Source organism: Budorcas taxicolor, chromosome 2, assembly GCF_023091745.1.
Source record: "Budorcas taxicolor isolate Tak-1 chromosome 2, Takin1.1, whole genome shotgun sequence".
In the NCBI taxonomy this organism is placed as follows: domain Eukaryota; kingdom Metazoa; phylum Chordata; class Mammalia; order Artiodactyla; family Bovidae; genus Budorcas; species Budorcas taxicolor.
This window is the reverse complement of record NC_068911.1, coordinates 142,737,883-142,963,827: the sequence shown is the minus strand read 5'-3', so window position 1 is coordinate 142,963,827 and position 225,945 is coordinate 142,737,883. Positions and strand designations below refer to the sequence as shown.

The following is a 225,945-nucleotide window of genomic DNA, read 5'->3' as shown; positions in this document are numbered from 1 at the left end:
GCTTATCTCCTTCAGAATGGACTGATTAGATCTCCTTGTGATTTTAGCTATATATTTGAAAGAATCTGGGCATGTCGTACTGGTCCAGGGGTTAAGAATCTGCCTGCCAATGCAGGGGATGTGGATTTGATCTCTGGAAGGGAAACTAAGAGCCTATATGCTGTGGAGCAACTAAGCCAGTGAGCCACAACTACTGAAGCTCACGCAACTTGGAGCCCATGTGTCATAACTAGAGAATCTGTTATGATCTTTGTTGCACTGCAACAAAAGATCTCGCATGACACGACGAAGATTCTGCATGTTGCAACTAAGACCTAATGCAGCCACATAAATATTTTTAAAAAAGAAAGGATACAGATCAAAGGTAGTATATAACCACTTAACAAGAGAATGAATTTTTAATGAGATTTATAAGCAAGGAATAGGAGGAGGAAAAAAAAGAGAAATTAACAGCTTAAGCTTTATTATGTTTAATATTAATTTGCTCATACCCTATAGGGCTTTGTGTGGAAAAAAGAATAAAAAAGATATAATCCTGGCACCAAGCCCTGTTTCATCAGAGAAATGAACAGATTTTGTGGATCAATGCAAAGATAAATGAATCAATAAATGCAAGAATACCACTGTCTTATCTCTCAATAGTATTTTATTTAAAAGTTCACAATTAGAGCACTTGTAACAACACAAAAAGTTTAAAAGTGACAAAGGCTGCCCTGTAGCAAAGATTTTTCTTGTATGGAGAAGGAACAAGGACTTTGTGCCTAAAATGTATAAAACTTAACATTGTATCAGGGGACTCAGTAGATCAACAGAATCTGTCCTCTGAAGGGAATTAATATAACTTCCAAGTTATTCCAAAGTGGGCAGAAAGGAGGGGTATGGGAGAGATGGCATAAATCTGAAGATTTCACTTGGCTCAGGTTAAAAATCCAAAGAGAAACAAGAACAAAACCTCAGTGGTATCCACCATCTGCTGACATACTACAAAACACAAAATTGCAAACCAGTATCCTTTTAATAAATCCATACTTTAAAGACCTCTGCTACACTTCTCAATTTCAGTTCTGTGGGAGGGGATGATGATATTCCTGTATAAGCCAGAGAGAATGATTATTGAAAAGAAACAATACACGAACATCACGATGGAGGAGTTCTTAAATTAAATCCATATTTCATTTGAACCATTTTTAGAGTATTCTGCCTTGTTATATGAAAGTGTCCTGAGTATGGCAGATGCTGTTTAAAAATGGCAATAGTGTCTGTAAAGAATATATAGAAAGAGTTCAGAAGACAGAGCAGCAATTTTTTCTAACTTGATCATCATTAATCAGCACTATACAATGTTAGCTGCAAATAAGCACGTAGATAAACTTGGTCCACCAAAAATAAGGCATTAATAAGCGAAGGCTCTGATGAAGAACAGTTACTTGGGGAGGACTCTCTGAGTAAAATTTTTTAAAGGTGACTGACAACAATTTAATTGTGAAAGAAAAGAATATTAAGGCACACCTAAGTACACTGAAATAAAGTTTGATATCAATATTTGTTTCTAGGAAAGAAAGCTGCAAATCAGTTCCTTTAGATAAAAAGTGGCTTAGGTTGATTTAAGAATGGAGACAGAGTGTCTCTATTTCTCTATAGTTCTTTCCCAGCACTGTACTGCCTGTAGTGGAAGAGACTCTTGGAGTCCACATTGCGAGCTTTCTTCACAGCTTCAGCAAAAAGCTTGGTCACCTGAAAATATGAAGTTAGGAATCTTAGCAACACACATGAAATGAAAGTGAATGTTCAATGAAGCAGGAGCAAAAAGTCACAGTTTCTGTTCCTGATTTTCAAAGGGGTATGGCATGAAAGACACAAACATCTTTATTTAATGGGGATTTTCTCCTATATCTCAGACCTCAACATGAATAAGCTTATTTCCCCTCACCATTCACAGAAATTAAAACTGACTCAGGGGGAAAAAAATACAATGGCCAGAAATTTATAGGGTCTTTACAAACAGTTCTCCAAGTGATAAATTTGTTGGGTCGTGTTCAAGTAGAAGAGAACATGCCTTCAGTAATCATTTCCTGTGGACTGGACAAGTGCTTGCACTATATCTGTGCTTTCAATTACCATTACCTGTTGCTTTTATGCAGTGCCTTTCATTTAGACACAATGGAATAAAATTGCATATCATTATTACATGCCATACCACACTTTTTATTTAGAGGATATTTGTATGTGTAATGAGAGAACCATGGTTATCCATGGCTTCTGGTTATCTCAGCTCCTTGATCACCAACTGTCTCAGGCCATGACCTACCATAATAAACCATTAATTTAGATTCTATTTAGAAATTCTTCTGCTTTCTGAAAGTTACAAGAAAGAGAGAAGAGAGGTGTGTACTCTCAAGAGAGGCACAGAAATAAAAACCCTCGTGTGGACTATGTTTGAGGAAAAGAACATACCTGGAAATTAGTGAGGAGAGCAATTCCACTGTCAACAGCTGTCCTCCGAATCACATAATTATCATGGACAAATTTAGTGTTGTTATTGGGGAGGTTAATCACCAGGTCAATGCTGCCATCTCTAATCAATCTGAAGAAATAAACAAAATAAATACAAGCTTGCAGGTGATGATGTATATTTTATAATTAGTTTTCAAACTACTAACGTAAATTAGTCTCAAAACCATTCAAGTCAATGGCATACTGAGTTGACTGACACCTGCCCTCCTTTATTCCTAAGTAGAGGTTCAAACTATACACATTCGGGGGATATAATATTTTTATTGTGTTCTTGAAAGAATGCTGTTGAATGTCTAACTAATCAAATGGAAATATATGTTTTATCTTTAAAATGATACTGATAGCAAGAATTGGTAATTTGAGAGACAGTTACTTATTTTACAAGAAGGTGGTTCTTCCAGCATCTAAGGCCATTCCACTCCCCACCCCTCACACCCACTTCAGATCAACTTTACTTCACTGCCTGCTTCCTAGTGTCTCAGCTGATGTTATGAAATACAGGCTGCCTGATTTTGAATTAAACCACTTCACATTCTGTTGCTGGGCTGCGATAAACATTAGGAGATGTTTAGATGTCAAAAGCAGGAAGCAGTACTAACTCTTGTTTTACAAGCCCTCAGAAGGGCCTCTGGGCTTCCCTAGTGGCTCAGGAGTAAAGAACCGCCTGCCAGTGCAGGAGACACAAGACACGCAGGTTTGATCCCTGGGTTGGGAAGATCCCCCGGAAAAGGAAGTAGCAACCCACTCCAGTATTCTTGCCTGGAAAATTCCACTGGACAGAGGAGCCTGGCGGGTTACAGTCCATGGGGTCACAAAGAGTCGGACACAACTGATGGACTAAACAACGACAACAAAGAAAGGCTTCTAGCATCATTGGAATAATTTGCCTTCTTTTATTAATTTGATGATGATTTGTAGGTTACTTTCTCAAGAGCCCTGACAGATAGTATATCATATACTGTTTGTTAGTTAGGACTTAGCCATCCAGTAGGCTGTAACGTCCTGGAGCAACTGAGAATTTTCTCCTATGTACCTACACCACATAGTTCTGTATGTGTTAATGTGTCAGTGTTTCTGAAGGTTCAGGTAGTGTGCTGAAATAAATGTCTTACAAAACCTAATGAAGAAATAGCCTAAGGCATAATAACCAACCTAATCAAAGAATGGCAAATCAGGCAGTCTAATAGGTGACATTATCATCTCTCTCCCCATGGTGCCCTTTAAGTAGCAAGTTCTCAATAAATTGACTGTTTCATTGATGCACAACCTCAGTGAATGCAGCTGGTTAATCTTACACTTGATATACACATATATACACAATGCAAGTTGACATAAAACACAAAGCGCTGCATTACTTTCTTTGGGCCCATGATTCTCATCACTGAGATCTTGGTTGCTGTCTGTCAAAGGAATGGACATTTACTGGGAAATATTTTGAAAGATGCTACATATCACCATGTACATATATGGCATTATGTGTTTTACAATAACAGCAAAGTTCATGAGAAGGAGGCTTTACTGTCATGCACAAATTTCCTCATTTTAAATTGGTTAACTAAAAAGATTTTTAGAAGACTTGCAATAGGGTAAGGTGTTATATTTATATCATGTGTGTGTGCATACTCAGTTGCTCAGTTGCGTCTGACTCTTTGTGACCCCACAGACCGTAGCTCGCCAGGCTCCTCTGTCCATGGGATTTTCCAGGCAACAATACTGGATTGGCTTGCTGTTTCCTCTTCCAAGAGATCTTCCTGACCCAGGGATAGAACCGGTGTCTCTATGGCCTCTTACACTGGCAGGTGGATTCTTTGCCACTGAGCCACCTGGCAAACCTCATACTTAGATCATATTAGTTCCCAAAGCTAATTCTCCATCTATTTTGTTATCTCAGAATAACCTGCCCAGTTCTTACTTTCTGATGGGCGAGAGGCTGGGGTTCTGTCCTTCTTGAGATGGCCATGCCACTGGGGTAGCAGGTACATTGTTGGCATTGAGCCAGTCTGATGTGGCTTCCGTGGCGAAGAGCTGTATTTAAAATTTTTTAAAAAGTCAGTTACTGTAGCAGGGAAAAGCTTTCATGAAGCAAAGGGGCCCATTAGGACACTTGAGTCATCTAAAACATAGAGCAGGAAAAAACGGTGAATATGAGATGCAAAATGATGTCAGAAATAGAGATTAAGACAGAATCGATTGTTATAGGCATTTTAAATATTTTTAAAATATTTGCAATAAGAAAAAAATTAATAACCTCAACTGTAACTGCTTTTGTAGGAGAGAAAAAGAAAGTTATTGGTGACTGAAAATTCAGTTATCAGACCAATAACGCTTCATGACCACAGGCCCACCTTGAGCCTTGGGACTCATTCTGTTTTACAGAACCAGGCTTTGTGTGCAGATATTCATGGCAAAGAAATTTTGCCTATAACTGTTGGAAACTATGACTTCATATGGAAACAGGAAAAGGAAAAAGGGAAAATATATGGAAATCCATTGAAACTTTATCCCAGTTCTGTGTTAGAAAAAGTCTCTAGGTTTTTAGCCAGCAAATTTAGTAAGGTTGTGGTAATAGTGCTAAAACTTAAAACTAGTCTTTCTAGTTAGTTTATTTCATTGAAGCTTTGAAATTATAAAGTTAGTCATAGTTTTCATATGGAGAGGTCATATCTTGCATGATTTTATTCCCCAATATTCTTCAATATTCTTTTTTGTGGATAGATTGCTGACAGAAAGCAATTAAGAAAAATAATATCACATACCTTGAAGCCTTCATTGTGTAATTGTTCAGCCACACCAAGGAATTGTGGACGAAATGATTGCTGAAATTAGAGGAATTTAACAAAATTCACTCTCTAGATACACGTTATTAATTTAATCATGCAATATAGCATTCTGTTATGCCATAAAAGGAAATGCCATGTGTTGCCTGGTGCTTTATATTCAAAGATGACAAGTTTCATCCTCCTAGAGTGATTATAAACTCTTACTTATTTTCTCATATAGATGAAATTCCATCCACATTGTCTTGCTTTCTACTGTCTTACTTTTTACACCTCAAATTCCTTTACTCATTGTTTAATCTATTGAGTGTCTGAGTATAGAGTCAGATTTACCCCTGGATTTACTTCTGGCTGGATCATTTTCCTGGTTAGAGAAAATTTAAAGTCATCTCTCTCAGGTGCTCAATGCCACATCAGCCTTTTTGGATGTTCTGCCTTTCAACCTGTTCTAATGGCTAAATTCTAAGTTTGGACTGCACTTCAATTCCTAGGCCTTGACCTAGCAATTCATGCAAAGTTCCCTACAAGTCAATCATTTGGAAATCAGTTGGGCATTTACTCTAAAGCAAAGAGTAAAAGAATGGACTCTGGAGTCACTAAGCTGCATTTCACTCTGTCTTTACCATGCATTTGTATGAAAAGTTAATGTCTTTGAGCCTCCATTTCCTCATTTATAAAACAGTGACTCCAATATTAGTGTATCTACTTCTTGATGGTCCACAATAAATTGGGTGACCTTGACCAACTTACTTAACCTCTCTGTGATATATTTTCCTCAACTGTTAAATAGGAATAATTGTACAGAGGATGAGATGGTAGGATGGCATCATCAACTCAATGGACATGAGTCTGAATAAACTCTTGGAGATAGTGAAGGACAGAGAAGCCCAGCGAACTGCAGTCCACGGGGTTACAAAGAGTCAGACACAACTGAGTGACTGAACAACAACAAAATGTCAGAGGGTCCCTGTGAGTATTCAGTGAGTGAAGTCCACCATAAGCGTTAGTACAGTGGTCATGCTCGATTACACAGTTGTGTCCAGTTCTTTGCAACCCCATGGAATGCAGCCCTCCAGGCTTCTCTGTCCATGGCATGCTCCAGGCAAGAATATTGGAGCAGATTGCCATTTCCTCCTTGGGAAGGGGATCTTCCCAACTCACAGATCGATCAAACTGGGATTTCCCACATTGGCGGATGGATAATCTACCACTGACCCACCTGGGAAGCTGTCAATTTAGCACAATTGCTGGCTCATTAATAGTTATCATTAAATATTATTATTATTAAAATAATTGTTTTTTCAGCCTCACAGAGGCTATATTCCTGTCCCTGCAACTCTAGCTCTGAAGCCTAGGTTCCTCTACTGGCTGTCACACTTAGAACACAAACCAGTATCATCCTCATATATGTTTTCCTTCCTACCAGGCTCCCTAATATTCAATCTTGCTGTTCAGATATTTTCTTAGAATTGTGTGTTCTTCTGAAAACCCCAGCTGGACCCATTCAATTTCTGGGTCCTGCCTTTCCTAGACTGTCTGTCGCCATCAGGGTTCCTTAATTCTGAACACACTTCCTTCCTGTGACCAAAAGCACATATTTGCAATACAGTGATCAGAGTGGAAGAAAACAAGCTCAGTAGCCTACCCAATCGCGAACTTCTGACCTTGATCCCATTAACATGAATGTCTGAGTAATCGAGCTAAACAGAATATGCAAAATTGTACAATGTTAAAAAGATATCCATTCTGCTTCAAATGAGAAATTTTCACATTTTTTTGAACTATTTACAAAAGTTTGTAAACAGATGATATAATTTGGTTACTTTTAAAATATTTTATAATCTATTAGAAATTATATTAGTAATGGTTGAGAAAAGTCATGGATATGATCTTATTTCAGTTTTAGAGAAACTAAGAATTGTGATAAAACATCCAGATCCTTGCACAATTTTGATAATGTTCAGCCCACAAAACTTCCTAATACTTACTTGTAGAGGCTTTTTGAGAAAAGATCTAAATCCTAGGTAGAGACCCCAAGACTATGTTCAAATATAAAATCCTTTCACAATCTGGCCCTCTCAATCCCAGAACTGCAATTTTATGAGAAGAAACTATTGGCAAATAGAAAAGATAAATGCAACAGGATGAATCTCAGCTAAAGCAGGCTCAGGGGTTATTCATGACAGCCTTCTAGAACACAAATTGTAACCATGCCCAAGGCAGTAGCTTTTCATTCCCACTTAGGACCCAACAGGAAGAAATGGGCTTAGATGCAAGAAGTTCATGGATAGATATAAAATTAAATAAGTATAAAATCAGAAAGTAATTCAAGACATTAAGGGAATTTAATGAGTTTTGTGGCAGTTTCTTTAAGAATAGATTAAGCAAAAGATTAGGACAATCTTTTACTCATTTGATTCTGCTTAAAAAGCAAGGGACTGAATTAAATGGCATTTTAGGTTTTCATGGTGTTTTAGATTTCTTGAAATATAGCAAATACATGTGAAATATTATAAATAAACCTCTGAATTTCATCAAGCACACCTAAAATGGAACATTACCTTGTGAACCTCTGCTAAACACACAGCAGACATAAGGAAGCATCAGAGCACACTGGAAGCTCACCATAAAGGTAACCAACACTTTTTGACCTGTTGATACATTAGTCAGGTACTAATCTCAATCTCTTACATTTCCCCTTAGCAAAAGTCACTAATAATATATGGCCATATGATAACATAACATTGCATCGATTTTCTAGAATATCATTTCACACGTATAATAGTTCTCAAGATGTGGCCTCCAGAGAATCAACATCATCTGGGAATTTGCTTAAATTATGAAAACTTGGGCCTTACCCCTAGATCTATAGAATCAGGAACTCTGGGAGTGGTTCCCAGGGATCTGCAGTTTAACAAACCCTCCAGTGCACATTCACATTTACATTTACATTTAGGAATAGAAAGTAAGAAGGGATAAGAGGACTACCCTTCATTCATTTTGTAATTCAAGGTGAAGATGCATTAACCTTGGCCAAAGACACTATGAAAAAGGTTGAGGGAGGAGTACTAGACTATAATTTTTTTTCTTTGCCATTTTAAAGTAAAATAAGTCAGCAAGACCTCTAAGTCCTGCAGACACCAGTCAGAACCTCATTATGGAGCTGTTTCAGGGCTGTCCCCCAAGTGGAAAAGATAAATATTCGACATGACAGTATTGGCAGTTTCCAGCCAGGGAACTACTCTGCCTTCTGGTCTGGGGTGTTGGCTTTCATAGTCACATTATAAACTTCTATCAAACATGTATTGAACACTTGTGACACATAAAATAGCCTCTCTACCAAAAGAAATTACAGCTGTCAGCTTTCATCTGAGTAGCCCCAGATTTAATAGCTGAATGAAAATACCTGGGTAAGAAACCATTTGTTACTAAAGGTGAAAAGTACAAGCTGATTTATTTCCTGGAAAACATATGTAAGAAAGAAAGTCCTTTAAAAGTTAAAAAAAAACATATATATATATATATATATATATATATATATATATATATTTCCTCCAATTATCATTTCACATTAATCCAAATTCTGGCTACAGAACCGAAAGCCAGGTTAAGATGGTGTGATGTCTGTGGACTCTACAGGGATGTCAGGATTGACAACTCTATGGTTGTTCATAATGATTCTGTATAGAAGATAAAAGGTTATTCATGTCACTTGGAGTTGTCTTTTGCAAATAAAATTCTTGCTTTGTGTTTCTGAGCCATGCTGAAGCACAGATATCAGGATGAGGGCTGTTTACGAGCATCACTGAATAGCCCAATCAGAGGGCGAAAAACAGCAAGGGCTCTTGATTTGCTCTAGAGTAAATCATTTATTGTTGAAGAGTGTTCCAGAAAACTTCAAGACAAGGCAGATTGCCCACTCATAGATACTAAAAATAAATCATGATGGGATGAAAAGAGGCTGGAAATATTGCAAGAAAATCAAAGATGATTTTGTTGCCACATAAACCTACATTATGCCTTTCTTATATTAGGGTCTATGCTTAAAAAAGCTCTTGGTAGACACACAGTGCCTGTAACAGTTGAATTGACAAGAATCCTTTGTTAAAACCTAAATCTTGATTTTTCCCCCTAAATCCTAGTTAGGCAAGATTGATGTTACCAAAATATTTCAAATTTCCCAGGTAATTTGACCATATGATTAATAGTGAATGGACAGAAACAGTCTGTGGGCATAAAGGGGTACGATAAGAAAAAGAAAAGAAAGAAAAATTAGGAAAATAAATATAACCAACAAGCGTGTATATACACCCACATGCACATACACACACACGATCTATTTATTAAATGTTGAAAAGTGGTTGATACTTGCTAGTGATAAACTGCTACTTAAAATATGAGTTAAACAACCAACAATAAGAAAAAATATTTCCTGTATCAGAGTCACTTTTGCCTTTCCTCCATAGTTCTCTTTTCCCCCTAGTTTTCTCTTGCAACCTGTTGTGAAAAATTAGAGGTAAGGTTTCTTCAATTAAAAATCCTTTACTCCTAGCAGCAGCTGCCTCAGGAGGGGGTGATGAAAAGAAAAGAAGGTCTTTTGAATGAGTTTATATGAATTCTTCTGGCTAAGTGAAATCATGTTACGTAAGATGATTTTTTTAAGTACAGTGTATCCTGAAACATAGGTTCTAATTACTTTACTCACAGTTGCTATGAAGTTTAGGTTTATACCATTCTAACTAAGAAGATGCCCAGTGAGTTAGCTATTAACTCTGATTAGCACCTTCTATCATATTGTTCAGTCAAATTTATGACTATACTTTTGAAAAAAATCACTACAAATTAAAATCTTCCATATAGTAATGAAGATATTATACACTGACTATTGGTGATGGCAGCTTTTCTTTGCTTCCCATATAAAGTAGGTTAGAAAATGGTTCTTACCTATCTCTAGAGATTTAGAATCTTGATGATTAATTTTAACACAGCTGCAAGTATTTTGTTAAATGTCAGTTTATTAAATATTTCCTTGAATATACTTTTAAGCTCTGTAATTAAAATATGTATATATTTAAATTCCTAATATTATGCATGCATGTACAGAAAGAAAGTTCTTTGCAAAATTATATGTAGCTGCTAGAACATTGATTTCTTTAAAAAAGAATAAACTGAAAGGTAGAACATTGCTTTTAGAAGTCTTCTTTTTTCCCTATGAACTTCCTTCTTTCCCTACAAAGCAAAAATTCTGTTCACTCTTGCCAAAATCATACTAGTGCTTCATAGGGATCAAATTAATTTTTGCTTTATATTTCCCTGCAGCACTGAAACCAAACAAGGCACAATTTTATACATCACTGCCTTCTTAAAGTGGTATTTTAAAATGTTAGCACTATTATGATTAGTTGTGAGGACAGGGACTAAGGGCATGGTCTCCTCTGAATGCCCCCAGGTCTCACATTAAACTTTAAGCCATAACTGGAAGCTGGACAAATACTCTCATACTTGTGACTTAATAATACTTAATACCCATTATAACGTGATGAGTCTTTCATATGGTGTGATGTGTCTCTAAACTGCCATTAAGCTTCACAATTGCAAGTCATCTTGTTAGCCTCTGTTCTAACTGTTCTCCATCGCCCTTCTGGCACCTTTATGAAGCAAAATCCCAAGTGACTCTTTGCAGAAACTTCTCCAAAGCCACCCATCCAGTCTCCAGAGTCTAATTTGCTGACACTAAGGCACCCTAATGCAACAGCATCTATAATAATAACCCACTACTTGAAAATACCTGGTATTTTTCTAATTACAATTTTATTGATGTGTACAGAACCGTGCAGGGTTTGAATTGATTGAAAGAATGGCAGGGGTGATAGATAAGACCATCTATTGTTTTTATAGGCCCAGGGATTGCTAACCTCCAATGAAAGTGAAAGATTAGTTGAGAAACATCTAATATTTTTTAAAACTTCATAAACAAATAGTTTGTATATTCTTGCAATAATTATTCCAAAGAGTAATAAGAGTTCCCTGGCTCCCATTTTGCCCTAAGATTTACATTTGACTCGCAATAATAAACCAATGATGTCCTTTTCATCATATGAAGATATTCACTTACAAGTACTACACCCTGCTTTGACTTAGAAGGTTTACTAAGTAATAATATTTCAAGAACTTCCACAGTACACTGTGGGATGGGCTGACTTTGTTAAGCCCATTAGGTGACTGTCCTTTAAGAACTTTCATGGAGAACTTTTAATTACGTTAAGAAAATTTCTCAAATAATGCCCATGTCTTCTTCACCTCTGAATCTTTGATATTTAGTAGAAATTGAAATGTGAATGAATTAATGAATGTAATGAAGGAAAGAACAGAGGTTTGGAGCGGGTAATATTCATTTCAGTTTGGGATATGTTGGTTTTGAGACATCCAGATGGAGGTATCCAGCAAACTGCTGGAAACAGAGGATGGCTGAGGATTAAGATTTAAAGCTGACAGTTTGAAATGGGAGAGTGGATAGACATGAATGAGCTGGCAAAGGGGAAAGTCAAGAGAAAATGCTAGACACAGTCACAGAAAAAAGCCATGAGACCAACTTTATGGAAAGCTTCTATTCAGAGGCTAAGGAGATAGTACTAAGAGCAAGCCATGTAGAAAAGATGTAACCAAGAGAAAGAACAGAGTCCTTTTAAAGGTACCCTGAATCCCACTCAGAATTAACATCCTTAACTAGAGCTTTTTTTCTTTCTTTCTTTTTTTTTTTTTTGTTTATTCACGTATTTGTATTGGCTGCTACAAAAGAAAAAGGCAAAAATTCAAGGACTATACAGAGAAAAAAAGGTCCATTATTTCTCAAATTTGCTGGCTTTTTAGTGGAATCTTAAAAATATTTCCCCTCTTCTCTAGCAACATTAAGGTCACTTCCCCTACCAGCTCCCAGCATGCACACAAACCACACACTACCTACCTGAATTCCAATCAGGATGCCTTTCTGGGGTATCTTAAATCCTGTAGAAAGCATTGCCTTTAGGAAAGCTGTATGAATACCTTCACCAAAGCAAGCCACCTGTTTAGAAGAAATGAAAAAAAATAAAGTAAAAGAAAGCAAATGACAGTCACCCAGCTCTACCAAAAAAGAAACACAAATGAAGTCATAGATTCCTATGCTAGATTTTATTGAGTCGCCCAAAGACCATGCAATCTGAATCTAGGGATTAAAAGTCTGGCCAGGGCAGATGTATCTTATGTTTTTAATTAAACATAATGAATGAATAAGCAATTCTTTCTCCATCCAACAACACTCCATGGAGCAACATAACTGGATTCTACTGTGAGATATTTGGATACAAATTACAGCTTCTGGCCCATAACATGGTGAACTGCCAAATGTTAATACGACTTAATGTTTAAATAATAGTATATGTATGTGTACTATGCAACAATGCATGAATTCATGGGTCAGTAGCACAAATGCGTAACTGCTAATCAATTGGTTAGGAGGTATTTCATACATATGGGAAAGCCTTCTGAGAAATTCAGTAAATCTGTGAAAATCTCAAAGGAACTTCTTCATTTTTATTACCTTCATAAAATGAGGCAATATACCTTGCTATCAGTTCTTAATACTACAGCCCAAAGTTAAAAAAAAAAAAAAAAGGGAAGTAAAAGCCCAAATTAATATAGTGTTGGGATATACAGAGCCTTCCTGTAGGGTAATAGCACTACAATATAACTACAAGTTGATTAGCTACCCTAACTATGGAATAAGGGGTTAATCTGAGCATGATGGAAGTAAGCCTTGACTTGTACATCATTATTTGACAAAGGTAGAGAATCACCATTAGAGTAAATAACACTGATGGCTAAATTTGTTCCTTAAGCAAATGACTCCTTTACTGTCAAAGGAAAGTTCTCATGACTATGATATTCTGTGGACCACTAGGACCTGCTGCTTTTTACACCACAGTGAACATTTTCTGTGTTCAAGTACTGGCTAACCAACTTAAGAAATATCAGCCTAAGTTAATGGGACCCAAACCCTACCGAAAGAACCTAGGCAATTTCATCATAAGTGCATATACAAACACAAGGTTTCAGCAGTTTTCTACAAAAAAACAGAAAGTAGTTAAGGAGGTGCTAATGGTAAATAACCTGCCTGCCATTTCAGGAGATGCAAGAAACGTGGATTCAGCCCCTGGGTTGGGAAGATCCCCTGGAGCATGGAATGGAAAGCCACTCCAGTATTCTTATCTATAAAAGCCCATGGACAGAAGAGCCTGGTGGGCTACAGTCCATGGGTCACAGAGAGTCAGACACAACTGAGCACAAAGATTAGGACTATCATCCCCACCTCATCATTAGGAAAGCTAAAGTTTTATTTAATCCCACAACAAGCCATTTTAACACTGAAAATGTCTCTGGAGCATAACTGAGATTTCACTGAGCTAGAATTATTATTCTGATTTCAATAATAAAACAGAACTTGTAACATCACACTAAGTGACATTTGGAAATATGACTCTAATAATGGAAGAGGAATTATCTCTCTGTACTTCTAAAACAGATATGAGGAAGGGGAGGGCTGAATTTCTAATTCTCTCATATGTTCGTATTTCAACAATTCCAATAATGTATGTCTGGAGGCAGAATGGACACAGGTGCTGAAAACAGACTTGCCACACCAGAGAAAACAGCACGAAGGAAAACAGATCTCACCCTGATCTGAATCCTAGGCTAGCTGAAAACAGCCCTGCTACTGAGTGACCCTGAGATCAAGATGATCATCAGAGGACCTCCTTAAACGGCAGGGAAATTCAGCATTACGTCCCTTGTCTTCAAGTTAGGTTTTTATCGTCTATTAAATTAACGGAAGCAGCAAAGATACTAAGAGAAGGCAATCATCAGTCCAAATACAAACAAGATAGCCATTTATTCCTCACTGTCTCCCTTCCTGTCTCACTTGGCTTCTCATCACAGATTTTGCTTGTAACCAGGCAACCATATAAAATATCACATATTTGTTGCAATTAAGTCTTTTCCCCTCTCAGGTTTTCCTCAACACCAAGAGGAAACAATGATGCTTCGGAGTCTGATGTTGCCACTCTGGTGTGCACTGATGAGAATCTGAAGGTTGTGTACAGTAAGTCTGTCAAGGGCTAGGTGATTCATACAATGTTCTGACACTGACATGTAGGGAACTCTCTGGAATCTGACAGCTTTCTACAAGAAACACATTTCACATTCTTAAAGAAACCTCCAGCTGACAAAGGCTCCAACACAAGTGAAGAGGGACATCCAGTGGTCAGTCTCATTATAGTTTTTAGATAATCTCCAGGTGACTACAGCTGCTTTGGAAAACAGTGGTTCTGGGACTTTGCATATACCTACAGATCCCACCGTATTATGGCCCCATTATCTTTCTACTGTTGTACATTCATTCTACATGTTGCTATTAAAAGCTCAATGATCTAATTTCACAATAGCAAGGCAAATTAGAGGGGATGAGAGGTGCTTTACAGAGAGAACTGAGAACCTTTACAGAGAAACCTGAGACCTGAGAACCTTAAGTACCTAGGAAGGTATTTCCCTAGACATCTAAAGAAATATTTGAAAGATGCTCTCAATTTGTAATGTGAAAATGAATGAAACACACAGACAATATAGCCAACTGTTGAAATATAAGTGAGAGTTTAGACTCTGGGCTACAAAATTCAAGGATTTTTTTCTTAGCTCAAAATTCCCAAGCTGTTTCAGACTTATTCTGATCACAAAAGAAGTGTCTCGCTTCCTACTTACTAAATTACTTTACTATATTCTGATCATAAAACCATAGACTTCGAAGTAGATTTAATGAAAGTGTTCATGGATCATTAACTAGTTACCTCTCCAGTGGAAGCCATCTCACATCGTAGAATGGGGTCAGCGTCTCTCAACCGGGGCCAGGAAAACATTGGAGCCTATCAAAATAACGGGTAGGAAAAATATGTGAAAGAAGGCTATAACAAGAATAAAGGAGGATAAATACATTTAGTGAATCATCTCTCAAAGGATTCATTTAGGCTATGGTAGACATAAAAAAACGTCTTTGGTCCAAGCATCTGACTTGAAAAATAGCTTTAAACCTGTGTTCCAAGAATTTCTTGAGCTTTTGGCCCAAATTGGGTTAAATAATCACAATTTATTTCTGTAAATAGGGCCCCAGTGACCAGTCTAAGCCAATGTTTCTGATCTAGCCTACACGTATTCTTACTGGAGTGATTTCAAACAAAGTCTACTGGGCATTGGTCTCCCCAGACAGAGTTCAAACACACTTTTTCCTTGGTAGGCTTTTGAAACATTCTTCTTCTTGTTCTGATCATTTGGACTTACAACAAGCCACCTTGCCAGAAATGTCTGTCTGCAAGCTGACTTCTGAGACATTAAGCTGTTCTTGACACCTCTTAAAAAGCTTTGAAAAATATTCTGCTTGGAAATACTTTTGCACAGAACTTTCATATGAACTAGAACATAGATAGGAGTGCTTTCTTTCCATTTATTTTATCAATGCAGTTCACTAAGAATCAAATTTTTGTTTTTTTCATATATCTATTTATCCAGCCTAGACTATTCCTTCTTTGATTCAGGCATGCCTCTAAGTCATTATGGGAATTCTAGCTTAGAGTTATTTCACTGGGTCATCTTAGTCATTATTACATTATATTCCTGCCTTCCAGCCTCTCTCTACCTCAACCATTGATATCTACCTACCTCACTAGGACAATATTAAGATTGACTATGAAAAAGTAATTTGACAAAAAAATCAAGATTCATGTACAAGGATAACTAGGAAAGACGTAATCTAGAAGACAGTGCATTTTGAAAAATTCACATCTATCCATCAGTATTGTTACTAGTTGGAAATTGTTTCATACACATGTGTGTATATATTTGTGTGTATAGTCCTGTGTCCAAGAATAAAGAAACATGAGTTTGAAATTCATATATAGAATCTCCAGTGGAAAAATATTTTGGGGGTCCTTCTACTTACTGGTCTCAAACAATAAAACCCTATGTATATATAGTCCCATTGAAAATTTAACACTTTATGTTGTGTCATAGCATCCAGGAATAAAATGCTACCCTAAAATAAGAAGTGACATTCTACCTCAGTGTACTGTAAAATCGAGGGAATCCTAAATTATTAACTTAAATAAGATTAATAAATATTTTTAATTTATAGCTTCAACTTAAAACTTCCACTGTAAAAGTCAGAAGTCAGAGTCTCAGTTGTAACATAATTATGGTTGAGGTCACCAGTATATATAAGAACAGAAAGCTCTGAAGTCACCCAGAGTATATAAATATCACATAAATATATTATACAATATAAATTAATCTCTTGTGTACTTTATTTTAAAAAATTCAGATATATTTACATAATATCTCACTAATCCTCATACTGTCCAGTGAGGTAGTTAAAGGTCATAATTATAAATACTCTGTTCATGGGCACACTGAAGCAGCTAGAGGAGCACAATGGATTTATTATTAAGTTATTTGAAATATACAAATATATACAGGCATTTCTTGTCTTATGATGCTTTGTTTTATTGTGCTTCATAGATACTGAATTTTTAAAATATTGAAGGTTTGTATATTATGGCAACCCTACATCAACCAAGTCTCTTGGCACCATTTTTTCCAATAGCATTTAATCACTGTGTCTCTTGGTCACATTTTGGTAGTTCTCACAGTATTTCAAACTTTTTCATTATTATTACTATCGGAAAAAAAGATTGTGACTCATTGAAGCCCCAGATGATAATTAGTATTTTTGAGCAATAAAGTAGTTTTTAATTAAGGTATGTGCATTGTTTCTTCAGATATAATGCTATTGCGCACTTAACAAACCACAATATAGTGTGAATATAGCTTTTATATGCACTGAGAGGCCAAAAAATTAGTGTAGAATTAATGTGGTGGGTCTGGAACCAAAGCCACAATATCTCCAAGTCATGCCTATATTTAGTGAACAAACCTTACATTTTCCTGGTCATTCTTCATAAAGGTACCATCAATTTCATTACCCTCACAGTACTGCTACAACAAAATTATACCACTAAAGAAATAGGAACTAAGCAAATGTGGTCAAGGCAATACAAATTTAAGTAACACCACAAGGTAACACTTTTACAAGACTCATGCATTCCTGAAAGCCTTGGCATAATTCAAGCCTTATCCTACAAGTTATATCAGAATTTCTATTTACCAGCTAAACTGGCAGCATTAAGCATCAACTTCATAAATGTAGCTTATGTCACTCGGCTAGTTGGTTTCGAAGTTAGGTAATTCTAAATTTTTTTTTTTTAATTTTTGAAATGCACAAGAGTACACATAAAGTTGCCTATAGAGAAACTGCACTGCATTATTCAAAGCAAACATTATAAATCCCTAGTCTAGCACTTTAGTTAGAAGGTTCGTAAAGTATCAAGATTATTTTTAAAAAATTATTTTTGACTAAGATGGGTCTTTTTTGCCCCATGGCATGTGGGATCTTAGTTCTGAGACCAGGGATCGAACCCATATCCCCTGCATTGGAGGGCAGATTTGTAATCACTGGACCACCAGGGAAGTCCTAAGATCATTTTTTGATGAAAAATCATTCCTTTAATTCCTTTGGAACTTAAAAAATGACTAAGATTTTTGAAAATATACCTTAATTGCAACATAGTCGGCTGGAATTATGGGATGCTCCAGTGTTGGAAGGGGTTTCTCATCAATGTGCTCTCCAATCATCACCTTGGTGGCCACATCAATGAAGTCTATTCCAAGTGTCTTGGAAACGAAGGGGAAGGATCGAGAAGCTCTCAGGTTACACTCAATCACCTGGAGAGATAACAAAATTCAAAAGAAGAGAAAGGATGGTGAGAGACAATGAGCATATTCATCTGCTCCCTGCAACTTGGCCCAGCTCTTGCTTTGCCAGCCTCTTCCTTGTCTCCCCCTGATAGACTTTTTTTTTAATTGATTTTTTAATTTAAGGATAATTGCTTCACAAAATTCTGTTGGTTTCTGCCAAACATCAACATGAATCAGCCATAGGTATACATGTTCCCTCCCTCTTGAACCTCCCACTCACCTCCCTCCCCGTCCCACCCCTCTAGGTTGTTTCAGAGCCCCAGTTTGAGTTCCCTGTGTTATATAACAAATTCCCGTTGGAGATCTATTTTGCATATAGTAAATAAGTTTCCATGTTACTCTCTTCATACATCTCACCCTCTCCTTCCTCACCCCTGGTGCCATGCCCATAAATGTGTTCTCTATGTCTGTGTGCCACTTGTAGACTTTTGCTAACTGGTTTTCTTTTTGGTCCCATGGTGGCTCAGATGGTAAAGCATCTATCTGTAGTGCGGGAGACCCAGGTTTGATCCCTGGGTTAGGACGATCCCCTGGAGAAGGAAATGGCAACCCACTCCAGTACTCTTGCTTGAAAAATCCCATGGACAGAGGAGCCTGGTGGGCTACAGTCCATGGGGTTGCAAAGAGTCTGGCATGACTGAACGACTTCACTTTCTTTCTTTTCAGTTAGTGTCTTTGAACTCTGACTTTTTCCCACCCCTTTCTGCTGTTTCATCCCCACACTCTCTTGACATGTGTGCTTGTGTACGTGGTGGTTCAATCGTGTCTGATTCTTTGCGACACCATGGACTGTATTCCACCAGACTTCTCTGTCTGTGGCATTATCCCAGCAAGAATGGTGTAGTGGGCTGCCATTTCCTCCTCCTAGGGATCTTCCCAATCCCAAGAATCAAACCCGCATCTCCTGCAGCTCCTGCATGGACAGGTGAATTCTTTATCACTAGCATGACCTGGGAAGCCTCACAAGCTCTTGACAGATTTGTTTTTATGCAGAGTTCAGATCATGCCACATCCATACTGGAAAGTCTTCAGAGGATTTCTACTGGCCCTGAGAGTGAAGTCCAGTCCTTGACAGCCTTCTATCCTCTTGCTTCAGTACAGCCCTCTATGTTATCTTGTACTACTTTCCTGGTCTCAGTCTTTCTTTCTTTCTTTCTTTTTTTTTTTTTGGTTCACGTTTTTTGTTTTTTTTTTAATTTTTATTTTTACTTTATTTTACGTTACAATACTGTCTTGGTTTTGCCATACATTGACATGAGTCCACCACGGGTGTACATGAGTTCCCAAACGTGAACCCCCCTCCCACCTTCCACCCTATATCATCTCTCTGGATCATCCCCGTGCACCAGCCCCAAGCATCCTGTATCCTGCATCAAACATAGACTGGTGACTCGTTTCTTACACAGTCTTTCTTTCCAAGTTTACCTCCTATGATTTCCCTGGAAAAATAATCTTGATAAACTGAACTGGTCACTGTCTCCTAAAACGCACTGAACTTTCCCATAGATGTTGTGTGTGTACTGCCCTCTCTATCCTCCTTTACTTGCTATTCATTCCTTAAGACCCAGCTCAAATTACAAAATCTTCCTTGGAACATTTTATTATCCACCCAAACCAGGCATGTGACACTCAATTACATGCTCATACGCACGTGCAGGCACAGACCCCCACCCTCACCACCCCCCCACACACAGGCACTCCCTATTCTATGCCTCCAATATCACTTTATTTGTACATTCCTTCCAGCAGCTACTATATTCTAACTTATATTTATCTATAAATTCATATTCTTCCCAGTTCTCACTAAATTATGAATCTTTGAGAGCAAAAACTGGGTTCTCTACATCTTTGTTGCCACTTTAGGACTTTGCATAGTAGGTGAGGAGCAATATTGGTTACTGATTAGTTACATTAAGTAGATTAAATTAATTAAGACTAACCTAATCACCTTAACATTTTTTTAATTTCTTTCTTTCTTTTTTTATTTTATTGTATTTATTTATTGGTAAATGGGATCCAAAAGAGCTTTCTTTTCCAGGAAATGAATAAAGCAATACTCCAGTGCATGTAATTATGATTATTCCACAGTAATCCGAACAGATTAGTTTGTGATGGTCACCGCATCTATCTACACTCTACTGTAGGTGGCAGACAGTGATCTTCTTTCCAGTGGATCAGGGTGTTTACAAAGCTGTCACTGACACATCAGTGCCTCCAAGACCAGTGTTTTCAAACAAGGCAGGCCACACCCCACACTAAGACACTATCAGCTGCCAGGGTCTCAGCTGCTCTGTGGCTGTGTTCCCAGAGGGACATAAACCAACAGGACCTAACATAGCAGTGGTGTCCCCTCAAACAGTTTGGCATTTCTTACCAAGACATCATTTCCTTTGACAAGAAACTGGACGTTGAATGGGCCAGAGATGGCAAAAGCCTTTGCGATCTTTCTGGTAGCATCCTTCACCTAGATCAAAAGGACAAAGATACTGTACTAAAGAACATTCCTTAGTTTAAAAACAAACAAAAAAGGTACATCACCTTAAATTTAGATTTTTTTCATTTCTCTTACAAAGAACTGCATCTCTACAAATAATGGAGTAATAATGTGTAATAATAATAATGGAGTGGTGAAGTAATAATGGAGTAATAATGGAAGCCATTCTTAGGTTTCTATTAATAAAATAATAATTATACTAAATGTTCTAAATATTCACACCAGGACAGCAGGGAAAAGAGCAAATAATGGTACAGGATTATCTTTTTGCCAAATGCCCCTGTCTACCTACCGTCATATACTCTGGTTTCATTCTGAGGGCTAAATGGAATCCTTTCAGTCTGTTTGCTTCAGCACCAAAAGCTGCAGTCCAAACTCTGTATCAATCTAATGACCTACCTGCTGAGAAGTACAGGCCCTGAAATTACATGGTACTGCAAAGAGACCAGAGAGATTTCTTTTATGTGCTTTTCTTTTCCCCTGGACTCTGCAAGGGTGGATATTACGGTCAGAAGGAAACACGTTCCCTTGCAGGGAGCTGTGTGTCATCTACAGGAATTCCCATATCCAACCAGAGCCAGAAGGATCACATGCACAGAGAGGGCACTGGCTGCTAGAATCAACAGCTCCTCATTCACTGATCTTACATGCCTTTGCAGTTCAGCAACTCAATCAGTTACAAAAGGAAACAGGGTCCATGACACACTGAGCTTTGAGAGATTTCAAACTATATGAGTTTTGAGATCCTTTATTCCAATATGAAAAATTAAAGCACATTTGAAATTCCAGGATACTGTTCCTTCATGGTGTTGCTATTGCAAAGCAACCTGCTATCTTCACATTCTAGAACAAGGCAAGACCTTTGGAAACCAGCCCAGTGTACAACTAGCCAGACAGGCTGCTGAGATTCTGATGGCAGGATTATTGGGAAGTCTCATTTTAAAAGCTAATCCTCACCTCACATACCTGAAGACTAAAGGAACATCCCCAGGCAGTCTTTAAGATGAAACCTAGCAATGCATATTGAATACTGAGGCAGAATCATCATTCTTGGAAAGGTCATTAAAGTAGCAGTTTCCAAACCACTGGAAGAGATGCATCTTGAAGTATTTTTTGAGTGAGGGTAAGAGTAGACAGTGAAAGCATTGGTTCCAGAAGGTTCTCATATGACTACTGCATATCTGCTTCTAACTGAGAAATATTACTTTAGGTGCTGCTCACCTGTAAGTGGCTCAAATATTAGAATCATCTGCAGCAGCAATTATACAAATGTAGTCCCCAGACCAGCAGGAATAGCATCACAAGGGAACTCAATAAAAATGCAAATTATGGGTCCCAGAACTACAGAATCAAAACTGGGGATGGAATCCCACAACCTTTTAACAAGTGTCCCAGGTGGTAACAGTGAGCACAATTAGAGGACTGTTGCTCTAGAATACAATCAAGAGTTCTAAAGGGCAGAAAAGGAAGCTGTTATCTTTAAAATACACAGCAAACTCAGAGGAAGAAGTCCTCTTCATAATTAAATTTTACCTGGGTTATGTCCTATCCTACTACTTAGTTTTAAAAACTTTCAATCTTTTCCCCTCTTCCACCTTTATTTATAAATGATGACCTTTTCGATGGCTCCTTGGCTGATGGTTTGTGTCGGCAGCATCAGAGTAGCATCGCCCGAGTGGACGCCTGCATCCTCCACGTGTTCAGAAATGGCATGGGAGATGACCTGGCCAGAAGAAGATTTGAGAAAGAGTTGTCAGCTCTTCTTCTATGAAGCTGCTGCCTGGCATACCCCCTTAATTCTAACAGATACCTCCAGCTTTGAGCAGTTTCTTTGCCAAGTCTCCAGTGAGGGGGCAGTAGGAACCGCACATGTAGCCTCACCAAGCCTCCCTGTTCAGTGACAGACCACCTTGTGGGCAGCTGAGAATGTCTGGGAGCTTACCTCCCTATTCCATTTATTAGAATCACTATAAATGCTAGGAAAAGAAGGCAAACAAGCCAACTCATGGCACTACTGGTAAAGAATCCAGCTGCTAATGTAGGAGACACAAGAGACATGGGTTCAATCACAGGATTGGGAAAATCCCCTGGAGGAGGATACAGTAATCCACTCCAGTATCTTGCCTGGAGAACCCCATGGACATAGGAGACGTGTTGGGCTACTATCCACAGGGTCTCAAAGAGTCAGACATGACTGAGCGACTAAAACTTTACACTAAACTTTCAAGCCAACTTGTAATGACTTTTAAGAATAGATAGGAAACTAACACATTCTGGGGGCACTGGAGACATCTTTGTCCTTTCCTTCCAGGTTAAGTTTTAAACACTGGAAAAGAAAAGACAGAAGAGGTGAATTCAAGCTTAGGTAAATGTCATAACTTAGGTGGATCAGAAAGAAAATGTAAGATCTGAAGATCAAGGGATTCTTATCACCTCCACACCATAACCAAATGAGCTAATTCACCACCTACAAGAGATCTTTAAATGAAAATTTGAGACAGGAGGGAGTGTGTGTTTGATCACTCAGTCATATCTAATTCTTTGCAACCCCATGGACTGTAGCTTGCCAGGCCCCTCTGTCCATGGGATTTTTCAGGCAAGAATACTGGAGTGGGTTGCCATTTCCTCCTCCAGGGGATCTTCCTGAAGAGAGAAGGAAAACAAGAGGGAAATATTCTTATCCTCTTTTAAAGGCAAGAAAATCAAGGCAATATAAGAATAAATAATGCAAGTACAAGTGTCTATATGACCAAGACAGGATTTTGAACCCTTATCTGTCAGATTGCAAAGTTTATGGCCTCAGTCACTATAACCTAAATGTTAACAGTATGTGTGTCTTCAGAAAATGATAAAGCTGAGAGTATGGGAGAATGATTGGGTAACTGTAAAAGACTTAAATAAATTACAGTGAAAATTTGTTTGTCAGATTTACAGATGACTTAAAGCAAAGTGACATTTGAGAGCCAGTACTCCTGCTGTCACTTCCCTGATAGCTCAGTTGGTAAAGAATCCACCTGCCATGCAGGAGACCCTGGTTCAATTCCTGGGTCAGGAAGATCCACTGAAGAAGGGATAGGCTACCCACTCCAGTATTCTTGCGCTTCCCTTGTGGCTCACCTGGGAAAGAATCCACCTGCAATGCAGGAGACCTGGGTTCGATCCCTGGATTGGGAAGATCCCCTGGAGAAGGGAAAGGCTACCCACTCCAGTACTCTGGCCTAGAGAATTCCATTGACTCTATAGTCCATGGGGTTGCAAAGAGTCAGACATGACTGAGTGACTTTCACTTTCACTTCCATTCCTGCTGTCACTTATGAGTTCTGGGACCTGGGCAATGTACTTTAGATGTTTAGCCATGGTTGCCAATAAGATAGGAATGAGAATGGTATTTGCCTCATAGAATGTTTGTAAGGATGAAAAAGAACACAAGTACAGTCTGGAATGATATTTAGTGTAGAGTAAGCTCTCAAATTTTTTATACTGTCTAGCAATGGGCAGGCAATGTCCCACTGATCAAACCAGTCAATCCTAAAGGAAATCAGTCCTGAATATTTATTGGAAGGACTGATGCTGAAGCTGAAACTCCAATATTTTGGCCACCTGATGCACAGACCTGGCTCACTGAAAAAGACCCTGATGCCAGGAAAGACTGAGGACAGGAGGAGAAGGGGGCAACAGAGGATGAGATGGTTGGATGGCATCACAGACTCAATGGACATAAGTTTGACCAAACTCCAGGACATAGTGAATGATAGGGATTCCTGGCATGCTGCAGTATAGGAGGTCACAGAGTCAGACACAAATGAGACACTGAACAGAAACTATGTCCTATTGAGCTCTGAAAACATTATAACATGTCTGAAGTATTATGTACTTCATGAGTACATCATAAGAAATGCTGGACTGGAAGAAACACAAGCTGGAATCAAGATTGCCGGGAGAAATATCAATAACCTCAGATATGCAGATGACACCACCCTTATGGCAGAAAGTGAAGAGAAACTAAAAGCCTCTTGATGAAAGTAAAAGAGGAGAGTGAAAAAGTTGGCTTAAAGTTCAACATTCAGAAAATGAAGATCATGGCATCCAGTCCCATCACTCCATGGGAAATAGATGGGGAAACAGTGGAAACAGTGTCAGACTTTATTCTTTGGGGCTCCAAAATCACTGCAGATGGTGATTGCAGCCATGAAATTAAAAGACGCTGACTCCTTGGAAGGAAAGTTATGACCAACCTAGATAGCATATTCAAAAGCAGAGACATTACTTTGCCGACTAAGGTCTGTCTAATCAAGGCTATGGTTTTTCCTGTGCTCATGTATGGATGTGAGAGTTGGACTGTGAAGAAGGCTGAGCACCGAAGAATTGATGCTTTTGAACTGTGGTGTTGGAGAAGACTCTTGAGAGTCCCTTGGACTGCAAGGAGATCTAACCAGTCCATTCTGAAGGAGATCAGCCCTGGGATTTCTTTGGAAGGAATGATGCTAAAGCTGAAGCTCCAGTACTTTGGCCACCTCATGCAAAGAGTTGCCTCATTGGAAAAGACTCTGATGCTGGGAGGGATTGGGGGCAGGAGGAGAAGGGGACGACCGAGGATGAGATGGCTGGATGGCATCACTGACTCGATGGACATGAATTTGGGTAGGCTCCGGGAGTTGGTGATGGACAGGGAGGCCTGGCATGCTGCAGTTCATGGGTTCCCAAAGAATCAGACATGACTGAGCAATTGAACTGAACTGAAGGAGATGGTGAAGGACATAAAGCCTGGAGTGCTGTAGTCCATTGAGTCACAAAGAGTCAAACATGACCTAATGACTATTCGATAAAAGGGTACTTAAACTGTAGATTATATAAGAGGTCATCATTACTATAAATGTAATTTTTTTTAACAACACTACTTTGAACTGTTAATCTGGAAGAAAAAAAACAAGCAAAAAAAAAAAACCAAAACTTTATCATTTTCAGTAGAGTGTAAAGTAAAAGATGAAGTCCAAGATAAAATCCATTTTATTTCCTTAAAGCAAATAGAATGATATGGACTCTAAAATATAACTTTCTCTGTTTCAAGATAAGTAATAAATGCCTTACTAGTACAACCTTAAACCTAAAGAAAGGCAGTCTTCATACTCTCATCTCTCCCTGAAGTTAGAGACATTGATTGTATTAGTGATACCAGATGTGATGTGGTAAGTCAATTTTATATTATCTTTATCCATCAGCTCTGTTTAGTTTTGTCTTTATCAACCCAATAAAAAGGGGGAGGATGGAAAATCAAGAGAGATGAAGAAGTAGGGATTCAATTAGGAACTTCAGAAAGAAAAGTATCAGATTTTTTTATGATATCCACTGAAACATAAAAGGAAACCCGCAGACAAAGGAAAATTAGAGAGAAAATCTATTCAAAAAGAATGAGTACAGGATGATAATTAATTTTGAATGTCATCAAAGAGAAATTCTAACATGAAAAGCAGAAGAAATGATACCTATGACACAACTGAATTGTCAGTGAATTTGAACATTTTTTGACTGAGCAGCTTGTCCATTATTATTAGAGACCTATTTTGTAGAAATCATGAGCTCTAATCTGTGCTATGTTTCTAAATTGCCAAGGAAAAAAATTGATGGGAAGGCAGGGATGGGGGAAGTGGGGGGTGATGCAACACTTACTCGTCCGTCTTTGCCAACAGCATCCATTTCCACTTCCCGGGCCCCCTCAATAAATTTCGTCAGCACCACTGGGTGTTCCTGTCATCAAGGAAAACAGGGTGGGGAGAATCTTTAGCTGAAATTTTATGCAAAGTGTCAAGTAAATCATGTACCTTAAGTCAATACTTGGGCAAAACTTGAAAAAAAGCTCCTCAACACACAGCACAAATTCATTAGCCAATTTGTTTAGTAAGAACAAGGTCACTCTCTGCTTACAGTGAGGAACAGGAAATCTTTCTCCAATTTTGAGTCCTCAGTGAATTGAACATGAGTTTTGAAGTTTCAAATGTAGACTCTAGGTGAGTTAGAGAAAAAAAGGAGGCAAAGGAGAGGACAGAATGCGGCTCCTTTACTTGTCTCCAGAATTATAAATATCTCTCTATTTTATTTATATCAGTTTTTAGTTCAGGTATTTTTTCTCTTCTTTATCTTTTCCAAGCACTACAATTTCCTCAATCACTTCTCTACATGAGAATTGAGAATGAACTTAGAAGGAGAGAAGTATTTTGTTTCAGTTTTGTTAGACCAAAGATGGAATTATTTACCTGAAATTGGCATGCTTTAAATCACTTCTACAATATGACGTTTGCAACTGCAAAATCAAACATTCTTCAAAATGTTCTTGCTTTCTCAGCTGTTTCAGACCCCTTAATATTCTTTTACGTCTGCCCCCACTCAACTCCTCCACAGCAGTACTGCAATGCCCTCCACAGCCCAATCACTACGTGCTTTTTCCAAACTAATTGAAGCGGTTCAATGAATACCTCGAGTTTAAATATCTCTTCTCCTCTTTGTGCGAGACCCTCGCACACTGCACACTTGCTGTTTTCTTGTCAAAACCTGCCTTTACCTATCTCCATGCCTCTCCTCCCCCAATGTACACCAGCTTCTCTCCTCACTTCATCTTTCAAACTTCAACCCATCCTTCAAGGCCTGGCTCCAATACCAACTCCTCCCTGAAGCCTTCTCTAAACATCTCTTTTTATTCTGAACACAAACCCCTTCTGCCCACTATCATGGAGTTCATCATCTTTGGCATGTGTGTTGAATTTAATATATCTTATCTCCTTTAGCAGAACACTTTAAATAGAATGGAATTTAGTGAAAAATTCAAAATAACCCATGTCTTACGCCATAAATAAGCTGTTCTCTTCTCACATTTATTATTAAATGAAGAAATTTTCCCCACTCCCTTTTCTTCAAAAGCCTATTAGGCATTAAACTGTTGATTAGCCACACACATACACAAAAAAACTTTTTAATCTCTGTTCCTTCTTTTAAAAATATTGAATATTTAGTGTTGGCAGGCCTGGAAGAGCTGTATTGGGACCTTTGTGGGAATTTTCCACAAAATATATAATGATAACAATATAACTGCAAAAAAAAAAGATAAAGTTCAATAGCTGTCTTAGTTTCTCTAGCCAAGCCTAAGACAGAGGTTCTTGTTCAAGTGATTTATTAAGGGATTGAGAAAAGCAGGATGGGACACAGGGAATAAAACTAGGTAGTTTGTGGGGTCACTGGGGACTGGATTCAGCTTCACCCCACAGGGAGCTCTGAGTTACAGCACAGAGTAAGTCCTAACTTGAAGCAAAGGGCAGTCACTGTCCAGGGTTTGAGGGTGGTGGTGAGGTGAGGGGTCTTGCTTCCTGGTGCCAGAAGCTCCCATTTGACTGAGAATAGTTATCCTGAGTGGGCTTTCCAGGTGGCACAGTGGTTAAGAAGCTACCTGCCAGTGCAAAAGAAGTGAGTTTGATCCCTGGGTCGGGAAGAGCTCCTGGAACAGGAAATATCAACCCACTTCAGTATTCTTGTTTGGGAAATTCCAAGGACAGAGGAGCCTGGTGGGCTATAGTCCATGGGGTCACTAAGAATCAGACACGACTTAGCAACTAAACAACAACAAGTTATCCTGAGAAATGTAGCTGGGAGGTATCATCAGCTATCACAGCAGCTGAGGGGTGGGTGCCCCCACAGGTAAAGGATCTGAGGGGGGCAACAACATCATTCTCTATCTTGACCAATCAAACACATTTACAAATAGCCCTTACTATGTTGAGGAAGAAGATTTCTTAATAAACTTCAACCTTTCAGCAGTTGGCTTTCTTAAAGCACTTTCTTCCTTAGGTATCCATGATCACATTTTCAGGCTTCTTTCTCAGACTCCTTCATGGTTCTTTCTTCCCTACTCAGCCCTCAAATGCCAGTATTCTTTTCCTCTCTGTCTTAACTGTTCCTTTTCCTCTATACTCTCCCCAGTGACTGCTTCCAATCTTCAAACTTCGGTTCCAGTAATAAGCTATTGACTTCCAAATATATATTTATCTCTCTTTAGCTGTGATCTTGATCTTCAATTTTGAATCTGTATAACCCTCTTCTTTCTAAACATCTGCATTTGAACTCTTCACAGGCACCACATATACAAAAGGTCAAAAATTAGATACGATTTTCCCCTCTAAAATTTCTCTCCTTAAGTGTTCCTTGTTTCAATAAATGGTGCCTCTGTCCATCCAGCTGACTAAGGCAGAAACTCGGGAATCATCCTTCATCCTCTCTTTACCCTCTGTCTCCATCCATGCACATCCTGAATGCACATCCTCAATATTTCTAGAACACATGCCCTTCCCTCCATCTGTACTATCACTGATCTTTTTTTTCTTTTTTGGCCCCAACACACGGTACGTGGGATCTTAGTTCCCCAACCAGGGATCATACCTGCACCCCTTGTCTTGGAAGTGCAGAATCTTAACCACTGGACTGCTAGGGAAGCCCCTTTACTCTCATTATTCTTTTATATAAATATATATAATTTTATTTATTTATTTATTTGGGGGTGTGCCGGGTCTTTATTACTGCACGTGTTTTTCTCTAGTTGCAGCAAGTGGGGGTTACTCCCCAGTTGTGGTGTGTGGGCTTCTCACTGCAGTGACTCTTCTTGTTGCAGATAGGGTGTGAAGGCTTCAACAGTTGCAGCAAGAAGGCTCAGTAGTTACAGCTCCCAGCTCTAGAGCACAGGATCAATAGTTGTGATGCACGGACTTAGTTGCTTCACGGCCTGTGGGATCTCCCCCAGGAACTGAATCTGTGTCTCCTGCACTGGAGGATTCTTTACCACTGAGCCACCAGGGAAGCCCCGCTATCATCATTCTGATCCAAGGCACTGTCATCTCTACCCTGAGCTACACAATAGCCTCCTAACCTCTCTCCATGAATTCAGTCTTGTCCCAGATTTATTTCACTCTCTGTACTGCAGAAGAGAAATTTTTCTTAAGCTTTCAATTGCTCCTTTTTTAAAATGGAAGTATAATTGATTCACACTCTTGCATTAGTTTCAGGTGTACAGCACAGTGACTCAGTAAGAAAATATGACTAAAATCTAAACTCAGTGACTGACAAGGTTCTCTCTATCTGCTCCTTCACTTTCTACCCTATCATCATTATAATTAACACTTCCTACCATGTTTGGCATCCTAGGCATAAAAGTGAGTGTTTTGTCATTTTCTAGAAATTTCATGCCCTTTCTCAGCTTCAGGCCTTTATACTTGCTGTCCTTTCTTACTTCATATCCATGATGTAAACCTTTTAATTCTGAATCAACAATTCTGAACCAAATTAAAAGTCCCTTCTTCAGAGACTGGTCCCTAATTCTTTTATACTTTCTCTCAACATCATGTATTTTTGCTCATCATATTTAATCATCATTATTTGATGTCTTATGTTCCTAATAAAGAGAGTCATCTGTGAGCACAGAGACTCTTTTCATGAATGTAATTCCTGATTCTGAGAATACTGCCACTATGTAGCAGGTGCTAAATATGAATGGGGAGAAGGCAATGACACCCCACTCCAGTATTCTTGCCTGGAGAATCCCATGGGTGGAGAAGCCTGATGGCTGCAGTCCATGGGGTCACTAAGAGTCAGATATGACTGAGCGACTTGACTTTCACTTTTCACTTTCATGCATTGGAGAGGGAAATGGCAACCCACTCCAGTGTTCTTGCCTGGAGAATCCCAGGGACGGGGGAGCCTGGTGGGCTGCAGTCTATGGGATCGCAGAGTCGGACACGACTAAAGCAACTTAGCAGCAGCAGCAGCAAATATGAATGGATACATAATAGCTCATCGAACTTGGGTCTCCTGCATTTCAGCCAGATTCTTTACCATCTGAGCCACCAGGAAAGCCTTACGTAGAAGGTCATAATGAATGGTAGTTTTACACTGCTGCTGCTGCTGTCACTTCAGTCGTGTCCGACTCTGTATGACCCGATAGATGGGAGCCCACCAGGCTCCCTCGGCCCTGGGATTCTCCAGGTAAGAACACTGGAGTGGGTTGCCATTTCCTTCTCCAATGCATGAAAGTGGAAAGCGAAAGTGAAGTCGCTCAGTCGTGTCCAACTCTTAGCAACCCCATGGACTGCAGCCCACCAGGCTCCTCCGCCCATGGGATTTTCCAGGCAAGAGTACTGGAGTAGGGTGCCATTGCCTTCTCCAAGTTTTACTCTAAGTTCACTGAACTGAGAATCCCAGGTCCTGCTGTAGTTTAATGGAAGACTTCAACTTAGTACTCCATTAGGACATCTCTATGATACAACTTTGGGCCTGTTAGGATTCTATCCATATGAAAAAAAAATTATTTAAAAAATATTCTACCAAACAGAGGGCCTATGAAATCCAATATCCCAGACAGAGAAAACCTGCCTCATCACTCACATGAGACTAGCTGGGTGTAGCTGCTGTTTTCTCAAAACATCAGCATTGCAGGATCCCTCTCAGGGAGTGCAACAGAGAAGAGGACCATGTCCGACTTCAGAACACATTAATGAAAACTGGCCCGTTGGACAAAGTCCCTCCTCAGTTACCTAACTTTCACAAAGAGTGAATTCAAAATCCACTTGGTTGCTTTTTTTTTTTTTTCACTCTTTGTCTCTCCTCACTCTTTATCATTACCCACTTTTTACACTGAACAAATTTCTATGGGGAGCAGCTGCCACACAGAGAGGAAGCCCGACTTCATGCGTGCAGGAACTATCCACACTCTTTATTCCTCTTTGAAGTGCCTCTGATTTCACTGCTTGGCTCCCTCCAAACTCCACTGCCTAACATCAAACTCTTCTCTATGAGTTGTGCTTTCTCTCTCTCTCCTTTTTTTTCTTTTAGCCCCAACTAGCTTTTGAAAGCTTTTAAAAAGAAAACGTTACTTTTATCCTCTACAGTATGAGGTCTGCAAATCAATAACCCCACTGGGTAAATCTTAAATGGATCACACTGAGGTAATGCCGAAGGAGAAAGTAAAAGCTGGGGGCAGTGGAGGAAGGTGGTTGAGTGGCCAGAAAATTATAAACATTTTCATTAACTTACAAATGGAATGTACCAGAATGAGAAAAATCAATAGGTGAGTGAGGGGATTTACTATTAAAGTTGGAGCGTTGACTAAGGCAAAGAACATCTCTCCAGGTCTGAGAATTAAAAATCAGGGAAGCCGTCACTTGTTCGTGATGACCATGGTTGGGCTGCCTGTAAGACGGGGAATCCCATGGGTAACTTGACCAGCATCTAACTCGTGAACAAAGTTCATGCTTATCCAGCCTTGCTCCTGGAGACTAAAATTGTGTAAAACTCTATTATGTTAAATATTCACTGGTCTTCCCCTTCTTCCATTAACCCCAAGGATTCAAATATAATTAAATGCATTTGCGTTTTCTCATTTCTGTATTTAGGAGAATAATGGGTAGAAGAAAAAAAAAAGGAAAAACATCCCATGCAAAGCAAAACAACATATAAACAAGGTAGCAATTAACAGAAGAGGTAAAAGTCGCCAAGAGGAAACAGGACACTACCTGAGAGACTCTAGTGGCCTCCTCTAGGAATTTTTTCATCTCATCCTCGGAGAATACCACATTCATGGCAGACCCGCTGAGTAAGAAGGGGAAAAAAAAAAAGAGGTCAATTTCTTTCACCACTTCGGAAGTAAAGCATGCTATACACGATTGCTTCTCATAGTAGTTCCAGGAAAACTCTAGTTCCAATTTAGGGTAAGTAAGAAGGTGTCTCTTTCTACATCGAAACTTTATGTAATCAACAGGACAATCAACCAAAGCAAAAAGTCCCCCAGGTTGGGGACGGGGAAAGGGGGTGAGAACTGTGAGAATACCCAAAGAGAACAATGGTAGGTCTTAGAGATGACACATTCTCACGGTTCATCCTTTCTCTTTATCATTTTAACTCTCTTCTGGTTCAAGGTAACACTTAAAACTGTAACAAGATCCCTGCCAGGCCATAGTTTTCTAAACTTGCGTCTTCAGAGTTCACTACCTATAGCAGATTTTAACCCACAAATATGCTGTCAAAACAGGTCATTCCACTATCTCAGCTGGGTTACGAAAGAATCAGTTTTTTTTAGTAACATTTGCTAATATAAGGTGCAGTATCTGATTGAAATATATTCAACTGTGTCCTTTCAAATTCTTGAGAAAGAATACTATCTGAAATCAATTTATTCGGAAAGCTGGCATTTGCAGAATGGGATAGGAGGGGAGGAAAGAACGGAAACTAAGAGGAAGGGAAGCCATAAGGAAGAAAAATATCACTTTCTACTTCCTTTTAAAAAGTAGCATTCGCCTTACCTTTTCTACTATACTGCAAATTTTATGCATAAAGAGCTTTCAATTTCTTCATCTATTTAAGGCAAGAAGGCTAAGGTAATAATAATGTTGATAATTCACAGCCTAAGAAACTAAAAGATATGGAATGAAATGATGAGAAGACGCACAGAAGTCAGAGTTCCTTTCTGCAAACCTCCTTAAATGTCTATGTTGTTGAAATTAACTTACATTAATACCTCAGAGAAGTAGTATTATCAGAATGTGGTTTACACAAAATGTCATTTAAATAATAAGGAAAGTTTTCCACCTCATTTGAAATTTTTCATTATTTTAAAGGATCGCATCTCCAATTCCATTTACACTTGCAAATTGTGCTCAGCAAATTACGCTTCTCTTATTTATCCCCTGTTCACTGAAATTGTTCCTCACATGTGGTAACATCTGAAGAAAATAAGTAACAGTTGACGACTTCTCCTTTGATGGTAAAATTTAGTTTCCAAGTTTATTATAAAAGACACTGTCCATGTCCTCCAACATTATAATTCACTTATTAAAAATTATGATCTCAAAAAGAACCCCACAATATTCAAACCACAAGCACTATTGGAAGGAGATGGCAAAAGTCAAAGATTAACTTTCATTTCTGAGTATCAGAAAACAGACGCTGTTGGGGTGAGAGACACCCCAATCTTGTTTTGTTTTTGCTCTTCGGTTTTTTAAATCGTCCTCTTCTCTAATATAAAGGTATATCCTCCCTTTACTCGGCAAGGAGAGGGCGTAAGCCATGCTTCTAAGAGGTAGGACTGGAGACACTATTGTCACTCCCAGAAGGAAAAGCATGAACTGCGCTGAAGAATAGTGCCCAGGTCCTCACCCTGGCTTTGTTGGCGGGGGGATTGTCGATGGATTTACAAATTACTACACATCAAAGCCTAGTGCTCCTAGCATACAGAATGCAGTTTGGTATCTCCTATTTCTGAATAATTGTTTCAGAACACAATATATTACCTCAAAACATAGGAAGGTCTCAACAAGCAGGGGTAGCCCACAGACTTCGCAAATTCCAATGCCTCATTCTAATTAACAGAAACAACAAAATGCATGAATAGTGTAAAATAGTCAATAAAAATGCAGAATGGTATCATTAGAACAAGTGGTAACTCAACTCCTTTTATTCTTCCTCTCAAAAGACACCATTAAAATGTAAATTGGACATAGAAATACATAAAATTTCTAGTTTCTAATTCTAAATATCAAATCTAGTTCAAAAATAGTGTGAACTTCTTTTCATTGTCAGAATCTTAATGAGAATACTCCTATCAATTTATAACCCCCATTTAACTGCAATCATGGAAATATAGCAACTTTAAAAAGTAAATTCACTCAGCATAGTGTATTCTATCTGCCCTGCAGTTAACATCCACAGTAGCTAGCATTCAGGTCGTGACTTTTCAAGAGGAAATGTTAAAAACATACATGTAGTTCTCGTCTTACCAAAGTGTTAACAGCTTTCCATGGTGCCTGAGCCACCTTCAGCTCATCCAAGACAGCTGAGAAGATGGAGCGATCCTCAGCCCTGTCAATCTGCAGAGGACTCGTGCCCATGATCTTGACGCCATTCTTGTACAGGGGGACTGCCAGGTTGTTTGGAATCTGGCCCCCAACTGATATGATGCAGCCACCACATGCCTGAAAAATATGTCCTCAGTATCAGCTATCGGATGATGAATAACTGTGCTAATACAACTGCCTCCATTTCCTTACTGAAAACGTGGAACATGATTGTGATATTTTCATTATTCCCATCAATGGATAATATTAAGTTATGCCACAGAGAGATAAGTGGATTTCTTCCTGACTTTCCAGGTACACACACATGCACACGCACACTAGTCACTCAGTCATGTCCACCTCCTTGCAACCCCATAGACTGTAGCCTGCCAGGATCCTGTCCATAGAATTCTCCAGTCAAGAGTACTGGAGTGGATAGCCATTCCCTTCTCCAGGGGATCTTCCCAACCGAGGGATCAAACTCGCGTGTCCTGCATTGCAGGCAAAGTCTTTACTGTCTGAGCCGCCAGGGAAGTCCCCAGGCACACACCATCCAAAATCTTTGTTAAGACTCCCAGAAAACTACATGTGATTAGCATGAAAGACTCCTGTATATGATTACCAAGTATGACTTCCATACAATTGCATGTCAAAGTATGACATTTGCATGTGTGGCAATTAGAAAATCAAGTCAATGACTATTTTCATCCTGCACTTTATATTATATTCAATTAATTCTTGAACTACTGTTGTAATTTCCTGAATGGATACAGATCTCTCCTTTTAACATTCATCTCTGCTGTTCCTCTCCACTCCAGCACTTCACATTCAGATTGTGCATGCGTGCTAAGTCGCTTCAGTCACATCTGACTCTTTGTGACCCCATGGACTGTAGCCCACCATGGACAGGCTCCTCTGTCCATGGGATTCTCCGGGCAAGAATACTAGAGTGGGTTGCCATTTCCTTCTCCAGGGGATCTTCCCAACCCAGGGATCGAACCCATGTCTGTTACATCTCCTGGATTGGCAGGTGTGTTTTTTTTATCACTAGTGCCAGATGGGAAGCCACACATTCAGACTAATTGTTCACAAGACTCCTCACCAAGTTACTCCTATATTCAGAGTTCTCCAAATGCTTCTGTTGCCTAAAGGGTAAAGTGTTAACTCTTCACCGCCAGGGCCATTAAGGCTTTCCAGTCTTATTTACAATCACTCCTCTCAGCGCCAGGAAGACCACCTACCCACTGTCACCACCTACGTGCTTTCCCACCAGCAAGCTCTCTCACCGCTTAACCTTTCCCGGCCTTGTTTCCTTCCTTCCTTCTCCTTCCCCTTATCTAAACTAACCACCCCTGAAGTGCAGTCTAAATCCTAATTCTCACTTTGACATCCTCTCCCCTTTACTGCTGCCTTGGTACCTGAACAGTACCCGTAACTGATTTTAGTTCTTATTTCTGTGCTATTTGCCATATAAGCAGTCCTTGAATCATTAACATTAATCTCCTATGAAGAGTCAAAATAGTAAGTTTTTTTTCAAGCCCCCAAAATCCCAAATTTCTCAAGACTAGTGTTACAGAGATGATGGGGGAATCAGTGAGGGACAGTGGGGAATTGGATTTGGACTTAGAAGTCCCTCTCCTTCCTGGTTCCCTCTGTGAAACTCTCCCTGGGGTTCCATCCCCTTGTCTATAAAATTAGGATAATAATACCTGTCTACTTCATAAGATTTCTATGTATGTAGATCAAATAGGATAATAAACATTAAAGGTGTTACACCTTGTAAGTGTATAAATAAGACATTATTATTTATGTTAGAAAATATTACAATATCAGATAGGCCGTTGATCTTGGCATAATTTGCCTTTGCCTTAACAACCTACAGTTGAATATTACTGAAGTAATAGATGGCACTAGTGTTAAAGAATCTACCTGCCAATGCAGCAGACATAAGAGGCAGGGGCTCAATCCCTAGGTGGGAAGATCCCCTGGAGGAGGAAATGGCAACCCACTCCGGTATTCTTGCCTGGAGAATCCCATGGACAGAAGAACCTGGCAGGCTACAGTCCATAGGGTTACAAAGAGTTGGATATGACTGAAATGACTTAGCACACACACAAATGTTTTTTTGTCACTGTTTGAAATTATTCTGAAATATTACCAAAAGGGGCGAAACTAATTTCTCTCTGATAAGAGAAATTATATACTACCTAAGCAAACACCCTGCAATTGAGTATTTAAATGCATTGTAAACATTATGGAAAATAACGGCCCACATTTCTGCATACTTATGAGTACACTTAAGCTGCTTTTATCATCATTTTTATGTTCACTATTTATTTTATGTAAAACTTTTAATAAAAATTATTTTCTTAACTATAGTATTTTTATTTGCTTATTATTTTAGTTTATTAGTGGCATTAATATTTTAGAGACTAAGAAACTAATTCTTCAATTAAATATTAAATATATACAAAAAGTCTCTTATGTGAAAGTCTTTAAAAATAAATTCTAAAATTAAGGGAGAAGTAACCAGCTATGAGCAAATATTAGAGTCAATTGGACTAAAATAGGCATTTAAAGATGAATAAAAAAACTGTGTGTAATAAATACATCAGTAGTTTCCAAAATAACTCTATGGAATTGATTTCAATTTTTCAATAAATTAACAACTTTAGAAATAATAATACAAACTGCTGCTCCTGTTTCGTGTCCAACTGTTTGCAACCCCACAGACTGTAGCCCACCAGGCTCATCTATCCACGGGATCCCAGGCCAGAATACTGGAGTGGGTTGCCACTTCTTTCTCCAAGGGATCTTCCAGATCCAAGGACCAAACTGGGTCTCCTTCTTGGCAGGCAAATTCTTTATCACTGAGCTACCTGGGAAGCCCCATAATATAAACTACTGCTACTTAAATACATTCTATGTGTGCATGCTAAGTCATGTCTGACTCTGTGACCCCATGGACTGTAGCTCATCAGGCTCCTCTGCCCATGGGATTCTTCAGGCAAGAATACTAGAGTGTGTTGCCATGCCCTCCTCTAGGGGATCTTCCCAATCCAGGGATTGAACCTACATCTTTTATGTCTCCTGCATTGACAAGTGGACTCCTTACCACTAGTGACACCTGGGAAGCCCATTTAGTACATTACTATACACCTAAACTACATTTTGACCCTCATGGTTTTCACTCTGAGGCAATTATTACTTATACCTATTTTACAGCTAAATAAACAGGCTTGGTAAAGGTCAAGTGACTTGCTGATATTTCTTACCTAGCAAACACAGAATTACTTGAATGAGATTCTGCATATTGTAAAGCAGCTATGCTTACCTAATATGCCAAGTCTGAATTTGAAATCAATCCTGTTTTTCCTGGCTTGTTTCAAAGGTGGTGAATGTTAAAGGGTAGAAGAGATATTTCTTAAACATTCTTTTTGGGAAGTAGTAGATAAAAACACTTTCACTTCAATATCCTATTCTCATCATTGACCTCCAAAAATAAAGACCATTACTTGGAAGACAAATCATGTCCATAGGAAGGTTTCTGAGTAATGGTGTGATGGTTGAGTGCAGATTTTGCCTGCACAGCAAAGGGAATTCAGTAAAAGAGAACATATTTGAGGGATGAAGTTAATAGAGGAGAATTTTGTGGAAGAATTTTATCTTAGATTGGTCCCAACTCTAAGCACAGAGCTTGTAGAGATAAGAGAAGAGAATCTGGTATCCTACACAGATGAATTAATATCATATACAATCACTTACACTTAATTTCAAGTAATTTACTGAAGCAAAATATTCTAAAATACAGATTTGTTTCACAGATTTCTAAATATGTTAGGCCTAAAATAATTCCACTAGGCTCCCAAAGTTCTACTGATCTTACCTAAACTTGTTTGTAGCTTAGTTTCCTAGTTTTTAAATCTGATATCATGAAGCTAAGGCATCACCTTACAAAAATATTTCTCCAATAATTTTTAAGCTGAAATCACACCACAAATTTATTTTTAGTGGTGAGGAATAAACAGAAAATACTTCAGATGTATTTCAGATCATTTCAGTTTCTTTTACATATTAATCACTTAGGTCAGTCCTTATTTTACAGACAAATTAAATGTTTTAATATAGACAGAATGCAATATAAGAAAGTTTGTCTTACTAACAGAAATATCATTTACTTCACCAAAAAATAGCCCTGATTTTTGTAATTTCATCTATTTTCTCTAATTTACATCTTCACTATTTATACGTCAGTGAGGTTGCTCATGCATTATATTTCAGTAATTCACATTTTAGTAAAACATTTGTATCATTTCAGACAGGATCTTAAGATAATATTTAATTGCAATGAAACCAAATGCTAGGAATGAAACCCAATTCTAGTTTAGAGTGATCCATTCCCTAAGGTGTTTTGCCTATCACTGATTCATGTCTGTCACTCTTTGATTCACTTAACTCAAGCTGTAATACAAAGGTACCACTGTCTATTATAATATGATGTGCTTAGTTGCTCAGTTGTGTCTGACTCTTTCCAACCCCGTGACCCATTTGCTGACTGTAACCCGCCAGGCTCCACTGTCCACAGGATTCTCCAGGCAAGAACACAGGAGTGGGTTGCCATGTCCTTCTCCAATACATACGGCATTAGGTGTTAAAAATAGGAGAATTAAATCATTAATCAGAGTACATCTTTATAGGGTATGATCCAGTAAATTACACATCGTAAAAGAAAAAAAAATACATAATCAGGACTCAAATCAGACAGGACATCATAAAGTGTCAAACATGTTGCCTGAATTTTTAAACTCGACCTGTTTTTTAATGAGCAAATACTAAAAGAATTAAGAAATGGGTCCCAAATAGGGTTTGGAAGTAAAAGAAAATTAATGTGCTTTGCTTTTAACTTTTCAAACCATGAGTCTCCAAAGAAAGAAAGGGAAATGTGAAGTTAGAAAGGATCTGTGAGAGTCTCCCTCATCGTCATAGTCTATAAAGATTATTGCATAACCCATCACGACTGAAGCGACTTAGCAGCAGCAGCAGCAGCCCAGGGAAACAGATCTAACAATAGATCTAATAAAAGAGGGGCTTCCTAGATGGTGCGGTGGTAAACAATCCATCTGCCAATGCAGGAGATGCAAGAGACATGGGCTTGACCCCTGAGTTGGGAAGATCCCTTGGAGTAGGAAATTGCAACCCATTCCAGTATTTTTGCCTAAAAAATGTCATGGATGGAGGAGCCTGGCAGGCTACAGTCCATGGGATTTCAAAAAGCTGGACGAGGCTGTGTGACTGAGCACACTACTAAAAGAGAAGACCAGTGTTAGCACTTCTATAAACAAAGTAATCATCTTCAACTCATATGCCTCAATATAATTTGAGAATATCTTTTTCCTTTTTAAGGAGTGTCCTAAACAAAACTGAACCAGGCAAAAAATATCATCCATCAAAGCCATGTAGATGGTGTGCTAAGTCGCTTCAGTAGGGTCCTAGTCTTTGTAGTCCCCCAGGATCCTTTATCCGTGGGGGTTCTCTAGGCAAGAATACTTGACTGGGTTGGCCTGCCCTTCTCCAGGGGATCTTCTGACCCAGGGATTGAACTCATGTCTCTTAGTCTTCTGCATTTGCAGGCAGGTTCTTTACCACTAGCACCACCTGGGAAGCTTTATAGATGGCAGACACCCACTTCTCAACGTCTTGGCTCCTCTCCACACTCACACACCAAAACATAAAAAATAAAAATGTAAAGCTCTTCTCAGGGAGCAGAATCCATGAATACAATCATAAGGAATTAATGACTTCAGTTTAAAGGGTTTGCCCTTTACAAGTATAAAAAAAAAAAATGGAGCCAATTATACAGAGTGAAGTAAGCCAGAAAGAAAAACACCAATACAGTATACTAACACATATATATGGAATTTAGAAAGATGGCAACGACGACCCTGTATGCAAGACAGCAAAAAAGACACAGATGTGTATAGCGGACTTTTGGACTCAGAGGGAGAGGGAGAGGGTGGGATGATTTGGGAGAATGGCATTGTAACATGTATACTATCATGTAAGAATCGAATCGCCAGTCTATGTCCGACACAGGATACAGCATGCTTGGGGCTGGTGCACGGTGATGACCCAGAGAGATGTTATGGGGAGGGAGGTGGGAGGGGGGTTCATGTTTGGGAACGCATGTACACCCATGGTGGATTCATGTCAATGTATGGCAAAACCAATACAGTATTGTAAAGTAAAATAAAGTAAAAAAATAAAAAATAAAACCAGAAAAAAAAAAATGCCTGCAGCTAAAGGGATATATCACTACAAATTTTTCTATTTAAAAAAAAAAAAAGAAGAAGAAGTGGAAGGAGATTTCAGCATTTCTAGCATCCTCTCTCACTCAACTTCTGATCCAGACGTCCCTCCAAAGCAGCCTGCTTTTCTCACAGGGCACATCACTTTTCTGACTTCCCCTCAAGGTTTTCTTTCGAGGTGCTCCTTTGATGCCATGGAAACAAGCTTGGTCCTGAACTCAACCAAGTGACCTGGACCAAGGGACCTATCATATTTTCTATCATCCCATGTAGCTATGTATCCTTGGGAAAGCCTATTGCCCTTCTAAGTGACTCAAATGCATGCTTTTAAATAAGATTAGACGTGCTTCCAATTTTCTTCAAATTTACTACTGAATGCTTCAGTGCCTTCCTGATCACTAGGGGCATCCAAGGTCGAACAAGGGCAGCCTCCTGAAAGTTGATGCACATCCGTTATGAGAGACAATGCCTGTAAAGCCTGCTGTGATACATAACAAGCTTATACAAGGAAACGTATACACAAATATACACACATATGTGCCTGATGTGTGCATGTGATATATTAAAATCACATTTCTGTAGGGTAGCATAAAGAATGTATCAATGGTATACTGTTCTTATGCTCTTCAACACAACATTTAAAATTACCTCAGTACATGTAGTGGCACTAAAAAAAGAAAACAATTTTAGCTTCAAATAAGGGCCAGTTTATTTATTTTTATCATACTGAATTCAGTTATAGAAGGACTTCATTAGCATTCATATGTATGAAGGCAACTATAGAAGTTTTCCATCTTTCCTTAAACCACTTCATACAGAAATCATTAACTACGTGTTAACTGCCTGCCACTATCGCTCGTAATGCTTCTTAATATTTTTTAATAATTATGTAACTTTTCAGATATTATGTCATTAATCCCAGTTTTATTTCAACGTCTCAAAGGTAAGTGCCTGGTTTTACAGCTCTCTATCCTCCCTGAATATTTCTCCCTTATGGCAGAAAGCGAAGAAGAACTAAAGAGCCTCCTGATGAAAGTGAAACAGGAAAGTGGAAAAGTTGGCTTAAAACTCAACATTCAGAAAACTAAGATCATGGCATCTGGTCTCATCATTTCACGGCAAATAGATGGGGAAACAGTGATAGACTTTATTCTTTGGGGCTCCAAAATCACTGCAGATGGTGACTGCAGCCATGAAATTAAAAGACGTTTGCTCCTTGGAAGAAAAGATGACTAACCTAGACAGCATATTAAAAAGCAGAGACATTACTTTTCCAACAAAGATCTGTCTAGTCAAAGCTATGGCTTTTCCAGTAGTCATGAATGGATGTGAGAGATGGACTATAAAGAAAGCTGAGCACTGAAGAATTGATGCTTTTGAACTGTGGTGTTGGAGAAGACTCTTGAAAGTCTCTTGGACTGCAAGGAGATCCAACCAGTCCATCCTAAAGGAAATTAGTCCTGAATGTTCATTGGAAGGACAGACGCTAAAACTTAAACTCCAATATTTTGGCCACCTGATGCGAAGGAGCTAACTCATTGGAAAAGACCCTGATACTGGGAAAGATTGAGGGTGGGAGCAGAAGGAGACGACAGAGGATGAGATGGTTGGATGGCATCACTGACTCAATGGACATAAGTTTGAGTAAACTCCGGCAGTTGATGATGGATAGGGAGGCCTGGCATGCTGCACTCCATGGGGGTCACAAAGAGCTGGACATGACTAAGTGACTGAACTGAACTGAACTGATCTTGCTGAACCTGATTTTTAAAAGATACTCAAGAAATATTTGTAGAATATGTACTTGCTTTGATCCCCACCAGTTTATCTAAAATGAATAAAGAAATTATGAGAAAAGTCTGGTCAGTGAAAGAACTGAAAATTGTGTATATTCTACCTAATGGTTTGTGTGCTGTGCTCAGTTGTGTCCAACTCTTTGCGACCCCATGGACTGTAGCCTGCCAGGTTCCTCTGTCCATGGGATTTTTTAGACATGAATACTGGAGTAGGTTGCTATTTCCTCCTCTAGGAGATCTTCCTGACCCAGGGCTCAAACCCTCATCTCCTGCATTGGCAGCCAAATTCTTCACCACTTAGCCACCTGGGAAGCTGTACCTAATGGTTTCGTTTCATTATATTAAAAGATTAGTAGGCCAGGCCTAAATAAAAAACTATGATTATACATTAATCCTAAATTTGTCTATTTCTTTTCACAATAATAAAATCATCACATTGTTCTAGCACTATACCTTATATTCAACAATGCAATCTCAACCACAAATCTATGTTACCATCACAGTACCTACATGTACCATGTTTTAACACTCATATGATTCATTAACAACAACAACAAAGATGAAGCACAGAGAATTTAAATAACTGGCACAAATCAACAAAGTTTCAAGTCAAAACTTTAAGTCTTGTGGCTCCAGGTTAATTGTTTTTTCCTTAAGTGACCATATTTTGTACATAGGGATGATTCTCTGCAGTAGGAAAAATTATAATTAATTTCAAAAGGCATGACTAAAATTGTCAGTTAGGCATTTTTTTAATTGTAAAATAACTCGTTAACCTCAGATCATATAAATCCACAGTGAAAATACACTCTATAATATTGGAATAGAAGTAGAAGAGCTACTTAAGAGAAGGCTATAATGCTACCAAAATCATTTAGAATGAACTCATTGATTTTTACACTGAAGACTAACAGCTTCATCTGTAGCACAAAGAATTAACCAGTCTTTTGTGAATGACTAACTTGTCTCCTCTGAGAAGTGGTCATCATTAAACAACAGAATGTGAACTAAAGAGAGGCTTCTTATCGTGAGTCTACATGATCAATTAAATGGCTTTACAAAATATCTATTGGGGCTGTCTTATGCTAATTAATATGTGTCTGGCACATGTTACCAAGAAGAATTTTCAGTATAGATCGAATGCTGAGAAAGAAAAGGGGTATTTTATAAGAAAAAGGATTACTCTGTGCCACGGCCTCAAGAATCTAAGGCTAGAGTGATTATTTTTCAGAGTTTCATCTCAAAATTAGATAATGGAAGACACCAGAAGCTCTTTCTCTGAAGGTAATTGCCACATAAATCTACATACATGGATACATATATATAAAGTATGCATTGTATATATTTTTATTCTTTTTTTTCCCCCTTTTTTTTTCTTTTTTTACCTCCTGATGGTAGATGTCCAGGATTCTCTCCAAAGACAACTCTTCAAAGTACAGTTTGTCACACTCATCAAAGTCTGTGCTCACAGTCTCAGGGTTACAATTCACCACCACTGTCTTCTTGCCAAGCTGACGCAATGTGCGGATACTGGAGACAGCACACCAATCAAATTCTACACTGCTACCTACAGAGACAATGAAATTGGGGAGAGAGGGGAAGAGAAGCCTGAAGTTATAACACAAAGAGAAGCAGAAATATATTGCCAGTCACTCAAGGCTAAGGAAGCTTATGCCCTTTCAATTCAGTGTTTTTCCAAAATATAAATGTCAGATCTATTGATATTATGCATACTAGTTCCTACTATACTATTATTAGGAAAAACGGAGACTCATTAAACCACAACGACGGGCTAGCTTGCTTTGTATATTAAGTTCTGCAAGAGGTAATCTCAGTATTTGGAACGTTCAGAACCTCAAAGTTAATGGAGGAGAACTATAATAATAATTTCTACAAGCCTCATTTACTGAAAAGAAACTCAAAGTGAACATATTGACCTCAGCACACACAATAAAGTTTGTGATCAGAACACTTGAGTTCTTGTTTAAGTCCTTCCACTTACCCTGCTGTCTGAGAGCCAAACCCAGTGATCCCTGAGGTACCTTGCAGCTCTGACATGTCTTGATTGATTGGAAAGTCCTGGCCTTTCCAAGCATATCCTTTTAAGCTTGGCAAGGCCACCCCATGCAGAGTGAGTGACCTTCTAGGAAGTGATTTGATGTATAATAATGGCCTAAATGCCTCAAAATATCACCTCTACTGAGATGCCATAGAACTGAAGTTCAGGGATTTGTACTAATCCTTTGCATTAGGACTTTGTCTCCTAAAAATGCTTGTCAGCATAATAAGTTGTCCAGATATAGTAGCATGTTAAATCTCACTATCAATTAAGTATACACTTGATTATTAGCTCAGCTAATCTTTCTTAGACCCTAAAGCAATGTAGAATGTTTGCATAAATTAAGTGAAATTTGAAAAGGAAAGAAGAAAGGTTTAGAGAAGGGTAGGTCCTGGTGAAGGTGTCCAGGCTATTTAAGCATAAGATAAAGTGGCAGAGGTATAAACGCTTTCGGCCTACTTTAAGGTTTGGCCAAAAATTGGCAAACCACCATAGCCTAAAACACTTAATTGTAAAAACTGTAATAAACTCTATGTTTAAAATACATTTAAATCATATGTTTCATCATTTCCATATTAGAACACCTTGCAGAGGCTAGATGTTAGATATACTTGCTAAGAAACATCTATTTAAATATATACTTTGCAACTGTAATAGATCTTGATTCATTATTAAATATCTAATTTTAAGTGACTGGGAGAAATACAACAAATTCTGGTGAGAATGTTTTAATTAAACTATGTGATATTCTTCCTGGGTCCCAATGAGATGAGCTCTTTGCATCTGATGTCAACCCACATCATATGTTAAGTCAGACATTGGATCTACAAAAACGATTACTCTTTTATGTATAAAGTTATTGAGCAAATACAGATCTTTGTGAAAAATTATACAGAAAGAGAAAAAGTTAAAGTGTAATTCACTCGCCAACCCCAGTAAGAGGCTAAGTTTAGCTCATGAGAATGAAAATGAAAACGGGATAACAAGATAAAAGGGAAGGAGATGGAATTTGTGGTTGAGACTTACATTTGAGTCCTACTTCTTTCATTTGCTGGTGGCTCAGACGGTTAAGCGTCTGTCTACAATGCGGGAGACCTGGGTTCGATCCCTGGGGTGGGAAGATCCCTTGGAGAAGGAAATGGCAATCCACTCCAGGACTATTGCCTGGAAAATCCCATGGACAGAGGAGCCTAGTAGTCTACAGTCCATGGGGTCGCAAAGAGTCGGACACGACTGAGCGACTTCACTTCACTTCACTTCACTTCACTTCTTTCATTTAATAGCTGTATACATTGGGATACATAGCTCTGAACCTGTTTCCTAATTTGTAAAATTTTTATTTTGATAGCTTTTATTTTACATAGTTCTTAGAATAATGGAATTAACATATGTGAAAAGTACTATATAAACTGAAAAGTTCTATGTAAATATAAATTATAAATTTACCAATGTGATATGGACCACAGCCCAGCACCATCATTCCATGATCATCAAAATCGATATCATGCTCCTAAGGGGGAGAAAAAGGAAGATGTGGCAATTATTATGTTATTCTTCCCTCTAATTAAACTGTATCATGCCTTGCTGTATCATGCCTTTGAGTGTGTCTTTCTCATTCTTTCTTTTGTTGATATGAATCTTCTATTAGTCTTTGGGAATCCAGAAGTATAAAATGTTATATAAACCCTACTTATTTGTAAAAAATTATTCAGTATTTTCAATTAGCCATGAGAAAACAGTATAATTTTATGTTTATGTCACCAGTCTTTTTTTATTAATTTATAATGTTGTGTCAATCATGTAACCGTTATCTTTATCTCTCCACTTGTTTTATTTCATCATCTTAAGGCAATTCTTAAAAGACTGAGTACAAAAGTACATCATTACATTCAATTCAAATGATGTCATTTTTATTTACTAAATATACTACTAAATGTAGAGCTTTCTGTATTATAGAACTTTGGCAGTTCCTACCTGACCATTGTAGGTAACATAGAGGTAGTTTGTTACTGATGGGTATTCTGCAGCCAGTGTATCAATCTGAAAGAGAAATAAATACGTACATAAAATAAATACATACATACATGTGGATTTTTATTCCCCTTTAATACAATTTTTTTTCAAGAAGATTGTGGATTTTTTTTGGTTCTGCATTCATATTCTTTTAATGCCCATTTCTATCAAATATGAAGACAAGAAAAATGTATGTATCATCCAGTTGCTTTCTAATTATAGAAGTGAGAGCAGAGAAAAAAAAAATATGATTTAGCTATCTCTTGGGCAATGAATGACAATACACATTACAGAGTATCAGATTACTATGTATTAGCTCTCAGGAACACAAGAAAATGCTCATTATAGTCAACTGGTTACCAGGAAAACTTACCCAACCATCTGTCTTAAGCAATTACACATAAAGCCTAAAATCAGAACAAAATGGTCTATATACATATGGATGTCTTTGGTTTGCAGATTAATGCATAGGACTGAAGTTACCTATGGCACTGCTCAATGGGGTGATTAAATACCACAAAGCATAGACAAGTAGGGAAGGGGACTAGATCTCATTGAACATATTTGGGGAAAGTAAATCAATTCAGCTCTCAAGGGCCAGGAGCTCAGCTTAGTGAGCAAAATTTTGGGGCCAACAGGGCAAACGAATGTAAGGCAAGTGAGAAGGAAGAAAGATAATAACCGCTGAGTAGGAAATATTTGGCATCAAGTCCCAGACCTAAGGTTACGTGTGTGCCCCCTGAGCACACAGGGAAAAGCCAATGATTTTAAAGGACAAAAACCAGCTGGTGGTACTTTAAGCCAAAGCATCTCTTCTCCTAAAGGCCAAAAAGAATCACAACGGTACACCTATGAAAGTTCTAGTGTGATTGTCATGAATACTAGATGAGCTCATTATGCCCAGCCCTATCACAATGAATACTAAATGGATCATAATGATAGGGCACTTAAAATAAAGTATTACCCTGTAAAAAGTCAGTGCCAAAAGAGATAACTATTCAAGAGAGTCAGCCACTACACTAGGGCATTTCAAGCCTTTCTATTACACTAAGGATTTCTCTTACTACTGATATATTTGCACATGGGTCAAAAAGTAGAGGAGAGGTCATTTTAATTTTTTTTTCATTCAGGCCAAGAAAATCATGTTCTCACTCTTCCTTCTACATCCCAATGCCCCTACATCCTTTCCCCTTTAAATCATAAATCAATCCTGTGCTGAATAAAATAAGTGACATCATGCACATCAGATGAACAAGTAAATTCACTTTCAAATTCCACCTCTTTCTATTAAAAATGGCTCCCGTGATTGGTGCCCATATTTTACCCGTGGAATCCTAGGAAGAAAGAAAAATTCTTTTATTCCTTTACCTGTTTAACCCAAGGATGAATGTTTTTCTTTAACCTCAGCTCTCTTGTCTGGGCCTCAGTCAGCCCGAGGCATTTTGAAATCTGCTTGTCCGAGAACCCAATCTCCTTTGCCTTTTTCAGGGTTTCTTCTGTAATGGACTCACTAGGATTTAATGAAAAAGAGAATTCAAGTTTAGACCAGACACAGTAAGAAGTAGTGAACTAGTCAATTTTGAAATCACCAGTCTCCTTATTTTCCAACTTTCCAAGTAGGTCTGCTAACTTTTAAAAATACGCACATAAGCCACTAAGTGGTCTAGGCTCTATGAAGTCTACTATTAGCAGTGCCAGCTTTCTCAAACATGTGGTTTCCCACTCCCACATCCTATATATCCTCTTCTCTTCCTATTTCCTGAAAAGTGGCTTCTGAATCTACTGTCCTAATGAAATTGTTCTTTCAAAAATAGTCAGGACCTTCTAAACCCAGGAGGCTTCCCTGGTGGCTCAGAGGTTAAAGTGTCTGCCTGCAATGTGGGAGACCCAGGTTCAATCCCTGGTTTGGGAAGATCCTCTAGAGAAGGAAATGGCAGCCCACTCCAGTATTCTTGCCTGGAGAATCCCATGGATGAAGGAGCCTGGTAGGCTATAGTCCATGGGGTCGCGAAGAGTCGGACACAACTGAGCAACTTCACTCACTCACTCACTCTAAACCCTGGAGCACTTTCTTAATTTTCATCCTCGCAGTCTGTCAGTATGTGACCCTTTTGATGTTTCATTCTTTAAAAATATATGTCTCTGGCAATAAGTTGCTTCCCACCCTACTTTACTACAACAACAATTTACTGTTTATTCTCTATGGCTCTTTCCTCCATTGCCTGCTTACATCTGGCTACTTTCTCTCCCTTCCTAAATTTAGCCACTGCCATTGGCTCATAATGACCAGTTGTCCTACATAACTAGTTGATAATTCCCAAATTCACAGCCCCTCCTCCAGTGTCTGACCTGTGCTCCAGGTCTTTATGGGCTTTGAGAATTTCTCTACCTAGGCATCCCAACATGGCATTGGGCTGGGTGTCCTCTTCATAAACTATCTCTATTTACTAGTGTCACATATCTCTCTGTGTTGAGAAGATAGTTCTGTGATTTTGATGTTTTTTTCCACTCAAACCAGATTTGTCTCCTCACTTTCCCATGATGATCTCCGCAGTGTAGACACCATTCACGTTATGTCTCTCACCTGTAATGCCTTTAACATTCCCATCACCTACCTGTCCTCTCTCCAAATCCCAGCCATGCCCCATAGGTCAGTTAAAGCCAAAGCTCATCCTCAAAGCCTTCTTAGTCTGCCCTAACCCACATGGATCTTTCTGGACCTTTAACTGACTTTTGTTGGAGCCAGGGGCATAGTTGGAACCATATCCTTTAGCATGACATTATCTCCTGATATTTTTAATGTTTCTTAGTTTTTCTTCAGTATCCAGACATTTTTCCTGCTAGATTCAAGTTCCAGGGGGGCAAAGAAGATATCTGTCTCATTTACCAGATTATTCCCAAAGCCTAGCTCACTGTCTGGCTCACAGACAGCATTCAATAAATATTTATTACATGAATGAAGGAAATTGTAATTCTAGAGCTTTTTTACTTTACAGGAAAGATAAGCTGTTGAAATACACTTGTAACTAGAATTCAAAATGTACACAAAATAATTTTCAAAGGATTAGGGTACAGAAGAATTAAATACTACAAAAAGTATCTCTGACCAAATAGCTGCGGCCAAGCTGTTTCAAGCAGTAGTCGATACAATAAAATTCAATTATAACAGTTTGATAGTCAATACAATGAAATTAAAATATAAAAGTTTTTGCCAGAAGATGTAATAATAAATAAAACATTTTCATCAAAATTCTAATAGAGTATGGTTGAATTAAATCTACAGCATTTTGTTCATTCTATCCTTCAGTTTTCTTAATTTAATTAATTCATATTCTGAGTTCACAGAAGATAGAATCAAGCTGGTACATTAAATAACTATTTCTCTAGCTTTTGTGTATCAGCATTAGTTTGGATTTCTGAAGCTTCAGCAGTTCCTAGTCAATTTGCTTTCTCAGTGGGACCTATTTTCTCTTCTATCTCTCAAATCTATTATTTCTCCTAGTGAATTTAATTTCTTTTTTCCTATTTCATTTTGATTTCTTAAACTTCTCAAGTATTTGAAAAGCATTCTCCCCAGAACAACACATTTTCCTGTCAAATTTCTAAACACAATCTACCTATTAAGTATTATTAGTCATTTACTATGTGCCAAGCACTGTGCTAACTAGAACTATACCATCCCAGACAGCAGCCACTAGCCACACACAACTACGTAAATTCAGACGTTAATTGGCTTAAATTTTTTTAATTATTCAGAGCCACACTTTCACTACTCACATTTCAAGTGCTCAGTAGTCATACAGGCAAGTGGCTACTATGTTGGACAGAGTAGATTACAGGATATTTTATCATCACGGAAAATTCTACCCGACAATGATGCTCAAGAAGATACAAAATAGTATTTGCGACGATGTAGCAATAGAGAGTGATTCTGAACATTTTATGGAGAAATAAGCTATGTAATGCAACGTGAGGTCAGAGAATAGAGATAACCATGTGAGTGGTTGTACTTGAGAAATACTATGGCAGTGGAGGCATGAATACAAAGCCATCAAGTAAATTCAAGTTTATACAGAAAAAAAGGGTTGACAAGGCAAGGGCACTGGGTCTGCAATAATGTGAGGAAGCAATGGGCACGGTAGGGCATATAGGAACTTACAGAGGATTTGTTGTTGGAAATCCGAGTTAGTAGGGAATTGTGGATGGTGAAGGTTAAGCAACACTAACTGTCATTCCTTCATTAGTTTTTTAACACTTGGTGAACAAGCGCTCTGTGTATTAGAGCTCTGTCCTATGTGTTTTAATGATGGAGAGATTAAAATGACAAATCTCTGCATTTATGGAGCTGAGAGTATATTACGAGGCAACTGAATCGCTATTTCTCTGATAGCGCAGTGAGAGGTGCTATGAGATAAATGCACACAAAAGGATGATGTGGTTCAGAGGAAATGCCCCCAGCTTCCACTGGGAAGAGCTTCCCGAGGAGCTCCAGTTGGTAAAGAATCCACCTGCAATGCAGGAGACCCTGGTTTGACTCCTGGACCAGGAAGATCCACTGGAGAAGGGATAGGCTACCCACTCCAGTATTCTTGGGTTCCCTTGTGGCTCAGCTGGTAAAGAATCTGCCTGCAGTGTGAGAGACCTGGGTTCAATCCCTGGGTTGGGAAGATCCCCTGAAGAAGGGAAAGTCTACCCAACTCCAGTATTCTGATCTGGAGAATTCCATAGACTGTATAATCCATGAGGTCGCAAAGAGTCGGACACGACTGAGTGATTTTGACCTTTAGTTTTCCACTGGGGAAGTCTGGAAAAGCTTTACCCAACAGATGAAGGTGACTGATGAGCTTCTGAGGGCCCTTGAAACACTCAAATTGATGGCATTTGCTTTTAGTTTTACAAAAAAAAAAAAAGTTCCAGACAAAAGCGGAGAAAAGATTTTTTGTTGTTGTTTCTACTTGTTTTAGAAATGCATATTTCCACTCTCCTTGCCAAGACTATGTTCCTACACCAATTGCTCATTTGTTCATGTGCAAATGTGCATTCAGGCTCAAAATGGAAATGCTTGACAAATAAACTATTTTCCTAAATTAAAACTTTGTATGATGTTCTTTTTAAATCATGACTTTACTAAACAGTTTCAAATCATGTTTACCTGTGTGAGGAAAGACTACACATTTTCTCTGTGATCTGCAATCTTATTATAAACACTGGTATGAAGCTTGAGTTGGGTGGAGAAACACTGTACATATAACACTGAGTAAATTCTTACCCATAGATTTTTCTAGATACCTGCCAGAACACTTTCCCATCATTGTGGGATAGCAGTAAAAGGAAAAACAAGCAATAAATAAATAAATCTTTAATTAGACATTTCTTCATTATTGCAAAAAACTACCTGAGGCAAAACCTATATTATGTTACCATATTAACAATCACTTTAACTAAAATGACTACATTCTAACCTTGAACAACAATGATACAGACACACTAAGAAACATGCCTTGAAAAGAACCATCACACCTATAATTATCACTATGGACTAGCAGAAATGCAAGTTCTTCAAGTCAAAAAGTAACCAGAAGTAACATAGTTATCTTTAGCCCTATTGGTGAGTCTTTTTATTTTTTTGCTTCAAATGATTTATTTTTCTTATAGTACAGAAGATCAGTCAGTTCTTCAAAGATTGTGATGATAATTTAAATAAAAATTATAAATAATAGTATTAAACAAACAAAAAAAGAAACCATTCAGATTCCTCAAATTTCTATTAAGGATGCAGAAATTTGCATTTTTTTTGTCTGCATTCAGCTATGCATTTCTATTACTGAAATATGCATAATTCCTCTTATTCTTTCCCACCAAAAAGTCCAATAGAGCATATAAAGACATCTCCAGCGAATACACAGTATTCCTCCTGCACCCACCAAATAAAATTGAACTCTTACCAACAAACAAATTTTAAAAAAGAAAAGAAAAAGAAAGGTTGATTGATAAAATTGGCCCTCTGCATACAAAAGTAAACTGAATTAATTTTGTGTTCAGCTTTGCGGCAAAAAATAGCTAAAACTAACTCAATCATTACTGCTCCCATAGCATCCCCACCACAGAGAGTTTTCATTATTTAAGGGGGATGCTGAGAAAAGCAACAGTAACATAAAATAATGAATAATGAATGACAGAGTTTCAGAATAGGGGTGAAAACTATTTCTCCATAGGTGCCCCTTCAAATCATACCTGGTGAGAGTTCTAAAACAGATGCTTCAAGCTAGACCTGCAAAGTGCATGTTTTAAGCTCACAAGCTGATTTTCAGAATATTTTCTTGGTGAGCCAAAAATTGCTTTAACTTTCACTCAGTATTCAAATAACTAGATCAATAGCATGATATTTTTACATATCTTAAAAATTAGGGTGTACTAATTTGGAATGGCATATGAATATATTCATGTTCATCTATTTCAACTTGAATGAAAATCTGGGATAGATACAGTCCTATGGAGTTCAAAGTGATATGTCTTCTATAGGCCAAGAATGAAATCATGGCCTCACTGGTTAATAATTTCGACTCTTTAGACATGTTCATGAAATAGTGCAAAGTACATTGCAATCCTCCTCACTGAAAAAAGAGATGAGGATTCTGACCCAACATGGCAGTTACCAAGATACAGACAAGTTAGACTTCTTCCCATATTGACCAGAGTCCTTATTCTGTGAGGTGTCCCTAACCCACAGGATGACATAGGTGGCTGCTCTCCAAATTTCCCTCATTCACTCTCTCCACTGTATCCACTGCCTCACATAAGATTGGCTGGCATGTCATTACACACTGTAGAAAATTCACTTCATTCCCTACTTGTTCTGATACAAAATTTTATTTTGAGTTCCATTATAATAAAATAAAAGAAGAGACAGTTTGAAGACACGATTCATTAGCTTTGGGCCAGTGATTTAGATAAGGTTAAACCTCTTCAGAATCAGATACAAGATGAATAATCTGAAGTGAACATAAAGCTCATTTAACAATGTGGAGACTTAGATATATGTTCCTCATCTTCATCAGCCTGTGTTGGGCTGCCCTCCATTTTGTCTGCTATAAAGAACTTGCATCAGAATGAGACTTGTTTTTTAAAATCAAGCTAGGTAAAAATTATTTTAGGGACAGGGCTATCATATTTCTATCTTTTTCAAAGGGAAATCTTAATTCGGAACAAACTTAAAAACAGAATAATTACTAAAATAAAGACAAAATTTGAATTTGTAATTCAAAACTATTTTTTGAATCCTCAATAGGAAATGTTCCATTTATATTATGTTGTAAATTGAAAAAGCATTATAGTAAGTGAGAAATGTGTTCAGCAGAATGGAGCATATTGCACTAAAGCACACAGGTTTAAAATCTGTACAATAAATAAATTACTCTTCCATTATTTGATATGTATTTGTGTGTACTAGTAAGTCTGTGTTTATCTTTACTCTTATGAATATGAACACATTAAATCCATATTTCAGAACTGTATCCTCTAAAATCCATATACAGCTTTTCTTTCTCCTAACAGCTTTCCTTGCTTTCGGAGTTCAAGGGCAAACTCTTTAAAGGTTACACTTTCAATATCGCTTAATAGAATCTAAACAATAAAACAAAGAAACACCAAACAGCTCTGAGGCTGGCCTTTTCATAACCTTCAGTTTTTCTCTCCTGAGCAGCACAAAATGACAGTCTGAAATTTTAGAGGGGGAAAAAAGTCTTAAAAATAAGACGATCATACTTTTATACACTCTCCCATCATCTTTTAACCGTAAGACAGGATGGTCAGCTTCTACAGGGAGAAGTGTTCTCTCCCGCCTTCTCTCCTTTTATAAACAAAGCAAGCCTCTCTCCTCTTTCTCTTCTACTTCCGGTGTAGATTTTGTTGTTTAAAATTCTAGCCTGTCATCTCTGAGGTTTCCTCCACTCACACTTGGTCTTCAATAATAAATGATAAAAGGAAATGGAATAAATTCCCCTTAATGAGGAAATTTCACCTGGCACAGAGGAGCTGGGAAAATCTATTACCCGACCAGAGGAACGCCTGCAGCATTGCAATTACCAGGGGAGCCCACGTACTTCACACAGTCCTCTCTTCCACTTGACTGGCTTTTATCTGATCCACCAACTCATAAGTAATACTAAACAAATTTCCCTCCAGATTGCACAAGGCCCTAATGTGAAAATGAGTGCTCCACCTGGCCTACAATTATGGGATGGGCTTGCAATTGTATTATTATCTTCTCTTAAAAAATCCCCCCAAAGGCAGGAGCTAAGAAAAGCTATGGAGAAGGCCTGATGTTCAGTAATGACAGCAAATCTCAAAAGGGAAGAGAACTGAGTAAGATGTATGTTCTCTGTTCCAAGACCCCTCACCAGCCTCTCTTCTGAGTTCTGCAGGGCTTCATTGATTAGTTTTGGCATTTCACGGGTTCAAGCCCATGCCACAATCTCAATAATGCAATCAAGTGGAGAAGTTATTTGTCTTCTCATCTTTTCTTTCAAGGAGACAGGTTGTTACCTCTTTCCTTGAGAGAAATGAGATAGACATTTTTCAAAAGCAGCAGTAGCATTTAGGAAAGAAAATTATAAACACCCAGGAAATTGGGTAAGTAGCACCATTTTCTCTTAATTTTTGAGAGCACCACGCTTCATTTCTGTACAGCAGTGAGGTCCTCGGAGGATTTAAAGAAAACCTTAATCTTTTATCTCTCGTGTCGAGGACAAACAATTAGATCCCATGTTCATATGAAACTATGTGAGTATGAAAAGTATTTATTAGGATCTGAGTTCACTTAGCACCATCACTAATGCTATAAAACTGCAAGTGCTGATGACACACTTAAAATTATACTTCACTTTAAAGGGTATTACAAACAACAAATCACAACACAAAAGAAAATACTATGAGAAATTTATATTATAGGTATTTTTAAGTAGGATATTTTTAAACTCCTGAATCCTATGTTCATTTTTAACCAATCTTTAGCAATCCAAATAATCCAGAAATATTGTTATATAACTTTTAATCTGGTATATTTATATACTGTCGATTATAATATCATAATTGTATCCTATGAATATGTATGCTCAGTCCCTCAAAAGTGTCTGACTCTTTTGCGACTCCGTGGACTGTAGCCCGCCAGGCTCCTCTGTCCATGGGATTTGCCAGGCACGAATACTGGAGTGGGTTGCCATTTCCTCCTCCAGGGGATCTTCCCAACCCAGGGATCAAACCCGCATCTCCTGCATTGCAAGCAGATTCTTTACCACAGAGCCACCATGTTTAATAGTATATTAAAAAAGTGCTCTGCTACACTCAAAAGAGCATATTTTTATTAAGAAAATAGCTTTTACCTGATTAGACTGAGCTAAAAGGTGAAGTTTATACTATGGGATAGTGCTTGTTATTTCTGCTTAACAAATTTATTCATAATTTTAAATGAATTCAGTGTATTCTTTTTGAAAAAAATTAAGAGAATATTCAGTAAGCAAAATCCTAAATTTTTCTATGAACATAGGTTTGTTATACATCCAGAATTGAAATCCAACAGATAAAAAGAAATATTGTATAAGGCTCCAGTAGAAAACTGACACTGATTAAGCATTCTTTGATATTTTAAAATTTGTTATTTCACAAACAAGTTTCTTTGGAAGCCCTATATTTTAAAATGTATCCATCATCTTTGTTTAAAGCATGAGACTTCCCTGGAGGTCCAGTGGTTAAGACTTCAACTTCCAGTGCAGGGGATGAGGGTTTGATCCCTGGATGGGGTGTTAAGATCCTACTCATATGCCTTGCAATCAAAAAACCAGAACATAAACAACAGAAGCAATAGTGTATCAAATTCAACAAAGACTTTAAAAATGATCCATACCAAAAAAAATAAAAATCTTTAAAAAAAACAGTCATGTTCTCACAGAGGAGTTATCCAAATATCACATATGTTGTCCAAGCAACAAACGTATTATAATTCTCAATATGTGAACTTCCTTTGACTTCTAGAAATTGTTACTTAGAATCTTGTGTGCTAGTCACCCAGTCGTGTCTGACTCTTTGTGACTCCATGAACTGTAGCCTACCAAGCACCTTTGACCATGGGATTTCTCAGGCAAGAATACTGAAGTGGGTTGCCATTTCCTCCTTCAGGGGATCTTCCTGACCCAAGATTGAACCCAGGTCTCCTACACTGTAGGCAGTTTCTTTACTGTCTGAGCCACCAGGGAAGCCCAGAATTACATGAAGCCTATTTACTGATAATGGAACAATAGACTGGTTCCAAATAGGAAAAGGAGTATGTCAAGGCTGTATATTGTCACCCTGCTTATTTAACTTATATACAGAGTACATCATGAGAAATGTTGAGCTGGAAGAAGCACAAGCTGGAATCAAGATTGCCAGGAGAAATATCATTAGCCTCAGATATGCAGATGACACCACCCTTATGGCAGAAAGTGAAAAGGAACTAAAAAGCTTCTTGATGAAAGTGAAACAGGAGAGTGAAAAAGTTGGCTTAAAGCTCAACATTCAGAAAACGAAGATCATGGCATCTGGTCCCATCACTTCATGGGAAATAGATGGGGAAACAGTGGAAACAGTGTCAGACTTTATTTTGGGGGGATCAAAAATCACTGCAGATGATGACTGCAGCCATGAAATTAAAAGACGCTTACTCCTTGGAAGAAAAGTTATGACCAACCTAGATAGCATATTGAAAAGCAGAGACATTTCTTTGCCAACAAAGGTCCGTCTAGTCAAGGCTATGGTTTTTCCAGTAGTCATTATGGATGTGAGAGTTGGATGGTGAAGAAGGCTGATCACCGAAGAATTGATGCTTTTGAACTGTGGTGTTGGAGAAGACTCTTGAGAGTCCCTTGGACTGCAAGGAGATCCAACCAGTCCATTCTGAAGGAGATCAGTCCTGGGATTTCTTTGGAAGGAATGATGCTAAAGCTGAAGCTCCAGTACTTTGGCCACCTCATGTGAAGAGTTGACTCATTGGAAAAGACTTTGATGCTGGGAGGGACTGGGGGCAAGAGAAGAAGGGGACAACAGAGGATGAGATGGCTGGATGGCATCATTGACTCGATGGACTTGAGTCTGAGTGAATTCCAGGAGTTGGTGATGAACAGGGAGGCCTGGCGTGCTGCAATTCATGGGGTTGCAAAGAGTCGGACACGACTGAACGACTGAACTGAACTGCTTAGATTTTTTTTTTCTTGCTAAGTGTAACATATGTAGAAATAACTTTTGACCGATATTCCCCAATTCTTGAATAAGAAAATGTAAACCTTTTCTAGGAAGGGGGAAAATCTGAAGCCATTTTCAGGAGGATGTGGAAAAATTCTCAGATTAAAGTCTTGTCACACCATGTCACACTAGATCTATGTTAATTTGAGGATTACTATCCACATGGAAGTCAAAAATCTTTGTCACTGAGAGTTTTTCAGAAGAAAACATATAATATCCAGATAGCAAAAATTCTCATCTATTTTATACTTATGACTGTAGATTCAAGAACTAACTCAGTAGCCCCCACTTCAAGCTAGCTAGAGCAAAGGATGATCAATTAAACCCAACCATCAGCCAAGGAAGACAGCAGGTGCAGTATGAGGCAGTGTGTGTAATATCAACATAACCGTGTGATGGCCTTTACATTACCATCACTATATTTACATAGGCAAATAGTGCCTAATTGCCTACTCAGCCTGAGATAAGCCAATATTGCTGGCTGAATCTAGAGTTAGGCTCCAACTAACTACACTAAGATAAAAATCTCATTAATCAGATGAAGTGATAAACGTGTCAAGTGTTTAGCACAGTGCCAATTAGTTAATAAGTGGTTCATAAATGCCAAGGCCAGAAGACAAGGAAAAGGGGAAGGAGCAGGTATACGAGAGGAGAAAGAGGAAGAGGAGGTAGAGAAGCAACAGGAGTTTAGCAGAACAAGACTGGCAAGTCCCCTAAACGTGGCCTTAGCACCTTGGGCTGTCTAAGTCTCCTCCCTCTTTCAGTAGCATTCCTGTATCCAGATCTTGAGGGGGCAAGGCCCGCTATACTTCATATCCCCTGCAAAGCATAAACGATCTCCTGGAGATAATGTTCACTCAGGCATTTACTCCGGTCAGAAGTCAAGGCCACTGCCTCAGTCCTCGAGAGAGGCATCACCCACTTCAGCTCCCAGCGTACACGCGGTGGTCCTACTCCCATTTAAGGCATTTCAGGAATGAATGAACAGGTGAAAAATCCTGGAAGCCAGTGAGTGGTTATCTAGCATCTGTAATTATTGCTCAGGCAGACTATTTTGACTAAGTTTAATTTCTATTGTATACTTCAGGAGCTTTAAACTCACACCTTCATTAACACAGGAGATAAGGCATTTACATTTTATTTAAAGAAAAAATATACATATTTGTATGTATGTGTGCATACACACACGCACAGAGATGTCTGTCTTATAAATACAGCAAAATTTCAAAAGAAAATTCTTATGCTAGCTCTCCATACCCTTGAAAATTCTGTTTACATCTTTTAAGGTGAATCACCAAGGCTTTCTCCCTGCCAGGCCCCCATGTTTTCCTCACAAGAGTTCCAGAGAAGGGCACATCTCTTACAAGGCTTCTGCTCTAAGTGAGGTCAACAATTCAGGCAGGAAAACATGCAGCTCGCAACTTGACAGCTAAAGAGGAACTGATCTCCAGCTGTCTGATTTAAAAGTCATATTTCTACAAAGAAGCTTTTGAAAAGGGTTAGTGACTAGAACTGAAGGCAGAAGCCCTGGGCTAGATTTATTGCTTCCCTCTGACTGGTGTGACATAAAGCAGGACACACACCTCTGTGTGACTCAGTTTCACCTTCTATGAAAATAGAATAGTAATTCTTTTACAACTGTATCATAACAGAAATGTACTTTGTCACGAGAGAAATATAAATCCTTGTATTATAAATATTATAGCTATGTACTTTTGCCTTAGTTGTGTTTGCTGGTTAATTAAATCATAGCCTTCACTACCACTCTACATATTTATGAATATTCCTTATAAAAACTTTTCTAAAAATTTGCAATTTTGAAGACTTAGATAATTTTTAAAATCAAAGCTTTCTTAATTGTAGCTCATTCCCAATAGAGTTTATAATGCCCATGTTAAGTATTATAATGCTCCCAGTGTATAAAATCTCTATTTGACAATAAAAAATAATTAGATAAATCCCCATTTATTAGAAAACAGTTTATTCAGAGCCTTCCTAGTAAATACATGTGTGCATGTGTGTATTCTAAGTCACTTCAGTCGTGTCTGACTCTTTGCAACCCTATGAACTATAGACCACTAGGCTCCCCTGTCAGTGGGATTCTCCAGGCATGAATACTGGAGTGGGTAGCCATGACCTCTTCCAGAGGATCTTTCCAACCAAGGATGAAAGGATTCAACCCATGTCTGTTAAAATCTCTTGCATTAGCAAGTGGGTTCTTTACCACTAGCACTACCTGGGAAGACCTTCCTAGTAAACATATAGTCACTTAAATAATGAAAACCTAGAGATGCTGCTTTCTAGTGTCTTCCAACACAGAGCTTTTATATTTTGCACTACACATTTGCCAATTAATAATTTTGTGAGTCCCTTGGGCAATCAGGAATTATTATAATACCTTTTCTTCCACTCCAATTTCCCTTCTGTGGCATGATTGAGAAATTCTGATTTTTACTTTCTGCCAAGAATATACCTTCATTTATTTAATGGGACTATTATCATACAAACATCATTGAGTTTCACTCTATGCAATATCAGTTCCCAAGAAAATATATAGTAAATAAAGACTTGGAAGCCATTCTTATCTATTCTAGAATTGACACAACACTTTAGAATGGTGAGCTCCATTCTTCAATCACACAAATCAGCAAAAGCTCTTAAGAAAAATCTCCTAATAAAAGTAAAGTAAGACGTTATGGCCTTTGAAATTTACCATAATATAATTTACAGTTTAATTGGAGCATGTTACTAGCAGTAAACAGTGGCTGACTTTATTTTTGGGGTGCTCCAAAATCACTGCAGATGGTGACTGTAGCCATGAAATTAAAAGATGCTTACTTCTTGGAAGGAAAGTTATGACCAACCTAGACAGCATATTGAAAAGCAGAGACATTACTTTGTCAACAAAGGTCCACTAGTCAAGGCTATGGTTTTTCCAGTAGTCACGTATAGATGTGAGAGTTGGACTATAAAGAAAGCTGAGCACTGAAGAATTGATGCTTTTGAACTGTGGTGTTGGAGAAGACTCTTGAGAGTCCCTTGAACTGCAAGGAGATCCAACCAGTCCATCCTAAAGGAGATCAGTCCTGAGTGTTCATTGGAAGGACTAATGTTGAAGCTGAAACTCCAATACTTTGGCCACCTGATGTGAAGGGGTGACTCATTGGAAAAGACCCTGATGCTGGAAAAGATTGAGGGCAGGAGGAGAAGGGGACGACAGAGGATAAGATGGCTGGATGGCATCACCGACTCAATAGACATGAGTTTGAGTAAACTCCAGGAGTTGGTGATGGACAGGGAGGCCTGGCGTGTTGCGGTTCATGGGGTCACAAAGAGTTGTACACGACTGGGAAGCTGAACTGAACTGAATAGCAGGCAAGTTGTAATTATGAGTGAAACTGTATGGCTCCAACTATTTACAGTGAGTAAAAAAATAGATAATCACCTTACTTTCTCTTCACAGCCTTAATCTTCTCATAGTAAGATTTTCATTTTTACAAAACACAACAGAAATATGACAGAAAAAGAGCAAACACAATTTGTCACTTCCTAAGTAGAATTTATCCATTTACCTACTTCCTCTTTCTCATTGCACATTTGTTCTTTATAATCTAGCTCCTACTCCTATCTCCCCATCATCAATTTTGGTGGACTTGCTCAATTCTCTCCCTTTCTGCTCTCCCTAAACCATGCCATACTGTTAAAAGTGTCTTTTCCTATATTATTTATTCATAATTCTCTTTTCCTTTGGTTCCTATGACATAGGTATATATTGAAGAAAAGATACTGTCCTTGGATTCCAAAAGTCCTGAACTCAAATCCTGGATTCAATATGCACTTACCCTGAAATCTTGAAAAATTTACTTAAATATTCTGAGTTATAATTTTGTTTATAAATTATGGGGTAGGGATGGATACAGATGAACTCTTAAACTGTGACTTAGATAACATACACAAAGGTCTTAGAGCTTTGGTTTTTAACCTGCATTCTACTTCCCTATGGAGAAGGGCATGGCAACCCACTCTAATATTCTTGCCTGGAGAATCTCATCGACAGAGGATCCTGGTCATGGGGTCACAAAGAACTGAACATGACTGAAGTGACTTAGCACACATGCACGTACTTTCCTGGCTTTGCATTTCTGCCTCTTGTTGGTCCATTAAAAGCATCCTGTCTTACATATACCTAAGTGTGTACAAATCTTCAAATCCAAATTTGAAGATTACATAAATTTTCAAAAATAGGTTACAAACCCACTGAAGGGAACTAACAATATCATTTGGTCTAATAACATCTCCTAATAAAGAGAAATGTCATCAAGCAAATACACATCCTATCAAGCTGAGATCACTGATATTGACATAGGGAAAGTCTGTTAAGTCCTGACAATTAATAGATATATAAATGTATACATACAAAGTATACGTTATTTTAAATTAACTTAAGGGTTTTGGAACTATCAAACATATGCAGAAAATAAATAATATTTATTTTATGAGTGATGTGGCCATCATTGAAAATATTTTAAATGAAACATGAATCTCGCCCATGTGAGATTCAAGTTCTCTCATATACTTTCAAAATGCATAATTATTTGTCAAAACAAAGAAAACATGGTTTAATAAATTCAATGAGATTTCTCAGGACATTAAATGTTTAATGTGAAATTTTATTCTATTCAAGATGTAACTGATACAATTCATTATTAACTGAAATTAATAGAGGCCTGTCAAATCTGTGACAGTGCATAAAATATCCTATCTTAACACATGGCCAATACTTTGGCCTCCTGATGAGAAAACTGACTCATTTGAAAAGACCCTGATGCTGGGAAAGATTGAAGGCGGGAGGAGAAGCAGACAACAGGGGATGAGATGGTTGGATGGCATCACTGACTCAATGGACATGAGTTTGAGTAAACTCTGGGTGTTGGTGATAGACAGGGAGGCCTGGTGTGCTGCAGTCCGTGGGGTCACAAAGAGTCGGACACGACTGAGCAACTGAACTGAACTGAACTGAACACATGGAACATAAATGTGAAAGGAAAAGTCTTTTTTGCATTAGTTCACAGGCATGGAAATTCCCATAGTAATGTTCCTATTTTACAGAGAAAAAATAACCTTTTATATAAGGTCCAATAATTAGTATTGTTTGTTAGATAAATGGTTTAGGGTATTGAAGATTAAAATCATTGGCTATTAATATATAGTAACTAATAAAATTATTTTGCTTTAGAGTCAATTAATATATACATAATATATTATATATTCATCTTAGCAGCACAGTTAATAGTGAAATAAAACAATATATTTTTTAAAACTAGAGTGAAACTGAGACTTAGATATGTTGTATGAGTTGATAATGAAGTCAGAGGACACAAACTATTTTTAGTAAATCAGATCAATGGGTTCCACTAAAGTGAGCAACCATTTCTATTCTCATTCTACATTCAAAATAATACACAGCCACATACCTAGTGTGTGTATACATACATATATATATATGAATTTCCACAGGACGTAGTGGAGAAAACAATAAATGATATTGCAAGCCAAAGTAATAGTGCAGGCGTGCTAACTTATGTGTGATTCTTTGTGGCCCCATGGACTGTAGCCTGCCAGGTCCCTCTGTCCATGGGATTTCCCAGGCAAGAATACTGGAGTGGATTGCCATTTCCTTCTCCAGGGGATCTTCCCAACCCAGGGATCAAACCCGCATCTCCTACATTGACAGGTGGATTCTTTACCACTGAGCCACCAGGGAAGCCCCATAAATCATAACAGAGGATCATAAAAATATAACATGTGTTATATATTATACATAGTGAAATATATATTTCCTTCTCTAAATCATTTCTAAATTTAATACATTTTAAAGATCTTTGCTTATTGCTATGTTTTCTACCAGAAAGTAAAAATTATCTTTAGAAAGTACTGATCTTTCTCCATCTTATGCTTAAGTTTGTAAAAAACATTTTATTAGAGTATAGTTGCTTTGCAATATTGTTTTAGTTTCTTGCTGCATAGCAAAGTGATTCAGTCATACATAGACATATATCCACTTTTTTTTTAGATTTCCTCGCTAGGTCACCACAGATCACTGAGTAGAGTTCCCTGAGCTAAATGATAGATCCTCATTCGTTACCTATTTTGTACATAGTAGTTGTGCCTAAGTTTTAATAACTTTTAGGTAACACTTCTACCTTGAAAACTTCAATTAAATACAAGCACAAAACGTTTTGTCTGGTTTTGCCATGCCTCCTGAGCAAGATACATAAAAAGGCAATAGAAACGAACACATGTAGAAGAGGACATTCAAAGGGAGTGTTCCAGCTAAGGTGATACTTGAATTATTACATCTGCCAGAAGTTTGTGGCTGCAGGGAAATGGCCAGCTTTACTGAGCTCAATTTAGCACTTGAATGCCCAAGTGGAACTCACCAGGCTTGCCCTAGATTGTTTTCCTAAGCTATAGGCACACCTATGACTTTTCAGCACCCATCAATGGATGTAGTTTATCACACTGAACACTGAGATGCTCAGATGAAAATTAGTGTCCTTCAAAAGCTCACTTTCTTTTTTACTACATTGAGTACAGCAATACGTGGGCAGTGTAGAGGGAAGAGATATTAATATTATCAGAATTAATACTTAACCAACACATGAATAGTGGACAAAATCTAAACAATTTGCACATTAATTCATAGTAAATTAAGCTTATATCAACAATTAATAAAGTAAATCAACTATACTCCAATAAACATTAAAAAATAATCATTTTAGAAATAAATCCAAATCTTAGCCTCATATATGGTATAAACTGTATCACAGTGGTCATGCCCTCTACTTTTGAACATCTAAAGTGGGCGAAAGCAGAGTCCTTTTAAACAGTCAAGCATTATGTTACTAACATATATAGCAGCATTGTGAGGAAAAAAAAATAAAAACAGCAAAATGGACCATACTGGGAAAACTGCCCAAATTTGAATGAAATGCAAAAGAACAGTCATCAAAAATGGTGGAAACTTTCCATTTGGCGACTTACCAAGGGACAGCACAAGCAGTGGCTAGCTGCCTTCTTTAAGCTAATAACTGAAAGAAGGACTCAAAACTTAATTCAATCTAGTTTTAGCCAGTAAAAAAGCAAAATTATACAATTTAGAAGGGTATAAGAAAATTCTTGAGCTAGACATGTCAGTCAGAAATAACAAAAGAACCTGAAAATTAAAAGAAGGAAATAAAAAAATTAAAAAGAATTATAAGCAGATGTTCAAAGCTGGTAATTAGCACATTCACATTTTTTTCTTGCCTGTTCAGATTGGGATTTTTAATCATGAGAGACAACCATGATTATCTTTCAATCTAAAATTTTTAATTCAACCTGGAATTATAAATAAAAAAGGTTTGGAGTGTAGTATCTTGAAATAGTTCTTGTTCACAAAGAAGCTTTCCTACAGTTAACTTCCTTCCTTATTTATAGTGAAAGTGATATTTTGTACCTGTGCTTATCTATTAATTATTAATATTGTTGAAACCTTTATCAAACATATTAGTTCTATGATGATGCTAGATCTATGGTATGAGATTATCATCCCCTTATCAAATACTGTTACTGAACTGGAAGCATCTACTACATGTAATCTGGTTTCCAACAGATGTTATATAATCTACCTTTCTACATTTTCACAAACCTAAATATGTGTGTGTGTGTGTGTGTGTGTGTGTGTGTGTGAGTGTGTGTGTTCCCAACCTAATGTTAATCACTGAATTCACTGACTATATATCAGGTACTGTTCTAATTACATTTAATCCTTACCACAACCTAAGAAGGTAGTAATCATCCCAATTTTATAAGTATTAAACTGAGGCTCTTGATATCCCATGCTAATAAATGATAGAATTGAACTCCAGAACCTAGAATATTTGATATTAAACCCTTAATGTATATATAAATGTGTATATGTATACACACAAACTTACACACATACTATTGGGTTGGTCAAAGTTTGTTTGTTAAGTGGATACATTGTTCAATAAGGTTCTTAGTGAAAATGAAAACTATCTTTAACTTTTACTTAAAACTATAGGAACTTTTTGGCCAACCCAATATCTTACACTTGGAATGTGTTTGAATCAAAATTCAGGTTTCTATATTAATAGAGTTTTAAATCCATTCTTTTTTTTAATTTTAATTTTTACTTTATTTTACTTTACAATACTGTATTGGTTTTGCCATACCAGCTATGTCAAGAGAATCTAATGATAAAGACATTGACATATTTATCTATTTACTTACAGTACCGGTAATTCTGTCCTCCAATCCAGTTTTATTTGCACAACTAAAACTGAATCTGCCTATGAACCAATGGAGGAGAGAATTTCAGGTGAGATTTTTGTAATCTTTAATAGATCAAAATAAACATATTTTTCTTCTAATGAAAATGCTATATGGGAGGAGCAATGTATATTCTTGGGCTTCCTTTGTCGTCAGCTGTTAAAGAGTCTGCCTGCAATGCGGGAGACCTGGGTTTGATCTCTGGGTTGGGAAGATCCCCTGTAGAAGGGAATGGCTACCCACTCCAGTATTCTGGCCTGGAGAATTTCATGAACTGTATAGTCCATGTGGTTGCAAAGAGTCAAACATGACTGAGCGACTTTCGCTTTCACATTATATGTGAGTCAGTGTTGGTAAAATGAGTGAGTATGAGAAAAACAGATGTACTAAAGTCTGTATAGCCACTGAAGAAAGGTTTTCTAACTGTTGCAGTTACACAGAAAATTCTGAGGGGCTTAGTTTTTCTTAAACTTGCTAAGTGATCCGGTAATGTGAAGTTAATAGATCAAACAAATAAATCCCAGTACATAAGCGTAATATGCATTGGAATCCTTCATGACACAACTCATCACATGAAGAGAAACTCTTCAAAATCTAAAGAAATCCACTGTGAAATATGTTATCATTCTAGGTCAATTCATGCCACTACACCGGCTTATAAATTTAGGGAATGCCTAAGACAGTCAACTTTCCTAGCACACCCTTGGGCAGCAATAAACAATTTAAAAAGAAAAAGAGAAAGTCAGTGAACTGAAGTATAGAAGAGAAATTTTTTTCTTCTTCTTTTTCCTTTTTTTGCTGAAGCTGTCTGAATAATGATTAACACCAAAGTTGGGAAGAATGGATATTTGCGCTGGAAGTTTCCAGAGCGTTGCCATTGCTATGCTCATACAGTGAAGACAGCAAACTGAGTTCTGATGAAAGCAAGCACTCAGACCTGGGATACTGAGTTCATTATTCTAACACCTAACCTGGCTCATCATTGAATAAGACTAGGATTTCAACATGATACATGTTAATCTCCACCCTTTAGAAAATAAGAAAACTGTAATTTCTACTTTGTCATAGACACATAAAACATATCAGTTATTTCCATGGTGCTAACCTTGTTACAATCACTGTTGTTTTTTTTTTTTTCTCTACTCTAATCTGTGGACATCCATGTATATACCTAATGCATAGGTATTCCATTTGGAATTAAAATTCTGAGCTTCATTTCAGGTGACTATATGTAAATACAGGTAATAGACTGCCATCAATCTAAGTGCTAGTCTCATCTTCTGCTAGTGAATGTGTTTATTGCATTTAGAAAAATTTTAGCATGATTGGGAATATTTGCTCATTAGTATAAAGGAGTATTATTGATCTTTTGATAAGAATGGCATTTGTATTATTGCTTCCTTATAAAATATGTCTGGTATTAATAAGTGACAATGCATCATAAAAAATTAAGAAATGATATGTTATAAAATATATATACAAATGCAAATTATGACTCAAAATGAGCATATATCTAAAATCATAAAATAATCTTTGGTATAACAAGTAACATTTTCATTTTCAGGGGCCATAGAGAAAACTTTCCTGGACACTCATCTTGTTCAAGGAATCCTTTGTATTTATATTATCTAAGCTCCAAAACAAAACTATAAAATAGACATTAGCAGGAAGAGGTTGGAGAATTGAGGGAAGTGACATGCCCGTGATTCCACAGTGGGTAAGACTGCACCCATCTGACTGGTTCTATAGAATATACTCCTTCTAATGTACAAGGCAGGAACCAGTTGAAATTTAACAAATGCCTATAATTCTATACTTTATCCTCTCTTTAAGTTTCTCCTTTTATCCTAATTAAAATTCCCATTACCTATTTTCCCAGGAACTTAGAAGAAAGTTGCTGAGGGACCTGGGCACACAGGTACCAGGGATATGATCAGGTAAGAGAATTTGGGAGTTGGCCCAAATCAGACCAAATAAAATAGCTACTTCCTGGGCCTTCATCTAACATCAGCCTTTCCAACATGGAAGCAGTTGAGATTTTGAAACAAAGTGAACCACAAATAAAGATGACCTTGACTTTCCTCCAAACTGGCAATACTTAACTGAAACACATAATACCAAATGTTATTAGAGAACTATCACTATTGGAGTAGTATCTGCCTCAATGACCAAGCTTCCTTGGATATTTAGAGGCTAAAAAAATAAAAATAAAAATACTGGAAGATGTCATAATCCAGGGTAATCATGAAGAATCAAAATAGGGGGAAAAAATTAAAAAAAAAAACCTTCAAGTCCTACACTCACCCTCCATCAGCTACAATATCCTTCAACTTCATATCTCAATGTACCACAGAATGATTGAGACAGGTAGCTTCAGTAGTCATCTATTCTTATTTCATTTATCCAACTTCTCTAAATAACAATCATTATCAAACTGCTATGTGTGCATCTAAGATACTTTTAAAAATAAACAATGAAGTGTCCATCACATAATAATAAGTTCAGGTTTTAAGTTTACCAACACCATGGATCCTCTGTTGAGGTCTTGAAAACTTGTTAAGTACTATGTTTAGATTCTTTTAAATTATTAAGTTTCACATTAAAAAGTTTATTGTAGGTCATTATGAACAATAGAAAAATCTCTACTTACAACTATATTCATACCAGAAAATGGAGACTTTATTTTAAAATGTCAAATTAACAGCAAAAAATACAACAGAATGTTGAAATCAGAACAATGTTGTAGGTGATCTACAACAATGAGTGGTTCTAATAAGCCTCCGAGGAGCTTTTTCACTATCAATATACACTGTTTTCTGCTTAGTTAGAATTTCAACCTGCCTTCTCGTTGTAACAAAAACTATTCAATTAAAACACTGAATTTGTTCAAAAATCAGAATGTACATCAAGTGGAAATTTAAATCACAATAACATCTGCTGTTTTTCACCCCAGGTCTCTTCCACTGCAGCAACTGGCGTACTGTAAGTTTCTAGCACCCCCATGTGGTTTAATTGGAATGGTTTCATAGGCATTTGAAATCAGTTGTCTGAAACTGAAAACAGTGGAACAGACTATAATTCAACACAGAAGTTCTGCTGACATCGTAAACCAAGAAAGCAAACCTCAAGTCAGCAAAATTCTAAGATGAATGTACAGGCTCAGTCCTTAACTTCAATCTACTGTTCATTTTATGTGATCACTACAAAGGATGACTTACAAGCAACTATTGCTAGTTTCATTTTTGACAGATTGGAATCCCCCATTTTCAAAACTAAGAATTTGTTGTGGGTGATCATTGAATAAATGAAAAAGAACCTCATTTTGCTCAAAAAAAAAAAAGGCAAAATTTTTTATTGCCCAGTTTGTGTATTTTGATTAGGTAAACCCAGTAACCCAATTATATGTTGCAGTTTCTAAATAGTTGAGAAAATCAGGCTTTGAGAGCTTCCTCTCTCTTCAATATTTTAAGCGATTAATTCTTTTACATTCCCTAAAATCATTTGAGAACAATTTCTACAAACAAAAATTTTCCCTCTCTATGGCTTGTAGCTGAGATTTTTTTTTCCAATAGTGGTGTATTTCAAAGCCTTCTTAAAGGAGACAAGCTAAAGAGAATTACACCATCTTTCTTAAATTGGTAATATATGCTCCTATTATCACAGATCCAAGTTTAAAAATCTATTGTGCCTTATATGCCTAGATAGCCTCAACAAACATTCTCAGGAAATAGAAAAATGTAGATTTTAAAGCACTGACATTATCAGAATATTCTGAACATGAAATAAAAATTTTCAAATAATTGGTAATGAAGGAAATAAAAATGCAAATAACTGAGAGGTAAAAGTCTATTAACAAAATTTGAGTGTGGCTTATTTGTATGATTAACTGGATGTCCTAAAGTTAAAAATATCAATAGAATGCAAGAGGAATATGCTTGCTCACTCAAGACACAGAAATGAGTTGGTTGATGTTAAAAGAGAAAAACAGATTTCAGCATTTGGAAAATGTATAGAAAGCAGAAATAGTTTCATTGTTGATTAATAAAATATAAATCTAGGTCATGTTTGAAGGGCTTCCCAGGCAGTGTTAGTGGTAAAATTACCCACCTGCCAATGCAGGAGACTTAAGAGATGCGGGTTTGATCCCTGGATCTGGGCGATCCCCTGGAGGAGGGCATGGCAACCCACTCCAGTATTCTTGCCTGGAGAATCCCATGGACAGAGGAGCCTGGCAGGCTAGCCCATAGGGTGGCAAAGAGTCGGACACGACTGAAGCAACTTAGGACACACGAAGTTCATATTTAGTAATTATATAGCACAATAATTCATAAATGTACATAGATTTTCATAAATTCAAAAGACCTAATAAAAACATTACTATGTTTCATGGCAAGAGACAGGGTAGAAGAGAAATAAAGTTATTAATAGATGCCTTTCAAAAGGTAAACATCTAAAAACTGCCATTTCTTCTGACTATGGCTATGTCTTTCCAACATTGGCACTATTTATTTCACTGAAGCAGAATTTTGGCCAAACATGTAAGGGGAAAAGGAAGACAAAATTGCACAGAAGATAGCTGGAGTGAATCAGAGCGCTAGGGCCTTACCTGTTGAGCCCTTTCAGTGTCTTTTCCATGTTTAAAATGTCGCGCATCTTATACAGAAACCACTTGTCAATGGATGTGAGCTTCATAATCTCATCAAGTGACATGTTGTCTTCCAAGGCCTGCCAAAAGGAGAAGACATGCTTTCTTTGGCAAACATCTCATAAACATCTTATTTGGTTGAAAACATGGCAGGCATTCCTCTGCATGTTACTCAGAGAGCCTGAGGCTATATCATATCACTGACGTTTCTCCCAATAAACCTACAGATACTGCCAGCTATATCTACAAATGGGATACAAAGGAGGTGCCCTGAGTTAATCAGAGCAGTGTGTGCTCAGAGAAACCCCCCTAACAGGCTCTGCTTGCTTGCTTTTTACATGACTGTGTTAACAATTACGTTCTAAATCTGCTACATCTTTTTGGCATTAAGGAGAATCTCTTGAAACTACAGTTGTGCCAAACTGGTAAGAAAATGTAGAATCAATATAATGATCATTTAACTTGTATTCTGGATAATTACCCTTTCGCATATTTAACAAATTTTTATCACTTCATTCCATAGTCCAAAAACCAGTCATTGAGAATTTATGAATCATATCTGGCTTGGTGTTATTTCTCTCAAACATTTCCTCACAGAGACACTTCAAACAAACAAAAAAAAAAATTATTTTGAATCAGTTACTATGACTTTTGTCCTAAGACAGGCATTTTACAATATCCTAATATATTCCAAAACAATGTAGTAATAACTTCTGATGGGCAGCTCAGCTTTTTATTCAAGTCTACTTTAGCAATTTCTCAAAAGTAAAATTACAACTATGGGTCATTAAGCTGAGTACAAAAGATAGCTGAAAGAAGAGATAAACTCTCAAGCCAAAACCTTCACTTTCAAAAGATGTCTACTCTTATTCTTTACAATGTTTATATACACATTCATACTCAATGAAAAATGATAATCACATAATACTTCAAAACACATAGTTTAGAATGGCACACTATGGTTTTAAATCCCATTAAGAAATATATGTAACTAATAACTGCTGCTATAACTCAATTCAGAGAGCTTAATTAAAAAAAATTTTACTCATTTCTAGAATCACCGACCCCATGATCATACATGTTGAGAGACAACATACCTCATAATTCTACAGATTAAAATAAAATGACCTCTAATGTGGATACTCAAAGACATGTCTTTTTCCTAAACCTATTTCTGTTTTTTGTTTGTTTGTTTAATTCTCCCTCTAACTACAGCCAGATTCCCAAAGACTTAATTCTGCCTTACTTGCCAAGTGATTAAAGGGACAATTAGCTATTTGGCCATCAACACTGTGAGGGGGTAGAAACTTAAGGCAGTGACACTTTTGACAGACTAAAGGACATTTTCATACAGTTGCACACAGTAATTATCCTGCGACTGATGGAGGACCCAGAATCTGTAGTCATTTTACTGTGAGAAAGGACAACTAGAATCGCATCCACAGTTTCAAACAGATCATGCCTGTCTTTCAAGCGCTGCAACTTTGCCATGTCACACAGCTGTAATGAAGTTCATAATGACCCCAACACACTTGAGGTGACTCTAATGTTCACCAAATCTAAAATAATGCCCTGTATGCTCCCCAAATCAAAAGAGGTGATGATCCAGTCATCCTGAAATGAGACTGCTGCAAAAATCAGACCTCAGAGCAAGTCGCCCTTTCTAAGAATCATGAAAGCGAGTGAAGATTTACTCACTCCCTTCATTCTGTTTCCCCTTCAGCCCTCCACACGCCTTACACTCTTTGTCAAAATCACCAAGTTCCTGGTTGCTGTGGAAATGAACAGTAATGATGACCTCTAACAAACAGAAATCAGTTCCTTCTCCCGGCACTCTGGCAAGCAATAATTTATACCTCAGGCTCTGCACTTCATGCTCATACTCTGTACAAGAAAGAATCTCTACGCATTTTCCCTGAATTCTCATCCTTTATAAGTCTGTTAGAAAAGAATGAGAGATTTTCTTGAGTTTTACAGCCTCACTAGGAACTTGGAAAGACTCCCCTTTTTCATCCACGTCAAAATGGCAGAGGATGATGACTAGACTCAAGTGGGGAGATCTGTTTACTGTTCTTTGTCTGGAAAAATAATTATATGTACACATATATATGCATGCACATATACAAACATATATAAATGTGACAAGTTGCTTTTTAAATAGAAGTCTGAAATAAGAACAAGAAAGAAGTGAAATGGCTTTCTAAAACATCTTCTCATCACTAGTATCATTCCTACCATCATGGAACAATGTTGACTATTACTCTGAGATTCAACACTGAGAAATGTCAATCAAAAAATACTAATATCTCTCAAACTACTTCAGAATTGATGAGCCAGGTATAAATTAAATGTAATGAAGGAAGCATTCCCTCCCCTCCTATATATGAGCATAAAAGTTGCAGAGTTTGAAATCACTAACAGCATTTTTCTGTCACCACCAAGACATGTTTGGGCTTCCCAGGTGGCACTAGTGGTAAAGAACCTGCCTGTCAATGCAGGAGAAACAAGAGACATAGGTTTGAAGATTCCTACGATCCAGAGAAGATTCCCTGGAGGAGGGCATGGCAACCCACTCCAGTATTCTTGCCTGGAGAATCCCATGGACAGAGGAGCCTGGTTGGCTACAGCCCATTGGGTCACAAAGAGTCAGACATGACTGAAGTGACTTAGTACACACACATTCACAAAAACAAGTTACAGAGACAGATTCCCATGACAAATTTCATATTCTCACCAACTCATTCCACATGTACACATACACACATAAAATGGTCAGTGGGGCTTTGCAGCTTCAGTGTGGCTTGATACTGTTGGAGGATTAATACCTAAGCTTCCTTAAATGTCAAAAAGCAATTCAGGGATTTCTGACCAGACAGATCTCAGCTGCCAAAATCACCTTTTATAAAATCAAATGAACTGAAACCTCAAAACTCTAAGCATAGTAAACATGAAAGGAGATTAACATGGCATTTCATTTACATTAAAGGGAACTAGTGAGTGGAAGTGAGTAGTGTGGAGCTTTTTTGTTCTCTAAGAACAATAAAATAATTACATAGAAAAGCCTATAATCATGGTAGTTCTTTAGAGGTTGTTGTTTAAACACAGAAGAACCACCAAATAAACAAAGTTTATTTTGGAGCCTTAGGTAGCACATACTAAATGATACCATTTTATGCATCTTTCTTTTTAAAATGTAATTTTACCCATTTTTCAATAAGTAAGTAATGAGAGTGATGGGAAATCAAAAGTCAATCTTATCAAATATTTAAGAGTATTGATAACATCTTTACTAAAAGGGAAGAACGTTTAATCTATGTGATCATCCTTTAAAACTGCAATGTTGGAACTTCCACTGGCAGCCCAGTGGTTAAGAGTTCGCTTTCCAACGCAGAGGGTACAGGTTAGATCCCTGATCAGGGAACTAGGATCCCACATTCCTCGTGGCAAAAAAAAAAAAAAAAACCCAAAACATGAAACAGAAGCAATATTGTAACACATTCATAAAGCCTTAGAAATCATCCACATTAAAAAAAATCTTTAAAAAATAATGCAGTGTTCTTAAGTCCAGGCTTAAAGTGAAATAAAATTTTTCATTAATTAGGGAATGATCTGATGGTCCATAGAAATAAATCTCCAGTTTAATACTATTAAAAAGAATTAAAAACTTTCCAAAAGTCCCTGAATTCAAGACCACTTTGTGATTCAGTTTTACATTGAAGTCCAGACTGACTATATTATGAAAAGAAAATGAAAGGTAGCTCAGGGCCCCTTGTCACACGCTACCTTGGCAATGGCGTAGATGCGGATGCTGGATGGGTCAGCCAGCTCTCTTCTGAGATCAATGTCGGATGGCCACTCTTTGTTCATTGGGAGACGGGAGGTGAAACCATCTATAGAAGGATGGCACATCCGTAATGCCTTCTGAAAACTCTCCTCAAAGGTGCGACCAATAGCCATGACCTGTAACACAGGTTTAAGACTCATATTTTTAAAAATAGCTTGAATATTTTTAATTTGTAACAAAGCAAGAAACTGAATATTTTGCAGAAAAGACTTAGGAACAAGATATATAAAGGAAGGATGCTACTAAAATTTAAGTTATTTTTCTTCCTCGCCTTTTCAAAAATTATTTATTTTTAATTAGAGGATAATTGCTTTCCAATGTTGTGTTGGTTTCTGCCATACATCAACATGAATCACCCATAGGTCATCCTTGCCTTTTTACCATGGTTTTGATATAATGAGTCTTTAACATCATTAGGTCACTCTTTTACCACTTAGGGAATTTAGCTTGATTTGATGATACTGATGAAGAAATCATCTGTACTTGCTCTGAACCATAGCATCAAAAAATAAGAGTCTGTGGCCAGAACATTAAGACCCTTCCTTAAAAAGATCTTGCTTTCATGCAGATGTCCTTTAGAGTAAAAAGTAAATGAAGAGAAAAGACATATATTAACACAAAAACAGAACTATTTCTAAATGGCAATCAGTCAGTATCCGAGACAGGTTGGCTTTCTTTACAGCTAAGCATTAATATTAATACAACCTTGAGAATCACAACAAATACTGACCGATTCAGATTTCAAATATAGATGGAGACTAAATTTCCCATGACAAATTCAACATATCTTCCCCCAATCTTTGTAGCTGATTGTACACTAATCAATTAGGAAAACCACATGCTGACTTAGTCTGGACAAGTTACAAGTGAGAACTAAACTTAAATTAACCTTAAAGCCTACCCAGTTATTCAGTGGATAAACACTGGCTTTGATTCTTTCCATGGAATAATAGATTGCTATGCATTTTTGGTCTACAATTTAAAATAATAACAGGCATAACACTGCCTTCAGTAAACTTCCATGAGGCCTCAAAAGTGGAATTCTCATTAATGTCAATTTAGTAAATCTTCATGTCAGTTGTATGACAAGCTGCATATTCCAAGAACACTAAAGTCAAACAGATAACCTTTTCACACTGCTCCAAACCTAATTAGAAATAAGGGAAGAGTCTCAAGAAAAGGATAAAGAAAATGTTAGCCCAATTCAAATATGCAATTTGTGAAGCATAGTGGTATTTGAACAGTTAGACAATGTATTCATAGATTTGCTAGTCTAAGCATAGGAGAGAGTAGCAGAAATAAGGTATTTTATAGTATTACCAAATTAAGAAAATATTTTCAGAGTACTTTATAAAATTTTTAGTATCAGTAACTAGTTCTATAAGTAACTCATCATGAATTTTCATTATTTTTGAGTGTATGACAGGATATGGAGAACATTCAATAAAAGAGAAAGAAATGTAATAATAAAAGAATATATAGCCGTGTTTGTTCAAAATTTGTCATTTTCAATACTTTACATTATTAAAATTCATATCCATTAACTGAAGAGTGCACCATTTTTCAATGGAATAACTATTGAGGCTTTCCCCGACCCTAGCCAACTGCATTCGCATAATGCCTGCCTGTAAATACTGTGCTCTAACTTTTACCACAGTTTAATTCATATTATACTCAGGTCTGTTAATATATTCTGAATTTACAAGCTTGAGATAATGTGTTACCATTATCTACATCTCATTCACTATTTCTATCATTCCAGTGTTTATATGTAGTAGTTCAGTTCAGTTCAGTAGCTAAGTTGTGTTCAACTGTTTGAGATCCCATGGACTGCAGCACACCAGGCTTCCCTGTCCATCACCAACTCCCTGAGCTTGCTCAAACTCAACTCCCTGAGCTTGCTCAAACTCATGTCCATGGAGTCAGTGATGCCATCCAACCATCTCATCCTCTGTCATCCCCTCGTCCTCCTGCCTTCAATCTTTCCCAGCATCAGGGTCTTTTCCAATAAGTCAGTTCTTCACATAGGTGCCCAAAGTATTGGAGCTTCAGGTTCATCATCTGTCCTTCCAATGAATATTCAGGATTGATTTCCTTTACAATTGACTGGTTTGATCTCCTTACAGTCCAAGCGACAAACTCAGGAAATGTTTACTAATTTGAGTTGAACTGATCATGGCATCCAGTCCCATCACCTCATGGCAAATAGACAGAAAAACAGTGGAAACAGTGAGAGACTTTATTTTCTTGGGCTCCAAAATCACTGTAGATGGTGACTGCAGCCAGGAAATTAAAAGACACTTGCTTCTTGGAAGAAAAGCTATGACCAATATAGACAGCATATTAAAAAGCAAAGACATTACTTTGCCAACAAAGATCCTTATAATCAAAGCTATGGTTTTCCAGTAGTCATGTATGGATGTGAGAGTTGGACTGTAAAGAAAGCTGAATGCCAAAGAATTGATGCTTTTGAGCTGTGGTGCTGGTAAAAACTCTTTAGAGTCCCTTGGATAGCAAGGAGATCAAACCAGTCAATCCTAAAGGAAATCAACACTGATGCTGAAGCTGAAGCTCCAATACTTTGGGCACCTGATGCAAAGAACTGATTCACTGGAAAAGACTCTGATTCTGGGGAAAATTGAGGGTAGGAGGAGAAGGGAGCAACAGAGAATGAGATGGTTGGTTGGTTGGAATCACCGACTTGATGGACATGAGTTTGAGCAAGCTCAGGGAGTTGGTGATGGACAGGGAAGCCTGGTGTGCTGCAGTCCATGGGCTCTCAAAGAGTCAGACATGACTAAGCAATGGAATTGAACTGAACTGAAGTATCTTCCAGTCAAGAGCCCAGTAACCAAGGAAACAAGACTTTCAATGACATTAAGGGTTTGACAAAATAACTGAGAAGAGTGAACTAAAGGAATTAACTAAGGACTCACCTCTCCTACACTTTTCATAGAACTACCAATTCGGCTAGAAGTTCCATGAAAACGATCAAGATCCCAGCGGGGAATCTTGGTAACCATGTAATCCAGGCTAGGTTCAAAGCAGGCTGATGTCTTCCCTGATACAACGTTTTTGATTTCTGGAAGTGGAATTCCCAGGGCAATCTTTGCAGCAATGAATGCCAATGGGTAACTGTAAAAGAGGAGACAATTTTTTCTTTCAGCAATAAGTATTAACAACAGCTCAAAATATAAATTGGCTTTTCTTAGAAATTTTTGTATTATTTCACATCAGGGTATAAAGCATACCTGATTCTTGGTTCTGAATGAAAATTTAATAGCTCCTTATAAAACATAGTGAGTCATAACAAAGTACAGAGGCATGAATCAAAAAAGAGTTCACTCTCTATGCCTGACATGCAGTGTTACAACTCCCAACCTTCAACTCTTCAGTCCAAAATCAATAGTTTCCTTGATAAATAAAGTACTCACTTGTGTATAAACTTCACTAAGAATCTACAAAATATTCTTTTATAAAAATATATACATGGGAAGACGGTGAAGTTAGCTGGTACTATGGCGTATGTGGGCTTCCCAGCTGGCTCAATGGTAAAGAATCTGCCTGCCAATGCAGGAGCTGTGGGTTTGATCCCTGGGTCAAGAAGATCCCCTAGAGAAGGAAATGGCAACCTATTGCAGTCTTCTTGCCTGGAAAATTCCATAGACAGAGGAACCTGACTGGCTACAGTTCATGGGGTTGCAAAGAGTTGGACATGACTTAGCAACTAATCAACAATAATAACAATGGAGTATGTAATGATCATAAAATGCAGTCCTTGAAAGTTCGGGTCCTTGCTTTGTCTCCATATTATCTTTGAACTTTGGGTTCTTTACACAGCTAATATTCTGGAAACTTGATTATACTCTTCTGGAATGTCAGCTTGGGTAATTGTATTTGATAAATCAATTCATAGAACTATAGAATTATATATGAGTCCTTTAGTACAACTTCCCAATCGAATAAGTGAGGAAAGTGACAGAGATAGTATTGATGTATCCAAAGTCCCACAGTCAATGGAAGAATTAAAAGGATAATTCAGGTTCCCTGACTCTTTCTTAGGTCAAAACTCCATGAAACACTGTAGCTACATAAAAATACCTTTGTGTGTGCTTAGTTGCTCAGTCATATCCGACGCTGTGACCCCATAGACTATAAAGCCCACCGGGTTCCTCTGTCCATAGGACTCTCCAGGCTAGAATACTGGAGAAGGTTGCCATGCCCTTCTCTAGAAGTTCTTCCCAGCACAGGGACTGAATCTGGGCCTCCTGCATTGCAGGCAGATTATATACCATCTGAGCTACCACCACGGAAGCCCCCAAAATACCTTTAGAGGTAAATATATTTTCATATAAATGGCATGGAATTTAAATACCAGATGTTAAATATATTAAAAGATACAAAAGGCATTAATTAATTTTCCTTCCAATTGTGCTTGCTAGCAATTGTTAAATAGATATAAATTCCTTTAGTTGTGAGATTTACCTATAGACAAACCACATGTTATTTGGTCTTGCGAAGTTTTGCTGAAATAAATAATGTGATTACATCCTTGAGTCAAGAGAACTATATTTTTTGTCTAATGCTTGCTATACACCTGAAAAAGATAGTTAAGGACTAAAATTAAGGATTAATTTGCACTTTTTAACAACATCTGCAAAGTGCAATTAAGAAGCAGATTTTTCACAGCCGGTTTTGACCACCCAGATTTTGATTAGTTTATGATTAGCCAGCAAACAAAGCCAGCTCACAAAACCGTTCGCCTCAATCTGGCAGCAAGCTCATTAATAACCACGTTTATAGAGGACGTGACTGGGAGCCAGCCTACATAAATGGGAACTATAATTTGCAAATGCAGCACAGTCTTTCACTAGCTGTCACTCTTCCAAATCAGTCTGTAAAGAATCTGCAGACCCATGGTCAATCGTTCTGGTCTTACCCGGTAGCCTTTGAGGCCAGGGCAGAGCTTCGGGACAATCTGGCATTCACTTCAATGATGCAGTATTCCATGGAGGTAGGATGAAGGGCAAATTGAATGTTGCATTCACCCACGATGCCCAAGTGGCGAACGACGTTGATTGAAACACGTCTCAACAACTGAAATTCCGCGTTGGAGAGTGTCTGGGCAGGGGCCACAACAACTGAATCACCTGTACGTCCAAGAAACACTTGTTATTTGGAAGCATATCTAAACCAACTTAGTGACTTAATAATCCATTTGCGTGACCCAAAACACAGAATAGGCTAAGGGTTTGCTGGGAATAGAATTATCTTAAGGAAATACATACAAGGCACGTTCCCTCTGATTGTTTCACCTATATTACTCGGACAATAGACTACACAGTCCATGGAATTCTCCAGGTCAGAATACTGGAGTGAGTAGCCTTTCTCTTCTCCAGGAGATCTTCCCAACCCAGGGATAGAACCCAGGTCTCCCACCTTGTGGGCAGATTCTTTACCAGCTGAGCCACAGGGGAAGCCCAAGAATACTGCAGTGGGTAGCCTATCCCTTCTCCAGCGGACCTTCCCAACTCAGGGATTGAACCAGGGTCTCCTGCATTGCAGGTGGGTTCTTCACCAACTGAGCTATCAGGGAAGCCATGATAGCTCAGACATGTTTTCAGAAATCACTCTAAGCTTTCCCAAACGCATCCAGCAATCAAGGCTTAGTCATCTACTTACTCGACTGACATTAACTTCTTCAGTTTCTGTTCTCTGTATCATATATCATCTCTCAAGTTCTTCCTTCCATAAAATATCAACTCCTCTTCACCTATCCTGGCTCATCCATCAATTTTCTGTATCACATCCCTTCCCATTTTCTCACTTCTCTCCCATCACAGTCCCCTGTATCTTCAATACGTTGTTCCTTAGTCACCATCCTTTCCGCCTACAAACAAGCTCTAATCACTATAGCTCAAAAAGCCCCTTTCGCAACTGCCAGATGGTTACAAGAAACATCTCTCTCATTCCTTAATGACTAAACCTCTTGAAAGTTTACCAGTTCTACTCATCACTCGTAGCCATATAATTCCTTTCCACATGGCTCACATAACCGACCTTGCATTCAAACTGTTCTCTTAAATATCCAAAAGCAACATTAAATCCTCATTTTTACCTTTCATAGTATTTGCTACAGTCAAAATCAAAGCTCTTTTATAAAATTTGTGCCTACATTGGCTTACTTGGTAACTATCACTCCCTTCTTTTTCTTCGACACCAATCCTTTCTTTCTTTTTCTTCTTTCCTGTAAATCTGTTTCCCAGGGTTTGATCATTGACTCTAGCTTTCTTTCTACACCTATAGTCTTGAATACTGTCGATGCTTCCAGTTTCGACTATTTCCTATATACCAAGACTTCCAATAACCTTGCATTAACTTCTTTACTTTTATCCTTTTTCTTGAATTACAACTCTATATTCTCAAACCTCTTTTAAGGATTTACACCCACCCTTCAAATTTAGCATTTCTAAATCCTAAGTCATCATCTTTGCCCTCTTGTCTAACTAGCTTCACTTCCTGAGAAACCTATTTATTTCATCTATTTCTATTTAATGTGGCTATTTTCTTATTCACTTGGTGACTAAAACTCAGTCTGCTTTAAGGCTTCTTAATCTCACACCCTATTTCTCAACACCAAGTCTTACATATTTTACCTTCACCGTATTGCTTATATTTGACCCCTTCCTCAAGTGAAATCAAGATAATAATACATCCCCTACTTCAGAGAGTTTTTGTGAAGATGAAATTAAATATGGGAGTATTTTCAATCCGGTGAAATAGGTGTGTGTAAAATTTTATCACTATTGTGCCTGCTAAGAATAGTAATTTAAAGAAAGGAACTTAATAACAAGTGCTTTGAGCCATCAGAGACATGAGTTGAAGGCATTACCATAATGCTTGAAGATTCTTTGCCTACCTGTGTGAACACCCATGGCATCAACATTTTCCATGTTACAGACAGTGACACAGTTGTCATTAGCATCTCGGACCACTTCATATTCTATTTCTTTCCAACCTGTCACTGACTTCTCCACCAGAATCTGGTTGGTCATAGCAAAAGCCTGGAAATTGGTGAAAAAAGAAATCAAAGAATAAGAAAGGAACTAGGTTTAATGTATTTGGCAAAGTGCCACAGCCTAAACCCTGGTCCCACTGAAGTCTCAAGCCTAGTCTCCATCCTTTTCTATGCTCCAGAAGGCACCATGTGTCAGAAAATCAGTGAGGTACTAGGAATAGCATCCTGCAGTGAATATGCTTGATTTATATTATTGAGGCTTGCCATTCAAAGTGCTGATATGACATTAAATCAAACTAATTTAGGCAAAAGAGAAAATAATTGAGCAATCAGGCAAAGGAAAATGAAATTATTTCAGTAGCTAGGCTTCTGTGAAACCCGAAAATGTGATAAGTGCAAATAAATATGGAAAAATAAGTCTAAAGACTCTGTCTTTCTCTAAAATAGCTGAGGATGCTTTGTAAAGAACATACACAATAAAAGTCACTTGATGTTGATGAGGAGAAGAAAGGAGATGATGATGGTTGTAAACAGTTAGCCAAGATGGCATATGAAACTTGGGAATTAGAAGAATCATATGCAGCTATTATTATGGGCAATCACTGCCTAAGTGCTTCAATATTGAGTCATATATCATGCATGCCTGATTAAACAGATATGAATTAGTATAATTATCATTCCTTATTTACTCTGTACCCATTGGTAAGTAGAATGCTGAACCCAAAATCTGAAAGAGGCGGTCTCTAACCTTAGGACATTTAGTTGCTGAAAAATCCAAGGAAGAAATGTCCCTTTGTCTCATAATAGATTTGATTTGTGAAGGCAATAAAAGCAACTGGACAAAGTAGTCTGAAATTTTTCAAATTATTAGCAGGTACCATAATGAAATAATAACTCAATGTAAGTTATTCTGTGATGTGCCTCAACACTATTTTTTTAACCTCAGTCAACACTACAGGCTCCAGCATGTGCACTTGAAAATGTAACACTTTTGGCCTCACCCATGATGAGGTTTTCAAAGTGGTTAAGAAACTCTGTAGCCAGTGTGAACAACTTAATAATGATTAATTTATCATTTGGATTACCTGCTAATAGAAGAAATCTCTGAAACAAAGGAGATGAATAGGGGGAAGCCTTTTGCATTCTAATGGAATAGACTGGACACAAGGACAATTAAGATCAGCTTCCGCTGTTGCCTCAGCTTCTTTTTCTTTCAAGTCTCAGATTTTATACAAAGATTAATTTAGGGATCTACATCAGGTTAATGCATTTTCTAATGATGCTAAATATAATCTCAAGAGAGTCAGGGGTAGCTTGAAAGGGAAAGTGTTAGTCACTCAATTGTTTCCCACTATTTGAGAACCCGTGGACTATAGCCTACCAGGCTTCTCTGTCCATGGGATCTCCAGGCAAGAATATAGGGGTGGGTTGCCATTCCCTTCTCCAGGAGATTTTCCCAATTCAGGGACTGAGCCCAGATCTCCTACACTGCAGGCAGATTATTTTGCTTAGACTATAACAATACACATCATTTTTCTCACGGGAAAAGCTAGCTGTATAAATAATTTTAAAGTATCCCATTCCAAAGTTAATCTTCATTGTAAATATTTTGGATGACTGAATATTCAGAGTGCTTTTATACTGTAAAAAAAAAATTTTTAATTGACAATAAATATGCCTTGTCATGATTGACAGTAATAATGAGGTTATTAATATTAAAAACATTAGGAACATCTAATGTGCTAGAGGAAAAAAAATGTATACCTCCATAAGCATCTTTTCTTTAAGTACATGATTCAAAAGTCCAGAATGGAAACAAGAAACATTCATATTAGATATGTTTCCCTTTGTAGGGGATTGTTTTGGCAACTTTAGAAAAACTCAGTCCCAGTTTTGGGCATGTAAATTTGCCATTGCAGTTATTCTGTTGTTGTTTAGTTACGAAGTCCAAATCCGACTGTTTTGCAACCCCATGGACTGTAGCCTGCCAGGGTCCTCTGTCCATAGCATTTCCCAGGTAAGAATACTAGAATGGGTTTCCATTTCCTTCTCCAGAGGATCTTCCTAACCCAAAGATCAAACCCATGCCTCCTGTTTGGCACGTGGATTCTTTATCACTGAACCACCAAGGAAGCCCTGCAGTTATTTAAGCACATTTAAGTTTATTTATCTATTCTCAAAATCTTACAATTCAAGGACCTCATTTTTTTTTCTTTCACTCCAAAAAGTAATGATAAAGGTATAAACTCTGCTTGATAGTTACTCAACACCCCCCAAAATAGCCATCACAATAATTCTGTCAGCTTTGTATCCATAACTGCCCCATGGAAAGTTATATGAGCCTCTTGGGCACAAACACATTCATTAACTGTGAACAAAAGTCACTGCTTTCATGGGGCATGGTTTCTTTGTTAATATCTATTTTTTGGAGCATATCTGAATTTTCTCAAGATTTTCCCTTTAATACTTAAGAAAAGAAGTGTTCAGAAATACGTTAGAGTGATTTTGCTGAAAAGTAAATTGTAAGCACTCAAATCGCACTTTTGCTTATATGTGTGTGTGGCAGTTGGCAGAGAAACCAGTCATTCATGACACTATGAGGTTTATACTGTATTTATTTTAGACACCTAAATTTGAAGTAAAACTAAGCTGCTCAGTATGTTACATTTCCCTTACTGGACACCATCCATGTCAAATTGTTTCAAAATATAACAGCAAAATGGAATATTATATTCTGGGTGTTTTTTTTAAGCCACTAAAATAAGCTTAACATCATATGTGTTTTGGAGCAGATTTTGAAGCAGAGGGAGATGGAATTGGATTGGCTACCCCACAATGAAATCAGTAGACAGTACAGTGGAGATGGACCTTGGGTTAAGGCTGCTGCTACTGCTAAGTCACTTCAGTCGTGTCCGACTCTGTGCGACCCCCTAGATGGCAGCCCACCAGGCTCCCGTCCCTGGGATTGGGTTAAGGCTGTGTCCAGTGTAAATAACTGCACTGTACCTCCATTTCAAAAGAGTCATCTCTTGGACAACAATTTAGAGATGTGGCAGTGATTTATAAACAGAAAAAAAGGTCATCTTTTCCATCTATGTAACTTTCTTTAATTGAAAGAGTATATCAGGGAATTTTCTTGGGTGGTAAGAATTTGGTCTGCAAAAACACATACCTTTGTGCTGAGGTCCATTAAGGTCTCTCTGTTGGGACAGAGGCCTGACCCTAACCCGCCCAGGGCGTAAGCAGAACGGATCATCACCGGGTAGCCAATGGCGTCTGCTGCCTTCAGTGCGTCCTCAATCTGTCAACAAGAACATGAACTCAAAGCTGTAAATGCTGACCACACTAGCAAAGAAGACCAACCAAGAGAGTCTGGTGATTCAGGTGTGTCAGTTTATTCGGGGGAAAAGACCATGTTCGATTATTCCCTCATTGCCTTCTGAGAAACAAGTAGTATTTTAAGGATTTTAAGTTAAATTTTAGGATTTTTTAATGTACAGTGAAGACTCTTTTCTAATCCCTTTGGGGTCAATTTTATTAAAATTTAATAAAAATATTAAAACAATGATAAATTGTTAAAAAATAAAAATAATGACCAAAGGCAAAATAATTGTCATTAATTTGAGAATGAGGGCCATATTGAAATTTTAAATTCAGTGTAAAAGTCTTCATCTCTTAACAAAAAAAGGCTTTCTACTACAGAGTCTAACTGGAACGCTACATAGAACAAGAGTTTTCATTTTTCAAGTTCAGTCAGAGAGTAGTCCCAGAAGCTTGGATTTTTTTTTTTTTTTAACTTACAGAATACAACATATGGTGGCTATATTTTTCTGTCATGGAATATTATTACACTACCAATGGGAGTGTAATTACACCTTTCCCATATGCCTGTTTCTCATCCTAAGGAAGCCAAGGACATAATTAAATCGGGCAATGAAAGAATAAATGTATAGCAGGAGCTTTCCAAATGTTCAGCAGAGCTATCCTGGGAGTATTCCTGATTGACAGCTTTGCAACATGCTATGTACTTGATAACGCTCTTTTCTGAAAACACACATAGCCCATTTTTAGTTGTCCCAGCAGTATCTGCCTTATCTCAGAAGATCTGCCTGTTTCCACAATGGGGAAGTTGCATCAGAAACTGCTTCCACTACCCCCATTTCACTGACTGTATGCCTGAAATCAGGAATAAAGTCACAGACAAAAACAGACATACAGAAAGTCTGACTTTTTCCTGGCACCCAGTAAAAGCCCATCAATAGGTACAGGACACTATGGAACATGATTAAGAGAAATGCAAAACAAACTTTCCTCTTTAAACAACTAAGCCACAGGTTTCTCAATTATAAATATTATTGATTAGATCCAATGGCCTTTTTTGTAGATGATTTTATTGTAAAATGTTTATTACATTCTAACAAAAAATTTAAAACCAATCATTTCCCGTTTGTAGGACATTCTCACAAAATGTGTGACTAATCCCAGGAAGAAGATAAAAATTACTTTGGCATTGCAAGTTGATATGCTTCTTTGTTTTGATTCAGGAGATCTGATACTCAGGGCACTTCAGCCATTGATAAACCATATCACCTGTGGGTTTATGCTTCCCTTTTCATAAAATAAAATACTAATATGTATCCCTAATGTTTCAGTTGAATGTTGCAATTAATACACAGTGTCTCTGAAGTACTAACACATTTCTGGAAAAAAATATATGTAAATAAAACACTATTATTTTTCAGCATGATAAATCATTCTCTCTAAATGCAAGACAGATAATGGCCCTGCTTCTCTAGAACAATGATTTCTTACCGATTCCACTGCAAAGCTTGGAGCAATCTTTTCATTAATTTCATTTAGTTTGTCTGAGAACAGCTGTCTATCTTCTGTGGCCATAATGGATTCAACTGAAGTTCCCAGGACTTTCACACCATATTCCTTGAGCACACCTCTCTTGAATAATTCCACTCCTACAGAACAACAAAATAAATAAATAAATACATAACAATAATAAATAAGCAAAATAAATCTGTTTTTAAAATATTTTATGTTTTCTATAGCAGATATCTGAATGCAACTTTTTTTAAAAAAAAATCTTAACTACAAAAAACCCCCATCGGCCACAAAAGAATTATACTTAGGGTAAATAAAAGTTTTGAAAGAAAAATTCTGAAGACATTTTAGCAACATATTTTGTCGGTGCTAAAATATCTTCAGAATTTATTTTTCCAAAAAGTTTTCGCTGGTACTGGGCTTTTCAGGTGGCACTGGTGGTAAAGCACCTACCTGCCAATGCAGGAGGTTTAAGAGATGTGGGTTCGATCCCTGGCTTGAGAAGATCCCTTTGAAGAGGGTTTGGCAACCCACCCTAGTATTCTTGCCCGCAGAATCCCATGGACAGAGGAGCCTGGAGGGCTACAGTTCATAGGGTAGCAAAGAGTCAGACATGGCCGAAGCTACTTAGCACACACATGCGCTTTGTTCTTGTTACTATTACATGTATGTTCACTTTTATTCTCAGAATAGAATTCATTATTCTAATTAATAAAAATCATAGGATTACTGTAAGGCTTAAGATTTTAGTATATTTCCTTTCCTTCTAAGGAAAGTCTATTTCTATAATGAACTTCTCTTATTTAAATAATCCCACTGATGTGGGTTTCTATCTGGGCTAAAAATTAGCAAAATTGTTTGTGTTCCCACTAATCTGACATCAATTTTGACTGCTTTTTACAGTTGATATACACATTACATCATCAACTGCTTCCTGGAACTAGCAATGGGATTCTCAATAATGATCTATTTCTAAAGGTTTAAAACATTTTAAATAGAACAGAGCTTAGACTCAGCAGTTGTGTGAAGGGATGATAGAGAGACTCATCTATGTGACCACGAAAATATATGTGACACATAAGAGCACAGAGCACTTAATCAATGTTAATTTTCATTTTACATTCATAGTAGTTCTCAGAGTTTCACTGGAAGCAGAGAAAAGCAGTATCATGGGACAGAGGAGGAGATTCAAAAAAACCTACTGAACTACTGCAAAGCATTAAAGGAAAAGGTTTCCCTTTTGTCCCCCAGCTGTTCTGGGAAATAAACTGGTAATATTCATCATGTGACATTATCAGGTGGCTGTCTGCTAAGCTTCCTCACACAGAGGAAAGCTTTTATGAACACATAGAGCTCAACTGTTAAATAAATGAAAACAAATTGCTATATATAAGTACATAAACCAAAACTCTGCAAATAAAAGAACTCACCGCAATTCAGAGCTGTCTGGCCACCCATGCCTAGAATTAACCCATCTGGCCGTTCCGCTTTGATGACCTCTGTGACAAACTGAGGGGTGATGGGAAGAAAGTAGACAGTATCTGCTTGCTTTAAGCCCACTTCATTGGTTTGCACCGATGCAATATTTGGGTTCATCAGGACAGTTTTGACATTTTCTTCCTGAAAGAAACAAAAGGATCTAGAATCTTAACACATGATCTAAAGAGAATAGTCATAATTCAAATGAAGAGGATTATTGGGTAACAAAATTTTAGGTTATTCCACGGGCTGCAGAGATCAGTAACAGGACCATTGTGAATGGAAGTTAAAAGATGGCAAACATTTGGTGAGAGGAAGAAAGAAAATTGCTTGAAAATAAAACTATCCAAAAAGAGCTGCTGCTGCTGCTGCTGCTAAGTTGCTTCAGTCGTGTCCGACTCTGTGCGACCCCATAGACGGAAGCCCACCAGGCTCCTCCGTCCCTGGGATTCTCCAAGCAAGAACACTGGAGTGGGGTGCCATTGCCTTCTCCAATGCATGAAAGTGAAAAGCGAAAGCGAAGTCACTCAGTCGTGCCAACTCTTAGCTACCTCATGACAATCATTCTAAATTCCTTGTCGCTACACGTATCAAGCAAAGCTAGAGATGTTTTCTATAGAATTTGACCAGAGGTCCGCAAATACTATGCAACTTTACAGCTCAACTGACCTTAAAAAAAATAAATATTCTGATTTTTTCTGAACGAGTAAAATATAAAATGGAAAAAAGACAACATCAAAACTGCTTCCTTTTCTAACGTTTCTTGAAAAATAACATTGAGCATGTACTTTAAATGCAAGATAATGTATTTCCATCTAGCTGGAAGCACTGAGAGCCTTCTGCTGGTTTCCATTTTCCTTAGATTTTCATGCCTACTGTAGTGCTTTGACAAAGAGCATTATACAACTGTTTATACATATAATATAAAAAGAAAATGACCATATGGCAAAGAAAAAAGAAAAATTTGTGTGTATATGTGTATATGACGATATTCATAGCCCTATCTCATTCCTGACATCTGGCTGCTGCTGCTGCTGCTGCTGCTGCTGCTAAGTCGCTTCAGTCGTGTCCGACTCTGTGCGACCCCATAGACGGCAGCCCACCAGGCTCCCCCATCCCTGGGATTCTCCAGGCAAGAATACTGGAGTGTGTTGCCATTTCCTTCTCCAGTGCATGAAAGTGAAAAGTGAAAGTGAAGTCGCTCAGTCGTGTCCGACTCTTAGTGACCCCATGGACTGCAGCCCACCAGGCTCCTCCGTCCATGGGATTTTCCATGCAAGAGTACTGGGGTAGGGTGCCATTGTCTTCCCCACCTGACATCTGGTGAGACCCCTAAAGTAATTCTTCATGTAGGGTACTAAGGATAATAACTATATAAACCAGGATAAGGGTGACGGTTAGTAAAATAATTATTATGAAATATGGCCTGATGGTTCTTTTTTGTTTACCCATCAACATGTCAATTTTGAACTCTTCTAAAGAGTCAATAAAATATTCAAATGAAAGTATAGAAATCATCCTTGAAAGCCCTACATATCCTTAGGGGAAGGGTCTGGATGAAAAATGAGATATATTTCATGCTACCTTAAATTCAAATAGTGCCTTAAAACTTGTGATGTTATTTTTACTTGATTTACATTATTTTTATAGCAAAACTGTGAAAGAAATTTTCACCTTACAGATGAGGAAATTGAGATTTAACAAGACTAAGTGACTTGCCGAAGATCACACAGGTGATAAAAAACAAAATTAGGACTGTAATCCAAGTCTTAGGATTCAAGTCCTATGTCCTTTCCTCTCTAAAACTGTAAGGAATTGTTTTTCAAAAAGAGTATTATTAACAAAATATTGAATGGATACAGATAGATAAGCAGATGCATTTAAAATATAAGTTAGAATTTAAATAATTGAGTCCAAATGAAGAACACATCATTAACAGAAGTTATAGAAGGTCTCACTGCTCTAGAAAAGTAACAACAGAAAAGTATATTTGTTAAGTATTTTCTTGAATGTGCTATACAATGAATATAACTTTTTATAAATCAAATTACATAGGAAAAGTTCCCATAAATGCATGTAATGAGCTTCTATTCATTTTAAAACTTAGAAATAATTTCAAACCTTTTTAATAAATGTTACATCATTTTTTCTAATATATTTCCAGCTATAATGTATGCATAAGTTTTTAAATATTTAGTTCATAAATTCATATTTATTAACCTCTTAATTAATTATAGTACTATATCTAATAATTCCTATTCTTCATCTAAAATGTATAACTCCACCTTTTGGATGCAGTGCATATAAAATATTAATACAACCTATGAAAATATTAGTTCTTAATAAAACTACCAAATAGGATAAAAAAAATTGCAGGCTAGTTTCATGTGTTCTAAACTCCAAACACATTTAAATTGTGTTCTAACGAATCTTAACCATTGGACACCCACTAATTATCTAAAGATAAGTTTAACCTCAATGCAGTGAAATAGAGGATGAAATGGTTGGATAGCATTACCAACTCAATGGACATGAATTTGAGCAAACTCTGGAAGGTAGTGAAGGACAGGGAAGCCTGGCATGCTGCAGTCCTTGAGGTCGCAAAGAGTGGGACACGACTGAGCAACTGAACTGAACTGAACTGTCAAATAAAGCACACTTTGAAAATGTACGTAAAAAGCCTGTGTGCACGTGGGTGAACACACTATATGGAGAAGAGTATTAACAACAAATGGAAAGAAGAGTAAAGTAATTGGGGCAGGGGGCTATGTCTATTTTCAATAGACATCTGTTAGGAGAAAAATCTCTGTATATAGAATACTGAATAAAATAAAGAGAAAAAGGAAAAATTTGGCCATCTTTCATGTTGGTTGGCCTCTTGCTGCCTTCCCTATGTAGCTCTCTCCTAGCCAAGTCTCTTTGTAAGAGTGGCTTGACACCACAAAGCCTGTGGCAAGGTCACAGAGAGCACACATTGCCTTTGTTTTTTTTTGTTTGTTTGTTTGTTTTTGGGTTTATTTTTTTTTTTACTTTACAATATTTTATTGGTTTTGCCACACAACAACATGAATCTGCCACAGGTGTACACATGTTCCCAATGCTGAACCCTCCTCCCACCTCCCCCCCCGACATTGCCTTTGGATGGCCTGATTAACACTAAAATGTGGACTATTCTGTAAATAAGAACACCAAAGAGAAGCCAAGTTAGTTTTTCAACAGAAATAGCATACATGTACAGTGAGTTATCTACAGGTTTATTTTACTATCATAAAGATGGCGGAGATTTCCAGAGACTGAAGAAACAGGGAGGATATTCTTTGCAACTTAGTTATTAAACCCTCTATTCCACTCAAAAATCCAGTTATACTATCCTGGTAAGTCATCCAGTCCAAGTCACAGACAGTGAAATTAGGTGGCCCACAGTAACTTCTAAAGATTGGACAAAAGGCATTGTTGCCTTTACTCTTCTGGTTGGATCTTCCCCATTTCAACCGAAGTGAAGCCTGAAGTATCCCTTAGAATATTCGAAGTACTTTACAGCACCAGGTATGCCCAAACTCCCTTTCACACAAAAGACAAATGTTTTAAAAGCTCACTGCCTTAACAAGTACTATCTATAGTGTAGACTTATATGTTTTTAGTTTAAATAGAGATATCTTAGATAATTTTGGAGATCAATCCAATCTTCTTAATTCGCAGGTGTGCACAGTTGAGAAAGCTAAAACTCTTGTCTGTGATCAAACTTCCTTTTATAGAAGATGTGTAAGGAATAGTGAAGGAAATTAATTATAGTGACTTTGAAAAGAGGTAGTGTCATAAATCTAAATTATAAAACACTAATTAGACTCATTAAAGGGAGTATATTAATTCCAGGAAAGATCATGTTCTCTCACCTTCATCGCTTTCACAGCTTGCGATCCCGAGTAATCAAATTCACCTGCCTGGCCAATGGACAGACCTCCTGATCCTAGGATAAGGACTTTGGAAACCTGTAAGCAATAAAAAAATGACATCACTTTTATTACTAATATGGGAAAATAAGTCATTTTTAAGTATGGTAAATATAAACTAGATTGGCTGGCTTTATGTGGGGATTTAAAGTACAATGTTTTGAAATATACATGAGTAAAAAGATCAACAATTTAAACATCTCAAAAAGCAATTTCCAAAGATCATGAAGCTTTTTTTACTTAAACAAAAAATTTTTGGAAGAAGTCTACATTTTATTTAAACATATATAAATATCTAAAAATAACTACATATATATGAAAATGTATATCTATATGTGTTTATAATAAATATAATTTATATATAATTTTTAGATAATCTCCTTAAAATTTATTTGGCTAAATGGATTATTATTCCATGGGTTTCTGCTGGACAAATAATGGGCTTAAACGGAAACAAGCCTGTGAGCCTTTCCTAACAAATGAAGAGAAAACACAGAAGGCAAGGGGAAACAGGGACACCTTTATATTTACATTTTGACTTTACTTTGTGGTTCAATCCAGAAATATTTACAGAAAATACAATAATAAAAAGATTATGTTTTAGCTACATCCTGAAATTCGTACAAATTATACATATGACTTCAAGCAAGTAATAATACTGCTTATTTTTAACCACAACTGCCAAGCCATTCAGAGGAAGAAGATGTTCTAGGTCACTGCAAGAAACAAGGACTTAGGAAACAGTTTGTATTAATGGAGTGCCTACTATGTGTAATGCAATGTAGAATCCCAAGTTCCCCTTTACCTCACCATTTAAAAAAAGGAAGGCATCCGTAAAAGATGAGTTGAGAAAAACACTATATGATGGATGGCTTCATTAGCTATGGAGAACCCACAGTCTGATTTCACATGGTGTGGCTGGATTACCTCCAACCTCTCCATCTCAGTAAAAGAGGCTGTCATAGAAATCTTTAAAACAAACTGTCTAATTCAACTTATCATTTTATGTAAGCATATAAATCAATTATTTTTGTTCATGATAAGAGGATTTTACATACATATGTGTGTATGTGTGTATATACACACACACATATAATATACATATATGTACGTGTATGTATGTACCTATATATACATATATAATACATATATGTATATGTACATATATATACATATATATGTTTATATATACTTAAAAATACATCTACAGCCTTCTACATTTTATGTAATAATGATGTAGGTGTGCCTTAACTTTGAAAGAAATGAGTGAAGCCTTTTCATATTAACATACATATTCAAACAAATAAGAATTCAAGTCTTAGGCTATATTAATCCTTATCTATCTGCTCTTTAGAGGTAAAATAATATTATTCCATCCATGATGTTAAATAATAGATCTTCTAGTTAAAAAAATGTGATCATTATAACGACTGTAGTCTGAACTGTATCTCAAGTACTCATCGGGCTCTGGTTTATTGAGTAATGGACAATTCATCAAATTTGAAATTAAATTAAACCTTAGTCCTCATTAAATTATTTTTATTAAAAATGTTCTAGAAGAGGTGAACTTTAAAAGACATGATTTTTAAATCACAACGTGAAGATTCCAGTGAACATCCAATGACTCATGTAGAGCAGACCAAATAGTTAGCTGCTAAAATGATGGGTGATTGCAATATTACCAATCATCTTTCATAGCCATCAAAACAGTTTACTTCATTCACTTAATAAAGGAATCACACAACAGGGAAAATCCAAAATACATACACCAAAAAGAAGCCCACACATACTGACCTCAACTCGAGATGCTACTAGGCCTGGCTTCGGGAGTACCGATGTAATGGTGTTTCCTTTCTCCTTCTTTATCAGTGAGAAAAAGGAATCAAACAGGTACTAGAAAAAAATAGAGCCAACTAGTTAGAAGTTGCAAAACTCACAAAACTGTCACTTAGAATATAGTATGTCCAGTTCAACTTGAACTTTAGATAAGCAACAAATAACTTTTTAGGATAAGTATTCCTATGCAATATTTGTTTAGGGGTGGGGGATGCCAAAGCTAGCAAAACTAAATATTTTTTACTATAAGAATTAGATCAAATAAACACTTTTAACTCCTCGTGTCAAATTCTATTAAAAGAACACTTTCAGCAGACAGTGAACATTTCAGATAATGCCTTCTGAAAATGTCATTTTAGCCCCTTAATTAAGAAGAATTTTCTCCTAAATAAAACTCTAGCTATGCAAAAAAGAAAAAAAAAAGGAAGCTATACTACTTATGCACCCTACTGTGAGAACTAACTGGATTTTTAATTGTCTATCAGGTCTAAAAATATCTCTAAAGATTGTGTTACATATACAAATATTTCTAAGATTCATAAGCTTTACAATGAATTTATTTCCACTGTTGCACTAGACATGACAAATTTCAACAAATATATTCATTTGCAACTATTTGGCAGAAAAAAAGAACTAAGTGAAACCAGATATCACATATTTTAATTTCAGTGTTCCTAATCTGAAGTAGGCAAATAACAGGCAAATAATCTAAATTTTAAGTTAAAAAAGTATTTAGCACACATTAGGCAATAGATGTATATGTATGCAACTAATGTTATTTTTGAGTGTAGATAATGTTGTACTGACTTTGGCTATTAAGAACCATTCTTTCCTAATAATATTAAAACAAGAACAAAATATAAATATCTGGAAAGGGCAATTCAGGGATGAGGAAGCAGAGTCTACAAAGGGAAAATTCCTATTCTCCTCTTCATTTTGCCTAGCTGTCTTTTCTGAGAGCATCTGCTGACAAGGAAGAATTGCCAGTATCACTAATGCAGGCCCTAGCAAGTACAAGAGGAAGAGTCACTTCAGACTTCCCAGACTTTTCTGAATATCTCCACAAGCCCTTTTTGGAAAAATGTTCTTGAACACTGAAGCAAAAACTCACATGAAATAGTAAAAATATTAAATTTAAAACAAAACTCCTCTAGGCATTTATTATGGTTCTTTGCTTAAGCCATCTGACTCATATGTGTGTGTGCAAGCATACCTTCCCCACTCCCCACAACCCTGCTCTTCTTCTTGCTCCCACTGCTGTTTATTTTCCCTTTATGGCTACACAACCAGTTGCCATAGGGATTTTCGTGAAGTCACAGATGGGGGATTAAAATTTCATTTCAGTTATGAGAACCAGAGAGCAAGAGGGAATTCATTTGCATAGTGCAACAATTGTAAATTTCAGAACTAAATATATTAAAATGATAATCATTTAAATAAAAATCACATTGCGTTAGTTTCTTAAGGGCTTTCCGACTTCAAATTTTTAAAAAGATTGAAGTTTCCTCCATGATATTCATGAGGAAATTTTTCACAACACAGGCATTATCAAAGCACTCTTTTTAAGAATGTTTTGTACCAAGACCACCTAGGTAATTACTTTGGTTTCTCAATTTTTCACATAAGTATATTTCTAATTTTAAAAAATTTTAATATGTAATAGACCTCATCTTTCTGACATACCTCAGTGTCTGTTGGCCCTGGGCCAACTTCTGGGTGGAACTGCACACCAAAGAAGGGTTTGCTCTCATGCATAATCCCCTAAAGGAATAAGAAATTGGAAGAAATTCATACAGTAACAATGAATGTCAACCAGGAATAGGTATGAATCAGTGGACAATGAAGTTCAAATTTTTAAAACTAAGTTAAAAGTTTGAGAACGTTTTAAAAATAAACAGTACTAATAAACATAGGCCAATAAAGACTCAACTGATGTGGTTCCCCTATTTAAAAAAAAACTAGCTTGTTCTATAACATTTCAGGCCCCTCTAGGCTCTGATCAGAATCACTTAAATCCTCTTCTTTTAACCAACTCCGAAATTACTTCTCCAAGGGTTTCTCAAAGGCTACTTCAGTGTTGAGTTGCAGAGACATGCATAGACTGGTCCCAAACAGATCTCCTTCCACCAATAACCCATTAGCAATGAATGTGTAAAACAGTCATTGATTAACCATTCAAACTGTGGGTCTTTAATGAGTCAACTGATAAGGGAATAAGACAGAAAAAAATTACTTTTTTAAAAAGCAGAGGGCTATGCCGACTAAGGTCCGTCTAGTCAAGGCTATGGTTTTTCCTGTGGTCATGTATGGATGTGAGAGTTGGACTGTGCAGAAGGCTGAGCGCCGAAGAATTGATGCTTTTGAACTGTGGTATTGGAGAAGACTGTTGAAGAGTCCCTTGGACTGCAAGGAGATCCAACCAGTCCATTCTGAAGGAGATCAACCCTGGGATTTCTTTGGAAGGAATGATGCGAAAGCTGAAGCTCCAGTACTTTGGCCACCTCATGTGAAGAGTTGACTCATTGGAAAAGCCTCTGATGCTGGGAGGGATTGGGGGCAGGAGAAGGACGGCGGAGGATGAGATGGCTGGATGGCATCACGGACTCGATGGACGTGAGTCTGAGTGAACTCCGGGAGATGGTGATGGACAGGGAGGCCTGGCGTGCTGCGATTCATGGGGTCGCAAAGAGTCGGACACGCCTGAGTGACTGAACTGAACTGAACTGAACTGATGGAAAATAATCTATAACAAGAATTATTCCACATACATACCCTAGAAAAGCCCACATAATTAAGGGAAAGGTATTTGCAAAACAGAGTATTAAAACTCCTGAATTTCTCTTCACTCACTTACCTCGTTTGTTTGATCATTAACATTCACAAAAAGTGGTTTCCAGCCAGCAGGAAGGGTGCTGTCCAGGGCGTAGCCATGATTCTGAGCAGTAATGAAAGCCTGTCTGTTTGTGATATTCAAAACAGGTTGATTCTGCCCTCTGGATAGAAAAGGTGAAAAAGAATAGAAAAGAAAAAGCAAAGAAAATAATATAAATGCATTAGATGTAAAATAGAGAGTAAGAAAAGATAATTAAAATTCAAAAGTTTCAATTGCTTAGTGAAAAACTACTCCATGAGAAAAATCACAGATTCTTAATCCCAATAATTTTAGCAAAAAAAAAAAATCAATTCAGGAAGCTTTGTTGTATGCTAAATATCAGATCTATTAAACTTATATGATCGGTTTTAAAAAAGGAGAATTGCACTCATAACAAAAATATTAAGATATGCTTACTAGCTTAGAGACAGACAAATATAAGCAATTTCTTTTAAGGCTGCTACAGTAATTTTAAAGCCAAAGGAGAGTACTTGGGGGATAATAAAGAGGTTACTCCTCACTCCTGAATCATTTTGAATTATACTTCATGTGGAGGGTGGACTGGGAGGGAAAGTTCCATGTTGAATAAATTAACATCATTTAGTGTAAGGAAGTAAAACCAATAGGATCTGAAGATTTCTGGGTTCTTGAGTTACACTAGCTTTATAATATTGTCAGCAGCAGCAGTGCTCTGAAATCAAGCTCAAAATCTTAAAAATTTCCTTTGGAATATCATTTGAGTATTATAACTTCAATTTAAGTCAAGGAAAGGAAAATAACTTTAAATTATGACAAAGTTATTGTTAGAGAAGGCTGCCTTTCCAAAATGTGATAAAAATGGTATCAGGTAGTCAGGCAACTGTGAACCACGTAATAGTGTGGTTATCTATTTATTCTGAAGAAAATGGCATGTAAGCTCTCTAAGCCTTTTTGGTTTGTTTACTAACAGTATTTCAGAGCCAGTCTGACATGTAAACAGAAGCATAACTGCCTTACCTGTTGGCCATGGACATCTTGTAGACTTGGGCACCAGCAGCCAATCCTGTTATTAAATTTCCTGTACTGATTCCAAACAATGGTTCCTTGCGATCACTCTCCAAGATCTAAATTAGAAAAAAAACTTTATTACTCCAAAAGATCAGGTCCCATATATATATATATATATATATATATATATATATATATATATATATACACAACCTCTGAAAGAAGTAAAATGAAGCATTTTTCCCCCTTAATTTACAAGGTAAAGAAAATAGTAATTGAATAAAAAGTTAGATTATGAATAAGGACAGGATTGACAATTTGCAAGCATTAAAATTCAATAGAATATACTTAACATCCAGACTAAATTAAATCTAGTTTACTATTTCTCTAGAAATTCGAAAGTCTTGTAGGTCCCAAGGTCATGGTGAGTAACACAAGTTATCATTTTACAATTGTTCAGACAACACATTTGGAAATCGGACTCCAGCTCTCAACACTCAAGGACACAATCCCAGTTGCTCTGCCTGAAGGTCTTTGCTCTTTCTCCTGTAGAACTCTCACCTAGCTCATTCCCCCTATACACTATCTGTGCTGACACTACCTCAAAAGTCACAAACAGAAGTATGAAAAATATTTTTGTATAAATAAAGTATATTACAGAACAGACTCCCTCCAGTTCATACACAGACACACACTGTCCCGGTTCACTATACCTTTTTTACATTCTGAATTAGTGGTTGTGCAAGAGCTGGGTTACCAGGTCCTCCAGCAATTAAAAGCCCATCATACTCCATCTTGGTGAAATCATGATTCCAAGGCACTACATGCACTTCTGCCCCTCGCTGGAAAAGAAACACGAGAATGGTCAGTTGGGGACTTCCCTGGTGCTCCACAGGGAGTATGGGCTCGATCCTTGATTGGGGAGCTAAGATTCTCATGGCCAAAATAACAAAACATAAACAACAGAAGCAATTTTCTAACAAATTCAATAAAGACTTTAAAATGGCCCACATCAAAAAAAAAAGTTTAAAAAAATTTAATAGTATTTAATAATTCAATTTAATAATATTTTTCTTTGCCAAAGTGCTTAACCTTCTCTTGGCTAATTATTCCCAAAAGGGAAGAGAAACAGAGTACATGATTCAGATAAATAATTCTGAGCAAAAATTATTTAGGGTGACATATTTTGTGTGGTGGAACTGAAAGGGACTCTACAATAAAATGTGGAAAAAAATAGCATTTAAGTTTTGATTCTAAAAAAATAGACAATGCACTTTCCCATACTTCCTCTCACTTCAGGAGGTTGCAAACCTAAAGGCTTCATGACTGGGCACACAAGAACACAGGTTATCTTCACTTACTCCAGGAAAGGGAGTGTCAAAACAGAAGATAACCCTATTTCCTCCAATATTTATTTTGGTCCACCTCTCACCTTTTTCAGTTCCTCATTTTTTTACCTTACCAAATTTTAATCAGCCTTCTTTCCTGGGGTTTTTTCATATTTATATTCTAATAGAAAAATTAGAACTTTTCTATACAAAAGTGGATGGAAGATGGCTTTGATTGTTTTGCTAGAAGCATTTAGCAAGTCAAGAATTTGAGAGAAAGAAGTTTCTTTGGAAAAGTTTCCAGGAAATACTAATAGCAAGCAACATGGTGAAAGACCCTAATAAAGTATGCATTATCAATCAGATACCATAATGCACAGAGCTTTGGATCACTGGGGAACTCTGAGAGCCAGTATAGAATATTCACCTGAAAACAGCCTATCCATGTGGCAAAGGAGCCGGGAAATTGACACTGTCATTGATTGAGACTGCTCCAGGGGTCATTAATTCTATATCATTTCCTGCCTGCCAGCAGCCTCCAACCAACCAAAGAGAGCCCTCAGGCAATGAGATGCAGACACTTGCAATTGGAAGATGGACAAAATGGCTTAAAATGATAAAATAAGAGGGCCATATGGCTAAGCCATCTACAGCATCTACTGTTTATGAGTCCACGCACATTTTTGTTAATAAAATTAATCAGTGCTTGTGCCAGGTCTCAGAATGTCAATCAATAAGTGAAAAGAACAGTCAATATTTTCTTCTGTGTGTTGTAACCTTTGAACTTTTTTTGTTTTTAGTAGCAATCTACATCTCTAATTTTAACAGGGATAAACGTATTATCTCATAGACCAAAGGCAGCGAGAATATATCCTCTGACATCCTGAGAAAGTATACAAGCTTACTCTGAAACAGAGAAAATCAGATTAATACTAATGATCAGTATTACAAACCCCCATCCTTGAGATGGAACAAATTACTTACCTTTACTAATAAGCGGATTACATTGTTTTTTATCCCACAGTCTACAGCTACCACTTTCATGGGATTTCCTTTGCCATACACCTTGACATCCTGCCATTTTAAAAACCAGAGTCAGAGGGAATGTCCAGCCATGAGCAACACATCAATATCATAAACACATCTCAGGATGCTCTGCACTTGGTAACAGATTGATAGCTAACTACTAGGGAGTGGCTGGCAGTTAACAATCAGTTTGTAAGAAAGACATAGCAAATGCCACAAACTCTATCTTGTTCATGAGAACAAAGTATTTTGCTGTTTTGTATAAAATGTTGATTACAGTAATAACAATTATCCCTAAGAATTGGTTGCTTCCATAATTAACAAACATTTTTTCCCATGTTTTGCCTCATTAACAACCAGTAGCAATGGAATTTCCAAGTACTATTGCCTGATTCAGCGCTAAACAGATACAATAATAGATACATCATGCTTTAAACACCTCTTGATCCTCAACTTGCAATAAAGCTTGGATGAGGTAGAGCTATTGTGCATGAGGCTTAGGAAGTGGGGCTAATGGATAAAATCAGTCTGAGTCAGAGGAATTGCTAAGCTAGAGTAGACCACTGGTCCCTTTAGGTTACTGTGTAATCATTTGCATTTAAATGGTAGACTTCATAAAAGGATCCCAGAGCATATCATAATCATTATGTACATTTTAAGCACTGCTTGGAGTCAGATCCATTTTCACTTACCCAAGAAGCAGTTCCCCAAAGTCATAAAAGAAGAAATAATAGAAATAGAAAGCCTAGAGGGCTGGGTGCCTTCACTGGTTCCAGCTTCAAGAGTCAGCAAACACACTCTGAATTTAGCATGATTTCAAAGTTTCTTAAAAGTTTTAGATGAAATTTGCAATCTGGTCTCTTCACAAACACACCATATACCCTCTGTACAGAGTAAGCAAGACCTCATAGAAATAGGAATACATGAATTTGCTAGGATTCTCCAAGAGAGGAATACATTATGCAGTGTTTTTCAACCTTATTTGACCGTAGAATTTTTTTAAGGTGACTTTCTCCAGGCCAGTGCTTCTCACATTCAGGAAATGCTACCCCAAGTTAGTTCTAAACTCTAATAAAATTCTATAAAAATAGCCCTCTATCATGCTGTGTCTCATCTCTTCATAGGGAAGTGAAGTGAAGCGAAGTTGCTCAGTTGTGTCTGACTCTTTGCAACCCCATGAACTGTAGGCTCCTCTGTTCATGGGATTTTCCAGGCAAGAATACTGGAGTGGGTGGCCATTTCCTTCTCCAGGAGATCTTCCCAATCGAGAGACTGAACTCGGGTCTCCAGCGTTGGAGGCAGATGCTTTACAGTCTGAGCCCCAGGGAAGTCCTCATAGAGAAGCGTGTTGAAATCTCTCCTATTTGTTTGCTGCTGCTGCTAAGTCTCTTCAGTCGTGCCCAACTCTGTGCGACCCTGTGGACTATAGCCTGCCAAGCTTCTCTGTCTACAGGATTCTCCAGACAAGAATACTGGAGTGGGTTGCCATGCTCTCCTCCAGGGGATCTTCCTGACCTCAGGATCAAACCCTCATCTCTTACGTCTCCTGCATTGGCAAGCAGGCTCTTTACCACTAGCGTCACCTGGGAAGCCCTCTATTTGTCTAAGCCACCTTCTTTCTCCTATTTGTCTAAACCATCTTGCTGTTGCTTTTCCTGCTATTCCTGGTCAGTCTGGGCTTTCATGACTTTTGTCCGAATTAACTGCAATAACTTTCTAGTTACCTGCTCCTTTATCCAGTTTATTTTGCTCCAAAACGTTGCTGATTTTGGAGTTCAGTTGATTCATTGAGTCAATGACACTAAACCCTCTAGCTCTGGCCCCGTCCATCTCCACTCAACTTTAGCCAAATGTGAACAGCTGTATTTGTGAACCCATTGGTCAGACACACCAAATTAAACATAACTTTTCAAAGACACCATATTGTTTCACTTTCAACATGTGCCATTTCCTCTGCCTAAAACAAAGCTCTCCTAGTTCACCATCTACTGACTTACTCTTTATGTCTCAGGACAAGCCTGAATCCTCTGCAGGGCCTCCCCTAATCTACCTCTTTAATTGGATGTTTCCCCACACATGACCTTATGGTGTCTTGAGCACACTCCAAGGACAGCATTTATTACAGTATTTGCTCCATGATGATTACTTGTTTGCGCACCCCGCCAAACTCTACGGTCCCCAAGAACAGAAACTATAGCCCAAGAGACTCACAACTTTAATCAATATCAACACATGTATTGATTTTGTAGAATACTTAGATGTATTGTATGCCTTCTTGTAAATATACAATATACATATCTCACTTTGGAGTGATATAGCCGTCCTGAAGAACACTTAATTTTTGAAGGGAGCTATAATACACTAAATTTTCAGTGTGCACAGGAATTCTTTTCCCTGGACAAAATAACCCCAGATTCTCATTACAATATTGGGTCTGAATTCTATAAACTGCTCTCAACTCTCTGGCAGACCATTAGCTCTGTACCTATCTTTGGCAATTGTCACTGTACCTATCTTTGGCAATTGAATGACCCTTGTATTTGACATTTTAAAGTCTTGAGTGAAGGAGCCACAAAAAGAAATAAGAAAAATTAAAATAATAGTAAACAGACTCTAAATCAAGCCATGCAAGTTCCCTATAAGTAGAAGTTGCTAACTTTAAATGCACTGTTTTTGCAATATATCAATTTATAACTGTTTTCCCTTCAATTCTGATGCTTGTGGAAGATGATTTTTGCTTAAATGTAGATTTTGGTATTATAAAATAGAAAGGTCTAAAGGGGATAAAATAAAACCACAAAATATGAAAAAAATCTCTCACCTTGGTTGAAACCTCAGCAATCAAATTCTGCTTATTTGGATCCACAAAATCCACAGACCGACCTTCAAATTCAATCTTCCCAAGCATGGTACCCTATCAAATTAAAAAATTAGAGAGTTAACAGGGGGCAATGATGCAGGTGCTGGCAGGATAAATTCACAGGAACTTACACAGCTGCTCCAATATTTAGATGTCTTTATAACTACTCATAACCATCAGCAGATCTTCATCTTCTCAACTTGGGAAGATGAAGCAGTTTGTATGGTACATTTTGGGAAACATGCTCGGTAGTAAAATTACTTCTTTTAGGGCTGAGATAATCACCTGGTGTAAGTGAAGTCAAAGGATAACAGAATTTGGGTTTCCAGGAAGTACAAATCAGAGTATTTAGTGTACTTATGACCTAAAACTATTTCGTTGGCTATGTGGCAAGATAATAGATTGAGAAAAAGAAAGGAAATCTAAAACTTGCTGAAAATTGTAAAAGAATGGAAATATCTTAAAGAGTAAAATTCACATGCAAAAAAAAATGTGAAATGTTGTATAAGTCACAAACTTTGAGAAATGGCAATGAAAGTTTCATTTTTCACATATGCTAATAAGGGCTTGAACTTTAGAGAAGGCTTAACCTTCCATTAAGTTTTCACAAATTAGCCTTGCTAGCCAGAACATGACAAATGTTTTCATATGATTCTTTGCTGTCCTGAGATTAGCTTATTTATTAGTAAATCTAGTTTGACCTATTTAGAAAAATGTTATATTATGTTTAGTAATGGAGACTTTATTGAGAGGGGAAAAGATTTATAAAAAATGGCATATTATGTTTCATAATGATGACTTTATTGAGAGGGGGAGATCAAAATAATTTACTGATTTGCTTTTCTCCAAGGAAATTGTTGCACTGAAGGGAATAGAAGAAAGTCTTTATTTCCCTCTGAAACATATTTCTTGTGGGAAGAAGTAACTTGGGAGTGAGGTGATGCTAGCACATCATCCAGACAGTTATTTCAGTGTGATTATTACAGAGTACTGTCTCAAACTCTGGGAAAGACAGTGAAAACCACCCTTCACTTCCATACTGGATTATTAAGTTTCATGGTGGTCTCCACTTACTTTTATAGTCCAAATCACAGAATTCCTTGACTATATTCATAAATTTTGAAATTTGGTTTTCAGTTCTTATTCCCTTTTACTTTAAGCATGCTGAATGAAAAACACCCTTACTCTCCAACCTAAGACTCACAGAACTAAAAGCCACAACATACATTTTTAATATGAGCCCATATTACTCATAATCAAATATAATAGGCAATACTACTATTTTGCTTGCTAATCTATTCAACCAGATTTTGAAAACCTAACTACCTCTGATAAAAGCAGTGCTCAGTCGTGTCCGACTTTTTGAGACTCCAGGTATTGCAGTCTGCCAGTGTCCTCTGTTCATGGAATTTTTCCAGACAAGAATACTGGAGTGAGGTGCCATTAAATACTCCATTGACAAAAGCAAGGTTCACCTTAAACTAATATATCACATGAAGAACATAATACGATCTTATATTTTCCTAAATTACTAAGCCTGTCTATATTGTATCCAATCTGCCAATTCTACAGCTGAATTTCCCAATTTTATTCCCCTCCCATCTGGCACTCTCATCATTCTTTACTGCTCCCACAACATCACTGGGCTAAGAAAATTCAAAAGTCTACCTGGGATGTATAATCTACATATATAACCTAGACCATTTATTCTCAGGAAAATCATGGAGGAGGGAATGAAATCAGAGATAGAGTAGAAGGACTGCAAACATTCTCTCTGTCTTCCTTCTGGTCATAAGTATGTGGCCATGTTCTTATTTTTAAAGCTTTCTTTCTGTTTACAGAGATCCTGAGTCAATATGTATTCTAATAAGGAATCTACAACAGATTTTCTTGAGAACCTTTTTCACTTTGAAATTGCATCTTTCTTTCTTTTTCAAGAAAATATATAGAATATAATGAGAAACCTTTAATGGCATTTAGGGAATTTAGTTAATATTCACGAGATAAAGTTTCTTTCTGGTCTGAGATATGAAGTTTTCATTTAAGAAAAAAGTGTCCACCTCTTATAACAAGGAGAAGGAAGCAGATGGTGACGAGACATTCTCAGGGGAAGGGTCAAATATTTCAGCAAGCAGATAGAAAAGCAATAGACAAACTCACCTTCATCTTGGTCACTAGAAAAACTTTAAGAAAGACTAATTGAGGTAGCACATAGAGGGCTCATTTAATACACTCACAAATTTCACAAACTCCTTCAAGAGGACTAAATAAATAACAGCCCTAGTGCTGCACGCTTCCTGGTTTGCATTTTTCAGCAGGTAGGTATTCAATTTAGGCAAAATTCTTATGCGTCTAGTTACCTTCACTTGTCTCACTAGCCCTGTCACATGAGCTGAATCTCCAAGGCTTTGCCTGGGATAGTGAACATAGAGTGGGCACTCAATTAACTACTGCTGAGGGAATTAATCTCAAAACCACTCATGAGCAAACATCCCAATCAAGTATTCAGTCTTGAAAGTCACATCAAGTAACTTTGAAAAAGTAAAACAGGATGACAGAGACCCAAGTGACAGAAATGGGCTGGATTTGTTCTTTTACATACCAACGGGTTCCCTGGGCACTGAGAAAAAACATATGTACATACAGACATATGTATATATACACGTATATGTACACACATATATGCATATGTGTATATATATGTGTGTGCATGTATACATGAACATATATATATAAACATAGATTTGGCTAAATATGATTATCATACCTTATCTCGAATTATTTTAGTCAGCATTCTTGTATCCACTCCATAAATTGCAGGGACCTGTGGAGGGAAAAAAAAGGGTAGTGACAGTAACATTGGAGGAAATTAGGTCCAGCATAGTATCTTCAAGTTACCAACTTAACATCGTCTGTCTACTTGAGCAGTAAATAATTTCCCTACGCCTTCTTTTCTCTGATGTAGCGTGACTGTGTTGTGAGAACAAGGTAAATTGCTGTTCCTCCTGGGCATAGGATTCTTAATACCCAGACCATTCCTCAGAATGAAAAATGAGAAATTCTGAACATCGATCTTCTACTACAGTTTTGTTGCTTTTAATCCAGGATGTTAAACACGTAACAAAATTTTATATATACATGTATATTTTAAACTAAAAGAATTTGTGAAGTGAATTTCATAAGCAAAATTACATAAATTATATGCAAATCCATGCTTCTGACACATAGTAGGCAATCAACCGGTTTACCTGGAGGTTGTTCTAGTTGTTCAGCCGCACAGCTGTGCCCGACTCTTTGTGACCCTGTAGACTGCAGGACACTAGGCTTCCCTGTCCTTCACCAACCCCCAGAGTTTCCTGGAGGTGCTTCTTAAGCACCTGTGTTAAATTTGGCCTAGTCTATTGGTCAATCAGGCAACACCTCCACTTGATTTAGTTTCTTTGACTAGATTAGATAGGGATAGATGTGGTATCTATCTCTCGTATCCAGTTTTGCTTTCTGTGGTTTCAGTTACCTGCTATTGCCAACAGTCTAAACATATTTTTTAAATGGAAAACTTCATAAATAAACAATTCATATGTTTTCAGTTGTGTACCATTTTGAATAGTGTAGGTAAACCACCCCTTTGTCCAGTGAATCCCACCTTGAGTCACTTAGTAGCCAACTGAATTATCAGGTTTATGGCTGCAATATCTCAGTGCTGTTTTCAAGCAGCCCTATTTTACTTAATACTAGCTCCAAAGCACAAGTGATGCTGGAAATTCAGATATTCATTTACTGTGCCTAATTTATAAATCGGACTTTGTCATAGGTATGTATATATAAGAAAAAATATAGCATTAGTATATGTATATCAGTTCAGTTCAGTCGCTCAGTCGTGTCCAACTCTTTGCGATCCCACGGACTGCAGCACACCAGCCTTCAATGTCCATCACCAACTCCTGAAGCCTAATTAAATTCATGTCCCTCGAGCCAGTGATGCCATCCAACCATCTCATCCTCTGTCTTCCCCTTCTCCTCCCACCTTCAATCTTTCCCAGCATCAGGGCCTTTTCCAATGAATAACTTCTTTGCATCAGGTGGCCCAAGTATTGGAGTTTCAGCTTCAGCATCAGTCCTTCCAATGAATATTCAGGACTGATTTCCTTTAGGACTAACTGGTTTTATCTCCTTGCAGTCCAAGGGACTCTGAAGAGTTTTCTCCAACACCACAGTTCAAAAGAATCAATTTTTGGTGCTCAGCTTTCTTTATAGTTCAACTCACATCCATACATGACTACTAGAAAAACCATAGCTTTGAGTAGACAGACCTTTGTTGGCAAAGTAATGTCTGTGCTTTTTAATATGCTGTCTAGGTTGAACATAGCTTTTCTTCCAAGGAACAAGCATCTTTTAATTTCATGGCTGAAGTCACCATCTGTAGTGGTTTTGGAGCCCCCCAAAATAAAGTCTCTCACTGTTTCCATTGTTTCCCCATCTATTTGCCATGAAGTTAGTTTTCTGAATGTTGTTTTAAGCCAACTTTTTCACTCTCCTCTTTCACTTTCATCAAGAGGCTTTTTAGTTCTTCCTCACTTTCTGCCATATTAGTATATATAGGATTTGGTACTATCCACAGTTTTAGGCATCCACAGGGTGTCTTGGAACATATTCCCCATGGATAAAAGGGGAAAGAGCAATGAGTTAAGAATGAGGAAACAGATTCTAGTTCTTTTTTCTTCCACCAATTATCTGAGTGATGTATGAGCAAGGTGTTTTCCCTCACCTGTCCATAGAAGGAGGTAAACTAGCTATAATTTTAGACCCTGTTCTACTCTATGTGTCTATGATTATGGAAGAAGACTCAAGGCACATTTTTAAAACAAGCTAACAAACCATGGATTAAGCTTAAACTATTAATTCTGACACAAAGCAGCTATAATATCAGGTGCCTACATAACACAAAGGAAACATTAATGACAACTACAAAGAGGTAAATTCAGATAATGATTGAAAGAAACTAGAAAAGATCTGGAAAATACTACAGATGCTTTATTATCTCTTTTAACATTTAGCAGTAATGATATCCAAGAAACTAAGATCAATATTCTTTTTAATTGTTAGGAAGAGGCAACATTGAGCCTCAATTAGAAGATGTTTGGGCTTCGCCAGTGGCTCAGATTGGTAAGGAAACTGCCTGCAATGCAAGAGATCTGGGTTCAATCCTTGGGTTGGGAAAATCCCCTGGAGAAGGGAATGGCTGCCCACTCCAATATTCTTGCCTGGAGAATCCCATGGACAGAGGAGCCTGCTGGGCTACAGTGTACAGGGTCACAAAGAGTCAGACACGACTGAGCATCTAAGCATACACATACAGTAGATGCTCATCGGAGTGTCAGAATTTTTTCAGATTAAAATTCTGTCAATTACAGGCCCAATAGCAACTTAAGAAAAAGCAGCTACTATAATGGTAGAAATGAGGTTTAATATAGCAGGTCCATTAACTCTAATTACTCTAAGTATGTCTGACATTCAACCCAGGAGAATACTCTTATTTGATTAGAAAATAATACTCAAAGAAAGGCAGATATAGCGTTTCCCAGGTGGCACTAGTGGTAAAGAACCCACCTGCCAATGCAGGAGGCATAAGAGATGTGGGTTCAATCCCTGGGTGGGAAAGATTCCCTAGAGGAGGTGATGGAAACCCATTCCAGTATTCTTGCCTGCAGAATCCCATGGAGAGAGGAGCCTGGTGAGCTACAGTCCAGATGGTTGCAAAGAGTGAGACATGACTGAAGCGACTTAGCATGCAAAGTAAAGTTAGTAACTTTTTTCATTTATTACTTCAGATGAGATGATATCCAATTATATGTCATTGAGTCATAACCTTTAAGTCCACCAAGACTTGATGGCAATCTGTACACCTTCATTAAAAAACTAAAATTAAGAAAGTCTGGTATGATTGCATGACCAGAGCAAGGTCACACAGCTAGTTAATGACTGACCTGGTACAAGAATCTATGAAACAAGTTACATATCTGGTTAAAAGCGGAGGGAGCAGTTAAATTGTTCCAGACTACAGAGAATTCTAAAATTTTCTCTAACCCCTTTCCAGATTGAGAAAGGCTTCCCTGGTAGCTCAGTTGGTAAAGAATCCACCTGCAATGCAGGAGACCCCGCTTTGATTTCTGAGTGAGGAAGATCTCCTGGAGAAGGGAAAAGCTACCCACTCCAGTATTCTCACCTCGAGAATTCATTGGACTATATAGTCCATGGGGGTCGCACAGAGTTGGACACGACTCAGCGACGTTCACTTTCACCAAGCATGTATGAGTGCCACCTAGTGGATAAACTGAAAATATAATCTCACACGCCAGCAAAGTAATGTTCAAAATTCTCCAAACCAGGCTTCAACAGTACTTGAACCGTGAACTTCCAGATGTTCAAGCTGGATGTAGAAAAGGCAGAGCAACCAGAGATCAAATGGCCAACATACACTGGATCATCAAAAAAGCAAGAGAGTTTCAGAAAAACATCTACTTCTGCTTTATTTACTACACCAAAGCCTTCGACGTTGTGGATCACAACAAACTGTGGAAAACTTCTTAAAGAGATGGGAATACCAGACCACCTGACCTACCTCCTGAGAAATCTGTATGCAGGTCAGGAAGCAACTGTTAGAACTGGACATGGAACAACAGAATGGTTCCAAATAGGGAAAGGAGTATGTCAAGGATGTATATTGTCACCCTGCTTATTTAACTTCTATGCAGAGTACATCATGAGAAATGCTGGGCTGGATGAAGCAACAAGCTGGAATCAATAACCTCAGATATGCAGGTGACACCACCCTTATGGCAGAAAACAAAAAAGAACCAAAGAGCCTCTTAATGAAAGTGAAAGAGGAGAGTGAAAAAGTTGGCTTAAAACTCAACATTCAGAAAACGAAGATCATGGCATCTGTTCCCATCACTTCATGGCAAATAGATGGGGAAACAGTGGAAACAGTGACAAACTTTATTATTTTGTGCTCCAAAATCACTGCAGATGATGACTGCAGCCATGAAATTAAAAAAACGCTTGCTCCTTGGAAGAAAAGTTATGACCAACGTAGACAGCATATTTAAAAGCAGAGTCATTACTTAGTCAAGGTCCATCTAGTCAAAGCTATGGTTTTTCCAGTAGTCATGTATGGATCTGAGAGTTGGACTATAAAGAAAGTTGAGTGCCGAAGAATTGTTGCTTTTGAACTGTGGTGTTGGAGAAAACTCTTGAGAGTCCCTTGGATCAAACCAGTCCACCGTAAAGGAACTCAGTCCTGAATATTCATTGGAAGGACTGATGCTGAAGCTGAAACTCCAACACTTTGGCCACCTGATGTGAAGAACTGACTCATTGGAAAAGATTCTGATGCTGGGAAAGACTGAAGATGAAAGGGGAAGGGGAAGACAGAGGATGAGATGGTTGGATGGCATCACTGACTCAATGGACATGAGTTTGATTAAGCTCCGGGAGTTGGTGATAGACAGGCAAGCCTGGTGTACTGCGGTCCATGGAGTTGCAAAGAGTCAGACATGACTGATCTACTGAACTGATAAGTTCCTCTGTTTAAAGAATGAATTCTGGACATTCAGCCTGTAGTAACAGAAGGAAGCGCTCTCTGAAACAAAAGGATCCCAAACTGCGTGATCTACCGCATCTGTTTGGCCCTTTGCAATTACATACACCTTCCCAACTTTCCAGGACCCCACCAATCATCCTTCGGTGATACTGGCTGCTGGATATTTCTCACCTTTTCTTCCCGTAGCCACTGTCCTAGACTCTTGGTAGCCAGCCAGTGGTGGTAGTCATCACTATAATTCAGCACCAGCAAACCTGCAACCTAGAAAGACAGGCAGTCAGTTTTTTAAAGTGATCACAAAATGCTATCCAACTCTTGTAACTTGAGTCAGCTCGGATTTTTTATTACCAATCAACAAAATGCTTAAAATTTTGGAGACTTAAAGAACAAAATATGATAAAAAAAATTTTTTTAAGATATATAGTAACTACCTTAATTGTCATGTGGAGGACAGTCTTACCTGGTTTGCCAAATCAGGAGGCTAAACTAGATCTCCTTTCTCAGCACCCTCTATAAATTTTTGAATAATTTATATAGTTCATATCCCCATGATATTACCCAAATTTACATTGAATAGGAAATTTTCATTGTATTTACTTTTACTTTTAGGCTGGCATACAAGTTATCTTTTATTTATCTCCCAGAGAGAGTAAGATTTAAAATATAAATAACTGATACAGATATGATTCTTAAAATCCTTTTCAAAAGTGATTCAACACAAATTCTTGTAGCATCGCTGTTATCTGAACTTAAAACAACATTTTTCCAAATGAAGCCACATTTCATCCACAGCATTAAGAATAAATACAAAGTGCCCTGAGAAATGAAATTCAGAATAGTTCCATGATAAAACTTCTTCTCATATACCAAGGAATGAGATTGAGACTATAAATTTAATTATTTTTACTACAGGACAGAGGCTGAAACTTTGTCCAGCCTAGATTCTTAAAATAAATCAACTATACTTTTTAAATAGTCATCACTGGTACTACCTTAATCCCATCAGATTCCAAATATTTGCTGAGTCCCAGTTCATCCAGTGCAGCGGTGTCAGGGACTCCACCATTCCCAACAATAGGATTGGCCATGGTAAGAATCTGCCCCTTGTAAGCAGGGTCAGTAAGAGCTTCCGGGTACCTGAGTAAAGAAGCCAAAATATCACCAACAAATTCTTGATTTGTACACATGATCTAATTTATTCTGATTCTGCATCCATGATCTGAATTATCTGACCCTTGAAAATTAAAGAACATGAGAATAAAATCTTACAAGCTTGTCTCTGCTGCTGCTGCTGCTGCTAAATCGCTTCAGTCGTGTCCGACTCTGTGCGACCCCATAGACGGCAGCCCACCAGGCTCCCCCGTCCCTGGGATGATCCAGGCAAGAACACTGGAGCTTGTCTCTAGATTTTGCCAAACTTAGGGAAATTTTGCAGTAAAATATGGAAACGTATCCCATGATGTTACTGATATGAAAAGACTCTTAAGTACTATGGCATATTCTCATTTAATTTCCTATTCCCTCACTTTCTTAAATTTTTAATACCTTGAAAAATTCTTCATAAGGTATTAATTTTTTAAATTAATCTATTTATTTTAATTGGAGACTAGTTACTTCACAATATTGTAGTGGTTTTTGCCATAAGCTAACATGAATCAGTCATGGGTGCACGTGTCCCCCATCCCAGTATTGCTCTATTTAAAGTCTGCAGATATTTTAATTCCCAAAGATTCCCCTAGTACCAGATATGAGTGAGTCCAAACTGATATTTACTACTGATGGATGACAGTTTTGCCAAAATATTAACTGTCAAAAATTGAAAAGTCTTTTTATCTTTTAGCATACTGAAGAACATACTGATTACACCAGTGGTGGCTGCCTGGTATATATGTTTGTTAAAATGTATTGAATATTTAAAATATTGATTTATTTTCTATGAAAAAATTAATAAATTTTTAAATACTTGATTTTTAAATATTTTAGTTATAGAGAGGTATATGTTTGATAATTATCAAGTTATTATTGATAGTATATGTTTGATAGTTTTTTTATAGAATAAAATCAATGCTACAAAAATTGATCAAAAGCATTTCTGTCTTCTAAATTAAAAGATTCCAAGTAACTATTTTAAAGTAAGGATATGGAATTAAGAATAAATGCAGAGGGCTTTATTTTAAAGTGTAAGGAGGGAAAAAATAAAAATGAGTGTATTCTTGTTTTTGTTCTATAATAAATAAAATTATATATAAAATGTTTATTCTTAATAATATGAAATTTTATTCAGGATCTATCTATAGCTATTCCATATTTTGAAATATACTGCAATGAGATTTTTTTCACTCTCCTACATTTTTACTTCCCACAGAGCAAGTTAAACCTAGTCTTTCTTGTGGATTACTATTGAAATTGAATTTAGGTGCTGAGGGGGACAGAATGACATCTTCAAAACCTCAGCTCCGGCAGTAGTCAACATGAATTCTTTAACCCCCACCCAGACTAACTCCTCCCAGAACTCCCCTGTCAACAGAATAGCTTCTCAGCTCAGCAAACTCTTAAGTGACAAAAGTGCTGTGATATTTACACATACCCACACCCCCATCAGCTAATTTCTCAAATGCTCTGACCTGTCAGGAACTAATAATTTTTAAAACCAAAGCTTACACACAATATAAATGCATTTCTTGCAGATGAAAAACAAAATAACCCCCTTAATTATTAACCACCTTACTGGGTGAGCCACTCAATGAAGGAAAGCAGCATTTCTCAATGGAAAATAGGATCTGTGGACTAAACTTATTAATGAACGCCTTTCTCTACATGAAAAAAAAAAAAGCCTTTAATTAATTTAATTTTACTTCCTTTCTTCTTTCTCTCCATAAAAGAACTGGCTGCTCTCTTTAAACATAAGCTTACAATGCTCTCTCCAGTAAATGAATAAATACAGCTTGTCTTAGAGAACTGCAGTGTTGGAAGCAAATTAATCCATCAGGTCCTGTTTGACTTTTGTGATGTGACAAGATTTATTACCCGTAATCTATCACAGAGAAGAAAACTCTAGTGCCCTCCATCATTCTGATCTATATTAAACAGTTGTTTGTTGGCAGGTATATTAACACAGCTAGTAATTAGTGCTGTCGAAAGGCTTAAATAATTGCCTGGTGAAGCAAAACTTTGCAAACAGTTTTCATACTCTGTAATTTAATGTTCTTACCAGTAGAACTATTTTAAAAATCATCTAATATTCTTTATTTCAAACAGGGAGCAAGAGTCTAATGAAGAATGTACATTAATGATATAATGGAAGCTTGGTCAATCAATATCTTCAATATCAGTTAACCCAATGCCTCTTTGTCTTTATAAGGTAAGACTAACTGAATTTCCCTGAAGAATTCATCAACTATTTTACAGTTTAGTCTTTTGAATCTTTAATGGAAACTTTTTGAAACCACCTAATTTTTTAAGACCTAATTTTTAAATCCCCAGCTATAAATTACTAGCTGATCCAATTCCCTCACTCTTTACATATGGAAACTAAGACTTAGAAAGCCTGAGTGATTTTCTCAGTATCACATCATCAGTTACCATTAGCACTGAGACCAGACCTTCAGCCTCCTGGTTGCCAGATGAACATTTGTTGGCTAGATAAAAGCAGCTGCATAATTTCTGTAGCAACTCTTACCTTCATTGATGTATATCTATTAGCAGATCTTAAATACTAAATTCAGTCTCACTTGACAAATTTTGAAAATATCAGATCTATGTACCAGGTCTCCCATGGATTACCTACCCTAAGTTTCTAGAATTAATTTTGTTCTTTTTTACCAGGGGAACACCAGTGTCTGTATTCTCTTTCATTTACAGCCACAGGGAGGAGTTTGCGTCCAAGGTTCGAGCTGTGTACAAGCACAAGGCAACTTCAGGATAATGTGTAGTGTGATAATGATGATGCGGTGAATTCAACTTCCCACCATGAGTCATATCATCCAGTTATTCCTCTATATCAAGGAAGAAGAAAGCCTTGGAAGAGAAGCATTACTCACCCTGCCAGGCCAGTATTAAAAACCACTTCACCAGCAACAGAGGATGGATGGCCAAAGGAGTAACCTTTCATCTTAGTTCCATCTTCCAGGACAATGTGTGCTGTCTGTGCCTAAAGAAACAGATGTGTGAATCTTAGCAGAATACAAAATATAAAGCACAACTAGCTGAAAAAAAATCCAAAATTACAATATGCAAATGTGTTAAATAAATGCACAGTATATTTGATGAAACCATACTCTCTAGATTTGAAGTTGATATCCTGTTACTGACCACTTTTCTTCAAATGTATGGCTCTTCTCACTGGCAGGTGTTTTGTTTTGCTTGAAAGAGGAACTGAAGCATATCAATACTCTGTCTATCCTCAGTCCACTTGTAGAATTATTGACAACCCAGAAATACTTCAATTTAGCTGAAATGCTATGTGTCTGTCTTTTCCCTATTAGTATTCCTTCGCTTTGCTCAAGTATAACTTAAGGGAAATAACACTGAATTGTACCATACAGCTCATCAGGATTCTGAGGCTTAGAACTAAAAGGGATCTTCAAGGTTATCTATCAAACTGTATTCCACAGACCTCTTGTGTTTGATGAACTTATCTCAAGTGCTGCCCCTTCCCTGAGCTTTAGCATCATCAAGAAACTAAAACTGTATTGTTCTATGAATACTGATGCAAAAGCAAGCACTTACGGAACATCTGAAAATACATCGCATTTTGCTTTTTAGTAGAATTAATTATATCCAGGATGCTTCCCTGGTAGCTCAGTAGTAAAGAATCTGCCTGCCAATGCAGGAGATGCAAGTTCGAAGATGGCAACCCACTCCCCTATTCTTGCCTGGAGAATCCCATGGAGAGAGGAGCCTGGTGGGCTGCAGTCCATGGGGTCTCAAAAGAGTTCAGACACAAGTTAGCCACAGGGGCTAATCTGGGCCTCTCACTGTGGTGGCGTCTCTTGTTGTAAAGCACAGTCTCTAGGGCACGTAGGCTTTGGAGTTACAGCACACAGGCTCAGAAGTTGCAGCTCCCAGGCTTTAGAGCCCAGGCTCAATAGTTGTGGCCCATGGGCTTAGTTGCTCCACAGCATGTGGGATCTTCCCAGACCAGAGATTAAAGTCATGTCTCCTGCATTGGCAGATGGATTCTTTACCACTGAGTCACCAGGGAAGCCCCCAGCATTTTGATGTTATTAAAAGTAAACCATAAAGAAAAATATCTCAGCAATAATTGAGGAAATATGAAACTAAATTGATATTTTATTGTATTCAGTATAATTTTTAAGACAGATAATAGCATTATTATAGTTTTAAGAATTTTCATTTTTTAAGATATATACTGAAATACTTAAGGATAGACTAATATCATATCTGAGATTTCTTCAAATAATCAGAAGTTGGGGGTGGGGGAATGAATAGAGATGTGAATGAAACAAATTTGGCCATGAGTTGAAATCATGTAAGTAAAGACGATCACGATGCTATTCTCTCTTCAAGGGTGAAATGCAGCCATCAGAGATAGAAATATACTAATTCTCCCCTTTCCTTTCCTCACATTTTTAGCTCTGGATCCCATGGTGTCAAATCTTTTTCTATCCTACCACTCACCTCCAGTCTTACCACACACACACGCATATCCCAACCTTGGTATACAATAGGAACACAATGCATGATTTCTAGACCTCTGTTTCTATGTTCTTCTAGTCTAACAAAGTGCATGATGGTAAAACCTCATCATTTTCCGGTTGTACACTCCTCTTTAGAAATTCAGTGCCTCGTTCAGTTGCAAAGTACACAAGTTCCTTTCAGAAAGTTGGACAAAGTGCTATCTGGCACATTTTATAGGTGTTTGTATCAGTGTGTATATGAGACTCCAAGAGCAGAGTTAACCAAAAGTATGTTATCCTTCACCTAACTTATCAAATAATCTTTGAGGCAAAGTTTTCTTATTATCTACAACCTTGGAACCAGTGTTCAAGATCTCAAGCTTGATACTTCATTTTTAAATAGTCATGATTTACCTTCTCAGCCACTAAACTAAGAAGTTTTTGGTATTAGCACAGAGGAAAGCACAATAAGTAATTAATGTATGCAATTAATTAATGTAATTAATGCATGATAACAAGACTTCCCTGACAGACACTGGCTTAACACACAGTTAGCCAGTCTGAATTCTGTTTCTGTCTGGGAAATCATCTTTGCATGTCACTTCTCATAATATGATTTTCTTATTTTACATTTTAACTTGTCAGCCATTCTTTATTTGTAATTCAGGACAGAGGCTGATGATTTTAGGAAGTAAAAGTGATCATGTTCAGTACATTTCCAAAGATTATAAGTTAATCAAATGTATAAGGTGGTGCTTCTCAGTAGGGGTAAATTTATTGGGAAAATGTCCTAGGTATCTCTGATGTATTTCAGCAGACATAAACCTTCATTTCAAGTCATGGAAATACACTGTCAAAAAATAATTTCTACTGAAAGTATTATTTTCTGTTCTTGAGGAAGTCATGTGTAGCCAAATGCTTTCATAAAATGGAGGTAAGTCAGGAAACATTTACCTCCTGATATTTTAAAAAATAATATTTAACTTTCTTAGAACCTAAAATAACTGTACTTAGTTGGCAAAACTTGGCATGTGAACTGAAAATTTCAGTTGTCTTATATATGCTAATTTATCCACTGTACTCAGTTGTACCTGCCTAAAATAACACCTCTGTTTATATTTTTCCCTTCGCTTTTCTCTATTCTCTTCTCTGCCAACAAAGGTCCATCTAGTCAAAGCTATGGTTTCTCTAGTAGTCATGTATGGATATGAGAGTTGGACTATAAAGAAAGCTGAGCGCCGAAGAATTGATGCTTTCAAACTGTGGTGTTGGAGAAGACTCTTGAGAGTCCCTTGGACTACAAGGAGATCTAACCAGTCCATCCTAAAGGATATCAGTCCTGAATATTCACTGGAAGGACTGATGCTGAAGCTGAAACTCCAATACTCTGGCCACCTGATGCGAAAAACTGACTCATTGGAAAAGACCCTGTTGCTGGGAAAGATTGAAGGCAGGAGGTGAAGGGGATGACAGAGGATGAGATGGTTGGTTGGCATCACTGACTCTATGGACATGAGTTTGAGTAAGCTCCGTGAGTTGGTGATGAACAGGGAAGCCTGGCATGCTGCAGTCCATGGGGTCACAGAGTCGGACATGACTGAGTGACTGATCTGAACTGATCCTCTTCTCGTATAAGAATTTCAGATTCCCTGATCTACCTGACACCATCTAATTATTTTTAAAAAAAGGTAAAAATTAGCATAAGCAATCTGACTCTTGTTAGCCTATTCCTACAATTCTATTTGGTATTTCTCTTCTTCTCTCCATGGGACTATTTTCTACTTTACATTCTGTCTTTTAAAGATATATTTGAGGAGACATTTACTGTTGTCTGAAATAGTCCCTGAGATTGTGTTCAATATGTCTTTTTGCCCCTTTAATTATATTTTTTGTTCTTTTTTGCAGCTTTTATTGATCTTCCAGTCTCTTTTCCACTGCGCATTATATTGTAACAAGTCTTCTGTTTACTGCCTGTACTATCCTTTATATTCCACTTAACTACATTGGCCTCTGATGAGCTTCAAATGATAGGTGCCAACTGACTTACCTATGAATCACTGGAGATACTCTGAACAAAGAGCTATTATTTGGAATCCCCTCTTCTAGCTAACAGGTCCCCAAATGCTATTTCATTCCAATGAGTCTGAAGGAAATCACTGTTACCATCAAAGGATATTTTAGTTGCCTCAGTCCTAGTAGGAAGAGGTGCATAGTCTAGGATTTAGACTATAACCTTAAGTGATCATTTAAATGCCTACTGCCAGAGCACTTTTGTAGTTTGAATGCTAAAACTGCAAAGTAAACCTTAATGAAGAGAAGTCTACACACTCATAGAATGTCAGGAAAAGTAACCAAAAACTGTATAAATATGAATTCTATAAAATAAATGGCCTCTATCATGACATGGTCCCTAACTGTTTAATAAAAAATGTATATGTCAATAAAACAGTTTAGATTTTCAGGTCATATTATTTAGCTCCTACCATGTGCCAAGTACCATGCTGGGCTTGGAAGATACATGGATAAATGTCCTCAGTCCCCCTTCCACTGAATCTAGTAAAAAGGCCAGATATGTGCTAGGATGGTAAAATAGAAGAAACCTCAAAAAGGATGCCTCTGAAACACCTGGAAATACAAAGATAAAAATATATCTGTTCCATTCAGAGATTTCTCTTTAATAAAATAATTCCCCCTTTCCTTCCCATTCATGATTTCAGTTATTGTTGTTCAGTTTCTAAGTAATGTCTGACCCTTGGCAACCCCATGGACTGCAGCACACCAGGCTTCCCTGCCCTTCGTTATTTCCCAGAGTTTGTTCAAACTCATGTCTATTCTGTTAATGATACCATTCAACCATTATCCTCCGTTGCCCCCTTGTCTTCCTTCCTTCAATCTTTCCCAGCATCAGGGTCTTTTTCCAATGTGTCGACTCTTCACATCAAGCAGCCAAAGTGTTGAAGCTTCAGCTTTGGCATCAGTCCTTCCAATGAATATACAGGGTTGATTTTCTTTAGGATTGGTTGGTTTAATTTTCTTGCAGGCAAATGATTTCAGTAATAAAAGTTAAAATTTTAAGAAGAAAACATCAAATTTTGAATCTAAAGTTTAACGATTCCTTCAAGTCTTTACTCGAAGTCATTCATCTTCTTGGCAAGGCCTGTTTAAAATTGCAATATGCCTAAATGTCCACTGATAGAGGAATGGACAAAGTAGATGTAGTACATATATGTAATGGAATATTACTCAGTCATGAAAAGGAATAAAATAATGCCATCTACAGAGACATGGATGGACCTAGAGATAGTCATACTGAGTGAAGTAAGTCAGATAAAGATGAATATCATATGATATCACTTATATATGGAATCTTAAAAAAAAAGTGGTACAAATAAATCTATGTACAAAACAGAAACAGAGTCGCAGATGCAGAAAACAAATTCGTGTTTACAGAAGAGTGTTAAGGGGGGAGGAATAAACTGAGAGATTGGGATTAACACATATACACTACTAAATATAAAATAGATAACTAGTAAGAACTTATGGTATACCACAGGGAACTCTACTAAATGCTCTGTAATGACCTGTATGGGAATAGAATCTAAAAAAGAGTGGAAATAAATAGCAATATGCCCCTCAGCACTCTATTTCCTTAGTTTACTCTTTCTTCACAACACTCATTGCCTTCTAACTTATCATCCAGAGTCTTATTTAAAATATCTGTGTTATCCCACTAGGAAAGTGAACCTCATGTGGGCAGAGGATTTGGTTAGTTTTGTTCACTGATGTGCCTGCTTCAGGACCAACATCAGTGCCTGGTACAGAGCAGACAGTCATTTAAATTTTATTGGATGAATAAAGCATCACTAAGTGATTATCTAAAGAAAATACTACCTTAAAAATACTGAAAAGCATGATTATACATTCAGTTTTAGTTTGTTCTAGGTATAAATTTTGAAATAACAAATATCTGTTTTGAGTTGCCTGTTCACAACAATGGCTTAAGTGCAGTCAACTTGGAGGTGCTATGGTGGGAAAGAGATGCTACTGACATTGAGGGAGAAAGGTTAGAAGATGGTTATCCCAGGATATGCATACTGAGAATGCTGCATGTGAATGTTCAAATACATCTTATGCTGAGTTAAAACAAATATTATGGTAATTTAAAACAAAAGTATCATTTACATCAATTTACTAGGGATTTCACATGAAAGAAGCTGAAGTGCTTGAGTTATATGACAAATTATTTCAGTCCCTTTCTCACTTTGAAGATATAGGAAAAAATGAGAATGCTATCCTTACCCAGTGTATCCTAAAATATAGGAGTACGGAAAGAAAATCCTGTATTCTACCTAGGTTTAGAATAGCTTATACAAATGAATTTTGCAGAAACATCTTTCCCATATTATTTTCACATATTTTTGCCATAGCAAATTCAAGTGAAAGGTCTAAGCCAAATTCAAAGAGATCAAAAGTTATTTGGAACATTGAAATCTCTTAACTTTTTAATCATCAAAATTGGTTGAATTAGCAGGGACTAAGATTGACCCAGTTCAATTTGAAATTTGAGTCTGCTGCTTCTCTCTAGGCTGATCACTACAGGGCAATAAAGCAGACAATAAATTCTAAAGTGAGTTTAATCTGACTCCTTCTTAGTAGAATTGAGGATTTTGATCAGTTTGCTTTCACTAGACACAAAGAACAACTTTTCTCTTTCCAAAATATGAATATGTATATAAACATTATTGTCAGATGACTACTTTGGGTTTTTTTTTTTCCTTTCACTTTACTTTTTTCCCTGATTCGGAATAAACAGCCTCAATTCTTTTAATATGTCCTGCAGCTCTTCTTTTCACATTTTCTCCTCTGAGTCTCTTAGTAAAATTCCAATAACTTTTCTCAATAAAACCTCCTTGTAAATTAAATTCCACATATGACAGGATCCACTTAGTGGCTTAATTTTAATTGGGTACTCATTTTCATTATAGTCTAATTCTTCATCACTATTTAAGTGCATATGAAATCATAAGAATATTCTTCAACTCTCAAGATCATAGTCAATTAGAAAAAATTAACTTTTAATTCATTATCTGATTTTAGATTTAAGTGCTTCAGAGTCAAAGAACTAGTTAGATGTCGTTGATGTTATCTTTTATTCATATTGACTTAACCAATTTGACATAAAATACTGAAATATAACAAAGTTTCAGGTTCTACTGGTACTAATTTTTGACTTAGAAGTTAAGAGATATTTAAACTGCTTTAGTTAATCAAATGTAAATCAATCCTTGACTCAAAGTTGTTTATCAACCCAAATATTCATAGTCCATTAAAGATAATAATAAGAACTTTATGACAAGGGGCGCAAGAAACATTAAGCTTCTATCTAGAAATCTTCTTTCAATAGCTTGGCAAATGCTCAGATCATAGATTTTGAAAGATAAAATAATTATACATATATATGTATAATCTATTACTATTCCCTAAATAACTATTACCTAAATCTGCTTACATACTCTTAATCTAAATTGTAAACCAGCTTAAAAAGACATTTCCACATATGAGTAGAATATAATTTTTCATCCAACTACAGAGGAATTATTTTAAGTATAAAGAGGACATACTTCTGAAGAAAAGCAGTGAGAAGAGCAGATGCATGAATAAAAATAAATAAAATTCATAGACTAAATCACTTCCTGTTCCATGTCCCTATTATTCCCGCCCTAAGCAGCCTTATCCATTAGGAACTGTTTGAAATTGTGCTCTGGTGTAAGGAAAGAAGGGGTATAAATGGGGTTGGGCTGGAGAGAACAGTTTTGATCATCTCTTTCACCTTTCATTATCTGGCTTTCTCCTTCCCTTCCACACCCTGCCTGTTAAAATATGGATTTTACTCATTTGGGGGTTTTGTTTGTATGTTTGTTTGCTTAGTTTGGGTTTTCATTTGATCAGTTGTTCCATAGTAAAAGCCAACTCTGCAGATCTCTTGGAGACTTCTCTAAGAAGCAAATCTTGAAGACCAATGGGCATAATGACTCCTGAATGCCCAGATACTTACCCTCATTCCTGCCACATATCCTTTCTTCCTTCCACATACCCAAATTCTACCTCCTGCTAGAAACTAAAGCTAATCATCTTTGAACATTAACTAAACAGGCATTGAAGGACTTGTCACTTTTAAAGTAAAGGTTAAGTAAAAACGGGGCTTCCCAGGTATCTCAGTAGTTAAAGAATCTGCCTGCAAAGCAGGATAAGCAGGAGATTCAGGTTCAATCCCTGAGCCTGCCTGGAGGAGGACATGGCAACCCACTCCAGTATTTTTGCCTGAAGAATCCCATGGACAGAGGAACCTGGTGGGCTACAGTCTATAAAGTTGCAGAGAGTCGGATACGACTGTAGTGACTGAGCACACACACAAGCTAAGTAAAATTTGGCACTTAAATTTTACTGCCCTATATCCAAGTATATGACTAATTTCTCCAATAAGATTATGGTCAACACCAGACAACATCAAGCAGAGAGACTCTGCCTTTTCAAGTGTCAAACACAGTACCACTGACATATAACACAGCATCTGGCACACAGTAGGTGATCGGGGAGGCCATTTTGCACCTCTATGAATTTATACCATGGCCAGTGATGTTAAATTTTCAGGGACTTTGGAATCATTTAACCCCAGGTCCACAAGGGAGAGTAACAGGTGTGATTGGTGACTTTGGAAAATGGAATTGAGTAAGACTGGTTCAAATCTTCTCAATAATTTTTTCAGAGAAACCTATTTACAGTTGCACATCAATGTGGGAAATTTGCAACTGTGAGCAAATACATTTGTTTCAGGGAATGGGGGCTCTAAGAAGTCCATCTGGTTACAGATCTAGGCCCGGTTTTCCAAATAGCTTTAATAGTAATCAAGGTGATATTCAGATCTCTATGTCTTCAGACACTCTGTTTTGTTTCTCAACTGCTCTTAAATTTAGAGGTTAAGGAGGAGGTGTGATTAATTATCACTGCTACATTCCTATTTATTGTAAATACCTAACAAAGAGAGTCCCTTGGACTGCAAGGAGATCCAACCAGTCCATCCTAAAGGAGATCAGTCTTGGGTGTTCTTTGGAAGGACTGATGCTAAAGCTGAAACTCTAATACTTTGGCCACCTCATGCGAAGAGTTGACTCATTGGAAAAAACTCTGATGCTGGGAGGGATTGGGGGCAGGAGGAGAAGGGGATGACAGAGGATGAGATGGCTGGATGGCATCACCAACTCAATGGACATGAATTTGAGTGAACTGCGGGAGTTGGTGATGGACAGGGAGGTCTGGCGTGCTGCGATTCATGGGGTCGCAAAGAGTCAGACACCACGGAGCGACTAAACTGAACTGACCTAGCAAATACTGACTGGTTGAATGAATGTATGCATGAATGGCTATCAGGTAGCAAAGATGCTGCATAATTCTTCTGTTTCTCTGAGACATAACTGGCTTGCAAATTGCATTTTTGCTATGCTCCAGTTGTATTTTATATCGGAGAAGGTGATGGCACCCCCAGTACTCTTGCCTGGAAAATCCCATGGACAGAGGAGCCTGGTAGGCTGCGGTCCATGGGGTCGCGAAGAGTTGGACATGACTGAGCGACTTCCCTTTCAGTTTTCACTTTCATGCATTGGAGAAGGAAATAGCAACCCACTCCAGTGTTCTTGCCTGGAGAATCCCAGGGATGGGGGAGCCTGGTGGGCTTCCGTCTATGGGGTCACACAGAGTCGGACACGACTGGAGTGACTTAGCAGCAGTTGTATTTTAACTATTCCTCTTAGGCTTTACTCACAAATGTGAGAAGCAATGGGAAATTTTTAGCTGTATTTAATTCTATGTGATTTACTTCCTGGGAAACTAGTTAAGGGAATACAGATCACCTGCTTCAGCAGTATTTTTTCTTCCATAGTTTACCAATAGAGATGTAAGCGGGTACAGCAATTCCTTTTGATAAAACCATTACATCATGATTAAACTTTATTCGCACTAAAATTACTTCAGTCAGAAAATCTACTAATTATTTAGTAGACTGCAGCTAAATTATTAAATAGCTAACTCAGTGAAAGAGGAAAGGTTACAACATGAAACAATAGAAGTATACACTCTCTTAACTTACATGTATCACCCCTATTATTTCTTTTCATACTTAAAATATTAAACATTCACTTTTTTTCATTTTATATTTGGTATAAATTTACTTATAACCACATTTTAAAATTAAATTTAATTGTTTTATTTTTGGTTGGACTCATTTCTAAAATATAGTTTTCTAATTCAATATTTTTCTAGTAGTGGTTAGTCTTACAAATCTTTCAAACCCAAAGACATTAAGTGTAGCAGTAAGATATTAGAGTTACAGTTTCTCTCCCTTTGGCATCTTTTTCCTAATATTTCTTGGGAATAAAGCTCAAATCACATCTGGAATATAAAGTTACTTAAATAATCATTGTTCTAATTAAAAATAATTCCACTAGTGGTGAAAATGCAAAATAGTACAGCCACTATGGAAAATAGTACATAGTTTCCTCAAAAAGATTAAAACTGGAAATATTTGATCCAGTGATCCTACTTCTGGATATTTATCCAAAGAATTGAAATCAGGACCTCAAAAAGATATCAGCACTCCAACGTTCATCACAATAGCCAAGATATGGAAACAACCTAAACGTCTAAGATGAATGGGTAAAGAAAATGTCACATACACGAACTATGATATATTACTCAGCCTTTAAAAAGGAAGGAAATTCCACCATATATGACAATAGAAATGATTCTTGAGGATATTATGTTAAGTGAAATAAGCCAGCCACAGAAGGACAAATACTGCATGGTTTCATTTATCTGATAAAATGAGAATAAAAAGGCAATTCAATCATAAGCTTTAGTTAAATTTACTTATAAGAATTTTAATTCAAAACTGCTGTGGATAAGCCACAACATAACCAGATCAACCCAGAGTTACCTATCTATAAGTCTGTAAGTCATTAGAGTGAAATGTCAATTCATTAATTACACCCTATAATCTGAAGCGAATAAGCAGATTTTGAGAACTCTTTACACTGATTCCAGGCCCTTGAATTCTCAAGCTCTCAAGACTGTTAGGACCACAGGTAATATAAGTGTGAAGATGCTTCTCTCAGTCCTCCTCCAGGAAAGACCTGCTACTCTGCTGCAAAGAGTGAGGTCAGTGGATGGTCACCAGGGTCTACCTTCCTGCAGGATCTACCTCAGTTGCAGAGGGCTGCCTTGACTTTCCTGAACTGAAAGGCACTCAGTCGTGTCTGACTCTTTGTGACCCCATGGACTATGCCAAAGGGTGTTCAAGCTACCACAAAGTTGCACTCATTTCACATGCTAGCAAGGTAATGCTGAAAACCCTTCAAGGTAGGCTTCAACAGTATGTGAAGCAAGAAATGTCAGATGTACAAGCTGAATTTAGAAAAGGTAGAAGAACCAGAGATCAAATTGCCAGCGTCCACGGGATTATCAAGAAAGCAAGGGAATTCAAGAAAAACATCTACTTCTGCTTCATTGACTACACTAAAGCCTTTGACTGTGTGGATCACAACAAACTGTGGAAAATTCTGAAAGAGATGGGAATACCAGACCACCTAACCTGCCTCTTGAGAAACATATATGCAGGTCAGGAAACAACAGTTAGAACTGGACATGGAACAGCAGACTGGTTCCAAATAGGAAAAGGAGTGCGTCAAGGCTGTATATTGTCACCCTGCTTATTTAACTTTTATGCAGAGTACATCATGAGAAACACTGGGCTGGAGGACACACAAGCTGGAATCAAGACTGTGGGGAGAATTATCAATAACCTCAGATATGCAGATAACACCACCCTAATGGCAGAAATCAAAGAGGAACTAAACAACTTCTTGATGAAGGTGAAAGAGGAAAGTGAAAAAGTTGGCTTAAAACTCAACATTCACCATACACAAAAATAAACTCAAAATGGATTAAAGATCTAAATGTAAGACCAGAAACTATAAAACTCCTAGAGGAGAACATAGGCAAAACACTCTCTGACATAAATCACAGCAGGATCCTCTATGACCCACCTCCCAGAATACTGGAAATAAAAGCAAAAATAAACAAATGGGACCTAATTCAAATTAAAAGCTTCTGCACAACAAAGGAAACTATAAGCAAGGTGAAAAGACAGCCTTCTGAATGGGAGAAAATAACAGCAAATGAAGCAACTGACAAACAACTAATCTCAAAAATACACAAGCAACTTATGCAGCTCAATTCCAGAAAAATAAATGACCCAATCAAAAAATGGGCCAAAGAACTAAATAGACATTTCTTCAAAGAAGACATACAGATGGCTAACAAACACATGAAAAGATGCTCAACATCACTCATTATCAGAGAAATGCAAATCAAAACCACAGTGAGGTACCATTTCACCCCAGTCAGAATGGCTGCGATCCAAAAGTCTGCAAGCAATAAATGCTGGATAGGGTGTGGAGAAAAGGGAACCCTCTTGCACTGTTGGTGGGAATGCAAACTAGTACAACCACTATGGAGAACAGTATGGAGATTCCTTTAAAAATTGCAAATAGAACTGCCTTATGACCCAGCAATCCCACTGCTGGGCATACACACCGAGGAACCAGAATTGAAAGATACACGTGTACCCCAATGTTCATCACAGCACTGTTTATAATAGCCAGGACATGGAAACAACCTAGATGTCCATCAGCAGACGAATGGATAAGAAAGCTGTGGTACATATACACAATGGAGTATTACTCAGCCATTAAAAAGAATACATCTGAATCAGTTCTAATGAGGTGGATGAAATTGGAGCCTATTATACAGAGTGAAGTAAGCCAGAAAGAAAAACACCAATACAGTATACTAACACATATATATGGAATTTAGAAAGATGGTAATGATAACCCTGTATGCGAGATAGCAAAAGAGACACAGATGTATAGAACAGTCTTTTGGACTCTGTGGGAGAGGAAGAGGGTGGGATGATTTTGGAGAATGGCATTGAAACATGTATAATATTATATAAGAAATGAATCACCAGTCTAAGTTCGATGCAGGATACAGGATGCTTGGGGCTGTTGCACTGGGATGACCCAGAGGGATGGTACAGGTAGGGAAGTGAGATGGGGGTTCCGGATGGGGAACACGTGTACACCCATGGCGGATTCATGTTGAGGTATGGCAAAACCAATACAATATTGTAAAGTAATTAGCCTCCAATAAAAAAAATTAAAAAAGAAAAAGAGATAGATAAAAATATTTTAAAAACTCAACATTCAAAAAACTAAGATCATGGCATCCGGTCCCATCACTTCATGACAAATAGATGGGAAACAATGACAGACTTTATATTCTTGGGCTCCAAAATTAATGCAGATGGTGACTGCAGCCATGAAATTAAAAGACCCTTGCTCCTTGGAAGAAAACTTTTGACAAATCTACACAGCATATTAAAAAGCAGTGACATCACTTTGTTGAAAAAGGTCCGTATAGTCAAAGGTATGGTTTTTCCAGTAGTCATGTACAGATGTAAGAGCTGGACCATAAAAAAGGTTGAGCACTGAAGAACTGATGCTTTCAAACTTGGTGCTGGAGAAGACTCTTGAGAATCCCTTGGACAGCAAAGAGATCAAACCAGTCAATCCTGGTTTGACTGGAAAGGAAAGGAAATCAACTCTGAATATTCATTGGAAGGACTGATGTTGAAGTTGAAGCTTCAATACTTTGGCCACCTGATGTAAACAAGATCTGAAAAAGACCCTGACACTGGGAAAGATTGAAGGCAGGAAGAGAAGGGGATGACAGAAGATGAAGATGGTTGGTTGGCATCTCCAACTCAATGGACATGAGTTTGAGCAAACTGGGAGAAGGTGAAGAACAGGACTGTGTGCTGCAGCCCATGGGGTCTCAAAGAGTCGGACATGATTGAGCGACTGAACAACATGTACTTGCTCCATTTTTAATCTTTTATTTCATAACTTTATCTTTCTCTACATTAAAATCGATTACATAACTATATGAGCCCTATTCTTATATTATTTTAGAAATAGGCATTTTTAACAAACTGGGCAATCTTTGTATATTGTGCTTTCTGCTGCTAAGTCGTTTCAGTTGTGTCCGACTCTGTGCAACCCCATAGATGGCAGCCCACCAGGCTCCACCGTGCCTGGGATTCTCCAGGCAAGAACACTGGAGCGGGTTGCCATTTCCTTCTCCAATGCATGAAAGGAAAAGTGAAAGTGAAGTCTCTCAGTCGTGTCCGACTCTTGGCGACCCCATGGACTGCAGCCTACAAGGCTCCTCTGTCCATGGGATTTTCCAGGCAAGAGTACTGGAGTGGGGTGCCATTGCCTTCTCCGTATTGTGCTTTCTAGTACTTATAAAATCTGAGGATTCTAAATTTTAATTGATTTTTTCTTAAAACGCATATTTGTAAGGGAGATTGCATGTAAATAGAAATTCCAATAAATTATCTACTGGTTGGCTTATCTGCAATGGATGTTACTATTATGTGACATTTCAAGAATGTGATACTGGAACCTCCCTGAGTGGTTAAAACTCTGCACTCCCACTGCAGGGGAAGCAGTTTTAATCCCTGGTCTTGGGTGAGATCCTGCATGATGCATGGTGTGCCCAAAAAATTTTTCTAAAGAATGTAACACTGCAGGTAGACGTGACATTTTCTCTAAATGTCTCACTCTTTAGGATTTTTCATTTTCCCTTAAAATTAAGTTTTATTACAAACCAGTATTTAAAGGCCTATTTCATTTCCTGATGATAGAATAGCTTTAGTATCAGTGTTAGTCATTCAGTTGTGTCTGACTCGCTGGGACTCCATGGACTGTAGTCCACCAGGCTCCTCTGTCCATGGAATTCTCCAGGCAAAAATACTGGACTAGATAGCCATTCCCTTCTCCAGGGGATCTTCTCAACCCAGGAGTTGAACCCAGGTCTTCTGCATCGCAGGCAGATTCTTTACCATCTGAGCCACCAGGGAAGCCCTGATTAGCTTTATGGGACCACAAATAAATGACCAGAATTTTATACTCTAATACTATCAGTCTGAGATCAAGTTTAAAAAGTTAGATGTCCCAAAGCAATTTCCAGGACAAGAAAAATGCAAAAATAATTAATGGAAGACACAGCTAAATTTTCCTTCAAAAAGCTTTGAAAATACATCCCTAGTACCTAGGCTCAACTGACTTAGAGACTTTTGTCTTAAGAAGGAACAGTCAAATTCATACAGAATTTATAATACTACCCGTAAAAGTCTGTAAAAGTTTTGAAACAGCCAAGCATGCATTACTACTATTAGGTTTTCCTTTGCCTAATAACAGGGTGTTGTGTTTTTAAAAATTATCCACTTGCTCATTAATCATTTCATATCCCAGCATCATACAGGACTAACTTTGAGAATACCAATTATGTACCGTGAGCTAGCTTTCTTTGAGTCCTTTCATTCACATAAGTCAAGATAAGACTTATTTTGGTTCTAAGAAGGAGCCAAAACTTGCTTATATGAACATGTACCACATTAGACTTTTGTGCATGTAGTTTACAGCACTACAAGAGAAAGAAAGAAACTGAAAATTGAAAAGCAGCATGTTTCACTACAAACACATGACAATGTTTAGGTTGAAATGGAAGAAATATGTCAACAAAGTAGCACTACCCTAAAATACCATATTTATAGAATTATTAACAGCCATATAAAGCAGGAATCCTCACTGATACTTTGACTTAACGTGTTCTTGAAATGGAACCCAAAAAAGGAAAACAGGGTAGGAAAGGAAGAGAAAAACCTGATTTATTTTGTACTGAAATATAGTATTGAATACATAAATGGACTCAAGTAAGAAATAAAATTTAACAGGGGAAGCTAAATCATTCTGAAGCCATGTTAAACAACAAATATGGCTTCAGATATTCATAGAAACACACTAACAAAATGCCAAATTCAAAAGATCCATATAATGTTTGAGGCCCAGTGAAAACTCTAGCCAGATTTGCGATGTATATATTCACTTTATATGCAGAAACAGACATCCACATATCCTTATATTAACTACAGCACTTACACATCTATGAAATGGGAATAACAGCACTGTTTCTTCCCCTGGGAGTGAGAATTCATCAACAAAATGTTCTGGATGTAAAGTCTCAAGCCAATTTAGCAATAAGTTTCATAAAAGATTTGAATATAAAGCATTATAGCTATTAAATACAATAATCCCCTTAAGCTAGTAGTAAAAATGAAAATTATTTACTCTGGGAATTTAATTGTATTGCCATTAAAAGATTTGTCTATGTAAATTATTTGCATATCAAAAAAGATAGAAGCCCCATCTGTTTATTTCTATTTTCACCAAAGCCTAAAGCTATATAAAACATTTGATTTCTGGCTCACCTGAGGTTTCTTAATTATTAGTTGCCATTAGTGCTCATCCTCTTAAGAAATAAAATAGATCTGAACCAAGCTTTGGAAGGTAAGAAGCATAAGCCAGAATGTATTTTAGTTTACTACTGCATAGATAATAAGGTAAAAAATTAAAATCTTCAAGTGTCCTTTATTAGTAAGTGAAATCTTATTTTTTTTTATTTTGGAGTTAATACTTTCTTAAAATTCAGATTTAAAGCAAAATTTGCTACATCTAGAATATTTAATGAGATTTCTCTGCAGTTACAGTGCCTGATACTTCAGTATTTCAAAGTATTGTAACAGCAGTAATCAATTAAGCCTTACAACATCTTAGGTTAATACCCTTACAACATCCTAAGTTAATATTAAGTCATCTTCCTTTGGTTAAACATAAACCAATGTTGGGGGGGAAATTACAAGGTTAAGTTACTTGAATATTTCTATGTTCTCGACATTTATAAACAAATGAGTCAGATTCATAAGTAATTTTTATTCTAGTTATGTTTCTTATTATAAATAAAATAAAGCATTCAGAAAAATTCTACCACAAAAACATATAAAGTGAAGGTTTACTAACAAGCACTTAATGGGCATTTGCTATGTGGTAAATCATTCTGAATCTGGGAGGGATCTGCTATATTGTAAGCTGTTTATTTTATGATTATAAATTATTATGGGTCTTATATTTAGTTCTACATCATAAATATATTCAGTAAAATTCTTAGTAACACAGCAACTTTATTAATTCATTTGTAAGAGCCTCACATTAGCCAACAACCTCCCTATGATATTTAGATCAATATAAGGCTGCAGTCCGTGGGGTCGCTAAGAGTCAGACACGACTGAGCTATTTCACTTTCACTTTTCACTTTCATGCACTGGAGCAGGAAATGGCAACCCACTCCAGTGTTCTTGCCTGGAGAATCCCAGGGACGGGGGAGCCTGGTGGGCTGCTGTCTATGGGGTCGCACAGAGTTGGACACGACTGAAGCGACTTGGCAGCATGGCATTTATTGGGGCTTCCCTGGTGGCAAGCAGCAAAGAATCTGCCTGCAACGCAGGAGCTGCAGGAGGTGGGGGTTCAATCCCTGGGTCAGGTAGATCCCCTAGAGGAGGGCATGCTAACCCACTCCAGTATTCTTGCTTGGAGAATCCCATGGATAGAGGAGACTGGTGGGCTACAGTCCCTGGGGTCACAAAGAGTTGGACACAACTGAAGTGACTTAGCATGCACGCATGGCATTTATAAAGGTGAAAAAAAGAAAAATAATCAAAGAGTCTTGAAAATGTTTTCATGAGTTGAACTCATTTAGACCAGGCTTCCCTGGTGGCTCACAGTTTAAAGTGTCTGCCTGCAATGCGGGAGACCTGGGTTCAATCCCTGGGTTGGGAAGATCCCCTGGAGAAGGAAATGGCAACCCACTCCAGTATTCCTGCCTGGAAAATCCCATGGATGGAGGAGCCTCGTGGGCTCCAGTCCACGGGGGTCACAAAGAGTCGGACACGACTGAGTGACTTCATTCACTCAGACCAGATGAAGGATGAAGGAAATCAAGAGTAAGCTAGGGATTGCTAGGGATGAGCAGTCCAACAGTAGGGCTGACCTTGATCCATGTAGATTTCCTGAACTCTCGGCCAGTGTAAAGACCCTAGGAAATATTGGTTACATCAAGGACATTTGGTCTTGCATAGCAAATTCCAAAAGCCTTGAAGTGAGTTCTGGTATGACCATTGACCAAGAAATACTGGAAACTCTCCACTACACCCTCCAACTGGAGTGGGTTGCCATTTCCTTCTCCAGGGGATCTTCCCAACCCAGGGATCTAACCCGGGTCTCCTGCATTGCAGGCAGACACTTTATCCTCTGAGCCACCAGGGAAGCCCCTAGAAACATGAAGAAAGAAGATGTGAGGGCAGAGTAATGTTCTCTATTTCCACAGCAGTGAAATCTATACTTGTTCAAACTATCAGCAAATCTGGTAAGCATGGTCAGATAAAAACTCAAGGCACCATCAGCAGGAGAGGGCTGCATGAGGCCAAGACAAGCACCAGTTCCTCTGGCATTTCCTTATCCAGTATTAGCTTCTGATCCAGGGCTGGAACCAGGGGAGGTGAGTGAGATGCCAAGGGCACAATATCAAAGGGGCCACACTGTCAGCCTTGTAATGAGAACTTCCTTCAATGTTGGACATTAGACGTCTCACTCACCTACCTTAGCCTGAGCCCTGTCCAACTATAGCTTGCTCAAGGGCTTCATGGCAAGAAGTTTGGGCTTCCCTGATAGCTCAGTGGTAAAGAATCTGCCTGCAATGCACGAGACCTAGGTTCAATCCTTGGGTTGGAAAGATGCCCTGAAGGAGGGCATGGCAACCCACTCTGGTTTTTACCTGGAGAATTCCATGGATAGAGGAGCCTGGTAGGCTACAGTCCATAGGGTCACACAGTCAGACACAACTGAAGTGATTAAGCAGTAGCATAGCTACTAAGTCACTTCAGTTGTGTCCAACTCTGTGCAACCCCAGAGATGGCAGCCCACCAGCCTCCCCCGTCCCTGGGATTCTCCCAGCAAGAACACTGGAATGGGTTGCCATTTCCTTCTCCAATGCATGAAAGTGAAAAGTGAAAGTGAAGTCGCTCAGTCGTGTCCGACTCTTCATGACCCCATGGACTGCAGCCCACCAGGTTCCTCCGTCCATGGGATTTTCCAGGCAAGATTACTGGAGTGGGTTGCCATTGCCTTCTCTGAGTAGCATAGCAAGAAGCTCATAATATGAAGAAACTGCTGATGACAAACAGATGAGTCTATACCTTAGAATGGGAGGTTAAAAAGTAGAGTAAATAAACAAAAATGTTCAAAAGAGAGGATCCCTCTCAACTAATAAAATATTGTCCACCAAAAATATGCCAAGTTGCTAAATCATCTGAATTAATTCTTCAACATCTCATTTGGGATTGGAACCCAATTTATTATTTTAAAAAGAGAATTATCATGTAATAAATTCAGCCCTAAAATGTATTTATATGTAGTAAAAGCATAATACAATCATTATTCTTAAATGTGTATAAGAAATTTATTCCCACCACCACTTCTAATATGTACAAAGAGGACTCTTATATAATAATGAATTCTATTTCCTAAGAATGTCTTTAAAACTACTGCAAGATAACTAGATGCTTCTAATTGTAGGAGTTTTTGCAGTTGCCAATTTCTAAGCAAATAACAATAGCTCGTCAAGGTTAAACTAAATAGTTACTTCTATGTTAAAATCAAAATACAATATCTTAGAAAATGAAAACCTTTCAAAAGGAATGGTGATTCCAAGGGCTCATTTGTATCTGAAGTACCAGAGAGAAGGACACTTAGATTGTTAGATTCTTGGCTTAATTATAACACAGGTCACCTTTTTTTTTTTAATGAGTAGATTAATGTTAGAAATAGTACTTATTGAATCATTTTCTACTCATAAGGAACTTAACCTTTTTTTTTCTTTTTTTAATCTAATAAGAATTAATCATATTATTCATTAGTGATCTTTTCAATTTAATACCTTTGATTTCCAAATTCATTTGCAAGTAAAAATAAAACTATTTAGTCTTAGTGACTTTCTAAGACTTGCAAACTCAGAATTTTCTAATTTGTATGTTTCCTGCAGTCATAGACTATCCACTTATTATTCTGCATGTATACTCCCAGGATACAAGTTTCATATTTTTTGCTAAGTAAATAAATACGTAGGATATTAAGATGTACACAATTCACTGTACTTTTGGAATTGAATTTACCATAGTGAAAAAAAATTATTTGCTTCATAGTCCTTGAGTCTAATTTGTTATAAGTAAACCTAGTGATAGGTTTACTATTACGGCACAGGTGAAAAAAATCATTATAAGTATTTGAGAATTTTTATCAGGTATTATGTCACTGTAATAATTTATAGTCCAGAAACACATGAGGAAACTCTGATCTAAGTCTTTATGAGGTCCTTATACTAAAATGTGTAGAATAGAATTTTGTCTAAGTAACCAGTTTTTACTTTTTGAAAATCAAGCCCTTGTTGGTTTCATCATTTGTGTATATTTTCTCTCAGTACATAGGTTGTCTTTGCATTGTATTTATGATTTCTTTTGCTGTGCAAAAGCTTATAAAATTAATTAGGTCCCATTTGTTTATTTTTGCTTTTATTCCTATTGCCTTGTAAGACTAACCTAAGAAAACTTTGATTTGTACAATACATACAATGTACGATTGGTACAGTTATGTCAAAGAATGTTTTGCCTGTGTTCTCTTCTAGAATTGTTATGGTACCTTGTCTTATATTTAAGTCTTTAAGCCATTTTGAGCTTAGATTGGTGTGAGGATGTGTTCTAAGCTTTAATGATTTATGTATGGCTGCCCAACTTTTCGAACACCACTCGCTGAAGAGACTATCTTTTCCCATTGTATATTCTTGCCTCCTTGGTTGAATATTCATTGTCCATAGGTGTGTGGGTTTATTTCTGGGCTCTCTGTTCTGTTCCATTGATCCATATGTCTATCTTTGTGTCAGTACCACAATGTTTTGATTATTGTAGCTTTGCAGGATTGCCTGAAATCTGAAAGGGTCCTGTTTCCTCTTTTGTTCTTTTTTCCCAGGACTGCTTTGGAAATTCTGAGTCTTTCATGGTTCCACATAAATCTTAACTTCATCTGTTCTAGTTCTGTGAAAAATCTCATGGACATTTTGATACATATTGCATTAAATCTGCAAATTGCTTTGGGCAGTATGGCCATTTTAACAATATTAATACTTCCAATTCAAGAGCATGGGGGATATCTTTCCATTTGTTTGAGTGATGACTCAATTTTCATTATTTATGTTTTGTAGTTGTCAACATATATCTTTCACTTCCTTGGTGTGATTTGTTCCGTTGTTGTTGTTGTTGTTGTTGTTGTTTTGATGTGATTTTTAAAGGGATTGTTTACATTTCCTTTATCATATGTCATTGTTAGTGCAAAGAAATGCAATCTATTTCTGTGTATCAATCTTGTACCCTGCTACCTTGCTGAACAGTTTTTTACTAAAATATTTTATAGATTTTTAGCACTGATCATGTTTGGTGGTCACACAATTCCTGGAGTAAATCGAGAATTATTTCCACACTAAAGATGACAAAATTTAGGTTTAGAGAGAATATGTGGCCTAAGTTTAGAATGTTGATAAATGCATGAGAAAGGTTAGAATCCAGGTCTTTTGTTCCTATCCAGTGTGTTTACCACTGCACAGATAAAAATGACTAAATATAATAATGAGCATTAAGATTACTATCTAGAGATTTGTACATTATGATAGTTTGATACTCTTGATATAAAACGCCTTTAAAACAAAGAGTACCCTGAAATTATTTCTTCTTCCTTATAAATGAAATACAACTGTGTCTATTAACAAAGAAAGTGAAACTGAAGTCTCTCAGTCATGTCCAACTTTTTGCAACCCCATGGACTATAGCCCACCAGGCTCTTTTGTCCATGGGATTCTCTAGGCAAGAGTATTGGAGTGGGCTGCCATTTCCTTCTTCAGGGGATCTTCCCAAGCCAAGGATCAAACCCAGGTCTCCCACATTGCAGACAAATGCTTTACCATCTGAGTCACCAGGGAAGCCTGTGTCTATTAACAAGGTACACTCTATAAATATTAGCTACAAATACATGAAGAAGGTCCACATAGAAGTACCAGGGCATCACTGCTGCCATCTAACTCACTCTCCTTGTCAATTGCCAAGGAGATGGTGACCTCCAAAGACATTGAAAAGGCAATCAATTTGCACTGCAGTGCTTATACATCTGATCCCAGAGTCTCTTCCACAATCCATTTAACTATTTATAACTGGCTATAAAGCTATTAACCTTTTGTGATTGTTCTCATTGCCCTTCACTAACCATATGTAACTATATCCTAATGATTTTAACTGTCTTTAAAATAGGATGCTCATATAAAAAGAGTTTAAGCTTAAATATATCTTTCCAAGAGAACTGAGTTTTAAAAGTGAAGGTATGAAGAAAAGTGGGTAGAGGACTGTTTCAAAATAAGTGAATAATAGCACAAGTTGCCTTGGACTGCTGTATAGAATTTATATTCACTATTGTGAAGTTTAAGAACTTCTATTTTTCATGCCTGGCATTCCTCCAAAACTTTGGCCAGAAATGATTGAGTGTGAGTAATGGCTTTTACACTATGAAATGATGGCTTATTCCTCCTACAAATTTGTCATTCTTAGCTGTGAACTTTGGCAGACCCTTAAAACAGATCTGCCACCATGAGCTAAAACTACTTTCACAGTGGACCATCCACATAATTAAACCATTTTATTGTAGTTGTGGTTGTATAGAGCACTTATTATGACAGTGGAGAATTGGTTTCTCATATCAGTCACATTTATGCCATTTTATGTGGTCACTGAATTTCTCTGTTTCATATGATAGAGATACACCTAACTCTCTACCTGTTTTTGTGAAAAGGAAAAGCTATTCCAAGGCACACAACATTGAAGTCTTAAAAGGCACGTCTAACTTTAGGTAGTTCTATTCATCACTATTTATTCTCTCTGAAGTGATATATGAGTACCCTTGAGATATTGCTAACACAAATGCTCACTCTGATAGCTTATATGTTCTCACTCTATCTTTGATGATGGTTTAGAAGACGTCTCCTTCTGGCTCTCTAGTTCCAAATACACCAAATCCTAGAAAATAGTTGTTCCTGGGTTTCTTAATTTAAAACGGTAGTTTCTTTTTTGAATTTTTACTATATCTTTTTAGCTATACTACATGGCATGCAGGATCTTAGTTCCCCAGTCAGGGATCAAACCCATGCCCTTTGCAGTGAAAACATGGAGTCTTAGCCACTGGACCAGCAGGGAAGTCCCTAAAATGGTAATTTTTTATATTTCTCCTGAGATCTTGAGCTTTCTCATTCTTTTTTCTTTCTCTCTCTCCCACCACCGTAAGTCTTCCTTCACACCTCCTTTGTCTTTATGTCTCCCTCTTTCTTCTGTTTATTTCACTCCTCTTTCTCTCCCACTCCTGTCAGTGGAGGTCACAAAAATCTATGGGCATTGCTTAACCCTGAAGATATCATTCAGGGCTAAGGTCATGCTAAACTCTTAACTTCAGCAACCTAAGCACTTGAAGCTGGGAAAGTATTTGGAGGACTTTTAGTCAACCCACTGAGCGCACAAAGTAGAAACAGAACACTCAAAATATTACAATCTATTTTTACATCAACAGGGAGAGGTTGTTTGGGACTTTCTTCCTACTTCACTTTTACAACTCTTACTACTAAGAAGCAATATATTTAAAGCTTCTTTGATTACTTAAATTTTATATTCACTAAAGATGATTTTTATTGGCAAAGTTTCCTTGTAGTAATTTCAGACTTCTCTGGTAATAAATGTCTTCATGAAAGTGTAAGAAGGAACAGAAGTTCCTACTGGAATTTCCTAACTCAGTGGTGGGGTGGGGGAAGAACATCTAATGTCTTCTTCCTGGACCTGCTCCTCAGTTATGTACATTCAGAGAGACAGACTCATCAGCTGCTAATTGCCTTAATGTCTTAATCTTCAAAATAAAAGTAATAAATTTGTCCTTCTAAAAAAGAGGCTAAGAGGAAAAAGCAAAAAGCAAAGGCAGTGTCTACATGATGATCTGTAAATATCAAAATTGTGTAGATATTTTCCTTCCAAAATCGTTTCCTAGAATACTTTACCAGTGAGCCAACAGAGCATAAAGGCTGAGCACACTACCGACTGCCATCTGGCTCATGCACATATATACACCTCCATGAGCAATGCTGTCTAGGCACAGAGCCCCAATAGCCTTTTTAGAAAATTGTTTTCTAAACAAAACACTTATATTTTACATATTCACAGGACATGTGATTCTTCTTTACATTGAGTGAAAACTCTTAATTTTCAGAGCATAATTATCAGAGCAGATAATGATTATTTGCAAAATATGTAGGTTCTCTAGCAAAGCAAATTTTAATAAGTAGGCAGTTCAGAACTCTGGTTTTCTTTTGTTAGTGACACCTTTGCTTCACACTAAACTACATCCCATACAATTTTTTTTTTTTTGAAAAAATGAATATAGGAATATTACCTTGACAGAAAGGAGTCTGATGCCAGGTCTTGCAAATTTCCATTGATGGTGTGCCGTCACATTGGTTAAGCCAAAGCTTGTCTTCAGGGTCTTCACCACTTTGCAAGCTGTCAAAATCCTTGTCATTTTGAAGACAATTTGTGACTAAAATAAAATAAAATTACATATATTTTATGAGAATTTTGTTATAAGGTTTTTTAATTAATGTGAAGAAAGCTGGAGATGTGCAGTCGTGTTAAGGCTGACTGCACAGTGATCTTTGGATTTCCATTCATTCTGTCATTAAATGTCTTCAGCCACAGCTCCTCCTTCTCTTAAGCCCTCCTCCCAAGGTAATGTCCAGAGATGTTCCGTGGACATGTAATACAAATTGCAACACATCAAACACTACCTTCTCCTGCTGAAATAATGCTAGTGCTGTGGAAAACCAGTCATCTGTCAAAGGAATTGCTTATGCAGCTGAATAGAATGACCTAGACACAGTGGACAACCTTAGGAATATCACTTACCCTAAAGAGTAACAAATTCCTAATAATGCTAAGGGTCAAAGATTTTTGCTTGTGTTAGATGTGATGTCTAATTTGCCTTAAAAGATATTTTAAATTCCCAAAGACTTCCCAAAGAACTCAAGACTTGCCATTTTCTGCTTGGAAAAGACAATGGACACCACACATAGGAAAAACGACATCAGAACAAGCTTTTATCCACAAATATAGAATAAGCCCTTCTACATTTTTTTTAGTTTAACAGTGTATTACATTCTTACTATTGCATTGTTTTCTGTTCCAAACTTTAAAGCAATCAGTAATATTAACTAAAACACAACTGGAGAAAAGCAGCCTATTTTTATCTCTCTTACTTTTTCAATATGTAAAAAGTATATGAAACATATACTTTGGTTTAAACCAAAGTAAACTAATGAATGCTCATTCCTAAGTTGAAATTTTTTTAGCTTTTAAACTGTGAAATATAAAATTCCCAAAATGAAAATATTTGTGTTTCAATCTGAGTTGAAATCAATTCACTTAGCCCTCAATCCCACATTTAATCAGGCAACCAAAAAGTCCCATTGGCTTAAGAAAGTTCTCACTTAAGTCATGTGCTTATATAGATTATATTCTTGTAAAAGAAGACAAGAAATAAAGACTTCCTTCTAGAGCTTTTCATAATGGAAAAGATGACATAGAATGGCATAAAAGATTGTAAACTTCACCAATGTAGGATAAGTGCTAGAACTGGGAGAGGTGTATGATGAGATTTTTTTTTTTTTTAAAGAACAAGGTTTAAACTCAGTCTTCTTCTATCTTACTTAAAGTAATAATGTACAAACATTCTCTGAAGTCAAATTACTTCATATTACCTGGTGATAGAAAAGTGAAAAAATAAGGCTCAGTCTAGTGTATATAATTAATAAAATAAGCAATGTTATGCTAGTGTGTCCAAATACAATGCAGAAAGAAAGAGGAGAGGGAAAGAAGGTGAGAAGAAGCAGGAGACAAGGAGGGGAGATAAAGAAATAAGGAAGAAAGGAAGGAAGAAAGGAAGAAGGGAAGGAAGGAAAAGATCAGCTCCCTGTGTATGTCCAGTAAAATTTAAATATGTGATCACATTGAACCATATTATCTTGAAGGATACAAAGAGTAAAAACTGTAGCTAGAGGGGTAAAAAGCAGGAGGGACAGCATGAGCCACAGCACAGACACGTGAAATCATACGACATATTAAAATAAAAGGCTAAAACACTCTGCTAAAGCCTAGATGGACAGTACAGTTTGGGGAAATGAAAAGGAGCCATTACATGGAAGACTTTGTGTGCTTTAAAATGGTTGGTCTTAATCCATAAAGAGCATTCATGGTAGTCACGGAAATGTTTTGAACAAAGGTGAAATCTGTGTGAAAGAAAGATTATGCAAAATGAATGAGGGTGAAATAGCAGAAGAAAAGCTCTCAACTTAGAGAACTAAGAATCAACACTTACTGGTTTGGATCAGTAAGTACAATGGGCCTTGAACTCGTCCTGTCTGCATATACATACATATGTTTATATAGGGGCTTCCCTCAAAACTCAGTTGATAGAATCCACCTGCAATGCAGGAGACCCCAGTTTGATTCCTGGGTCAGGAAGATCCCCTGGAGAAGGAAAAGCCTGCTCACTCCAGTATTCTTGGGCTTCCCTTGTGGCTCAGCTGGTAAAGAACCCACCTGCAATGCAGGAGACCTGGATTCAATCCCTGGATTGGGAAAATCCCCTGGAAAAGGGAAAGGCTACCCAGTCCAGTATTCTGGCCTGGACTATACAGTCCATGGAGTCACAAAGAGTAGGACACGGTTGGGTGACATTCACTTTCACTTTCACATGTTTACATAGAGAAAAGGAGGTTTGTCTTTCTCTAATTAGAAAAATTGTCATTTTTCAATTGTTAAATTGTGTATGACTCTTTGCAACCCCATGGACTGCAGCACACTGGGCTTCCCTGTCCTTCACTATCTCCCAGAGTTTGCTCAACTCATGTCCATTGAGTCAATGATGTCATCCAACCATCTCATCCTCTGTCACCCCCTTGTCTTCCTGCCCTCAATCTTCCCTGGCATCAGGGTCTTTGGCAGTGAGTCAGCTTGTTGCATTAGGTGGGCAAAGTATTGGAACTTCTGCTTCAGCATCAATCCTTCCAATGAATATTCAGGGTTGATTTCCTTTAGGATTGACTGGTTTGATCTCCTTGCTGTCCAAAGGACCCTGAAGAGTCTTCTCCAGCACCACAGTTTGAAGGCATCAGAAAAATGACATGTACTTATCATGAAAGTCTTCAAGATGCAGAGTAAATTTAAAACAGTCATAGCCTCATTACCTAGAAGTACCCATGAGTGAACACTGTGGGATATTTCCCCCTTTATTCTCTGTACTTTGATTAAATATGACAGTTGGGATACTGAGGAGCTCAGAATTTGAGCAAGGAAAAGACATTAGTAACTGACTTCATAATCACTTCTACCAGTTGGCCAAAAAGCATGGTAAATTAAACTTGGTTTTCCAAAAAGGTATCAACAACTTTAGGATATAATTCCATGACTCTAGAATCTAACAAAAACTATAAGCCTGACAGTTGTAATGGGCTTTCATTTTTTCAGTAAAACATGTTGGATGTAGGGTACAGTCCATGCTTCTAGTTATCATAATGAAAGGAGAAGGGGCAGAAGATTTGGAGTTTGGTAAAATATTCTGAAAATTCGTGCATCATGATTCTACAAACATCTTGGGAATTGGAAAGACCAGTAAATTAAATGGTGGGTAGATTCAGATTTAAGTGATCAAGATGAACTGAAATCTACAACCAAACTAAAAAAGAAAATTACATCAGTGAGGGAGTTTACATTAGAACAGCAGGAGACTCGGGTTCGATCCCTGGGTCAGAAATATCCTCTGCAGAAGGAAATGGCACCCCACTCCAGTATTCTTGTCTGGAAAATCCCATGAACAGGGGAGCCTGGCAAGCTACAGTCCATAGTGTCTCAAAGAGTCAAACACGACTGAGTGACTAAACAACCAATCAAGGGAGTGGGGTGATAGCTGATTAACAGTCGATATGAAAGAGATAAAAATATTAGTAGAAATATTACATTTTTATGAAAGAATTTTTAACATATTTTAAAAGAATATTGTTTTAGACTAGAATGATTTTTTTTCTCTAGTCACATTTACATGGTCCTCCTCTCACATAAGTTGTCTGCATACAACTAAGCAGGGAAAGGCATGCACACACGTACACACAGAAGGTAGAGGGAATTTGTATTTGAAATGTATTTTGGATGACCCATGTCATTCAGAGTCCTCTAATCATATGTCACTCACTCAAAACAGCAAAATATTGCTTATGAATTTACCCCTTCTTTTCTACTGGTACTTTTATCATAGTTATCACTGTTTATGGTACTAGGCTACTGTTCCTATACAATGCCATTTGGAAAATTAACAATTATTAAGCTAAATATTTCTCAATTTTGATGGAGTAATGCTCCACTACTTTTTTTTACATTTTTTAATCAAAGTACAGCTGATTTACAGCACTGCACCAATCTCTCTGTTGTACTACAAAGTGACTCAGTTATACACATATATACATTCTTTTTTTGTATTCTTTTACACTATGGCTTATCACCATATATTTTCCTTTGTTATACATTAAGACTTTGTTGTTTATCCATTCTAAATGTAATACATTCTAGTACTTCTTAATCTAGTGCTGATAAAACTTTTTATTTCTTCCATAAATTGGAAAATGCCTTAAATATTTGTATGAATGAATATGTATATATGTATGTATATAAGGAGATTAAAACATATACATATTTATATAGAGAGAGCAAGTAAAATATCCTTAACATAATTATTTATCATTACTTAAGAGAAATAGAAACATTCAGTCTTCCAAATCCCTGAGGAGATTTAATTTGATGAATTTGTCATTAGGATATCTGTTATTGAAAATGTTACTATATCCATCACTAAATGGTATTTATTTTCATCTGTTATTTAAAAAAATGTGGATAATACTGAAAAATAGATAATAGCCTACCACCCAAACATAAGCTCTATTCATGTTTTAGCATATCTTCCTCTATCATTTATTTCTATATGCAAGTCATAATTTTGAAAACAGTGATCAACCTGCATTATACTTTTGTAGGGTAATACTATATTTAAGGTATGTTCAATATTATTACATGTTCTTTTCAAACTTTAACTGAAATGGCTACAACAATCTTTCATCTTTATTTCTTCTATTGTTGCTATAATGCATATCAATATTGCCATATTTTATAAACAATGCCAAATCTCTCTTCAAAAAGAATGCACCTATCTACATACCAATCACAATATGTATATGTCTCTTTTAATGCACACTTGTCAACTTCAGGTATTATTTATTTGCTTATTTGAGCACAGGAAATTATATTTGTTTTCATCTGAATTTTAAATTACTCATGAAGTCAAACACTTCCATATGCCTTTGTTTAGCACTATTAGTTAGTATATTCTTGTATCTTTTTGCTCCCATTAATCCATTAACACTAATAAACAAGAAAACCTCTTAAAATGAAACATAAAGCAACACTGATTAACAGCCTATATTTGCACTAATTTCAAGTGTACTAATTCCTTCTTTTGGATGATCCACTGGTATAAGTAAGGGAGACCTGTTACCAGTTGGAAGAAATGAAACCAGCTCATTCTGGATAATAAAGGCTTTGGGTTTTAGAATAAAGAGAAAATATAGCATTAGCAATTCTTTTTTAAAAAGTGCAAAAACTGCCAACAGCCTTCTTGAAGTGTATCTTGCTAAGTAATGAATCTGAAACACTCTAAGACAGTGATACATCTTTCAAAAAGTCTCTAATATAACAGGCATGCAAGAGGTGTGTTTGAAAAATGATTGAATGAATGAATGGATTCCTGTATATTGAGTTCCTGCTGATCAATGATGCTTATTTAAGCAGAAGCAGGTAAAATTATGTCACATGAACATAAGAGAAAATAAAGATATTCAGGAAAAGGAAAAGAAAGCTGTCAATTAAGAATTCTACAAAAGGCTATTTTGAAAAGATAAACTGAAAGCAAGAAGCAAAGTATGTCTGGAGAGCAAACAATTCAGAGTAAAAGAAGGTAAAGAACCACCACTTCCGAAAAAAGTTTTATTTAGTATTTGAGTAAAGATGCATGAAAATAGAATAGAAAAGGTAGAAGTGATTTTTAGGGTTCAATTCTGATTTTTATTAGCCTAATATAACAAGAAACACTGTCACAAATGAGAATATGGACCTTAAAAGGGCTACTCTTTGAAGAAAAGCGTCGCAGGTTTGTACTCACATAAAAAGGAGTACTTTCTCTCATCATAGAAACTAGGATAAGCTAGAAGAAGGATTCCTCAAAGTCTGACCAGGGAGAAGATTTGTCTATAATGACAATAGATGTTAGGCTGTTAGATGAGGAGATTTTTAAATAATCAGATGTCTTTGAAAATCCAATCATTAAGACACATTCATTAAGCTTCAATTGGCATTTTGAGAAATAGAAGGTGAAGAACCAATTTTCATGAATGTGCTTATCAATCTAGCATTTGATAGCATAAAGGTTGAAGTGATTCAAAGGAAGAGAAAAAATGAAGATGGAAAAGAGACCCTGTCAAAATGATTTCACATATTAAAATTCTAGGTACATGTGATTATATTCTAGGACAATAAAAAAGAAATCATTTTTAAGACTGAAAAAAAAAAACTTAAAGAGAGCAAGTTAGTTGGTACAAGCAGCATGTATTTGTAAAGAATAAATCTTGTCATCCAAATTTCTGCCTTTAAAAAAGACATTATTACTAGACTCTGTAGAAATGTTAGACATAAGCTACTTCAAGTGCATTGAATATACATTCTAGGGCATTATTAGGTACATATACATTTACTGGAGAACACATATAAATGTAGGAGGAAACTGAATTACACAGTGAGCAAAACAATCTTTCTATTTGTGGGATGAGAAGAACATAGTGGGCAATGGCTTAGAAAGTTGATTCAGAAATCACAGTGACCTTGGCAAACTGGAGACATAGTCAAACACAAACAGATGAAAGTACAAGCAAAGTGAGGTCAAATGTCAGTTAGTCCAAAAAGAGGAAGAAAAGCAAGTCACAAACACAAATTGTAGAGGATTATATAGAAATAAGCCAAAAAGCATATATAGTAGTCATAAAATATAGCAGCTGCCCAAAGTTAATCATAGTGTGCTGTAATCATTAAAGTTATAAATCATTAAGTCATAAATTATACATAGAAGGTAGAATTTAGAGTCAAATTTAAGAAAGAAAATTCAAAGTTCACTAAGAAGTTAAATATTGAATAACCTGTAACACACATAAAAAATAAAATTTTGACCATGAGAGAACTACAGATTTAAAACCATGCCATGTAGGATTCCTAATCAAAAATTTTCAGTCTTCCTAAAAGTCTTTAAAAAAATGTTTTAAAGGGGAAATTCTTGGGTATTGAATTTTTAAGATCCTACAATAGAATTTAAAACATTGTAATCTGTAACCATAATATATTAGCATATATTTACATCTATGAGATATATACATTACTCACTATTATGCCAGTAAGTGCAAATAAGTACTTAAATAAATCAATTTTAATGAGTTCAATGATGATAAATATGATGCTGCTTGATAGTTGAGGTATTTGCCATTTTTTGATCACATACTAAGTGCCATATCTTGGGCAAGGCACTTGGAATACCAGTTTTGCTAACCTTAAAAGCAATCTCTATGCTAAATTGTGGTTAATTATATCCCTGTTTTACAGATGAAGATATTGAGTGGGTCCCAGGGAGTTAAGTAGCTTGCCCATGATCACACAGCTAATAAGTTGCAAAGCCAAGATGAGAACTCAGCTCTTAGCCAATGTTCAGCCTCTTTCCAACATGTCAACTATATCTGGGAAAAAGAGAGGCAGCAACACGAAATGATTTAGAAAGAGTGGGCTGGTTAAGATTAATTTCACAGGAAGAATACATGATTGTAGAGCTTGCAAGGCTAGAAATACTATGACATGACCTGGAAATGGATAAAATGTAAGTTCAGTAAAACTCAAATAATGAGAAGAAAGCATTCATGCTTCTCTGATTTATTATCATGTTTAAAATTAAAATAATATAAACATGAAGAAGGTAATATAGAAATGAAACTATAAAATTTTTCTAGCAATCTATCTAGTGAAACTAATTGGTCTGAGAGTCATACTTCTAGTTGGCTAACTGATTCAGCCCAACTTACCTAAAATAGCAAAGGAAATTTTATATTTTTCTATGTTAGATCCTATTCTTTTAAGTTACTTCAGAATCTGAATAATTTAATGCCATTGAATTTTCATGATTGCTTTTAAAGTCTAGAATTGCTAAAAAAAAAAAAAAGAAACTGGTTTTAGAAAATAATTTAGGGACTACTTCTTGAGTGCTTTCTATTTATCAGACACTGTATAACAGAAAGCAGGATTGTTTCCAACTAAAAGATACTTTGTAGGAAATTCATTTCTTTTTAAAAGTATTGGCTAAATTCTCACCAATCAGATAACATAATTTTGTGATAGATAGTTTTATATAGCTGAAAGTTATTTTTAAAATCATCTTTTCCAATTGCTCTGTTTTATAGATACAAGAAATAGATACCTAAATGAACAGTCTCATAATTTTTGAGTTAAACACCAAATCTAAAGTTTTTAGTAGAAATCATTGTAGAAACGTAAGTTCCTAACAATTACTACACTTCAAATAGAAATAATTTTGTAAATGATGAAACAGTTAGTGAAAGAAACTAACAATTACATAAATCAAACTCTACACTTAATTTTAGCCTAAACATTTCCTTAAATTTTGGCCTAAAGTTGCCTACAGCATAAACTTCATAAAATAGAATGGCTAAATCGTTAGACAATTGTCATTCTAAAGAGTAAAATATTTTTAAGGAAAAATTTTAAATTTAATTCATCATCAGCCTTTTTTGCACAATGATTATCACTGCAACTAAATCATTTTTTAATGTACTGAACAGAATGAACAGCTCTGATGGGCTTGTTAATTCTTAACTTCTGCCCAGAGTAAATACAAAAGATTTTGCAAGGCTCTAAAGAGCAACCCTAGCCATGAGGAGGGGCTACCAATGGTAATCTAGGTCATGGGCTGGGAGAATATTGGACCCTCTTTAAATTAAATATATTTGGGAATCACAAAGAAGCAAATTGTGCAACGTGTCTTGAAACTACCGATGTACTGAAGTAAGGGGTGGCAATTTACATGGTAATGACGTAGAAGCCTTTTCTTTTTTTTTAACTAAAACAGGTCACCCACACACATTTTTACTCCACCCCCTCATATAGTACATTTGCTACATTAATGTGATTTCCTTCGTGACCTCTTGTTTTCAAGAGAGCTTGGTCCAGGAAGATGTATTCAGACCTCCTAATGACCAGACCACCACTCTCACAAACAGTAAATTTCCCCGACTTCACTTTCACTTTTCACTCTCATGCGTTGGAGAAGGAAATGGCAACTCCAGTGTTCTTGCCTGGAGAATCCCAGGGACGGGGGAGCCTGGTGGGCTGTGGTCTATGGGGTCGCACAGAGTCGGACACGACTGAAGCGACTTAGCAGCAGCAGCAGCAAACTGTTATTACGAATTCCCATGAATGGACATACACCTATTGCTTCTTCCAGCTTTGGAAATTTCTCCTTTTTTTCTAAACTTTTTATTTTGTATTTAAATATAGCTGGTTAACAATGTTGTGATAGTTTTAGGTGAACAGAAAAGAGGCTCAGCCATACATCTATGTGTATCCATCCTCCCCCCAAACTCTCCTCCCATCCTGGCTGCCACATAACACAGAGCAGAGTTGTCTAAGTTGAGTCACTGAAAGACAGGGTGCCTTTTTTCTTTTATCAAGGTTAAAAATATATGGAGAAAAGTAATGTTCTAGAGGAGAAAAAAGAAAAGGAGACAGAGAAGGGAAGAAATAAGAGGAGGAAAAAATATCCTGTTACTTGAATTCTACAAACTGCTAACAGTTAAAAATGCTTATTTTGATGTTAACTCCTGACATTCCCTGGGGTGATGAAGAGTTAATTGTTTTATTCTGGTAGTGGTTATTTGATACCATTTATTTTAAACCTCTTCTTCACTTATTCAAGATCATCCTCAGCTAACAGGAAGAGGGAAATACATTATGTTGTTGCAAGTTGAACTCAAATTAAGGGATTGATTATTTCAAGAGAATATTCTTGAATGTTTTGTGCACTGAAAGAGCAAAATATTGATTGTTCAAAGTTGACAGTTTCAAAGTTTCAAAAATTTGTTTTTAAAAGCTAATGGTCTGGGTATAGATGTTGAAGTCAATGAGTAATAATAAAAATCCTACAAAAGAAATGATTAGACATTTTGTAGAAAGAAAGACCAATGAAAGAAAGAAGTATCAGCACTATATTAGTTGCTCTGGATGGTACACCAATACGTAACTTTGGAAAAGAAAGGATTGTCGAGTTAGAATATTATTTTCTAAAATTGGTGACTGCGTTCCTTAAATTATTAAAAATCCTGACAATAAAGTCACTTTCCGTAAGTGACTGGTTTTCTACCATTAATTAACTGGATTAATTAATAACTAATTAGTCAATCAATCAATATTTTTAAAATAGCAAAACAATGATAGAGTCTTCAGGGACATATATTAGTTATAAATTATTGATACTCCCAATGTAAACCAAAGATTCTCTCAAAAATATGTCTAGTTATCCAAATTTACCAATAGTAAAATTATACATCCTCTAGAAAAATCGACTGTGTATTGTCTTTAAATAAAAAAAACAGGCCTTTTATTAGTACACGATTATTTTCTTATTTTTATAGTCATATAAATTTTGAAGACTTGACCCCTAATGAAAGTTACTAAAACCTTCAACTAAAGGTCTTTCAGGAGTGTTATTTAATTTCCCCATTCACATGCAAATCAGAGAACCTATGATCTAATGATCATACTATGAACATTACATGAAAAGAATTGCTATCCACGGGACTACATAACTCTCATTTTACTTTCATTTTTAATGTACAGAATAAGAAAAATTGGACATTTCTTTATTGTAAAGATATGCTAATACATATCTTTGTAATACTTAAAAGCAATTGAAACATCACAGTGAACTGAAATTGAAAACAGATTTTAAAATGTTTAAAATTAAACTTAAAATTAAACTACTGAATTGACTGCATATTTTGCAGATTGTCTTTGTGTCTAAGTCTCTGCTTAAAGGCCAGAATGAATTGCAGTGAAAATCAGTCTTTTAAAGAGAAAGTGCTTTTTAAAAAAATGATGTTTACATGGGACTGGTGCACGGGGATGATCCAGAGAGATGATATGGGGTGGGAGGTGGGAGGGGGGGTTCATGTTTGGGAACTCATGTACACCCGTGGTGGATTCATGTCAATGTATGGCAAAACAAATACAGTATTGTAAAGTAAAATAAAGTAAAAAAAAAAAATTTTTTTTAAAGTTGCTTATTATGATAACTGACCCCCAAAACCACTAAATATATCTATGAAGCACCATCACATTTTTAGCTATTATTTTCAGTCCTTGCATTTTATAAGCAGAGTCTTCTGCTCAGCTTCTGGGCAGACACAAGTTTGTGGGGGCAGTAAAATGCCCAGATGCTTCTTAAACACTCAAGGTGAGACATACAGCTATTTCATAAGAATACTATAAGAAATCAAGGCAGAGTCCTATGTAAAAAAACAAAAAAAATTAACACTGAAGACCAAGACTGGCTCCTGTCAGAGACTAGAGCCCCTACTGATGTTTGTTAACTACCTTCAACTAAGGCCACCAGCTAGAACCCAAGGCATCTCAGTACTCCCCACCTCTGACTACTGTTTTCTCTTCTTTTCCTCATCTTGCCATGCAAATTTCACCAGAGAAAATGCTTAGGACATGATAGAATGACTACAAGGAATAAGAAAAAAGAGAAGTCAAAGGAGAAATGTGTGATTTTCAGATTTTCAGACTGTACATTTAAAACTTGTAAATCTGTCTCACAGTGTCTTGGCACACTGTCAATGGTGTCAAAGACCACACAACTTCTCTATATTGAACTTGTCTCTTTATAAAATGCAGTAGATAAAGAAAATGATGAGGAATAATTAACAAAACAGATTGTGAATCATTTAACCAACAGAAGATGGTAGAATCTGATGACAAAATTTAGGACTGTACGTTTCTTGGATTAATTTTTTCAACTAGTCTACATCCTGTCAATTCTTCAAAGCTACATGAAATCTTACTTTACAAACTTTACCAAGAAATCTCCATCTTGTTATACCATACAGTTGCTATTTACATACTCTTAACTTATACACTGATACTTTCTTGATTAAAATCATTAAATAGCTCCTCATTGCTTCTTGACTACAGTACAAAACTAAAAATACAACATATATTCTTTTCTACCACTTAAAGATCTTTTCTATGTCATTCACGTTGTGTGATTGATCCTAAGTGATTTCTTTATTGTCTCTGTTTTATATCAATGAATTGGAAAGAATAGTAACTGTGACCTCTCATAAGCCATAAGTGATAATTAATTCTCTAACTCTTCCCTTCCTTGTTTATTGAAGACTGTTTACGTTCCAAGGACAATGCTTAATCCTAGAATAGAAATAAGACTGAGAACACAAACTTGCCCCCCAAACAGCTCACTCTTGAAAAGCCTTTCAGGTTTATTCTTAAGAAGAGACATGATATCTATTTTCTACTCTCAAATTGAACAATAAAGAATAATAAAAAGAACCAAAGACCTAAGAAACTCGAGACCTGGAAGACCCAAGGATAACAAAAGCCAAATCAATATATATTCCTCTCCGGCAGCACTCCCAGGATGAAATGTGATCACCTGTTAAAAGCACTTTACAAAGTAAAAAATCCTCATATCATCTTTCATTTCCCAGATGAGTTGACCCACACCTTAGAAGCTACTTCAGAGCCAACAACCTCTTAAGAGAACAAAAAGATTAACACTTCTTCACCAGCCAATTTTGGCTAAAGGACATAGTGATCAACACTGAACAAATTAACTAGAGAAAACTGTAAATATCCATACCACATGTGACTACAAAGAACTAAACCCTGAACTCTCACATTAATGGCTTTAAGAAACCAAATGCTTTCTGAAGAACACATAAAAAACATATATTTATGATAAAGTACATTTTTAAACAAGTTTAGTTTAATATTGAGTTACAAACACTTAGGGCATCATATTAACAAAAATAGTGAATTTAAAAAGAAATCCCAAACACCCATGAATTATAAATGTATAGCTACTATCACACTCAATAGGAAAACCAAAATATAATTACTAAAAGGCAGAGAAAAAAGGCAAGATTCATACCAAATTTATATTAAAGTCACAAGGGTTTAAAACTCAGGAATAATAAAATTTCTCGAGTTCCTCATCAGAATCCAGTGAATCACTCAGCTCACCACTGTTCCTTTTTTTCCAAATCTTGAATACGAGCAGCTAAGAAAAGATGGGCCACATCAAAATTAAAGCAAACAAGCTTCTGACTGCTAAAGCTTATATATAGGATGGCTGGAAACAGGATTGCCATGTCCAGGCCCAAGTTAGCAAAGTCCTTTTTTAGGGAGATTAATCTTTTTCTTCAGGCTTGAAAACCTTGTGCTATGTCTAGGAAAATAACTACTCCACTACCTTGATACTGGATTCCGTGTTTCTTCCAGACCTAAGATAAGAGACTTTTCCTTATCTCCTCTGAAGAAAAGACATGGCTTCAAAGTCCAGGAGACAGGTTAAATTCTAATACCAATAGAATTAGAGGTCTTGCCAGATCACCTGATTTAGGATTAGTATAGGTTGAAAAAAAAAGTACTAGATACTTCAATTCAATTTAAAAAACTTCAAATTAACACATTTCCTTAGTAGATATACCCCTATATTTTGATGAATTTCAAGATGAAATTTGACAACCATTCTTTGACATACTTAATATATAATACTTCAAAATATCATACCATATTTGACATAACCAGCAGAAATACAATCCAAATTTTATTTGCGATTATATTTCAAGTCATATGTCATTGTTTTACTTCAGGGATTATCTATACACTCAAACCAATGTGAGGAAAATTCTCATTAAAGCCAATTGAAACTAATTTATGGCTTAAGCATATTTTAAATAATATTTACATGTATAAATGGAGATTCCCAGGTGGCAAAGTGGTAAAGAATCCACCTGCCAATGCAGGAGGTACAAGAGATATGGGTTCAATCCTTGGGTTGGGAAGATCCCCTGGAGAAGGAAATGGCAACCCACTCCAGTATTCTTGCTTGGAAAATTTCATGGACAGACAAGTTTGGCAGGCTACAGTCCATAGGGTCACAAAGAGTTAGACACAACAGGTCAGGAAGCAACAGTTAGAACTGGACATGGAACAACAGACTGGTTCCAAATAGGAAAAGGAGTATGTCAAGGCTGTATATTGTCACCCTGCTTATTTAACTTATATGCAGAGTACATCATGAGAAACGCTGGGCTGGAAGAAGCACAAGCTGGAATCTAGATTGCCGGGAGAAATATCAATAACCTCAGATATGCAGATGACACCACCCTTATGGCAGAAAGTGAAGAGGAACTAAAAAGCCTCTGATGAAAGTGAAAGAGGAGAGTGAAAAAGTTGGCTTAAAGCTCAGCATTCAGAAAACGAAGATCATGGCATCTGGTCCCATCACTTCATGGGAAATAGATGGAGAAACAGTGGAAACAGTGTCAGACTTTATTTTGGGGGGCTCCAAAATCACTGCAGATGGTGATTGCAGCCATGAAATTAAAAAACACTTACTCCTTGGAAGAAAGTTATGACCAACCTAGAGAGCATGTTAAAAAGCAGAGTCATTACTTAGTCAACAAAGGTCCATCTAGTCAAAGCTATATTTTTTCCAGTGGTCATGTACGGATGTGAGAATTGGACTGTGAAGAAAGCTGAGTGCGGAAGAATTGATGCTTTTAAAATATGGTGTTGGAGAAGACTCTTGAGAAGCCCTTGGACTGCAAGGAGATCCAACCAGTCCATCCTAAAGGAAATCAGTCCTGAATATTCATTGGAAGGACTGAGGCTGAAGCTGAAACTCCAATACTTTGGCCACCTGATGTGAAGAACTGACTCATTGGAAAAGACCCTGACACTGGGAAAGATTAAAAGCAGGAGGAGAAGGGGATAATAGAGGATGAGATGGTTGGATGGCATCACTGACTCAATGGACAAGAATTTAAGTAATCTCCAGGATTTGGTGATGGACAGGGAAGTCTGGCGTGCTGCAGTCCATGGGGTCACAAAGAGTCAGACACAACTGAGCAACTAAACTGATCTGACGGAACTGACTAGATATCGCAGTTTCTCTAAAAACTGGGCAAGTCAATAAATGAAGAAATGTGTAAAATTTAATGAGAGAATATCTTTCAAGTGCTGTGATCTCAAAAGAGAGCAGCAAAGGACACCAATTTGATTAAATATCAAATAACCTTATATTAATACCCTTAGTAGAATTATTATGGGATAACCCAGAGACCACGAGAGAGTTTCTTGATCCTCTGGTTTTGTATGTCTACTGTATTCATCATTATCCATTCATTCATTTAGTCATACAACAAGTTCAGTACATTTTACCACATACCTGATACTTTATTATGCAATGGTGAAGTGAACTGACATGGCACCAAATCTCATGACACCTCATAGGAGATGTTTATGACATCAAATATGAATGAATCAGGACGTTCAGTGTATTAAGACAATTTAGTAATCAATCACACAACATATAATTGCAAATTATGTTACAATATATAATTACAACTTTATATAAGAAAAGCAGGGTATTTAGCTAGAAAATAATTGTGGGGAGCAAAATTTAGATTTGATGGTTCGGGACAGTCTGAGGAAGTGATATTCAAGCTAAGATGGAATGGTACATATTAATGAAATGGGTAGTAAAAGAGGAAAAGTATTCTAGCCAGAGGAACACCACGCGTGAAGACTTTGCTTTGAGAACTGATGCTACCTTCCAGGGATGGATTGGTGGGATAAAACGGTCCTGAACAAGAGAGGAGTATGACATGAAGAGATCTGAGAGACAGTCAGCCTCCAGATCCTATAGGAGTTGGTTGTTTTGTTCTTGTTCACTCGCTAAGTCAGGTCTGATTCTTTGTGACCTAATGGACTGCAGTACACTGGGCTTCCCTGTCCTTTACTTTCTCTGGGTGTTTGCTCAGACTCATGCCCATTGAGTCAGTGATGCTATCCAACCATTTCATCCTTCAGCAGTAGTGAACTGAAAATCTCAAAATGTACAAACTGGATTTAGAAAAGGCAAGGGGAACCAGAGATCAAATTGCCAACATTTGCTGGATCATAGAGAAAGCAAGAGAATTCCAGGAAAACATCTACTTCTGCTTCATTGGCTATGCTAAAGCTTTTGACTGCGTGGATCACAACAAACTGTGGAAAATTCTTAAACAGATGAAAATATCAGACCACCTTAACTGTTTCCTGAGAAACCTGTTGGAGAAGGGCATGGCAACCCACTCCAGTATTGTTGCCTGGAGAATCCCATAGACATAGGAGCCTTGAAGGCAATAAAGAAACCTGTATGCAGGTCAAGGAACAACAGCCATAACCAGATGTGGAATATCGGCCTGGTTCAAAACTGGGGAACAATTACGTCAAGGCTGTATGTTGTCACCCTGCTTATTTAACTCACATGCAGAGTGCATGAGTGTGTGCTAAGTCACTTCAGTCGTGTTTGATTGTTTGTGACTCTATGGACTGTAGCCCATCAGGCTCCTCTGTCCACGGGATTCTCTTCCCAACACAAGGACTGAAACTGCATGTCATACAACTCCTGCATTGCAGGCGGATTCTTTACCACTGAGCCACCAGGGAAGCCCATATGCAGAGTACATCATGTGAAAAGCTCCAGTGGGAATCAAGATTGCCAGGAGAAATATCAATAACCTCAGAAATGCAGATGACACCACCCTAATAGTAAAAATCAAAGAGAAACTAAAGAGCCTCTTGATGAAGGTGAAAGAGGAGTGCAAAAAAGCTGGCTTAAAACTCAACATTCAAAAAAACTAAGATCATGGCATCTGGTCCCACTTCATGACACTTCATGGCAAGCTCATGTCAGTCACTCAGTTGTGTTTGACTCTTTGAGACCCAGTGGACTGCAGCACCAGGCTTCCCTGCCCATTACCAAATCCTGGAGCCTTCTCAAACTCATGTCCATCGAGTCAGTGATGCCATCCCACCATCTCATCCTCTGTCATCCCCTTCTCCTCCTGCCTTCAATCTTTCCCAGAACTAGGGTCTTTCCCAGTGAGTCAGTTCTTCACATCAGGTGGCCAAAGTATTGGAGTTTCAGCTTCAGCATCAGTCCTTCCAATGAATATTCAGGACTAATTTCCTTTAGGATGGACTGGTTGGATTTCCTTGCAGTTCAAGGGATTCTCAAGAATCTTCTCCAACACCATATTTCAAAAGCATCAGTTCTTCAATGCTCAGCTTTCTCTATAGTCCGAATCTCACATCCATACATGACTACTGGAAAGTAGATGGGGAGAAATTGGAAACAGTGACAGACAGAATTTTCTTGGGCTCCAAAATCACTATGGACAGTGACTGCAGCCATGAAATTAAAAGATGCATGCTCCTTAGAAGAAAAGCTATGACAAACCTAGACAGCAAATTAAAAAGAGACATTACTTTGCTGACAAAGGTCCATATAGTCAAAGCTATGGTTTTTCCAGTAGTCATGCAGGGACCATAAGGAAGGCTGAGCACTGAAGAACTGATTCTTTCAAATTGTGATGTTGGAGAAGACTCTTGAGAGTCCCTTGGACAGCAAGGAGATCGAACCAGTCAATCCGAAAGCAAATCAGCTCTAAATATTTATTAGAAGGACTGATGCTATATCTGAAGCTCCTGTATTTTGGCCACCTTGGTGTTGGAGAAGACTCTTGAGAGTCCCTTGGACTCCAAGGAGATCCAACCAGTCCATCCTAAAGGAGATCAACCCTGGGATTTCTTTGGAAGGAATGATGCTAAAGCTGAAACTCCAGTACTTTGGCCACCTCATGCGAAGAGCTGACTCATTGGAGAAGACTTTGATGCTGGGAGGGACTGGGGGCAGGAGGAGAAGGGGACGACCGAGGATGAGATGGCTGGATGGCATCACTGACTAGATAGACATGAGTCTGAGTGAACTCCAGGTGTTGGTGATGGACAGGGAGGCCTGGCGTGCTGCAATTCATGAGGTCACAAAGAGTCGGACATGACTGAGTGACTGAACTGAACTGAACTGGTCTTCCCTGGTGGCTCAGAGGTTAAAGCGTCTCCCTGGAATGCAGGAGACCCGGGTTTGATCCCTGGGTTGGGAAGATTCCTTGGAGAAGGAAATGGCAACCCATGCCAGTACTCTTGCCTGGAGAATCCCATGGAGGGTGGAGCCTGGTAGGCTACAGTCATGGGGTCACAAAGAGTCAGACACGACTGAGCGACTTTACTTTAATGGGAAGAGTCAATTCATTGGAAAAGACCCTGATGCTGGGAATTATTCAGGGCGGGAGGAGAAGGGGAGGACAGGATGACATGGTTGGATGGCATCACTGACTCAATAAACATAAGTCTGAGCAAACTCTGGGAGATAGTGAAGGACAGGGAAGCTTGACATGCTGCAGTTCATGGGATCTCTAAGAGTCTGACATGACAGTGATTGAACAGAAACAGCAATGTAGAGCTTCTCCATCTTCAACTGAAAAGAATACAATCAATCTTATTTCAGAATGACCATTTGGTGATATCCATGTATAGAGTTGTGTCTTGTGTTGTTGGAAGATGGTGTTTGCTCTGACTAGTGTGTTCTCTTGGCAAAACTCTGTTAGCCTTTGTCCCACTTCATTTTGTACTACAAGTCAAACTTCCCTGTTACTCCAGGTACCTTTCAAATTCCTACTTTTGTATTCCAATCCCCTATGATGAAAAGGACATCATTTTTTGTGGTTCATTCTAGAAGTCTTGTAGGTCTTCATCGAACTGATCAACTTCAGCTTCTTTGGCATTCGCAGTTGGGGCATAGATATAGATTATTATGATGTTGAATGGTTTGCCCTGGAAATGAACCAAGATCATTCTGTCATTTTTGAGGTTGTACCCAAGTACTGAATGTTGGACTCTTTTGTTGACCATGAAAGCTACTCCATTTCTTCTAATGGATTCTTGCCCACAGTAGTAGATAAAATTGTCATCTGAATTAAAATCACCCCTTCTTGTCATTTTAGTTAACTTGACTCTTAGGATATCGATGTTCACTCTTGCCATCTCCTGCTAGACTGTGTCCAGTCTACCTTGATTCATGTAGCTAACATTCCAGGTTCCTATGCAATATTGTTCTTTACAGCATTAGACTTTACTTTCACCACCAGACACATCCACAACTGAGCTTTGCTTCTGCTTTGGTCCAGCTGCTTCATTCTTACTGGAGTTATTAGTAATTGCCCTCTGCTCTTCCCCAGTAGTTTGGATACTTTCCAACCAGGGGGGCTCATCTCCCGATGTCGTCTTTTCATCTTTTCATACTGTTCATGGGGTTCTTGTGACAAGAATACAGAGTGGTTTGCCATTCCATCCTCCAGTGGATCACGTTTTGTCAGATCTCTCCACCAGGACCCATCCATCTTGGGTGGCCCTGCATGGCATGGCTCAGAGCTTCACTGAGTTATGCAAGCCCCTTCTCCATGATGAGGCTGAGATTCATGGAGGGCATAGTAGTTTGTAGGACATGTTAGGATGTACATTGATCATTCATGGTACAATAGGATGTCATTAAATGACTTTAACATAGGGTCAGTCTGCTCAGGCTGCTAAAATAAATACTATGAACTGAGTGGCTTAAACAACACACATTGATTTCTCACAGTTTTGGAGGCTAGATGTTTTAAGACCAAGGTTCTAGCACACTCAGGTTCTGATGAGACCCTTCCTAGTTTTCTCAAAATGCAGAGGGAAAAAAGATGCAAGCTCTCTTGTTTCTCTTCTTACAAGGGCACTAATTTCATCAGGAGAGATCCACCCTCGTGAAATAATTACTTCCCAAAGGGTCACATCTCCAAATACCATGGCATTGAGAATTAGAGTGTCAACACATGAACTTGGCTGGATTTGGGCGGGGGGGGGGGGGGGGGGGGGGTGCGGGGGGAGAGTGGGATGGAGACAGGGGAACATAAAAATTCAGCCTGTAGCACAAAGAAAGTTAAATTACTTATGCTATAAAGAGATTAATCTGATTGCTTTAAAGAGAATGTATCATATGTGAGGTGAGTCCATGCAAAAAGCTAACTATGGCAGACCTGACTGTGTGCCCTGTCCAAAGACTTTCTACCAGGCCAGCATATCCATCTCACAGCCACTGTGAGGACTGGTTGCTACTCTGTTACATCTGACACCTTTTCCAGAGAATTTCCCTGCTTGATGAGCATTGCCTTGCTCCACCATAGATCATGAAAGACCAAACTCTTTCACTCCAGAGAGGACAACGTTGCTATGTGATCTGTGCTCCAGAGCACTCTCCTATGGATCAGACTAAGGCTAGAATTTATCTGAGACCACATATTTAATTTTATTGAAGTGTTGATGGGAGAAGCCAGATTGAAGTGCATACAGTGAATGGGACATAACAAAGTGAAGACAACATGGGAAGAAAAGCAGTTAAGTAAAATAATAGAAACTCGATGAAATGGTGAAGCAATTAAGAGTTTGTTTTCTGTGTGTTTAAAAGAAAAGTGATCAAGGTATATTTGCAGTTGATGAGACTGTTCTATCTGAAAGGGGAGTATAAATTTTCATGAGAGTATAAGCAAAAGCCGAAGGCTTTGGGAGAGTTAAGATGAAATCTAGAGAACATGATGAAGGATTCATAGAAGGAGGGACATTTCTACCATTGTAACAGGAAGGCCATAGGAGCAGATGTATGAAACATCCCTTCTCTAGCTAAGGGTTGGTAGGCTTGGTAGTATAAAGACGTGAGCATGGCCACTTTATGGTTCTAGTTTACAATGAAGTAGGATGCATGGTTGTTAACTGAGGATGGAAAGGTTTAAAACAATTCCTGTGAAGAATTAGATCATGGTTCCATTAAAGAACCATCACAGAAGATCCAGTATACTAGATTCCCATTGGAAGTTGGTGATCACGACTTTACAGTGACATTAGAATGTTCATGTGTGTGGTTTTCTCCAGCTGTGTACAATATATATCAATATAGGCAATAGGGAAAAATCCTAAAGAGAAGGGAATATCAGACCACTTGACCTGCCTCCTGAGAAATCTGTATGCAGGTCAAGAAGCAACAGTTAGAACTGGAAATGGAATAATGAACTGTTTCCAAATTGGGAAAGGAGTACATCAAGGCTGTATATTGTCACCCTGCTAATTTAACTTACATGCAGAGTACATCATGAGAAATGTCAAGCTGGAAGAAGCACAAGCTAGAACCAAGATTGTCAGGAGAAATATCAATAACCTCAGATATGCAGATCACTTCACCCTTCTGGCAGAAAGAAAAGAGGAACTGAAGAGCCTCTTGATGAAAGTGAAAGAGGAAAATCATAAAGCTGGCTTAAAACTCAACATTAAAAAAACTAAGAAAATAAATAAATAAAAAATAAATAAAAATTAAAAAACTAAGATCATGGCATCCAATCCCATCACTTCATGCCAAATAGATGGGGAAATGATGGAAACAGTGATAGACTTTGTTGCTTTGGGCTCCAAAATCACTGCAGATGGTGACTGCAGCCATGAAAGATGCTTGTTCCTTGGAAGAAAAGCTATGACCAACCTAGACAGCATATTAAAAAGCAGAGACTTTACTTTGCCAACAAAGGTCGATCTAGTCAAAGTTATGGTTTCTCTAGTAGTCATATATGGATGTGAAATTTGGACCATAAAGAAGGCTGAGTGCTAACGAATTAATGTTTTTGAACTGTGGTGTTGGAAAAGATCCTTGAGAGTCCCTTGGACTGCAAGGAGATCCAACCAGTCCATCCTAAAGGAAATCAGTCCTGAATATTCGTTGGAAGGACTGATGCTGAAGCTGAAACTCCAATACTTTGGCCACCTGATGTGAAGAACTGACTCATCGGAAAAGACCCTGATGCTGGGAAAGATTGAAGGCAAGAGGAGAAGGGGATGACAGAGGATGAGATGTTTGGATGGAATCACCAACTCGATAGACATGATTCGAGCAAGCTCCAGGAATTAGTGATGGACAGGGAGGCCTGGCGTGCTGCAGTCCATGGGGTCGCAAAGAGTCAGACATGACTGAGCAACTGAACTAACTGACATAGAAGACTGTTCACCAAAGATTTGAGTGTTTCCAGTTCAGTTAGAGAGACAGGGGTGGGGAAGTTGAGAATATCTAGAAAGGAATGATCATAATGGTATACCCTAGACTCTAAGTTACATAAGACAAGGTGCTCAAAAAATTATGTAGAGTGTGAATACTTGAGTTCATGGGGTCAAAGAATAAGGAAGCAGCATGTGGAAAGAGGGATGTTTGAATTCTGGAGGTGGTTCAATTTCTAGTAAAGACAGGTATAAATGTGGCCACAGAAGTTGGTGGCTGGAGTCAAAGTTAAGGCATAGGGGTGAGTTGGTTTGCTAAAACTGACTTTTATCATACCCTTCAGTTCACACAACTCCAGTATTCTGCAGTCAACCAACACCTGTCAGAAAACATGAATTCTCTTTACAAAAATAATTAACCATCATGACATTGCAAAGCAATCTCGATGAGTAAATTGTGCTCAATGAAGGACAAATACTTTCCAGTTTTTTCCCTCTGAGAACAGTTACAACTTCTCAGCTCAAAAATATGGGTTCAAAGAAAGTTCTAAAAACTTTTTTGTTCTGTTTTTCAGGGGTTAATAGTACTAATGCGGCCTTGAACTTCTCCAAGTCAGCACAACTGATCAATCAGCGTTTCACTGATTGCTTAATTCCTCCTTCTCTACATACGAGGTGGGGAAAGCCCTTGCAAAATGTGTTTGTTCTGCTTGTTATTCTGGACAAAGCCGATAACGAGTTGCAGCTGCTGTACAGAGTGTACTGCTTGCCGAGGCCATTGCTTTAACTTATAGATAGAAATGGAGCAGCTAGAGATGTGCCTCCGGCTGAAGCGGGTGCTGTAAATAGGACAGCACTTTCCAGCTACAGTATCTATGTTTCATTATCCATCGGTTTGTTCTGCAAGGACAGTTTGATTGGCCAGGCAAGAGAGCAGAAGAGAGGTTTTTAAATATCACGACTCAGCTCAAAGAGTTCTTCTGTTTTCTGACCTGAGGAATTCACTCTGTCAGTCTCAATAAAGATGTTTGTAATAGCAGGTGACACAAACATTGAAGGTGTGTGTCCCTCTGCACCAGGCACCCCTAATGATTAGCCTTGGGGCTATGCCTCAGGCCTCAAAATTCCTAGTCCTAAAGCTACTTGCAGAGCCAGCCCTTCATTCAACTGAGTTGTGTCCTTCTCCTATATCACTAATGACTGTGAGTCAAAAAGATGTGGGGGAAACTATTTACCCTTGACCAGTAAATAGGTGTTTGAACTAAGAAAATAGCACTATTTGTCCATGACTTGTACATCATTTACCATTTTATCATAGATCATTAACCAGGACATGAGAAAACAGCGGTAATCAATATCATAAAGCTTAACCCCAAATAAAGACAAATGTCTGGAATGGAGGGATTAAGTAGTAGGTGTCTTATGCTTTGCTTTAAAAGGTTCCAAATTAGCCAGTTATTGTCTGTGTGACCTTGAACAGGTTGCTTTTACTTTCTGAATCTCAGGGTTTCCATATATAAAATGCAAATAGAATCCCTCCTTTGAAAGACTGTTCAGAGAATGTAACTGGAAAAAGTTATGTAAAAGGTCTGATACTGGTGATAAAGGATCCTCTCAGTCATTCATAGTGTGAGTGTAAATCGGTGTAGTCACTTTGTAACACAATTTATCATTATATAGTAAAATATATACTGTAAAATGTGCATACTCTATGGCAGTTACAGCTCTCAGTGTGTGACTTAAAGGAAAGCTTCCCAGGTGGCACAGTAGTAAAGAATCCACCTGTCGATGCAGGAGACTCAAGAGACGTGTGTTCAAGCCCTGGGTGGGGAAAGTCCCCTGGATTAAGAAATGACAACTCACTCCAGTATTCTTGCCTGGGAAATCCCACGGACAGAGAGGCCTAGGGGGCTACAGTTTAGAGAGTTGCAAAGTCGGACCCAACTGAGCACACATACACATCAAGAGATACTAAAGCGTGAACCAAATGATATATAGATAGACAGCGCAGAGAGCAGACCAGCTCAGTCCCTCTGTAGATATCAACAAAGGTCCATAGACACTACATCAATCCAGACACCCTGCCTTTCTGCACCACCAAATCACATAAGCCTGACAGGCAGATGCCCCCATGAAATCAAGTGAGCCAATGGGATATGGAGAAACTGAGCATCTATATAGGTCAACCAAGCAGGGACAGGGTTACCCAAAAGGAGTGTTTGAATTACAGCGTTGGACTCAAGACCACATTTACCAGGTTAAAGATTAATTTTTAGCAGGTAACATAGATCAGGTTAATCATTAAAAAAAAATAAAAAACATAAGCTACATTTCCTTTGCAAAGTTGAGGCTTCTGTGGGTAATTTCAAACCTTACTTCAAAATATCCAATGGAGCTATGACACAGTATGTCAATTTTGTGGACTATTTGGCATCAGGTTAAAAGATTAAAGAGATCTTTACGCACGAAGAGTAAGAGCAAACACTGACACAGCGTTTGCTCTGTGAATTGGCTCCACACTTAGTGCTTCACATGTGTTAACCCTCTTCTTCCTTCAACAAACACGTCACACTGATTCCGTTCTTACTCTCACGTTTTGTGTGAGGAAACGGAGACAAAAATTACATTGTCTTCTCAAGATCCCCCTACTAATTAGTGCTGATGTCTTGACAGAAAGATTTCTGAGGCACACTGGTGAGTGAGAAAGGCAATTTATAGAGCAATGCCTACTGCATAATATTAAGAAAACACACAGAGGCAAAAACCAACACCCTCTGATTTTTGTCTGTAAAAAACTGGGAAAAGACATGAAAAGATACATCAAGTTGGTAATAATATTCTCCTCAGAAGCTGAAAGAGTTTTTTCATAGAGAGGAGTGCTGTCAAAGATTTTACCTTTATCCATATGCTTTAATTTTTCATTTTGAGACTACAGCAATGTATTCTTTGCATTGCTAAGCTGATAAAAATATATGTTACTAAAAAAATGGTGGTGTGAGAGTATGATGATATATAACTTTTTATCTTCTACTTTATCTGAAGTATTCTTACATTACAGGAAATTATAAGAAAATGCAAGCATATGTATTGGGTAATGTCAAAAGTTAATAAATTGCACAACATTCATCCTACCATCCCCACCAGATGTTATTAGACTGATTTTTAATCATGCAACAGCAATTAAATAGGGATCAATAGCATTCTCTCAAGAACACTAACACAAACAAAAATAGTTCCTTGAGATAAGATCATTTCTATTAAAAAATAGAAGAATGTGAAGTAAATTATTGAAATTAAAATGTATATCTTTACTTAGATGCATAAAGATATCTCATTTTAATATAATGAATTAGTTTACACACTAAAATTAGTTTTTTTAATTTTTTTTCAAATATCAAATGAACCTTCACCCTTGGGCTATATCATATAATTTTTAATATACAAAATTGAGCATTTCAAGTGAGGCCTAATTATGTACATATATACATAAATATGGAAAGAATTAAGGATACAGGCTTATTATTAAGATATAAAATCCAGGCTCCTGTAAAATTTATAATGGCCTTTAAAACTTAAATAGTGTCTTGAGACAAGATACAAAATCTGAAAATAGCACCTTATTAATTTGGAAGATAATTTCATTATATAAGTATACAATCTCTATTGTTATTTCAGATCCTTCCACAAACGAAAATGGATCATACAAGAGGATATTATGAAAGGATTGCCTTCCCCTAGGCCAGGAGGATCAAAGCACCCATATTCTATGGGAAGAGAATCCATTTCTACACGATTGTTCTCGCAGCCTGCAAAGATTAGTAGTACAGGAGAGTAGTGTAGACGAGGAAATGGCATGTGTTTTGTACAGACTGCTGTAGCCTCTGTGCAAGGCCAGACGGCACATCATCTGTCACCAGTACTCGATAATCACATCTGGTGATCCTAAAAGAATCACTGCTGTCTTAAGAGTTTTCACATAAAATGACATGCATGCCATTCAGGGAAATGTTGTAGCTTACTACAAATAGATGGTATAAGACATTCGCCTTGAAATCAGGGTATCATATTTGATTAAAACTGTGATTTGGGATTTCCCTGGTGGTCCATTGGTTACGACCTCACCTTCCAATGCAGGAGGTGCAGGTTGGATCCCAGGTTGGGAAACTAACAGTCCCACATGCATTGCAGCCAAAAAAAAAAAAAAAAAAAGCAACATTCCAATAAATTCAATAAAGATATTTTTTAAATTTTTTAAAGAGACAGAGTCGAATATTGTTGCTGTAATATATAGAGAACACTGGGGTATGTCAGTACTCAGTATTTCAGGCAGCTGTTTTGGCAGGTGTTATGTTTTTTATTTATATGTGGCAAGCCTATCACTGGAAGAGGAGGCAGTTCCATGCTACAGCAATGCAGGAGACCCCGTTTCGACTCCTAGGTCAGGAAGATCCGCTGGAGAAGGGATACCCATTCCAGTACTCTTAGGCTTCTCCGGTGGCTCAAATGGTAAAAAATCTGCCAGCAATGCGGGAGATCTGGGTTTGATCCCTGGGTTAGGAAGATTTCCTGCAGGAAGGCATGGCAACTCACTCCAATATTGTTGCCTGGAGAATCCCCATGGACAGAGGAGTCTGGCAGGCTACAATCCATGGGGTTGCAAATGGACACAACTGAGCGACTAAGCACAGCACCCACAGCACATGCCTGTTATTCCAACCAAACTAAATTAGGCGATTGTTCTTTCTGGAACACACAGCAATTACAAAAAAGAAAAATATTCACATGGAAAGAATTTTACCAATTATAATTGCTTTTGTCTCGTTCTCTTATCAGTAGCCCTTCTCCCCACTCATTGGTTTGAAAATTAACCCCTTAACAATGTGCTGTAACTGAACTTGGTGGTGACTTGAGGAAATAGAAATCTAAACCTGATAATTCATTTTTAGATAATATATGATATACCTCTAGAGCTTATCAACATTTCAAAGTACAAGAGTCTTAATAATTCCTGTTAAAATGTATCTGGTATCATTAAGGAAGGGAGTGGGTTTCTGGTATGTTCATAAATATAACATAAATTTATCACAGATTTCAACTGCTGACATTTCTACTACTTGAAACAGTGAAACCACCTGTTAATACTACAAAAACTTTTTTCCTATTCATATTTATTTATCTTGTGCTATATAATTTTTTAGAAGTGATCTAAAAATTATTCAAGTTTTCCATCCAATAATTTATTCTTATGTTCTTTCTGTCTTACTCTCATTTCCTTCTTAATGGATATAAGGTCTTTCAGGCAAATTAAATTCTCTAAAAAGGTGTTACGATGTAAATCCATACAGTTGGTATTTGTAATTCCAGCGTTCCTTGAGGGCATATGGACACATTTTAAAACCCACTCCCTTTCTTAATGATACCAGATGCATTTTACCAGGAATTTTAAAGACTCTTGTACTTTGACATGCTGATAAGCTCCAGAAGTATATCATATGCCAGTCAATGGAGCTCATATCTAAAGAGTCACCTAAGCACTGTTTAATCAGAATGATGTTTTTAGATATCGAGAAAAAAACTTTGAGATAACTAGAAACTAAAGAGCTGATTTTCTTTCAAATTTAAAAATTATGTGTAATTTCTTAACTGTATACATGCAAAGTCTTTTTATAGGAAATTAACTTCCTTGTAGTGTATTCAGGATGGATTTAGCTTAATGTCTGTGTAGTAAGTTTGAAATAGACTAGAATTGGAAACAGCAGTATAATGTCATCTTTAGAAATTTTGGAGAGGAAATTACAGACCTGGGTTTGAATCTCAGCTTTGTCACTTCCTAGCTGAGTGAAACTGGACGTAGTCTGTTGAAATCTGTTTTCTCATCTGAAAATGAAAACTCATAATAGTACCTCTCACATAGGCAGCATTCATTTTAAATGGCCTACAGATGGGCAGCAATCGGATTTGGGGGAGCAGAGGTTAAGCTGCAGTTGCTTAGAACTCCACCCAGAGATGTGGAAGTTTCAATGTCATCAAAGAAAGAGAAGGAAAATAAAGGAAGAGAGAAAAAATTTAAGTGAATGAAGTTAAAAAAACAGGTATCATAGCTAAGATAGTATTTTTGAAATAGTAACTAATGCATTTTCTTCCCCAGTAGTCTCTATTGTTTCTTACTCTACCCATTGATTCAAATAACTGCATTTTTTCTTCCAGGAGAGGATGAAAACAGCAGAGAAACAAAATGTCATTCCTCAACTTTGATATTCAAAACTGCCTTTTGAAATTCAGTAGCTGGGTATATGCCCAGTAGTGGCAGTGCTGGATCATACGGTAGTTTTATTCCTAGTATTTTAAAGATACCCCATACTATTCTCCATAGTGGCTATATCAATTTACATTTCCACTACTGGGCATATACCCTGAGAAAACCATAACTGAAAAAGATACACATACTCCAATGTTCATTGCAGCGTTATTCATAATACAGTAGGCAGGACATGGAAGCAGCCTAGATATCCATCAGCAGATGAATGGATAAACAAGCTGTACACCTGTCAGAATGGCTGCCATCAAAAAGTCTACAAACAGTAAACGCTGGAGAGGTTGCGGAGAAAAGGGAACACTTTTACACTGTTGGTGGGAACGCAAACTAGTACAACCACTATGGAGAAGAGTGTGGAGATTCCTTAAAAAACTGGAAATAAAACTGCCATATGACTCAGCAATCTCACTGCTGGACATACGCACCAAGGAAACCAGAATTGAAAGAGACACGTGTACCCCAATGTTCATTGCAGCACTGTTTACAATAGATAGGACATGGAAGCAACCTAGGTGTCCATCAGCAGATGAATGGATAAGAAGGCAGTGGTACGTATACACAATGGAATATTACTCAGCTATTAAAAAGAATGCATTTGAATCAGTTCTAATGAGGTGGATGAAACTGGAGCCTATTATACAGAGTGAAGTAAGTCAGAAAGAAAAACACCAATACAGTATATTAATGCATATATATGGAATTTAGAAAGATGGTAATGATGACCCTATATGCAAAACAGCAAAAGAGACACAGATGTAAAGAACAGACTTTTGGACTCTGTGGGAGAAGGCGATGGTGGGATGATTTGAAAGAATAGCATTAAAACATGTATATTACCATACATAAAATAGATTATCAGTGCAAGTTCAATCCATGAAGCAGGGTAATCAAAGCTGGTATTCTGGGACAACCTAGAGGGATGGGGTTGGGAGGGAGGTGGGAGGGTGGTTCAGGATAGGGGGACACACGTACACCCATGACTGATTCATGTCGATGTATGGCAAAAATCACCACAATATTGTAAAGTAATTAGCCTCCAATTAAAGAAAAAAAGGATCTTCCTGCACTGCAGGAGACCCTGGTTCAACTCCTGGGTCGGGAAGGTCCCCTGAAGAAGGGATGGACTACCCACTCCAGCATGCATGGACTTCCCTGGTGGCTCAGTCAGTAACGAAGCTGCCTGCAACGCGGGAAGTCTGGGTTCAGGCCCTGGGTTGGGAAGAACCCCTGGAGGAGGGCATGGCAACCCACTCCAGTATTTTTGCTTGGAGAATCCCCATGGACAGAGGAACCTGGAGGGCTACACTCCTTGGGGGTTGCAAAAAGCCGGACACAACTCAGCAGTCGACCAAGCACAGGACAGCTCAGGAAAGGGGAGTTTTTCATTACAAAAGGAGAGCACAAGGCAGTTTTGGAGAACAATGAAACTGTTCTTTGTTATGATCATGTGATAACTATCTGACCTACACCATTTACTAAAATTCAAAATCAACAGAAATGTAAATTAAAAAAAGAAAGAAGTGGTACATATAGACAATGAAATATCACTCAGCCATTAAAAGGAATGCATTTGAGTTAGTTCTACTGAGGTGGATGAACCCAGAGCCTGTAATGCACAGTGAAGTAAATCAGAAAGAGAAGCAAATTTCATATATTAACACATATATATATGGAATCTAGAAAAATGGCACTGATGAACCTATTTACAGGGCAGAAATAGAGATGCATAGACGTACAGAATAGACTAGACATACAGAATAGACATACAGAACTGACCGGACCCTGCAGGGGAAGGAGAAGGGGGACGAACTGAGTGCAGCACTGATATGTATGTACTACCGGCCTGGCGTGCTGCGATTCATGGAATCGCAAAGAGTCAGACACTACTGAGCAACTGAACTGAACTGAACTGACCATGTGTAATATGACTAATGAAGCTGCTGTATGGACACAGGGAGCTCAAGCCAGTGCTCTGTGACAACCAACAAAGGTAGGATGAGGCGGGGCAGGGGAACTCAGGAGGGAGAAGACATATGTATCTGTAGCTGATTCACACTGTTGTGTGGCAGACAGAAGTCAACACAATCATTAAAAATAAATTTAAAACAATACAAAGAACCTGCTCACTCGGACAATAAATTTGGGTAGGAGTACATCCTTACACTCAGAATATAACTTTATTAATATTTATAAACAGAAAAATAAACAGTGAAAAAGATAATAACAATCAAAATAATTATAATAATACTGTTCTCATTTAAAAAAAAAAAAAAAAAGCCAGTAGCTGAGACAATAGTCTGAAAAGCAAGGGTTTCAGGTATTATGGTGAGAAAACAAACTTGTGGGTTCCCACACATCAGAGTTTAAGTGACTCAGCATAGTATTTATAATATAAAACTTAGAACAGGGATAAAATATGTAGTTTCTCCAATACTAAAAGGTGGATAAAGCCTTTAATGGGAGGTTGGTGGGGGAGAGAAGGAAATGAACCCCTTGAGAGGCTTACAGAAGTGAAAGTGAAAGTGAAGTCGCTCAGTTGTGTCCAACTCTTTGTGACCCTGTGGACTGTAGCCCACCAGGCTCCTCCGTCCATGGGATTCTCCAGGCAAGGGTACTGGAGTGGGTTGCCATTTCTTTCTCCAGGGGATCTTCCCAACCCAGGGATCAAACCCAGATCTCCCACACTGCAGGCAGAGGTTTTAACCTCTGAGCCACCAGGGAGATGGGTATTTTATAGCACACTGACATGGGTGGATGCATAATCTTCCTACCCACCCACCCCATTATGTTTAAGAATCCAGAATTGAAGAGCAATTAAAATACCCACAGCAGGAATTCAAATGTTTTGTTTCTCAAAGCATAGCCAGGAAATACCACAAGTTCTTAGGAAAATTCAGCCTGGCACCAAAGCAACATGGTGCAAGGGCCATCACAATGGCAGGGGAAGGCAATACAGTTGAGACAGAAGAAGCCTTCTAGAGTGCCAAAAAGTCTATCTTTTGCACAAAAAGCCATGAGTTCTTGAGCATCCTCTAAGGAAAACACAGAAGTGCTCAGAGGCCCTGTGTCCTAAGAGAGTCAGGCCAAGTACGTCAGCACCACATGCTGCACATGAGGCCCAAAGGCTAGAAAGACGAGCTTGACCTCAGAGGAAACCAGGAGGTCTAAGACACTCCTCTCGCAGTGGCAGGATTACTCATAAGCTGCAGAGCAACTGAGATCATGTCTAGAGACAATCAAAGAAAGGCCAGAAAGATAACCTTAGAATTTGACTGAATAGACAGGAAGTAACTGAAGCTAAAGTGGCAAAAGTAACAGTTTTCAAACAATGGAATGAGTAGGGGATTGAATTGTGGTCCTGGAGAAGATTCTTGAGAGTCCCTTGGACAGCAAAGAGATCCAACCAGTCAATCCTAGAGGAAATCAACCCTAAATATTCATTGTAAGGACCGATGTTGAAGCCGAAGCTCCAACACTTTGGCCACCTGATGCGAAGAGCCAACTCCTTGGAAAAGACCCTGATGCTGGGAAAGATTGAGGGCAGGAGAGAGAAGAAGGTGGCAACAGAGGATGAGAGGGCTGAATGGCATCACTGACTCAATGGATATGAGTTTGAGCAAGCTCCAGGGGACAGGGAAGGACAGGGAAACCCAGTGTGCTGAAGTTCATGGGGTCACAAAGAGTAGGACACAACTGAGAGACTGAGCAACAATAGAGAAATAAACAATCATTTCTGTACATTTGAGTTATGACTGTAAGTTTTAGCTCTGCTATATCTTATCAACTCTGTATTTCCATGTAAAGCACATAAACTCCTGGAGACTCATTGCCTATTTCTGCTAAAATACTTTCAAGTTAACAAAAGCATGTAATCAATCCAATAAATTTGTCCCCACAGAATAATCCTAGAAATGTACAGATCTGACCCACAGCAATGTATATTAGTGGATTTGGGTCACTGTTACTAGAGTGGACAGTCATTTTTCTTTCCAGAATGCATTGGCTTTAAACAAAAGAACATGATGTAATTATACATGATCCCTCCTCCTTCAAAGGTGCCCTTCATCCTTTTTCCCAGTACAGGTGAAGAGAAAAGCATATCCATCAGTCACTGCAGGGCTGGCTGTGCACCTAAGCAAGCATGTGCCACTGTGGGCAGCCCCTTCTCAGGTAGCCTTTTTGCACTTGAAACATTGCTCATTTCCCCACAGGATATCCTAATGCTCCTTTTAAGAAGGAGCAGTCAAGGTCTAGCTCATCAGAATATGTGGCATGAACATCCAACATGGTTCTGTCACTCACAGTTCTCTTGGCCTAATCAAGGAACAGCTAAGAAAGGGCAGTTAAGGACACTGGCTTGATTCAATGTTTCACTATCTGATTAAACCAGACAGAGAGAGTTCTAACAGTTAGTTTCCCTCTTCCCCAACGGCTTTCTTTTGAAGAGAAAGAAGAACAAAGGATCATTTTTGATAACTCTGGAATGAACCTGTTCCCAAGGTGCTTATTAATGATCATTTGATTGATTTCCCCCTTGGCCACTGGCAGCTGGTACATGATCCCTCAGGTGCCTTCCAGAAATAGATATTGAGACACCCCTGGATTGAAAAGCTAGGAAATAACCCAAAATGATTCCTTTCCAGAAAGCAGATGACTTTTTATTGCTTTGGAAAGCCAGAAATATAGTGTCTTCCCACTGCTTCCAGCCCTATGAATCTGGACATGCACAGCTTCACTTCATGGTGATATGCCTTAGGAATCCTGTTCTTTGTGCAGTTTTGTAACTGGGAACACGAACTTAGGAGTCTGACTGACTGGTTCAGTCCTAACTGCACCACTTACTAAATATGTGAACTCCAGAAAATTGCCTACTTGCCTTTTCTCTGCCTCAGTTTCTCATCTGTATAGTCAGAATGAAGACGTTACTTATCCATTATTATCTATAAGATAGATAACCAACAAGGATGCACTCTATACACAGGGAGCTGTACTCAATACTCTCATAATCTATATGAGAAGAGAAACTAAAAAATAATGAATATACGAATATGTATAAAAGAATCACTTTGTGGTACACCTGAAATAAACACAACATTGTAAATCAACTATACTCCAATTGAAAAAAAAAAAAAGACAGCACTTACCCAATAGGATCATAGTGAGAATTAAATGAGTGATTTGTAGATGGAAGGCCTCCCCAGGTGGCTCAGTGGTAAAGAGTTTTGCTGGCCAATGCAGGAGACACAGGCTCGATATCTGTGTCAGGAAGACCCCCTGGAGGAGGTAATGGCAACCCATTCCATTATTCTTACCTGAAAAAGTTCATGGACAGAGGAGCCTGCCGGGCTACCATCCACAGATACGCAAAGAGTTGGACACAACTGAGTGAATGAGCATGCATGCATTATAGGAAAAAAAAGTGAAAGAGTTAGTCACTCAGTCATGTCTGACTCTTAGAGACCCCACAGACTGTATAGCCCACCAGGCTTCTCTGTCCATGGATTCTCCAGGCAAGAATATTGGAGTGGATGGCCATTCTCTTCTCCAGGGGATCTTCCCAACCCAGGGATTGAACTAGGGTCTCCTGCATTGCAGGCAGATTTTTTTTACTATCTCAGCCACCAGGGGAAGCCATGCATCATAGATGGAACAGTATCCAACATAGAACAAGTGTCATAGACATGTTAATTTATCATTGTCGTTATTGTTATTTTTGCAATCTCAAGACAGCCTACTTATGAAAAGTTGCTGGTTTTATATCTCTGACCTAAGTTTAACCCTTCAGAATATTGGGAACCCTGTTCATCCTTGTCCTCTTTGAGTCCATAAGACTCCATCCATTTGAGAGAGTGCAAGGATGATGACAGGCCTGCTGATGTGAGTTTCTTGTTCTTTGTGGTTATGCCACTCTCCAAGAAAATCTGAGCAACTAAACTGAACTGAACTGAACTGAAGAAAATCTTTCACCCAAAGTCGCTTCCCTTCTTTGTACTGCTCTCCCCTGCCCCTCACAATTTCATCGGTCACTGACACTCACAGGGTTGCCACTTGACCTTGACAATAACTGAGATTACATCTTGCAGGATCATTTTCATGAAGACCTGTTTTACCTAGAAGTCTCAGATAATTATGGTAAAAGAGTGTGATCTTCAGGCTGAATTGTTGTTCAGTCGATAAGTCATGTCCAATTCTTTGTGACCCCATGGACTGCAGCTCACCAGGCTTCCCTATCCTTCACTATCTCCCAGAGTTTGTTCAAACTCACATCCATTGAGTAAGTGATGGTATCTAGCCATCTCATCCTCTGCCACCCCTTCTTCTTCTGCCTTCAATCTCTCCCAGCATCAGGGTCTTTTCCAAGGAGTTGGCTGTTCACATCAGGTGGCCAAAGTATTGGAGCTTCAACTTCAGCATCAGTCCTTCCATGAATATTCAGCGTTGATTTCCTTTAGGATTAACTGGTTTGATCTCCTTGCCATCCAAGGGACTCTCAAGTCTTTTCCAGTAACACAATTTGAAAGCATCAGTTCTTCAGCATTCAGCCTTCTTTATGGTCCAACTCTCACATCTGTACATGACTACTAGAAAAACCATAGCTTTGACTATTACAGACTTTTGTCAGCAAAGTGATGTCTCTGCTTTTTAATATGCTTCTAAGTTGGTCATAGCTTTTCTTCCAAGGAGCAAGCATCTTTTAATTTCATGGCAGCAGTCACCATCTACAGTGATTTTGGAACCCCCCCAAAATAAAATATGTCACTGTTTCCATTGTTTCCCCACCTATTTGCCATGAAGTGATGGGACCAGATGCCATGGTCCTAGTTTTTTAGGATGTCAAGGCTGAATAGTGTATCATTAAAAAAAAATCTTCCCAACTGAACTGTGAGCCAAACCTGTTGTCAAACTCATAGAGCTGGAATAAGGTACCATGTACAGGAATGATTTTTAGTACTAAACTTGCTGGTAAACATATATTTTTATTTAGAAATAGCTATCTCTTAAACCAAAGTTTTGGAGAAGGAAATGGCAACCCACTCCAGCGTTCTTGCCTGGAGAGTTCCAGGGCCGGGGAGCCTGGTGGGCTGCCATCTATGGAGTCGGACATGACTGAAGCAACTTAGCAGCAGCAGCAGCAGCAGCAAACCAAAGTTTTAAATAAATAACTTCAAAGTAACCATAAACTATTTAATTGAATAAAATAACCCAGAATTATGAGCATCAGAATACATACCACTACAAGAAAATCTAAATATCTATCTTTCTTGATTTAAGAAACTCCAAATTAAAAGGCAAGATATGACTATTAGCTATTGCTTGTGCACAAGTATCCATTTCTAGTCACCACCCTAGTTTTAACAGAAAGATGGGAGGGAGGGGACTTCTCTGAAGATCCAGTGGTTAAGATTTCACACTTCCAATGCAAGAAGCACAGGTTCAAACCCTGGTCAAGGAACTAAGATCCCACATGCCACTCAGGGCAATCAAAAATAATAATAATAACAGGAAGAAAAATAAACATCTACTTCAGTTTCATGTAACACTATTTCAAAACAAGAGAGTTATTTAGGACTGCTACATTGAAAGCCATTCATTGAACATTTTCTCAGGTTCTCTCTCCATTCTTCAGAACAATTTTTAATCTTTTACTTTCCAAGTGACATGGCCCCTTCCAAAAGACCCTAAGGTCTTAGACTAATAAACATTTTCTCTTTAAACTTGGCAATGTTACAGACTTTGCTGTTTTATTTTGAAGTTTGGAGTTGTCATATAACCTTCCAAAATTAATTAAAGGTGTTAGTTGTGTCTGACTCTTTGTGACCCCATGGACTGTAGCCTGCCAAGCTCCTCTGTCCATGGGATTCTCCAGGCAAGAATACTGGAGTGGATTGCCATTACCTTCTCCAGGGGATCTTCCTGACCCAGAGATCGAACCCAGGTCTCCTGCATTGCAATTGGATCTGTACCATCTGAGCCACCAGGGAAGCCCAATTCTATGGTTTATACTAGAGTTCATCAAGGTCTTATATATTTGATAGGCTTGCTGCTGCTGCTTAGTCACTCAGCAGTGTCCAACTCTTTGCAACTCCGTGGACTATCGCCCTCCAGACACCTCTGTCCATGGGGATTCTCCAGGCAAGAATACTAGAGCGGGTTGCCATGCCCTCCTCCAAGGGATCTTCCCAACCCAGGGATTAAACCCAGGTCTCCTGAATTGCAAGCAGATTCTTTACCATCTGAGCCACCATGAAAGTGCTCCAAAATTACACTTCTTTAAAATTCTCTTAGTTCTTCATGATGTAGTTGATACAAATGACATGCTTAAGTTTCCAACCCAAGGGCCTTAAACAAACACCATGACATAAAAATCTAGAGTTAACCAATTGTTGTTGAGACTCTCTGCAACCCCATGGACTGCAATACACCAAGCTCCTATGTCCTTCACTGTTCCCCGGAGTTTGCTCAAATTCATGTCCATTGAGTCGGTGATGCCACCTAATCATCTCATCCTCTGCCAGCTCTCTTCTCCTTTTGACTTCAGTCTTTCTCAGCATAAGGGTCTTTTCCAATGAGTCAGCTCATTGCATCAGGTTTCCAAAGTATTGGAGCTTCAGCTTCAGCAACAGTCCTTCCAGCAAATAATCAGGGTTGATTTCCTTTAGGATTGACTGGTTTGATCTCCTAACTAAACAAGATTACCAGAGAACTGTGTTCAGAGTTAACAAAACTCTGTACCCTAGGAAGAGAGCATCATGTGAGCCAATCAGTAAACCCTTCTCTTTTCACTGCCTTAGAGACCAGAAGCTGATAACCTAATGCACAAAAGTAGATTTTTTCAACAGTTAAATAGGAAAAATTATATTCAGAATCTCCACCTCACAAGAATGCAGTCTAGAGTACCACATAGAGGATCAGAAAAATAGAGTTATAACCATCCATTTGTGCTTAAATCTTAACCTTCAGTTCATCCAACAACATGGCTAGTCTCACTTCAAATCAAGACCAAATTATAATCTTGTTCCCACATCCTTTTTGGTAGTATATTGTAAACAATTTAAACAAACCATCGTTCAAAGAATATTCTACTATAAACTACTTCTCTTAAATGATGTTTTTTGCTGCTCAAGTTACCAAAAATTCTCTGATCTTTTTCTTATAACTTTTTCTCATTCATTTAGGCCAAGTGAAACAAAGCTGGAGGCATAACCTCCTCAAATTTGTATAAATATTTGAATGCAAAGCTTCGGGTTGGATTGTCTCATTAAAATGTTCCCAATTGATTACTTTTATTGTTCACTTTTTCAGTAGGCAGGGATGATATGTACCAAAGAAATAGAAATCCTAAAATAACTAGTAAATCACTGGACAATTGACAGACCATTACACAATGCTAAATAGAAACCACAGGAACTAAGGATTGGCAGAAGAGTTCTGTTCAAAATTCAAACTGAACATAGAATTATCTGTTCTGCAGAGTTCACACTTTTTTCCCCTGTCTTTGCCCACTCTGGCTAAAATGAATTCCCTATGGCTTTCAGCCCCAAGGCCATGCTCTTTCAACTGGCATACAAGTTGCTCTTCCTGTCATCATTTTTCCTGTATCAGAAACCAGAAATTTTAAGTCAGGTCTTAAAGAGCTTTCAAGTCTTGTAGTTTTATTCAACTGGTGACATGGTAGAATTTTTAGTACAATATTACCATTTGTTTTTTGAAATGAATATGTAATACTTAAGTAAGAATCAAGATTAAAAAGCCATTACCTTTCTCATGAACATTTTCCTGATATTAAGTAAGACAGCTGTTTTCCAAGCTTACTGTGCACAAAAAAGGCAAGGAATAATATTTTAAAATACAAAGTCTTGAGCCACTCTCAGGACCTACTAAATTTGAATGGCTACAGTTGGAACTAGGAGCTGTGTTTTTAACCACCATTCCAGCTGAATCTGCCTATTAATGCAAGAGACTCAAGAGATATAGATTCGATCCTTCAGTTGGGAAGATCCCCTGGAGTAGAAAATGGCAACTACTCCAACATTCTTGCCTGGAAAATTCCATGGGCAGAGGAGCCTGGCAGGCCACAGTCCATGGGGCTGCAAAGAGTTAGACACGACTAAGCAACTAAGCACAGCAGTTGATTCTGTAGTAGGTGGTTGTCAGCTACACACACTTCAGAACTAGAGTGTGAATGGAAGTTGAGGTTAAAAAAAACAGAGCCACTATTTGTGATGCTAGCTTGCCTGACGGTTCAGTGGGTAAAGAATCCAATTGCAAAGCAGGAGACACAGGTTCAATCCCTGGGTCAGGAAGATACCTGGAGAATGAAACCCATTCCAGTACTTTTAACTAAAATATCCCATGAACAGAGGAGCCTGGTGGGCTACAGCCCAAAGGATCACAGTCAGTCACAAAGAGTCAGACTGAGCAACTAAGCACATTTGGGATCCTAAAGGGAGATTTTGGAACTTGGCTTATCTACAGACTTTACCATCACCAGTCACAACTACTTCTTGAGGTTAAGCTATGTAAACTCAAGCTCGGTTTCCTCATCTGAGAAATTAAAAACACTATTACCTACCCCACAGCACTATCTTAAAGTTGGCTTTCCAGTATTGAAAACACTCAATAAAAGATAGCTACTCTCAATCAAAGTAAACACCCTTCACAGCAGCCCAGAACAACAGCAAAAAAATCTTTGCTTCAGTAACTGTGACGCTCATCATGTCTTTCATGTGTATACCAAAGACAACTATCTGGGAAATGGGAGGCAATAGTGGTGAACAGTGTTGACTCTGGAGTTGAATAATTTGAATGTTAATACCACCATTTATTTGAGCAAATCAATGAGCGTTTATGAGCCTTGGTTTCTTCCTCTGTAAAATCAGCATAATGAGTACCTTCTGCTGCTGCTGCTGCTAAGTCGCTTCAGTCGTGTCCGACTCTGTGCAACCCCATGGACTGCAGCCCACCAGGCCCCCCCGTCCCTGGAATTCTCCACACAAGAACACTGGAGTGGGTTGTCATTTCCTTCTCCAATGCATGAAAGTGAAAAGTGAAAGTGAAGTCGCTCAGTCGTGTCCGACTCCTAGCGACCCCATGGACTGCAGCCCACCAGGCTCCCCCATCCATGGGATTTTCCAGGCAAGAGTACTGGAGTGGGTTGCCATTGCCTTCTCCGAATGAGTACCTACCTTATGTAAAATAATTAGCTGCGTTCTAGTCAATGCTTAATCATTTTGCTATTATTGTGACATCGAGAGGGAATTTGGTGGAGAAGAGGGAATAATTTTATAGGTGAAGATAGAAGAAATGATGAGTCAAATTATTTTATTAAGAATCAGTGGCATTTAGGAAAGCAAATTGTCATTTTCCACAGACATGATTAGAACTCATGTAGAGTTTAGTAACTCCACCCATTAAAAATTGTATGCACTTAATAGTATAAACAAGCTATTCTGTATAGGAGTTTGATAATTTTGCACAACTTTTAGATAAGTGACCTCATCTTTTATGAAAGTCCCTAAATTGTGTTTACTATCAACTATCATGGAATAATTATAAAGTGGTAACCCAGTTGGTGCTAGTGGTAAAGAATCCACTTGCCAGTGCAGGAGATGCAGGAGACTAGTTCTATCCCTGGGTTGGGAAGATCGCTTGAAGAAGGAAACAACCCGCTCTAGTGTTTTTTTGCCTGGGAAATCCCTGGACAGAGGAACCTGGTGGGCCACAGTCCACGGGGCCACAAATAGCAAGACACTACTGGGCAACTGAGCACACAGACAGACAATCCTTACCCAGATACTACAGTCATGTATTTTTAATAAAATGTTTAAAGTCTACAAGTTTGAAAAAGTAGGAGCTTAAAATCCTTAAAATTCATTACAGGAAACTTGAAATCCATAAGAAGAGAATTTAGCTGGTGACAAGTTCTGAAAATGCTTTTGAGTGAAAATGCCTAGCATTATATTGTGTATATATCTCAAGTTGAAATAGAATAGAACTGAACTGACATGGAGCAATAAATGGGCAATAAAAAGGGGACAGAATAAATGCAGTTAAGATGAAACCAAATAAAATCTGTAGTCTCCCCCTCCCCATCCATCTCCACAATACTGTCACTTATTATCAGGGTGTCTAACCTAGTTTCTTCTCTCACTGTGAAGGAAAACATTCTGTCTTTCGCTGCTGGTGAATGTATTGATTAAGTAGTGAAAAGTAAGCAAAAATATTCTGGAATACTATCTTTCCCGAGTTTTTCTTTTTTCTTTTTTTTTCAGAATCAAAGGGAAATGCAGACTTAGATGTTTTTCATTGTTTTCTTTCAAAATGCCAATATTTAGGACTTAAGTAATGCAATTAACCCAACAACCAAGGGAGGCAAATGAAAACAACCCTTCCCTAGTCATATAAACCTGACAGAAGGAAATAAATGCTGGGATCTCTGGTTACGTAAAGAGGTAGCCTCTAAAATAGGTTTATGCTGGCAGAGCCTTAAAAAATGAAGATGAAATTTTGAACCAGTTCCAGGGAAAAGTGGGACTTTCTTAGCACTCTACTCTTTTCGCTAAACTTCAGTTCCATTTATTGTCAGAATGACTTCTCTTGCACCTACTAAGTGCTAAGCCTTAGGAATCTGAAAGGTGGATAAGGCATGGTTCCTATGTACAAGGAAACTATAAGAGTCAGAGATGCACAGACTTTATTCCTGGAAGTAGAGTGTTCTGTTCTCATGGCTACACGAACAGCTGACTTGATGTTTCCAGTCCTGTTTGCACATTAACTCCTTTGAAAAACCTAAACTTGGACATCACATCATCATGATAAATTTAAATATGCATAAAGCCAAACATAAAATAATTTCCTCTCTCCTTTTCCCATAAATAGCCCTCTACATGTTAACTTCTCTCCGCTCTACTATTTTCCCAATCACCCCAAGCTGTAAAAGCTAGCACTTTTTAAAAGTTCGTTCTTTTCTTTCCTAACTCACATTCAGTTAGCCATTGTGTGTGTGTGTGTTCAGTGTCTCAGTCGTGTCTGACTCTTTGCAATCTCATGGACTGTAGTCCACCAGGCTCCTTTGTCCATGGGATTCTCCAGGCAAGAATACTGGAGTGGGTTGCTGGGTCCTCCTCCAGGGGATCGAACCCATACCTCTTCCATCATCTGCATTGGCAGCGGGGTTCTTTACCACTAGTGTCACCTGGGAAGCGCTGAAAAGATTAGGATATGTCCCTAAAATATTAAGGAATATAACTTTAACTGCCATGAACTCACAAACAAAGTATCAGTCTCTGAGTCCCTGATGAAACCTTCTTGTTACTGACTCATCCTTCACTTCCACTCAGCTGCATTAAATTTCCACATCTGTATAATCAACCCTCTGCAAAAGTTCCCCTACTCATTCATTCATTTTTGAGTCTTTTTTAATCTGTCAAGCATTGTATTAGGTATTGAAAATATAATGGGCAGAAAAGATGGACAATAAGCAGTTTATTAATAACTAATAATTTCTTTATATCATGCCAGTGAATGTAACAAATAACAAATAGAAAGTGTATTTGGACACATAAGAGGGTAACTTATCCCAGTCAGGAGTATCAGGGAATGCTTCCCCAAGGGAAATAAGATTAGAGTTGAGTCTTGAAAGACGGTTTCAAATTCCCCACCACTGCCAGAGGAATCTCTAATAGAGCTTTCAACACTTCTCTTATGTTAAAAACCTCTGCGCACTAGGAAAATAATTAAACCGGGGAAACATATCTTTGGGAGTTGCTAAGCTAGGTAATCTCTAAGGTCTGTCATAGATCTAAAGATTCTATAATTAGTTTTCAATATGTCCATACCATTCCATATTATGGGAATCCTATGATTAGCTGGATGTCCTTGATGGATTTTTTTATAATAGAAGTAAGTTACAAAGAAACATATACAGTTATTCTATTTCTGGGAAAATGAACAACAGTAATTTAGTATAGGTGGTTTTATTTGTATACAGTTTTATGAATGTAGAGAAATATATGGGAGGGAAACGCATCAAGTTGTTAACAATGATTTTCTAAGGGGAAGAAAGTAAGTAGGAAAAAATACAGAAAAAAAAATGGCTGTCAAGTGACTGAAAAAAAATATCATGGCTTAATTTTAAGTGAAACTTCAAATATAAATATCCTATCTATACTAATCCTACAAAACTGTAAAAGTTGAAAATAGTAGATATTTTGGTCTTTACCTAATAGAAACATCAGGGATAGATGACAGTATTGATTGGTAAGCTAACAAGATTGTTGCAATTTGTATCATCGATTCCCATTTTCATTTTTAATACTATGCTTTCAATTAAATAATGTTTAAGCTTGTGACTTTAACTCACAAAGACTTCTACCCAGCTTCAAAGGCTCTCTTTAAGCCAGCTTCATCCTCTCTCTTCAATCAATTTTTCACTGCTTCCCAAATGCATCCACCAAGCACTTTTTATCAGCAACCTTCAGCTTTTATGGCTTTTGTGATAAATTCTAAGGTGTGTGGGGGGTAGGGGGGAGAGAAACATTTCTTGGATTCTGCTATGTGGCAGGCACCATTCTAAGTACTTTACATTCATGAATCCATGTAATCCTTGCAATAATGTTAAAAAGGAGGTACAGCTACCTTTTTCCCTTTATAGATAAGGACATTGGGTTAAGTGTCTTTATTGATTTGACAGCATCAAAGGGGCAGAACTTGAATTTTCACATAGGACAACTTAATTATAAAAGTCATCCTTCACCCACTATGCTTTGTTCTCTGCCTACCTTTCCAGGCTCATTTCCCATGATCCCCCCGTGAATTCTTCTCCCCAATTCTTCATCTTGGACTATCTGTGTTTTCTAGCACAGGCCACTTCTGCTATCCGCTCATCTCCCCTTCCCAGGCCCCTCCTCCTCCTCCTTTTCCTCCATTGCCCTCTCAGCTCTCTCTCTCCCTTGTATGTGTGTCTTTGCCTCTGTCTTTTACTTTGCTTGGAATGTATACTACTCTCACTCTGAGCATTCTCGATCACTAAGTCATGTCTAATTCTTTCGAGACACTGTGGACTGTAGCCTGTCTGGTTCCTCAGTCCATGGAACTTTCCAGGCAAGAATACTGGAGTGGACTGCATTTCCTCCTCCAGGGGATCTTCCTGATCTAGTGATCAAACCCATGTCTCCTGCACTGGCAGACAGATTCTTCACAGCTGAGCCACCAGAGAAGACCTTCTCTTACTCTACTTGTATATTAATCAAACTTCTATTTGTTCCCTATGACTCAGCCCAGCTATCCTCTCTTTCTGCACACCATCCTTGGACATCTCCAAATAGATTCAAGAGCTTCCTTCTTGTTCCCATCTTGCTTACTTTCATATGCCTATTGCAGCACTTATCACTGCCATAGTTATTTGATTATTTAGCCATCACGTTGCTGCTACCCAACTTCCCTCCCTCTGACTATGAGTCACAGTCAAGCAGAAACTGTGATAAATTATTCTTTGTAATTCCAGAGCCTCATACAGGGCCTCCAACAGAACCAAAACTTAATAAATGCATGCTAAGTGAATAAAGAATTGAATTGTTCCCAGTTCACTACACAAACCCAGGATCATTTAGAGAGGACAGGTGAGGGAACAAGACAGAATGAACATGAGAGTTTGCCCTTTGTTCTTAGAAGATTGCATAGGCTCTCAGATAAGTTAACTGTCTGAGAGAGGTTTTGCATCAGAATAATTACCTGGAGAGTACAAAGTTTCAGAGAAATTATATATATTTATATATACTAAGTTTTACATGGTGTATCTGTAGAAGCTGAACCCTAACTCAGCATGTCCAGCCACACCAAAGATTTCCTTATCCCTGGAATGGCACAGATGCTGGGGTAGTGGATATTTCAATAAAGACCCATGCACACAAGTGGCTGAAGACAATGGGAACCTCCTGAGTTTTTATCCTAAAAGGAAGGAGGACTTGCTAATAAAAATTAATTTCCTGCCAAAACAGTGGGTGGGCTTCCTTCATAGCTCAGTTGGTAAAGAATCTGCCTGTAATACATGAGACCCTGCTTTGATTCTTGGGTTGGGAAGAGCTCCTGGAGAAGGGAAAGGCCTGGAAACTTCCATGGACTGTACAGTCCATGTGGTCGCAAAGAGTCGGACCCGGATGAGCGACTTTCACTTTAAGTTAATAATGAGAGGTAAAGAAATGTGATACTTCTTACTTAACCAATTTAGTATAGTTAGGATTACTGGTTTCCAGGCAACACAAAACTCAATAACTTAAATAAGAAATATTGAAGGAAAATTGCACAGAAGGAGCAGTCAAAGAATAAAGCCTTTGGAATTAATAGGAAATTAGTTAAGCTCTGAGGTTCTAGGTTACAGGAGTCAGTGGCCTTTGTCAGAGTGCCATCTTTGAGTTGAATTCATTCCAATAATTTTCAGTTCATTATGCAGTTTGATGAAACACTTGATTGGTCCAGCATGGCCATGTACCCCAAATGGCTGAAGGAGATAGGAGTAGCTTGGGGCTCAGTTCCACTAAGACTTTAATCAAAGGAAGATGATAAGTTTGCCATAGAAATATTGGGGGTACAGTTACCATTAAATAAGAAGATAGATAAATGAACTTGGGGACAGCAAAAGTGAAATATCTATTACTGATTCAAATCCCTCCTTTTCACCATTTAGAATGTAAGCTCCATGTAGACAGAAACTGTTATTTGCATTGTTCCCAAAGGTATCCTCCTCACTAGAATATTACGTAGCATAGTAAGCGCTCAATAACTATGTGCTAAGTTAATACTTTGTCTCTAAATAAATTGCCCTTTCGTTCTATTAGCTAGTTACCTAATGGGTCCAAGAAGGAAAAATATATACAGCAGGTAAGTTTTAATTAAAAAAAAAAAAAGTTTAAAAAAGAATCGGAGCCAGAAGTAGATTTTAACTGAGAAATATGGATGAAGAGAGAACAATATTTAGAAGGATAAATAGCATAGTATGTGTTGTGGGGCAAGACATAGAAGAAAATGAAGGTTCAGTTCAGTTCAGTCACTCAGTCGTGTCCGACTCTTTGCGACCCCATGAATCGCAGCATGCCAGGCCTCCCTGCCCATCACCAACTCCTGGAGTTCACTCAGACTCAAGTCCATTGAGTCCGTGATGCCACCCAGCCATCTCATCCTCTGTCGTCCCTTTCTCCTACTGCCCCCAATCCCTCCCAGCATCAGAGTTTTTTCCAATGAGTCAACTCTTCGCATGAGGTGGCCAAAGTACTGGAGTTTCAGCTTCAGCATCATTCCCTCCAGAGAAATCCCAGGGTTGATCTCCTTCAGAATGGACTAGTTGGATCTCTTTGCAGTCCAAGGGACTCTCAAGAGTCTTCTCCAACACCACAGTTCAAAAGCTTCAATTCTTCGGTGCTCAGGAAAGTAATATTCATTGACTGCCTATTTTCTGACAGTTGTTGTGGCAGGAATGTTTACCTATGAGTATCACTAAATTTCTTACATCAAAACTTCAGGGAACGTACAAATACCACTGCAGCATGCACCTTCATTTACTTCATAATTGTGTGTACAGCTGGATTTTGGCCCCCACTAAGCACATGTTTATTTTGCACAATGGGGCCCTTGGCTCTGATAAACAGCAAAGGATAAACATCACAGGTCAGAAAAAAAAAAAAATTTTCCAGCCCTACACTGCCCCCACTCTCAAGCACACCCACTGCAGGAAATAACAGCAAGCACTTTATATACATGTCTACATGAGCATTCTTTCCTTAAATATATGCAGAATTTAGTCAGCTCACCTTTTTCAGGAACTTTCTTGGACTCTAGGATCTAAAGTAGAAAAACTTCAAATTACTCTGTCTTAAAATAAAGCCTGCTGGTTTGAGGTTAAAAAAGAAAATGTCTCCAGATAATTATCTAAAGACAGATTCAAGCCTAAGAAACTCTGCAATATCCAGTCCATGCTGAAGACAGCAGATCAGAATCTCAGATAAGAAAAGTGAGCTGTTCAATATCTCAAAGTTAGTTAGTCTTGGGATGGGGTCTTGAACTTGGGTCTCCCATCTCCTAAAGAAATTCTCATCTTATTTCACTGAAGATCACTCAGATATTGAGATGCCATGATGGCCTTAAGTTGTTTACAATAAAATGTAAGAGATTAACTACCTTGATTGTTCATTAAATAGTATTTTTTCATTTGATTTAATTATTCCCCTCAATCTCTCAGAACTGCTTTTCTCAAGTCAAATTTTACCCAGTGAAATGGAGCACAAGCTTCTCATAAGAGCCATAGATTATAAGAGGTTTTAATTTGGCATGCTATTTTTCCATTTGAGGTCTCATCAAATGATACTCTCTTTCTTTCTAATTACCTAAAAATATGATAAGATCCACAGATCCAAAAAGCTGCATAAAAGGAGAAGTTACAAAAGGGCGTAAGGAAACTTTGGGGGTGATGGATATATTCATTATCTTGATTGTAGTGACAGAATTGGGTATCAACTATAACTCAATAAACCTGTTAAATAAATAAATGCATCTGTTTTATATGTATATGTTTTTAAATCATATAAATTTAGCCAAAATCAATACCAAAGCATATATCACCATCGTAGCATGAACTAGGGTACAAGAATAAATTTAACAACTGATAAAATATCAATAATAAATAATAATTTGTAGTTCTCAGAACTGGTTTGAAGGATATAAAAATAAGCATAAGAAAAAAATATATAAGTATATGAAAAAATAAACATAAGGATGTGCTTCCAGGAACATGGTAGAAACTTGAGCCAGTGAGAAACCACAGCTGTCATTGCTCTCTCTGAACATTGTACACTGAAACTCATCTCTGACAATATCACTATAACCACCAAAACCAATGGCACTTTTTCATAAGGAACTTTTCCAAAGCTCACTGCCCTTTCCTAAAGCCAAATATCTTTGCCAATACTTATATCAGAAAAGTGCCAACTCCACTGATGCTTTGTAATGCCCACTTCTGAACTGAAGTCTTTTTCAGGTTCACCTGATGGTAAGCCTTGGGTCATACGTCTGGTACTCAACTACATGCAAAAGCTGAGAATATGAGCTCAAAATCCAACTAAAATAAGACATACTTTTGATAAATTAGCTTTTCCATAGACAGAAAAGTAGTTTAGAAACTAATCGGCAGCTATAAATAATGATAGATGTCCACTACAATTGTTATGCAGACTAGACCTAAGCCTAACTACTAACATTTCCTTTAACATAACTTTCTAGAAAAGAAAATTTTGTAAATTCTCATACTTCAAACTTTAGCTATAATATTTTTCTTCATTTAATGCTTAGAAGTGATGCCAAAGAGATGTATTAAACAGTTTTACTTTCAGAATTACATCAAAAATATGAAGTATATTAGAGAAATTTAGATGCATATGTTCTTTACATCTCAGGGAATTTTCACCTAACTTATTTGTAATTTCAGAAAGCAATGGTCACACCTTGGGCAAAACGCAATCAGGTCTCGAAACACTGAATTAGAGTATTAAATAGCAACTCTGCCTCTTTAGGTAGAATTAACTTATGACGCCAGAAAAATTGGAGTAGGTATACAAATTACAAGTAACAACTTGACACAACTTGGTAAGTACATTTATTTTTCTACAGAAACTGATCAAGAGACTCAATCAAGAATGTATTCTGATTTTTTCAAGACCAATTCAGGGAGAAAATCTTCTTGACTATAGTAAATTCTCTCATAATGGCATGAGAAGGAAAAGAACTAAAGATGCTTTCAAGGTTTAGTTTAGAATTAACAGAGATGAAGAAGAACATAATAGGAGCAAATCTGGACAAGAAGCTAATGAGTTAAATTTGGGTCATCTACGTGGAAAGGTTCAGAAATCAGAAGTTTTGGTCTGAGTTCTAGGAATCTTGGACTCATTACTTTCAATTCTCAACCTTTCTTTTGCTTGGATTTCATTATAATGAGCATTAGGTCCAGAAAAATAGTAGTGGAGGTTTAACAAATTAGAAACATGGTTCTCTTTCACATTCATTAAGAAGCTGCGCTGGTGGAAGGCTGCACAGAATCAGGGAGCTAGTTCCATTTCTTAAGTGACTTCTTTTACCAAAGTTATCTCATGGCCCAAGGAGATTGCTGGAGATGCAGCCATCATAGCCATACTTCAATCAACAGAAAAAGGGAAAGATGACAAAGGAGCATGCTCTCTCCCTTTAAAAATATTTCCTATAAATTGCACATACCACTTCCGCTTTCATCCCATTGGCCAGAATTTAGTCAATGGCTACACCTATCTACAAGAACAGCTTGGAAATATGGTCTTTATTCTTTTTTTTTTTAATTTTTTATATGGTCTTTATTCTAACCATGCATGTACTCATCTAAAAAATCATGGTTTTTTTAACTAAAAGGAAGTGACCAGGTATTGGGTAATAATTAGCACTTAGCATAAAAACGTAAGACAAATGACTTCAGCACTACTATTTCTTCCCCCAAATAAAGTGGCAGTAACATCATCCAAAGAATTACTGTGAGTCCAATCTAATTGAAAAACAAAATCTTTCACAGTCTTGGGTGTCTTAATTGTTAGTGATCAATTACTTGTAAGACACAACAGATCACAACATATCAACTTGTCAGGGTATCATGAATACACAAAACCTCATTGATGGTGGTGGTGGTTAAAATATCACAGCACAAACATAAGAGGTTAGTAAACATGCTGTATAGGGGAAAATAAACAAATCCCAATCACATTAATAGAATGTATAATGTTCTGAGTCTGATATATAATTACGATATGAAATTATAGAAGATGGCTTGCAGCTATCAAAAATGAAAAACTCCCATTTTGAATAATCACTTGGTGGACTAGTTCAAAATGTGGCATACCCAGAATGTGTTTCAACAAATAAAATTATTTAAGATCCCTCTAAGAACCATGTACTGTTTTGTATAACATAGTCCTCTAGAAAAAATTCAAGAGCTATATGCTCCCATCAGTCAGATTATAAAAAGAAAGGAAAGAAAACTGGAAGAAACACCAATGAGAAAGGAAAAAGGCTAAACTGCGTAAGAGTAATAACTGCTATCATTTTTCTTTGCCATTACCTTGACAATAAAAGGTGTATATGGAAGCTCCTGATTTATGGTCCTTTCAGGCAGTCAGTGCTGAACAAAGCCACATTGATTTCCCAGGATCCAACGTGGAGCAGTTCAAGGCCATGAACAATTGCAACTCACACTTCTGTTGGTTGAATATCTATGAATTGGATATGACCCAGACCAAATTTATGAATGGGGCTGCTCTTAGCCTACCCATCTTATCACTGACAAATAGAAACCTTACCTTGCCATAAGTCACACATATGACTGCACCCTGAACTTCTGACCCCTCCCTGTGCTCGTTCTCTGATTTGTCAACTTTAAGACTCTCTTTGAAGATTATGCACCAATAAACTGTATTAACCTTTGATACAGACAAACCTTTAACTGCTGAGAACAGTATTTTTACAGTAAGAAGACTAATTTAAAGGAATTAGGTAGAAAAGTTCAATGTGTCTATTCCTGGATTTTCCTTAGGTTCATATCAATGAGTAAGCAGGACTTAAAATTTCTTTATAAAGTAGTTACTTTTCCACAAAAGAGTATAGGGCAAATATTTATAGAAATAAAGAAAGGATATAGAAAACAGTAGACCAAAACTTAGTAAATATTAATCTATGCACAAAGATAAGGAAGAGAGGGATTAATAAAAGGATAGTAGAGGGGCTTCCCTCGTGACCCCGTAGTTAAGACTGTGCTTTCAATGCAGAGGGTGTGTGTTTGGTCCCTGGTTGGAGAACTACACTCCCACATGTCATGCAGCACAGTCAAAAAATAAAGAAATAATAAAAATAATAAAATAATTTTAAAAGAATAGTAGCAAAAAAGGAAAATAATATTTTAATAAGTAACTGACAAAGAGGAAGAAAAGCCTGACACCAAGGAAATGATAAAGGAAGGAATGAAAACTATTGGAGAGACAAAGAAAAATTGAAGTCTTAAATGTACAGATGAGGTCTATCATTTAAAGGTTTTCTGGAGGGGGAGGCATGAACTGAGTTTTGAGCAACAAGTAGGAGTTTGTAGAGGGAAATGATGTGTGAAGACAGACATGCCATAGCAAACAGCATGCAAGGGTGAAGTGGGGGTGTGCAGGTAGAGAGGGTGCCAGGGTTCAAAGCTGCAAGGGCTCCGTGCACTTAGGCAGAGCTCACTTTATCCTGAAAGTTCTATGGAACTGCTGAAGGAGTTTAAGCAGAGAAGTAACATGATCGGAAAAGGCAATGGCAACCCACTCCAGTACTCTTGCCTGGCAAATGCCATGGATGGAGGAGCCTGGTGGGCTGCAGTCCATGGGATCACTAGGAGTCGGACACGACTGAGTGACTTCACTTTCACTTTCATGCACTGGAGAAGGAAATGGCAACCCACTCCAGTGTTCTTGCCTGGAGAATCTCAGGGACAGGGGAGCCTGGTGGGCTGCTGTCTATGGGGTCACACAGAGTCGGACACCACTGAAGCGACTTAGCAGCAGCAGCAGCAACATGATCAGATATGCACTTTTTAAAAAGTCACTAAACCAAAGAGAAGGATACATAGATATGTTGTCAAAGAGGAGAACGAAAGGCAATCAGAGAGAAGGGACAAAATCTTGAACTGAAAGACACTTAAATAGGAAAAGAAGATAGATTCAATGGTATTAAGAGGTGGAAATTGCAGGATTTGTAGATTGATAGGGTGAAGGTGTGAGAGAGTAGTGTGAGATGCTACCAACCACGTTTCAGGTTTGAGCAATGAAGTAGCTCGTCTATTCTCTGAAATATGGCTTCCAGGAAAATTAAGAGGTCCAGAGGAAAGATGGTGAGTTTCATTTTGATTATGGTTAGCATTCGATCTGAACTACCTCTGGGTCATAAGGTAATGTCAGGGGGCATTTGTGAATCTGAAACAGTATGATTCATGGTGCAGTAACTCACACAGAACAAAACTGAGAGAAATTTTTGTAACTAGAGAACTGTACTGACATGAATAAGTTTGTTGAGAATCATCAAAGCTTCAATGTATAAATGGATAATATATAAATGAAAAAAATATGCCCAAATGTAAAAGGTATCAGTCAGTTTGGAGTTTTATCTAGTCCTTTCTCACTAAGGAATTGGTGTGCCATCCTGTGTGCTGTGCTAAGTTGCTTCAGTCATGTCCGACTCTTTGCAACCCTATGGACTGTAGCCTGCCAGGCTCTACTGTCCATGGGGATTCTCCTGGGCAACCCTGGAGTGGGTTGCCATGCCCATCTCCAGGGGATCTTCCCAACCCAGGGACTGAATCTGCCTCTCTCATGTCTCCTGCATTGGCAGGGTTCTTTACCTCTAGCACCACCTGGAAAGCCCAGAGAATTGGTATTGACCCTCAGTTAGCGTGGTTCAGGTAAGAGCCTCTCTAAAAGCCTTTCCATGTTGTTCTAGGCTTGCACCATATTGTCCTTGTCCCATGTGGCTAAATCAGCTGTGTGATGCGAGCTTATTTCTAAGCCTCAGTCTTTGCTTACAGAGTCATGAAGGTCTTTGAACAATGAGTTTCTCTCCATCAGCTCCTTTGGATGTCTGCACAGTAATGCTGACTCCTGGATTCTTCTGTTGAGACTCTTATTCTTCTGCAGCTTCATGTTATGTTGGTCGAAGGGATTTCAAAGCCACAAAGGTTATGAGTTTCTTCCTTCTAGATTTTCCAGTCATAATACTATTATGTGTCCCCAAAATACCTCATTCAGAGAGCTACTGTCTGCTCTCTGAAAGCCCTAAATCACATGAATTACACTAAGAATGCTCTCTCCTTGTTTGCAGTTGTGTTTCTTCTAGACTTCTGTTGACCTAAAGAAGTTAGTGTATGGCTAGCAGGAAAAGCTTCCATCCAAATGTCATCTGTTAGTTTTATATACGAAAAAAAAAAAGTGAAAGTGCTAGTCGTTCAATTGTGTCTGACTCTTTGCAATGCCATGGACTGTAGCCTGCCAGGCTCCTCTGTCCACGGGATTTTACAGGCAAGAATACTGCAGTGGGTTGCCATTCCCTTCTCCAGGGAGTCTTCCCAACCCAAGGATCAAACCCAGGTCTCCAACATAGCAGGCATATTCTTTACCATCTGAGCCACAAGGGAAATCCAGAGTTTTATATATATATGTCTCTGTCTCTGCCCCCTCTCAGGTAATGCAGAAGTAAGCCAGCAAAAGAAAAACAGGGATCATGTTCCCAGTTGCTTGTTTCTCAAACTTATTTAAGACGGTATATACACACTTCATGATGTCAATCACAATTAAGGGAGAAGTTTCCCTCCTTTTGATTGCCTAATCAATAAGAAGTGGGAATATCAGAATGCACTTAGGTCCTCCAAAACTGTGTTCGGAGCATCTATTCAATCTTACACCAAAGGAAAGGTAGTTACTATAACAGAAAATACATCCTTTCCCAATGACCATCCTATTGAAAACCTATCTTTTATTTCTGTGGGACTCTAATACCTGACTCTTTAGAACCTAGGTGTAGAGTTAATTGATCACAGTCTCTAATGTCAGGTTGCTTATGCTCAGAGTTTGGCTCATCTACTTTAAGCTGTGTAGCATTGAGCAATGTCCTTACCCCTGCTTTTATTCAGTTTCCTCATCCATAATATGGGGATATTAATAGACCATAAGTGAAGTGAGTGAAGTCACTCAGTCGTGTCCGACTCTTTGCGACCCCATGGACTGTAGCCTACCAGGCTTCTCCGTCCATGGGATTCTCCAGGCAAGAATACTGGAGTGGGTTACCATTTCCTTCTCCAGGGGATCTTCCCAACCCTGGGATTGAACCCAGGTCTCCCACACTGAAGGCAGACGCTTTAACCTCTGAGCCACTGGGGAAGCCCAGACCATAGATCAGGACATTAATGTTAAGATTCAATGATAAGATACATGTCAATTATTTTAAACAATACCTGGCATACTGCACTCTTTAAACATTAACTTCTTTTTTCAGGTTTATTATTTATTTACTCCACAATATTATATTGGTTTTGCCATACATTGTCAAGAATCCACCATGGGTGTACATGTGTTCCCCATCCTGAGCCCCCCTCCCACCTCCCTCCCCATCCCATCCCTCTGAGTCATCCCAATGCACCAGCCCCGAGCACCCTGTATCATGCATCGAACCTGGACTGGCGATTCGTTTCACATACGATAATTTACATGTTTCAGAGCCATTCTCCCATATCATTCCACCCTCGCCCTCTCCCACAGAGTCCAAAAGCCTGTTCTATACATCTGTGTCTTTTTTGCTGTCTCACATACAGGGTTATCATTACCATCTTTCTAAATTCCATATATATGTGTTAGTATACTGTATTGGTGTTTTTCTTTCTGGCTTACTTCACTCTGTATAATCGGCTCCAGTTTCATCCACCTCATTAGAACTGATTCAAATGTATTCTTTTTAATGGCTGAGTAATACTCCATTGTGTATACGTACCACAGCTTTCTCATCCATTCATCTGCTGATGGACATCTAGGTTGCTTGCATGTCCTGGCTATGAAACTAGAACACTTTCTAACACCATGCACAAAAATAAACTAAAAATAGATTAAAGATCTAAACATAAGACCAGAAACTATAAAACTCCTAGAGGAAAACAGGCAAAACACTCTCCGACATAAACCACAACAGGATCCTCTATGACCCACCTCCCAGAATATTGGAAATAAAAGCAAAAATGAACATTAACTATTAATTTAAAGAAAGACTTTTTCTAGTATTTTTTGGTTTTTAACATTGTTTGGTTTGTTTGTTTTTTTGGGGGGGGGGGGTTGGTTGATTGTTTTGTTTTTTTAGTGTTGATTGGTATGGGATGCTGCCAGATGGAGATCAGAGAATAGTAAACAACAAGAGTTCTTCACGGGTGAATACACATCATGCTTTGCTCCACTGTTCCGGGCAGTGACCCACTGGTATGTGTCACTCAGGAAAGAAGAAAGCACAATGGTATATCCTGGCACCAACAGCAAAGCGTCTCCCTGAACAACAAGCAGCTGGGCTGGAACAAAGCCATGGAAGGAATGCAATCTCTTTGAGGAAAAAAAAAGTCACAGCACATCTTCCTATTTTGACAGCCCAGGGAAAACAGGCAGCTCTACAGAACAAAGCAGCAAGTGTGCGCTTTGAGATCTCTGGGATGCAAAGCAGCGGAGAAGCACTCCCTATTATTGTGCAAAACCCCTACTTATATGTGCACCCAGAGGTTTGGCCCTCACCCAAATTCTGCTGTAAAAAGGAGAAGATTTTGACTGTTTTTCTCTGATAGGGCACATAAAATTCTTCCTTTCTTCCTGGATTTGGCTGGTGCTGCCACAGATGTTAGAGAAGCCCCCTGAATAAGAATTTTCCCATTGTAACCTGAATATGTTCCTCCTTCTGAAAATGTTAGATCTGAATCATTGTTAGGTTCCTGAAATTTTTATCAACCGCAAAGGCAGCAAAAGAAATTGTATTCCCTCATTAGTTATTATAACCAAATTATACATAGAAGTTAGAGGCAGAAATCAAGAAAAACGAAGAAAGGAAAAGAGAGGCCATCGACAGAAAAAGAGAGAAAAAAATACAGAAAACAGAGAAGGAGCACACACACACACTGGAAATAATAAGAAAAATGTGAGCTAATATTTATGCAGGGGTTCACTTTCTCTCTTCAGATGATAGAACGCTTATTTAACGAGTCTCTATCAACTTGTGTAAGAAAACAGCTGCACCTCTGGGCCTCTAGCTCAGGGAAAGGAACTAACGTGTTATATCCCCATGAAGCTTCCTAAGCTCAGTGTCTCAAGTGTATCACACAGGGAAAACAAAAATCCAAAATAACCAGAATCTTCTCGTTCCCTAGAGTTGCTAACGCCATCTAGTGGCAGTATATAATATAACGTCCAAGAGACAACAGAAATCCCTAGGGATTCTGATTTGACTTTTCACAGCCCTGAAAATTCATTGGAAGGACTGATGCTGAAGCTGAAGCTCCAATACTTTGGCCACCTGATGCGAAGAGCTAACTCACTGGGAAAGACCTTGATACTGGGAAAGATTTAGGGCAGAAGGAAAAGGGGGTGATATTGTTGGATGGCATCATGGACATGAGTTTTAGCAAACTCCGGGAAACAGCAAAAGACAGGGAAGGCTGGCATGCTACAGTCCATGGGGTCACAAAAAGTCGGACACGACTAAGCAACTGAACAACTAGAAAGAACTGGTTATTCACCCAGTCACAAGCTGTCAATGCTGGGAGAGACATGAGTGAGACCAATGGTCTAGACTCCGGCTGCACAAAAGAATGATATGGAGAGCCTTTAAAAAATATTCTAGTGCTCGGGTCTCATGCCCAAATGCTTATTGCAGTAAAAAAAATAATAATAATAACTTTAAAAAACCCAATTCATTCAAATAAAATGAGTCAGAATTTCCAAGGAGGAACTGGATTTTTTAAAACCTCTTCATGTCACTTAAGCTGAATCCAGCCTTGAGAATGGCTGAGCTAATCCAACCCCTCCTTTTAAAGTGTGACAAGGAGGTAAGAATTACCCTTCCTCATTCAGTTTCTGGAGGAGCTGAGTTGGAAATCAAGGCCCTTTTCAAATTTTGAGATCTTGTTAAACCAAGGTGAAAATCATGACACTATGAAGGATCAAAGGATGGGGCTAAAGGGGAGGCAAGAGCACCATCCATACTGAAATCATGACTTCCTCTTAGAGGGACTTGGTTTTGCTCTTTTATTTTTTCTCTCCCCTGTCCTAAAATATGCCCCCAAGATGTTCAAACTAAATCAATGTATGCTGATATAAATTAACATTGTATTCATTTGAAAAGATGCTCTTAACAATAAAAAAAGTAAGTGTAAACTTCTCCAAAAATAGAATGTGGGAATTTTTTAACAATTTAATTATATTTATTAAACTTCTTTTTAAAAACTTGTATGTACACAAACTTTGCTGGTATGAGCAAGTATAAAGATAAATTCCTTATCTACAACTTGCCCCACTTCAAAAAAGATCTGGAACAAAAGTAGATATAATTTTAAATTAGAATGAAGGGGAATGATGATCAAATAGTAAGACAAAGTCAGGAAGGGTTAGTACACAGTTCTTTAATTAGACCTTGCACAAATTCTGCTGAGCTTATTAGAGTTAATTTTTAAAAGAGAGGGAAGGAAATACGATCAGTTAAAAAGATTCCCATTCCCAATTTGATAAAAACAAATCAGTTGTTTGGTATTCCTTGACAGAAAATAAAGTAAATCAATAACGTATAGTATTAGATAGTGATAAGTGCTAGGAAGAAAAAATAGAGCAGAGAAGGATAGGCGTTAAGTATTAAAATTAAACTGGGTGGACAGAACAGGTGCTGCTGAGAAATCAAGGCACAGAGCCAAGCACTGATCAGCACAATGGGTTTATCTTTTGCTCACGTGATGCTTTTGATCCTCGTTCCGGGCATATGGTAATGTTTCCCATGTTGTGGCCCAGTTCTCCCCCGGATCTTAAATATTCCTCTCTCCATTTAACTGGAAAATGTAGAAGGAGAAAGAGTGGGGGAGGACACACACTTCTCCACCTGAGGAGGCAGGCAACATCCACTCTCATACCAGTGGTGAGGACCAGTCTTACAGCTCCTCCTGGGTGCCATGTAGGCAAGTACTGTGCCAACCAAGGAGGGAAGAACATACACCTATTTAAGCACTAGCAGCTCCTGCCCACAACCAGGTAGGAAGCTACTGCAGTTATCCAGAGGGAAGACCATGCTGATTGGGACCAGGACCATGACAGCTGAGCTGGTGGAAACTAAAAGGGTATATCCTGAGTTAGAGTTGATAAGTTTTACTGAAGAGATGGATGTGGAGCACATGGGAGAAAGAGCAGGGTCACACTTAAAGCCAAGACAGATGAGCTGCTGATGTTTGGATGTTTCTGCCCAGAGGTTCCTTGAGAAGACTGTTCGCCTGAGTTAACTCCTGTGTGGCCCTTGATATCTATATGGCCATAGGAGGAAGAATATTTTATTCACCAAGATCGGGGAACAGAGACAGGAAATATTGACAAGATGATGGTGATTCCTCGACCACAAAGTTCTGAGAGACGGATGGAGGACTTCTTTCCCCAAAGGGCTCTGGAGACAGAAACATACCCCTAACATTGTGTTAGTCACTCAGTCGTGTCCGACTCTTTTCGGCACCATGGACTGTAGCTCGCCAGGATCCTCTGTCCATGGAATTCTCCAGGCAAGGATATTGAAGTGGGTAAGTCATTCCCTTCTCCAGGGGATCTTCCCAACTCAGAGATTGAATCCAGGTCTCCTGCATTGCAATCAGATTCTTTTCCATCTGAGCCACCAGGGAGACACACATGGGTTTCTTTTTTTTTTTTTTTTAATTTTTCAAATAGTAAAATGTGGAGTGGGAAATTTAAGCATCCTCTCATGTACTTCTAAGATGGCAGCAGATGCCAAGGATGCTTCTAGTGCATTGGAAGTGCCCTGCTGGGTTGAAATTTTGGGTGAAGAACCTATATAAGACCTACTCAAAGAAATACTTGGTATTTGGTATAAGAGATGGCATTTTAGTGATAAAATCATTATTTTTGAAAAATAATATAAATGCTTTGTGTTCTCCATCAATTTGCCTTTTTTTTTTTTTAATTGAACTACTGGTTCCAAATAGGAAAAGGAGTACGTCAAGGCTGTATATTGTCACCCTGCTTATTTAACTTCTATGCAGAGCACATCATGAGAAACGCTGGGCTGGAAGAAGCACAAGCTGGAATCAAGATTGTCGGGAGAAATATCAATAACCTCAGATATGCAGATGACACCACCCTTATGGCAGAAAGTGAAGAGGAACTAAAAAGCCTCTTGATGAAAGTGAAAGAGGAGAGTGAAAAAGTTGGCTTAAAGCTCAACATTCAGAAAACGAAGATCATGGCATCTTGTCCCATCATTTCATGGGAAATAGACGGGGAAACAGTGGAAACAGTGTCAGACTTTATTTTTGAGGGCTCCAAAATCACTGCAGATAGTGACTGCAGCCATGAAATTAAAAGACGCTTACTCCTTGGAAGAAAAGTTATGACCAACCTAGATAGCATATTGAAAAACAGAGACTATTTTGCCAACAAAAGTCCGTCTAGTCAAGGCTATGGTTTTTCCAGTGGTCATGTATGGATGTGAAAGTTGGACTGTGAAGAAAGCTGAGCACCAAAGAATTGATGCTTTTGAACTGTGGTGTTGGAGAAGACTCTTGAGAGTCCCTTGGGCTGCAAGGAGATCCAAGCAGTCCATTCTGAAGATCAGTCCTGGGTGTTCTTTGGAAGGACTGATGCTGAAGCTGAAGCTCCAGTACTTTGGCCACCTCATGTGAAGAGTTGACTCATTGGAAAAGACTCTGATGCTGGGAGGGATTGGAGGCAGGAGGAGAAGGGGACGACTGAGGATGAGATGGCTGGATGGCATTACCAACTTGATGGACATGAGTCTGAGTGAACTCCGGGAGTTGGTGATGGACAGGGAGGCCTGGCGTGCTGCAATTCATGAAGTCACAAAGAGTCGGACATGACTGAGCAACTGAACTGAACTGAACTGTTGCTTTATGCCACTGTGTCAGTTTCTGCTGTACAGCAAAATGAATCAGCCATACATGTACATACAACCCTTCTTTTTGGGATTCCTTCCCATTTAAGTCACCATAGAGCCCAAGTAGTTCACTGTGCTGTACTGTGGGCTCTCCTTATGTTCTCATCGTTATCTGTATCATACATAGTAGTGTACATACGTCAACCCCAACCTTCCAGTTCATCCTACTCCTCCCTCCCCACTTGCTATCCATAGGTTTGTTTTCCACATCTGTTTCTCTATTTCCGCCTTGCAAATTAGACCATCTTTACCATTTTTCTAGATTCCATATACATACATTAATATGCAATATTTGTTTTTCTCTTTCTGACTTAATCACTCTGTGTGATAGTGTCTGGGTCCATTCACATCTCTGCAATTTGTTTTTATTGAATGAGAGGAAAGAAAGAAAGAGTGAGAGAAAGGAAAGAAAGAAAGGGAGAAAAAGAAAGAAAAGAACTTATGATACCTTCTTCCCCCATACATACACACGCGCACACACACACACACACACACACACACACACACATCACAAACTGCACACACATACCTTGGGTAATGTATTAAACGTTCAGTGACGAAGAAAGGTGTAGCAAATAGAAAAAAAAAATTCAAAGTCGCCCACTAATACCTTTCTTCATATACTTTGCTTCCAAATGTCTAAATCCATTTTGGGGACAGGGATAAGAGGAAATATTCTCGAAAAGATCAAATATGCAAGCCAAATATGCCAGCATGATGGCAAAAGGACTTTTCTTGGATTAAATGAGAATTCCTCAACTAGAAGGCAGGAAAAAAATGCAGCGTTGCTAGAGAGGCTGTATTTCCCACAAGGAGAATGTCTGATGATGGAGGGTATATAGCTCCCATCTTTCTTTAAAATTTTGATATATTGTTCATCATGGATTTTTTGCATTAATTTATATTTTGTAAATTTTTCATTAAAATATGATTTATGTGATAAGTGAATTTTGTAGCACTCCCTTAGCCCTAGTCTTGGTGCCTGGACAAAGCACAACATGGAAAGACACCAGTGCTCGGACACCACTAGACCCCAAGGGTCATGTGGAGAGTGGACACCCACCAGGACAGATGACCTGCAAATAAAGAGGCTCCTCTGATCTCCCAATTTTGTGCTATTTAACAACATTGAACTGTGTGGGGGAGAGGATAAGCAAACCATAAGAAAGACTGAGGTTAATAGCAAACTTGAGATTTGCAACAAAAAATAATTTGAGTTCAGTTTCTTGACCACTTGAATTCAAGGACTGATATTCACACCTGTTTTGCCAAAATTCTCAGTAACTGCCTGCACATTAGAATCACCTAGCATATTTTAGTGCATACTGAAGACAAAGTCCCACCACCAGAGGTTCTGACTCAATCAGTATGTTTTAAAAGATTTTCAAATTATTTTAACATGCAGTCAAGGCTGAAAATCACTGCTTTATGCTATTAAGCATCAGTGGGGCCTGTGATGTACACTCTAGACAGTGACTCAAGCAGAGGTCCAGCAAGACAGCAACTTCCACTGTCTTCGGTATCTTCCTCTCTCATGTGGCTTCAAAACAAATTCAGTGCATACTGCAGTGAACCATAAAACAAAACCAAGCTCACTACAAGAGTAGGAGAGCTTGAGAACATAATTAAAACAACAAATTTAAAAGAATGCCTTCACCTAAAGCTCATAAGATGTCAACTCTTTAAAAAGTGTGTTTGCACTTATGTGATCATTTCTTCCAAGATGTCAAAGCCATTTTGTAGTTAGACAAGTTAGGTAATAAAGAAAACACATTTAGAATAAAATAGCACAAAACTCACTTTAGTTCTTTTTTATGAAATTCATTTATTGTGATAGCTTAAATATTTTCTCTGTGCTACATAACAGTAACAGACACTGCATCACCTTTAAAACTTAGAGGTGAAGTGTACTTCTCTACTCTGTGTTGAAATGGGCCTGGTTTACACAAGCTTTAACCCTGGTTTTCAAGGTACTTATAATATAATAGACTATTGGTGGTTCAGCATTCCTCATCATGGCCGTGATGGATGTCCTGAAAATAGCTTTTGAACCCTGTTACAACCTCAGACAGCTTTGTTAACCCAATCTGTTCACTCATATGAATAAAATCATTCCTCTACAATGTACAAATGACTATCACCTCAAATGACACCACTGCAAATGAGATCTTTAACTTGAGGGAGTATTTGCCTTCCTCTAGGGAAATGTTACTGCCAGGATAAGTAGAACCAAGAGCAAATAGAAAAAGAACTACTTCCTCTGTTTGCCAAATAAAACCTACACCTGGCATAGGAGTAGTCAAGAGAAACAGCCAAGCAGGATGCAACTGAAAGGTATCAGTGATGATCAAAAGTATCCCCTTATCAATCTACCTGAGTGCCAAGGAAGCCAGAAGTCCATCACTGGCATCAGGTTCCTTTGGATTAACTAGCACCTTTTCCCTGTAGCCTGTATGTAAACATACATTCTTCAGTTCAGTTCAGTCTCTCAGAAGTGTCTGACTCTGCGACCCCATGACTGCAACACACCAGGCTTCGCTGTCCATCACCAACTCCCAGAGCCTATTCAAACTCATTTCCATCAAGTTGATTATGCCATCCAGCCATCTCATCCTCTGTCGTCCCCTTCTCCTCCTGCCTTCAATCTTTCCCAGTATCAGGGTCTTTTCAAATGAGTCAGTTCTTCGCATCAGGTGGCCAAAGTACTGGAGTTTCAGCTTCAACATCAGTCCTACCAATGAATACCCAGGACTGATCTCCTTTAGGATGGACTGGTTGGATCTCCTTGCAGTCCAAGGGACTCTCAAGAGTCTTTTCCAGCACCACAGTTCAAAAGCATCAATTCTTCATCTCTCAGCTTTCTTTATAGTCCAACTCTCACATCCATACATGACTACTGGAAAAACCATAGCTTTGACTAGACAGACCTTTGTTGGCAAAGTAATGTCTCTGCTTTTTTAATATGCTGTCTAGGTTGGTCATAGCTTTTCTTCCAAGGAGCAGGCGTCTTTTAATTTCATGGTTAATATGTCCATTAAAACTAAAGCACTTAACAATTACAGCTAACTGAATGGATCATATCACTCAGAAGCAGTGAGCACCTGATTTAGAGGAAGATTAGTAGAAAGAACAGTGAATAGGCAGGAAAAAAAAAAAAAAAACAAGAAAAGAAACTCTCATCACTTTCTAATTTGATCTAGGGTTCACCCAATCTGTGCTCTGCCTGCAGTCCTCTGCTAACTCCAATCAGTTCTCCTCCAATGAAGCTACCAGTTTGCTCCCTATTTGCAAATCTATTGGGAACACCTATTTGAATATCATTCAGCAAAGCAGGTGATGAAAGCTGACTTAGAAACCCAAAGGTTCTTCATCATGAACCCATAGAAAAGGGCCCAGGGATAGAATTCAAAGGATTCATGAACTTGAGTTTTTAATTAAACTACATAATTTATTTTAAAGTGAAAGTGAAGTCACTCAGTCGTGTCCACTCTTTGCGACCCGTGGACTGTAGCCCACCAAGCTCCTCCATCCATGGGATTCTCCAGGCAAGAGTACTGGAGTGGGTTGCCATTTCCTTCTCCAGGGGATCTTCCCAACCCAGAAATCGAACCCAGGTCTCCCACATTGTAGGCAGACCCTTTAACCTCTGCGCCGCCAGGGAAGCCCTTAAATACAAGAATACAGTCTCTCAGAAGACCTCAAAGATTTCAAGGGAGGAAAGGAAGCCAGGTTGAAAGAAGAAGGGAGAGGAGGCGGGAGAGGGGGTGCGAAAGGGGTGGCCTTACAGACGTCTCCTGCCACCTACAGACACCCAGGCATTATGGGACTTTTCCCTGGGCCTCCAGAGAAGGGAGGACTGGAACTCGGCCCTACCAGAAATCACACCAGACCAGAACCAGAATTCGAGTTCTCTGCCAAGAGGAGGTGATCAGTCTCCAATCCTCAGCTCAGGCTGAGGGCCCTTCGACCAGATTCCTGCATCCAGGACTGGGAGACTAGAAAAACAGGGAAGGATAGGAAAGGTTAAGGAGAGGAAAGAGAGAGGGAAGGGGAGAGAGGTCAGTAAAGTCTCTTGTTCCTTACCGGTCAGGGCACTCTGGCCAGTTGTCCGCGTCAGGAGAAGACCAGGGACAAAAGGGTCCCAGTTGTGGCCGCTGGGTCTGGTCCATTGGCAGGCAAGCTGGCCCCTGAGTGCCCCGAGTGGTCAGGATGTCAGTCTCAGTGAAGAAGAGTCCCCGCCAGAGTCGCCATTTGTTGCATGAAGAGGGACCCCTTCCAGGGCCCGAAACTGGGCTCTTGCTAACACTCAGAAATGAATTGTCCAAGGAGACACATGTGCTGACAAAGCAAGAGATTTTATTGGGAAAGGGCACCCGGGTGGGGAGCAGTAGGGTAATTGAACCCAGGAGAACAGCTTTTTAATTTATTTTAACTAACACTTAATTGAAATTTAGTATTTCATTCAAATATAAATGCAGGTACCAAACCACCATAGTATCAGCAGCATTTGTAACCTTGTTATAGATAGAAATTACTGATGTTTCTATTTCTCCTTGAAATTTTTCCAGATATGTTGAAATACTGTATATATTACTACTTTGAGCTTATGATGATTATTAGGCCAGCAATTAGATTGTGCCATTTAATGCATAAATAAGAAACATATTACTATGTCAGAATTTTCAATTATTTTGATAACTGTATTTCAGTGTGGTAAAAATCCTTTGTATTTTATATTGTGTGTTTTAAAACATTATGCTGAGGAGGAATGACAAGCTTCCCCAGACTGCCAAAGCAGTCACAACACACAAAAAAGTTAAGAACCCTTGAAATGAACCTATCCTTTCATTGTAATCAGACCTTTGGGTACTCTTACCACATATTCCAAGTATATGATCCTAAAATTCATATTAGCAAGGCAGGCAAGTAACAAAATAGATTCTCTTCTCCCCTCTGGGCTTTGAAGTGGAATAAAGAAGGGAGATAGCCTTTATGCTTTATTCAAATAACACATTAAAGTTATCTTCTGCATATGATCAAATGTCAATGATATAAAATGCTTGTGCTTGCATTTCTTAAAAAAGGAAAAACTGTCATTCACAGTACTCATCCTATGTCTGACCTCTCTACTGGCTTGCTAGAGGACTATAGCAATTAACATCTTGGAACCTCTACTTCCTCTATATGTAAAAAGCAAAAGGCAAACAAACAAAAAGGAAAAAGCTGTAGGTCATTAAACTATATAACTACATCAAAAGGTTCTGGCTGCATGGTGCCAGAGAGTCCGAGAGGAGATTCCCCACGTCCAAGGTCAGGAGCGGTGGCCAAGAGGAGATACCCCGCATCCAAGGTCAGTAGCAGCAGCTGTGCTTTATGGCTGCTCCAAGGTCAGGAGCAGCCATAAAGAGATACCCCAAGTCCAAAATAAGAGAAACCCCACTAAGACAGTAGGCGCTGGGAGAGGGCATCAGAAGGTAGACACACTGAAACCATGATCACAGAAAACTAGCCAATCTGATCTTATGGAACACAGCCTTGTCTAACTCAATGAAACTAAGCCATGCCGTGTATGGCCACCCAAAATGGATGGGTCATGGAGAGTTCTGACAAAATGTGGTCCACTGGAGAAGGGAATGGCAAACCACTTCAGTATTCTTGCCTTGAGAACCTCATGAACAGTATGAAAAGGCAAAGAGATACAACACTGAAAGATGAACTCCCTAGGTTGGTAGGTGCCCAATATGCTACTGGAGATCAGTGGAGAAATAACTACAGAAAAAATGAAGGGATGGAGCCAAAGCAAAAACAACACCCAGTCGTGGATGTAACTAGTGATAGAATCAAGGTCTGATGCTGTAAAGAGCAATATTGCATAGGAACCTGGAATGTTAGGTCCAGGAATCAAGGCAAATTGGAGGTGGTCAAACAGGAGATGGCAAGAGTGAACGTTGACATTCTAGGAATCAGTGAAATAAAATGGGCTGGAATGGGTGAATTTAAATCAGATGACCATTATATCTACTACTGTGATCAAGAATCCCTTAGAAGAAATGGAGTAGCCATCATACTGAAAGAGTCTGAAATGCAGTACTTGGATGCAATCTCAAAAACGATATTCGTTTCCAAGGCAAACAATTCAATATCACAGCAATCCAAGTCTATGCCCTGACCAGAAATGCTGAAGAAGCTGAACGGTTCTATGAAGGCCTACAAGACCTTTTAGAACTAACACCCAAAAAAGATATCCTTTTCATTGTAAGGGACTGGAATGCAAAAGTAGGAAGTCAAGAAACACCTGGAGTAACAGGCAAATTTGGCCTTGACGTACAGAATGAAGCAGGGCAAAGGCTAATACAGTTTGGCCAAGAGAATGCACTGGTCATAGCAAACACTCTCTTCCAACAACACAAGAGAAGACTCTACACATGGACATCACCAGAGGGCCAACACCAAAATCAGATTGATTATATTCTTTGCAGTTAAAAATGGAGAAGCTCTATACAGCCAGCAAAAACAAGACCAGGAGCTGACTGTGGCTCAGATCATGAACTCCTTATTGCCAAATTCAGACTTAAATTGAAAAAAGTGAGGAAAACCACTAGATCATTGAGGTGTGACCTAAATCAAATCCCTTATGATTATACAGTGGAAGTGAGAAATAGATCTAAGGGTTTAGATCTGATAGACAGAGTGCCTGATGACCTATGGATGGAGGTTTGTGACACTGTACAGGAGACAGGGAGCAAGACCATCCCCAAGGGGAAAAAAATGCAGAAAAGCAAAATGGCTGTCTGAGGAGGCCTTAGAAATAGCTGTGAAAAGAAGAGAGGTGAAAAGCAAAGGAGAAAAGGAAAGATATACCCGTTTGAATGCAGAGTTCCAAAGAATAGCAAGGAAAGATAAGGAAGCCTTCCTCAGCGATCAATGCAAAGAAATAGAGGAAAACAACAGAATGGGGAAGACTAGAGATCTCTTCAAGAAAATTAGAGATACCAAGGCAACATTTCATGCAAAGATGGGCTCAATAAAGGACAGAAATGGTATGGATCTAACAGAAGCAGAAGATATTAAGAGGTGGCAAGAATACACAGAAGAACTGTACAAAAAAGATCTTCACGACCCAGATAATCACGATGGTGTGATCACTCAGCCAGAGCCAGACATCCTGGAATGTGAAGTCAAGTGAGCCTTAGGAAGCATTACTACGAACAAAGCTAGTGGAGGTGATGGAATTCCAGTTGAGCTATTTCAAATCCTGAAAGATGATGCTGTGAAAGTGATGCACTCAATATGCCAGCAAATTTGGAAAACTCAGAAATGGTCACAGGCCTGGAACAGGTCAGTTTTCATTCCAGTCCCTAAGAAAGGCAATGCCAAAGAACGCTCAACTACTGCACAATTGCACTCAGCTCACATACTAGTAAAGTAATGCTCGAAATTCTCCAAGCCAGGCTTCAGCAGTGCATGAACCATGAACTTCCAGATGTTCAAGCTGGTTTTAGAAAAGGCAAAGCAACCAAAGATCAAATTTCCAACATCCACTGGATCATTGAAAAAGCAAGAGAGTTCCAGAAAAACATCTATTTCTGCTTTATTGACTATGCCAAAGCCTTTGACTGTGTGGATCACAATAACTGTGGAAAATTATGAAGGAGATGGGAATACCAGACCACCTGACCTGCCTCTTGAGAAACCTATGTGCAGGTCAGGAAGCAACAGTTAGTACTGGACATGGAACTGGACAACAGACTGATTCCAAATAGGAAAAGGAGTATGTCAAGGCTGTATATTGTCACCCTGCTTATTTAACTTCTATGCAGAGTACATCATGAGAAATGCAGGGCTGGATGAAGCACAAGCTGGAATCAAGATTGCCGGGAGAAATATCAATAACCTCAGGTATGCTGATGACACCACCCTTATGGCAGAAAGTGAAGAGGAACTAAAGAGCCTCTTGATGAAAGTGAAAAAGGAGAGTGAAAAGGTGGCTTAAAGCTCAACATTCAGAACACTTCATGGCAAATAGATGGGGAAACAGTGGGTGACTTACTTTTAGGGGGCTCCAAAATCACTGCAGATGGTGACCACAGCCATAAAATTAAAAGACACTTACTCCTTGGAAGGAAAGTTATGACCAACTTAGACAGCATATTAAAAAGCAGAGACATTACTTTGCCAACAAAGGTCCGTTAGTCAAGGCTATGGTTTTTCCAGTGATCATGTATGGATGTGCGAGTTGGACTATAAAGAAAGCTGAGCACCGAAGAATTGATGCTTTTGAACTGTGGTGTTGGAGAAGATTCTTGAGAGTCCCTTGGAGTGCAAGGAGATCCAACCAGTCCATTCTGAAGGAGATCAGTCCTGGGTGTTCTTTGGAAGGACTGATGCTAAAGCTGAAACTCCAATACTTGGGCCGCCTGATGCGAAGGGCTGACTCATTGGAAAAGACCCAATGCTGGGAAAGATTAAGGGCAGGAGGAGAAGGGGACGACAGAGGATGAGTTGGTTGGATGGCATCACCGACTCAATGGACATGAGTTTGGGTAAACTCCAGGAGTTGTTGATGGACAGGGAGGCCTGGCGTGCTGCAGTTCATGTGGTTCCAAAGAGTCAGACATGACTGAGCAACTGAAGTGACTGAACGGTTCTCTAGCCATTAAATCCTGCTTTTGCTTATAACATATTTTGAGAATTACAGATGATGAATGCTATATAATCATAACAAGCTATAGCACTGGAAAAGAACTCTGGAAAGACAGTGACCTCTAACTCTTGTCAGTAAGTATGTTGGGTTGCTTTCGACCTAAATTCATAGCTGCCAGCTCTTTTGGCTTCAATCCTACCACAAGGTTCTTTGTCACCAGCAAATCTTGGTCCCATGGTGTTGGTTGCTACCAATGGCTCCCTTGCACTGTCACCAGCTGCTATTAGCACTGTTAAACCTCCACTGACGCCTCTGATAAGTTAAGGAGGAAGAACTGAGACAGTGGAATGACATGATTACTCCTCAGGTTAATAGGCTGGAGGAAAGCCCTGGTCCTCCAACAGGCAAAGGGCCCCCTGAAGGAGATTCCTCTTAGGAGGGAGGAATCCACAACTCCTCAGTGCTAGATGTAATCGCACTTCTCTTTTTCGGTGGGAGTTGGTGGACATTTGGTGCCTTTGTGGTGATGGTAAGATGGTAACTGCCAATTGTCACAGGACCCTCAGAACACCAAGGGAAACTAAACAAACTCGCAGATATCAAATGCACACTTGTACAACAATGCAGTTCAGATACATCTGACATTTAAATCATTCCTGCAGGAACTCAACACAGGCAATAACTACACCATTCAAAGAAATAAAAGTCTTTTATAACTAATTAAACTCACTCAAGTCAATTATCAAGCAATCTCTGCCAATATACAATCTAAATCTAAATCTCTCATGAAAAGAATTGTTTATAAACCAAATAATTGCCCCTAGAAATAGCTCCATGGAAGCACTATATGGTGTTTCAGTCCAGAGCATCATGGCCCTCAGGGAGATTTTTCAGTTTTGTCCCCACTTATTCTGCATCACATAGATAAAGAATCCAGAGACCACAGAGTTTTAAGGGACTTCTCTGAGACAAAAGACTCTTGAGGTAGAACAGAACTGGAATCCCAAGTTTTGTGGATAATATTCTTATTACATATCCACAAAAAAAATTATAAACTGAGGTTTTTTAAGAATGACGTTAACAGACCAACAACTTCACTGTGTACACATGTATCATGTGGCCCATATTTTAGATGATAGCTTGATGGCACAAAAATTGGACAATCCCATTTTTAATTTTCCAAGGAATCTAGCCTTTGTTGACTATAGCCATAGCTCATAATTGAAAGAAGAGAGCCTTTTTTTCTCTTTGGCTATCCCCTGTCACCATTAATTAGGCCAACAAATGCCATTTTTCATATCCCAACTGCCCTTCCCAACTATCCTGAAATCCTTTCTCTGCAGACCCTGTGCACCCAACTCCACAACCAGAACAGGAGTTCAAGTTACAGCAGCAAATTTAAATGTTAGCAACATTATTTAAAAATTTTGTTTTCAGACCTGGTGGTTCAGTGTTTAAAAATCTGTCTGTCAAGGCAGGGGACACCAGTTCCATCCCTGGTCCAGGAAGATTCCACATACCATGGGGCAACTAAGCCCATGCACCACAACTACTGAGCCACAGTGCCCTTTGCTCCATAGCAAGAGAAGACCCCGCAGTGAGAAGCCAACGACCGCAACTATGGAGTAGCCCTACTTGCTGCAACTAAAGAAAAGCCCGAGCAGCAACGAAGACCCGGTGCGGCCAAAAATAAATAAATAAATGAAATTACTAAAAAACCAATTCTGCAACTAAAAATGCTATTATACAATCATTTAAGATGTAATTCTTGATTTATCTATTAAAGGCAGATGCATATATTAGATGCAAAATTATTTCTTACAACCAGTGCTAAAACTGACCTGCCAAAGTCATAATCTCATCCAGTGAAACCCTGAACTATGATGTTGGAAAAGACTCTTGAGAGTCCCTTAGACTGCAAGGAGATCCAACTAGTCAGTCCTAAAGGAAATCAGTCCTGAATATTCATTGGAAGGACTGATGTTGAAGCTGAAACTCCAATACTTTGGCCACCTGATGCAAAGAACTGAATCACTGGAAAAGACCCTGAAGCTGGGAAAGATGGAAGGTAGAAGGAAAAAGGGACGACAGAGGATAAGATGGTTGGATGGTATCACCAATTCAATGGACATAAGTTTGAGCAAATTCAGGGAGTTGGTGATAGACAGGGAAGCCTGGCATGCTGCAGTCCATGGGATTGCAAAGAGTCGGGCGCAACTGAGCGACTGAACTGAATCTATATTGGGGATGGTTTCTGGGTCAGAGGTAAGTCTGTATACATACATACACTCCCACAATCTTTTGAGAATATTACTGCTAGCAATAAGGCTCCAGTCCTAAGCAGTTTCCTAAACATTGTTCAGAGCAGCACAATGCTGATAACATTGTTATGTGCTGATAACACAACCCAGAGAATGCTGATCACAGTTGGATCACTCTTTAACTGAAGCAAGACTATATATAAAGTTAAATTTTCTTCTTCTCTTTCTCTTTCTTCCTCTTCTTTTCCTGTCTTCCTTCCTCCCTTCCCTCTTTCCTTCCTTCCTCTCTTTCCCTATTAGGACAGTAAAAGGAAAAGCAAGTTTGATCAAGGTCCTGTAACTGGTTTATGGCTCTGTCTCCCCATTTTATGATATTTGTCTTAAACTAGATTTCCACATCTTTGATGGCTCCTTATCTAATATTTATTCACTTGCTCCCATGACCTCCACATTGGAAAATGTCTAAGTGCTAGCAGATAAGTAGGCCAGGGAAGGGAAATTTCTCTCTTGTTCACATGAAAAGTGGAGCAGCCTTCTTTCTGGGTTGAGCCACTCACGTGGAGTCAGTGTGCAGGGAAAAGTGTTCATTCCTGACATGTGTCAGGGGTGATGCAGGGCCAATACACACATCCATACTGCACCCAACAGGAGATGCACTCTGTCCTCTGAAAGTTCTCTAGCCAGAAATTTAAACCAAATACAGCCACAGTTGAATACCTTACCCCTCAAGTCAAACCAATCCTGGGTACAAAGAGTGAAAGGAGGACCATTTCCCATTTAAATCCTGGGCTAATATTCTTCAGTCCTAAAAGGTAAATCAAACTAAAGATTTCCTTCTGGGGCTGTTTGCAGTGATCCAGGCCTCCCCCAAATTTACTTATCATCCATAGATTTGAAGTCTAGATCACATAATTTTTCAAATGCTAAAATAATAATTTTCTTGCTAAGCTGTCTAATGAACAAATAGTAATATTTCTTAATAATCTATTATATCTTTAATTTCCAAGATTTGTATGAAAGTAAAGATTAGAGGGATATTCATGAAAATATGAATCTGTAGTCCACTTAGACTTCTTTCAGGTTTGCTAGGAAAATCTCAGTGAATCTACTTGGCAAATTTATTCACTTTTTTCCCCTATAGAACATAGAAAATTAAACTTTCTGTTATTTTCCTAGCTATTAATAGCAATTATAATAAAAAATTAAACGAGATGTTGTTGCTGTTGTTGTTGTTCAGTCACTATGTCATGTCTGACTCTTTGCTACTCCACGAACTGCAGCACACCAGGCTTTCCTGTCCTTCACCATCTCTTGGAGTTTGCTCAAACTTATGTCCAAACCCATGTCCATACTTATCTGCTAGCACAACCATCTCATTCTCTGTCACCCCCTTCTCCTACTGGCCTCAATCTTTCCCAGTATCAGGGTCTTTTCTAATGAGTCAGTTCTTTGCATCAGGTGGCCAAAGTATTGGAGCTTCAGCTTCAGCATCAGCCCTTCCAAAGAATATTCAAGCTTGATTTCTTTTAGGATTGACTAGTTTGAGTGGGAAAGGGGATGTAGGAACAGATGTAAACATGAGCTTTTAACCCCCAGTTCCCAAAGGAAACATTAATTTCCCAAGAGAGATCTTTCAGTTATTGTCTGAAAGGTGGGTAGAATTTGTACAGTCACTAACAGATCCACTGGTTTATTTCTGCTCACAGTGTGCCCTTAATCTCTGAGGGCAATGGTACCAATGGGCGCAAACCAATCAGGACCACATCAGGGCAGGAGAAGTGTACAGACAAAGCAGACAGCAGGCTAATAATAAGACTGCTAGAAAAACCACAATCTGTCAAGCCCTGGAAAAGAAATGTCATGAGCAATTCAGTCTGCCTTGAGAGGCAGAGACTTTATGGTAAGGGTCTGAATGAGAATGATGGGCCCAGACATATTTTGTCATCCTTCTCCACTTTTCAAACAGAAAGAATGTTCTTGCTTCCACTATGACAGAAGAGACATTACAATACCACTATCTATTGACAACTAGTTGATCTCCCATTTAAATCAGAGGAGGTGTATCTTTTACTCCAACATGAAAGGAAAGGTTCTGCCTATGATCTAACAAACAGTAAGATTCCATTCCAATTTTCTCTTTTCTGTTTCTCTCTTCCAACCTTGGAGAACAGCCAATTTGTGCAGCAAAAAAAGAATAATGCAAGCAAGCCAAAGTAAAAAGTTGTCAAGAAAATCAGATATTTAATAAAGAAAGAAAAAGGTTATTTCAATGTAGATTCAATTAGTTTCAAGTCCAAAGGTTCCCACAGGTCCCCAGTACAGACCCATGAGTTATACTGAGTGAGTTTCAGTTGCTTTTTCTTTTTTTTTTTTTAAAGAACTGGGACATATCCCTATGGCCCCTGACACAGGCAAGAAAACTGATTTACTGGCCTAATTCCATTCTTAAAACTTGAAACTCCAGTATTGCATTGGTGCCTTCGGGGCATATTCTTGACATTTCACTGATGCTAAACTATTCTCTATTTGGCTTTTTGCAAATTGATACATATGACTGGGAGCACAGACATGTGTAAAGGTAAATTTACTATCCAAACACTTGAATGAGGAAATACAAATTGTGGGGGAAAGAAAACTAAAAAAAAAAAAAAAAAAAAAAACAGAAAGCTTAGCTTTTCTAAAAAGAGTGGGAGGGTGGGGGCGGTGCATCAAAATGTAATAAACAAAATCCAAGATAAACTTGACTTCCCTGATGGTATCAGTGGTAAATAACCTGCCTGTAATGCAGGAGACGCAGGTTTGATCCCTGGATCGGAAAGATCCCCTGGAGCAGGTAATGGCAGCCCAGTCTGGTATTCTTGCTTGAAAAATCCCATGGACAGTGAAGCGTGGCAGGCTACAGCCCATGGAGTCACAAACAGCTGGACACATCTGAACACACACACACAAGACAAATGTAAAGAGAGCAAGTCATTCAAAGAATGCCAGTGCCAAGACGTGGCTTGAAGGAACATTAGAATAATTTCCATCACCTCCCTCACTTCTCATTTCTTCTTACAAACAATTGATGCTTTTTCTTTCTTAGGTAAAGGGTTTTGCAAATGCAGGTTGAGACAACCCCATTCTGTGCTTCATCCCATCACACAGCTTCCTGAGCCACTCCCATGTATGAATTATGGAGCTGCCACAAAATTCTAATGACTCAGATTGAATCTGTTGTATAATAAAATCCATGCATGATTTGCAACATGGCTAGTTGTAGGACACCAGAACATAAATCCCACTACTGAATATCGAAATGGCTGTGGTCAGAAAAGTGACAATAGTCTGGCAGGAAGGAGATTTGGAGGTACGGGCACTACATCCAGAGCCACATGAGAGGCAAGTAGAGTGGCACATGGTTCAGTAGATCCTTCTGATAAAGTAATGCATAGCTTCTTTAAGGAAACAAGAGCATAGGAGAAGGTTATGAATATTCTTGCGTAAGACTTGGTTTCCAGAAATTGTAACTAGGGACAAAAATGTGCTTCAATGTACATTTTTGTGTGTGTGCTGCAGTCCAGGGGGACACAAAGAGTCAGACACGACTTAGTGACTGAACAACAACCAAAGGGTAGGATTCAGTTACAGAGTAAAGATTTATAGCAAGCAAAAACAGACACAGGTCCTGCTCTAGGCGTGGTTCCTGGAAACTGACTCAGAGAAAAACTTGCATGTAGGAGGTTATTGTAAGGTATCCTTTGGAATAAGGGCTGTGAAGAAGAGAGAAGGCAGATTGAGCAGATGGAGAAGCTGACCCATAATGTAGTCACAATAGAAGCCCCCACTCATCCCATTGGTAGCTCTGGATCTAAGAGGTCCCTTCAGAGTCATCCCAGATTAAAACAAGGGTTCTGGGCATTTATGCTCCCCCAAATAACCAGTCAGCTTTCCAGGTATCACACGTGGTAAAGAACCAGCTTGCCAATGCAGAAGATGGAAGATACACAGGTTCAGTCCCTGGGTTGGGAAGATCACCTGGAGAAGGGTAAGCCAACCGACTCCAGTATTCTTGCCTGGAGAATTCCATGGACAGCTAAACACCACAGAATCTCAAAGAATAGTACATGACTGAATCAATTTAGCATGCATGCATGCATGCAAATAACCAGTCATTAGATGTTCTTCAAAGACACTGTCAAGAAAAAGAAAAGACAAGTCACAGCTTTGGAGAAAACATTTGCAAATCACATATCTGATAAAGGACATGTGTCTAGAATATATAAAGAAGTCTCAAAACTACTAAGAAAATAAACACCTTAATAAAAAGAGGGGCAAAGGATTTTAATAAACACATCATCAAAAAAAGGTACATGGTTTGCAGAAAAGCACATGAAAAGATGTTCAATAGTGTTAGTAACTAGAGGATGAAAATTAAAACAATAATGAGATACTACTACAAACGCAGTAAGATGGCTAAAACTAAAGGGACTGAACACACTATGCGTCAGCGAATATGTGGAGGAACTGGAACGCTCACACACAGATGGTGGCAATGTGAAACGGTACAGTCATTTTAGGAAACAGTTCATTCATTTCTTAACATCAAACACGTACTGGGCTTCCCTGATAGCTCAGTTGGAAAAGAATCTGCCTGCAGTGCAGGAGACCTTGGTTCAATTCTTGGTCAGGAAGATCTGCTGGAGAAGGGATAGGCTACCCAGGATTCTTCAGCTTCCCTTGTGGCTCAGCTGCTAAAGAATCCACCTGCAATGTGGAAGACCAGGGTTCAATCCCTGGATTTGGAAGATTCCCTTCTCCAGGGGAAGACCACCACTCCATTATTCTGGCCTGGAAAATTCCATGGACTATAGAGTCCATGGGGTCACAAAGAGTTGGACATGACTGAGCGACTTTCACTTACATTCTACCCAGTCATTTGATTCTTAAGCTTTAAGCCAAGAGAAACAAAAAGAGTGTACCCTTATAAAGACTTGTATATGCCCCTAGCACCTTCATTTGTAAATAGAAAATAACTGGAAATAGTCCAAATAAATGTTCATGAAGAATTGCACTCATGTCACATGCTAGTAAAGTAATGCTTAAAATTCTCCAAGCCAGGCTTCAGCAATACGTGAACCATGAACTTCCTGATGTTCAAGCTGGTTTTAGAAAAGGCAGAGGAACCAGAGATCAAATTGCCGACATCCTCTGGATCATGGAAAAAGCAAGAGAGTTCCAGAAAAACATCTATTTCTGCTTTATTGACTATGCCAAAGCCTTTGACTGTGTGGATCACAATAACTGTGGAAAATTATGAAGGAGATGGGAATACCGGACCACCTGACCTGCCTCTTGAGAAACCTGTATGCAGGTCAGGAAGCAACAGTTAGAATTGGACATGAAACAACTGACTGGTTCCAAATAGGAAAAGGAGTACGTCAAGGCTGTATATTGCCACTCTGCTTATTTAACTTATATGCAGAGTACATCATGAGAAACGTTGGGCTGGAGGAAGTACAAACTGGAATGAAGATTTCTGGGAGAAATATCAATAACCTCAGATATGCAGATGATACCACCCTTATGGCAGAAAGTGAGAAACTAAAGAGCCTCTTGATGAAAGTGAAAGAGGAAAGTGAAAAAGTTGGCTTAAAGCTCAACATTCAGAAAATGAAGATCATGGCATCTGGTCCCATCACTTCATGGGAAATAGATGGGGAAACAGTGGAAACAGTGACTGACTTTATTTTGGGGGCTCCAAAATCACTGCAGATGGTGATTGCAGCATGAAATTAAGACGCTTACTCCTTGGAAGGAAAGTTATAACCAACCTAGACAGCATATTAAAAAGCAGAGACATTACTTTGCCAACAAAGGTCCATCTAGTCAAGCCTATGGCTTTTCCAGTGGTCATGTATGGATGTGAGAGTTGGACTATAAAGCAAGCTGAACACCGAAGAATTGATGCTTTTGAACTGTGGTGTTGGAGAAGACTCCTGAGAGTCCCTTGGACTGCAAGGAGATCCAGCCAGTCCATCCTAAAGGAGATCAGCCCTGGGTGTTCATTGGAAGGACTAATGTTGAAGCTGAAACTTCAATACTTTGACCACCTGATGCAAAGAGTTGACTCATTGGAAAAGACCCTGATGCTGGGAAAGATTGAGGGCAGGAGGAGAAGAGGACGACAGAGGATGAGATGGTTGGATGGCATCACCGGCTCAATGGACATGGGTTTGGGTGGACTCTGGGAGTTGGTGATGGACAGGGAGGCCTGGCATGCTGCAATTCATGGGGTCGCAAAGAGTTCGACACGACTGAGCGACTGAACTGAACTGAACTGAGGAAGTGAATGAAGAAGCAGATTGTGGTATATCCACAGAATAGAATAAAACTGAACATAAAAAAAGCATATTGATATTTTCAATGTGGATAAATCTTAAAAAACAATTATCTTGGGTGAAAAAGCAAAGGCAGAGTACATATGATACAATTCCATATGTATATAGTATAGGAAACGCAACCATTCTAGACTAAAATGATCACCCCTGCTGATTTTTATTTAGCTCATTGTTACACTTCCTTCCAGACTCAGTTCAAGTATCACCTGCCAGGAAACCTCCCAGGCTGCCCCAGTTGAGGTTAGGTGCCTCTCCTATGAGTTCCCATAGGTGCCTGCACATCTTACAGGATAACCTATATGCAGATTGCACTCGTCTCTTTACTTGTTCATCTTCTTACTAGACTGGTACTTTAGGTAAAACACCACACCAGTTAGTTTTCTATTCCAAAAACCTAGGCAACAATAGATGTTCCAGAAACATCTACTTGAAACACCTATTTGGAAAGTAAAGAGGTGAATGAATAAACAAAAGAATCAACCCAAATGAATCAGAGAATATAATTTGGAAGCATGTTAGAGGTCCAGCCCTTTACCAGTCCCCACCCACTACCCCCAGGCAGGGCTAAATCTGAGTACAAATCAACTATGTGGAAACAGATAAAATGTGATTTTTGCAGGCAAGTGTAAAATTTTATCTCCCATCACGTACATCTGCATAAGTTTATTTGAACTCAAATATTCAAAGCACCTTACCTTCCTCCTAAGAAACCTGTATGCAGGTCACTAAGCAACAGTTAGAACAGGACATGGAACAACAGACTGGTTCAAAATTGGGAAAGGAGTACAGCAAGGCTGTATATTGTCACCCTGCTTATTTAACTTATATGCAGAGTACATCATGTGAAATGCCAGGCTGGATGTAGCACAAGCTGGAATCAAGATTACCAGGAGAAATATCAATAACCTCAGATATGCAGATAACACCACTCTTATGGCATAAAGCAAAGAGGAACTAAAGAGCCTCTCAAAGAAGGTGAAAGGGGAGAGTGAAAAAACTGGTTTGAACTCAACATTCAAAAAACAAAGATCATGGCATCCGGTCCCATCACTTCATGGCAAATAGATGGGGGAACAATGGAAACAGTGACAGACTTTCGTTTCTTGGGCTCCAAAACCACTGCAGATGGTGACTGCAGCCATGAAATTAAGACATTTGCTCCTTGGAAGTAAAGCTGTGACAAACCTAGACAGCATACTAAAAAGCAGTAGGTTTTTCCAGTAGTCATGTATGGAAAAAAAAGGCTGAGTGCCAAAGAATTGATACTTTCTAACTGTGGTATTGGAGAAGACTCGAGTCCCTTGGACAGCAAGGAGATCCAACCAGTCAATCCTAAAGGAAATCAACCCTGAATATTCATTGGAAGGACTGATGCTGAAGCTGAAACGCCAGTACTTTGGCCACCTGATATGAAGAACCAGCTCATTAGAAAAGACCCTGATGCTGGGAAAGGAAGAAGGCAGGAGGAGAAGGGGATGACAGAGGATGAGATGGTTGGATGGCATCATGAACTCAATGGACATGAGTTTGAGCAAGCTCCAGGAGATGGTAGAGGAGAGGGAAGCCTGGTATGTTGCAATCCATGGGATCACAAAGAGTCAGACATGACTGAGCAACTGAACAAAAAACTCAAAGCAAGAGAAATACAGATTTGGAGCAGGAAGAATAAACAGGAATTTTTAAAGAATGGCAGGGATAATGAGTAGCCGAGGGGCAGCACTGGAGCCCTAATGTCAGCGGAGGGCAAGGGTGGAAGCACTGAGGGCTAGAGCTGCCTGAGTCCAAGGACAGGGATCATGTGGGAGCATACTGGTTCTCCCTTTGAAAGGTCTAGGGCCACCATTTGCTCCATGGTGGCCTTGGGAAAGTGTCTTCACTTTGTAAGTTTCACTTTCCTCATCTGCAAAAGCCGGACATTAATAGTAGTGACAACTTACAAGACTGTTGCAAGTATCAAAGGAAACTCAAGGGAAGCCCCAAGAATATCGTGTTACCATTCCTTTCTCCAGGGTATCTTCCTGTTTGAGGGATCAAACCCAGGTCTCTGGCATTGCAGGCAGATACTTTACCTTCTGAACTGCCAGGGAAGCCCAGTAAGGTTCCCAGCACACAGTATAAAGGCTTTGTATACAGTAGATACTATTATTACAATGGGACTATGGACCAGTCTCTCTTCCTTGGCCTCTTTATAGCCCTATCAGCAACACCAAATGCTCCAGCAAGTTTATGAGTGGCAGCAACCTCCTGCTCCCTTCAGCACTATCTGCCTGGTTCCCAGCTTGATGAGTCAGGGCTTTATTAAAGAGCTCTTAGTTAGCCTCAGTATGAAAAGGTGTAAAACACAATTATGTAAAACACTGCCTGAAGAAAAGCAAGCTAAAGTTTCAAAAAAAAAACTTGTCCTGACAAGTTGTTCTCCATCTTGCTCAAAACATGTTTAAACTTCTGGTTGAGAAATATGTAGGTTAGATCTAAGAAAGAACTCCTGGAAATATGTGTGTGTTCTCAGTTGCTCAGTTATATCTGACTCTTTGTGATCCCATGGACTGTAGCCCACCAGGCTCCTCTGTCCATGGGATCCTCCAGGCAAGAATACTGGAGTGGGTTGCCATTTCCTCCTCCAGGGAATCATCTTGACCCAGGGATCAAACCTGTGTCTACTGCATTAGCAGGAAGATTCTTTACCACTAACACCATCAAAGATGTTTAAAATCCTACTGCTAAGTCATTTCAGTCGTGTCCAACTCTGTGCGACCCCATAGACAGCAGTCCACCAGGCTATCCCATCCCTGGGATTCTCCAGGCAAGAACACTGGAGTGGGTTGCCATTTCCTTCTCCAATGCATGAAAGGGAAAAGTGAAAGTGAAGTTGCTCAGTCATGTCCAACTTAGCGACCCCATGGACTGCAACCTACCAGGCTCCTCCGTCCATGGGATTTTCCAGGCAAGAGTACTGGAGTGGGGTGCCATTGCCTTCTCCAGTTTAAAATCCTAATTGGCTGTCAAAAAAAATTATGATCTGGAAGGTTCTAGGGTGAAATAGCTCCCTCTAAGTGCAGTTTGTATTAGGTTAGAATGAACGGACATTTCTTTTTCCTTTCTATTTTATTTTCTAAGGGGGTTAGAGGGGGTTGTTTTTCTAACAATAGCCCCAGGAAATACTTTAGCATTATGTTATACCTAAAATAAATTGGAGAATATGATAACTCACAAAATTTCATTCTACTTGTTACCATTTAGAACCATCAGTTTAGTTCAGTTCAATTCAGTCGCTCAGTCATGTCTGACTCTTTGTGACCCCATGAATCGCAGCATGCCAGGCCTCCCTGTCCATCACCAACTCCCGGAGTTCACTCAGATTCACGTCCATCGAGTCAGCGATGCCATCCAGCCATCTCATCCTTTGTCGTCCCCTTCTCCTCCTGCCCCCAATCCCTCCCAGCATCAGAGTCTTTTCCAATGAGTCAACTCTTCACATGAGGTGGCCAAAGTACTGGAGTTTCAGCTTCAGCATCATTCCTTCCAAAGAAATCCCAGGGCTGATCTCCTTCAGAATGGACTGGTTGGATCTCCTTGCAGTCCAAGGGACTCTCAAGAGTCTTATCCAACACCACAGTTCAAAAGCATTAATTCTTCGGCGCTCAGCCTTCTTCACAGTCCAACTCTCACACCCATACTTGACCACAGGAAAAACAGCCTTGACTAGACAGACCTTAGTCGGCAAAGTAACGTCTCTGCTTTTGAATATACTATTTAGGTTGGTCATAACTTTTCTTGTTTTTATATTCTTCCTCCCTCTGTTTCTTTCCAGCATTTTTCAAATTTTAGTCTTCAAGAGAATCCTATCAAGAACTTGTTTTTTAAAAATGCAGATTCAACCCCAGACTCCTGAATCAGTCTCTGGCAGTGAAGTTAGAAAAGCTGCTTTTTCAATAAGTTCCAAGCTGACATAATGTATCAATTGTTCTAGAACTTGCAATTACCTGGGGGAAAAGTAACTCCTTAGGCTCCAAGTCCTGTCCCTCAAGGGTCAGGAAATCAGCCTGAGAATTTGCCCTTGGCTTTCTCAGCCACTTCCAAAGGGCAGCTTTGGATCTAGGCTTCAAGGTTCAACACAGATGTTGTGACAGTGGTGAAGGAGCCAGCCCATCCCAGGTCTGCAGCTCTTCTCTGCACCAAAGCCACTGATTGACCAGCAATGTAGTCAGTTCCAGATAACCCCACATGGCAGTGGCAGGGCAAACCAGCTGAATTGGTTTTTACTTTTTATTTTATATTGGATTATAGCTGATTAACAATGTTGTGATAGTTTCAGGTGCACCCCGCTGAATTCTTGAAGTTTGCTTCTAAATCTGTAAGTTGTACAGCAAAGTTCATATGCCCTGAAGTAGCAGTTTCTCCCATCTCTTTTTATAAACTAATCTACTCACATAGTTACTCCCCGATCCATCTGAACTGTCACCTCTTATGGCAAATACAAAGGAAAGATGAAGTACAAATAACGTGGCTACCAGGCAAGTCGGGAAATTTTGAAGTTTCTCTTTCAGATGATTGAAAAGCACCCGCTGTGAGGCAATTCTGGAGCTTAAAATGAAGGACTGTATGTACCAGAGTGTCTCTCTGTTGGGAAGCAGGACTGCCAGAGATGCCAAAAGAACACCTTGAAATGGGACAACATTTTCCAAGGCTTTGGTAATAAATCATTTCATTCCATAGGTGAGTTTTACATACTTGAGTGGGGATGGAAGCAAATATAAACCACCTGATTAACGATTCATTGTCACGAGAAGGCTGCTCATTTCTACCTTCCTTATGCATATTAAGCATATAGAAAAATGGAGATCTGCATAACTTTAACAACCAGTAGGGGTTCAACAATAACAGAGAAAACCTCTTTTTTTTTTTTTTGCTTGTAAACACATGAACTAACACTGTTGATCAAGATCCATTCTCAAATGTGAAGTGTAGAGAGGAAAAGACAGTTTAAATGTTAGTACTTTTTTATCAACTTTCTATACATAGTCTTCAGTCTCGCAAGGAAACCCCAGCACACCTGTCTCACATAATAGCAGTTCTCACCCAGCAGGTACATTTAGAGAAACACTCCTGACAAGGGAGGGAGGAAATGCTACCAGTACCTTAGGAAATACTATCTCTGGGAAATTAAAAGTGTACCATAGTGCATGTGGTGTATGACTGTTTATGTTCTTGTTTCCTCCTCTGGCAATATAGTTCTTGTCAATCCATGAATTCTGTACTGTAAATAAAATAGAAAATTGTTTTAATATTACACAGTCCCAGATGGATGTTAAACCAATAGTACAGTGATATTAAACTCAAACTTAGATAATGCTTGCTTTATACTTCTTTGAGCTGAAATAAAAATAGAGTACTCTCCACAGAAGAGCTAATACTTAGGAGAAAAGTAAAAAAAAAAAAATCATAGTCATTTGCCTGATTTTATGCATAGGTTTCAACCTGTTTTGTTTTGAGAGGGGAGAATTTTCTAGGAAAAACAAAAAAGATATGGAGTCTTACAATTTGTCTTCTATCATAAGTCAGTGACCCAGTCAATGACCCAGAAAGTTCAAGGGAATATGCAGGAGAAAACACAGATGATGTGGTTGCTAGGAGGTCAGAGGAAAAGGGGACACCATAGAAATTTAAGCATGTTGCCCCTTTGATGGGAGACACAGAGTATCAATAACTGGAATTTCCATTCTGCGTTGGAGATCAACTGTCCACCACAGCGAATCTTGCCTTTCTTTTATTCTAGGTGGGCATTAGCAGCTCAGCAAAGGACTTCATCCCACAGCCACCCAGGCAGCTGGAGGCAGCCATGTGCCTGGATTCTCACAGATGGAATACTGTGGGAAGTGATCAGTTCCACTTCCTGCTGAGGGTGAAGGCATCAGATGGGTACTTCTCTGTTTTCCTGACCCTCCCACAACCTGGAAGAGACATGCCTATGGCCAGCATGGATCCTGCAGATGAGGATAGCTCATTAATGGAGGAAAAAACAAGATGGAAGGAACCTAAACAAGATGGAAGGAAGCCATCATAAATAGCTACGCTGAGCTAAGCTACACTCAAGTAAGAGAAAAATTAATTTCTATGTATGTCAGTGATTGTGTTTTTGAGCCTCTTTATAACTGTAACTTAGTGTTCACCCTAATACACATCATAGCATTTTGAAATTAAGATCTTAGAAGAGAACTAAGAAGCTCACTGATGATACATGTTTTCTCAAGGAAGTTTAATGTAACTTCCCAGATTTCTAGAGGTATTCTTTTTTTTAAGGAAATAATACAATAACTGTTCCGTAAGGGTCCACACAAAACAGATTCACAAATTTAGAGAAAGAACACTATAATTTTTTTTTAATCTAAATTCATTAAAAGTGAATGGTCCTTGAAAAATAATCAACAATCAATCTGGTATTAACCACAGACGTATGCAGACACCATTGTCATATATGAAAACATAAGCAATATTATGGGTTGAATTGTGTTCCCCCAAATTCATTTGTTGAATCCCTGACTCCCAATACCTAAGCACATGGCTAAATTTGGAGATGTAGGCTTTTCAAGGAGATAATTAAGGTGAAATGAGGTCATGGCGTGGGCCCTAATCCAATATGACTGGTGTTCTTATAACAAGAGATTAGTTCACAGACACTTACAGAGAGAAGACCATGTTAAGACACTGGAGAAAACAACAATATGCGAGGAAGGAGAGAGGATTCAGGAAAGATCAAGCCTGCTGGAACCTTATCTTTGATTTCCAACCTCAGATCTCTGAGATGGTAATTTCTGTTGTTTAAACCAACCTGCCAGATTGTACTCTGTAACGGCCACCTCAGAAGGCTTATACAAGTATGTCAGTGTCAACCACTTTTCTTCTGAGTCGGAACCAACGAGAAATTCTTTGGGTTGCTTCTAAAACAAGACAAATGAATTCTATTTGATTTCTAGTCATTCCAATCTTTGTTTTTTTTCTGAATAACAAAGAGAGGACTTGTCCTGCTTTGACTATATCTGAACTTTCAAAACAATTCTATACCCTTCCAAAATAATTTTGGATCCAGGCTTTATACTATATTCATAACTTAACTCCAGAGAGATTAAAGACCTAAGCAAAAAAATAAAAAACTCAAAAAAAAAAAGTAAAAAGCTAATAAAATAAAATGTAAGTCACCTTTGAAACTTAGGAATGGATAAAGACTTTTTGAGCATGAAGTTAATCCTGAAATTACAGTGTTAAAGTTGAATTGGTTTACCTTCATTTAAATGAAGAATTTTGGTTCAGTGGAGAAAATCTCAGAAAAAGTTAACAGATGAGAAGATATCTGTAACATCTAAAGCCAAAGGAGATTAATAACTGGAATAAGCTCTCCCTCCATCAAAAAAACAAAACAAAACAAAAATAAAAAACAACTACTGTAAATCAACAAGAAAATAATACAATGCCCAAAGAAAAATGGGTAAAATATGTAAGTAGGTAAATCTTAGGGAAAGGTCATATTGTCTAACAAGTATACAAAGAACTCAACACTATTAGCAATAAAAATCCTGAAAGTTTAACAATCAATGAGATTCCACATTGCCCATTAGAATTGCAAGAAACAGAATACTAGATAATATCAAGTGTTAGAGAGGACATGGGAATGCCAGAAGCTATTAGATACTGTTGGAGGGAATATAAACTTGTCCATTATTTCTGGAGAGCAATCTAACAGTACTGGGAAAATTAAGTATGAAGACATACTATGATCTAGAAATCCATTTATGGTACATATCTCAGGAAAAAAATCACAACCAGATCCTTTTAAGCACAAGTATTTGGATATTCCTGGCTGTGTTATTTGTGATATGGAAGTTAGAATCAATACCTATCCTTGAGGGAAAGGATAAGTAGGACGAGTTGGAGACATGTCATAAAAAACCTGTATGCAGGTCAGGAAGCAACAGTTAGAAATGGACATGGAACAACAGACTGGTTCCAAATAGGAAAAGGAGTAACAAGGCTGTATATTGTCACCCTGCTTATTTAACTTCTATGCAGAGAACATCATGAGAAATGCTGGGCTAGAAAAAGCACAAGCTGGAATCAAGATTGCCAGGAGAAATATCAATAACCTCAGATATGCAGATGACACCACCCTTATGGCAGAAAGTGAAGAAGAACTAAAAAGCCTCTTATTGAAAGTGAAAGAGGAGACTAGAAAAGTTGGCTTAAAGCTCAACATTCAGAAAACAAAGATCATGGCATCTGGTCCCATCACCTCAGGGGAACTAGATGGGGAAACAGTGGAAACAGTGTCAGACTTTATTTTGGGGGGCTCCAAAATCACTGCAGATGGTGATTGCAGCCATGAAACTAAAAGATGCTTACTCCTTGGAAGGAAAGTTATGACCAACTTAGGTAGCATATTGAAAAGCAGAGACATTACTTTGCCAACAAAGGTCCGTCTAGTCAAGGCTATGGTTTTTCCTGTGGTCATGTATGGATGTGAAGAAAGCTGAGCACCGAAGAATTGATGCTTTTGAACTGTGGTGCTGGAGAAGACTCTTGAGAGTCCCTTGAACTGCAAAGAGATCCAACCAGTCCATTCTAAAGGAGATCAGCCATGGGTGTTCTTTGGAAGGAATGATGCTAAAGCTGAAACTCCAATTCTCTGGCCACCTCATGTGAAGAGTTGACTCATTAGAAAAGACTCTGATGCTGGGAGGGTTTGGGAGCAGGAGGAGAAGGGGACGACAGGGGATGAGATGGCTGGATGGCATTATCGACTCAATGGACATGAGTTTGAGTGAACTCCAGGAGATGGTGATGGATAGGGAGGCCTGGCATGCTGCGATTCATGGGGTCACAAAGAGTCGGACACGACTGAGTGACTGAACTGAGCTGAACTGATACAAGTATCTAAAACAACCAAGTATACATAGAGCAACATGAATAGATATAAAACACAAGTTGTTATTTATAGCACTACCCCACTTATTAAAAATGCATACCTACACAACCCATGACATATTCTCCAAATATTATCTAAAGTAAAAATAATGTTGTGATTGCCTCCTGAAGGAGAAAAATGAGTGAGAAAAGGGAATTAAGGGAAAAATTGAAATAGAATATCGTCTTTCATCTGTTTCAGTGTTTTACAACCAGAGTCAATTTTGTACTTCCCTTTCCCCAGGGATACTTGGCATTTGGCAAAGTCTGAAAACATTGTTAGTTATCACCACTCGGTGACAAGGTACTACTGTCGTCTAATGCGCAGGGGACAGGGATGCTGCTAAATACACTACAGTGAACAGGATAGCTTTCACAACAAAGAGTCATCCCTTCCAAAATGTCAATAATGTGAGCATGAGGGCCCCTATACTGTCTCACCACATTATCTATTCCTTTCTTTGGTTGAGAGGCTGCCTTTCAAGCTGACTAAAATGTTTCTTTCTTCTTTCCCACCTTCCTCTTCTACTTTCCCTCCCTGCATCCTCCTTCCACTCTTCTTTCATTTCTGCTCAAGCACAATCTACTGTTTTATGATGCTTTCCTTCTTCTCAGTAGCTAAGTTGTGTCTGACTCTTTTGCAACCCCATGGACTGGGGCTCACGAGGCTTCTCTGTCCATGGGATTTCCCAGGCAAGAATACTGGTGGGTTGCCATTTCCTTCTCCAGGGGACTCTTCCTGACCCAGAGATAAATTCCTAGTCTCTTGCATTGGCAGGTGGATTCTTTACCACTGAGCCACCTGGGAAGCCCAACTCCTCTAGTAGTCATGAGTATACATAAATCTCACTCTGATTTTAATTGCTCAAAGACCGTGAACAGGATAAACTGATAGTAAGCCTTAAATAATTAAAGAAAAACAATTGAAAATGGCTCTCACTCCATTTCTTTCCTCTTACGAGCTGCTCCTCCACATACCTACTATAATAAGAGTTCCAATTTAAGATTCACTGAGTGCTTCTACCAAAGTTTCATGAATTTGATGAAGGAGCTAACAAGTGTCCTAGTAGGGCAGTGGTTCAAAAGAACAAAGTGAGCCAGAGCAAGGGCAGAAGGCGACTTTGGGATGACAGCCACAGAGGAACAAGCTTAGGCCAACGTGGGGGTGAGCTGGGGATTGAGCGTCCACAAGAGGTTTGGGGCTAGGGACCTTCACTGAAACATGAGGAAGGAAAGAGAAGAGAAATGAATATTTTTGATCATTTAACTGAAATTCAGAATTCTCTGAGCAACAGAATGGGCCTAATGTGTACCAGGTGGGATTTAAATTTAAATGAAAGCAAAATTTTTCAAATACTAGAGACTGTTAAATATTGAAATTGTATGTTATGAATTGAATATTACGTCTTGATCTACTGGACATTGTTATCTTTTTATAGGGCTTGGGTATACAGTATTATGATCTAATTTAAACTAAAGGAGCAGATTAAAGTTCTTAAGAGCTGTGATTTGTGCTTTCATATTATTTTCCTTGAAGTTTTAGCAGCTGCCATGTGACACCTTGCCATTGGCCACTCACATTGACTGAGTGCCTTTGAGGTTAAATTATCATAAATTATCTTCAAAGATCTTTGTCACTAAGAGTGATGATGGTGTTTAATTATATTTTTTGTTTGTTTAAGGAAAAAAAAACCGCTTGGCAAATCTCTGGAGAGACATAATCCTCCTCAATTTTATTCAGTCCTTCAGTCCTAGCAGTAGGACTATGAATGTGTTCAGAACTCAAAGTTTTCTTCTC

At 38.1% G+C, this 225,945-nt stretch overlaps 1 protein-coding gene across 1 annotated transcript; it reads right to left on the bottom strand.

Annotated features, from left to right (window-relative positions):
- Window positions 1-1,635: 1,635 nt before the first annotated feature.
- CPS1 (carbamoyl-phosphate synthase 1) lies at window positions 1,636-138,963 on the bottom strand. The gene is made up of 38 exons (XM_052660306.1): window positions 138,829-138,963; window positions 114,638-114,747; window positions 111,590-111,734; window positions 110,769-110,858; window positions 105,765-105,821; window positions 102,959-103,051; window positions 100,096-100,185; window positions 98,497-98,625; window positions 97,793-97,899; window positions 96,779-96,917; window positions 95,608-95,685; window positions 93,883-93,981; window positions 92,032-92,127; window positions 88,090-88,279; window positions 86,639-86,796; window positions 84,999-85,127; window positions 81,728-81,872; window positions 79,748-79,958; window positions 77,745-77,943; window positions 74,748-74,924; window positions 70,926-71,044; window positions 48,080-48,221; window positions 46,673-46,738; window positions 46,145-46,208; window positions 44,025-44,206; window positions 34,482-34,676; window positions 33,996-34,063; window positions 32,223-32,298; window positions 26,347-26,424; window positions 22,295-22,402; window positions 20,560-20,649; window positions 17,982-18,152; window positions 15,170-15,244; window positions 12,256-12,354; window positions 5,271-5,330; window positions 4,427-4,539; window positions 2,455-2,584; window positions 1,636-1,734 (listed from the first exon to the last, which is right to left on the bottom strand). Exons 1-38 carry the CDS (start codon window positions 138,952-138,954, stop codon window positions 1,636-1,638), a joined length of 4,503 nt encoding a protein of 1,500 aa, XP_052516266.1. The 5' UTR covers window positions 138,955-138,963.
- Between the last annotated feature and the right edge of the window lie 86,982 nt (window positions 138,964-225,945).

Coding starts and splice junctions, on each gene's coding strand:
- CPS1 (XM_052660306.1), bottom strand. CDS start 138,954: ATGACAAGGATTTTGACAGCTTGCAAAGTGGTGAAGACCCTGAAGACA. Junction 105,822..110,768: donor AGTGGCTACGGGAAGAAAAG/GTGAGAAATATC, acceptor TTCCCTCCACAG/GTCCCTGCAATTTATGGAGT. Junction 4,540..5,270: donor TACACAATGAAGGCTTCAAG/GTATGTGATATT, acceptor TTTTAAATACAG/CTCTTCGCCACGGAAGCCAC.